At 36.2% G+C, this 288,358-nt stretch overlaps 1 protein-coding gene and 1 pseudogene across 2 annotated transcripts; one reads left to right on the top strand and one right to left on the bottom strand.

The window, feature by feature from the left end:
* Window positions 1–6,486: 6,486 nt before the first annotated feature.
* On the bottom strand, window positions 6,487–235,078 carry CNTN6 (contactin 6). 2 transcript variants are annotated; one of them, XM_036878216.2, is made up of 22 exons: window positions 234,946–235,078; window positions 177,869–177,995; window positions 172,144–172,319; window positions 125,477–125,572; window positions 110,879–111,082; window positions 108,534–108,636; window positions 84,411–84,595; window positions 80,267–80,403; window positions 78,653–78,782; window positions 76,536–76,686; window positions 56,101–56,228; window positions 33,457–33,632; window positions 32,963–33,080; window positions 32,185–32,343; window positions 31,920–32,069; window positions 28,225–28,295; window positions 24,551–24,785; window positions 24,323–24,438; window positions 22,778–22,964; window positions 16,760–16,872; window positions 7,487–7,655; window positions 6,487–6,619 (listed from the first exon to the last, which is right to left on the bottom strand). In XM_036878216.2, exons 1-22 carry the CDS (start codon window positions 234,998–235,000, stop codon window positions 6,516–6,518), a joined length of 3,090 nt encoding a protein of 1,029 aa, XP_036734111.2. In that variant the 5' UTR covers window positions 235,001–235,078; the 3' UTR covers window positions 6,487–6,515. The 2 variants fall into 2 exon arrangements, with proteins under 2 accessions (XP_036734111.2, XP_036734112.2); XM_036878217.2 differs by lacking the exon at window positions 108,534–108,636 and having other exon boundaries at window positions 84,411–84,590.
* On the top strand, window positions 182,954–183,374 carry LOC118908337 (ADP-ribosylation factor-like protein 2-binding protein; annotated as a pseudogene).
* Window positions 235,079–288,358: the final 53,280 nt, after the last annotated feature.

Consider the following 288,358-nt stretch of genomic DNA (forward strand, 5'->3'; position numbering starts at 1 on the left):
ACTTTAGTTAATCTGGCTTCAGGGAAAAGAATTACAAGTAGACCTTGGGATGATCCAGATGGCTTCTTGACACCGTGGGTGTTGCTCTCTAGCTTAACTGTACAATTCTTAAAGTCATGTTCCACAAACTTTTGAGCTTTCTGCCCATTAAAAATCTTATAGCAGAATGAGAAAAAGGTTTTGTATAATTCCACAGTATTTTCTATTAAAACAAATACTTCCCTTTAAATTTGTTTTAATTGTAGAAGAATTAAAAACCTATTTATATGCAGAGCTGCACCAATATGTATACTAAATTGTAACATTTTCACAAAGAAGCTTTACTACAAGACACCATTCTTAAGGCCAACTTTGCCACTTTTGTAGGAGTTTTAGTGAAATTCTATCAGTTTATACACACAATGTATGCACAGAGTTTATTCATTCACAGTATTTTTTGAGCAAATAGTATGTCAGGCACTCCTCTGGATATGGTGGATGCAAAGGGAATAAAAATATAATGTCCACCTTTCTGGGACTCATTATTTAGAGAGCAAAATGAGATAAATTATAATATAATGTAAAACAATATTATTGATATGATATGTGATGTACTATAATGTATAATAAGGCAGTATAATGTAAAAAGCATTGGAAGTGTTCTGATGAAGAATATCAATTTCAGATAGACAAATCCAGTATCTTAATTCTTACCAACAGGTATGAAGTATTAAATTCTGTCCCATTTGTCTATTAACAGCAACAGGTTACAGGTAATTCAAATTGTCTTTATAGTTGCAACTCATTCTTCAGCAATCATCTAGCTTGAGATATTACATGATTCCACACATTGCTCAAAACAACTGGAGCCATGTCCTTGCATCTAATATTCTCTTTTAGAAAATTCTAAAGGCTGTACTCTTTTAAGAATTTAGGATGAAATAGCTCCCCATGACTTTGCAAGTCTAAGTATAACAATAGTTTAGGATGAAAACACTTTCACTTTTAAACAGATAAAGAAAAAGATCTGATTTAGAAGGCCAGTAATATATTCAATTATGCTTTTCTGTCAACAAAAAGATAGGCTAAAATTAATCTGATCAAAGCTGGCTCAGGAAATTTTATAACTACTGAACTTAAAGTAAGAAAAGTTGCCTACATTCATTATTGCTACTATCTGAAGCCCTTGAGAATACTTGAGGTTTGTTATGAGTAAATATCATTTAAGGAACAAATTCTGTTTCTATGACATTTACTTCATAAGCTGCAAACTCAATCATGAATATATGTAGGTTACCTCATGTTTGAATTAAAATTATTTAGCCCATGTAGGCTATTATGAATTCACCCAGCATTTCAGTATCTCAAAATTGTTACCTTTCAAACTTCCCAATTATTTTCCTCCAGGCGTGATACCTAGTCTCAGCCACTAGTGTATGCTTTTCAAAGGGCCATTGCAAAAGTCAATATACTTCTAGGAAAAAAAATCATCGTAATAAAAATTATTAGAACCAATGAAGTGCTTTCCATCTTCAAAGTGATTTACAAACATGAATTAATTACTGTCCCCAAACAGGTACCCACCCAATATAGCATTCAGTTCTGGGAATAAATAATAAATCTGCATAGATTTCAGCCTAGCATACTTGTTAGTCCTTAGTGGCTAGAGGGAACAAAACACTTTCCTACATCAGGATTTCCTTTCTCTCTGCGCCACAACCCACGACCTTTATTTAAAGTGTCATAAAGTTTGCTTCTTTCCTGAGCTTTATCCTGGAAACGTAAGTATCTGCTAAGGTATGCCCAACCAGATTATAAAGAATATGTTTTTGAAAACAGGAAAATAATTGCACATTTCTGATGTTTTCTCAAAAATTACTATATACCATGAATTTAATTTTTGTTCTTTCAAGAATATACATGATTTACTCACCAAAATCTAGAGTTAGGTTAGTTTATTATTTTAGTCAGACTAATAAAGGAAAAATACCTATATTCCCAAGAAGAGAAGGGTAAAAAAATTTCTCCAACAGTTGGCTGCATAAATCAGTCCAGAAACCAAAAAAGGTGCTTTTAGAGTGCCCAGGACGGTACCAACATTGTCAAGAGCAGGAGTATTACGAACAATGAAAGAGATGAATTTGCCTTTTTACAAAAATTATTTTGCCATGTAAGGAAATAAAAGAAAGCCTAACAGGTGCTATATATAATTTCATGAAAGAAAATACATTTTCATATGGAAAAATAGAAGGCAAGTAATCTACAAATTTTAAAGTAATGAAAAAAATCAGGATTTCAATATTGTCTTTTATATTATTTAATGTAATTGGTAACATTTTGATATTATTATCTTAATTTAATAGATTGTTACAAAAGGTTGGCCAGATTTCCGAGACCTGTGGGTTTATTATTTATCAACAATAATACCATAGCACTCAGAAGCATGGCATTCAAGAGATACAGAGTAAAATCTGTGTACACAAACTTTAGGTCCACAAAGGCAAACTTACTAATTTGATGGTTATGAGATAAAGAAATAAATATAAAATATGATAAACCCAACACCAGTAATTTTCAGACTTTCGATTTTCTCAGATGGAAAAAGTTTAAATAATAATTAAAGTGATTTACATAAAGTAACCTACTCTTTCGCCAAGTAAAACAATTTTAAAACTGAGCACCTAAAACATACTAGTTTTCATACTCAACTTTGTTTCATCAACGAGTGGATGGTTTCATCACAAAAAGCGGAAGAAAGTCATAATCTCCCAAATCTTTCACAAATTATTCATTATTAAAATATGACCACACTGTTTGAATTCTTCTCTTCTTATTCAACAGTGAAAGCTTTATCACAGCTTTGAACATGGGGACCATTAAAACACACCAGTAATTCTCAGTGGAGTGTGAAGATGGGCCAGAATCTCTTAGTGTTCTTTGCAGTTTGAAAGGCATATTTGACTTACCTGGTGTTTTAGTAATGTGAAGTTTAATTAAGACCTCTAGACACAGTCATTTAGGGTAGTGAAAATATAGAAATAAATTGGAAAAGCCATGTAGAGAATGTGTATGTGTACTGTGAAAGCTTATTAAACACTGTCTTATACGAAAAGTAGTCAACTATGCAGCTTGATATAGAATTGCAGGACTTCAAAGGAACTCAGAGATCTCATAATCCCCACATCTCAATTTACAGATGAATAAACTGAAGATTATTTCAATAATTACATTTCAAAAGTTGATGGGATTAGAATTGAATTATTTAAAAGCATCCAAAAGAATACTGTGAGGTTAATTTTGCATGTCAACTTGACTGGGCTGCAGAGGGCCCAGATATTTGGTTGAACAAGATTCTGGGTATGTCTGTGAGGGTGTTTTTGGATGAGACTGACATTGGAATCTATAGACTCAATGAAGCAGATTGCTCTTCCCAGTGTGGTCGGGCCTCATCCAGTCCATTCAAGGCCTGAACAAAATAAAAGGCTGTATAAACAAGAATTCTTTCTCTCTGCCTGATGGTCTTCATGCTGGGACACTGGTCCTCTGTCTTTACACTCAGACTCAGAATGGAAATTACATTATCAGTTCTCTTGGTTCCCAGACTTTCTTTTTCTCTCTCTATATATTTATATTTATAAATCTATATTTATGTTCATATTCATATTTAAACGTGTATGTGTGTACATACACAACACACACAACCTATTGGCTCTGTCAGGAGAATCCTGACTAACTCAACAGGATATGATTACCAAATTCTTGAATTCCAGACAACAACAACAAAAAAATCTCTGGTGAATTAAATATGTAGTCCTATAGCAAACAAAGCTTATATCATAATAGGGAGTGTGTAAAATGTGACATTCCAAGATGGAGTGTAGACTTATAATATATAGAGGTTTAAAAATAGTACATTTATTTATGTGGGATAATAATTATGTTATTGGATTTGGAATCCAAAAATAGATTCCTCTCTCACTGTTTGCATTTGCTGTTAAAGATAGCAGGCATGCCCTGCTATACAAATACCTTCTGGTGTACAGTTAGAAAAGAGACACTGACCTGGAAGGATTATGGTATGAATAGTTGGAGAAGAGGGGAAACAGAGCTGAATTTGAACTTAACATTTTCTGGGCAGCCTGTTGCTTTATAGTGTCATCATTCTGTGTCATATGTCCTAACCCTTTCACCCTTTGCATCCTCTGACTGTTTCCAAGTAAAATCACATTTTTTCTCTTTCCAGTAATAAGTATGGAACTGAATTACCAAGTTGAAAACAGTTTATAACTGTAATACACTCAGTCAATAAAGGGATCCACTGGAAACCCTTCCTAATGTCACTGGAGTATATACATCACACAGAACATTTTCCTGAAATGGATTGATGGAACTACCACTGGTTTCATTCTCTAGTGCCATTTAGTGTCAAGAGTAGGTGACTACTCATTTTTCTTTTGGATGTTTGACATAAACACAGGTTCAGTCTATTTCCATAGTGCTGGACATTTAAGGAAGTATAGTAACTTATTTCATTAGGGGTTTCATCCATAGCAGCCCCATTTATTGATGACTTACAATGTTCCATGCACCATGTTAAACACTTGTGTATATTATATCCTTTAATCCTGATAATAGTGATACAGGGATGTTAAAATAGGTGTTCAAGGCCTCACTAAGAGTAGGGATTCAAATCAATTGAGAACCAAAGCACATAATGTTTAATATTAATGACAAATTATAGTCTGAAAAATTTATGAAAAATATGTTAGTTATCAAATAATGCAGACTTTGAATACTCCAGTAATTATGAATTACAGCATTCTTGCAAACATATACCAGTTATTGATGACTTAGCTTTGGACTCAGACACATATGACTATGTATCTAATTCAATTAAACAGTCGTAACAAAAATCTCATAGCACATTTATCTCTCAGTCTCTGCTTTGGGGAGGAAGGCACAAATCTTGTCTCTTACCAAGTTGAGAAAACCATTAATACTATGTGCCATCACTAGTGCTCTAATCAATACAGAGGTCTGTTGGACAGGCACCCATTAACGTGAGTGTGCCAAACAGTATTTGCTGTTGTTTATTTTGCTCCATAAAAGCACAGCCAGAAATTAAGGCATAAGGGAGAATAAGGCTTATTAATTTGCACTGTGTGCTGCAATACTGTTCAGGTAAGGAGAAATTCTGAACTATGAAAAGCCATTGTCCATGTGCTATTGACTATATCAGGTATTTTAAACCCCTCTAAAATGCTTCAGAAGTGAAAATGACAAAATCCAATTTTGATTTGAGGGTTGTGAGGACAGTTAAAATGCTTTCAATGCAATTAAGAAGCTACAACAGGTTAAGAAGGCAAAATTAGTGAGACCATTTCTCAATCCCAGTCTCCTGGACAGCAAGCCTGATTGGCTGCAAGCTGGAGTGAGGTGACAGCAGGGTACACCCTTCAAGGCTGTTTGTGAAGGAGATATATGGCCACACAGAACGGCCCCCTCATCAACCTCACCTGCTTCCGGACTCCCTCCCCCGCAGACTGCTCAATCCCAGCTGGGACCACTGACTGCAGTAGGTTCACCCTAGACAAGAGTCAACCCACAAAAATCTCTCTAGGCCTTGTACAGTATAGGATCTTTTTTTTATACCTGGATAGAAGATTGGCCACACACACACACAAAATTTTTTTGAGCAAAATGTCAAAAACTTGGTTAAATAATTCTGTTGCCAGATTTATTTATTGTATGAAAATAAGGCCACATACATTGCTAGCAATTTGTAATAATTACCTGAGACTCACTCATGAAACTTTTTTCCTTAGGAGAATTCAGAATTGATTAAAAATGTAAACTTTGCTGTGAGGAGCTGTTTACTGTACACCAGAGTTGTTAGATTATTTAGGTGCTTGCTTATTTCCCTTTTCTTTTTCTTTTGCCACAAAGCACTTTTTTTCTGCCATTATTAGTATTGAGCTTCCTAGAAAAGAGAGTTGAGAAGAGCATCATGCAGGCGGATATATTACTGTATACAAATAATGCCTTTCTCTACTTAATTCGGGGAGAGAGTCATATCCTGCTTCGGAATAGTTTACATTTTTGAAGGATCCAAACTGTAAACAAATAATTATATTTTATTTTCAAGTAGGTTGAAACATTTTCAATACTGAAGTAAACACTCTGGAGCATGTAAAATATGTACATCTTAGCTATGATAACTGCAACCTATTTCAACTTTATCATCATCATTAAGGATAGTTATTTATACTTGCCATTATAAGCCCTTTAAAAGCCACAGCTGTTATAACTCCACCAATTAATTTGGCATCTTCTGAGTGTATGTAATCATGTGTGAAGTTTAAAATTGTAAAGTGTTTAAAATTGTTTTATTAATGTACCATAGATATTTACAAAGTCTTGATAATATACATTTTCTTTCTTTCCAAACAAGTCTGTATTAAGAATGCATCTTATGATGGGGACTCCAGAGCTTATTTACTGCTTTCAAAAAAAACTCAAAAGATTTATGGTTTTATTTATTGTGTAAGTGGCTGAATAGCAAAACAGTAAAAAATCATGATGACAACTGACAGGAAATTGATGCTGGGTTCTAAGACTGGAAGTCCTCTGGAACTCAAACCTGCAAAATAAAAAAATAAAACAAAATATCTTGAGAAAAGGTAAAATTGCTTGTTAGAGTAATTCTTCAAGATCCAAAATGCATACTATTATTTCTTTCCTAATATATTTAGTATACTTGTTTCATTTACATTATATATTACTTTCAGGAAATGTCTCTAACCCTCTGTGCCAGAATATGTGTTTTAAATGTAAAAATGAAAAATAAAAATGCTTAAACTGGCCACGTCTGACTAAAGGGAAGATTAGGATTAGCCAAAGTGGGGAGCTGATGACTTTCACTCAGTCAAAGCCTTAGGCAGATGAGTGAGTTATTCTTTTAAAACAGAAAAAAATAAATCATTATTACATGCTAAATCTGACTAATTGGTGTTACCTGCTTGGAACATTGTACTGAGAGGATTTGAAATTTGCAACTCAGTTCAGTAAGAATGCCATGATTCATTAGTGATGTCTGCCACGAATATGGGAAAAGGGGTCTATGTCCATGTGCTTCATATTTGCTATCCCTGTTCTCAGAAGCCTGTGAGTACCCATGGAAAAACTTTCATATTTTTGTGCCAACAGAATGAGCCATGCACCAATGGCACACAGTGTGTGTGTGTGTGTGTGTGACCGTGTTTTGACCTTCAAATTAGGAAACATGAAACTGTTTGTAATATTTAAGCATGTTGCAAATCTAAAATCTAAGGGATTATTTAAAGAAAAACTGACTCATCACCTATTGCTCACAACTGAAAATGGAAACACTGAACTTTTATTTTTTTCACTCAACATTTAAACAAGAATTGGAGAGCCGTAGAACCTGTATTTCATGCAGCAGCTGGCTAGGTTCAAAATCTACAACAGCAGTGGTGATTTAGCTTACTTGACATTTTTGGAATCCTGATTTGCTCACTGCTGCTTCCATCCCCGCCATCACTAACTGTTCTTATTTCAATCAAGTAGTCCTCTTCAAATGGAACCAGAAGCTCAGCTGATGTGTTGTTTGTTTCCAAAATGTGAGTTTTACTATGTCTGTTTTGTCGGTACAGGATCTGAATAAAATGCAGAATCAAGTTAAATGGACATGTAGCTTTTCTAAGGATCAGATGCTCAGAACACTGTAAGACATATTATAAGTGCTGTACTCCTCAGATGGAAATATTCAGCCTGTGCCTTTTCTTTAAATTTAGTCATTAAAAAAAAAAGATTTCCTTTTTGACCAAGCTTCTGAAATAAGAGTAGACTTATCTCTATTAATTAAATAGCTTGAGGCTATTATCTTTGGAGCTTGCTGTGAAAAGTCACTGATTACTCTGGACCATTTCAAGTGTCTGAATATATGCATTTGCCAGGAGATGATGACTTTCACCATTGATGGAAATGATTTGCTTTGGGTACTTGATTATATTCTCATTAGATTCCTTTTACGTTGTTAAAAGATCACATTCTACTGCAACCTAAGTTCTAGAAATTCTATATGAATGTATTTGTTGACCTTATTCTCATCTTTTGATGGCAAGGGGAGGTCACTTGAAGAAAAATACTGAATATTATAGTTTTACCCATCATGCTCCATGACATATTACTGAACTTAGTGTACAAACTTTTTGCATAGAATTTGGAAAGAGCAATGTTAAATCTTTTCAAAATATTAAAAAAAAGATTCTTATATTTTCATATTCAAAAAATTTATTTCCTACTTGGTTGTGACATTTCTGGTTCCTTAATGAAGGGCCCCCACCAGTAAGATGGCGAACTTCTGGCTTCTCTTCCGGGTCCTCGGTTGCCGACGGCACCACCTAAAGACCAATCACCTCTCTCCCCACTCCCACTCCCAGCACCTAGCCAGTAGCCACCAGCCCCGTAGAAGTAACACCACAATCACCCCATGCCCCTTCCTATATAACCCAGCACCTTTCCCCAATAAAGCGGATTTCTCCGGTAAATTGCTGCTGTGTGTCACTCCTTTCCTTTCATTGGGGCCGAAACCTGGGAGACGGGACACCCCAACTGGGCCCCGTCTTCCCCCGACACCAGCAGCAGCTTGCCCTCGTCCTCTTTTTCCGGCGCTGGCTCCTCACACTCACCACTCCTCTCTGGCCTTTAGGTAAGTTTTCCCCCGGAGTGGGCCACTCTTCCCCGAGCTATCGCAGTGCCATTGACTGTGATCGTCCAGCAAGGCCCTGATGCTCGGGGACGAAGAAGGAATTCTTCCCGCCTCCGGCCTTCACAGCTGCTGCAGACCCTCAGGCCCCCCCTCCAACAGCCATAAACGAGGTGACTCCTTTGTGGATGAGACCGCTCCCTTTTCCACTCCTTCCTTCTGTTTTACCTGCCGAAATCCATTCCGTCTGCCGAAAACTCCTAGTACTAGGTTCCTCGTGACTCCGGCACTCTGCCTTCTTAGAGAAGTCTGGGTGACGACCCACACTTCCTAAGAAACCGACTCATATATGAGTTTCCGCAGACCCCCAAGGATCACCGGGGATGCCCTTTGTCTCCTTGCAGTCTGCTCCCAGTCCGAGGATCTCCGTTCGTCTTCCCCTGTTTGTCTCCTCTGTCCTTTAGCCATGGGAGCCTCCTCATCCCTCCCTGGAAGCTCACCTCTTGAATGCCTGCTCAAGATCTAACTACCCTCTCCCTGACACCTGATATAAAACCAAAACTTCTCCGTAAATACTGCTCCCAAGATTGGCCGACATACCCCCTAGACAATAACAACCAATGGCCCGCAGGGGGAACTCTTGATCCTAACATCACTCGCGATCTCTTTAACTACTGCCAGCACCTGAAAAAATGGAAGGAGATTCCCTATATCGAAGCTTTTCTCCTCCTAGCTCAAAATCCCAGCCTCTGCACCACCTGTTCCCCGCCCCAAGTTCTCCTAGCCTGCAAGCCATCTCCCTCCCCTCCCCACACTCCCAGTCCCTCTTCAATTACCTTTGACCCAGCAGACGAGCCTCCGCCATACAAGCTTCCCCCTTCGGCCCCTCCCCCTCCTACAACCCCTCCACCCTCCACTGCCGTAGCTGCTGCCTCCTCCCCCGCAGAAGCCTCCCGTCCTCTCCCTTCCCCCTCCTCTCCTCCCTCCACCACCACCTCCTCCCCCACCTCACCCCCTCTGCCTTCATCCCCCTCACCTTCCCCCCCGCAGATCGAGCCTGAGCCTTTCGGCCCCTCTCTAACTAAGTCCCAGGAGTCTCCTCTGTCTTTACCCCCTCAGACTCCGTCCTGAGGGCCTCCCAAAATTATTGCATCTTTGCCCCCATCATCTATCTCCCCCCAACAGACTGAGCCAGAACCCTTCAGTCCCCCTCAGACTCGGTCCCGAGGGCCTCCCAAAATTATCGCCCCCCTCCGGGAAGTAGCAGGATCTGAAGGCATCGTGCGTGTTCACGTCCCTTTCTCCCTAGGAGATCTAGCCCAACTAGAGAAACGCTTAGGTTCCTTTTCCACTGATCCCACAACATACATCAGGGAGTTTCAATGGACTCTCCAGTCTTACAGCCTCACACATCATGACATTTTCATGCTCCTGGCCAATACTCTCCTCCCTGAAGAGCGTAGACGAGTTTGAGACTTCGCCCAAACGCACACTACCAAAACCCACAGGACTGACCCCACCTACCCCCCTGGCCCCACCGCTGTCCCCGAACAAGACCCACACTGGGATTATAACACCGCCGTCGGTCTCCGCTCTCGAGATATTTTTGCCTCCTGCTTAATAGCAGGTCTGAAAAAGGCAGCTTGTAAAGTAGTCAATTTTCAAAAGCTCCAAGACATAATTCAAAAAAGAGATGAAACCCCCTCTGAGTTCTTAGACAGACTCACCCAAGCCCTATTACAGTTACCAGCCTGGACCCAGAAACACCTGATCGAAGACATGTCCTTATGACATACTTCCTAGCTCAAAGCTACCCCGACATTAAAGCTAAACTCAAAAAGTTAGAACAGGGCCCTGCTACCCCACAGACTGAGATCCTAACAGTGGCCTTTAAAGTCTTCCATAACCGGGAGGAGGAGAAAGAACGCTGTAAACAAAAGGCTGATCAGGCCAATTTCCAAATGTTGGCCCAGCTGATAAAACCACAACCTGGGCGCCCCTCTACAAACAAACCCCCCCAGGAGCTTGTTTCAAGTGCAGAAAAGAGGGACATTGGTCAAGGGCGTCCCCCTCCCCCAGACCTCCTACCACCCCATGCCCCAGATGCCACAAAAAGGGCCACTGGGTGTCTGATTGCCCAGCCACCCGAAGGGGAGGCTGGACGAACAACCCCCAACCTAAGCCTGCCGTAGTGGGACTGGCGGAGGAGGATTGACGGGGCCCGGGGGCTTCTCGCCCGACCATTTCCATCACCAAACAGGAGCCCAGGGTTACTTTAATAGTAGATGGTCGCCCCATCTCCTTCCTCCTAGATACAGGAGCCACCTTCTCAGTCTTGTGGGAATACCGGGGCCCTACCATGCCTGCCATTACTCCTATAGTCGGGGTAGGAGGTAAACAGATTTTCCCGTTAAACCCCCCCCCTTTTATGCACAATCCAAGACAATCCCATACCTTTCTCCCACTCCTTCCTAGTTATGCCCCAGTGTCCCATCCCTTTACTAGGACGGGACATCCTTTCTCTCCTCCATGTTTCCATAACTATATCCACTCCCACAGCCCCCAGTACTCCCTTTCTGATGGCTCTCATAGCTGACGACCCCCGTCTACCCAATGAAAGCTCCAGTTTCACCCTCATACACCCTGTAAATCCCAAAGTTTGGGACATTACAAGCCCCTCCGTGGCTCTATGTCCTCCTGCCTCTATCAAACTACGTGACCCCTATCAGTATATCTGTCATGCCCAATACCCCCTAACCACTTCAGCCCTCATAGACCTCCAACCCATCATCCAAGATCTCTTAAACAAAAATTACCTCAGACCCACTCACTCCCCGTTTAATACTCCCATATTAGCTGTTAAAAAAACCAACGGATCTTTCCGCCTCGTCCAAGACCTTCGCCTCGTCAACATGGCCATTGTCCCTATCCATCTCTTAGTTCCAAATCCATACACCCTTTTATCGCAGATCCCTGCCTCAGCCTCCCACTTCTCAGTCCTAGATCTCAAGGACACATTTTTTTCTATCCCTCTGGACCCCTCCTCCCAAGATTTCTTCGCCTTCACCTGGATGGACCCATACACAAGACATTCTGAACAACTCACTTGGACAGTTTTGCCACAAGGCTTCCGAGACAGTCCCCATATTTTTGGACAAGTCCTAGCTCAGGACCTCAAACAGTTTCATCATGATCACTCCGAGTCCACCTTATTACAATACGTTGACGATCTTCTACTCTGCAGTCCCTCGTGGGAACAGTCTCAACTTGACACTCCCTCCCTACTTAACCTTCTAGCTTCCAGAGGTTACCGGGTATCCCCCCTCAAAGCTCAAATCTCTTCCCCTTCTGTCACTTACCTTGGATTCCTTCTGTCTCAACAAAGAAAGTCCATTACCTTAGACAGAAAACGATTCCTCTCTGACCTGCCCATTCCCAAAACCAAGACAGAAATCCTTTCCTTTCTGGGCCTGGCTGGGTATTTTAGAGCGTGGATCCCTAACTTCTCCCTGTTAGCAAGACCCCTACACGACCTCAGCAAGGGCCCCCCTGAAGAACCATTATCATCCTCACCCCAACACTCCTTCATTAGGCTCCGTCAAGCCCTTGTAGAAGCTCCAGCTCTCCATCTCCCTGATTTGTCAAAACCCTTCTCATTATACATTCATGAGAAGTCCAGTCAAGCTCTAGGAGTCCTAGGCCAATATTATGGCCCATCCTTTGCCCCAGTAGCTTATCTCTCCAAGCAATTAGACCCCACAGTTCGGAGATGGGCCCCCTGCCTACAGGCATTAGCCGCTGGGCAGCTCTTGCAGAAAGAAGCTCATAAACTAACTTTCGGGGCACCCCTTACCATTCTGTCCCCACATCACCTAAAAGATCTCTTAACCTACAAAAGTTTACAGACTCTCCCTCCCTCCAGACTCCTGACCTTACTGTCCTCTTTCCTCCAAAATCCAGACATTTCTTTCCTCCCCTGCCAGCCCCTGAATCCGGCCACTCTTCTTCCTCTACCTTACTCTCCTCATACTCCCTCGCATGATTGCCTGGAAGCCCTTCACAACTTCCTTCCGTGCCACTCCACGATCTCTGAAGGAGCCCTCTCACACTACGACCTCATCTGGTTTACTGATGGGTCCTCCTTTAAACATGAGGGCACCCACTATGCAGGATACGCAGTAGTCTCTCTCGAAGACGTCATTGAGGCACGAGCCCTGCCCCCTCGTACAACCAATCAACAGGCCGAACTCATTGCAGCCACCAGACCTTGCACTCTGGCCTGGGACAAATCTCTCACACTGTACACTGACTCCAAGTACGTATTCCACATTCTCTTGTCTCATGCGGCAGTATGGAAAGAATGAGGCCTCCTCACCACAAAAGGAAATTCCGTAACTAATTCAGCCTTAATTACTAAACTTCTAGAGGCTTCACAACTCCCACACTGACTAGGCATAGTCCACTGCAAATCACATCAGAAAGATGACTCCCCCATTGGAAGAGGTAACAACAAAGCCGACAGAGTAGCCCAGTCAGTTGCCCTATCAGAAGACACACCAGACAACAATCCGTCTGCCCTTGCAGTTTTAGCCTTATCACAAGACACCCTCTGTTCCCAGGACAAAGAGTCTCTCTTCTGCTTCTTACACGATCTCTTCCATTCCAGCCCCCAATCCTTGATCCATTCTTTACAATCCTTTTTTTCTCTCTCTCCTGAAGACAAAACCCTCCTTAACGAAATCAACCGCAGGTGCACCATCTGCCAACGCACTAACCCTAATACCCCCCTCAAAGCCCGACCCTTCCCGGCTCATCAAGCAAGGGGTAATGTCCCCACCGCAGATTGGCAAATAGACTTCACTAACATGCCCCCTGTATGGCGTACCAGATACCTACTCGTGATAGTAGATACATTTTCAGGATGGGTCGAAGCTTTCCCCACTACTAACAAACGAGCGTCTGTGGTTGCCTCTATCCTCCTCACCCAGATCTTTCCTAGGTTCGGGATGCCCACCTCCCTCCAATCAGATAACGGCCCTGAGTTCACTGCCCAAATTATCCAGAACCTCTCCAAGTCGCTCTTGCTCCCCTGGCATTTACATTGTCCTTATCGACCACAAGCTTCGGGAAAAGTAGAAAGAGCCAATAGAACTCTAAAGGACATCCTGACCAAACTATCTCTAGAACTACACCTTGACTGGGTTCGCCTACTTCCCTTAGCTCTATTCCGCATTCGGGCCCTCCCAAAGAAACCTTCCTTCTTGTCGCCCTTTGAGATCATGTACGGCCACCCGATTCTACCCCCGGGGCTCCCTCCCCACAAAGGACCAATTCCTCCTAATATGGCCCTTCCGCTACTCTCTCTCCTCCGCACTGAATTGTGGAAATATCAGGATTGGCTCCTTCCTGATCCATCTGCCTCCCAAAATCCTCCTGTCTTACAGCCCGGTCAACCAGTGTTTTATAAGCCACCAGAGGATCGGCCTTCTCTCACCCCGAAATGGGAAGGTCCACACCCAGTTATTCTCTGCACCCCCTCGGCCTCCAAGCTCTTACTGCCTGATAACTCTGTCACCCCTTGGATTCATGTCTCCAGGTTGAAACCAAATACCCAGGACCCACCTTCTCTGGACACCCAAGACCCATCAGTCACAATCCAGAGTCCTTCGGATACAGCCCAAGACGCTGTCTACTCTACCACGCCTCATCCCTCTGATCCCTTGAAACTCCACATCTCCCGTTCATCCCCTTTGCCATCCATACCCGAATCATGACTTTTTTCTCCTTTACCACTCTCTTGTTTTTTCTCCTCATTCCTATTGTCTTCCCTGCCACCCCAGCCTCCTTTGTATGGCGATTCAAAGTAAGACAGACTTACATGCAGCATCAAACAAAAGTTACTGCCCTCATTGTCACATCAGACTCCCCTCTGAAAGGCTGCTCCGAGCCTTTATACCTCCACTTTCCTCCCTCCACCGAAGTGTTCACTAGCAGCTACCTTTATTCTCCCTACCTCGGCTTCCTCTATGATCAAAGACAAGCCTATTGTAGGCGATGGCAAGACACCTACGGGGGATGTCCCTACTGGTCTTGCGCCATTCACTACATGAGTAACTCCCAGTACCCACAGTATTACTCCTCCAACCGTTTCATGAGATACCCCAACGGCTCATTCTCCTTATCAATCCCAGATCCCTGGGACTCTCGATGGGCCGCTGGGGTCACAGCCTCAGTTTACTATGGGGGGTCCTCGACCCCCCCAGAGTACCCTTCATATCTCTCGAGAGTATGTTCCCTCTCACTCCCAGATCTCTCAAGTTGCATCAGATATCGGACATTCTGAAAAAGTCATTATCCAAACTCTTGACGGCACTTCTTCATCTTCTTATTCCTCCTACTCTTGGTTACAGCTTGTTCAAGACACCACCATCTTTCTCAATCACACCCTCAACACTGCCAATTGTTTCTTGTGCGCATCACTACAGCGCCCATTGCTGGCCGCCGTGCCCCTTAATATTTCCAACTACTCCTTCCATGCAGAAGGACAACCCCTCCACCCCCTGGCAGACATACCCCTATGGGAACCAGAATATGCAGATAATCTCACCATCCACCACTGTGTAGGCCCAGCTCCAACCCCCTCCAGCGCACTTCACTGCCTCTCTATCTACACCCCTACCTCCGGCTCTAAGACTTTCACTCAACCGGGACACTTCTTTTGGTGAAATGGCAGTCTTTTCAACTCACTGCCTCCCAACTACAATATACCCTGCATTCTTGTCACCCTAATCCCACAGCTTACACTTTACAGCATGGCAGAATTTCTTGAGCTCCAACCTCCCTTGCCCTCGCGCACAAAAAGGGCTGCTTTCCTTCCCATCATGGTCGGTATCTCTTTGACCACCTCAGCCATTGGGGCAGGGTTTTGGGGAGGGGCCTTGGGTCACTCTCTGTGGGCAATTAGAAATCTCAACGACAAACTTGAGGCAGCCCTGACATCCACTGCCTATTCCTTAGCCTCTCTCCAAAGACAGGTCACTTCGCTAGCTAGGGTCACCCTTCAAAACCGACGGGCCTTAGATCTGCTTACAGCTGAAAAGGGCAGCACCTCCGTCTTCCTTCGAGAAGAGTGCTACTATTACATCAACGAATCCGGCATTGTAGAAACTGACATTACCAAACTCACTGACCTTGCTTCCAGCCTCCACTCTGCTTCCAATTCCAACCCATTCTCTTCAATACTAACAAACCCCCTCTTTACCTGGCTCTGGCCCATTGCAGGCCCCATAATAATCATTCTTCTTGCCTGTCTCTTCTTACCCTGTATAATAAAGTTCATCACATCCCAAGTTGGAAAAATCTCTAATCAAACTTTCAACCAGCTTTTGCTCAGGAACTATCAGCTTCTGGCCACAGAAGATCCCTCACCCTCACATGACCTCCTCACCACACGCTGAGATGGACCCCTCTCTCCGCTGGAAACTGTTCCTGGAAACAATGGCCGCAGATGCCTGGCTCCTGACACCCGTATACTCTTGGCACCATTGGAATCAACAAGCCCTCGACCTATAGTTACAGGGAACCTTCATTGATTTCCAACCTGAAGAAGTCCACATCTACTCGTCCTTACTGTGGGGAGTCCTATCAACCCTTTCCCCCCAATCCTCAAGCCCTCACTCCCTTCTCCGCCCCCGTTCAGCAGGAAGCAGTCAGAAAGAAAGCAACGTCCACAACCCCATAGAGGAGAAAGGGGGGAATGAAGGGCCCCCACCAGTAAGATGGCGAACTTCCGGCTTCTCTTCCGGGTCCTCGGTTCCCAACGGCACCACCTAAAGACCAATCACCTCTCTCCCCACTCCCACTCCCAGCACCTAGCCAATAGCCACCAGCCCCGTAGAAGTAACACCACAATCACCCCATGCCCCTTCCTATATAACCCAGCACCTTTCCCCAATAAAGCGGATTTCTCCGGTAAATTGCTGCTGTGTGTCACTCCTTTCCTTTCACTTAGTAACTTTATAGGTAGGATTAAAGGAAAAACTAAACACTCACCTTGTAGCCCAATACTTCAGACTCGTTTTCCATGGTTTTGACATGTTCCCAGTTCAAGCATAATTTAGAATTTGTCAGCTTCCAGGCAATGTTAGCTGGTGGTTGGCTTGGAGCTTTAAAAAGATAATCAAAGATCCAAATGAATATTAATTAGTTCATGGTTACTATATGACACATTAGTAGGAAAAGAGAAAATAAGTTCTGGATGATTAGCATAGAAGAAGCTAAAATATTTTCAGTGTCATTTGAAATATCATATTAATTCTAATCAGAGTAAGCAAATTCATTCGAATTCTAGTCACTTGGGCATGTCTGTGTGACAAACTTATGAATTAATAATGGCTTGCTGCATGTCCAGTATTAATTTATTAATCATTGCTGTTGAGTTTGTTTACTTTACCATGTATAAATAGATGGAGGGCTCTGTTATCCAGTGTTCCATTTGGCCATCAATCAATGAGCATGTCAAACAAATGCAGGCTGCAAACCTTTTGTGTGCACCAACCAAGTGTTAATTCCTAGTGGTCTTTTATTTTTTAATCTTGTATTAGTTAGGAATCTTTGATTAAGCAACAAAACCAACTCAACAAATTTTAAGTAAATTGTTAGTAAGAGATTGTGAAGCATCTTAATGCTCTTGGGAGAATGCAGCAGAGCCTCAGGAGGGACAAAAGAAAAATGTCAAAATACCAAGAACATCCTCTCTCCACTTCTCACAGTAGTGTTTGCTACATGCTCATCTTGCTAGGGGCCACCTCTTAGTCATTCTCAGTGTGTGGGGTAGAAATCATGATAGCCACCATACATGAGGTTTGAAACCTGCTCTGTTCGGAGACAGTCCAGGGTAGAATTCTCAGGAGAAAGCTGACAATTGACTTAATTTGTACATATGTCTATTTGAGCCAAACCAGTTATGTTTAGATTATGAGAAAGATGCATGCCATTTAATTTAAATAGAGTTCCTTGGAACCCAGAAAAGGGAAAACCATTACAAACTGGGTAAGCATCTCAAAAGGCACCTACTCTGCCTTTTGGTTCCCTGAAATTAGTATTGTTGAAAGAAAAGTAGTGGGAAGTAAGGGTAGAAGATCAGCCTTCAAAAGTAATGGAACCCAATTGGAGAATTTTATGTACAAGAGAACTAGAGTCACTACTTCTTATCCCAAATAGAGGCCACTTATCCAAAATCAGCTAATGAGTGGCTGAGTCAAATGGAGACTTTTGGTCTCTTGATTTCCAATCTCCATGAGATAGCATGATGCTTCTCAAATAGTTGAGTACACATGATTGTTTTTGAGATTTAAGAAACTGGGGAGATTAAAAATAATTCAGCTAGAAAACAAAGGCCAAGATAAAACTATCCAGCAAGATGTTTTTAAGCATCTTATTTGAATTCCTGAGCATAATATTTAACTCATCCTAACACTGTTGGAAGTGTAAATTGTTTTGGAGTTTTAACTCAACTGTTAGTTAACTTCTTCTGTGTCACCGGAAGAGCCACAGGGTGTTTGACATTGAATTATCATACATTCCCGTGCCTCTCTAAACCCACTGGGATACCACCATGTCCACCCAGTTACTTCCGCCTTAGTTGGGAGATGACAGGGAGATAAATAATTCCCTGTATGGTTCATATCACATTATGAATCTGTCACATTGTATTATAGGCTTTCTTGGTCATGTGTTTCTTTAAATTTATTAAGGGCACATGCCTAGTTCAACTTCGTATTACCAATCCCTAGCACAGAGCTTGGTACATAGGAGGTTTATAATTTTATGTATTTGAATAAATGACTACAATAATATGGCTAAAGAAAAACTACTCAGAGTCTTGTGTGAGTTTTTCAGGTCATATTAATTATGTACTGGGCTGTGGGTAGATCCACAAATAATGTGATGCAGTCAATCCATTTATTATGCTATCTCATAATCAAGGCTAATTGCTATGGCCAAACCTATAGCAATCCATGTGGATTTATAAGACAGACAAGCCAATTGTATTGACCACACCCTAGTATATTTCTTGACAATATAAACCCAGTCATAATTAAAGGCCTGAGAGTTTGGCTGTTAGCACCCAATACTTGTTTACAATCCATTTGTTTCTGAAGGACTAAATGGTAACAAAAATAGTTTTGCAACTATTCTCCCTCAACTTATCACAAAGTATCTTTTCTAATCTTTTTCTCAGGTATAAGAGAGATAATATAAAAATTCTCACAAGATGTTACATTTTAAATATCTAGTATACTGTTGTGACACATTTCTTTTGTCTCTGTTCTTTAAAACAAAGCACTAACATTAACAGCGTCATACAATCAATATACAGAACATATAAATTCACTTCTCTGATATCACTGGCAGTGATGAATTCTGAAGGTTTCATCTATTGCTTTGTCTGTTCTGTTTGTTTGTTTAAAGAAAAGGTATTGTTTTCGTTATGTTTGTTTAAAGAAAAGGTATTGTTTTCAATACTATGAATTCACTGATGAAGTTACAGGCCAAAGGAACTGATTTCTACCAACTACGTGGACAAGGAGTTCATGATTGGGGCACTGAAATGTATGCATGTTTCCTCATCTACCAAAACTATACAACTATAGAAGTTAGATATTCTTTAGAATGTTTCCACTCTCTTGCTCTCTGGGAGGTAGAAAGTTGGGATTTGAAGTCAGAGAAACTTGAATCAGTATCCAGTCTCTTCCAAGAGGCCTGGTTGTCCCATTTTTGGAATGACACTAAAATCTCCTAGTTTATAAGAATTTTAGCTTACATGAAATAAAATATGAAGTGTTCCTCAACTTGTTTAGTGATACATATTAAGAAGTCAATAGCTGTTAATTCTCTTTCCTGAGAATAGCAGTTCTTCACTGTGGTGTTACAAGATAATCAATTGTTCAATTGTGTTCCAAGTGGCTTGTTATTAATACCATAATTCCAAAGTTTGCAAATGATTCACTTAAGTATAACTAGGGTATACTCAAGATTTTCCCTTAATAATATTGCTCTTTATATGCTTTCTGAAAGGCAGATAAAGTGGTAGATTCTCAGCTAATTATGTGGGAAATTCTCATTGTCTATCGCCTTTCTTATGTTTGTCTATGACTGTTACTCCAATGTCAATGCCTTTAGTTTAGTACTTTTTAAAAAAGTTTCTGAAAGTCACTTCAGAAGGCCATCACCTTAATATGAACACTGTCAACAGTTTCAGTTTCATGAGCTTCATGTACTTGATTACAATGGCTTGCCAAATACCCGTGGTGAAATTAAAATTCTATTACTTTTAAAAATCAAAACACTGTCACGTGGATAATATGAAAAATATTTCCATAGATGTTTGTACCAAGTGGTCAATGGTAAACTCAACAAACAAGTACTTTTCTATGTTTTAAAAAAATATTTCCAGGCAATTTCCAAACACTAAATCATTTTCTATTAATCAAATGACAGAGCAACAGTAAACTAGCCCTCTACAGCTCTAATGGTTTCCCTGTGATCAATTTTTCTGTAGATGGCATTTATATTCAACTGTAGTTCACACTGTGAACTCAATTCAAAAACAACTTCTTATGTTACACTTCTAAGTAACAGCATGGGGTTGACATTTGGGCAAGAGAGAAAGAACATAAGTGCAAGATGAAATAAAAGTTTAATGCTTCCTTTATGTCTAAATATGGATTGATTGCAAATTTAGAGCAAGAAAAATCCAGTGCAGAGTGCTAGTCAGTCAACGTCAGGGGCCAAATTGAACCAAAATTTGCAAACGCTTTCTGTGAGTGGGTCTGAATGTTTCTTTCTATGTAAGGAGTGCTTTTTTTCTTTCTTTTCCCATTGGAATTGATGTGAATATTTTTCTTCCTTTAGTTGTAGATCTAAATTCCATTTAAGTGATGTCTGTGTGGATCACAACGTATTTGCAGTGCCTCTCGGCTGTCTTTGGGAAATACCTCACTTTCAGTAAGCTATGATACTTACTGTTAAACCACTATATTTACTTTAAAAAAACAATAAGTCTATCATCATCACCAGCAATAACAAAGAATTCAGAAGCTTTACATAAACTGTTCTTTCTGTTTTGAGATCCTTTTGCACACTAGCTCCTTCTTTATCTTTTAAATCATGTCAAAATCTGAAGCCTTCCCCAGAAAGGTGCTCCTTTTCATAACTATCTCAGTCCTTTATTATTTTCTTTGTAGTACTTTGTACAATTTGTAATTGTTTCATTTTTTTGTTTCTTTGTTTTAGGTTGCTTCTCCAGTAAAAGAGAAATTTCCTGAAGGTAGGTATATTGCCTGTTTTAATTTCCATCAGGTACCTAACTCTGTGCATAGCTCACGGAAGACACTATTTTCTTGACTGATTGACTGAATCATCTTATTTCCAAGAAGAAAAAAAAGGGGGCTCTGTCGTCTGTTTAGCCTATGCAATCAGAATAGGCAGAGATTTTCATAAATGTGAACTCTGCTTTCTTAGAATTTACAATGGATGAATAAATATCAAATTGAAAATCTAGACAGTGACAGTATGAATATGTGATGGATGCAGAATTTTTTGCTGTCACCACTCTTCAGAGGTAATTTTGGTGTTATCTCAAGGACATGGAAAATCAAAGTTAGATCCAGGGATAGTGCTTGGAATCAGAGCTATCGTCAGTGTTTCATTATAGCCATTCCTCACCTTTGCTCTAGATGTATTTTCATGACCCTTGAAGAAAATTTCTGCAACAAATTTATAAAGAGAAAAAAAGTAGAAAGTGACTGCGTTTTTTTGCTTAAGATATGCAAGGAAAGTGAAATCATCTCTAAAGAAGAAATATAATACATATTTCCATGCACTGAGCTCTCACTCAATGGCCGCACTGGGTCACCTTGGTGTACAATATATTCTTTAGTTCTCAGAGCAAACTCTAGAGGAAAGTACCATCATCTCTGTTTTTCAGATGAGAAAATGGATTCTGAGTTATCAAGTAATTAGACCTGTCACACAGACAGTACATGGCTGAGCTAGGGTTCACACCCAACGTTCTTTGATTTAGAAGTCCCTTTCTAGCTTTTTCCAAAACAATCTCACAATGGGCTGAAGTTATGGGAACAACCAGAAAAACGTAAATACATTAAAGGAAAAACTTGGGGAGACATACAGATCAGTAGTAAAGACATTTGACTGCTTACAGGCATGGCAGGTGCACCACAAGCTGAGAGAGTCTCACATGAAATCAGGTAAGTGAGCATTAAAGATTGATACGCCTGATGCTTCCAGGGCTAGATGAGGAATGGGATAGAAAGGAAGTTTGGGAGAGATTATGGAAGATCTGGTATACTTTTCTTTTAGTCTTTGTTTTCTGGAATAGAGGAGACAATCAAATTTTCGGAGGAGATGAGGGTATTTCATTATAGGAAGAAAAATGTCAAGGCAGTTTGTGGTTTGGTCTGAAGGTTTGAGAGACTGGAGGGAGGAAGACTATTTAGACAGTTAAAGATGAAAATTTCAAACCAGCACAGTGTTCATGGATTGAAGTGATTCAGAGAATCGATGTTCATAATATGTCATCACAACAAATGCCACAACAAAACCCTTCTAAGCATTTGTTTTCTCCTATCTAGGGATCAAAAAGCCCCATGAGGAAATAGGTCCTATGTTGGCCTCATTTTACAGGTGGGGGTACTGATATGCTGAAAGATTGAATAACCACCTAATGTTCCAAGGATAGGAGGTTAGGCTTTGAACTGAGGTTGGAAGAGGGCACCAGAGCCTGTGGTCGTAAATATTACATGCTCCTGTATTGTATCTATATACTCAGAATATTTCTTCTTTTGGAATGCCAAAAAAGACCAAAACTGTCTGTTTTGATTGTTACCACAAAGTTTCAACAGTTATCCATATTTAAGGGACAAGCCAACTAACCAAACAAAGCAATCGGTAAAAAGATGAGATGGGATGAATGAAATGGATATTGAACAAAACAATATGTTTCTGTTCATAGGTGAATCTTGGTGCTTCAGTGTGACGCATACTTACGAGACTTTTTGGTGGTAACATTGACTGGGAGGCTTGAAGGTCCTGTCCCAGCAGTATTGTAAGCTCTCACCGAAGCAAAGTAGATGGTGTTAGCTTTTAGTCCTGTGATGTTTTTGGTGGTGACATTCCCACTGACTCTAATCTTACCAATTGTGGATTCTTTGGAGTCATCTGTCCAGTATAATACCTGATCATTAAAAACAAAGAACAGGTAATTTATTGTTTCTCAACAACCATCAACCACAATGGGCTATGGGAAGAAGGCAGGAATGTAAATGGCAGAATATTTTCTAATAAAAATGTTTAAATAATAACAACATAATCAACGCCTAATATTTATGAGGAAGAAATTACAAAGATACAAATTCACAAGGGAAATTAGAGAATCTGGGTTTTTTTTAGATTATCAAAACAAAATATTTCATGATATCAATAAAGGTTATCAGCTTTAACAAAGGCTATATAATAAATCAGAGAGTTCAGTTTTGAGCTTCTGCTATGAACACTTCCTCCAGAGTTCTTTGAATGGCAGGTTAATTAATAATTCAACTTCTATGGAGCCCTTCTTATGTATTAGCACTGTTTCCAGCACACTGAAAGAGATAACAGAGAATAGAGTTTGGGGGCTCATTTTGAGCCCCTTACAATCTAGTTATTAAGTTAGAATATCTGAGTGAAAACAGCACGGAATATATTCCAAAGGAGAGATACTGGAAAAAAGTGCTATAAGAACTTGAAGAAAGACAACATCAGGGGGTGATCAGAGAAGATCAGAGAAGAGTTTCAAAGAGAAAAGGAATGTAGAGATGAGCTTTAAGAAATAAATGGGGTTCAGAGTAAGAGGTAAAGCATTCTAGGATTGGAGGAACTGAGGCACATATCATATCAGTAGAACTTTCCATTCAGACCACAGGGTTATGTAAAAAGAAAACCACCACTACAAAACAAAACAAAACAAAACAAAAACAGTGCAAGGCACAATTAATGAGGTTTCAAATAATAGTTATTCTAAATCCAAAATAAATAAAATATTTTATAAATCACTGGATTTGTAAGCTAAAGAATAATAAGTGATTAATAATTCTTATTCCTTAACTTTGTTAGAATGCAGGTCCATACACATGAAGTGATTTGTTACATTCTACACAGACTATAGAGGATAGATTTAGGAGAATCTAGGTTTTTTCTTATCACTTATCTACTGTTTCTAAGATCTGCTCCACAGAGCAGCTTTCCAAGTGAAATTCTCATAGTTTAAGATCACTGCGGGTTAGACTCTTTTCTGCTCCCCAAGAAACAAATATGATGGCAATTTGAATAAATAAATAAATAAGATAATCACTTGGTTGTTTTTCAAATGGCTACCATTTGTTAATTTAGTTGCTTAAGAATCACCTGGAATGATCTTGCTCATTCGCCTCTATAGCTTTAGACATACCCTACCATATGCTAAGAACTAGGTTAGTGGTATAGGACTACTGAATAGGAATTGTTGTGTGGTTACCTGGCTTATTCTTAAGGGAAAGTGAAATTAATATACATTACCTCATAGCCCAGCACCCTTCCAGTGTTTCTATTCCAGGCAATAGCATTCCATGAAACCTCCATTTCTGAAGCAGAAAAACTCTGGACAGAAGTTCCTGTTGGGGCCAGCTGAGGTTCTGTCGTCCAGAGAAAGACACAACCATACTCAGCAGAGTGGCTCATAGAAAATGAGTGCAAAATACACATGCAGTCTCAAATAGGTCCATTCCAGGGCTGGCCACTACTTACCATCTTCTCCTGAGTAGACAATGGACACGGTGCTCAGGGATCCTTCTCCTTCGTTATTATACACACCCACTTTGACTTCAAAGGGCGAAAGGGGGATGATGCTTTCATTTCTGTAAACAAACCTTGATGATTCTACAGACGGTACTCTTTCCTTGGTCCAGGTTGTTGAGCCAACTGGCCTCAACATGATGATATACCCAAATTCCTCTCCATCCTGTAGTTCTTCTGGAATTGACTTGGGCAGAAGTGATCAATCACTGAGTATTTACAAAGACATTTTATAGAGCTTTTATAAGTTTTATTGATTATTTTGCATTTCTCTTGTAGAAACAAACACAGATATTTACCTTGTTTAATGCAGTACTGAAAAAAATAATAGTTTTATTTGGAATAGCAATTAGGAAAATGATCCCAATTAAAGATACTCAGATAATTAAATGAAATTTTTAAATGGGCAAGTAAAACAGGTTTCACGTGTTTATATTGCTTTCCATGATTTTCCATAAGTTGTAATAAAATGGTTTAGAAGATAGCAAGATTTTATAAAATAAAACATAATTTTGATACGAATTTTTAAACTAAGCACAACATTAACTTATTAACTATTTCTCCTTTCACATTTTCAACAAATTCTTATAAGACAGAGATATTATAATTATTGTGTAGTAACATTTGCTTTAAGGCATATAGAGTATTGCTCAAATAACAGAGTGTAAAGGACTTCCCATTCTCTTTTTTTAAACATACATCTTCATTAGTAGTAACACTGATGTGTACTTTTCCTGACATTTAAAAAAAGAAGAAAAGAAAAACTTTGGAATTTCCCACAGAGACCAAATTCTATGATATTCATTTAAAACTTAAACCTATTAAAATTATAAAACAAAAATAGATACAAGTTCCTTAGAATTCTACAGATGCTAAATAATCACATAAAATAAATGAAAATGAATTCATTCTTAAATTTGGACAAATGTTTCACCTTTGTACAAGAAACCTGTATTTTAAAATCCATGACATTTATTAATTTTTTCTAAAGGAAAATGACTTTCTTTTCTTTTTGAAATATTTTGATAGGCATACCTAATAAGAAAATTTGATTGAGTTCCTCATGTCCACAATTCCATTTCTGAGGTTTTCCTTAGCCACAGATGTCCATTCATTGTATCCCATTATCCTGAGATTTGGACCACATCTGGTTACCTAACAATGGGCACCAGAACCAATGGTGCCATCTTGGACAATAGCTATGAGGTGTTTTGGAGCAGAATCTCTGTATTCTATAGTGACTAACACACCCAATCAGTTCTTCTCCCCTACAGAATTTGAATATGAAGCACAGGTAGGCAGGTGATACCAGATAAACTAAGAGTAAGATTTAAGTAGAAAACATACAGCAATAGGGACACTGAGGCATCAGAAGCTAAGAGAAAATCGAAACTCTAAATTATATAGAGAAGAAAAATAATTTAGCCATTAATCAAGTAGGACACTGGAAGTAAGGGAAATGGGAAGAACTGAAGTACAAGAATGAAGGACCTCTGGACCTGTAGCTGGATTTCCAGAGCAAGTGACAGCCAGCTAGAACTACCTTACTTGTAACAGTGATGAATGATGCTCCAGTTCTTCATCTGACCTCCCTGTTTGGTTACTGAGACTTTTTCCCACCCACATTACTTCCCATGTAGCTTTAAAATAAATCCCCATTAAGCACAATGACCTGAGTTGGTCTCTATTTCTTGCCATGTGGAACAATCTAACAAATACAGGCAGCAAAAAGATGAAGAAAAATGTAGGTTCTAAAATCTTGGAAAAGAAAATTCTTCCTTCTATTAACACTTTTGCAATGGGATCAGAATTAAAAGTTTATTGAGTGGTATGGAAGAGAATTATGAGAATTTAAGCTACTTGTTAAGGTATTTCATTTGTTTTTAATGCTTCTCTGGTCTCAGTTTTAATCAACATGTTTAGTTTATCTGAGAAAGTAGATGACTTCTGTTTCTGTTAGTCAAGTATGATTAGTGTTTCTCATACTGTTCCCTCAAGAAAGATCTGAGTCCAATATGTTCAGTTTAGAGGAGAAAAAAGGGACTTATTTAGGTTCTTCCTTTTGTCCTTCTCATATATGCAGGTTGGGTAAATGATGGAGAAATATACAGAGTGTTAAAATGGCCAAGAGAATTTTCTCCTTTAAGCAGAGGAAGTATTCTCTAAATAAAAAATTCAGAAATTTTTCTGGTAGTGAAACCTGTTAAAGTTGACAAAGAGTAATAATATGCTCCTCAACCACAATGTCTGTAAGAGTGGAATCTTTAGTATAAACCAGGAGTCAACAAACTAAGGCCTGAGAGCCAAATCTCACCTGCAGCCTGGTTTTTAAAATAAAATTTGCTGGGAACACAGACGTACCTGTTCATTTACATATAGTTTATGGCTACTTTTGAATGATGATGGCAGGGTTGAGAAGTTGTGAGGACGGTAGTGGGGACACTGAATATCCCCACTACGCTGCATATTTTTACTGGCTGACCCTTTACATAAAAAATGTGTGTCAACTCCCATTATAAATGTTCATCTGTCACTCTATAGTACTTTATTTTATGCTTAATTTTATAGTCATAGTTTATATGAGACATTCACCACAACTACCTCAATGTTGGAAGTATTTGTGAGTATAAATTATGATAAGATATGAATAAAGATACCCTGAAAAACAGAATTAGTAATTATTCCATTCCATAAATAAGCTATCACATCTTAGTTATTGGATAAAAAATAAACCATAACAAATAAAACACACATTGCTTGGGCACTGGAGAAAACACAGGGGATTTTTATTTCAGGCAGATTATACCAAGGTGTACTGACACGAGCAGCAATCTCATGTACCAGAAAGCAGTCAGTTACAAACCATAGTAATGGATTCTGACTGGATTTAGAATGGTTGTTGGACCACATTAGCTTTGAAAGCCCAACGGGTACTGTTTCATCCACAGCAGCAGTGACTGGGCTATCCCCAGTCTCACTATTCCCAGTTTCTTCTTCAAAACATAGTTCATATAAGCTATGATGGTATCTTTCCTGATTCTCCTCCAGGCTGGGTTGAGACTGTCTTATCTTACTGGCCTCTGAGTATGCACACCTTTTTAAAATTTATTTTTTGTACCCCCCCCCCCCCCCACTGCTTGGAACAGAGTAGCTATTCATTAGTGATCATTTGATTGAAAGTTACTACATGTCTTCCAGTGGCTCAAACAAATGTATGCATCTCCTTTTAAGTATACATAACTTAATCCTTGAAGAAGTTTGGGTACTCTACTGAGTTATGTCATGAGCATTGAAATAATAATTCTAGAAAGAGGTAGTAAGTAAAATAATTTCTAGTTTATCAAGTAATAATGAAAATGCTACTGACCCACCTTCAATGGACAATGGAGTTGTTTTTCTTATACTGGGGAGAGAATTGTGCTGAGTTAGTCATATTCTCACTTTAGTAGAAATAAGAAAAGTTTCCAACATCTCCTCTAAATGATGCATCACCAGGAGTCTTTCATACCATGTATTTTTATATATTTCCAATAGTGATCAAATAAATCTTCTTTTTGTTTTTCAGTATTCTTCCTGGCCAGCTAAATCTTTTTCCTTCAAAATAACTCAGTTGGACAGAAAATTACCTCCCACGTAATGACGAGTTCAGATCGACTTCCTCCACCTCCATTGATGTTTGTTGGTACCACGACAGGGACTAAAAGCAACCAAGAAAAATGTGGGATGGCAATTATTAAAATACATCTTCATCAGGAAACATGTTGTTTTTGGACTTCACCTTTCAAAATCTCACGTGGCACATTGTGAGTCTTGCATTTTTAATGAACATAAATTATGTTTACACATATCCAAATTTCTAAGAGAGAGGACACAGTTGTGTTTGATACATGAGCACCCTGGCTCCAAAATTAATTAAAAATTGAGTAACATCGTGTATTTGACATTATTATGCATCATCTACTAATTGGCAAAATGATGTTCCATTCAGATGGTAGCAGTGACATTGCTGATTTAGTGCCTAATTATACAGTTGTGCTGTAAACAAGTTACTGAGGCAGTATATTAATTAATTCTTTTTTTTCAATAAACAAACTAAAATGATTTTTCTTTCTGTTAGTCATCAGGATATTTTTAAATTTTTAAATAAAATATTTAAAAAATATGTAATTAAATAAATTTTTGTGGTATATACCCATGTTTGAATATCAAATCTCTCAGCACAGAACAGGATGGATTCTCTTTGAACTTTTCACTTGCAAAGAGGGTGGCCTCCTGTCAAGGATGCAATTTAGGGGATTCTCTCTGTTTGATTCTAGGAATCTAAGGCTCTGACATCGGGCTTGTTGCAGACAGTGATCAATTTTATGAATTCGAAAAAAAACCCTTCAACTATATTCATATAAGGGCTGGTATAATGAGTAATAAGTAGTTCAAGGTACATTATAAAACTGACTATAATGGTGTGTATGTGTGAGTACTGTAGGATATAATTAGAATGGAGTTTTACTTCATACATATAAGTATTCTTTTTCTTAAAATGGCAAATCTGTGATAATGAATAAATCCATAGGGTATCCTCTTTAAATGTTGAATTATAGGCAATTATCTTTATTGACTACTTTTGATCAAGACCCAGAGGTGGGCTTGGGGATGACTGGGTATTAGTTAATAGTAGGCAGGAATTAAAATCTGGAACGTTTATTTGCTCATTTCAAAATCTCCCACCATCAAGACCCCCCAAATAGATATAGACTACTTATTTTATTTATTATTTTTCTCATACAGATATTTAACTTTATAAATGGCAAGGTAATACAGAAATCTGGTTGTTCTTTCTAATAATTTCATGTCTTAGATATTATTCATTTTCATATTCACACTTACCCTAATTTTGTCTGCTTTGATCTTCATAATTTATTGAAAAGATTGCTTTGTACCTCCACCCTGTTTTCTAGGTCTTCCAATGCCATTGACCAAAAGCAATGTGAATCGGAGGGGGTTCTATAATTTCAGGCTTTCTGGTACTCTATGACTTATAGTGACATTATTTCAGGATCACTAAGTAGTTCAGATACATCAAGAAATTATCTTAAATATACTTAACTCTTTATAAAGTTTCCAATATTCTTGGCCAAATTTTTTTTCTTTATTTCGTTTTCAAATGAAACATACTAAACCTAAAACCATGTGGAGAAGAATTGTCTTTCATGATACGAAGAGAGGAAAAAAAGACTTTAGTATGTTTCAGAGTCTCACTGCTACTGAGTCTCATTATGGTACTGAGAAGAGACTGTCAATACATAATAGAAGGTAACATAGGAACTTTAGTGTAAAAACTTTATAGTTTGAGTCAACCCTGCCCAAATCTACCATGATAGAAGTCAGTTGTAAACAACCTGGAACTAATATTGAGTCATGGGCCACCTTGGAGATTCTTATCCAGTCAATAGTCTATGGCAGGGCCTGGGAATTTCTATATTTACACATTTTTAAATGCCAGTCTCTTGATCATCTAGGTTAAGGCCCACTGTTATGGAGAATGCTGGTGCCCAAGTTCATAGGTCTGGCTTCAAATCCTGCCTCTGTCTGAACCAATCAGCTACTTTCCTGGTCTTTTTCCTCCTCTGTAAAATGAAGGTTTCTCCTCTCAGCTCTAAACTTCTAGGATGCTTTAATTTAAGATATTGCTGTCAAATATGTTGTTTTCCAGCTCCAATCCTTTGATAAAAATACTAACAATATCTTTGGTTTAAAAAAGGACTTATTGACATCTGACGGTTGTTCACACTTTATTGAAGTAGTTTGTATTTGTTAAGTCAATGTAACAATAACAAAGTGATCCTTCATTATGATATATGAGTTGTAAAAAATACCTATTTGGTTATTCATATGCAAAATATGTTTCTCAGGTATATTTGTTCTTCATCCACAGCTCCTAAAGACACTTCAGAGCCTGAAAGGTGAAATGGGTGTCTTGTTATGTTAATGAGAGACTTTTGGCTGGAGGGTGAATCAGCCAATGGCCAATGATTTAGTCAATCATGCCTGTGCAATAAAGCCCTCACAAAAACCCATGAGAAGAGCATATTGCTCTCTTGCATCCTGCTTCTTTGTTGGAGAGAGCTTCTACAGTTTGGGAACCAGAACATGTCCAAGTGCCACTGAGCCAGGCCCCAAGGTCCATGAGGAGGGTCCTTCATTTGGGACCTTGCCCTGTTTCTCTTCATCTGACTGTTTACTGGTATCCCTAATGGTGTCCTTTATTAAACTGATAAATGTTAAGTGTTTCCCTGAGTTCTGTGAGCCACTTTAGCAAATTATTTGAACCTATAGGGGAGGTTGTGGGAACCTCCCATCTGTAGCAGGTTGGTCAGAAGCAGAGGGAACAGACTGGGGCTTGCAGCTGGCATCTGGAGTGGGGGTGGAGGGCAGTCTTGTAGGATGGAGCCCTTAACCTGGGGAATCTGGGGCTGTCTTGGGGCAGATAGCATCATAATTGAGCTGACTTCTTGGACATCCTGCTGGTGTTTAAGAATTGCTTGGTGTTGTATGTGGGAAATCCCCCTCACACATACACACCCACAAGAATTGGGTCCAGAAACCCAAAAGGAATTCTACTGCTGTATGGAAAACACACTCATTTATGTGACTGGTTAAGAGTGTGAACTTTGCTAGCCACATGCAGTGAGCAGATAACACATTACCCTGTGTGTAAAAGTTTGAGTGGAACAAAGAGGATCCATCAAAAGGAGCATAAGAAGTGATGCATTTCTGAGGCAGGTAATACTTGTGTTCTCTTCATTGAATCAATTGATGCTCAATTAATGCTTCTGTTAAATGCACTTAGGATTTACCTATTTTGCATAGGGAGGAATTTATACTATTGCTCAATGAAGCTTCAATTAGGTCAGAGTTGAGAAATAGATGGAAATGTGTGGATGACTGCACCAATAGACTCTCAATTAATTCTTGGCTACATTTAATGAAATAAGCAGTAACTCATTTGCATCTACAAATCTACAGATTCTCTATTGGATTTTGGCTAGAAAATAGATGAAATAAGAGGATGAAATAAGTTTCTGGAAAACTCTTATTTTTGACATGCCTGCCTAGCTATAATCATCTCTTACTGAATGCACTATTCAGGACCAAATATACCTCGCTTTGTACACCTAAAAATGTGAAAATGAGAGCCACTGGTTTACTGCCTTTGATTTTAGACCCAAAATATACTACAAGATGCACAAAAATGCTTCTTGTTTTCTTTAAGAACTATACCATAAAGGACCTTCCATGTTTTTAGAAGATATTGATTACTTACCTGACGCTTTGGTTCTTAACAATTCTGATGGTTTACTTGGTTCGCCAATTCCAATGTTGTTCCCAGCAACAACACGAAATTCATATTCCACCCAAGGACTCAAACCAACCACTGTTGCATTGTATGTCCTACCACTGAGAATTTCTGGAACTAAAAGAAGGGGACACTTCAGGCACTTAAATTGGTACTAGTTGAAACCAATCAATGAAAGAAACACATACACCATCTGTTTAGAAAATTATCCAAAAACATGTGTGTCACTTACCAGTAGAAACAGCTTGCCAACCCACAGAAAATGGTGTCCTAGCCTGGATAGTAAATATTTGAATAGGACTGTTATTATCTGAGCCTGGTCTCCAGCTTAGTTGAGAAGTAGTACTGGAAATGTGTTCCACTTTCACATCCTCAGGGGGACCTGGTGGACCTTGAAAAATACATTTCATGATGACTATTTTGGAAATGATTAAATTCATTTATTTGGAACAGGGATAGTTTATCTGTTATGCTTAGAAAATAAAATATTGAACAATGTATTTTAAATACATTATTTGAGACAAAGCCTTATTAATTCAGCTTATGTGGTGAAAGATGCATTTAGAAACACTTCTTTTGAAGATTAGAAAATGCCAGTCATAGGATGGTTGAATATTATCCTATAAGGAGCTAATTCTCAAGAACTGAGACTGCTCTCATCAGTTCCTCACTTAAAAGGTAACTCAGGTAAATGCAACTTATAGGGAGAACTACAGGAAGTGTGCCTTTGACCCTGCTGACAAGATAGTTTACTTTAAATAGGATGCATGCTTCAGTTTTAGGGACGGGCACTGCTAGATGAAACAGACCATGCCTTATAAATAAACAAAACCTACTCAATCCAGTATCCATATCCACACTGGCATCTTGGAGGTTAGAAAATAAAAAAATCTATACTATTTATCTCACTTCTTTCTAATGATGTGTTTACTCAAAGATCTACCATTTACATATTAATATTTTTTACTCTGGATAAATCATGCTCATTCATCTTCACCATTTATACTTACCTCTAACAATGATATCAGCCACAGCAGATAAAATTTCTAGAGTTGTTTTTACTGTACACAGATATTTTCCTGAATGATTTAACTGAATATTCCTTATCATCAAATCCCCAAAAGCTTCCTGCAGATAAAAGGGGGAAAAGGAATAAAAATATAATTACACAGTAGAATAAAAATATACCTACACAGCAGGTCTCATTTTTTTTTTACAACTGGGTATTAAATATGAGACAGCTCTGAAATGAGGAGATATACTCAATGTATCATTGTAGTTTCTCATATGCAAGCCCTTCTATTCCCTTTATTACAATTGCATCTGGAACACAAGCATTTCTATGAAAGACATAAAACAAAATTAAAAAAGTGAAAACATTTTCAACTTCATACACAATGATTATCCATGCAATAAGTATGGAGAGCATAATTATGAAAGGTGTTGATTTCATGTAAAAGACGTGATTTATTTCATAAAGCACTTAATAATTTCAGCAACTTACTCCTCCAATCCTTTCAAAATGAGCCACTCCTTTTTTTAAGTCTATGACATCTCCATTGAAAGACCATATAAATACAACTTCAATGGAGGGGTCATGGGACACCTGGCATGGTAGGACTATACTCTCGCCAACTGTAACATCCATTTTGGAAGGTGGAACGGTAATAACAGTTCTCTCTGTTGAGAAAAAAATATCATTGTTATGAAAGCTTATAAAATGCTAGCACATTGGCTATAAAACATATATTCTGTATTGGTTTTGCAACTACTTAAAATAGTTTAAATACAAGTTCCACTAAATTCAATATGAAATTGAAGGTCTATATTCAGTAAGAAAAATTCTATTCTTTTTCAAATATTGCTGAAATGAACAGTGTTGTTTATTACTTGTACTAAAATTACTGACAAAATTTATTCATACTTTAAATACTTTATAAAAAACTGTGGACCTCAAAAGATAGCATTCCATACATAGAGAATATACCATGTAATTTTTATTATTTTTTTTACTCTGAAACTATAGCCACATTACAATCCACACATTGGTGAAAACTCTAAATAGACTGTTAATTTCATATACTGTGAGACAAAGTATGTCCTTCAGGTCATAACTACAATAGTTTATATAGAGATTTATAATCATAAGGTTATGCTTACTAATACAAATATAATACTCTATTTCTGATATAGTTGTGATAATAAATTTCTACTTTAGCTCAAGAGGCAAAGTCCTGTATTTCTCTGGTTAAAAGAGACTCAGAGTGATAGATCAATTTTGACTACATTTTTTATAGCAGAATAAATAGTTCCAATTTTAGAGGGCTAAGAATTGACCAAAAGGGCAACTCAATAACCATAAAGAAGGCCTAGACCTACATTTGGATATAGATACACTATGCTACCAAAATTAAATGTGTTTTAAGGGATTTACATCTAAGAATTAGATGTTTGGGCAAATTATATAGCAAAAATATTGTATGAAAGAAGTTTCAAAGCAGTGAAATAAGAGCCCTGGAAAATCTCTTTCTCTAAAGAGTATTCATAAGTTTAACCCTCTGAGAGATGGACTAAAATCTTTCCTTTTGGCTTCTTCATGCTGCTCAAGAAACCAAATCAGCATTGAGAGAATTTATATGCTCACACAGATTAGGATGGCACTGTATTTTAGCATTAGAAGGTTTAAATGTCATTCCAACATTTTAAATATTGCAATTGTTTCCTAAATAAAGATTTGGGAATGGAAAGTAAGAAGTAATAATCATGGATCTTAAGATTGATAAAAGAGCCATGGAAAAATATAAGCACATATTTTATTTCTGAATATAATGGAGAAAATCTGTTTCTTAATATACATCAGATATGTCTTCATATTTTCATACTTAAAAAATACTATTTCCCCTACTGAATTTATATGATGCATACACTTTTATTGTAATTGTTTCTAGGGAAAAGTTTGAGGAATGACTTTGTGGACTAAGTCCATTCTCAATTCCAAGCCTTCTTCACTTCTCTCCCCCAAAGAAAGGATAAATGATATCCAAGGTTTTGAGAACACTTTTAAGGACTACAGAATATTTTTCTTCTTGTAGTTTCTCTGAAAAATTATATCACTAATGTCTTATTTACATTTATGGGAGGATAAGTTAGCTAATTGGATGCATTGGTAGCAAAACTTCTCTGATTTAAAGTTTTAGATCATGAGATTAACTTTCAAACATTAAAAATGACAGTAACTCCTTCCATCTATGGCAACACAAAATGGCAAAATTAGACAAATAAGTCTTTTATACATACATCATTGGTAGTACAGTAATAATGACTAAAACTTCATGAATAAGAAGTATTTGTATTATAATTTATAATGGTTACATTTTCTTACTAGTTAACTTATTACTAATATTTATTGAGCACCTACCAAATTCTGCTAAGTATTGGAAATACAGTGGAAGGAGAAGGAAAAAGAAAAAATACCAAATAAAAACAATATAGTGCCTATTTTCAGAGAGATTTATGTGTAAAGAGGGAGGCTGCCATTAATCAAACATATTAATGAACATATAGTTATAACAGTGATGTGCCATACATTAGAAGAAAATTATTCTATTAAAATGTTGAATCCTGGAGGGTCACTTTATTGAGAAGGAGTTGTTTTATCTGGGAGCAAACAGGAGTTACCTGCGTGAAGACTAATAGATAGGGAGAAGAAAATATACTCCCTATGCAGGCAAGAGCATTTGCGAACAATCTGTGTGAAGAAGAAACATGGATGGTAAAGGTAGGGCAGTCCTTTTGCTAGAAAGCCAGTATTAGAAAGCAACACAGGAGTGAAACTGGAGTGGATGAAGTTGGGTGATTGTCATAGTGAAGACTTAAACCTTAGATCTTTTTAGGGCCAGCTACATAATTTATGGGTCACTGTATCAAGTAAAAACGTGGGGTGGTTTGTTGGAAAAATAGACCAAAAAATTTTTATTAAAGGTACCAAATTTAAGCATTTTTTCTTTAGAAATCTATATTGTAAAATGTAAGGGTAAAGGTGATACATGAGTAACAGCACAATCTTACAAATTGCAAAAAATAGGTTTTTGGTGTTAGTTCTATATAATTAAACAATATTACATCAAAGTTGTATTTTGATTGCTCTTAAGATTTTTCTTACTTTTCTGAAAATTTATTTATTTAGATCATATCTGAATTTATGCTTTAAACAACTGCACTTTCGACTGATGTAATTGACATCATTCACTAATGGTAAATGCAAAAGAATATATACTTTTTGATAATTTTTCATTAAAAAAGGATCTTTCTGCTGATACAACTGTTATAGAGATGTTAAGTGTAGTTTATAGGTTGTAACAACATCAGAATAAATCTTTGATAAATTATTTTGAAATACAAATTTTAGAACATTTAGAGCTGATGATCCTCACAGAACAATTTTTTTTCTAAAAAGATTGAACTCTTCATACAAATCCATGTTGTATAAATCTGAGTTAAATTTTAAATGTAATATTAAACACTGGATCTTTGTTTTTATGACATATCCTGTAACTTGTGCAGGTTGTACAAGAAACTGAAAATGTCTTAATGATTTATGCACATTCCAAAATGCCTTCCATTGCCTTACCTTCAGTTATTAGGAAACTCATTAATTGGCTGACCTGGAGCTTCATATAAAAATAGTGTTCTCTTCTGTTGAGTGGAAAAATCTTTAAATTTAATTTGTATTTCTAAGCTTCTGGATATTAGCTTTGCAATTTTGCACAAATTTTCAAAACCATGTATACTGAACTCATTGAAAAAGCGGAATGATTCTGTGACATGCCTTATTGCAATGCCCATGGGTAGGCTCTTATTTTGTAATACTTTAGTGACAAAGTTTATAGCCTGAGTCATTGATAGCTCCTGTCCTGCTGCTCAGGCTGAAGAGTTAATATTTCTGAAAATGTTTCAAAGATCACACAGTCTCTGGGGACAGATGGGCTAGGTGACCTTTTACACTGGATCTTGGCACTGAGGTTGAGTCTCTTGTTCTCCTGAAGCCCTCGTTGCTAACCACTGAGGTTTATGTAACTGCTGCTCCCATCACCTTTACTAGTCTGGGCCTGGTTCCTGATGTGCCCATTTTTCTCAGGAACTCAGCACTCCTGATTGCCATGAGACATGTGGGTGTACATGATACCAGCTATTAGGTGTGAATACTGCCTGCCTGGTGCATAGGTATGAGCATGTGCATACATGAGAGCTGCTGAACCATATACACATGCACAGGCTGCCATCAGACATATCTCCTCTGCCCATGTGTATGCTCCACTGTTCCATTAGACCTCACTTACAAGGCAACAAGGTTAGAGACAAAATGATAAGGCATTTCAAGATAGTGACAGCAGAACATTAGACCAAACATTGGGCACTTCTCAGGTTGGGGTCCCACACAGATGAAGCCACCCTTGGACATCATGTTAAGAAATGCATTCTTTTTGCCAAAAAGAAAAATTGGAAGCATTGGAAGTATGAAGCAGAGGAAATGATAATGATATAAAGACATACCAGTATCTATAAGGTGAAAAAATGGATTATATTTAAAAGAAGTAGCTTCTATGTGAGTGGAATTCTTAACCAAAAAAAGGGATGCATGATTATCTGAGCATAGTTCCATTTGGAAACACCTTCCTGTGTGGTGAAAGTGTGCACAATTTAATGACTGTATCCTCTCCCCACACCACACGCAGACCTGTACTAATCCTGTGTAGGTGGCTCAGCAACAACCACAAGGCTGCTGATTGCTATCCTAAAGAGTTCACTTCAATAACCACGCTCAGCTCTAGCTCAGAACACAAAGTGAACACCCCACAGAGACAAAATCATACTTGCAGAGGATGGGAGAGTGATTCTTGAGCAGCAGAAACATACAAAATCTTTGATGTTATTTTAGGGAAAGAACAGGGAATATGCTTTAGTCCATTAACAAGTTTAGACTCCTCTGCACACACTTTAACTTCTTAAGAAACTCTAATATCATAGAGATTGTTTTTAAGCCATTCAAATTACTCCCAGGGAGTAGAAGAATGTATATGCACACATGTGATCTACTCCTTTCCTGGTGGTACAGCAGGTACAAAACATGAGGCTCATTAATAACACTGAAACACTCCTTGGTATTTATGGATAAGTGAGATAATTAGGACCTGAATTATAACAAATTAAAAAGGAGAGTCAGCTATGTACTAGACTCTATAGTTTGTGAAACTTTGAATTCCTTTAAGCCTCTTTCTCTTGAAACAAACTAGAGGGATAGTTATCCCTTTACATTTTGTGTAATTTTATTTTTCTTGCATATTCCTTAGGTATTTTTAGAAATTTTAGTCAGATAGTTTAAAATACTGATTGTGCTAAGGATTTCTTGGAGAACATATTCTAAATCTGAATTCCTCAGATCCTACCAGAAATACTGATTCAGCAGGTCTGCAGAGGGAACCTAGAAACTTACATTTTTAACAGGCTGTTTTTCCAGTTGATTTTGATGTAGTTAGTCCAGGGGCCATGATTTGAGAAATATTGCCTCAGGTCTTGAAATTTGAACTTGAAAATTCTACTTAAGGAAAATCCAAGTTATATAAAATACATTGTCAGAAAGTTTCTAATGTTTTGGATCCAGGTAAAAGTCATATCCAGTAAAATGTTACTGGTTAGTTATGCTTCAAAAAAATAAAGATGGACTTCCAAGGTTATTTAACTGTAATTTATTCAGCATATTGTATGTGCTTTAAGAGTTTCATAGTGCATTTTAGCATATTAAAAACCTTTGAGAATTCTTGGATTAAAGAAACTTTTTAAAGTTTATTGAATTCTAGTTTTCTTATACTTACTAAATGTGGAACTTTCTTAATCCTCATAAAATCTCTTCATATGTTTTGGGATATAATGGATTCTAAGAAACAACGTTTGGAAATATGACTTCCATGGTTAAATAGGATCAACACATACATGTAAATGTATATGCCAAATAAATACACATGTAAAAATTTATGAGACAATCACATAAATTTGAATTCTGAATAATTTGGGGATTATTGTTAATTTTGTAAGATGATATAACTGTTTTTACTGTTATGTTAAAATAAGAATATTCCCTTATCTTTTAAAGGTACATTGTGAAATACTTATAGATGAAATTGTGATGTTTATGATTTGCCTCTGGATATTTGAGGTGGGGCCTGGGGAAGAAGGTGAGGGTATGGATGAAACAAAGCTGGATATGAGTTGATGATTATCAACCCTGACTGATGGGTACACGGGAGTTCCTCATACTATCTTCTCTGATTTTCTGTGTGTAATTTTCAATAATAATAAAAGAAAGAAAGAAAATGTTGGGGTAGGGAATAGGGAGGCATCTTTCACATTCAGCTTCTAAAGTGATGACAACTGACCACTTTTTTGAAGATTATTCTGAATATGAGTGATCAATATTCATGAAGAGTTCCTAAAATTACAGAATTTTAATATTTAGCACTGTCAATCTATTTCAGTGAGATATATAAATCATATGAAATAGCTTGATCTAACAATCTTTTTCTTAAGAAGTATAAGGGAAGGTTTAATAAAATATAGAATTCTTTTGACAAATAGCCTTACTCACATTCATATTGTCCTAATAGCCAATGATGTTTCCAGAACACATACTTAGTTATGTGTGCCTCAGGGCACATGAAAATTAGTATCAAAACATTTTTCAGAATTGTTTTGCATGATTTCTTTAAACACAAATGGGACATGTTCCCTGCATCAATGGCCAAACACACTATTACATACCATGATCCCTAAATTCATTTTTAGAAGCTAGGGGAAATCCAATGTATAACTGGTCTTTTCTGACTATCCAGAAAATATTATTGTTGGTCACTTTTTGTTTGTTTCTTTTGTTCCTTCAACTCAGTTGACATCTCCATCTATGAGTTATAATATCTCAGTGTCACTGTTCAGAATAGTAATTGCTCAGGTTGTTTCTGAAGTTATCAATTCCTCTCAAAATATGGACAAATGTGTAAGAAAAATCACCAAACCTTTCTCCCTCTGTACAAACATGCCTTCATTTGTCTATGACAATATAGGAAATGTTGCTAAGATACCAATATAAAGGAAACTAGTGTATAAATAACATTTCAAACAGGTAATGAAATTCTCTGATATTTTTCCTCCCTAGTTAACTTGTGAATATTAGATATAAATATTTTTAAAATTTGGTCCTCTTCTCAATTCCTCAGAAGCTGAAATTAACCTACATATTAACATATTAACCCTTCCCATCACTCTTAATTTCTTCTATTTACATGCTTTAATATGGGATCATATTCCTTTAAACTAGGAACTTCACTAGTATTTCTCAGTGCAGATTTGAAGGTAACAGATCCTCTGAGATTTTGTTTGTGTAAAAGTATTTCTATTTTGTTTTCATTTGGGAGGACAATTTTGCTGGGAATAGAATTCTTACTGGTAATGTGTCTCAGCCCATTACAAGACCATTCCACTGTCTTGTGGATTTCCTTACTTCTTTTACTGTATCAACCGCCAGTTTTATTGTTTTGAAGATAATGTATCTTTTTTTTCCAAACAGGATGAAGGTTCTTTGCTTTCACTACTATGTAATTATTCCAACTTTCCTTTGTTTTTATTTTAATTAGGGCTCATATAATTTGCTGAATAAGATGGCTGTTCTCATTTTCAGTTTTTTTAAACCTCTGGTAAACATTTCTTCAAATATCGTTTATCCCTCATTTAGTTTCTCCCCTCTCTGTGGAGGGACAATTTCACATATGTTAGAAATATTCACCATATCCAGTATGTCCCTTATGTTCTTTTTTGACTTTTCTATTGCATTTTTTTCCTTTGTTTTAGTCTGGATATTTTCTATTCACACATCCTCTCCTTTACTTATCCTCTTGTCTGCTGTGTCTAATCTGATATTAAATCAATCTTTGTTCTTTATTTTGCCTTTGTATTTTTCAGTCCAATTGATTTTTAATTCATATCATTTCTCTTCTGACATTCTCCATCTTATCTATTTTTTAAAACATATTCATCACAGTTATTTAAAAACTCTTGTCTAATGACTTCCACATTCCTATCAGCTGTAACCTGTTACTATTTTCTGATTTTTCTCTGGGTTTAGGTTATATTTCCCTTACTCCAGCTATTCCTGATAACATTTTATTGAGTGCCAGGTATGGTGGGTCAAAATACAAACGTTTTTATTTTGTTTCCCCAGGAAGATGTACCTTTCTAAGTGGGCAATTGAAAAAGAAGAGAATCTAGTGAGGAATTGATATGAACTGAGTCTGTATCTCAGTCATTTTAAGTACTGATCAATTTTGTTTCTGTTTTTATTACTGGGACATATGCCTTTAGGTGTCTAGATTCAAAGCTGGGTTTTTTGCAGGTCTTTAATTTCGCTTATTTTGAGCCCCAATTTTTGTCTTCCTTGCACTGTGAGCCTACCAATATTTCTTCTTGAGATATTTCCTGCTTTTTAATTGGTGTCTTGTATTTCTGATTCATACTGCTTAGAAATTGGCAAGTTTCTGCAGGGGAAAATCCCTGGTGAGTGTTGGGCTCACCTATCTGTGCACTTATTTTCTCCAGAATATTGTCTTTCATTTTGGAAACACCTTGGTTATTGTCATAATTCCTTCTAATTTCTTTTTTTATTTTTAAAATATATAAAAAATATTATGGTTAATATTGGTTTGATGTTGGTATGATAAAGCTATTTCAAACTAGTCAGGACAGAACTTTCTCCAATATTAATGTTTAATAATAGATTATGTGTGGGGTTGGATGTTTAGGTCATTTATCAGTAGGTTTTTAGATAACTTGAACAGTATGATCATTGTTTCAGTTGGAGAAAGACATGAGCATTACTTTGGACAGAAGTAAAAACCCTTACTACCATAGAAGTAATTCCTTATTCAATCTCTTACTCAAAACCATTTTATTAGTATTGAACCCTTACCATCTTCCAGATGTACATCAGAAAGAATATTGAGCAAATGAAACAATTTGGAAGTGAGGAGCCATTAGAGGATTTCCATCATAAGAGGCAGAAAAAGAAAAAATCTCATTTGTATTTTAATAGGAACATTCTAGCTTCTAGAAGGGACACAAAGGTAGAATCAAGATAAATCTTTTTGAGGCTCTGGGTGGGTTTCTCAACCTCAACGTTATGAACATTTTGGGCCAGATAATTTTTAGCTGTATGTGTGAGTGGGTGGATTCAGAGTGACGTGGGGAAGCTATCTTGTGTACTGTAGGATATTTAGCAGCATCCTTGGCCTTTACCCACTAGATGTCAGTAGATCCTTCAGTTGTGACAACCAAAAATATCTCCATACACTGTTAAATGCCCCTTGGAGGCAAAATCAACTTGTTGAGCACCTCTGTGCTAGAGTAATACTATGGGAGAATGGCTGTGGTTTAACTACAGTTTGGCAATTGTAGTGACAGGAAGAAGTTAGATTCTGTACATATCTTGATGCTGAGGCCATTTGTTGGACAACAGTCTATTGCACCTGGAAGAAAGAGAAGAATAAAAATGACTACAAATATTTGGCTTGAACAACTGTCAGGACTGCAGCAGGAGCAAGTTTTGAAAGTAAGAGTTAGGAGGTTGATATTAAGATACAGGAAAGTGATAAGTGAATATAATAAATTGGCAGTTGGATTTTGGGTTTAAGGTAGATATTGGAACTTGGTATATCAGTTTGGGAATTAGGTTAGAGATGGTGTTTAAAATGATTAGTTATCAATTGAGTGTCAGTAGATACTGCAAAGAATAAATTCAAGGACAAATCTCTGGTACACCCTAAATTTAGGAAATTGATAAGATCAAGAGGAACCAACCAGCAAATGAAACTGAAAAGAAGTGACTCAAGATACAAAAAGGAAAAGCTGACAAATACCATGTCCAGGTAGCCAAGAGAGGGATGTGTTTCAAGATGGATGTGATCAATAGTCTGATAGGTTAAGTGAGATGAGGATTGAGAACTGACCACTGGATTTAATGATGTGGAGGTTACTAGTCACCTTGTTAAGAGCAGTGTTGATGGAATGGTAGGGAAAAGGCCTGGATGCATTGATTCAGAGTTGACCAGAAGGGTTGGCTAAAGCAAACTTCTACAAACAAATTTTTTAAGTTTTGCTATAAAAGAAAATAGTCAAATATGGCAGCAGCTAAAGGGGAAGTAGGGTCAGAAAAGGACTTTTTAAAATGATGAAGTAACAATATGCAGGCATGTTGGTGGGAATGATATGTTAGAGGAGTAACAGAGAAGAAAGAGATAGAATGAATGAGGGAGAAAGAGAGAGAGAAAGAGAAAGAGAATGATATCCCTGGAACATGAGAGGGAATCATACCTAGTACACAAGTAGAAAATCTGAGTTCATGACCTATTATCTCATGAACTGTGCTTTCTTGATCACTTGAAAAATTTTGTTTAAGCAAGAAGTAACTGAAGCTTGACTTCTTCTAAATATTAGTAGACAAAAATTATATCATGAAAAAAATAGGATGCATAATAGCCTGATGAAGATAATTAAATGCAGTGTTTATTTTTAATTCTTTATAAACATCTACCTCACACTCAAATATATACATATAGGCATACACACATAAATTTGGGTGCTGGTTTACAGAATCTAACTTTTAAATAATAGAAATTTCAGAAAAAGGAATGGAGTAAATTCTTATATTATTTATGAAGATATTCCAGGACCAAAAAGCATGAATTTCCAAGATGGCAAAGTACCCCAAATGCCCAGCATGAATGTTGAAAATAGATTTATATTATGACATAGCATCAGGTAATTGTGAAACACTGGAAAAAACAGAGAGAGGGAGAGAGAGAGAGAAGATCACAAGCAACAGAACAGAAATAAAAATGATTTCAGCTTTCACAGCAGAGTAACATTTCCAAATTTCTGAAGAATAATGATTTCCAATCTAGAATTCTATTTCCAACTAAACCATCAATCAAATGTAAACATAGAATAAGTACATTTTCAAAAATTAATGATTTCAGAAGAACTGCATTTCTCTTGAATTTGTTCTTTAGAAGATGCATTCTACCAAAATGAAGAAATATGTCAAGAAAGAAAAGGCATGATTTAAGGCAACCTGGCTCTGAAACACAAGGGCATGTTGATATTGGAAGGAGACAAATGAGACAGAATTGAGGAATGAATTATTGTCAAGTCCATAGAAAAGTAAAGCAAACACACAAAAAAAGAAAATTACTAACTCTAGGAAAAGCAAACACAGGAAGATCAAAGCTAATATTCTGAAACAAACCCTGGACAGAGAAAACAAACAAGGAAATCAGTGTGATGGAGTCTTTGTTTTTTCACCTCTAGCAAGACAGAAATGGAGTTTTTGATCTTTATTTAATATACCCTTTCTTTTCATATGAATGCTTGCATAAAGCTAGGGTGCATTATATCCTCTTAGCCAAGTGAAGATTATTTGCTTAAATATGTGTTTCACAGATTAAAATCTTCATGAAGCACTTAGTATTATATTCCATCACAGGTAGCATATAATTTTATTTCAGTGCACAAAGTAACCATGGTCAATATATTTCAGTTTATCTGCAGGTGACATGACCCATCTATTTCTCACTTCAATATTTAAGTGATGTAGAATAATTATTAAAAGATTACCAACTCTTCCAGTGAAAAAGATGGCAGAGTAGAAAGGAAAGGCAAAACCTCCTCCCACATAAAGGCAGAAAGGCAGCCCTGCCCACAACCCACAAACAGCAACTGTGGCTCCACAGAAAAGAAGAGCCAGGAACAGGCAAGAAAACAGTCTTGAACTTCTTGGCTTTCTTCAAAGCTATTACTCTCTAGACCAGGAAGCATAGCATATCCATCTAATACAAAGGAATAAACAAAGAAACCCTGACAAAATGAGGCATAGGAATATGTTCCAAACAAAACTACAGGATAAGACACCAGAAAAAAAGCAAAATGAAATGGAGATCATCAACCTTCTTGATAAAGATTTCAAAATAGCAGTCATAAATATGCTCACTGATCTGTGGAAAAGTATTGAAGATCTCAGGGAGGAATTCAACAAAGAGATTGAAGATTTGAAAAAGAGCCACTCAGAGTTGAAGAATACAGTAACTGAAATGAAAATATAATTGAGGTAATGAATAATTGGTGCAACTAGAGGAGACAGTCAATGATATGAAATTCAGAGAACAGGTAAACAATGAAGCTGAGGAACAGAGAGAAAAAAGAATCTCTAGAAACAAAAGGATGCTCAAAGTGGTGTGTGACAACTCTACATGAAATGATATTTGCATAATAGGAGTCTCAGAAAGAGGAAAGAGACACAAAGGGGTAGAAAGTCTTTTTGAAGAAATAATTGCTGAAAATGTCCCCAATCTGGGAAGGCAATAGACACGGTCCTGGAATCATGGAGAGCCCCTAACAAAAGGAACCCCAGGAAGACAACACCAAAGTATATAATAATTAAAATGCCAAAAAATAAGAATAAAGAGAGGGTATTGAAAGCAGCTAAAGAGAGGCAAAAACGTACTTATAAGGGCAACACTATTAGGTTATCAACAGATTTCTTAGCAGAAACTATACAGGCCAGAAGGGAGTGGCATGGAATAGATAATGTATTGAAATAGCACTTTAAACCAAGAATCCTGTACCCAGCAAGGATATCTTTCAGAACTGAAGAAGATATTAGAAGTTTCCCATATAAACAAAAGTTAAAAGAATTAACCACAACTAAACCATCCTTACAGGATATGTTAAAGGGATTTCAGTAGGTAGAAATGTTCTTAAGCTTAAATATTTTTCATCAGTGAAAATAAAACCATAGTAAAGGTAATAGAACAATTACTTACTAAGTATGAAACAAAACAAAACAAAAGTAGTAAAACCAACTATATACAAAATCAGTCAAGAGATATGCAAAAATATGCATATTATGATATCTAATATACAAAGTATGGAGGAGGAGTGAAATTGAATTGGTGATCAAAAAATTCCCAACAAACAAAAGTCCAGTTACAGATGACTTCACAGCTGAATTATACCAAACATTTAAAGAAGATCTAATACCCATCCTTCTTAAAGTACTCCAAAAAGTAGACAAGGAGGGAATACTTTCAAACTCATTCTATGAGGCTAGCATCACTCTAATACTGAAACCAAAGATACAACAGAAAAATAAAATTATAGAACAATATCCCTGAAGAACACATATGCAAAAGTCCTCAACAAAATATTAGCAAACCAAATTAAAAAAATACATCAAAAGGATCAACCATCATGATCAAGTGAAATTTATTCCAAGGATATAAGGATGGTACAATATTTGTAAATCAATCAATGTGATACACCACATTAACAAAAGGAAGGATAAAAACCATATACCATCTCAACAGATGCTGAAAAAGCATTTGACAACATTCAACATCCATTCATGATATAAACTCTCAACAAAACGAGTATAGAGGGTATGGAACTCAACATAATAAAGGCCATATATAACAAACCCACAGCTAACATCATACTCAATGGTAAAAAGCTAAGATCAGGGACAAAACAAGTATGTTCACTCTCACCACTTTTATTCAACATAGTACTGGAGGTCCTAGCCATGGCAAGTACCGTTCAGACAAGATAAAGAGATAAAAGTTATCCAAGTTGGTAAGGAAGAAGTAAAACTGTCACTATTTTCAGATGACATGATACTATATATAGAAAACCCTAAAGACTACACCAAAAACCTATCAGAACTAAGAACTGGATAAGCAAAGTTGCAGGATACAAAATGAATACACAAAAATCTGTTGCATTCCTATATACTAACAGTTAACTAGCAGAGAGAGAAATCAAGAAATAATTCCATTTACAATTGCATAAAAAGATTAAAATGCCTAGGAATAACCCTAACCAAGGAGGTGAAAGATCTATACTCTGAAAACTATAAGACACTCATGAGAGAAATTAAAGAAGACACAAGTAAATGGAAATCTATCCCATGCTCATAGATAGGAAGAATTAATATTATCAAAATGGTCATCCAGCCCAAAGCAATTTACAAATTCAATGCAATCCTTATCAAAATACCAATGGCATTTTTTAATGAACTAGAGCAAATAATCCAAAATTCATATGGAAACACAAAAGATCCTGAGCAGCCAAAACCATCCTGAGATAGAAGAACAAAGCTGGAGGTATTATGCTCCCTGACTTTAAGCTATACTACGAAGTTGTCTGTAATCAAAACAGTATGGTACTGGCACAAAAACAGACCTAGGTCAATGGAACAGAAGAGAGAGCACAGATATAAACCCATGCATATATGGTCAATTAATATACAACAATGGAGTCATGAATATACAATGGGAAAAGACAGTCTTCAATAACTGGTCCTGGGAAAACTGAACAGCTACATGTAAGAGAGTGAAACTGGATTACTCTCTAACTCCATATAAAAAAATTAAACTTGAAATTGATCAGAGACCTAAATGTAAGACATGAAAGCATAAAACTCTTAGAAGAAAACATAGGCAAAAATCTCTTGAACATAAATATGAGCAATTTTTTTCTGGATACATTTCCCTGGGCAAGGGAAACAAAATAAAAAAAATCAACAAGTGGGACTACATTAAACTAAAAAGCTCCTGTACAGAAAAGGATGCCATCAGCAGAACAATAAGGCAACCTACAGGTGGGGAAATATATTCATAAATGATTTATCTGATAAGGGGTTAACATCCAAAATATATAAAGAACTCATATAACTCAACACCAGAAACACAAGTGACCAAATTAAAAAATGGGTGGAGGACCTGAAACAGACCTAGGTCAATGGTACAGAAGAGAGAGAAACACAGACAGCTAACAGGCACATGAAAAAATACTCCAAATCACTAATCATTAGGGAAATGCAAATCAAAACCACAATGAGATTTCACCTCACACCAGGTGGAATGGCCACCATCCAAAAGACAAGAAATAATAAGTGTTGACAAAGATGTGGAGAAAAGGGAATGATTGTACAATGTTGATGGGGATCTAAAATGGTGCAGTCACTGTGGAAAGCATTGCAGAGGTACCTCAAAAAACTAAAAATAGAAATATCATTCAATCCAGTAATTCCACACCTAGGAATTTACACAAAGAAAACAAAATCCCTGGTTCAAAAAGATGTATGTACCTCTATATGTAAATAAAGTTTATCACCACTTTATTTACAGTAGCCAACATTTGGAGGCAACCTAAGTGTCTACCAGTAGAAGAATGGATAAAGAAGATGTGGTACATATACACAATGGAATACTATTTAGCCATAAGAAAGAAACAAATCCTACCATTTGCAAAAATGATGGAGTTAGAGGGTATAATGCTCAGTGAAATAAGTCAGGCAGAGAAAGACAAATACTAAATAATTTCCCTCATTTGTGGAGTATAACAATGAAGCAAAACTGAAGGAACAAAATAGCAGCAGACTCATAGACTTCAAGAAGGGACTAGTGGTTACCAAAGGGGAGGGGTTGGGGAGGGCAGGGAGGGAGGGAGGGAAAGGGGATTGTGGGTATCATGATTGGTGCACATGGTGTGTGTGGGGTCATGGGGAAGACAGCTGTTAACACATAAGAGGCAATTACTATTTATGGAATGATATTTATATTTCTTATAAATAGATAACATTCACTTATTCCTTCAACTGTAACTTTATGCTAGGCTGTAGCTCAGAGAAGACAAATAGGGACTCTGTGGCATCTTACTACACTGATGGACAGTGACTGTAATGGGATGTGGGGGGGACTTGATAATAAAGGTGAATGTAATAACCACACTGTTTTTCTTGTAAAACCTTCATAAGAGTGTATATCAATGATATCTTAATAAAAATAAATAAGTAAATAAAAGAATATGTGGTACATATATACAATGGAATGTTATTCAGCCATAAAAGAGAAAGAAATCCTGCCATTTGGACAACATGGATGGACCTAGAGGGTATTACGCTAAGTGAAATTACTAGGCAGAAAAAGACAAATACCATATGATTTCACTTATTTGTGGAATCTAGAATTAAAACAAAACAAAATGAACAAAGCAGCAGTAGATTCATGGGCACTGAGAAGTGTCTTGTGCTTTCCAAAGGGGAGGGTTGCAGTGGGTAGGTGGGGAGGATGAGGGGGATAAAGGGCACAAAAATTTTCAATAATATTATGTTGATCACAGGGATGGTAGTAGACAATGGAAAATATAGCCAATGATTCTGTGACCTTCCTATGTTGATAGGTAGTAACTGCACTAGCAGGGGTGAGGGTTTAATAATACAGTAACTGTTGGACCACTATGTTGTATACTTGAAACCAATATAAGATTGTATATCAACTATGCTCCAATTAAAAATGAAAGACTATCAAGAACCCCAAAATAAAAGAAAGAAATGGAAAACAGCTTAGAGTAATCATCTAAAATTTTAGTTGTCTAAATGAGAAAATCTAAGTATCATGCAAAATAAAACTGAACAATTCCCTAGCAAGTAATGACATAAAATATAAATACAATTCCCTAGCAAGTAATGATGTAAAATATAAATACAAATCTTCTATATTAACAAATAATCAAAACAGGGCTTGACATTTATTTAAAAAGAGCAGGCACTATAGATTCTTCTTAATGAATTAGGCACACCAACTACTCAGTTTCCAGGCTATTAATACATAATAGGCAATGACTATTTATGGCATGATACTTATATTTCTTATAAATAGATAACATTCACTTATTCCTCTAACTGTAACTTTATGCTAGGCTGTAGTAAAACACTGGACTGAAGAATTCTGTATTTTATAGGATACAGAATTAGGAAATTTTATTTTGCCTGGCTATAGGACTTAGTAGAAAGGGGATGTTTTACTTTGAACATTTACACTGGGGTAAGGGGAGGCAAAAACCAGAAGATGAGAAACAGGGTGAATTTGATTCATCTGATTCTTTTTTATTTAATTTTTCCCTTTCAGCACCTCCTCTAAATCCATTCATCTCTTGGGCTTGAAAGAGTTTGCTAACTGCTTCTATGAGTATTCAGGACCAAGAGACTGAAAACAGAGTTTGTGTATGAGGGCCTTTTACATCATAATGATACTATTATTCCTTAAAAATGGTGTGAGAGCAAAAGTGACCACCATGGTAGTTCAGAAATAGAATGCTGGAGCAGCAGAGAAGTCTAATAATTTCTTTTAGCGTCAGAAGCAATGAAGGAAAAATTACTGACCTTCCAATTCCTAACCAAACCCTCAGGGCAAAAGTAAGTACAGGTTTCGGAGGAAAACTGAGGACAAACATAATTCAGGATATTTTTTTACTGCACAGACTAAGCCTGTTGGAGAAAGTTTTGTTTTGTTTTGTTTATTTTTTAATAAAAAGAGTAGATGGCTAGTAGTTTAAGCTAAGTGAGGGAAGCCAGATATCAGAGTATATACTGTGTGATTGCATTTGTATGAAATCTATGGCAGAAAAAATTATAACAGTGCCTTCTAGAAGTGGGCAGGGGCAGGGGTTGTTTAAGAAGGGGCATGAGAGAAAGTTCTTTAGGGTGATGGTAATGTTCTATATCTTGGCAGAGATATGCCTTTCTTCAACAAATGCACACTTAAGATTTTTGTATTTTATTATATGTGAAGTTTACCTCAAATGAAAAAGAGTATAAACAAATATTGAATTCTACTTAATGGATGAAAGCTGAAATATTTAGGGGGAGCAATACTATCTGCAAATTATCACATTTTCATTCCTTTGGGACTTTAAACAATGGCATGTGAAAGTGTCTCATGCAATTATTATTACTTATTTACTGGAAGATAAAAAAGAAGAAAACAAAAAAAATGTTTTGCCACTTACTAACATAGGGACTTTGAGGAAGTAGTTTTAACAATCTATACCTCAGTCTCACCTGGTATAAAATGGAGATAATGACTATCTGCTTCAATTTGTTCTGAGTGTTTAATGGGATGATATACAGAAAGCTCCTATCACAGTGCCTGGAAAAGAGTATGCATCTAATAAATGGTAGTTATAATGATAATAATAAAGAATACACCACGATAACAACAACAATAAAAAAAGCGAACTCTTTAAGATCTCATGCTAGTTACTAATAAAATTGGTTAGATCTAATTCCAAAGTGTATGCTTTTCACCACTTGAAGAGGTGTGTACTCATTTGTCTGGCCTCTTTACTTGGCATAAACCACTAGCTACACTCTCCCTATTGTTTTATTAAGAATAAGTGAAATAAAACTTTAACTAATTGTAGGTTTAATCTGCTCAGTGAAAAATATCTTTAACATAAAAAAGAAGTTTCAAACTGAAAATTTATTAATATCTGTCCATTGCAGTAATATATTATATAATATACATTTAAAAAATAGCTGCTTAACATACCTGGAAATCTATTTGAGTGATATGTGGTACATTTAAAAAATATTATGCACTGTTGTCATGAAGGTCTTAAATGAATATTTTTATTTGTTTGTTTTTAAATTTTTACTTGAAGAGATTACAGAATTCAAGTTTCAAGAATTCCCTCAGCTTTATTTTTAATATTGGAATGGGAAAGAAAATTTCATTTCTAGGCAGTTAAAAATTCACTATATATAATGCTCCCATTAAAAATTTTTTAATCAAAATGTTTTCTTCTCTTAAAAATGCTTTAAATCATTCTTTGTAGGAAGTTGGGATGCAGAATTAAACATTTTGAGGAAAATAATAGCAGTACTGAGAGATCTTAGTAGTGGTGTTTTCAACCCCTATAATATGATGGATGTATTCCCATGTGTCTTGTAATTTGTGTGAAATTGTACTTTTACTTTACAAAATAAAGCTGGGCTTAACACCTCAAATCCTTATAAACTGCCTTTTAATGACACAGACCCTCTAATTATTTACCCATCTTGGTATTTCTCTTTGCAGATGTAATACCATATTAGTGCATACCCTCATTCTGCAGGAGAAAATAGATAGGCCACTCTCTATTCTGTTATAATAAAGACTTCTATCACAAAGAATAAACAACTAAATGAGCAGCAATAAACTTAATTTGCACATTAGATATGCTTTTCCAAGTTCCGACATTTCAGTTGAAAATAATGCTGAAGCAATGAGGCCTATAATTGAACATCCAAAACTTCTCCAGTGGGGAAACAAAAACAAATGTTGCCTGCAAACAAGATCATTTTTACAGCCTGCTGTTACTCTGCTTTTTAATAATTTTTCAAATGCCAGATCAAATAATTTCCCCTTTTATGTGATTTTCATATACCTCTTAGTGTATGTACACGTTGCAGTTTTAATCCACATCTTCAAAAATGAAAACACTTAAACTCTCTTTGCTTTTGATTCGTGGTTGTGCCTATGGAACATGTCCTCAAATTACCCTGGGCATTGTTGGAGGCTCTGGCAAGGCCAGTGCTAACTGTGCTCGCAATGTCTGAATGGAAAATTGCTTTATCCTGCTCATTAGTGAAACAGAAATTTTTGACATACAGTGCAGATAACTTCAGAATCCTCTTAACACAGATAAGCCATTATCAGCTAAAAGCTAAGCTGGAAAACATCTTACTCTTGTAACTATTATCTTTTTACATGTTATCTAACAATAACATTTCTTGCATGACTGAGGCTGATAAGTAAATTCAAAGAGAGATGATTGTTTTATCAGTTACTGAAATTTCTCATTTGCTCCTTAGCACCCTACTACAAGTAAGGTCACTATATGCTGATTTTGATTTGAGAAACAAAATTTATTTGACTTTGTAATGACAATCAGATGAACATTATAGATGAGAAAATACACACACAAACACATATGTGCACTTACATGCAAATCTTAAGTCATCTTAACAACCAGGTGGCTATACTCTTAATAGTCAAGAAAAATGACTTAATCAATGCATACTATTATAATTCTCCCTCCGATTAAAGTCTCATATTTGTAGTTTGTAAAACAACAGTTCTTTGGCAGTTATAACTTGAACATTGCTACATGAAAGAGAATTAGAGATAGCAGTCTAAATAAGAGGATATGCTGATGATAGGTATCTTAGAAGTATATCTGCATAGCAATCCAGAGTTTAATAAAGATCATACATTAGAGATCAATAATATAGCAAAGTCTCTAAAGATGCTTTTATTCATACTGTACACATTTTGTTTTTGTAGTTAATTTCTGAATGTAGTTGTGTTACTATGTACGTTTGTGTTTATTTATATCACATATGGTGGTTCTTGTCAATAGGAAAAAAGCAAGAGACCCCCAAATCTCCTTAAAATGAGATGTGGATATTTTATGAAAGCTAAAAATAGTAAACACAATTTCCTTCCCATTATTAGATATGAGTGGAGAAAAAATTAAAGATTCATGCATACTGACACATGCCTTTTGGCATATGTCAATCATTCTCTAATATGTGCTGAAAATACCATAATAGTGAATTCTCCACATAAATTCTTTAGAATTTTCATGTAGCTTCACATAGTCCCCTCTCCTTGCAGATAAGGAGTTCTCTATTAGATATACATAACTACAAACCCTGAAATTGGGAAAGTGAAGGCATTTAGAAGCTTATTATTTTCCTTTGATGCTCTTTATTGCCAAGTATTCTAAGAAACTTAAACCCTGAAAAGTTGAAAACTCTCATATTTATGGGAAGGAAGCCAGGAGGGAAATTATCTCTATAAACTAAAGGGTATAAGATAAAATCCTTTCACTTAATCAATAAATATTTATTGAACACATACAGTTCCCAGGACTGTTCTAGAATTTGTGATGTTCCTGCCATCTTTATGCTTCATTTCTAGAGGAAGGGAAAGATAGAGAAAAAAACATAGACCTAACAATAAATGAATTGTATGGTTTGTAGGAAGATGAAAAGTGCTGCTACAGAAGCACATAACACTAATTATGTACCTAGAGCTATAAAAATAAATGAACTGGTTATTTATTTATTTAGCAGCCTTATAGCCAGGTAAGAATGTTATACAAAATGAATTTCTGAAGGGAATTTAACTAAGAAAAAATTTCTACTCTTTTCAAAACAGTAGAAAAGATTAAAGTGACCAGAAATGTAGATGGGATAATTTAGTTTCAATAGCCCCAGCAAAGAACACTAGAAATAAACAAAAACATAAGTCATATGTATATTTTTTACTTGTAAAATTTATTTTTTTACCTGTAGAGAGAGTGGAGTACCTGGGGATTATGATGTGTTTTATGGAATATCCCAAAATATAGATCTAACTGTTTCCATCCTAAGAATTAGGAACCTAACTAGCAATAAACATGGTTACATCACAGATTTGAAATTTCCAATTGCTTTTCTTGAGAACTAAGCATAGTTCAGCTGTTCCTGAGTTTCATATTTGTCTGAGTCTTCTCCTTTTACTTTTCTCCTTTTAATTACTAGTGGACAGCATGATGATGCCAAAGGTTTAAGAAACATTTGAGGAAGAGAAACTCTTTATTCAGCTCACTTTATCCATTTCCTTTTTATCCCCTTGATCTCTGGGGTGGAGGATGCCTAGAATTGTATTTTAGCAATAAAACCATTGGTCCAGCTTACTGATCAGCAGCATCCTACAGAAACTTTCTTTGACAAACTGCATTTCTACTATTCATGACTTCTATCTTTGTATTTCATATTTTAATTCCTCCTGGATTTCCCCATACTTAGAAAATTAACAGCAATGCCTTTTTATCCTTCACCATATTTTAACTTGTGGTAATAAAATGAATACATACTACCTGCACCTTCTTAATTTGAAATGAGGTAATAAATCTCTTTTTTTTCTTCAGTGAACATCTTATTTCTTTAAACATAAAGTATATACAGTTTTCAGTATACAGGCATTACCAAAAATTTGCTGGAGAGAAGCTCTATCATTATAGATAAAACACTTTCCTTGAAACAGTAAGTCCATCTCTGTCTTAAAAATCTGATGACAATACAATTTTAAAGGAGCCAAGTTTTTCAAAATGTGTCAAGCAGGTTGGATTTTGACACAAATTATATCAGCCACCTTTCCCCTGAGTATTTCCGACAATTGTTGACATAATGTAATATGCTTGAGACAATGTTGGCAAAAATATCTACCAGGAATAAAGGTAGGTGTTTATTTTCTTTGAGACATTTTATAAAGATGGTTGAAGAACAGCAGCTAACTAGTTTTTATTGGGTATGTTTATTTTTAATAGAAATGATGATAAATGCCAATTGCTGAATTTAATCATTTGGGCCTAATTAGCTGCTCAAACTGCTTTTTCAAGACAATCATTTTTATCATCCAGGAGGCAATGAAATGATAAAAGTGACATGGCTTCCAGTAAACATACTAGTTTTATGAGATGAGATTCAACAAAGTAGCAAAGATGGGGAATAGACATTTCTAATACTAATTATGTCCCTTGGTGATATATGTAGGTACATTTGGATAGAAACTAGTTTAAAAGACTGAAGAACAGAGTGTATAGTTTTACTATCCCAAATTGTGTGACCTTATCTGTTCACTGTGATGGGAATATAATAATGACTCACATGGACACTAACATTTAATTGTTTTCTCTTTGAAAAGAACTACTTATTAAAGTTTATTAAAGAATGTCTGCATTTCACTAGTTATGCACCTAGAGCTATATAAATAAATGAACTGGCTATGTAGTTGGCAGCCTTATACTCAGGTAAACGTTTCATACAAAATGAGAGTTTCTAAAGGAAATGTAACCAAGAAAAATGTTGTCTACGCACTTTATCAGAATGTCCATTGCCCCCCACACTAAGGGATTTGTGAAAATTCATGTATTCTAGGTACAGGTTTTTCTACCTAATTACCCACTGATGGCATTCAACTATTAATGCATTCACATCTACCAGGTGATCTCACTGGCAGAGTATCATGCTATTAATGAGTACAGGAACACACCCTTCAAATAAATTGTGAAATCGAATATTTCACCTATACAATATGATACAGATTGACACTGTGATGGAGGTCATGACAAGTATACGAATCTTTAATGTTCACCAAGCATGAATGAAGATAATAAATACCTTTTACCACCAGGCTGCCAGTGTTCTTTGCAATGCCAAACTGATTTGTAGCTATGCAAGTATATGATCCAGCATCTGATCTGGTAACGTTATATAATCTGAGGCTGCCATCCTCCAAAAGAAACACTCTAAAAAGAAAACATACCATAAACAGAAATAAGGCTCTTTAAAATTGATGTCTTAGCCACTCATTTTCATTTCACAATGGTTCTAGACCTGTGTGTGTATTTGATAATATGAATGCATTCCTTTCCTATTATTTGTGAGCAATCTCTGTATCCACATTAGAGTAAGCGGCATTTGCTTTCATTCTGACACAGTACTGATAATTATTATAGTACAACTTGAATTATTGTTGATTTCAATATACACTATAAAATGAGTGCTCAATGCTGTAATGTCCATTTGCTTGATTAATAACAAATGCAACTACTTAGTGTGCATTTTGAGAAATCAACTCAGTGGTGAAAATTGAACCTGGCATTAGAGAAATACAAGCTGATATTCACACTGTTTAGTCTGTGGCTTTATAAACATGCTCTTATTTAGCACTTTCAGGCCAACAAACAACATGGTCCTCAATCCTGACAATATTTGCCAGTGCTAGTGAGCTGAAGGAGTCATCCATTTGGTTCCATAGCCAAAGGGCCTAGACCCATCCTGTTATGTGACCTATTCTACCAAAAAGGGGAAAAGAGGAGTAGGAAGAATGAAGGGTTCATTGATCAGACTGAATTAAATATTCCTAAAATACATATTTTACACAGTGAAGATATTTATTTAATCTTACTAAATAAATAATACACATATAACATACTAAGTTTCAGTATGCTACTCTACTAAATTTTCTTAGTAGATTCTTATTAAATTTTTTCTGCTACTCAGATAGTCAAAAGCAAACGTCATTACACTGTTGTTACCAGGGGAAACACCAAGATTGGTTTCTTGACAAAAATTACCATCACATTTTAATATGGTAACAAAATTGGAAAAAGAAAAACATATGCTCAATTTTGTCTTATAAATTTAATTAACCTTTTAAAAATGCAACTGTAAAAATACTAGTGGGTAGTCAAGATGGTACAAATAGAAGTGATAAAAACTAATTTTCATGACAATTGCTTTAAAGCAAAGGGAGGCAAGACAATTGGCAGGCATGTCACATTTATTAACAATTACCAAATAGTATTTGTTTCATTGCAAACATATCACTGTTTCTAATATGAGTATTACATGAAATGTAGCTAATATAATTAATTATTCAATTTGAAACAGAGAATATCAGCCAACTACAGTTTGTATGCAGCCAGCTTCTGATGTTGGGTTTATTTTTAGTGATGAGTTCCACATTCTGCTTTCAAATAACTGGAAGGGGCCACATCTGGGTATAGAATGTTCCATGGCACATGATCCAATTAAAAAATATATCATTTTAGAGTATTATCCAACAGCAGACATTTTATATCTTATTTAATTTCTGAAATGTCTAGATTTCTTGATTCCAACCTATATGAACAATTGAATCATACTGTTATTGATATAGTAATAATGCCATTCTAGCACGCAGTAAACTTTTGTCCAAATATAATTCTTTATCTAATTTATCTAATTAGAAGAGGTCAATCTGAGAAGCATTCAGGTGTATCATTTACTTCTAGAATTCAGGGATAACTAAGAATTTTTATCAATATAAAAACATTACATTTTGGTGAATAAATCATCTTAAATAATTTTTTTAAATTGCTGATATCTAAAGGCAATTAGAAAAATTTCCCAGGTAACAATGCCAATGTTTATAGGTCATACCATTTTCTACTTAGCTTTCAGAAAGGGACAACTCATGTAAACAGTGGTTTCATATTACCCTGAGCCCACCACCCTCTTTGGGTGTGTAGTGTGTACTCAGTAATATTTGATGAATTGAATTGAAATTGTCATCATTGAAACTGATTATTTCTATTTAAATCTTTGTCAGTCAATCAATATTTCTCAAGTGCCTACCACTGTTTGAGATACTGAGAAGGCAGACCAGGACGAAGAAAAGTTAAAATCTGCCCAAGACTGAACAGCTAACAAGTATAAGATAATGAATTGAAAGTTATATCTCATCTCAAGCACCTGTGCTCTTGCAGAACTGTCCATAGATACTCACAGTAAACTAATTCTGCATTTCAACTATGAGAGTCAAGAAGTTTCTACTGAGTCATCATTAGATATCCTGAAGTAGATTCACACATTTGCTTCTCAAAATGCGGTCTCATTCCAGATGTACTGAATCAAACATTGTATTTTAACAAGATAGTCAATGATTTATATGCAAAATAATAAAGTTTGGGAAACATGTTCAATTCATTAAAAATCAGACTTTAGTCTATAAAGTTAATTTTTATTTCTAAGTGAGAGTTCACTTTGTTTTCATAAGGTCAATATACAAAACTATATAGAAGAATAAAAAATGTTAGATTTAAATGTTTTATGAAAATAACCAAACTAGTAACCAATTTTATCATTTATTAAAAATGGGTGATTAAAAAATAATTCTCCCTAATGATAGAGGATATAGAAAGCCACAAGTTTAATACAGAGATTTTATACCATAATAAATAATATGAGCATTTCAACTTATTTAAATGTATCTTAATTAATATGAGATGTTAAAATATAGTAAGAAAACTTAGTCTGTGACAATGTAGATGGAATCAAATCACCTAATCATAGCCCTAATTTTTTTTTGAGAGGGCATCTCTCATATTTATTGATCAAATGGTTGTTAACAACAATAAAATTCTGTATAGGGGACTCAATGCACAGTCATTAATCAACCCTAAGCCTATATCTCCACAGTCTCCAATCTTCTGAAGCATAACAAACAAGTTCTTAACATGGTGAACAAGGTCTTACATAGTGAATAAGTTCTTACATGGTGAACAGTGCAAGGCAGTCATATCACAGAAACTTTCGGTTTTGATCACGCATCATGGACTATAAACAATCAAGTCAGATATGATTATTCGTTTGATTTTTATACTTGATTTATATGTTAGTCCCATATTTCTCTCGTATTATTATTATTATTTTATTTTAATAAAATGCTGAAGTGGTAGATAGATGCAAGATAAAGGTAGAAAACATAATTTAGTGCTGTAAGAGGGCAAATGTAGATGATCAGGTCTGTGCCTATAGACTAAGTATTAATCCAAGCTAGACAAGGGCAACAAAACATCCACGGATACAGAAGATTTCTCTCAAAACAGGGGGGGTGAGGACCCTCTGTTGGTCCCCAATTTCTCTCCTGATGGCCCCCCTGCGACTGTGCCTGTCTTAGGTTGTTCCTCCCTTGAGGAATCTAACCCGTCTCTGCATAGCCCTAATTTTATGCAGGATAGTTAAAAATATTAAAGGAAGGTACGAATTTCCAGCTCTGCCACATATAAAAACATGGCCTCACAGAAAGATTTTTAAAAAATAAGAGAGAACATACAAGTAAGCATAATTGTACTAAGTAATTGGCATATACAAATAAGATTACACATGTAAAAATTAACTGGAACATTGTAATTGATGGTTTTGATAACATTCATAAAGATAATGAATTTTTCTATCCTTTCAGAATATTCTAAAAGATACTTTAAAATATCTAGAGAGTTGGAAAGGACATATTAATATAATATATTAAAAATATTCTATCTTTACTTCATATAAGATTCTCTGGCATTTAAAGACAAAATACAGCCACAAGAATAGATAAGCTTGGCTATCTGAAAAAGTGGGAGAACATTCCAGTGATAAAAATGGAGATGTGCATGAATAATCAGCAAAGAGAATATAATTATAGGGAATAAAGCAAAGACAGTTAAGTGATTGATTTTATATATATATATATGTATATATGTATGTATATATTTATTTATATATCAGGACTTAGAGGTGATATTACACTGTTAGTGGACAATAGACTTATTGTCCATTACCATGGAATATGGTAAAACTTCTAAAAATTCAATAGCAATTTAAATGCATGATTGGAAATGGAGCAATGCTAAGACTCTTTCCTTTTAAATTTATTCTGCAAATATTTACTAAATACCTACTATTCAATGCACTACATTCGATGTTACATCAGGGTTGTGAGAAATAGACAGTCTGAATATCAGGGATCCTCTTTCTATTATAAAACTCAGTGGTCAAAATATAAGCAGGTTATGAACTATTATTACAAGCTGATTCTGCAAAGGTCCTTTACCAAGAACATGATAAATGTCAACTCATTGAATCCTTAACTCAAACCTCTGGGCTCACTATTGTTATCTCCATTTTACAAATCAGGAAACTGAGACATAAAATGAAGCAGAAGTTACTTAAGGCATCTACTAGATAGTTTAAGGCCAAGATTCTAACCATGTCTTTCTCTTTAAACCAGAAGGCACTTATTTTAGGAAATACTTTTTGACTTTAAATTTCCAAAGCATGGTTTACAGACAGTATAGTTACCAAGAACACAAACTTGAGCATTATATACATATACCATATATAAAACAGATGATATATGATATATAATATACAATTATACTTAATTTTTTTTACATAGAATGACCTTTATCTTGGAGATTCTTAATCTGACCTTAAAGGAGTCCAATAACTCCCTGATATGTGATGGAACATTTGTTTGTGTGCACATATGCACATTTCTCAGGGTTTTAAATTTTTGTGAAATCTTAAAGGGGAGCTTTATACCCCCTACCATGGGAGAGTTTTAACGATAAATGTAGGTAATAATGATGGTGTTATTAACACTAAGGATTACTTTTCTTCTCATTTACACCATCCTTTGCAATAATGGTGTTATTAGCAATTATTAGTAAACATGGAGTTTGGGGTCAAACTTCTTGTAACTGAATCTGAGCCCTAATATTTTATACATTTAATTTGTGTTACTGGGGCCAAATTACTCAAAAGTCTAAGTCCTCAGCTTTCTTATCTCTAACATGGGGATATTAATATTACCTGTGTCACACAGACATGAGGAGTGAATGGTATAAACTGCTTGAAATATTTAGTGCTATGTCTGATTCCTAGTTAGCAGTGAATAGGTAGGTTTTTAATGAAACAGTTCTCATGCTGCTGAGGAATGTAAGAATTTCTGCAACTCCGTGAACAGTAAGAATAGGGAAAGGAGGAAGGATTTTGTCATAGTTCATTTTGAACAAAGGGACCTGAGAGGCATAAGACAGGCTTTTTGAAAGGATCCTAATGCCAGAAAGACTACCACCAGCACTAAGTTTCACTGCCTAAGACCCTTTGCTGAATTCATGCAACTTCTTGTCTGTGTACTTGCCAGGTTTATTTTTCGAATCTACAATATCCTCGTTTTTTGGGGGGAATGACAATAGGGTTGTTATGAGAATTGAATTAGTTAAATACTAGAGATTTATCTTATGTTTATTCTTTGCCAGTACTAGTATGTGGCCTTTGCTCTCCTCCATGACTCAGAACAATTTTTTGGATTCTCACTTTGATTCTTACTTGTACCTGACATCTTAAAACCTTTTTGTCTGACTGGATTCAGCAGGACATTTTGTGGCTTTAGTTAGCATATGGTTATCAGTGCCTAGACTGTCTTGGTTTCAGTATCACTGAGTTCTGATACTTGACTTACGGTATTATGGATATTTCCTCCTTAACTCTTCCACTATAATTATTTCACAGTTCAGTGATAATGCCCTTCCTTTCAAGTCTCTATTCTCAAATATCCACTTAATTAGAATATTTCAACTGTTCACAAAATCAAAAAGAAAAATTTCCCCCCAAATTACTAAAGCTTAGTTTTCTATTTAGATAATTAAACCACAAACGAAGGCATTTGCATTTAAAATGTTCCGTAAAAATTAGAATTTAAAGCCATTTACATGTGAAGATGTATTATGACCATTCAACAAAAGAAAAATTAATAGTTAGCATTTGTAATGTACTACCCTGTTCCTCTAATTGCATTCTGGGCATAGAAAGGTAGACATTCAGAACTACAAACTGTGTCTGACAGCCAAGTGACACTGGTAGATTTTATATGGCATTAGAAAAATAGAACATGTAGAAATCTGAGCCACCAACATATGTAAACATTTCAAGGTTAACTGATAAGTTGAAGGCAGACTATATAAAGTGATTGAACATCCAACATTTCAATCTTCCCACTGTCAGGGAATGTTAGCAGCATAAACAGAAAACAAAAGCAATAAGTGCCCTAACCCATTTGTCTGATTTCATACCTTTGCCTTCTACTCGATTCGCTATTGTGAGTAAAACACCAAGAAGACAGACTACCACATCAAATGAATTCCTAGGACTTTTTTTTACCTGGACCAGGTATTAAATTTTGTGTCATTCCAAGGAACCACATAAAGACTAATGTGGATGCTCTTATCCTGTGTTCCTGAGTTATATGTGATAACTATTCATTAGATTAGCATTCACATCTATTTTATCACAACTGATCTAATATATATCCAATGTTTTATTTACCTACATATAGAAATCTATATATGTAAGTTCCATAAGAATAGAGAGAAAGGCTCAGATTTTTCTGTTTGATATCAACCATAGCCTATCACAAAGTTTGCAGATACAGAAGATTAGCAAAAGCTACATTTCTTAAACTAAGAGAAATTAGGACATTGGGCAATTATAATTTCTTATTGCTGAAACTAGAGCAATACTGCTATTTTTATAGTTAGATTATTAACTGGAGTATTGCTTCCAGTTCTGTCTAAAGATAATACTGTAGATCATGAAATTTTAATTGACTGTCTAATTTTACTGATATCTGGAAACTGTAAAATAGATTGGATTAAAATGAGTTAGATAAGAAGTAGAAAAGTGTGTATAAATTTTGATTGCACAATTTAAGTTTTAGGTAAAATGTCCCACTGGAATCCATTTTAGATCAAATATTGATATTACATTTTAATAATATTAGCACTTGATCATCATAGTTAAGGAGTAATATCTATGCTAATGTGACTGTCACTTAATAAGCAATATTTTAGAAATTCCTTATTTTTAACAACCTATAAAAATGACTGACATGATTTACAAACAATTAAATACCAAAGCATGCTCATTTAAATCAAAGGCTCCCCTTTCCATCCTTTTATGTCAGTAACTCTAAACAGCTCTAATGGTAATTATACACAGAAAATCTCATACCGCTGGCCAGGGCAAATTTAAAGATTTAATCAATGGACTAATGAAAACTGATTTTATCATTCCTTACAAGATTATCAAAATAGTAAAAAACCCAAGAGAATAATCTCCAAAAAGGAAATAACCAAAAAGAGAAAGAGAGAGAGTGAGAATACAAATGAAGATAAATATCTAAGGAGAGACAATTGAGAATGGGCCACGGAAAATAAAATCTAGCCTCTCTAATAAATGATGCAGTTGATCTTTGGCAAAGCACAATACTTTTATAATCAGTTCTGAACAAGAAGAAACTGTGGGTAAAATTGCAATTATTTTCAGAATCTCTTGCCGGGCCTTAGTGCATCTCCATAGCAGTAGGTGTTCTCATGGGGTGAAGAGAGGTAGTTCATTTACATAATAATAGGTGATTACAAGGGAGAGGGAAGCAAGGGTATATCTGGACTGGTGAGGTTTGGTGGGGTCCTTTTGCAGCTGGGTCAGGAAAGACGCAGGCAAGCAGAAGTGGACGACTGCTTATAGGCAATAAACAGGTTTCTCCCACTTTATTTCTCCCTTTGACTGATTTTGGCTTCAAAGGTTATTTGCCTCAGGCTGGGAACATATTTTCCCCCTGGAGTTACAAAACACATACCAGAAAATTTGAAAACTTATGGAAGGAATTCCTAAATATATCATTCATCTCTTTTACTTCGCCTTTTAGGAAAGAGCAGAGATATTCTTTTCAGGATAGAGTTGTGTAAGTCCCAACGAGGCAACAAATGTTCACAATTTGCAAATCTTTCTTAAAAGTACATCTTTCACAGACTTGCCAGATGAAAGCCTAGAGTCTCTTTCCCAAATATCTAGCAGAGGATTTGTACTCCAATCTGTTTATATAAATCCCATCCATACTCCCAAGCATACTTCGTTTTCCACTGTTTGAGGCATACCTTGTGCCTCCCCTCAGGTTCTCTTGGTGCCATTGGTTGTCAAAGGTCCATATAATGCAACTCCGCTAACAGAGAAGCAGCCAGCAGATAAATCCCTTTTTCTTTCCTTCCAAAGACTGGCCCCGGGTAGTTTCAACAGACTATCTAGAGGCAGTGTATGTGAGTGACTGATGCCAAGCTACCAGCTGTGTATCTCTGTGGCTTAAAGTGGGTCAGTGGCCAGTGAAATAAGATATAAGATCCTGGATTGCTGTCCCTATTTACCTGCCTCACTCTTAGATTTGTTTCCTAGGGAACCTGGACTAAGGTATACAGCTTTCTCTATTACATCCCTCTTTCCAGTCACTATAGTTCACACAACTTTTTCTCTTTCTCCAATTATTAAAGATAAGTAATTTTTTCTGCACTAATAAACTGATACACAGGGAGGTTTAATAATTTACCTAACTGCAGTCAGGATGCAAGTCTTCTAATCCTGAGTCAGTGCTTTTTCTACTGAATCATTACCTGAACCACTATGCTGCCTTATTTTGAATTATCTTTTTTCTTTTTTAAAGACTTTTTTCAGATATGTTTCAGTTTCACAGCAAAATTTAGAGAAAGGTACAGATTTCCCATATACCCCTACATATGAATAGCCTCTCCCACTATTAACATTCCCCACAGAGCAGTGCATTTGTTACAACTGATGGACCTACACAACATATCTAATTCACCCAAAGACCATAGTTTACCTTAGGGCTCACCCTTGGTGCTTTGCATTCTACGGATTTGGAAAAATATATAATGGCATATATCCATCATTGTAGTATCATGCAATGTACTTTCACTGCTCTAAAAATCCTCTGTCCTTCACATATTCATCCTTCCCTTTTTAAAGGCTATAATAAAATCTTTAAATTATTTTGTTAATATGAACCCTGTCAGGGGTTCCTTATTACTTAGCTGATTCACAGAAATGACAGGAATTCTATCTATAGTATTTTCTTAGCCTCTGTCCTAGCTCTAGACAAATAATAGTGTTTCTTTGCTTTCTTGTATTGAGTGACAATAGGCAGTGTGTTTAAATTTATATGTGTAATGGGAGGTGGGTGCAGTAGGAAAAGTAATCAACAATGAAAACCTACATGAAGTGGTATCATCAACTGGTAGCCCAAGTAAATTCAATTTTTCTATGTTTTGTCAGAAAGCATGTTTTTCTCAGGTACTTAGGGAAGAACAGGCATGCATGGGTGCTTTAAGTTGCCCTTTTCTCAACACTCTCAACAAAACTAAACAAACATATTAAATGCCTAAAAATGTGTTCCCTGTGAATTGATTACTCATAGATGATTTGGGATCATTATACAGTTAACTGAAAGGGTTCTGTTCTCTGCAGATCAGAAATTGACTCAAACACATTTTAATTTACATGGAAATTAAAAAAAAATCACTAGTGCCAGTGCCCAATTTTTTAAAAATTCCTAGTTTCAGCAGTTGTATTTCATGCCTAATGTGTGATTACTGGTGTGAACAGCCAAATGTTTCAAAGTTAAGTCTTTGGTTCAACCCTCCCAACCACCAAAGCACAAACCAAGAATCAGATATTCAGACTGTAGAATTCATCAAAATGTGACTCTTTGTTTAATATACACAAATAATTTAAGCACCAGCATTGTAAAGGCTGACATACAACACAAACACAGATCCAGGGTGACTGAACTGTGACACAAATTAGGAGACAGAAGATAAGAGCAGTTGCTAAATAACATAACTGTTTGGTGTCGTGATGTATCTTCATTCCGATGGCATGCCAAAAAGTGTGCTGGTAGGCTAATTTCCATAAAATGTTGAGGAAATGTGATTTCACATTAACAAAGCAGCATCAGATGGAAGGCTTAGCTAAATTAATCCAGTGAAAGGGGCCTAACAGGAATATTTAGCTCTTCAATAGAAGAAGGGAAAGATAAAGAAATGTGTCTGTATCTGCTGCTGTATTTTGGTATGCCTAAGAAAACACAAAAGGGAATTAATACAGATTCATATGCTAACATGCCTTACAGCCCAAGCAAATCAACAAAAAAAAATAGGAAATTATAACGTTGGCAAAGGACAAAAAGTTGGTGAACATGGGATTTAAAAGAAATTATTTTTGAAATGTGCACCCAAAATAAAGGGAGAACCAACTGAAAACACAATGGGACAGAGTTTGCAGAACACAATGGAGAAGTTTGAGCATTGTGAGGACATTTTAGCTACGCTTTCATTACATTTATGATAATGAGTCTGTTGTGTGATTTCCTCTAGGCTTTGAAACTTTGCAAATATAAAGTTGTATCTGCAGGTAACTTAGAGGTAGATGAGATTTAAAAACAGCCAGGTGACGTTATACTTTATCCCTGAGGTTCCTGGTTTCCCTTGGGCATAAGTAATGAGGGAGCTGGGCTGGAATGTTACTAATTATAACCCCTTTTCTCCTCAGTTCTGTAATTTAGTGATGTCAGAACATGTGTACCTAGGAAACGCTTTCTCTGCTATCTTGAATGTGTTTTTGAAATTGATGGATGCTAGTGGAGTTTCTAATTCTGGGTCCTTTTTGGCTACTGAATTACTATATTCCTCAGAGTCTACAAAACAAAGCTTAAAAACATGGTTGAGCATAGGAGACCAACTTGGATATGACTCCTTGTCTGCTAACTCATTATTTCTTCTTAATCATAATATATAATTTCATACTTGCTCAAAGTTTAGTATCACACATGGCTTTAGAGCCAGAGCCTCATTGAATGCTATTCTATCACTAGCTGGTGACTCTGCATATGATGCTTAACTTCTCTAAGCCTTAGTGTTTACCATCTAAAAATATGAATAAATAATACCCATCATTGATATCCTCTAAAAATTAAATGAAATGATATATCTAACATCTTAACACTATGTTCCTATGACAGGCACTCTATAAGTGGGTGTTATTATCATCATTATTGTTACTATGTATGACGAGACTCAGGGTCAACTAAGTGAAAGATTTTTGGCTGTATTGATTAATTTAATCTGAGTTAGAATGAAAAATGTATGTAAGTATGCCTAAACATTCCTTAAGTAGTCAAAGAGTCAACCGTTGGATGAATCACAAAACCATTTGAGTCCATCCTTGAGAAATCATGGGTGAAAAACATCCAGTATTGAGGAAGGTATGTCTAAACCCTTGAACTGGCACCAAGTAGAACACTGATTATGGAGAAAGACACCCACAACAAGGGAGATGCAGAAAAATGCAGAACAAACCTGTTCTCCTCTAGGAAAAATTCCTATCTACCCTTCAAGCGCCAGTTCAGGGACTTCCAGCTTGCTGAGGGCTTTCTGGACTCCTGTAAGCCACGTCAGTGAATGCTCTCGCCATCTTCCATCTGTGATAGCACATGCCCCACTTCACTGGAGCTAGTGACCTGTCTGCTTCCCCCACAAGACTAAGCTAGTTCAAATTTATAAATCAGAATCTTTCACAAGGCCTGTCAAATTGTTTTGCAACTGTGCTGATAAATAAATGAATAGTTTGACAAGTCACACTTGAGAATCAGATTTGTCACTCCAAATCAGTAATTCTCCAATTGTGCTCCCAGGAGATCTAGGGGATTCTTAGGGCATACCATGGGCTGCTGGAGGAAAGCCAGCTTGTGGCTGAGAGGAGGTAGGGAGGGCATCGACAGCAGCTGTCTCCAGGGCGTTAGCTGGACTGGGTCATTTTTAGTTGTCTTAGGAAATGGGCTCTAGCATAAATTTCACTTGGGGAAAAAAGAAAAATCTCCTGTAGGGAAAAAAAAAATAAAAAAGATTGTGGAAATTGGGGAATAATAGCCAGTGACTAAAAAAATGCTCTGACAACAGGACTGTCTTCTACAAGTTGGTTTGGCTTTTATTTCTCCGAATGGGTCATAATTTCTATCAAGATAGCAATTCTATTTCTATATACTTATTTCTATTTGTTTATTTTCTATATACAACCAGCATGTATAGAAAGGTATGGGTATAACAAATCCTGTCCAACAACCATTTCTTTCTAAGTTAAGGAGTATTATACTTTGAGCATATCAAATAATCACTTCTTTTCCTCAAAAGTCAAACCAGGAACAAAAGGTCATTTGTATAAATTAGACTAATAAATGATCTTTTCTGTCTATATAATTATTGCCATTGAATATTTATGTAAACTTTGGAAGATAAAAATATCGCTCAGAAATTAGGAGCAAGCACTATGGATACTATTCCAAAGCCAACTGTGTTCATATTTTCAAAAAGTGGCTGCACTGAGGACTTACATCTCCTCCTCAGTGAGATAAGAATAAGAGTTGGGCATTTTCCTATAGGAAGCGAAGTTCTGCAGGGAAAGGAAATGATACAAAGTTTCTTTGTTTTGAGTAGTACGTTTGTGCTAAGCCAGTGTTTCTCTAGGTGGTAGTCTTAGCTGCTCTTGGGCGCTAACCAGTGAATTTACAAAAATGCAGATTCTACTGCCCTGTTTCATACCTACTGACTTAAAATCTTGGGCAAGGCTCTAGGATCTGCATTTCTCATAGGGTTCTTATATATGATCAAGTTTGAAACTCACTGATACAGTTCATGAATTCACAGCAATTCTTACATAATTTCCATCAGTGGATACCATACAAGATGCTATTTATTTGTGGAAACTCCTTTGCTTTGTCATATTTGCCCTGGGTTTAAAGCCACAGGGTGTTATTACCCATCATTAAAACATTCTAAAAAGGGGAACGACAGCAATAATAGTCTAACCCAAGGCAGCAGTGTAAAACAGCGCATACTCAGCTGGACAACTGGGTTTAAAGGCAGGTTTTATATCTTTAATGAACTGGAGCTTTTTTTTCAGACCATGGCAGGCCGGTGGTTCTGCATGCACTGTGCTAAAGGGTCAATGCTCCAGACCAATGGAAGACATTGGGGATAAAGAAAGGAGGGTAGGATGGCAACAGGAAAAAAAATGAGGGCAAGACTGACAGGGGCACACCAGATTTTAGCTTGTTAAATCTTTGCGTGACTGAGCCAAGAGTATCAGATGGCTTTTGACACCTTCAGCATGTATTCCCTTGGAAAGGCTCACCTTAACAAGGATTTCAGGAGTTGAGTGTGAACAATTTAAAATTTTTATTACAAAGAGACAGTACAGAAGGGAGATTGTAATAAGCCTGGCATTATGCAGACTGTCATTCTTCCTTAAACATGGGAACATATGGTTCATTTGCTTATTTGATACTCATGCTACTTGATGTATTAAGCACTATTACATTAAGTAGTTGGCGATGCAAAATAAAATTAGGTTTATTTGCTTGTTCATTAGGAAGCTCTGCAAGGAGGGAGGAAAGGATAGAGAAGCCTGCTTGGCAACTGTTACATTTTGGCTGCAGTTGCATTGAAAAGGCATGTGTGGAGGAGATATTTTATTAAGACTGAGAATTTGGTGGTAATGGTAAAAGAAAAAGGAACAGTGGTGATTTAGAAAGCAGATAATGAAAAAGTTCAAACAGGGAGGGAGCATGATATCATTGGCTCCATTGCTTTAAGACAGCCAACTTCTGTTAGCTGATGCCTCATAAGGTAAGGTGAAAAGGCTGTTGGGAGAAAGTGGAATGGTAGCTAAATGTTGGACAGTGGGCTCTGTACCTAAAGGAGCTATTCTGTACAGGTAGTTTAGCAAGAGGAATGAAGACAAACTAATTTTTATTTGTTTCCTTTCCTTCATCACTATGCTAGGGGTTTTCCAATAGGTTCTCCCAAGGGTACCTTTATATTCATGAAGAGAAGAAAGATTCAGTGGACTGTCAATTCTCTCTTGGCACAGAGGATGCTCTGTTCTCCCCTCTCATTCTCTTCCTCCTCATCTCATTTTCTCTCATATCTGCTTTCCCTCTCCACTCTTTTCCTATCATCTGTCAATTCTGCCTAGCCCTTTCCCACAATGGATGATTGTGTCTAAGGGGGGGGTTCTGGGATGTTGGAGGACCACACTGATGGAAGTGGAATGGGCCCGCCCAATTTGGGGCTCAAAGGCAAAAGTATTGAAAAAAACACCACTACAAGGTTCCACGCCACCTAATGGTCCCACATGTTCTCACAAGGTATGTGCATTTTTACCAATGGCCCAGGGCCACACAGGATTTAAAGGTTTTATTATTGTGGGATAAAGCACACAAATCCATGTTTGGATGAGGTCTGTTGGTATCTATAGCTGTATCTATATCCAAACCCAAGTGGGTAGGGATAATGGAATTGGTTCCAGAGTCCAAGAGTCCTATTTCAAATCTGCAAAATATGATCATATTTTGAGACCAGTTGCTAAGGGGTAGAATCTCTGTGACTGAGTCGGATTCTCAGTGAATTTCAAAGTGTTTTCCTATTTAGCTCTTTGAGATCACCAGAGCAAAAGTGACACAAACATAACCACAGACCGTGACAACTCTGTTCTTCAGAAAACCCGTATCTGAATATTAAAGGAAGTGCACTTTAAATTTCTGAGATACATAAAGCATCTGGTATGCAGCCCAGCATATGGGAGGTGCCTAAAATGTTTTTTCCATTATTAATAACTATTTGACATACAGCTAGATTTTATTTTACTTAATTTTAGAGGGAGACATGTGGTGGATTTGTCAGGAAAATGAGGGAAAATGTGGTAGATTACATATTATTTAAAGTATTATATTTCTGTTACTAGGGAAAAGAAATCTCCCCACCCATTTTTATTGTTCAGAGCTTGTATGCCCACTCTGACCAAACCTCAGGTTTAGGCATCATATTTAATGCTGCCTGTCAGGGGACAACTTTGAGCTGTCTGTCCAGCAAGTAAACATTTCCTATTAAATTCATGAGGTGATCCCTGAACAGGTAGCCAGCAGTCACTAGGCACAAGAAGATAAATCTAGGCCTTTGATTTCTGTCAGTTCACTTGCTAAGTGGATCCACAAGGAAAAAAAAAAAGAAGCGATTAATCAAACTTAGCAGATGTGGAATTGATTCCCTCAGGTGCCTCAGAATACCTTGCAGAGATAAGCTTTTTCTGTATTCATCTTGGGTTTCTGTGGTGAAGTTTGTGGTTTTTATCCTGGCTAGTGGAGGGAAGAATGTGCAGCTGGGATTTGCATAACGGTTAAGATAGCACCAATAAAGGCACCCAAAGGCAGTAGGGCCTATATAATTAGCCAGCCTTTCCACACATGCTATGTCATTTGAGTCTCATTGACCATATGGGAGAGACAAGTATTATTTTCCCCATTTTTTAAGTGACTCAACTGAGGTCCAGTGAAATAAAAGGACTTGTTACCTGTAAGTGAGAAATAAAGTTAAGACTTGAACCCCTATCTTCTGTCTCCAAATAACTTTAAACAAAAACACTTCCTTATAAAAGGATATTATTTGCCAAATACTTGACTAGCTTAATGTTTATCCACATCACTTAGTAAACTACTTGGGATATAATAGCACTCATAACAGAATGAATGAATGAATGAACACACCGCAGGCCTAGTAATTATAAAATAAGTTTTTGGTTTAATTGCAAATTCTCTTAAGTCAGGTAGATCTCCAACTTTCATTGCTTTAGCGACACAGAAAATATTTACTGAATGTCTGCTATGGTGTAGGTTTGTGCTGGGTGCCGGGCCTGTCACTGGCAAACAAGGACTTGTGCTCACTATGCTTGTGGTGCTCACTGTCTAGTGCCGGGAACTCTGTAACCTCTGCATCCATCCAACCAGATCACGTTAACAGGTTTTAAAATTCACAGAAATCACCATATTTGGCTCAATCACTTGGTCACCTGAACAAATCAGTGAAACAAATACAAAGAATTATGACTATGATGGAATCTGCAATTTCAACCTGCTGGGCTAATGTTTTGCACTGATTTCTAGTATATAGCCTCATTCTGGCAGTCATTGCATTGGTGCAGTGTTTAATATGTTTTAAAGTTGTTTTCATATTGTTCCATGTTAAATAAATCCAGGAAACAGTGACCTTAAAGAAAGAAAAAGTAAAAAAGATTTTACTCAAGGTCAGGACACTCAATTAATGACAGAAATAGGGCCAGAACCCGTGTTTTTAATTCTTAGTGCAGGGCTCTTTGTAACACACAGCAGGTTCTCCCACAGGAATATATCTTTACTGCTTTTATATTTAGGTGCTATTTCTAAACAACTGCTGGTTTCAAAAAGAATAAGGTAGAAGTTGTATGACCATACTTTCCTAGCAGGAAACCAGATAGCCTTTGGACTCTATAATGCCATCTACTTATTTTTAGTTGGAGGAACACTTTTCTACTCCAATAGCCTCCCATGAACATAGACACTTGTAGAGACAGAACTCTTAAAATAGTCAAGACTTCAACACAGCACAAGGGCTAATAAGAAACACGTTAACTATATTCAGAATTGTTGCTTGATCTGAACAATCAACACATGAATTTAGGTTGTATCGTATGACAACAGCCCTTCAAAAAATAAGTTGATTAGGTTCTCCATTATCTGTGGAGAGTATGAGATCTGGGTACAGAGATGGGAGACTGGGCATCAAGTCTAAGCTTCATCATTTACTAGGTGGGTGATGTATGCTATCTCGATTCATGTAAGAGTAGAGGAAATTGTCCAAGTATATATATTGCCACCATCTTTTATAAGTGTGCAATACACTAAGATTACTCTGAATAGGCTTCTTTAGAGTCCTTTCAACCATCTCTAGACAGTTGCACTTTATTGGAAGAGTAAGTGACAGTAAAATTTCAAGGTAGGCAGGACCATATCGAAATTTTATAACAGTGAGTAAAATGTACATTTCCTCACATAAGTATTTCCAAAGTTAAGAACAAAAAACTGTCCTTATTTGGAATCACTGTAAAAATTTAAACTGTTTTCTTTATCCGACTGTTTTAATATTTCTATAGATACAATTGTGTAATGATTTAACAGAGGTAGGAGATGGTAGGAATTATATTTGTTTTTCCATTTAATTAAAATAATCATCCTGGTGTGGCATTAAAAAATGTGTACTGGCACTCAGTGCTCTGTGTTTGCATTTAGGATCTAACCCTGTCAAATTTGGAAAACAGGCTAGGTCACCTCTACTACCCCCTTTAAATATACCACTGAATAGCTTATCTATACATGCAATAAACCTTGCATTTTGATAAGTGATGGTAAAAAGTAATTCTCCAGCCAGCCTCTCTACCTAACACTATATCCCTGTCTCCTAGGGTATTAAATTTCATTTGCTTTGGAAATGACATATACCCTATGAACATATCCATGAGCTCACATGTATGAACACACACACAAATACATACACAGACACACTAAGTCAAATAGGTTTTCTTTATATAGTCCAAATGTTAAATATTTTGTGACATTGCCTACTGTTTTAATATTTTACTCTTGAAATATTTCTTGCTGTATGGTGGCCAAGCTGCATGCATTTACTTCACTAGGATTTGGAATCTGGCCTGGCAACACTGATTTGAGAAGGAGCATTCTGATCATGGGTAAAAGAATTGGTTACTCTCTAGTGGCTCAGATCAAAAATAGAGAAGAAATAATCAACCTCAGGCCTGAACAGGCTTGAAGAGAACACTTGGTTCTCTCTCCTTTTTTAGGAAGGTGTAATGCTTCTAACCCATTTTACATATGGAGGCTAATAGGGGACAAATGGCTTACTCGAAGAATTAGGGTAGAATAGGGACCAGATTCTCCATTGTACCATAAACCATGTCACTTCTACAGTAAACAATGGTGCCTTTTCTGTCCCTCCTCTCCCTCCCTCCCTTTCTCCCTTCCTTTCTTCCCTTTTATTACTATTTTAATTTTTACCCTAAACCTGTTTGGAAATCACCATGATAACAGTACAGAAAAAGCCATTAAGCCAACACAAATGGAAGCTTATTTCCCAATAAGTATCTTGAAACCATGCACTTAATGAAACCACTCAGGACAGAAGGCAACAGAAGAAGGAACAGGTCAGGAAGTATGCAGAGATACAAAGTCTTACGGAGCTGGCTGTGTGACCTTTGCAAATTATTGCTTAAGGTAATGTATACCTGGTAGAGATATATGTCTGCAATTACTATGACCTGCTAGGGCTCATTTGTTTTTCCAGTTTTTTAAGATGCATTTTCAGGAGATAATTTTATCTGTTTATTTTCTTTGGTTGAAACCTGTAATGAAATCCTACAGCAGTGACAGAATAGAATTATGGAAGAAGAAGCATCTGCAAATATAAATCTGTAAATATAAATCATATAGATCGCTCTTTAATCACAGTGAGCCAATGCTGAACCTGTTATGACTATTAGCAGCTGTTATGAGAAAAGAAAGACCCCAAATTCATTCTCTACAGGGCAAACAAAATGAAACAGAAACATGAAGACTGTCTTTAAAAAGCAGTTTCCCATGACTCTTCAACACTATTTTTCCCCTCACTTTTATCCCAATGCTCTTCCTCCCCTTTCTCCTCTTCACCTGCCTTCTGTTTACACAGAAGGAAAACAGCAGTCATTCCTGCTCTTTAAGTGGGAACTTGGAGTCACTTTAGTAAATGAGGAAGAGCTAATCAATTTATCCTGACCCTCAGGACAGAGCACTGTGTTTGATACTATGGTATCTGTTGAATTTTCCTGTGCTACAACAGTGTCTTTGAACCTTGATTAGATTTTGGGGATGAAAGAGGAAATGATGAGGAGTAGTGCTGCTGGGGACACTTGCAGCCACCTCCCAGGCAGTCTACACAGGGAGGGAGTCCAGGCAGGGCCAAGGCAATAGTTTCCTTTCATCTTTGTTTGCATGTTTGTTTTAAAGCATCTGTTCTTACGTCTTGAGACATTTCCTCCAGAAGCAGCTTCCTCTAAAGCTCTCTAAACACCTGTACATATACATCCTTTTTGACACGTTCATTCATTCCAAGGATATTTGTTGAGTTTGGGTTCTGTGCCAAGGCACAGGGCATGCAAAGATAAATTTGACAGAACCCCTGTCTTGGGAAAAGCTTCAGTCCAGGGCTAGAGAGAGTGTTGGAGTCAGGAGAGAGGAAGGAATGAGAGCGCCCAGCACATTTCCTCTTGTGGAAACACGGGTTTCCTCTTGTGCATCCCGTCATGCCAGGACAGGGTCTGCAAGGCAGCAGACATAACCAGGACACTAGTACTCTACACAATCTGTGCTGTTTGTTTTAACCTCCTTTTCTCTCTTCCTGGACCACAGCTGCAATCCTAGATCAGAAATGACAAAATGGTGTTCCATTTTGGGCTTGTGGGCATTTTTTCTGGCTCATAAGACTCATGCCAAACTCCAGATTTCTACCTTTCCCTAACATGTTTCAAGTTTTACAACCCTGGGTTTACCTCCCATAAGCAATCTTTGACTGAATTCAGGGCTGTGACTGTCTCACTCTGCAGTCCTTTACAGGCCTGCCTTCCAAGACTGATGGTTTGCCACATCTCATCTTGCTTTAGTTTGTTCTTCGTTCACCTGGCAAGACTCGTTCACTTATGCCACCTGCTTGGCCTGGTATGCATATGAGTTAATGGCACATATGATGCTGAAGAAGAACACATAGGGCCATTTTCATATCTTGAGCATGTGGCTCATTCACAGTCATGCTCCACTGCATATCTGATCACACAGTAGTACACATACATCACTAAAATAGAGCTGCGACTGTAATGTAGTCATCCCGAGGCGCATGAGTTTCTACAGTACAATGGAATGAAATTTATCATAAGTAGCAGAAGACACCTGTTCCGTTCTGTCAAAACTCTCCTCGAAAACATGTCAGTGCTGGTCCAGGATTTCATAACCACATCCATAGTAGAAGGGAACCTCTCTTCTTTCTCTACAGGAATCTCTCTACATCTTTTCATGTGGTGAATTCATTTTGTCGTGGAGTGAACACCTGTGTGACTACTTAAAAACCACACCACCAGGTGTGTGGGTATGAGTGTCTCTCTCCTTTGCGTAATGCTCTTCTCACTGATTTCTCAGCAGGCTGGGTCAGAAAAAAGCCTTTGAGCTGAATATAGAAAAAGGTCTTAAAGGTTTTTAAGAATGTATCTATTGCAAGTGCATGCACTGAAAATACTTCAGCCAAATTATACAAACAGCTCTCAGCTTTATAAGATTCATTTGTTTTTATTATCATGTGAAAATGGTTATTTCTGGATATGCAGAAATCTTCATAAGAGAGGGAAGTTTGGAAGACAGTGAACCCTAAAAATTTGGAGGATTCTATATTATAAAATATTTCAAAATATTACAACAAAAGAGATTTATTTACCTTCTGTTTTGTCTCAGGTTCTCCATCCCTCTTTTCCAGGAGATAACTGCCCTGGGAAAAGCATTTGGTTTGCATTCAATAGTAATATCTCCACCAACCTGAACAACTGAATTTTTTTTAATGGGATTTTTGGTGAAGTCAGGAGCTGAGGCTAAAAACAAAATTACAAACATAATTGTTAAATTACTCACTTAATTAGCATGTAGTAACCCAAGAGGTAATGTGGAATACTAGAAAAATCTCATATTGGTGCCCAGAACTCTTTTTCAAGTTACTTTGCTCAAGGTGTTCTGGGGCCAGTTACCAACTTGGCATTTTAGAGTCTCTGCTTTCATTTGTAAAATGAAGATGGCAATTGATATAACCTCAGAGAATTAGTGTGGGGATGAAATGATATAACATCTGTAAGAAAGTATAGCATAGTACCTGGCACAAAGGAAGTGCTCGATTAATGCAATTTTTTGGGTTTTATTTGGTATTGGTCATTGCAATAACAAAGTAACTTGAAGCAGGGGAGAGGCAAGTTACAAAAAGTCACATTCTTAATAGCATTTACAGTAAAGAGTGTGAAGGTGGTTCATAAGAGCCAGAAGAGGGAATTTTAACCTGGATTAGGAAAATCATTAAATCTATCCCAGTCAAGATAATGATCCTATATGGGAATAATGAAATAAATTAGAAATATTGTATCACTATGTCAGATATCTTCAGGCAAGATTTTAACTAGCAAAATGGAAAAAGTCTGCCTCCTGTAGAAGCAGAAATTTAAAAAATAGTCTTTGTCAACTTCAACTTTATCCCTCCTAAATAAATGTTGAACAAAAACCAGTTCCTGAGGGTGAGTGATTATTGACTGCCCCCGGGTCTTTGCAACTTCATGGATGTGGGAGCCCATGTGTCCAATTCCCATTCCTAGCCTACATTCTCAGAAACTGACATTTTTTCAGTATGTCAGGCTGTCTTGCTTCTGGGCATTTCCTGTATTGCTTCTCTGCCCTTCCACTGACCTGCGCATGCTTTTTCTTCTCATCTCAGATTAAAGAGAATGTCCTCAATTTAGGCTATGTTCAATTTTCCATGAGGTCTGCTAACATTCAATTCTTGACCATCATAATCATGCTGTTTTAAAATTTAGCTTTTTTTCTCAATGAAACTATAGGTTCTATGAAAGTAAATATCACTTTAGTACTGATAATTATATTTTTGGTGCTGAGTTCACAATAAATGTGTAATAAATAGCAGTGATTGAAAGAATAAAGAAATGAACCCATAAAACCTTGTCTCTTTGCTTGATCTTTTTCTCTTTAGTCCCTTTTTCTCCTACCACTCAGAAAGCATCAGGATGAAAGACATCAACAAACTTTTTATTATAACAAACATCACTTTATCTGGCTGTCCCTGAATATCATTCTCAAAATACTTCCGTTTCAACATTTTCCACTATTGGGACTTATTTTCCCAGCTTCCCTTTGAGGTCTGGGTGGTCATGTGGCAGGGTTCTAAGTAATGATATAAAAAGTGTTTGTGGTATGGACTCGGGGAAATTTTGCTTTTCTAATGAAAGGGATTAGATATGGTCACTTCTGCCACTGTGCCCCTTCTTCTGCCTTGAGAATGGACTTGATTTCTGTAGCTATAACAGTCATCCTGTAATTACAAAACTACAAGAATGAGGGAAAAGTTCAAAGAATAACATCATCAAGTCACAGTGTCATAACTCAGCTGCCAGGCTTCAACTTCTCGTTATGAGAAAAAATAAATCACTGTTTAAGTCACTATAAATTGAGATTTTTTCTTATTTTTTTATTTGCAGCTGAAAACATTCCTAATAGGTACTTTTTAAATTGTATTCAAAACATCTTGCTAGGATCAGCTTTGTAAGACCCTCTTCTGGTTTGGAAGCACCCAATAAAGAGCTTTTCCAGAGGCTTTAACATATTGCCTAAGCAGAATAATAATTACCACCTTGCATTTTTTTTAAAGCTAACTTAGACATTTCCCATTATTTCAAGGGAATGCAATTGCTAATTCACAGAAAAATTGGATTCATATTATGTATAATCATAGCTTGCTAAAATGTCATTTAAAATTGTTTTGGTTATAAATGAATGACTTACCTAATACTCTCAACTCTGCGTTTGCATAAATTATCTGATATTTGTTTTCTGCAGCACATTGGTAGACACCAGAATCTGACAGGTTCAGCATAGTTATGATAAGTGTCCCATTTTCTATCTGAATTCTTTCCTAATAAAAGAAAAGTCATGTAAAGATGCTCATATGTTATTATAGGCATCTCTTAACCAGACTACATTAGTAAATACTTGTGTATGAGACATGATACTTTGGTGTATGAGAACTGATGCTTATGCATATGAGCTTAATATAATGCAAGATCCTGAGCAGTAAGTTTTTTTTTTTTTTGAGGATATATCTTGGAAGTAATTTTAGTGGTTAGTATACTTTATATTATCTCATTACCTTGAAAATTGGCATCATACTCATAGAATGCATGTTATCTTTCTGTTATATGGTATATAAAATAATTTGAAACACTTCACCATTCCAGTTATTTCAGAAAACATGGTTGACAGTAACATTTTTTGTGGATATAATGATTAGAAAATTTCCTTGGCTTTCCATCATAATGTCTCAAAAAGACTTGAAATGTGACGACTTGATAATTTTCTAAATGAGGCATAAGGTGGAGGGGCTAAGGGCTAAATTCTTCTTTTCTGCAGCCTACTATATAGTATGCTTAAATAGCCAAACTCTGTTACATAGTCTGATTTGGGCTATAGAAATATAATTTTGAGTGCACATAATGAAATAATTTAACAGAGCAAATATAATTTAAAAGAAAATATTTCAGGGTACCTATTACTGTCCTCTAAAGATAACAGAGGTAGGCTGTGGGAAACTGAAAATGTTATATGCAAAAGGCATGCAGGAAGCAAATTCTGAAATAAAGAACAGCTTAATATTCAGCTTCTAAAAAACACATGTTCTTTGTATCTCTGACTGTGTCTGTAAGTGCAAAGTAATATGGAGAATTAACACAATTATCTTGATAATTTGATGAGAAAAACAACTGTCTTTTTCTGTACAGGGTTGAAGAAAGTTTGCTTTAGCCTGAAAAATGTGGTTAACTGCCTCAGTTCTCCACTTTCCTATGAGTTTAGAGAAAAGTCATTAGTGTTCATAAAAGGAAGATATTGGGTAATGGTTAAGAGCTTAGATCCTGGAATCTGACAGATTACATTTAGAATACTGATTCCAACATTTACTAGCTGCTGCATGACCTTGGACAGTTACTTAACCTCTCCAAAACCAATTTTCTTCATCTGTATAAAAAAATAATACTCACATCTCTCTCATAAAGTTGTCATGAGGATACTACAGAATAATGCATGAAAAAATATTTAAATAGGACCTGGCTTATATGAAAGTTCAATGGGGATTAATTATGATGATGATGGTATTTGAGTGTGGATCTATCACCATCTAGTGTGATGTTGTACAAGTCATGTTTTCTATCTTTAGTTTTCTCATTTAAAAAAGGAGATAATGTCAATAGCTATTTTGAGTTGTTTAAGGATAAATAAATTAGTGTATCTAATGAGTATACTACATTTTCTGAAACCTACAGAGCACTCCATTAGTTGCTGTTATTAGTAGCACAATTTCACATGCAGAATAGATGAAATTTTAACACCAGCATAGTTGTTTACCTCTGGATTGAGGCGTTCACCATTCTTTAACCATGTGTACCAAGGGTTTGGCTTTCCACTAGCTTTGCACTCCCAAAACAAGCTGTCATAGATTGACAGGTATGTATTTTGAATTTTTTGTTCCCATTCTGGAGGGGCTGTTTCAAAGAGAGACAACAGTGATTATTTGTGAAGTCAATTATCCAAGACATTGCTACATTCCAAAGACTGCAGAAATGAGGAGGACAAGGCTAACTGTATCCAGAAATACTACACACATGATTTGAGGGAGGGGAAATGCAGGATCCTCAATGTGGAACAACAGAAAACCTGCTGTTAACATCAGTTGGCCCTTGACATAAGATAAATGTTTGTCATTTGTTATTTGGCTGCATCTATATAACAACTTGGGAGCAGTGGGAAAAAGTACAAATACAGCACAAGTCCAGAGAATAAATTCCACGCTAAAAATTAGTACATAGGTCAAGTTAGAAAATCTATACCAAATCTCAACCCTCTATGGGCAAAAAAACCACTGATTATATTTGGTCTGAATTAACTAAAAGTAACTGTCTATATCAGACATAATTACAATTCAATAGCTTGAAGCATAATTCAAATAAGAGCCTCATCACATTTTAATAGGATTATAGCCCATTAAAAAAAAATTCCCCTAGGTAAAATTTTTGATAGGGAATGAGAACTTTCAGAGTTGATAGGTGCAGCGTGTAACTTTAAATCTGGGCATGCATTTTCCAAACTCTTATTTTCTACTCTAAGAAAGTTCTCTAGAGTGCTAAAGCAAAAAGCAACTGGTATAATTGATGTTAAGCGTTATTTAGGTGTAAGGTAGCATTATCCTTACTATCACTTGTGGAATCAGGTGGGGTATAAATTAAATGTTTTAAAATTAGTATTTCTTCCCTAAAGATGATAGTAAACTGCCCAGATGTGCCATTTAATCGCTTTCATTTCTTAGTTCTGTCCTCAGATATTTTGGAGTAGATGATCTTCCTTTGGAATCTCAGGCTATTACAAGCTGGACGTTTCACATGTGCACTTAATTTTCCCTCTTATGGAGGATTTTTGCAGAGATGTTAGGTAACCTGATCAAGAAGACATAGCTAGAAAATAAAGAAGCTAAAATTTGAACCCTGAAATCAGAGACTAAGTCACGGGCTTGTGTTCAAGGTTATTTGGGAATGCTAGCTCAAGGGTAAGATGTCAGGAAAAGGGATAGTCCATAGGGAAGGAAAGAGTCAATGTGAGGACGAGGTACTGAGTTGGCTACGAACATGGGCCACTGTTATACTATCCTCTGTGAACTTCTAAGGTGTCTCTGTAACTGCTTGCCCAGGGAAAGGAACAGGAGCCATTTATTTATTGGCTTTTGTACACAGTCATTCAAGAATAGGGCAGTTGTTAACTAATAGCCTTCCTGGTTGTGTGCGCTTAAATGCTGAGTAGGCTCTTTAAGAAGCCAAAGAAGACAAAAAACAATAAGCAAGATAGACTTAAGGTGGTACCTGAGCAAGACTCTCTCAGGTTACACCTACATAGTATACTGAGCTGGTCATTGCAGCAGTGGTTGGAGTAAGAAGTGAGACCAAGAATCTTTAAATGACGTACAAGTATATCTGACTTCCAGGGTTTTCCCACTGCAACATCTGTTTCCACCACTAATACAGAAGGTCCTTCAGGAGCTGTTTATTGCAAAGAAGGAGTCATGATGCCTCAGTGAGGTGAACACAGCCTAGTATTACCCCCTTGGAAATCAGGGCAGTTCCCAGTTACAGAACATGCTTCTCATCTCAGAGCTGTGACGGACAAATCAAGTCAAGGTTTAGAACTGCGTTCATTGCAATGTTGAAATTAATCATGTTTCGATATATTACTGATTTTATAATTTGTAGGTAATTGTTTAGAAATTGTTGTAACATGTTTCACCTGAAGAAGCTGTGTGCTCATTTACAATTCACTTAGTTTACAAAAGTTTTATATGTAAGTTTGTTGCTTCATGCAATAATTATAACTTTAAGACATATATATTTATTTAATGTGTATATTCTTCAGGTACTTAGGATTCTGAAGAGCAAAGTTTAAAATCAACTATATAGGAAATATAAAAAAAAGTTTAGCATTTTAGTTCTATCATATGGGTTTGGGTTTTAGATTTTTTTTTTCCCTATTGACAGGTCATGGAAAAATCACTGAACTTCTCAGAATGTGTCCATCTTCTATAATAATAATACTCTAGCGATTTCTTTTGGAGATTAAAAAATAGAGGGATAGGGTTCTGAATTATATCTTAAACACAGCAACATAATGACACTGAGAGATTATTTTTTTGAAATTTTCAGGTAATTTTCAGCTCTTAGGTAATTGAGTCAATTCTCTGCTCCTTTAGGAGCACATTGACAAGTAAATTAATAGATGACCAAGAAGCATAATGTTTGTCTTATTGACCAATTATCCATTATTACCCCACAAGGGCCATCTGCACTTATTAAGTGGCTACTTTGGTTGCAGTGAGATGTCATGTGGATGGGCTTAGCCCACCATAGTGAAGAGCTATGGTGGAGTGAAAAGAGTCTAGTTTCAGAACATTTTTCAAGTTTCTTATCCTGGATGTGACAAACATTATGCATGAGATCTTTCAATTCATTAAGGTTTTTGTTTTTTAACCTATAATACCACTTAAAATTATTTCTACCTCATTATTATAGGAATTATATGAATTAATTGTAGTATTTTCTACGTAAGCTAACAGTTACTTTATCAGTGTGAGATAAAGGGCTTTATTACTGATTTAAGTTTATAGATACCTCCATATTTTGGTTAATCTCTTAGTTATATCTTTGTCTATTTAATAGAAAAGTGGGTATCTATTAAAAATTAGCCAAAGCCTTTAATATCTTAGTGCCACTAAAAAACTCCAGTTACATTATATTTAGAAGGGATGCTAGATTCCAAAGGCTTTCCTTTAAAAAATAAGATCTAGTAAAATTGTATACATATATATATATATACTTATAAATTTTATATATATATATATATATATCCACATTGAGACATTATAGAGGAATAATCAGTAGGAAATCATATTCTCTATATAAAAAAATAGTAGTTTTCATTCTAGGTTGAAATTGACAATTCTAAAGGAAATGGAAAATAACGTTAACAAAGACACGATATGGAAAATAACACAACAGACACAATATAAATGGAAAATAATGTTAACAAAGACACGATATGGAAAATAACATAACAGACACACTATGTTGCACCACAGAACACTCAATCAGCATTCCTATTAGATAATTACAATACTTTATATTTTTCTAGTTGTCAACAAAATTTTTTTTCTCCAATTACCTGATCATTGATTAAAAACATTCACATATAAACATGCCACATAAAAAGTATTTTTTGGCAATGTGTAGAGTTAAAAAAATTATCTAGTACAGCTATCAATTTAGCAAGGAAGTAAGTATTTTGAAATTCTTTAAAACCAAACATTTTGAAAATTCTAGGATATATTTTGTGGTTTATTTTGATATAAAAAAAGAGAGAAATTTTATGCAAATGTTATTTTGACCTAGATGAAAAAAGATAAGATGACAACTTTTAGATCATATATGCTTTCATTATCTCAAATTTATGAGTGATTCTGGGACTTGAGGCAAACATCATTTTTCAATGAAGTAATGACATTATTCATCTACATGTGAGTAAACAATATCTGGGAAATAGAAACAAATATGAAAACTATCACTCAGTATTACGTTTCACCTGTCATTTTCTCCTTTTGTTAATTCTATCTTGAATTTTAATTAAGATTGTCATTGGCTGTTGCTGAATGTTTTATGGGAAATATACTGGATTCCATGTTCTATAAATGTTTATGGCTTTAACATGATACTGCTGATACTTTCGAGGCGATTATAATAAAAAAATATCATGCACAGACTGTGGTAAAATCAAAGCTGTATTTTTTAAAATGTCAGTCTTACCTGCTAAACACTGTTATTAAGCATCTTATCCTGGAAACATGTCTTCTCTATTTCTATTATGACTCTTTTCCACAACATACTAATGACTTTCACTTTTTACTATGAAGGACATTACCAAATATCTCATATATTTTGACATTCTATTAGCTCACCATAGAAAATGAGTTGACCCTTTGCAAGGTTCCTTCCTCGAAGATTGCCTGCAATGCACTCATAGAAGCCTTCATCTTCCTGTTGAAAGTTTGGGATTTCAAGGATGGCTTGGGATCTGCTGTACTTGACTTTCTCTGGCAACGGGTTTCCATCCAACCTCCTCCAACTAATATCAGGGACTGGACTGAACAGTTATACCTCATTAGAATAGAAAATGGTTTAGTCTTTATGACAACAGGATAAAATAAGAGTTTCCTCAAGAATAACTCTCAAGGAAAAATAAATCAGTCAATCTGTTATACTGTGACTAGTTTTCAGATCATGCAATCATTCACCATTCATTCAGCCATAAATTTATAACATTGTAAGTGCCTGCTGTGTGCACATGATGGTACTACGATCAGGAAATGTATCAGTGAATAAAAGACATGTGATCTGCCCTCATGTTGTTAACAGACTAGTAGAGAAATACACAATAAAAAATAAATAAAAAACAGGTATCTTTTAAATTACAATGACTGAAATGAAGTAGGGTGCAGATACAGTAACAATTATATTAATTTAAATGTGGAGGTCAGGAAATTCTTTTTGAGGTTGTGACATTTAAGAATAGGCAAGCTATCTTGATGTTTATAGACTCTAAGACAAAAGTACAGATTCCTCTATAGCTAAACTGGTCCTAATAGGTAACTAAAGTCATACGTGGTGGGTAGAATATCAAGGAGGATCAGTACCATATAACAGATATACATGAAATGGGAGAATAGATTCTATGACCCTCGAAAAAATGTACTCATTTAGCCTCTATCTTAAAAAAAAAGGCATAAAATATAACTTTACATTGTATCATCTGTTAGAAAGGATTTATAAAGTTACTTTATTTATAGGAATTTAGCTTAACATCTTATATCTAATATCCTCAGTCTAATATAAATATCTCTTAAAATAGCAAAAATACATTTTATAATACTTAAATCTAAGTGTCTAACAATCAAAGATAAATTCAGAAATTTATGGTGAAGAAGAGCTTTCATAATTCATAATATGAAGAAATAAAGTTCTTTATTAGGAAAATATTCCCTTATAAACTAAACATTTGTAAATTTAATCCCCAGTCTATTTACATAAACACTTTCCTTTCCTACTGTCAAGTCATTCTTCATTCCCTTACAGACTGTCAGGTGATCTAAATATTTCCATTCTAGGTATATTAAAAATTAATAATATTACTAATAGTGAATCATTTTGCAAATTCAAATTGTAAACTTTGTAGAAGATGCAGGATTTCTTCAAGTCAAAATGTGGCAGAACTGTCCAATCACATGCAGAGTGGTTGATAAAGATCTATAGAGTTTGAGCAGTAAATAACCGCAGAAAATTGGCAAAGATGACTCAGCAGAGGTTTCAAAGTGAGACAACTTATGAAGCCCTAGGAATTTATTTATTCACAAATGATGATGACCCTCTTGTGCAAAGATATACACAGTGCAGAAAGTCATACATGCACCCACACATACTTGTCAGAAAACATACCCTTAATCAATGTTTGATTCATCTATTTTTTTCAGAATCAGAATATAGCTATAAAAACAACTTGAATTTTGTTAAACACAAAATAAAATCATTATTATGTTAATTTAGATTTTGTCCTTTTAAAAAGCCTCACCACTTACCACAAATTTAGGTTGACATTTTACTAAAATGGCATATTCCTGCCAACAATTAACCTCAGATAGCTGGTTTTCTACGCACTCATTTTTATGGAATACCAAACTACAGATAAAAATGAAGTTCTAGAAGAAAATTTACTCACATAGAAATGTCTTCACCAAGTCTGGTGAATTTTACAACATATGCAGTATTATTCAATCTTTAAAAATGCATGTAATGCATAAGTGAGCATGCAAAATTTATTATCTATGAGTCATGAGGATATGAATGCCTTTTATTTTCCTCTTTCTGTTTATCTCTATTTTCCTACAATGAGCTTGCATTGCCCATGTAACAAAAAATTCTAAGAAAATTTGTTTATAAACAGAAAATTAGAGGTTCTGATACTTGTCTGAATGCATGATCCTTTGTTATCTATTCATGACATTATATCTCTGAGGTTTATGACAGATACATGCAAAAGATCCAACTAAAATAGCTTTTAAACTAAAGATTTCGGACATAAAAATTCATTAAAGATTGAATATTTTTCCTATGGTTATATCATAGTTCTTTATTTTGATTCTGAAGAAATAAATCAATTTTAGCATAACTAAATACCTAAATCTCTGAATCAGTAATTGAACAGTTTGACATTTAATAATAATTATATTACAAGAAATAGTTATTGCTTATTAACCACAAACTGTGTGCCAGATACTATATATGTGTAAAATGTGTACATATAAATTCATTTACTTTTCCTATAAATAAAGGTGGCAGAGCTGGGCTTTATTTCCAGGTTTCTTTGCCTCAGGAGCTATGTGCTTAATCACAAGGCAATACAGACCCCACGGCCTCTCACAACTTTGGTATTTGTGGTTGTACAAAACTGGATCTTCATTTTAAGTGGTCCAGTAAAGTGGGGGCTAAAATAACAAGTTGTACCAATCCCATCTATTCCTACTTTTCTCGAAGAAAGAGTTCAGTGATGACATTGAAGTCTCTCTGGACAAGCTTTCTTCCCTTGATGGACAAAAGGGCCTTTCTGTATAGAAGTATTTTTCGTTAGTGGTACAGTAAAAAAAGTCAGTTATCTACCCATACCCCTTCTGACCCCTTAGCCCCCACAGAAGCCATTAGTACCTGCAAGTCTTTGCTGGCACCTACCCTCAAGTTGCTGCAGCTAACTAACAACAAACAAACAAAAAACCTAAAAGCAGCCAGGAATTTATATACCTCCAGGGGAAACTCTTAACAAATAACTGACCTGGGTCTGGGGTATACATAGTCCAGCTTTCCTGCCCCAGATGGTGGGACACTTTTAGGTGTGACCTGCACTATCTCCAGAGCTCCCCTACAGGACAGAGGCAAATTTATCTTCTGTGGTATTTTGCTTGATACCATACCCTGTTTAGCTACTCTCTTTTCCCTTTCCACCCCTCCATTCTGCTGTAGGTTCTTCGTAAGAACTCTTCTAAATAATCACTTTCAAAAAATTATCCTTTCGAGGTCTGCTTCTTGGAAAATCCATTTATTAGAATCCCTAAAATGCCGTTATCATTTTCTACGTTAATTACAATACCAATTGTAAAGAATCTTTAAATACTTCTCATGATGGTACTTCTGCATAGCCATTAGGCACACATAGAAATGGTAATCTGTGGAATTAAACATCAATGGCATAGAAGATCAATGGAGAGGAAGAATCCTTGCAAAAAAACTGTAGCTAAAAACATTTTGAGAACTCAATTCTCTACAGGGTCAAAACTGTACCAGAATAATAGCAAAAGACAAATATGAAAGAGACACAAGGCTAAACAGACACAGGTAAGTTTCTCACTTAAAAAAGAACATCCTCGAAAGATGGCAGTGTGAGAGGAGAGACAGAGGCTTCCTCCAAAAACTGGATACAATTAGAAAATTTAATTGGCGCAACTAATCCTGAGAGAGCAACAGGAAAGAGGACGGTGTCAGACTCCACGCACCTGGAGAAAAGAGCAAACCTCCGCGAACAGGGTAACGTACCAGAGCTGTGGCTCCACGGGACCCGAGCCCCTCCCTAACCCCAGCTCACTGGCGGGAGGAAGACAAACAGAGCAGGGAGGGAGTGGAAGGCTTGGGACTGCTGAATACCTAGATCCGGAGATGTGCTCTGGGAGCACAGACCTACATTTCATGGTGCTTTCATGAGACTCGCATGACTACCAGGCTGGAAAGTTAATACAGGCAGAGTTCCTGGGGACACTGGGATTCCGGCTGCTTGTGGAAAGCAGGGATCCATATCCGGCTGCTCTGGGACAAAAACGTATACCTGTGTGACCGGCCCACTGGCTCAGGCAGTGGAGACAGGCACAGCAGCCGGGAGGTGGGGAACAGCTCTTTCCTCCCCCCAGGCACCAGAACCGCTCCCCTGAGACCCCCAACATTGCTTCAGGGGCTCAGCAGCTCCAGAATAGAGCTTCTGGACACTAGAGGGCGCCATATACAAACATGAAATGCCAAAGAAACCTTGTCCAGAGTAAAATTGTTACTACAACTCCCGATAAAGATTTAAATGATATGGACCTCGTGACTCTTCCTGAAAGGGAGTTCAAAATAAAAATCATCAACATCCTAATGGAGGTACGGAAAGACATCCAAGAACTCAGAAATGAATTCAGGTCAGAGATCCAATCGTTGAAGAACACTATGGAGGGTATTAAAAGCAGGTTGGATACAGTGGAGGAGACAATAAATGAAACAGAAACTAGAGAAGAGGAATACAAAGAAGCTGAGGCACAGAGAGAAAAAAGGATCTCTAAAAATGAAAGGATATTGAGAGAACTGTGTGACCAATCCAAGCAGAACAATATTCACATTATAGGGATACCAGAAGAAGAGAGAGAGAGAAAGGGAGAGAAAGTGTCTTTGAGGAGGTAGTTGCTGAAAACTTCCCCAGTCTGGGGAAGGATATAGTGTCTCAGGCCATGGAGATTCACAGATCCCCCTACACAAGGGACCCAAGGAAGACAACACCAAGACACATAGTAATTAAAATGGGAAAGATCAAGGATAAGGACAGACTGTTAAAAGCAGCCAGAGGCAGAAATAAGATCACATACAAATGAAAGCCCTTCAGACTAACAACAACAGACTTCTCAGCAGAAACCTTACAGGCCAGAAGGGAGTGGCATGATGTATTTAATGCCATGAAGCAGAAGGGCCTGGAGCCAAGATTACCTTATCTGGCGAGATTATCATTTAAATTTGAAGGAGAGATTAAACAATTTCCAGATATGCAAAAGCTGAGAGAGTTTACCTCCCATAAACCATCTCTGCAGCCTATTTTGGAGGGACTGCTATAGATGGAAGTGTTCTTAGGGTTGGATAGCTGTCACCAGAGGTAGTAAAACCACGGTAGGGAGGGTGGAGCAGCTGATTGCGAGGGAAATGCACAATTAAATTGATTATCCCCAAAGTCAAACAAGGGATAGAGAAAAAGTACAGAATTTGATACCTAATATATAAAGAATGAAGGAGGAAGAAAAAGGAGGAGAAATAGAAAAGAACCTTTAGATCATGCTTGTAACAGCATAATAAGTGAGTTAAGTTAGACTCTTAGATAGTAAGGAAAGTAACCTGAAACATTGGTAACCACGAATCTAAAGCCTGAAATGGCAATAAGTACATGCCTATTGATAATCACCCTAAATGTAAATGGACTGAATGCACCAATCAAAAGACATAGAGTCACTGAATGGATAAAAAAAATGAGACCCATCTATATGCTGCCTACAAGAGACTCACTTCAAACCCAAAGACATGCACAGACTAAAAGTCAAGGGATGGAAAAGATATTTCATGCAAACCATAGGGAGAAAAAAACAGGTGTTGCAGTACTAGTATCAGACAAAATAGACTTTAAAACAAAGAAATTAACAAGAGATAAAGAAGGACATTACATAATGATAAAGGGCTCAGTCCAACAAGAGGATATAACCATTATAAATATATATGCACCCAACACAGGAGCACCAGCATATGTGAAACAAATACTAACAGAACTAAAGGAGGAAATAGGCTACTATGCATTCATTTTAGGAGACTTCAACACACCGTTCACTCCAAAGGACAGATCCACCAGACAGAAAATTAGTAAGGACACAGAGGCACTGAACAACACACAAGAACAGATGGACCTAATAGACATCTATAGAACTCTACACCCAAAAGCAACAGGATACACATTCTTCTCAAGTGCACCTGGAACATTCTCCAGAATAGACCACATACTAGGCCACAAAAAGAGCCTCAGTAAATTCCAAAATATTGAAATCCTACCAACCAACTTTTCAGACCACAAAGGCATAAGACTAGAAATAAACGGTACAAAGAAAGCAAAAAGGCTCACAAACACATAGAGGCTTAACAACACGCTTCTAAATAGTCAATGGAACAAAGACCAAATTAAAATGGAGATCCAGCAATACATGGAAATAAATGATAAGAACAACACAAAGCCCCAACTTCTGTGGGGTGCAGCGAAAGCAGTCTTAAGAGGAAAGTATATAGCAATCCAGGCATATTTAAGGAAGCAAGAACAAACCCAAATGAATAGTCTAATGTCACAATTATCAAAATTGGAAAAAGAAGAACAAATGAGGCCTAAAGTCAACAGAAGGAGGGACATAATAAAGATCAGAGAAGAAATAAACAAAATTGAGAAGAATAAAACAATAGTAAAAATCAATGAAACCACGAGCTGGTTCTTTGAGAAAATAAACAAAACAGAAAATCCTCTAGCCAGACTTTTTAAGAGAAAAAGAGAATCAACACACATCAACAGAATCAGAAACAAGAAAGGAAACATCACGATGGACCCAACAGAAATACAAAGAATTATTAGAGACTACTATGAAAACCTATATGCTAAGAAGTTGGAAAACCTAGAAGAAATGGACAACTTTCTTGAAAAATACAACCTTTCAAGACTGAGCAAGGAAGAAAAACAAAATCTAAACAAACCAATTACCAGCAAAGAAATTGAAGCGGTAATCAAAAAACTACACAAGAAAAAAAACCCTGGGCCAGATGGATTTACCTCGGAATTTTATCAGACATACAGAGAAGATATAATACACATTCTCCTTAAAGTTTTTCAAAAAATAGAACAGGAGGGAATACTCCCAAACTCATTCTATGAAGCTAACATCACCCTAATACCAAAACCAGGCAAAGACCCCACCAAAAAGAAAATTACAGACCAATATCCCTGATGAACGTAGATGCAAAAATACTCAATAAAATATTAGCAAACAGAATTCAAAAATATATCAAAAGGATCATACACGACGACCAAGTGGGATTCATCCCAGGGATGCAAGGATGGTACAACATTCAAAAATGCATCAACATCATCCACCACATCATCAAAAAGAAAGACAAAAAACCACATGATCATCTCCATAGATTCTGAAAAAGCATTCGACAAAATTCAACATCCATTCATGATAAAAACTCTCAGCAAAAAGGGTATAGAGGGCAAATACCTCAACATAATAAAGGCCATATACGATAAACTCACAGCCAACATCTGAAAGCTTTTCCTCTGAGATAGGGAACAAGACAGGGATGCCCACTCTCCCCACTGTTATTTAACATAGTACTGGAGGTCCTAGCCATGGCAATTAGACAAAACAAAGAAATACAAGGAATCCAGATTGGTAAAGAAGAAGTTAAACTGTCACTATTTGCAGATGACATGATATTGTACATAAAAAACCCTAAAGACTCCACTCCAAAACTACTAGAACTGATATCAGAATACAGCAAAGTTGCAGGATACAAAATTAACACAAAGAAATCTGTGGCTTTCCTATACACTGACAATTAGCCAATAGAAAGATAAATCAGGAAAACAATTCCATTCACAATTGCATCAAAAAGAATAAAATACCTAGGAGTAAACCTAACCAAGGAAGTGAAAGACCTATACCCTGAAAACTATAAGACACTCTTAAGAGAAGTTAAAGAGGACACTAACAAATGGAAACTCATGCCATGCTCTTGGCTAGGAAGAATTAATATCATCAAAATGGCCATCCTGCCCAAAGCAAGATACAGATTTAATGCAAGCCTTATCAAATTACCAACAAATAGTTCAAAAATTCATATGGAAACACCAAAGACCCCGAATAGCCAAAGCAATCCTGAGAAAGAAGAATAAAGTGGGGGAGATCTCACTCCCCAACTTCAAGCTCTACTACAAAGCCATAGTAATCAAGACAGTTTGGTACTGGCACAAGAACAGAGCCACAGACCAGTGGAACAGAATAGAGACTCCAGACATTAAACCAAACATATATGGTCAATTAATATTCGATAAAGGAGCCATGGACATACAATGGGGAAATGACAGTCTCTTCAACAGATGGTGCTGGCAAAACTGGACAGCTCCATATAAGAGAATAAAACTAGATCACTGTCTAACCCCATACACAGAAGTTAATTCAAAGTGGATCAAAGACCTGAATGTAAGTCATGAAACCATAAAACTCTTAGAAAAAAACATAGGCAAAAATCTCTTGGATATAAACATTAATGACTTCTTCATGAATATATCTCCCCAGGCAAGGAAAAGAAAAGCAAAAATGAACAAGTGGGACTATATCAAGCTGAACAGCTTCTGTACAGCAAAGGACACCATCAATAGAACAAAAAGGTACCCTACAGTATGGGAGAATATATTTGTAAATGACAGATCCAATATAGGCTTGACATCCAAAATATATAAAGAGCTCACACACCTCAACAAACAAAAAGCAAATAATCCAATTAAATAATGGGTAGAGGAGCTGAACAGACAGTTCTGCAAAGAAGAAATTCAGATGGTGAACAGACACATGAAAAGATGCTCCACATCACTAGTTATCAGAGAAATGCAAATTAAAACCGCAATGAGATATCACCTCACACCAGTAAGGATGGCTACCATCCAAAAGACAAACAACAACAAATGTTGATGAGGTTGCGGAGAAAGGGGAACCCTCCTACACTGCTGGTGGGAATGTAAATTAGTTCAACCATTGTGGAAAGCAATATGGAGGTTCCTCAAAAGGCTCAAAATAGACTTACCATTTGACCCAGGTATTCCACTTCTAGGAATTTACCCTAAGGATGCAGCACTCCAGTTTGAAAAAGACAGATGCACCCCTATGTTTATTGCAGCACTATTTACAATAGCTAAGACTGAGAAATGGAAGCAACCTAAGTGTCCATCAGTAGATGAATGGATAATGAAGGTGTGGTACATATACACAATGGAATATTATTCAGCCATAAGAAGAAAACAAGTCCTACAATTTGCAACAACATGGATGGAGGTAGAGGGCATTATGCTCAGTGAAATAAGCCAAGTGGAGAAAGACAAATACCAAATGATTTCACTCATCTGTGGAATATAAGAACAAAAGAAAAACTGAAGGAACAAAACAGCAGCAGAATCACAGATCCCAAGAATGGACTAACAGTTACCAAAGGGAAAGAGACTGGGGAGAATGGGAGGGTAGGCAGGGATAAGGGTGGGGAAGAAGAAAGGGGGTATTATGATTAGCATGTATAATGTGGGGGGTGGGGGAAAGGGGAGGGCTTTGCAACACAGAGAAGACAAGTAGTGATTCTACAACATCTTACTATGCTGATGGACAGTGACTGTAATGGGGTTTGTGGGGGGGACTTGGGGTAGGGGAGAGCCTAGTAAACATAATGTTCTTCATGTAATTGTAGATTAATGATAACAAAATTAAAAAAAAAAAAGAACATCCTCTACTGTTGTTTTTTTTTCTCTTACCACAATTGTGTTTATAATGACAAATCTCACATGAAGCACTGTGGAGAGAACATTGTAAGATTCAGTATACTGGCTTCTAAGACAAGAACTTTGAATTTTGAAGAAGGATGTAAGAATTAGAGTCCTGGATTCTCACTCTGCAGTGGATCCATGTTTGTTTTTCATCTGCATTTTGATATTCCTTGGAAAATCCAATGCTTCCTATCTTTAATCCAACTGATTTGAGTTGGGAGGACTACGTCTCTGGCTTCAGGAGAGAGCATAAGATCCAGGTTTTGCCATTCGAAGCTGGTGGTGCACCATGGACACCATGATTGGTCAACTATGGTAGCCAAGACAACCCAGGCAAAGACAATTAAACTCAATTCTGAAATCACTTTTAGAAGTGCTATGAAAGAGAGGATCTTTTTTTCACTGGGTTTGCTCAGACAGTGGGATACAAACTTGGAATTTCTAGGCAACAATTTCCCACCAAATGGAAAAAGTATCTTTAAAAGGCAAAGCTAACACAAGGGAAAGATGCTTGGAATTCTTCACACACCTAGATCACATTGTATTCAATGCCAAAAAAAGAAAAAATCTCCATTTAAACATTTCTGTTAGTCAATACTTTCTTTTTTGGTTTAAGTGTGTTTGAGTCATTTTCCTGATGATTTTAACCAAAAAAGACTTGACACATAGATGCTGAATCCTTGGGTCCAAATGCTAGCTAGATTGCTTTTGATCTGTGTGGTTGAATTATATGATACAGTGAGTTCCTACTGGATATTATATTTTATACTCCAGGTATTTTAGAATTCTTTGAGCAAACAAACTTTCAAAAACACAATCACACAAACATTTAAAAATTTCTTTAAGTGTAAAAGTCTTATCAAGTGCATTTTGTGGCAACATTTCATGTTAACAAAATTTCTAATGGGAAAAAAATCTAGTAGTTTTACAAGAATTCACAGTTATTAAGTGCTGTGAATTTTTCAGATTTGTTATATTACTGCTAAATATGAATGCCATAATTCTCTTTATTATCACTGGTAATGTGAGATATGGAGAATAAATGTAAAACACAGATTATATAAAAATACGTATGCATTTCAACAAAAAGTTCCCATTTTGTCCCATCCTGAAACTTCTGATGAATACACTAAATGAAGTACTTTATATTTCACTCTCTCTGTCTTCTGAAGCCATCCCAAATGGACAGTGGGTTGAAAAGAACTGAAACCAACAGAATATAAAATTATTTTAGTAATGAGATTTAGGTTTTAGATGCAAGTTAATTTTTTCAAGATATACCATTCTAAGTATTTGATTATTGTAATTATAATAAAAAATCTATCATAGTAGAATTCAATTTATGGAGTACAGAGCAGAGTGCAGCTTTTACATTTATTGACTATATTTTGTTGCACCTTTATAAGCATGAATTTTCTAATTTATAGAATGGGGATTAGTAATAGTACATAATTAAATGACATAATCCATGCCACATGTTTAACTGTTATTTAGCTCATATTAAGCAGCATGTTTGAGTGTTAATGATAAATTAATAAAATAACTTAAGATCATCATTATCCTTATTGTTATCATTTCAAAAGCAAGAATCCATCTTATATTTTTTTATTTTCTATTCATATTAAGGACTCCATATGACTAGCCATTTCACATAAACTGATTTATGAATCATCTATAAAACAGAAACAGATGTACAAACTGTAACTGAAATGGGTGCTCAAGCATGCACATTTATCTCTAGAAGTAAATTTCCTGTTTCTCACTGCTTAATATACCAGCTACTAAGGAGATATTGCCATTGGTCATACAGGTCACATTCATTTCCTCATCATGAGAGCAGGTATCTCTCAGGCGAGATATGACATTCTTTGCTGTAAAGTAGGTTTTTAAAAAAATATGTCTAATCATCTAGGAACATTGTGGTAGGAAGGAAAGGAATCAGAATTCTCCACAGGGGGGTAAAATATCCTGCAGAAATCCGAGATTTTTCATGACTACTAATGACTATTAGTTGAGTGCTTACTATGTACCAGGCATTGTCGCGGATGGCTTCCATATGTCATCTGAGTTAAAAATTCAGCTGGCAGCTGCTAACAATCCTAATTAACTTTTTGGAATGGTACTCACGTTTAGACAGGTAATTTCTGCTAAATTATTACCTGCCAATTCTCCTTCACTTAGAGTTCCAGTACAGGCTAATTTATTGTGAATCACCTTCCAATCCTTTGAGTTGCCACCCATTCAATTATAAATACTATTAGACTCCTTTTTCCTTTAGTGTCTTCAGCATCTTTTTAGGACTTACCTAGGTCACTCATGTTGATGATGTTACTTATGTAGTATTCGTTGGTAGTTCATTTTAGTTTAAAAATGAATGGTCTATTTAAATTATGCACTTAATATATTAATATATGAATAATGCCATGGAGCAACAGGGATCTTGGGGGAGTCTTCTGAATCGCGATTTTTGTTAAATTTCTTGAAACTCTGCCGTTAGAGAAGGTAAGTCAAAATAAATGGAGACATCGTCATTCTAACTAAAGACATCATCCATTTCTGGCAACATTTTCCATGAGGTTCTGACTCCTTAACCCCTCCTTAAACTTTTGTTTTTATTCTTCACAAATATAATGTAAAAATCCAGTTTGGATATAAATCTCCATGAAAAGAACCAATCTGCAGCAGCTCTCATACAGTTTCCTCAGACCACAGATGAGGCATTCATGAAACTTGCAGTTCAAAAGGAGTCCTGCAAAAGCCTTTTTTTATTTTGTCCCTATTTCAAAATCAAGTTTGTTTGAAATGTGGGTCTTCACAGTTGTGACATACTACTGGATAATAAAAGCAAAGCTTTTTTTCTTTCTTCCCCTACTCCTCTGGTTTTGTGCTTTTTAAGTAAGCATTGCCATAAATAAGGACTTTTACTCCATTCTTCCTCATCATTATGCTTTTACTGAGTGAGCATCCTATTAATTTTATCTAGAGACAGAGAATACATTTGTTAACCATCTGGCCTATTTCCAAACTGAACTGGAAGTTAAATTAAGCTTTTCACATACTACAAGAAACTGTGTTTTCATTCTATACCATTAGCCCATAAATAGAATTTTCATTACTAGTGCTATTTGAGAAAGCTTATATTTCTCCCCTGTATTTCTTAAACCTCATTATTCACAGCTTAAATCCAGGCCATACCAAGCTTTTACCTAGTAACTGGAACAGAGAATCAGTTTCCTAAGATGCTTATATTTGAGATTTTTCTCAACTTGAACCTCATTTCAAAAAATCCCGTCAGTGGCCATTTTTAATCGAATGGAGTGAAACTGAATAATAAAACCAGCAAAGAGAGCCTTTGCTAAATTTTCAGACTGTTCAATTAGCTGCTTTCATTTCCCCAACTTGAAATATTTATACAAGGAGCTTGAAATATAAGATTGTCCTATGGGGATACAATATGGATAAATTCATGAGTTATGTAGAAAAGCAATCTCACTGTTGATGAAAAAGGGAAAACATTCTTTTCTGAGTAATCTAAATAGTAGTCATGATCCCGTCCTTTTGGTCAGTGTCTGTAACAGGTTTCCCTCAGGGAAAAATCTTATGGTATGTATGTATTAGTCTGGTATTTGCCACTACAGTTGCTGCAGTCAAATGAAAAGCCACAAAAGATTTGGTAATAATAGCAATGGTAGCAGAATGGCCCTTGCAAGCAGGGTAAAAGGATACCGGCAAGTTTCGTGTGATTGACTGAAAATTACCCAACCTCTCTGAGCCTCAGCTTTCTCTCTATAATTAGATATAACAATGGGTATATAAAAGGCTTCTTGAGAGGATTAAATGAGGAAGTATCATTGAGAATACATTCTGAAATATAAAACTTGAACCCAAAGTAAGGCTTAATAAATTACCTTATTACCATGGTTATCATATAAGCACAGGAAGATTTTATTGTCCAAAGATTCACTAAGAATTTTACTGCCATTTTCTACTCTGCTTAAACAAAACAAAATAAGTGCTAATTTGCACATGAAACATAAACTGGAGCCCATCACTTCAAGGTGAAAATGATATAGCATTTAGTTAATTAACAGCTTGCCCATAATGTTTTATTGATACATACTATTAACCCTAAATAAATACTTCTCCAATCATATGAGCACTATGCTGCTGGTCTACGATAGAGAAAATGATAATTTGGTCAAGGTAGGTGATGTTCTGGAGGCCTGGGTTCCTTAAAATTTATAGGGCTTGACCTTAGTTCAGCTTCTAAGCACAAACTTTACTGCAATGTACAAGAGACACTGCATATGGTATAATAATATTTAATCATTTTATCATTAATATATCTAACTTGTATCATGCACATATTATATACCAGGTACTGCTAAGTGCTTCCTTGAAGCCATATAATAATACTGTGAGAGACATAGGACTATGGTTATGAACATTTTTTAGATGAGGAGACTGAAACAAGAGTAACATGTCCAATATCACAAAGAGTATTTAATTTTTTTAAAAAAAGGGTTTGAGTCAAAGTCTCTTTTCATAGAGATTGCACTCTAAGCCACCTGGCTTTCTGTTTCTACATGAATTAACCAGCTACAAAATGAGTCACTTCAGAGTGTACAATGTGACCTTGAAATATATTCTTAACCTAATAAACTAATGTGTTTTACAACCAGTAGATAGAGTTCCTTATGTCCAAGGACCAGAAGCTAAAATCATAAAGGCTTTGTTTTTACTTCTTTTTTTTTTTAACATATTGAGATGCTTCCAAATTCCAGGAAAGGTTCTAGAGATGGATTCCAAGGTCAGCTGGAAAAAAAGCAAGTAGATAAGTTCTTTTCCTTCAGCTCAGTTTCAACTTGGATTTGAATTCTTTTTCTCCTGAAATTGCCTATTACTTAAAAAAGTAAGAAAGTAAGAACTGTAGGTCTCCTGAGAAAGGTGGTGATAAACTGGGAAGGGAAGGATGACAAGTTGCTCCCAGAAGTGTATATATTCTTCTTGTATGATTTTTAAAGCCTTTAAATTTGTTTAATTTTAGAAACAGCACTATAAAAATCCAATTTGTGATGCGTGATCAAAACTGAAAGTTTCTGTGATATGACTGCCCTTGCGTTTTGTTCACCATGTAAGAACTTATTCACCATGTAAGAACTTGTTCATTATGCTTCAGAAGGTTGGAGACTGTTGAGAGTTGGCTTGGGGTTGATTAATGATTGTGCATTGAGTCCCCTATACAGAATTTTATTGTTGTAAACAACCATTTGATCAATAAATATGAGAGGTGCCCTCTCAAAAAAAAAAATCCAATTTGTTTTAAAAATAAGTGAAAGGGGTACTTGACACTGGACTCGGAGTATGTGTATAAGACCAAAACAGACGCAACTTGTTGGCTGGTTCCCTGGTCATTGGAAGTTGCCCCTCTACAACTGTTCTTGAGAATCAGCCAACACATTTCAGAGAACTTAGCTTTTTACATTCCCTTCACCCAATAATTCTAATTTTCTAAAAATATGCTGAGGAAGTTTGCATGGGCATGGGCAAAACAGGGCAACAAGAATATTTACTACATTATTTACCACAACAAAAAAATGGAAACAAAACAGAAAGAAACTAAATATCTATCAGTAGGAGCCTGGCTGAAAATATACACTGGGATGTTCCAGTGTTATCACAAATGAGAGTACAGAAGGCTGTTTAATGACCTGCAAATATATTCATGGTGTACATATTTAAGAGTTTTAAAAGGCATTATGCAAAAGAGGATGCTAAAACAATTTCAGCAGCAAAACAAAGTAGTATTGGATTATAGCGCAATATACAGAATAAATACTCACTGACAAATACTGTTAAACACAAATTAATAAATGGGGAGTGAACAGTGACAAATCTCCCACGCAGAATAATTCCAAAGAAAGTCCGTAGATTCAATACCTTAAAGGAAGTATAACTTCATACTCACTAAATGTGGGTGGTGCATAGTGATCTCCTTCCAAAGAGTCAATATGGAAAGAGAAAGATGAGTCATCTTACAGTGGAGAATCCTGACAAAAGCTATTTCAGCTAGATGATGAAGCCAGCATCTGCAGTCATAAATCATTTTGATAAGAGTAGTAACCTTGATATTATGTGGTAAAAATGGCATTCCTTTGTGCTCTTTTTTCCCAAACCCCATAATCTCAGTCAAAACATGAGGAAAATACAGAACAAATTTCAACAGAACACCATCCTGCAATAAAACTCACTTCTCAAAACTGTCAAGTCAACACCCACAAGGAAAGTCTGAGACACTACTACAGCCGAGAAGAGCTTAGGGAGACTAGAACTCAGTGCAATGTGGGTGGAGTATTAGTATTTTTTATCATCTGCCAAAAACCAAGGAAATTTAAATAAATCATGGACTTAAGTTAATAAAAACATATTCATGTTGGTTCATTCACTGTAACAAATATATCATCTTAATGTAAGGTGTTAATAATAGGGGAAACTAAGTGTGGGGTTGAATGGGATTTTGCTGTGCTATCTGCTCAATTTTTCCATTCTAAAACTTATTTTTAAAAGCCTCTTAATAATAAATTTTTTAAAAAGTATTGGTGAAAGGAGAGAAAAAGGAAGTTAAGAATCTCTTACTTCTCAAAGATAAGATAGAAAGGACCCCTTAAGAAATAGCCTACAATTAGCTCTACCAAAGGAATTGACAGTGACCCCTTTCACCCTCAGTTTAACTAAGGGCAGCCTGGGGGAAAAAAAATAATCAGTGAAGCTCCCAGAGCGTGTATCTTTGAATCTTCCTTCATTGAAAGTTTATAAAGAAAGAGCAGATCCCAAGAAAAATGTGTGACCCATGTGTTGTCACATCAATCCTATTTTCAGCAGCCTGCAAGTTCCCTAAGGCCCTATGTAATCTTCTTAATCTCCCCAAAATCTCGTCTGGTGCCTGCTGCTTGGAGAACTCCTGACTGACTGACTAAATAAATGAAGGAATAAAGGAAATAAAGATCAAATGAGGTATCCAATATATGTTGGCTGAGTTAGTAAATATGGTGCTCAATTTGGGAAATGAATGTGTGAGGGATGCCAATAATCCTTATAAAGATTAAACACAAGATTTTGAAATGGTAGATCCATTATTCTGAGCGAGTCTTTGAGGATTTCATTAGCACAAAAATAGAATGCAGAGACCCCTTCTCTTCTTCCTGTGTGTTTCTTTTTAACTTCTCAGTCAAAGCAGCACTACAATTACCACAATTAATAAAATTGTTACGATTCATTGATTGTCTATCATGGGCCAGGAACTCTGGTAGGTAAGTATGTAAGTTTAATAGTATTTCCAGTCTGTACAACAATCCTACTTTATCTATCAATCTCTATATCTATCATATAACTAAATTTTCCTTTGTTTTACAGATGAGAAAACTAATCATACTCAGTTATTGACAGGAGAATTTAGGATTTAAACCTTATCTCTTCGAATTCAAACCCTTTATTTTTTTCCAGAATCCAGAGCTGTTTTAAAATACTAGTGAATCTACTAATAAATCATGCAGTCCTAGGAAGTGAGCGCATGTGTATGTATGTATTTGTTGAGAAATGTTTTTCTGTTTCTCAAAGATTGGCTTGAAGATTTGTCAGTTCTCAGATTTGCAAGCATGGTCAACAGAAGTGAGTATTTATGGAGTTTGCCAGATTATTTTATGCTAAGCAAGATAATATCATGGTAAAATACAAGGCAGTGAGTGAGAACGTGAAGATTAGGTTTCAATGTGCAATCTGGAGACAATGGGACAAACTATGCATAGGAAAATATTCTGCTCTCTATCCTTTCAATTCAATAAGGAAAGAAAGAAAGAAAAAAAGCAAACTACTTATCAGGTATCGAATTTTTAAGACTCTCTGATTATTTTTTAAACCAGTTGTTAAACACCTGAAAAACCTGAATGCACATAATTTGATTTAGAAATACTATTGCCATCCTGAGAGACCTGAGCAAACTTTCTGTGGTATAATCCTCAATTATGTCCATATGTGTCAGAAAAGCAAACATCAAATAGTTGCTCTGTCATCTCAAAGTTCTGGAATACCTAAAGACATCTTAGTGAGACTTCAAATTTATTGCTTGACATTAATAGCCAACTAATGGCTATTAATTAATTAAAAGGGTATCTTTTCTTTCATGAGTAAAAAGAAAAAAAAATATATGTATACATAAATATAGTTGTCTTTGTGAAGGTCACAGAACACATAGGAACATTCAGTGCTGTTCCTAATTTTATTTACATTCAGGAGTACTGACAGCAAAGTTACTAAATTAAGATTCAAAAGAAAAAAAAAGGAAAATATGTTTGGTTGTTTACAAGAGCAGGAGAAAAGTTATGAGAAGGATCAGTTTAATTTCTTCACTAGGAGAAAAAGCCTGTTTTCTTAAATGGATACACACAGATCTATCAATCAATCATACTATATTTGCATAGCACCTATACACAGAGTTTCTCAGGGTGTTTCACAATACAATTAATTTACAGCTTAGACAATTAAGAGTCTGCCATGTTAAGCAAATGAGACAAAGCTGAGAGTTGAAAGCTGTGATCATGTCAGCTCTGAAAATCCTGTACAGACAGTGAGTTACATATCCCAAAGTTCATAGCAACTGAAGTTCAAGCAGGGATCTGAAGTTTTGTCTCAATTATTCTATACTCACATTAGCCTTTGGTTGTTTAAGATGGTTAGATCTGTAAGTAACCAATGTATCCAGCCTTCCCTTGGCCTCAATCTCTATTCTCGCTTCCTGCATGATTGCAGCGTTCTCCTAAGTGACTGGGACAGGGTTTTCTGTATTCTCCCTAGTCATCTATTGCAGATTTTTATAAATCATAGTTATTGCCATCATCACATACAAACTGGTGGGGTGTATGCTCCTGAATGGCTCTGACTGATTTTTGGAAACACATTTTTTCTCATTAAAAAACAGCTTGAATTTTAAAAAGGTTATCTTTTGAATTAAAAAAAATTAATATATAAAATTAAAACTTACTTGCTGTTGAAATATTAGTAATTACAGAGAAACTAAATGAGAAATATATCCATAATTCCATTCCCCAGATAAAATCTTTTTAAACATTTTGCTGAAATTTTTCAAGCCTTTTTCTAGGATCACATTGAGAGAATTGAGGGCTAACTGCATTTTCACATGGGAAATTAACTCTTATATTAAAAAGATAATTTGATGTAAATTTGAGTGTGAGTTTTGAAATCAGAATCAGTGAGAGATGGATTTGAATTCCAGTTCTACAACTTATGTTGATCAAGTCACTTTACTTCTCTAAACTTCACTGTATTTACCTTCAAAATGAGCATTAAAAACAATACCTGTCTTCTAGCTATATTGGAGTAACTGGGACTAAATTTATCTTCCTGACGGAAACAATTAGAAAGCTAGACAAACATGGGAACCAAACCCTATTCTGGAAATGTAAAAACATTTGATCCCTGGACAGCAAAATCTGTGACCCCTGAGAGAGGAGGAAATATGTGAAGTAAGCTTTTGGTATCCCTGGTTTTCTGTCTGTAGTTACTTTCCAGATCAGAGAATAAAGGAAAACATAAATAGGACATTACTGTTTCACTGCATTGAGAAGACACAGAAGACTGAAATGGCTGGGATTATAGAGTATCAGAGAGGATAGGATGACAAAAAAAAAGTGCTCCAGAAATCTCATAACATAACATAACAAAAGTGTCACATGTGGCTGTGTGCAGAACAATATTCCGGACTCAAATAGGGCTGGAAGACATTACAGGTCCACCAAACTAGAGTACAGAGATGCAGTGAACACTGGAGCATTCAGTAAGGGTTGCATCTCAGGAGTGAACTAGCCTTAGACTAAAGTCTACTCTACAGCTACTCTAAGGAAGCTTCATAATAAGCCACGTAAAGATTTAGCAGATTGACAGTAATTTAACTCCTATCAATAAGATCCAGTATTTTAAATAAATAACCACAATCTAGCATTTGACCGTATAACATTTATTATCCCCAAAATTCAATCTAAAATCACCAGATAACCTAAAAAGAATAAAAATTATGACCATGACTAGGAGAAAAAGCTGTCAACAGAAAGATTTATAAATTTTAGAGATGATGGAATTAGCAAATAAGGATTTTCATAGCATCAATAGGACTTCAGGATAGCAGCAGGGATTAAAGCTGAAAGAACTTTAGACTCAAGACTCTCTAAGAAAGAGTCTCTAGGGAAACCGAAAAGGTAACAGGTGGTTCAACAACAAGGATGATAGAGGAAATGTTAGCTTCTTACAGCACAGCTACAGCAAATAGCACAGCCTAATTCCTTGCTGGATAAACATAAAACTTCACACTAAAATCCGGTTACCTCAATTCCGTTGACCTGATATACCATGTCTAGGTTTTAACGCCTTTTTTTCTTTTTCTTTCCCTCCAGTCCACATATTCACCTGCTGATTTGCTTCCTATTTCCCTCCTTCCTTTCTTCTCTCTTTCTGTTATCAAATTTTGTAAACCCCAGCTTTATGAATGCATAGTTTATAGCATAAATAGTCAGGAGTTGGTTAGCAAAAGCATTTAGAAACATTGTTAATAAGAAAAAGAACTTTGATTTCATTTCTTTCTGAGTCAATTAGCTTTTCTCAGTTTTGCATTTATCAAATACCTTATAAAGGAGTGTAGTACCTTGGAAGTGAATGAAGAGATTTAAATGGATTTGTACACAGCAGTACCCATATTTGGGGGGGAGGGGAATAGCTAAATCCCATTGCTGCACAGATCTTTTTTTATGAAAAGATGTCAGAGAACATGATTTACAATTATCATTCAATAGAGTTTATAAAAACATTTGGCAATAAACCTACATTGATTTATAATTTAAAAAGCAAGATGTTTGATTTTGTTACTTTCATATTGTTAATTGTGCCTATCCATAATTAATTATCCACAGAGTGTGTTGTTTTTTATATTTGCTAAGTTTGCAAATTTGGAAAAGTCAGTATAGTATTTGGTAAATGTCAAATTTTATAATGGACTAAAAAGCATGTTCAGTTATGTTTGGAATGTTTCAACTGCAATGCAATTTGTTTTCTGAAAACTTTTGGCAAGCATATATGAAAACTCTTTTTGCTAGTAGTTCACATTTGTATAATTTTTTACAAAATATATAAAGCATTTTCATATACACTTGTTCATTTGAAGGGATGAGAAATGTATTTACACTTCAGGTGCACAAAAATATATGTATCTTACACAGGTTATATTAACACTATTACTTTTACTCAGTGAATGCTTTGGACTTCCCATTTTGACCCCAAGGAATTTCAATTCCATCTTAATGCCTCACTTTAATAAATAAAGCCTCAACATTGATTAATTTTCAGATAAAATGTTCTGGAGTACATACTCCATTAAATCAATAATTTCCTTGACAACTTTCTATGAAGTGCAGTTAAGTAATTCTCATCATTTTCCATTCTTCTTTAATTTTATTTCATGTGCAACAGTTCTTTTATGTATAAACTTAACAATGAACATACAATTTATCAATCAGTTTTTTTGTACATCACATGAGATAAGCCATTTTGGAAGAGGATCCTTTTTTTTTTTTTGGTATCATTAATGTACAATTACTTGAACAACATTATGGTTACTAAACTCCCCCTATTATCAAGTCCCCACTACATACCTCATTACAGTCACTGGGGAGAGGACTTTTTAAAACTATTATTTTCCCAGCTCAAATATTCCTAAGTCAAATATTGTAGTTCAAATTATATCAAGAAGTCCAGATACTCCCATATGTTTTTAAGATAATAAATTTTACCATATGCAGTTTTCTTGGTTGTCAGTTTTTAATGTGCTGTTTTCCATCACCATGAGGTTAATAAAATGAAAGATGATTTATTTAGTTCTGAATTACTACAATTGAGAATTCTCAACAATTTACCTCAGACATTCTAAGGCTTCATTTGTTCTCTTTGGATATGTTAGCATGTATCTATGACTGTATCAAATAGTAAAGTCAAAGGGTAAACTATAAATGTGATGGTCAAAATTTCCTGACTCTTCCTTTTTCTTTTCTTCCATCCCTAAATTTTATAGCAAGTTTGGTTGAAGAGTAGCTATGGATCTATAGCAATATTTTGAGTGGCATAAATATGTCCCCCCTCCAAATGCAAGCTCAGTTATTACTTATCATGCATCTGTTTTAATGCTTGGTGCATGTATGTGTGCATGCACAGAGAATGAGAGAGAACAAAACAGACAGAGAAGGGAATGTCACAAAGACTTATATTTTGCCAGTTCATGTGAAGGATACATGACTGACATGACTGTGCAGGTATTACTCTTTCCACATTTCTGTAGGTTTGAATTTTTTAGGAATAAAAATGTAGAAATAAATAAAGTTAAATCTTCCATGTGAGCAATTAAAAGACTATATTGAGCAACTAAGTTTTCTCCACGTCTTCTCTTTTCTGCTCCAGAACTGACCCTGTTTGCTGCTTTCTCTCCTTAATATCACTACAGATATTGAGGCAGACAGAAAAGGAATGTGTTGCAGAGAGATGAGAATGTGTAGACTCTCTGAGATACCTGTTTCTAGTTTGAAAGTTCCCAATAACTCAAACACTGGTAATAACACAAAAAGACAACGGTATTTGCATTTGGAGTTCATAATAATTCAATGGACATTTACTGCCTAAATGCCAAGCCCAGTGCTATATGTTTTTTACTTATATGATCCGCTCAAATCTTCAAAAGAAACACAACAGACAGGTGTCATTATAACTCCTCTTGGATGAGAATATGGAAATTCACAGAGGTTAAGAAGGATATTTACTAAGGGTCACACAACTCTTGAGAAACGTAGGAACTGAATCTCCCTCTGCTGACTTCAAGAGCAATTATTAAGTATTTACTCACAAGTTCCTAAATTCAGAACTTAAAATAAGGTGAGGACTAGATAGATTTGAATTGACTTTGCCTTCTTAACAGAAGTATGAAACTGAACAGGTGATTTATTCAATCTGAGCTTCATTTTTCTCATATGCAATAAACTTACGATGTATCCCACACAGTTCTAAAGATTATGTGCATCATATAAATTTTTAGTTATAAATGTTTAACAAATGAAATTTATTTACATGAGATACTTGAGAACTAGCCTAATAGTTTTCAAAGTGATTTTACTATGTAAGAGTATTTTTTTTAATTATAGGAATCCATATTTTCTGGTGTCAAATATGATAGATAAGCTATTAACATTATTTCTAGGTACTATTTTCATTGGTCTTCTTTTAAAATAAATAATCTAATTCTCATAGTATTTTCCTGACAAGTGTTTTATTTCTTTTTGTAAATCTTAATTTCTCAGAAAGCTTGAAAATGGTGAAAGTTCATCATATCTTTAAAGGCAGGCAAACAAAAACCGTGACATAAGGTCTCCACTTGTCACTTTTTAAGAATAATTTATTCAATCAATAATTATTTACTGGACAAATTCTATGGGACCAGTAGTGTATGAAAACATTTTTAAAGACATGAAAAATGAATAAGCCGAGAAATGTAAAGATCTACAAAATTTCACATATAGAAAGGAGCCTAAAAGATTTAGTAGCCAGCATTATTTGAATCGCTTAGTGTATTTACTTAATAATAAGATGGAGACTTTTAAGGATGTTTTCCATAATTTTAGATGTAAATCACTATTTCTAAATGTGATTCACACATTAGGAATAGACTCTGGATTTAGAGGTAAGCCCTCAAAGTTGATAGTGAGAGTCAAGTCTCTTACTGTGCCAAGTATTTTCTGTAGAAAAGAAGAACCACAATTACCTGGGAGCTTATTAGCAATGGAGAAATCAGGCCTCACCCCAGACTTACAGAATCTCAATTGTGCCCAGGCAATTTATATACATGCTGATATTTTTAAATGGCAGATTTAGTCTATCTCTTTATTATTTGGGTCCTGGTACTTATAGGCAGAAATAAATGAAGTTTGAATATTACCAAAAGGCCCAGAGATGTCTGGTTCTTCTGTGAAGAAATGCAGATATTTGACTGGTTTAAAAGCATTCCAAACCTGCCTCTGATAAACACTTATCTGAGTGAAACAAAATGCCTCCCTCCACTACCAGGTCACATTTGGCTCAATTCTAATTATCCACTATGAACAATGGCCTTTAATTAGTCTTATTTTGGAAACTAGCAGTGCAGGTTTTTCATTTACAATTGCTGATTAAATAAGCAAGGTGACACTCCAACCAATATATTTCTGGATGTAGGAAGAGATGGAGTGAAGGCTGTGGAGAAGGCCTAGTGACTTGCCCACAGTCTTATACAATTGCACTTATTCCTTTGCAATGTGCTGCCTAAATGGCCTTCATTACGCTCAAACTAAAGGAAATACCAGCACACCTAGGGCTGAATTACAGTCCCAATCATTTTCAGAGTATTAGGCATGTTTGTTTAAATTTCATTAAGAAAGTTCCACTTTTGCCCAGCATTTGAAATCTATTTGGTAATTTACTTTAGAGCAATGTTTGAATAACAAAAAGGTTTTTAAAAAAATTAAAACAACCAGAAAAAAAACAACCTTACTTTCCAAGGGCAAAGCATTCCAGTTTTACAGATGAATCCTTTGCAGCTTGTATAGTTTCAGGAAAACGCACTTCAATCTTTGGTTCATATTCCCCCATCACACCTGTTAAATATCAAAAAAGCTAGCAGCATTTCTGGAGAATAGAAGTTTTCCATGAAGAAAATGCTTCATTAACCAAAATCTTATTATTTTGTCCTTCAGTTAACAATATTTTTCAATACTTTACTGAGTGACAGAGGGCAGAGAAACTTCATGATACTATGTAAGGAATCAATTCACTTACCCTCCCCTGAAAAAGAATGTCTAAGATATAGCAAATTGTCAAAAGAGTGACATCTCAAATTTCCCCATATTTCATATTAACTCTTAAAAATAATTAGTGTTTCCAATTAAGAACTAAATGCACCTATATTTTAAAATGCTTCTGAGTTGTCAAAAAAGTTTCTTCTCTAGAGATATCCACATCTATTACTCCTTCACTGAACTAATGGGGCCAGATCTGTTCAGGAATAAGGAAAATTTTAATTAATACTGTAAGAGGTCTAATACAGCACCTTATATTAATCTAAAACATCAATATATCTGCAAGAAAACCTATGAAGTAGTCACATTAGTTGGGATAAACAGAAACCTAAATATCCTTTTGTCAGTTCATTGAGGTTTTACTGCTAAACAAGCTTGCTGTATACTTACAAAAATTTTTCTGTTTTTACAGCTTCAAAATTTTTCAATAAGAGATCATGGATATGGTATAAAGTAAGAATAAGTCTAATGTGTTGTAAATACGCTTTCTACCAGAGGAGTTGTAGCAAATGGAATGTATTTCTGGGCTATCCTCAGTAACTGAATTAATTTAGTCAATGACAATCGAGATTCTTTAAAGCTTTTGATTATATTTGTTTTAGTTATACCAAACACCAGAGTAATCTATTCCTTTAAAAAATGGTTTATTGGTGGCCAGTACAAGTGCAAAAAAGGAAAAATTTACCAAATATATTTACATTTTAAAAACCTCATTTTTAAGACTTTGACTATTTCAAACAATCAAGGAGGCTATGGTTAAAGAGGTAGAGAGTATTACTTTATTCAAATAAATTGGTTGGTTTTATATAGTTCCTATTTTCTTGAAGTCTGATATTTCTTGACTGACTATTTTAGAAGAGGTTTGATTTTTAAAATATTATGTGTAATGCTTCTATTTTTACTATAAATGTGTTGAAGAGAAAAGAGGGGATGGAAGAATGAAGGAATGAAGAAAGGGAGAAGCAGAAAGTGAGAGTAGACAGAAAAAAATAGAAAAATATGGTAGAATTCCTATGCATATAATTGGCTTATGAGCTCTTTCAGTCATGAACAGAGTATTCACTAAAGGGGAGAAATTGGACTTACGAATAAATCTAGTGGTTGCTGAAATCTGAATTAAGACCATATAAATATATTTGGACGGTTAGTGATTATAAAAGTTCTGTCATAAGAACTCCCTGTATAGAGCTAGTTCTATGATTCTGTTAGCCATTATGAGCATTATATTCTTGGTTTTCTTAAATTCCTCAGAGAGGTGAAAAACTCTATGAGGTATTATGTTTCAAGTCCAAAACTGACCATAAAATGCATCGACATGTTTTCTATCTTTACATTTCCCACTGTGCATATTTAATTAAAGAATCAACTCGAGGATTTTTTTAGTTCAATGATTTCTTTAGATTTCCTAACTCTCTAAATCTTGTACCAGCTATGACTTGACTAAGCTACAAAACTTGTCAGAGACCAATCTGAATTATGATCCTTGGAGGAATATAATTAGCATGAATCTTGTGTTTCATTCCTCTTTGGAGTGTTCATAATTAATGTTGGCTTGTGTTATTTTCCTTGGATGTGAAATATTTTCCTGTTTTACCAGCCAGGTAAATTAAGGATGAACAAAAAGGACAAATATGAAAAGAAAGAGGTATTAAAGAGAAGCTGTATCCTATGCTCATTAAAAATATATTATTCAACTAATAAGTTTGGCAGCACCCACACGTGCACACACACACGCCTACTCCCCCCAACAAAGATAATTTTTTTAAAAATATTCCAGCAAAGAAAGGATGATCTGTTCCAGTGCCATAGGAGATATGGCATAGTATATCCAGAATGATGTATACTGCACCATGTGGGTGAACGATTCAAGATTCTATTATATTTTTTGATAAAACCTGATATTCATTATATTTGTGAATTGGGCCTCAACTCATAGATGATATGGCTCCACTAAACCATAGGGAAGAAGAAAGCTTTACAGATCTCCCCAGTCTTCAAGAGTCACAGACAAGTATATTACCAAGATAATTCATCATCTTACCATCAGGGCGCTGCACTAACGGAGTGGGTGGTCCTTGAACACTTCTCTGTGCTTCCTTGTTTGTTATGAAGCAAGTGTAGTTGCCCACATCTGATGGTTCCACTTTGGCAATGTACAAGTTTCCTGTCTCTTGTGATATGAATCTCCTATTGTCCTCTTGGACATACAAGGGGTTATCATTGAAGGTCCAGGCATAAAATAAATCTAGAAAACATAAGAAAAAATATTATCCTGGCTGTATTCATTGTTACACCTATTGCCCTGGTGTAATTGTAATATCCCATTATATGCAAATATATCCCAATTTCAATGAAAATTTATATGGTCACCTTGCCCATAATTGGCTTTGTGTAATGGAGGACGTGATGATGGGATGTCTAGGGAATAAGGGAATGGATGAACATATTAAGAAAAGCTGTAAGATGTATACAATATTTTGGGCTCAAAATGCACACTCAATTTCTCCAGCAATACTCATGTTAGCAGTGTTTCTCAGTATGTGGCAGTCAGAAGGTTGCCTGCATTACAGACGCTTCCAGGTACTTGTTAAAATTTAACTTAAAGATGTAAGTTCAAGGACTTTACCACTGACCTTGGAATTCAGTCATTATGTAATTTCTTAGCATCTATTCTGTGACCATTTTTTGACTTAGAATACAGTAAAGCAAAACCTGTGCCTTATAAAGCTCGACCTGTTATCACTAATTACCACTAATGTGGATTCTCCCACTGTGGGATGATGTGCTCTCTTTGACAGAGGCATCATAGGAAGCCCAGAGAAGGAGCCTAGAGTTATCTGTGGTGAAAAAAGTCTTCTGACAAGAATTCTGTGTTGAAACTGGAAGGATAAACAGGAGCTATTCAAGCAAGAGATGAGCAAACATTGCTCAGAAGGCAAAGTATGAACAAAAGCTTGAAGATGAATGAGAGTACATCATTTTTGCTGAACATCAATCAATCTCTGGAATCTTATTGATAACTATGAAGACATATATAAATATGAAGTATAAAATTAAGATATTGAACATACTATAACATGCACAAATCTTAAGTGTTCAGTTCAGTTAATTGTAATAGTTATAACCTTATCTATCTGCCACTCCAAAATAAAATATGGAACATTCCTGTATCTTCAGAAATTTTCTTATGACCCTTTCTGGTTGATCTCTCCCACTATAATGGCTACCCAATTTCTATTATCATAGATAATTTCTACCAGTATTTGGGTTTCATAAAGTGGTATCAAACAGAATATACTCTTTGTGTCTTATTTCTTTTCACATTTTTTTTAGTGAAGTATAGTTGATACACAATATTATATTGTCTTCAAGTATACAATGCAGCGGCTTAAGAGTTACACACATAATTACATCCTCATCCCAACTAGCACAGCTACTGTCAACTTGGAAAGATACTTTTTAATATATCTGTGGATATTCACCTATGTTGTTGTGACTATCAGTACATTTTATCCTTTCCATTGCTGAGTAGTATTTCATTTATGAATGTACCACATCTGTTTAGTCAGTTTTTTGTTAATAAGAATATTGGATTATTTCCAGCTTGGGTCCATTATGTATTTGGTTGAAATAAACATTTTTCTATTAGACTGTCCATGGGCATTTTTATTTTTCTTTATAGTTACACAAAACTATAAAATTTTTTCAAAGTTGTTGTACCAGTTGACATCTCTACCAGAAATGCATAATAATTACAGCTCCACGTCTTTGCACAAATTATGTGCTGTCAATTTTTAAATTGTAGCTAGATATCTTTGAACACAGGAAAGTATTCTCAGAGATTAAGGTTTTGTAAGTTTGATACTATCTGAAGGCTAAGAAATTATATGAACTGTAGAAATTAAGTAGAATCAAGTTTATGTCTAGGGAAGGGGAAGAATATAACTGGTTCAAAAGAGACCCCCCAAGAAGTGGAATATATAGATGATCGGGGTGAAGAAGAGGAATATACTTGTTAGGTCAAAACATGATCACTTGTAAATAAACTTGGAAATCTGAGCTCACAGGAGAACTGGGGACCTCTTGCCCAGACAGAGGCTGCGGGTCACGTCTGTCATCTGCACTTACATTAAATAATGCAGAAGCAAGACATGATAGAATCAAAATACAAAAAAGAGAGTTCTGGTGTGTTCTAGCAGTCTTCTCTAGGTGGAAGCAGACTACCTGAAACATTCCTCACTAATCTTACTGAATTTAAATTCCGCAAAGGATTAGGAGGCAATACAGATCTACCAGTATTCTGACCTTAAACCTGAACTATAATAAAAAAACTCTTGAGAAAGTTGGAGTGTGGGAATCTTACCATCTTAATCATCCCCTTCACCAAGAAAAAAAAGAAAAAGCATAAACAATACAAGTAAGGAACCAGATTTTAGAAAGAACAAAAAGAAAGAAGGGGAAGAAGACAACAGTGAGTCTATAAAAACAGACCATTTAATAGACATCATTAAATTCTGACAGCAATTTATAAATGGTTTCAATAAAAATAAAACTTATTTTACTGACAGAATACTGACATTACTTTCAGGTATGAAGATATGAGGGAAAACTATGACAAAGAATAACGACAACAAAAATACCACTTATGCATGGAATGTGCAAATGCACAAAATAGCATTAAACCTACAAAGTGGGTCAGGTAGGAAGAAGTCCAGGATGTATTACTATGTGAAAGCATGTTGTAAATCAAGATATTTAGCTTGAGACCATTAAAACTATGCTCTTATGTGTGGGGACTTGTATGTGTGTGTTTCTAAATTATTAAATTTAGAAACCTAGGGATGTACACAGGGATTTTCTCGAGATAAGGGAAATAAATACAAAAGACTTTTACTCTCTACATTATGTTTCCATCATAATAAAAATTTTCATTGCTATGTAATTGTGCAAATGGAAAAAAGGAACAAGATGAAAATTGTGTCAGGAGAGCTAAACACTAGCATAAATTACGACTTATAAAAAATAAGATGGATGACACTAAGTATTCTTACTCTGAACTGCTCCTAAGTTTTATTCAGAACACAGGATAATAAGGAAGTTTATTAGAATACAGATAGCTAGTCCTCCTCCTAAAAATTTGGTTTTATTGTATCTGAGTGATGTATTATACAATCTGTATTTTTAACACCTTACAAAATACTCATGCAGTTGAACTGGAGTATTGTGTTCAGGTACCCCTTATTGAAAGGGGAATTAAGAATCTCAAGTATATCAAGAGATAGATAGCCAAACATAGCAAGGGTCAGAAGTTAAGTTACAAAAGAAAGTGATAAAAACTTAGATTTTGATCCTGGGGAAAAGAATTGGAAATAATTGATCTGTCTTCATAGATCCAACTGCTTTCTTGTGCATAAAAAGTTAAATGAAGCTCTCTGTTTTGATATCTAGAAGGAAAAAGAAGGTCGTATGGCTGTTGGGGATTAGAGAAAGATGTTTGGCCCTTAATATAATGAAGACCAATGTAAACTTTAGAGTTACAGCAGCAGATGATTTATGAGATAATAAGTACTCTATTATTAGAGATGACCAAGGAGAGGATGGATGAGATGTTGCAAAATATATTTATTTTTGCAATGGATGGAAGGTTAAACCTATGTATGGATGGTCTATTCCTCCCTCAATATTTTTTTACATCTTCTTAAGAGTCTATGCATTTAGATCAAGTAGGCATAAATGCAATTCATGTTTTATTTTTGAAAATATGCTTTGACATTCTTTTTCTTTTCCCAGGTATTGAATCTTCATTTTCTTTTCCAAGTCTCTACTGGAGCCTTTATCATTTCATGTGGTCTCCTGCTACTAATTTCCTTTGCTGCCTCACTTCTAAGCCTGTTGCTCCGTCTCCACCAGAGAGATGCTCAAAGGGTTTTTCTTTGAAACCAGAGAACAATCTAGATAGTAAGTTTTTCTCCAATATAAAAAGAAGGAAAAATGTAGTTCAGATTCCCCTGTTGTCAGAGACTCCTCATCTTTTGAATCTTTTGTGAAATAAAGACAATCCTGAGCAAATTCTTAGGGCCATGTTTCAGTTTAGGGATCTTTGTTCAATGCCTGTTTGGGGAGAGAATATGTTCTAGCTCTCTGAAATCCACAGTAACCCTTTTCACTTAACAGAAACTACAGGTTACCACTAGTGCCCAAGAAATCTTTGTATTCTTTACTCTATAATCTTAGAATGTGAGACTATAATTTCCATTTCTCTCTTGGTGAATTCATTTTCTTAGCTGCTAAAACTTTCCAATCTGTTCCCTCATGTGGTGTAGCCTTCTTCAATGGTGGAACATATAGAAGCTGCTGGAAGAATGGGGTCTAGGAATAGGGAAGAATAGGTAAAGAATAATAAAATAATCTGTATAATCGTCCCAATAACTTTTTTTGTGAGGCTAACTGGCTATTGCTAGTAGGTCCATCATGTAAGAGGGGGTTACTGGAGCTTGGAATAAAAAGTAATTTTCACAAATCACATTGTTAACATATGCGAAGGGGTGGGGTTTGAACCTGATCCTTCGGATGCCAAATCCTTTGCTCCTCTAATAGCCCCTTCTTCTTCTCTGTGTATCTATAATGATCCTCTTTTTCTGTGTCAATATGTTCTTCTTGGCTATTCTTCCTCATCCTCAGATTTCCTCCCAAACCCCCAAACTCCATTCATATTCAAGCCCACTCACATCTAGGACAACTGTTCCTATTTCCTCCCCCATCAACACTACCTGTCCTGTGTTCAGTTTCCTCAGAATCTTGTAGGATAAAAATTTATCTGTCATTCTAAATCACTCCAATGCATTTATAGCTAAAATTAGCAGGGAATAGAACACATTTGTAAAACTTCTAAGAAGTAGTCTTCTCTCCAAAAACGACTCTCTAAAGCAGAAATGTTTAGAACTTCAGAATCATCTGGAGGACTTGGTAAAACAAACTGCTGGGTTCCACCCACTGCATTTCTTAATCTGTAGGTCTGGAGAGAAGCCAGAGGATTTGCATTGCTGACAAGTTCCCAGGGGATGCTGGGATGATTGGGGTCCCAGAAGTTCTCTTTAAAAATCACTGGTATCAAGGGTAAAACTCAGTCTCCTCTGCATAATCATAGCAAAAAGAGAAACAGCCTGGATTTTGATAGAATAGTGGCCATCTTGTATATATGCCTCTGGTGCTGTGTGGGTGCCTGGAGGAGAGGTGTTTCCTCAGTCCATAGATTCATGGTATGTCTGCGAAGGCAGGGATTTGAGATCTTCCAGCCCAATCTCCTCATTTTATAGGCGAACAAGCAGAAGGGAAGATTGCAGTAGCTCTGTGACTAGAATCCAGGTGCCCTTTTGTACCCTCTGTGAACAGGTGAAGGTATTAAGCTGCAAGCCCTTCCTGTCACTGTGTTTTTCATCCTGCCTGCTCCCTCTCTGCATGAGCTGCTTCCTTCCATTCACCTAAACAGCCAGCCGGCAGTGGGGGCTTTGATCTATGCATCTATTTTGTTCCATCATCAGCCACTGCTGTGCTTAAATTGTATATTTTTTAATGGGGAAAGGAAAAAAAATCTTGCAAATTGGAAATTTAAAAACCTTCCCATTTGGCTTTTCTTAATTAAATGTATAATTCATGAACCACTTAAGTTGAAACCACTGAATTTTTAAATATTTTCTCCACCATCTATGACATTTATCTGTTATTAATGATTGTGATGCATCTTCCCTTTGATGATTCAGCAATAACATTAGAACTGGATGATAATTGGTTGTTCCTGAAGCATTGTTTGTAGTTTCACTTCGACACCATCCTCTACGATTTTATTATTATTAGAAATGGCAGATCTGCAGTAAGCAATTGAAGACTCTATCTGCTGCTCTGTCAAGCATACAACAAATCCTATTTTCCCCAGAGCGTGATTATGTTTTGACATCTTTTACAGTCCTATATCTTGTACTGTGATATTTAAAATATAAACACAAAAGATAGATGCAATTATACCCATTATATGGGATGTAACTTTTATTATAGAAGAAGAATCTCATATAAAAGAGACCAATAATGATAAATACTGACACTGAGAATGTCTATTGGCTCTGTAGAACAGATCTCAAAATTGGTGGTATGTTTCTTGACGTAGAAAATAAATGAGTAGAATAAAGAATTTGAAGCACAGTGCTCATATTTAGATTTAGTGGGATAAGTCCCCCCTTTGGAATATTCCAGAATGTGTGTACTTTACCTCAATCCTTGTACAGTGCTCTAGGGTTAAATGTGACTGGCTCTGGGGTGGTAAATCATGGTTATGCTAGCTCAGTGGCAAAGACATAACCCAAGAAAAATCATTCCTTTTCTGGGTTGAAGCCACTGACATGGTGCCTAGCAAGTTTACGAAGCAACCCAGAAGACTGCCCCGACATCTTTACAATCACACCTATTTGTGTTCACATTTGTTCCACAATTACTGCTTGGCCACCTAGATTTTATTAGACGCTTTTGACTTACGGACCTCCTGTTTGGAATCGTGGAGACAGCTGCTTTTGTGGCCTGCACACAATCACTATAAAGGGCCCCTGAGTTCCAATTACTGCTAGGCTCCAAAGAACTCTAGGATCGCCTGTGCTCAGGCAAAGCCTGCCTGGTGAAGGAATGAAAACACAGCCAGTTTCGGCATGAACTTCCCAGAAACCTCCCCTTCTAAAGAAGCCTAGGCAAGTCATGGGAGGCAAATACACAAGGATTAGGCTTGTTTTTGGTTTTTTTTTTTCCCCAATTCCTATCCTCCATGGGTGAACTTAACACAGTGAATGTAAGAGATGGGCTGAACCAGTGATTCTCCACCAAGGGCAATTTTGCCCACCAGTGGATAATTGGCAATACTTGAAGACATTTTTGTTGTTGCTGTTCTTGCATTTGGGAGTGGGGGCTACTGACATGAAGTGGGTATAGGCCAAAGATGCTGTTAAGCATCTAAACAATGCACAAGAAAAAGGATGATCTCACCCTGAACTGTCAGTACTGTTGATGTTAAGAAACCCTGAGCTCTACAAAAGGTAACACATTTGAACATGAGAGTTCTGTTTGATGTGCTGGAAAGGAAGGAAAACATTCTTACTGTGATGCTGAAAGTGGGGAAAGGGGGTGTGGAGTTTGGGTCAGCCATGTGGAGTGGGAGAGTCATAATCTTTCTGGTTCTAGTCCTGTACAGTAATTTTAGGCAAGTCCATCTGCCTCTTGGGGTGGCACTTACTTACTCTCTGACAAAGGTAAGAACACTTGCTATCTCTTTGTACTTTATTTAGCAGTAACTGTTGGTTGTGAGACAGATTATTCCAGATAAAAGTAGGTAGTAGATTAAATGCAGGGGTGTTTAGACAGGATCCCTGGAACTCCAGACACATGATCTTGGCCAAGTTAACACCAAACTCTTTAACACAGTTGCTCAATTTGTGAAATGGAGAACTTGCCTTGGAAGTGTTACATACCAAATGTGAGCTGAGTGCCCAGTGTGTATTAGGTCCTCATTATCTTATCCAATTATATGATATTAACTACTACTCATATATGGTGTTAAGAAAAAGAGACTACAAGGCCTAAAATGGAGTCGCTTGAAGCCCATGTCAGCAAACCAACATTTAATACCTATTAAATAGGGTATTATTTAATATCTCTGTCCAAAGGAAGGTGGCCTTGTTTGAAACAATCCACTCTTGGCTAGAGTAACTTCCTTGCTCTGCCTCCTTTCTGTCTGGTAGGTGAGATGTAGCCTGATTCATGAATTGTTGAATAGAGCTAATTAGATCTTTACATGTATCCAGCTGAGTTTTTTTTAACAATGGGTACTTCCAAATTTAGCTCTCCAAACCAGACTTTTCTCCCTAGACATGTAAATCTAGCCACCTACTCAAAAATTTCACTGTTAAATCTAATAGACATTTCACCAAGATATCTAATAGACATCTGAAAGTTTACATGTCTTAAAACAAATTCCTGATTTCCCCCATCTCAGAGCCTGTCCTTCTTTACTGGCCTCAACCCAATAAATGTCACTCCATTTTTCCAGTTGCTTAGCCCTAAAACCACACAGTTATCCTTTATTCCTCTTCTTCTCTTACTGTGTACATATAATCTTTCAGAAAATTATTTTAGCTGCACCCTTTAAATATATACTGAAGATGGCTACTTATCCACCTGTCTACTCCCATCATCCTGGTTCAAATCATTATTATCTCTCATCTGAATCATTGCAGTCATCTCATAGCTGCTTATATTCTTGCCCTTTTATAGCCTATTTTCTAGAAAAAAACTTTTAAAAGTAAAAGTTATAGAAAGCATGCCACTCTTCTGCTCAATACCATACAAAGCATCCTAATCTTACAGTAAAATTTCAAGTCTCTAAAATATCTTGAAAGTGGTGCTTACATCCTCATCTACTCTGCTGTTTGCTCATTTTCTTCATACAGACTGGCCTCATTGCTATTTTTCCATCATACCAGACATAGTCCCACCACAGGTTCTTTGTACATGTTGTTCCCTCTGCCCAAATGGCCTTTATTCACTATCTCACCCTCTCATTCCTTAAGTTCTCTTCCCAGATGTCAATGAAGCCCTCTTTGACCTCTGAGCATATTATGGTAATATCCATCATTCCCTATCCCCTTTATTTTTCTCCCTAGTTTTTATTCCCATCTGCCATACTTACACTTTTTATTATATTTGTTTCCTGTAACATTCAAGGAGGTAATTGTCTCTGTTTTCTCCATTATATCCCCAAAATTAGGTACAATGAGAGGCACTTAGTAAGTATGCAATAAATATTTATAGAGTGAATATACAGTACAAGTTCAATATTGATAGTTATCATCCCTATTATTATGATACCAACAGGTGACCATTGGGTCTATTTGTGCCTTTTACATATTCAAGCAATGCCAGAGTAACACTGTCACTGCCAATTTGACCTATTCACTGAGACACCACCACTGTCATTTACTCCGGAAGCAGTAAAAAGAAAATCCCCGACAAACTAATTGGGAGGAAGGGGATATGAAAATTTAGCACTTTTTCTCCACATGACTTTCCTCTTTATTCTGCAGCACACTTTTGAGGTTTTGCTGAGAATGATTTTCTGTTTAAGTTGTATCATCAACATTTTTATTGACGCAAGTACAAACGCTGGGATAAAACAACAATGCTATCTTCCCACTACAGACATAGATGCCCCAGACTACTGGCATAAATTCTGTTGTTCTACCAACTTAAAAGTTGCATGTGAGGAGAGTATGGAGTATTTCCTCTAAAACAAAATTTAAATCTATGATTTTTATGAGCCCAGGATTGAGAGTTTTATATCCAGACAATAAAAGGAAAGAATGTGCTTTACTTTAGATACGGTGAAACTATTATTTCACAGTGAAGGTGATTTTAATTATTTTAGATTATATGTATCATTTTTTCACTATGTCATTTTAAATAAAATTTCATGTGAGGCTGGGTAAACCAATGTACCAATGAAAATTATTGACTGCTATTTTCATACTCATCCAATAGATTTGGCTTCAAGGGTTTATGTTTATTTTGAAATTAAGAGGAAATTCTGCTTTCGGTCTTGTTGAAAATGACTTGTGCAGAATCTTTGTAACAAGGGTAAAGGCTCTTGACACAAAGCTTATCTTTGATGTAAGGGAGAACCCAAGGTAGGATGACCTCTCTGAATAACAGTTCAAAGACTGCCTCAAGGCTCAGTCACCCCTTCCCACAAACAAATAAAATAAATACTGTATTGGTTCTTTCTGTCCCATGAACCTGTGTGTGGAGGGATGACCTTAGAATCCTCCAGAGACATAGTAAAGCAAAGAAAAGGTCCTTATTTAGCTAACTAACAATTTTAGGTCTGCCCAGCACCAAGATGCTAAACCATAAGAACTGTATTTTTCTAGGATGGGTAACTAAATTAAGGAAAAGAACTGTAACAAATATTAGGAGGGACTGCTAGAGATTGGGAGATAATGGAGGCCACAGATTTGCAATGAGAAACTTTAGGAGAACATAAGGAATGAAGTGTTTCAAGCAGATATGTATTGTACCCTCTCTGTGTTCTTTCCAGAAAACTTTCAGTAAAACATACATTTCTCTGCAATATTTTGGAATTACAGTTTTCAGGAAGATGCAAATGAGGGCTTAGTCTAGCTCTACTGGCATAGGTTCAGTCCATTCGTGGAGCTTATTTCTGTTAGGAAATAGGATAAATGATGTGCATATATATCTCTCCTCAGAGTCTAAGGAGTGTTTCTTATTTTGTTGCCAAATATTTCCCTTCTGAGAAAACAGGAATTGTTGACTAGGCTCCTCTTCTTTTCCACAGTGGGTACCTTTCCATTAATATAACCTCCCTTCCTCGAAGAGTAGCATGCCTGCATTTGTGGTTACCTTAAAAACTGGGTATGTAGCATTCACAAGAAAGCCTAGTGTGAGAAGTCAGGTCTCCTTCGGTCTATTTAGAAGAAAGGACATGCATATAACCTGCTCTGTTTGGTTTATGCTGACCACTCTATTTCATTGAGTTGTGGCTATTCATCATACAAGAAGTCCATCTACACACTCTTTTCTTTTGTTTTAGTCCTGGAGCCATTCTTTCCTGGGTAAATTTATAGGATTCAGCCTAGTTGGTCAATTTTCTTACTCTCCTATGAGTGTTTGTTTTATAAAACATACTGAAATGTATTTGATAGGCCTGTCTTGTTAAGAAATGTTTTATGAGTTTTTTTTTCTGTGAATGTAGTAGAGAGAAAGCATAAATAACTCAGGATGTTCTGATAATATCAAGTTTAACATGATTTCTCCCTTGTTACAGAACTACTTGTGAGATACACAGCTACTGACTGGGCACATAGACAAAAGCAACAGAACCAAATTGCCTAAAACCTGATATAAAAATTTTAGCCTTTATGGTCTCCTATTGAGTCTGCAGTAATTTTCTTTATGAGAAGCTATATTGATAATTATGGCTAGTCTCTGCTTTTCACACATTGGATTTAAAAATAATTTGATGATGCCAACACATACTCCATCCTCCCCTGTTAACCACATCTGCCACAATTAATATACTTCAAGGACACATCTCTGTGACTACCAAGTATGTAAGCAAGTATGGAGCTACATTTAGAGAGATGGAAATAGAGGAAAGAAAAAAATTTGAAAGCATATTGTCATTGACAGAATTCTAAAATGACCCCCTGTTCTCCATCTGAGTGTGATAGGACTTATGGAAATGGCAAGCTATCTCTCCAATGATTAGATTAGATCGGACTGGATTGGATTAGATTAGGTGGTACAGTTGAATTTTGGTGGGGCTGACCTAATCAGGTGAGCCCTTACATGTGATGAGGCTCTTTCTGAACAGAGAGATTGGAGGTATTAGAAGGAATTGGTATGAAGGAAATTCTCTCCTGCTAGCTTTGAAGATGGAGGGGGACATGTGGCAAGAAATGTGAGTAGCCTCTAGAAGATGTGAGTGGCCCTCAAAGTCAGCCAGCAAGGATTGGGGACCTAGTCCCATAACTGCAAGGAACTAAATTCAGCCAACAACCTGAATGAGCTTGGAAGTGGATTCACCCTCAGACTTTCCAGAAAAGAGTGCCACTGGTTATGGTCTTGATTTTATCTTTATAAGAACCTAAGCAGAGAGCCCAACCACACTATCTTTGGCTTCTTTCTTAGAGAACTGTATGCTAATGAATGGGTGTTGCTTGAAGTTGCTAAATTTTTGGTATTTGTTACATAATGATGAAACTATATTATGTTACATAATAATGAAAACCTACATATATATATATTCACATGTATGCATACATGTATATGTGCATGTGTATATATATATATATATATATATATATATATAAAATCTATACAAAAAACAAATTACAAAGACAGAAAATGTCTGTGTATGTCTCTAGAGTCAGCTCACTTCAAACCAGGTATCCATTTATCCAATTTGAAGGTTACCCGACCAGTATGTTTCTCTTCTTTCTTAAAGTCTTTCTTGGCATGATTTACCTTCACAAGAAGGTGAGGCAGGAAAAGGAAGAATATGGAATTGTTTGAGTTAAAGATACTCTCAGGACTCTAATTAAACCTGCAGGTTTAAGAGTACTGAAACTGATAAAACAACCTAAGGTTTAAGTATTAATTAGAGTCCTCTCTATTCATAGTCATTTTTTGAAGTCAAAAAGTCCTGGTTTGGAATCCTGCCTTTATTTACTAACTGAAGACTGATTTACTTATTTTTTTAGTCTCAGTTTCTTAATTCTTCTTCTTCTTCTTCTTAATTATTGAAATAGTGGAAATGGGAAAATTAATGGAAAGCCATTAGAGTGCTTGCTCATAGTAACAATTCAATAATTGATAGCTGTTATTAATACTTTTTCTAACTGATGACTATTTGTATAATTGAATTAAAGGGTGTCTGTCTATATTCCCTCAGTTTGAATCTGAGAGAGCTATAAAGAACAAAAGAATAGGATTCCAGTTTTCCTGCCCTTGTACAGATGAGGAAGCCCACAGTATATCCTAGAGCTCTCGGGGTGAAAATTCTTATGATACTTGGATGAAGTCAATATTCCTGCAGAATATTACATGTGAGGTAATAGAATTTGGTATCAGGCAAGTTTTTCATAACTTGTATGCAACAGGAATTAGTTATTCAGTTATAAAGGTCTTAATTTAAGTTAGTTTTGTATATCTGTGACTTAATCTCATGGCATTATTCAAAGAGGCACTACTATAATGAGGTTCTTACATGCTTAAAAAGATCAAGAAATATTTTAATGTTGAGGTGACAACTTGTCAAGAGAAAGATCTCCTAGGCTATCTTTTAAAAATATATGACATTCACTTATAAATATTTTAGACTTCTGTTATCCCTATCCCTATTTGCAGTAAACAAAGTTGAAAATAATCTTTGATTCTGTCAGAAGTTTTTGACCCATGTCACAGCATAAAATGATATAGACTGACAGTACAAACAGACATGATTTTGTATATCTTGTCATCTTAGATTATAGTACTGAAAAAGAATTTTCCTATAGTTAGAAAAAAAAGTACTGTCATTGTTTTCATGGGCTCCCTAACCTGTGAATGGCAGCTGCCATTTTGATAGCCACTACAAGATTTCTGAAATGTTCCTCTCAATTTCACACCCAATTTAGAAGTGCTATATTTATTTCAATTGATAGTCTATTAGGGGTTCAAAACCAGTTAATGGAAAAGGTGCCTGGTGACTGGAAGATATGGAAACCAAGAAAAAAAGAGACAACACTAATCTGAAGACACACAACGAGTTATCAGGCAACCTAGGAAATGAGTCTGTTTCTTGTCTCATAATCCAGTTTACCAGCACATTGACATAGAGTGTACTAGGAAGATACATCTGTGTTCGAATCCCCATTGTCACTTGTAGATAATGTGACCTTAGAGAAGCCATTTTTCTGAGCTTCTGTTTCCTTACCAATAATTTGTAACAAAACCTCTCCCAAAGAGTTAAAAAAAAAATACCATCAAATTTTTGTGTGTCCTGGATAATACTATTTTATCTCAGATAGCATAGAAAACATTATAACTTTCCCCTCATATTTCAAGTAAACATAATGCCACACTTTGCTGTAGTAATACTGAATAAAAAGATTAACTTCTAACTAGCTGCCTTTCTTTTTTTTTGTACTAGCATTTCATGAAGTCACTTCTCATTCACTTCCTTTTTGTTTTGTATCAGCATTTCACAAGGTTGTGTAAAAATGAAAATAATAGAAAATTTGTTTTTAAAGAACCATAAAAAATATTTGGTTTAATGTTAGGAGAAAGGAGTGCTTTCATTTTCTTTTTTAAATATTTGTCCTATTTTCAAAATTTCCACATTTCAGTGAAGAAATAAACAATAATAGGGCAGTGGTGGTTAAGAACTTCTCAGGGTCTGGGAGCCACACAGCCTGGATTTGCAGCTTAACTCCACTGCCTACCAGTTGTATGATTTTGGACTGATTATTTAATCTCTCTTTACGTTAGTGTTCTCTATAAAACAATAATCATTATGGTATCTCCCTCAAGAAGTTGTTATGAGGATATTAAAAGTTAATACACATAAAGTACTTATTGGTACTATGTAAATACTTGTTATTATTATTAAGCTAACTATAATACAAGCCAGTATGATCTTGGATTGGACCAGATGAAATGATTCCATGAATATTTTTACATTACCCCCTATAGGTTCACCACTGGTTAAGAATCTACCAAATTTTATCAAATCATTGGAATTTGACAAAATGCAACCTCTAGGAGCTGAGAATCAGTGGTGGTTATGTTCTTTGGCAATAAGTTAATTCACTGGCCAGTCCAGATTCTTCCAAACTGGAGATTGCTATTGACAACTTGACTTGCTCCATTGCTAGGCAATATTTTGATTTGGTACCATCCAAATTTTGCTTCCAATTAATGGAAGCAATTAATGAAACTCTCCTCTTCCAATAGTTAATTTGAGGCTGACAAAGGAGTGTAGTGATGTTCCTTCTTTACAACATGAGTGATTACACTAATGATGGAATGCAAATCACCCACACTATACCTCCAAAGTGTGGCGGTGGGCCACAGAGAAGCACCACACCTTGACCTTCTCGAACAGACACTGTGCTTCTTGTTTTGGCTTCAAAGTCTTCAATATCTTGGAAAACAAAAAGAGTGGTTTAGAATTAGTTATTTTTCAGAAAACAACTTAAAGAAGAATCTTAAACTTATTTTCATTATTAATGGTAATGGACATTCATACTTAGGTAACCAGAAGATTTAGTTGACCACCAATTTATTTACGCTGATTACCTCTCAAATCTTGGTTTTCTTTCCTTCTTTTTAAAAATATAATAAGCAGAGTATGTGATAAATACATTTATTAACATTACTATCCATTTGCTTTTTTTCTCCCAGCAGAAGACTGCTTGTCTTCTAGCATCTTAGATTGATGGTTGCCACGTTGACACGTGGATGGAGTCTGTGAGAATTTAGGATTGAATGGTATGAGGGAAAGCATTTTATGTGACTGAACCAATGAGAAAGAGTTCTGTGTGACTGAATCAAGGCGTATATTTTCTGATTTCTCTTGATCTACTCCTTCACAAAGCAGCTTTAGGATTTTGTTTGGAGTGTTCTAGTTTCCTACATCAAAGAATAATAGAAATGCAGTGTTGGTAGACAGCTTAATAGTTATAAACTTAAAGGCTCCTATCTGAGGCAGAACTCTTTCAGCCCTCCTAGAAAATGCTCATTTAGACTCCAGGAATGGGTAAGTTGTTGAACCTCTTCATCTATCATTTTTTTTATTCATTCATTCAAGCATTTAACAAATTTTTTATTGAATCCTTAGTCAAAGACAGGAAGAGTATTAGGGGTAAAAGATATACTGGTAAATAAAGCAGGCATATACCTTGTTCTTATTGAGCTTTTACTATCTAATAGGAAAACCAGAAGACAAGTTAAAAAACAAGCAAATGTATCATTTACAATTTGTGGTAAGTATTGTAGGTTGGAGACTGCTAGTTGTCTACCAAAATTTATTCTCCTGTCTTCAATAATAATCAATCTATAGGTCAAATATACTTTTCTAACCAAAGGATACATTTTCTAGACACCTTTGCAGCTAAATGTGGTCAGTAGAAATAATGAGTAAAACTTCCACCTATTTTATATGAGAGGAAACCTCCACAAAGTTTGATGTTCTCCATCCATTCCTTCACCACCTGGATTGCCAACGATGAGAGATCTTATTGAAGATGAAAGAGCCAACATTAGCCTGGGTACTTAAGTGACTTCATGGAACAGAACCACAGCTGATCTGGAACACCCACTCTGGATTATTATATTACTGATAATAAATGACTGTATTGTTTGAGGCATTTATTTTGGAGTCTCTTTGTCATAGCAGTTTAACTTTCTACCCCAACTGAGATATCCTGTAAATAAAAAGAAGAGAGTGTGGATGTGATGAAGGAGAAAGAGACAGCCAATCAATGGTGATATGGGTCAGGGAAAGCATTCCTTGCAGAAAGAAAAGTGAGACTAAAAACCTAGATGTAGAAAATGGCAGGGAAATTTCACAATATTGAAAGAAGCAAGTGTTGATGGCACATAGTGGGCAAGGATAAATGAGAGACTGCTATAATCAGGACATTATGGGCTCTTATATTACATTGGGATTATATTAAAAGTACAACAGGAATACCTGGAACAACCTAACAATATGTCAATGCAAAAACTGAATAATATCTGAAACATTTATATAATGGAATGCCATCAATGATTAGAAAGAATTTTTTAAATTTAAAAGACTAGAAAGTTCTTGGAAAGTGAGTCATATTGTTAAATTTTTAAAAATGGCTAAATGTTGCTTTGACATTATTTCATTAAGGAAGAAAAAAAGAAAAACCTAAATATGAGTATCTCTTAACTGGTATAGAGAAATTATAGCATTTTTTTTAATATTCACCTTAGTTATTTCAGTGGAGTGAATGGGAGATGTGGAAGTGGAGATGATTAAAGCTTTACTTATGCTTCTCCTTATCTTTTAAAATATAAAGATTATGGTTCATGTGTGCCTTTTTAAGCTTTGGTTATTTTTTAACAATTTTGCTGTGGTACAATTGAAAAAAATGTATTGCTATGATTTAGAGGAATTAAAGAGTTTTATTGTGGATATCTTATACTGCCTTACCCATAAGTTACCTAAGTGGCAATGTCACGTGGGCTATGATAATGAGCCTGAACTTGGAGGAGAGACAAGGTCTAGATTGATAAGAATGGAATTTAATACTATAATACAGATAATGTTTAAAGTCACAGGAATGCATGTAACCCCCATATAACGACTCCCAAAATTTTGGCATGAACAACTTAGTGGACAGTCATCTAGGATCAAACTTTGAAAATCTCTAATATTTAGAGGTAGAGTTAGAAGACCTTGGAGGAAGAAAGAAAGCAAGAAAGTAAGGAAGGAAAGGTGGGGAGGAAGAAAGAGAGGGAGACAAGACAGAGAGAAGAAAGGAAAGGATGTAGGAAGCAGCATCTAAAACATGGAACAAGATGTGGATAGCAAAACATTGTTGGATTAGGGAACATGAAGGGATTAGGGAACAAGATCATATGTGTATGGTCTTGACAAAAAGTTTCAGTGGAATGGAGAGGAGGCCAAAGTGAATTGGAGAGCACATTGTCACTAGTAGATGAGGTCATAGGGATCATAAGTGTGCAAACTCTTTAGAGTTGGGTATGAATGTGAGGTGAGATTTAGGGAGAACAGGGAAGGATGTTAAAGGTGAGGGTGCTATATTTATGGAAAATAATGAAGTAAAGAGAGAGACTGATGATTCAAGATGAAGATTAGGAGGAAGTCCTTGAAAAGCCGGGAAGGTGGTAATCAGAGCCTCTAGGAAGCACTGACCTGTGTAAAGAAGGAGGAATCAAGAGAAAGATGTATGTACTGATACAAAATGGACCACAGGGCTGTTTGCTGGTTAGATGAGAAACTTCTGAGTGGTGGTTTCAAATTTCTTAGTGAAACTGATGGTAGAGTGTTGGGCAAATCATTAGGGAAGATAGAAGATGCAATAAACATACCTACTTAGCAGGGGTGTTAATGAGGATTAAATAATGAATTTAAAGTATCCAGAAAACAGACTGGAATAGAGAAGACAATATATGGTATTGACTATGATTACGCCATGCCAAGTGATTAGGTCACACCATTATATTTTTCTCTGACTCATACAAAGTTCAGATATATTAATCTACAAACACAATAGCACATTTTTGTTCCAATAACATTTTTGTAGGTGAATGTTTCAATGTAAAGCACTCACACTGTTTATCTCTCTGATATTATTTTCCAAATATTCCAAGCATTCTTTTATATGCTCTGCCTTCTATCCATGAAATGTAAAAAGTTCAATGAAATAGATTCACTAGATCTAATATGTAAATTTAGTCTTTCTTATATGTATTATATTTTTAATAATAAAAACATTTGACCAAGATGGACTCTATTTAATCCTGGCTAGACCCACTTCCCTTCCCCCACCTGCTCTTGATCAGCAGTCATTAACCTTACACTAATAGAATCTGGCATGCCTTGTATGTTTCTTACAGAGGATTTTAAATCAAATATGCCCCCTTGCTTCTTTCGCCTGGGAAACACGAAATCAGTCTACATCTAGTGGCACTGTTGATGGGAACTACTGCCTTGATTTAGGAGTTTATGTCTTGGGTTTGCATCATTTTCAATGTGACTCAGGAAGAATCAGGCTAACAAACTATTTAAAACCACGAAATCAATATATTGAATTCATTGTTTCTATTTCTAGTAGTAATATCATAACAGGTGAAGTTTTTAAGATTTTTTTTCTTACTGTTAATATTGAAGGGTCATTAAATTGTCATTGCTTCGTAATGGTGACAAAAACAAAAACTGTCACAAAGGAGAAATGAGAAATTCAATGATACTATGAAATTAACAACCTTTGGATTGAATGCTCTCCAGGTCACATTGTCACTGTTCCACAGACCCAGTAACATCAATCATGTTTTCAGTGTTAATCAGAAGCCATTATTACTCAATGTTGATAAGACCACTGATACTTCAATATATTCTGTGTTCACGGCTACTTAAATAGCATCCACTTGTAACATAATTTCTCTGTGCCTTTTATGATTACAATGGGGTTTCTATTAGCTGACATGAAAGGAAATCAACTTCTCTCAGAAGTCACACAATTCCTGTTACCTATCAAAACACAGTCATTCCAAAATGGTACTAGTTCACAGGTTTTAATTAATAATTCAAATTTTTTAACTGTTTAATAGCACACAGATTATAGACAAGATATAATTTTGCATTATTTAAACTAGGTGCCATTTCATGTGAATGTACTTTGAACAAGAACGTTTAAGTATCCAACATATATTTCAAGTACCTTCCTATTAGCCAGAACATGATATAATTCAGGTTATTTTGAGGTAAGAGTCATTTAATTAGGTAGCCATACAAACAACCAGTGAAATTTTCTTTGCTCCGCAAGACCTTTAAAGACTAAATTTATTCTCCTTTAAGGAGAGGCCACAGAGAACTACCAGTTTCTATTTTTGTCCTATCCATTTTTGCTTAAGAGAAAATAGCTTAGTGTGAGATCATTCCCTGAGATGGTCTCAAATTCTATAATATTTGGAGAAATTCCCATAAACCACAGAGGTGACCTGCCCAGGCTGTCCTTGTGCTCAAGGTACAAGTCCTGCAGTGCTGGTTGCTGTTAAAGACCCCTATTGTCGAGGTTGCTCTCATTAAGCCATTCTGATGACCATGGCTTATCGGATCCTGTGGTTTTATTGCTGGTTTTGGAGGAAGCATTTGGCAGAAGCATAAGCAAAAAATGTAGTCACAAACAAGGCTCTGTTCCAAAGGCCAGCAGGAAGTGCCTGAGAATGGCCCATAAAATGAACTTTAAAGAATGACTGGGCCATATGCTCTCTCCTGGAGCAACCGAGGTGCAAAGGCGGAACAAGGCCTACCAAAATGTACTTAAAATTAAGTCCAAGTGATGCTAAGTATTACAATGTCTAATTGCAAGGAGAATACATCTTTGCAGCTGCCACATGCAGGAATGAATCTCAGCCTAATTAAAGCAAGAAAACTGCATTTGCTGCCAAGGCCTGAGGATCACAACCAGTGGATGTGCTTGGTGGCACCAGCCCCTGACACAGAAGGGAGCCAGTAGATTCCCAACTCTTGCAAGCTTGGAGGAAGGCTATGGGTACCCACGGTTCATTGACCCAGACCAGGAGGGCAGCACCTGAAAAGTTGGGATTAGGAAAAGATATCACCAAGCAAATGCACATGCTTCACACAGGACATAGTACATATAACTTATTAAAAATTTGAATAATATGAATTGGATCTTTCTCCATTTTTTATGTATGAATTATTTTATTTTAAAATTTTAATTTTTCTTTATTTTTCTTTCTTTCATCTACCAAGAATAATAATTACTATGTGCCACTCAGTGAAGCAGTTTCATTGAATTCTCGTGATGACCCTGGAATGTAGGTACCACTATCACATACATTTAACAAAGGAGGAAACTGAGGTTCACAGAAGATCAGCAACTGGCCAAAACTACACTGTTTCTACATCAAGACAGAACTGAAAAGAAGAGAACTTGCTTACAGAGTTAGTACTCTCAAACACCGTGATATTCTGCTTTCCAGATGTTAACTGGGGGTTTCCCTGCCATCACAACATATTAAATTGGCATAAACTGCCTCTCCATGTTTAGACAAACACAGAAGCTCGGTACTTTTCCAAAGAGGTCTGCAAATTCCTGTGTTTGAGTGGGGGGTGCTGTATTTTTAGGCTTTAGCAATAGCTCCATTTCTGATACCCTCACACTTCTGAATTACTGTTTTACTTCTCCAAGTGTGTTTCTTGATTTAACTCCACCGTCATATCCCTTAAAACAAATAATTCAGTCCCTTGTCTTGACCTACATACAAAGATATGCACCCCGCCACACACACACACACACACACACACACACACACACACACACACACACTATAATATAAAGCAACAACCATTACCATGTTTTGTGTCTCTGTCAATCCCGTTTTAAGATGCATTCCAAACACCTTAACATCAGATATTTACTTCTTAAAAATCTTTTAGATGTCCATTCTGTCTGTTCTTTCTCTTTTTCTCCAAACTCTCCACTACAATCCTGTCTTTCAGGAGCAGGGGAAACCAAAATCCTCCCACTTTCCTATGCATGGAAGTTTAACTCCCTCCAGCTCCTAGTACCACACTTAGAACTACTGATGGATCTGCCCGACTTCACAAAACTAAGTAAAGGAAATAAAAGTTAATTCCAAATACTGTAGCCTTCTAGGGTGTTTGCTTAACAGCCAGATGATGCTACCCCTGTATCCAGAGCTCCACCTGAGACACAGACCCTATGATCTTCTGCCAAACCAGAGAGAGTGCTCATTTTCTCTTTCCACACCTCAAAAGCAATTTCAATTGTCGGTTACTTTGAGGACATTAAATCTGATTTTAAACTCTAAAACCCTTCTCCTTGTTTTCCACCAATCAAATGCTATTTTTCCCTTTGCACTATTTCTGAAGAAGTTTCAGCATTGAAGGCGAGTGCTGGAGTAAGCAAGCCAGTGGAGCACTTGTTCACCTTTGTGATACAGTTCCCACATTGGAGGTATGTGCTTTGTTTTGGCCTATGGCAAAACGTTTTGCTGAATGAGGAATGGCTGATACCCTGCCCAGCGGAAGAGAAACAATGAAAGACACCAAGAATAATTCTCTAGTTCTGCATTAGTCTTGCAGAACTCCCAAACATAATATATGCAACTTTTGAAATCAAAGTGCTCTTTAAGACTGCCAAGACATTAAAGTAAGTTTATTCTGAATTCATCTCTCTCCATCATTTTTGTCCTTGAAAAAGGACTACTCATGGAGAATACCAAAGTGGTACATGTTTTTATTTCCTATGTCTTGGGTAGTTTTTGACTGACGTTCTTGGTGTTGTAATTAATTTTCCTAGGCCTTTATTAAATGGCATACAAAAATACCTCGACATAGATGATTTGATTTTCTACCATCATTTTCAGAATGCTATATATTCATTTACAGTGTTCTGATATTATTGTGTTTCCTAGCATAACTCAGTAACATAACATGGCATAACCTAATAAAGCGCAATGCTGTTGTCAAATTCTGTAAAAAAGGCAATAGCTGAGTCTTGATGTTGGACATAAATTTGGAATGCTAATATCCAAGCAGAAAGTAAGGAGGTATTTTAAGAGTTTCTGGTGTCAAATCCATTTATAATCCAAGTAAAAATTCTTCTTTCTTTTTAAGGCATAAAAGTATTTTTTAAAAACTTAGTTAGAGCAAGTGAGCTGTTCCTTGGTTTCTGGGAATAATGCTTTCATTGAGAACCACTTTCTTGTGATGTTTAAGAAAAAAATACAGGATAATAGTGAGGAGGGGTGATATGATCTTTTCTATCAGGCCAGCATCTGTTTTTTCAGAGAGATAACAATTTGCTAAATAGAACAAATAAGCAAATATGATTTACTTACATGGTCTATTATAATATACATGTAAAAGATTGGATTTGATTTTCTGTAATACACTCATGTCTGACTAACAATGGCATACACAAGTGATATCTATGACCAAAAAGAATAAAAAATAAAACAAAAAAGAAAGTGCTAGGCATGGCTGTCCTCAAACTTCCATCTTATTAAGTCTGCATACTCCCTGTAGTTAAAAGTAGGTGAATGAAAGAGAAGCAGAAGAGAACCATGAAATGCTGTAACTTTGACAGCATAGCACAGACAAAGCTGTATATTACTTAACTAGTACAAAGATTAGAACAAAGAATCTTATCAGTGTTTCTGAAAACAAAAGAAATCCAACTAGACAGTGAATGATCAAACAACCCATTAATGAATTGTGTACAAGGTTACTAGTGATAGAACAAAATGATCAAGAACACAGGTTTGGAGATAGACCATGTGGTTTCAAATGCTAGCTTAGCCAGTCATAAACTGTTGATTAAGATAGATTAATTAACCTAAGTTTTCTCTACTTTTAAAATGAAGCTAACAATAGTACCTATCTTAGAGGAAAGATGATGTAATGTCTTTAAAATGCACAGACGGTGTTAAATACAAAATAAATGATGTTGGGGACTTTATATTATTGATGACATACTTGCACATCAAAAGTAGGATAGTTACAACTTTTAAATGGGTTTTATTTTTATTTTTTATCTGGTGTCTGATGAAGCAACAAAACATACTGTCTTGAAGACTGAGTCTAGAATTTCCTTCTCTGCCCAATCAGGGGCCAGCAAAAATGCTCAGTGAATACATATTTTTTTAAAGGCCTAAAGTGAAAGTATATGAATTGTGTTCCAAGCACCACATTACATTGCATTTTGTTACAGAGAGTGTTTTGCCAATTTGACATAAGTTGTTAGATGGAGGGACACGAGCCTCCCTGCCTAGAAAGTTACAGCCCAGCTGGAGGCAGGTGAAACCTCTTGGCTTGGTGTTTGAATAGCTGGAAAAATCCTGGGTCATCTGGCTTCTTCATGGTCTTGGACTGTGCCTTTTGGTAAATGTTCATTTTCCCATGTGTTATTCTGCATGGAAGGCAGTGAAGTATCTTATTAGTCAGTAATCTCTAAAGAGATTTCTTAGGGTTCTTTTGCTTCCTGGGATTAATGAATGATACAAATATTGTTCAAGTGTAAAAAGGGAAGTAACTGGAACAGGTCAAGTCCTCAGATAAATGAAGAGTGTACTGCAGTGTATGGGGAGAGGCGGGCACAGCCATGTCATGGAAGCATGCCTTTTCACCAGAAAGAAGATTTGAGGTTTTGCTGAGGAGCCCTGAGTAGGAGAGAAAAACATATTCCATGGTGGACGCCAAGGTGTTAGGCAGAGAGATATGAGTGGAATGAAAAGACTGTGAGGCCCACCAAGAACTCAGGGAGTTAATCAGATAAAGCTAGAGAGCCAGAAAAGACTGACAGAGTTAACGCCCTTTGCAATGTGAGTTCAATCCACATGTTCTGAATCTGGGCTGACCCTGAGACTTGCCCTAGCTAATGCAGGTGAGATAGGGCAAAGATATGAGATGAGCATTATGGTTAATTTTCCTAAAAATGCTGAGATGTGAGTAGCATATTGCGAACAAGAAGGACTTATCTTGAGGCTAAGAACAGAGAGTTGGGGGGTTAGATTCCTTATATATTCTTTGGTAATCAGCCAACGACTTATCCTAAGGCAAGGCAAGCAGTCGTAACTGATGTGTTCCTAGTTCTTGAGAGTAGCTGCTATCTTAGAGAGGGACAAAAAGTTTATTCTACAGAATTACCTAGAGGACTACCTATAGACAATGACATACTGTCTCTCACTGGAGATAGGCATCATAAGACACCCTGACAAGCCTATGTCCCCTGACCCTTTACCTTTACCCCATTCTTGAAACTCCTCAAAAGACAAAATCCCAGTTTTTGGATGTGGCTCCTCTCTGAGGTTGCCCACACTTACCATTCTTCAAGTGTGTCACTCTTTCTGTCCCACACCGGATAAGTATGGGGAGCTACAGAGAACTCTGATTTGTGCTTACAAGTTCCCATTGCCTGGGTGACCTGGACAGAGCAGCAGCTCTACAATCATGCTCCTGAGTAGAATCTCTTTTCTTTGCCTTTAGGAAGTTCTCAGAACGTAATCTCACTCCATCCAGTGCTCTGCGGCTCCCCCAGATCCTGGGGTGGTAGGGGCTTAGTTCTCATGCTGTGCAGATTCAAGTGGACACTGGACACCAGGTGACTCTGGCTTTAGGAGTTGGCAAGCAATTATGCCCTATGCCAAACAACAGTTCAATGAGTTTCCCTTTCCTCTCTCTGTTTTTCCTTCCTCTCTGCTTTATTCAAGTAAACCTGCCTTTGTCTACCTTGACTCTAGTCCATTCCTTCTTTGGAGTGTATTCAAATAAAACTGATTCTGCTTCACTACTGTGTCTCTGTCCTTCTATTCTTTGTTGTGGCGGGAACAAGAACTGAGGAGAACAAACTCGATCTCCCAACCAGGGTAGCTAATCCAAAGGAAAAAAAACACAGTGTTTTCTTTTTTATTAGATTTTGGTGAAAGTTGAATGCCACTAAGAGCTATAGAGAGGTTCAGTGAAAGGGGCTTTTCAGCACCAGGGGAGGGGGATTCTTATTTAAGGAGACTCTTCCCAATTCCTGGAGCTTCCTAAGTGTCATGATGTTTACTCTTCACAGCGGCCCTGAGATGTAGGTACTATGCCATTTTATAAGTAACCATATCAAAGTTCAGAATGGTTAAGTAACTTGCCTAAAGTGACACAGCTAGAAGGGGACTGGAGACGGAATTCTACCTCTGATCAGGGAAACATTTTGGCTCTTCAGAATACCACTCTGTCCACTCCACAGAGGGAAAGGGGGACAGCAGAGTAAGAGGAAAAGAGGAACAGAAAGCAGAATTTCTTTTCATTCAGCACAAGTGAGTATAATCTGCCCTGCCTCTTAGTGAAGAAACTCCTCGCCTGGTACTTAAGTCTTCCCAGGTGACAGCAAACAAGCCAAACTGCCACTGCCCCCATGCCCACCCCTGTGCCCCAGGACTGAGGGAGTTTGGCCAGAAGCTCAGTTATAATTTGCTCCTGTGCAGGGTTATCAGCAATGGGAAGGACTATTTCTGGTGGCAAATCAGGAGAACCTGTGTCCTTTCAGGGGAACACTGTACTCAGAGCTCCCTCTCCATCCACTTTTGTCATGCTCATTAGAGTAAAAGGGAGTGGTTTCCATGGAGCAAGGCTCCAGGCCGCTTAATAAGAGGAGTTAATATGAACCATCACAGGACTACAGTCCTTTCCAGATGAAACCCATAATAAGGCCTTTTATTCACTGTGATGGTTTAATCAGAAAGTTAGATTTCAAAATTTATAATCTATGTGGAAGATAAAAAAAGGTAGAGTTTTCAAGGTAATGGGGCAGAGAGCCAAGCCAAACATGTTTACTACTCCTGCTTATACTAGGACGGCTAAATGAGAACACCTTTTCAAAGGCCACCGACAGACAAGCTCCCATTTTACCAGAGTTTTTATCCTACTGACTTCAGTTTGCAAGAACTTGCCCAACTGGAATTAGGGAAACTGACTGCAGGGTTGTTGCTAAATACTGTTGTTTTTCCATCAAACTGTTCTACTCTGGGCAAGGTCTTTGCAGTCACAGTTGCAATCTGCATTTCCTTTCCAGCTTTCCCCAGCTCAGCCCTTAGGGGAATTAAGGTTCAGTGATAAGGACTTTTGTGTGCATTATCACCTAGACACACACACACACACACACACACACACACACACACACAAGAACGAGCACGAGAGGGCCTCTTTTGTATAAAATCTCATTCTTTTCTAAAACGCTTTCACTCCTGTTATTTTTTTTAAATACTTACAAAGTAACCTTGAGAAGTAAACAGAAGAGATATTACCAATGTGTAGAATAGATATAATTTGTTGTACAAAGCACTTAAGTGTTATGCTAATGAATATTTCACAGTTTTAATAGCTATGCATTGCTTTTTAAAGTTCCCTTCTATTTATGATGAATGACAGTAATTTTCTAGATATAGTGGTAATAAATATGTACTTTCAAACAAATTTACTTATTGAAAATCAAAGCAATTCAATTGGGAAAAAAAAATAGTACAGGTGATACATGGATATTTCAGACCCTACAAAGATAATGTATAGATGCCTCAAATTTGGAAAATGGGGCATTTGAGCTCCAGAGGATATGGTGGATTAGGAGACAGGGCACATCTGAGAGACCCAAAGTGGTCTGTGTTAGCAATGAACAGGGATTTGGGGGTAGTGGGAGGAACAGAAACAAAAGGAAAATCAACTTAGAAAATGCTGAAAAGTTTTTAGGAAAATTCTGTTCACCTTAAACTGATTTTGTTCTTGTGTCAATAAACCTGTCCTTCCACAAGTGTTTTGATACAAACCAAAGATTATGTGAATGTGTTTTTATTTTAATGAGGGTGTTATTTATGGGGCAGCATTAAGAAAAGAAGTCCACTCTCAGATCAAAACCTGAGGATAGAGAATGAGGAAGAGCTTTAAGAGCCAGAGCAGAAAACAGGACTAGGAGGTACAAGTGTTCATAGGAATGTCTGTTCACAGGGATCCATAAGACTCTGGAAACTGATTTTCCCAGAGAACAGTGAGTAGATTTTATCTAGATTTTCAGAGTCAGAGAGTGCCAACTGATTGGAGTTTCATAAAAATGGAACTGGTGTGAGTTATAGTACTCATTTCTGTCAGAGTTAAAATTGGAACTTGCAGTCTCAAACTTGATCCACCAGACCACTCAGCCTCCCTTATCTATCTCATTGCAGGTACTTGAGAAATATTGGTTGATTGAATACATTTTTTTTAAAAAGTGTATTGCTTGCATTTCATTATAATTTACCATGCAAATCTTTTAAATGTAGAATTGGTTTATTAGTTCATGTATTCATGAAATTATTTTAGAAGTGACCCTACTCAAAGACAATGGTTTGTATGGGTTCCTTTTACAAAACAAGTATTCAGGCTTATCTTTGCCTTCCCAGTGCATAGCACAGTACTGGTACACAGCAGATACCCAACGAATGTTTGCTTAATGATTAAGGAACTCAGAGAAATAAAGATGACTTCAGTTTACTAAGTTACTTAAGGTTCCATATGACACAGTCCCTCTTATCACTTTTCACGTATGGTTCAAAGAACTCCAGATACAATGAACACTTTATTTTCCTGTTTCTCAGGACACAGTAATCTTCCTTCCATTTATGACCCTTAGCCTAATTATTTTGCCTACATGAAAAATTCCTCCCAGGTCCCCGTATGGATGAATTTTTTGTGACATCCAAATCTTAGCCTACTTCCTACCTTTTCAGGGAAGCTTTCCTTGGCCAACCAATCTAAATTAGCAACTCCCTATCACTCTATTCCCTCTCCTCCCTCCACCCCACAAAGGTTTAATCACTCTCAGAAATGATTATTGGTTTAATTTATTTCAATTTTTCCTAAATAGACTATAAGCATCAGGTTTTCCTCTTCAGTGCTCATAAAATCAGGTATTCAGCAAATACATGTTTAATGAATTAATAAGTAATTATAACTCTAAAGTGAATGAGGAATTCATATATAGTCCACAATATTGCCTTTAGGAATGGAAGGGGGATAAGATCAGTTTTTGTTGGATCATACAAGATATTCCAGAGAAAACGATAGGGTTTATTCTGAAAAACGACGCAGCAACCAGACTTCAAAACAGCCCCCAAAAGACTCTGCTCACCTCATCTAGTCCTTTCTACCATTCTGTTCTAGGATCATCTGTGTGACCAACAGAGTATGGCAGAAATTATGGCACATCACTTCCAAAGTTTAGTTATAAAAGACTGTGGCTCAGGAGAGAGAGACAAACCAGTGAGCAGAGAAGTTTATTTATTTTATATAAAAAGAAGAGTGGTCACATAGCTGAAACAGGATGTTTGAGTTTTAGATTCAGATAAGTCTGGGTTTGAATCTAGTTCTTGGATTTATAAATTATGAGACACTGAAAGTTTCAATTATTTTCAGTGTTTCTTAATATGCTCAGTGTTTAATAGATAAAGGACATTCAACAAGCATTTTTGATAAGGAGTCTGGATGGAAGAATCTAATCCCTAAAGTATTTTTTTTAAATAAATACTTCATTGGTTAATTGTGAGAAATGAAATTATATAAGTAATCTAATATAACATGTCAAATAGTGTTCAATAAGTTGTAACTGTCACAAAGGTTTAGCGTTCATTGAACTTAATATGTATAGATACACATACATATTATGCTATATTTATTTTTTATATTACATTTATTATTTTGTATTTATATTTATGTTTAACTTTCATAAGTTCATACTATATGTGTGGGCAATATATAAGCATGTTACATAGTTATCTAAGAAGTATGTACTATATGCATATTTTACTTTGAATGAAATGCTAAACATGAAATGCTAAAACCCAGAAAGTTCAAGGAAACTTGCCAAAAGGTCACTGAACTGGTAATTAATTAATGAAGCAAGATCTCAAATCCCAAGGCATATGACCTACAGTTTTTACCACAATGCCACAGTGCCTAAATAACCAACTAGTTGATTTTCTAGTTCATTCTAATTTCTGCTACAACAATACTCATGAGTTCATTGTTTGATTTGGATCTCTTTTCATGTCAGGGACAGACATTCATTTAAAATAGTCTAAAAGAGGGGGTCATTTAAAAAGGTATCAAGAGAAATTTCAGGCCAACAAAGTACAGAAAACATTTGACAACAAGAAGGCTAGGTACAGCTCTTCCTTCCTTTCTTTCTCCTTTTCACGGGTGCCACGGTCTCTGCTGTTCCTACTTTCTTTTTTCTGCTCTATTCTAGTCTCTGCAGATCAGTTTCCCTGTGTTTACTTAAGAGTTTATGCACCCATAAAATCTTAGAGTGCATATCATTTTGCTTTACCCTATCTTTGCCCTAGACTTAGTTCCTGAGCCTACTTTAAAGTTCCTTTGTGTCTTTTACTCGAGATTTCTGAGCTAGTCAATGCCAGGCATTTGTGACCACAGCAAAGAGGTAACCCAGTTAGAAATCTAGCAACAAAACAAGCAGACATTGTAATTATCATTTTCAGGATAATAGTTAATCAACGAGATCACTGTCCAATTGCCTCAATTAGGTGTTTCATTTATTTTAAGGATAAAACAAGTTCAGTCCAATCATTTATTCAGTAATCAACCAGAAATAACTGAAAAATAACCTACTTAGTCATAGAAATACTAGGGTCAAGTATATGAAAATGTAAAATTCCTGAACCACTGTCTTTGAACTTTTACATATCCTCTTGCCTTATTAGATAAGAAGTATCTGTGACCTTTTTAATTAAAACTATGTAATAAATGTAAATATCAAACCAATTTCTTGAATGTTCTTAACATTATGACTGTCACTTAGAAAACCCAAAGGATGTGGTTCATTTTAATGTATGATTGTAGCAGCCACTGTAGGTGCCCCATATTCCATCAGTCATACAGGAAACCACTTTTGGAGGAGAGTTACAATTGAGAGCTTGCTACTTTCAGCATGTGGGTCTCTGTCTGAGACTGCCCCCAGGACTTCTTTATTTCATGAGCATGGGGTATCTTAAATCCCCACTATGCCTGTTGTGGACTCAATGTCCACAGGAGTGACCATCAACTAAGGAGCTAAGGGAATTAGTAAGAAAATGCCTCCGCTTCCCTACCTTACAATGGGAAAAATGTGAGGTGTACTGTACACAATCTTCAGGCTGGGGGAGTGCAGGTGTATTGAGCCACAGTTGCCCACAGTGATAACCCACTCTTTAGCTTGCTCTTCATGGTTTTTCTTCCTTACCTACAGACTTCCCTACTCTTTCCCCATCCTTCCTGAGGTTACCTCCCACATATACTACTCAGTCCAAATCCTTGTCTGCTTTTGAACAAAGCCAAGCAAATAGAGTGTGCTCTGGACACTTAAAGCACGTCTCATCTGCCAATTTATTAAGCTGCTACTATTTGCCAAGCACTGCTCTAGGAACTGAAAATGCAACAGTAAACTAAACAGACAAAATTGATTCATTTCCTCTGGGAAATCAATGTTTCTCTAAATTTTTTTTTTCATGCACACATGGAGTTTTCTGAAGCTTCACATTCAATTTGAACAGTTTCCTTAATCATTTTTTCATAAAGCAGAGAATACGATGCATTTTGGAAACAAATCAATTTTTTGTTTCTCTTTCAGCAAATTATTACCTAAAGCACCAGTGATAAGGGAACTGCTTTGTTATCACTATTAAAATGTTGAAGGAGCCAGCCAGAGAAACTCACTGTGGCATTAGCAACCCAAACATGCCATAACATCAAACATCTGCCCTGAATCCATCTTTGGGACTACACAGTTAATGGTATAAAATATTAAGACTCACCTCTGGACCAAAAGAGGTGCTATGCTGCATAGTAAGTATGGATGGAGCCTCCGGATGTTTTGAGTCTGAACCCCCATCTGGAAGCCAGAGGCAGGCAAGGCAAAGCGATTGACTTGCCGAAACAAAAAAATGTTCTCAATATTCAATATTCTGTGTTTTTGAAAAGTTCTCTTGCTTGTCATAACAAAGTCACTTACATTCAGGGAGTCAATTTGTATTCAAGAGGTTCTCAATTCTATCAGCAAATGGTTTATAGTCGCTTTCACTAAATTGCTTCTCTAAAAGAAATAGACAGGATCTCACCTGTACTAGCTTAAGGGTACCTCTGCCTAAAGACAGAGGAATGGACTAGATGACCCTCAAGAACTCTTTGTGCCTCAGAATCTGAGAAAATTTCTTCTAAAATTTTGCTTCAAATTCAAAGCATTTGTGGGTTAAATCATTTAAACATAGACTTTCTTCACTCATCCAAAGGAAAGGTAAATTTTAAACATATACTCTCAAGACATGTGTATGTATATATTTAATTATCTATGACTATTATGATATATATATGACTATTATTTATTGATATATCTGTATAAGCACTTCTCCATTTAATAATTCATTAGACCCTCAAAATAATTTTTAATATAGCTGCAGAGCTAGTGTTTCTCTAGTTTCTAGGTGCTCAATTAGGGCTCAGAACACAACTTGCCCCAAATCATATATCTTGTAAGTGATAGAACCAGAATATAAAGACTCAGATCATTAAATTCCAGATTCCTATCTTGAGTATTGTGCATTTTCCCCCTTCCAGTAAGTTGTATTCTAATTTTCTTGAATTAAAAATTCAAACAATTGAATTTAAATGATAATTAGCAATTTAGCATCCTATGAAAAATAGGTTGGCGCATACATGGCATTTTGTTTATTATTAATAATAATAACAATAATTAAATTTATTCTCACATAGAAATGTCTCACCACAATGGGCTTTCATGGCATTTCCATTTCTTTCATTAGTTAGAAAAGCATTATAACATAGTTGTCAAAAGCTTGGGCCCCAGAGTGAGGTAGACTTCAAATGCCTTTCTACCATGTACTAACAAATTACTTGATCTTTGTCTTCTTTTGTTTATTTATCTGTAATATGGGTTTGCAATGGTACCTACCTTTCAGTTTTGCTAAATGATATGAGATTTTAAGTAGATGCTCAATAAATGTTAGGTTTCACTACCTGCAGAACACACCTAAAAATATATGTCTACTCAAGGGCTCAGAAAACTATGATGACTTTGGGCTAATCCAGACTACTGCCAGGTTTTGTAAATAAAGTTTTATTGCCACACCCTTTTATTCATGTTTGATTGTTTTTACCCATTAGCAGCAGAGAGCTTGACTTGCAAATCAAAGATTTTTACTATGTGGCTTTTTACAGAAAAGTTTTGCTGACTCTGGTCTGTCCCATCACCAACACTCCTCTAGACTAAATCTCATTCAAACCTTCCTGATCAATATGTGGCACAGCCAATAAGAGGGTCTTGAGAAAGGAAATTGAAGCTACCTTCAGACAAAGGTAACTGCATCATGGAGCAGATAAAAGCTGAACAAGTGTCAAGATGACCTGGAGATGAACAGGACCCTTAGGAGTTCTGCATTATTCAAAAGGTGGTACAATGGGAAAAGTTGAGAAAGTTGACTTTTAACAGCTATGATCCTCAGACACAAATGAAAACTTGTTTTATTTGAAAAACGAAGCTGCTTCTACTCACACTTTTTTATTAAAGGTATTTATGAGTACTCTTCCAATCCCTCACACATAAACCACGCACCACCCAAGCCAAGACACTGCACATTCAGGCTTTGTGAGTCGTATGAAGCAGGATTTACCTGCATTACAACAGTGAAAGGGAAATAAATTGGGTGATTTCATTACTTTCTGTTCAATGAAATTCTTACTTTATTGCTAAGCTTTGACATTTTTTCCAGAACCTCTACTATCTTTTTTCTCACCCACTAAGAAGTAACTGCAGCACCAAAAAATCATCCAGACATCTGGATATTACATCCAATAATTTATTGGAATCTCAGTCATACTGCTACAATGAAAGTAGAGGAGATAAAAAGAACTTCAGCCACACTACAAATAAAGGAGTTGGAATAATAGTCCTTTTTCTCTACCTCCCTTCAAAATATTAAATTTTATCAATCAGAATCTAACAGCTCTGGGACCAGAACATACTTTGTTGTTAAGAATATCTCAATCACACATATTGCTTTTCCAATACAACCTGCAGGGGACTGATTTGTGATAAAGCTGATATAGGAAATGCAGAGGGGGACAGACATATAGCCAAATTAATCAAGTTAAAATGAAGTTGATGGAATGGACTCAAAAGCAACTCTTAACTCACTTTCTCCCGTTTAGATGCTGTATTTGGTCTTAATGGCTGCCTTTGAAACTTTTTATCTGACCTATTTGTAGAAAGAATCAAGTACCAAGAACTACTAAGATCTAGGAAGTGTTACCATTTTAAAAGTTTGTCTTTAGTTGATAAATGGGCTTTCCCCAGAGGAGAGATATCACCTTGTGGTACAGCTTTGGGCTTTGTAGAACAGCTTGTGTCACTAGCCAGTGTTGCATTCTGCCAGTAGGGTGGGGTTGACAGAAGGAAGTTATTCAGGGTAATGGGAGACTATACTCTTAGACTGCATTGTACTGCTTTCGCAGTACAGAGCTACATACTAGGATTTTAAGTAGAATAGGTACTCTGTCAACACTGTACTATTTAATAAGTAAAAATGAGAATACATCACATGATAGCGGTAGAAAAGCAAAGCTAGGTGTTTACCTTATGTTCATATAAAAATAAATACTATGCCAAAGACCAAGATGCAATAAATGATATTATAAGAGTACTAAAGGGGAATAGTTTAATAATTGTGGGCTTGAGAAACATTTATTCATGTGTCACAAAAAAAAAAGGAAAGAAAGGAAGAAAATGAAAGATTAATTGAATTACAAAAAAATTAATTTCATATGTTAAAATTTCTGTATGATAAAAATACCACAAGCAAAGTTGAAATAAAAATGGAAATATTTTATATACTTTATAATAGAAAAAATTAATATGCTTAGAATAAACAATTTCTGGGAATTAATGCAAACATCTGAACCCCTCAGTACGGAACTAGGCAAAGACCATGTTTTAGGACATTGGCACAGGAATTACACATTTCCAGTAAGCATATAAAAAAGTTCAATTTTATTAATAATCTAAGAAATCCAAATTAAAACAACAAAAATTTGTCACTTATCAGATACTAAAAGAAAAACTAAGCAATATATAATATTGAGAAGGACTGAGAATATAGCATGCTCAGTGCTCCTGCAAGTCTAATTTGGTATAACCATTTTTCAAGAGTAGTTAATCAAGGCACATTCACATCTAAAATGTAAAACCTATTTGCCCCAGCAATTCAACTTCCTAATATCTGCTCTGAGGATATAATTGGTCAAATGAGTAAAGGAAATATGTAATAGGTAGTTATTCTATCACTGCCTAATGAAGTCTAACAGAGCCCATTAGCAGCCACTTATTTAAAATAATATGGTAAAGTCATGTAATCAGATACTATATAGCTATTTAAAAGCATGAGTATATCTATCTAGATTCCTTGACGCCTAATAATTGGAATTAGTTTGGTTTCATTCCTGGGCCCTCTTCTTTTCTTTGGAAAATTTCACTTTTGGTGACTTCAACTATACCCATGGTCTCAAGTAACATTTACATGCAGACCATTGTCAAATTCATATTGTTAGCTTAGATCTTCCTTCTGCAATACAGACCCTCATATTTAGCAATATAACATCTCTGAAATAGAACACTTAATTCCTTCCTCAAAGTAGTTTTTCAAGTCATCCTCACCAAAGTACAGCTGACTCTTGAACAAGGTGGGGGTTAGAAGCACTGGTCCCCTGCAAACCTCACAGTCAGAAATCTGAAAATAACTTTTGACTCTCCCAGAACTTAATTACTAATAGTCTACTGTTGACTGGAAGCTTTACTGATAACATAAACAGTCAATTAACATATTTTGTGTGTTACATACATTAATATTTTATTTTATGTATTACATGTATTATATACTGTATACTGTACTAATAAAGTAAGCTAGAGAAAATAAAACAGAATTTTTTTTTAATTGTCACAAATCTCCAAAAAATTTTCCAATATACTTAATGAAAAAAATCTGGGTGTACATGGACCCATGCAGTTCAAACTCATGTTGTTCAAAGGTTAACTGCAAATGAAAAACATCAATTATCCATCTAACCATATCATCCTCTCCCTCAAAGCCTACGTCTCATCTAGCAACAAATGTTATTACTATCCAAAGTTTCTCAACAATGTCTCCATCTTTCTTCTTGTCTGTTGCTACCCTCTCTCTATGTTTCATCTAACATCTGGATGACTGTATAGCCTCCCAAACTATCTAATCACTTATACAATTACAATTTTTAACACATTACCATACATATTAGCTAAATAAATTTAATTAAAATTATCTTATATAATCTATTAAATCATGCAGTAGATTAAATTAGATCATTCAATCCATTAAAATGAAATAATGTACTCTATTTCTTGAAAATGTATGGGGCCCTGTTATTCTTGGAATACATCCAAAATCTAGAATGTGAGCAATAAGGTCAAATGACCTGGTTTATGCCAACCTCTCCAACTTTCCTTCGCAGCATTTTGTTTTTTCCTTAATAACTCCACAATTTCCTTTTGTCTAGGTTTTAAAAGTCTAGGCTCTTTCCAGCCTCTTAGCTTTTAAATATGTTGTTTCCTCTATATGGAATGTTCTTCATCTCCATCCATCACATTATTCATAGGCGATTGATTGCAAATTAGTCCCAATTTCCTGCCTCTCACTGCATCCACATCTTTTGCAATGTGACTTTGCAGTACCTTCCATCCTAGATATAGTCTATTCTACCACTGTTTAATCTGGTTTGGTGTTATAAACAAAATGCAGCAGAAATGACAACATGCCAAATCTGAGCCTAGGCTTCAAAACAGATTGGTACCCTTTTGCTCTCTCTCTCTTTCTCTTGGAACCCCTTTCAGCCACCATGGTAAGAGCTTAGACTAGCCTGCTGGAACAGGACAGGCTGTGCAGAAGAACTGAGTCAGTCCATTCTGCTGTGCAGAACTGAGTCAGTCCATTTGCCTTGGCCTGTAGTAAGAAAGCTCAGCAAAATCAGCAAAGCTGCTTGTTTGACCATCAATATATAAGAGCACACATGAGACCAGAAAACTACCCAAAGACCTTTGGCCAAAAGTAAAGGTTTACTGTTGCACACCAGTTTTCCCATGTTTTCTTTTCTCCCCCATAATATTGTTATGGCATTCAATAGAAAGAATACAAAAGACAGCTGGTTTGGATGGAGATTTCATGCATCCTGAGTCCTACATTCCTGTCCCCACTAAATTACCCTATATTTTAACCTCTCAGAGTTGCTTCACCTATTTATTAAGACTTTTTATGCTGTATATATTTACATAATCCACTACCTACATAGACTCATGATGGCTGAAGACATGGTTGTTTTTCCAAGCATTATATCTTCAACATAGAGAGTGTCTGACACAAGATAGTGGTTCAATAAAAACAAGTGGGGTTAATACACAGATATACAAAGGAAGTATCTTTATAACGTAATGTTCTTGAGAAAACAAGATCAATGTGTACTTCCATCCTATTCTGAAATGAAATAAACTTTATTTTATTCATGCAAGGAAATACTAGGAAACATTTAAGAGGGAAGAAGTAAACCAACATGTAGAAATGTGGCTAAATCTCAAAACTTGAATATGAAGTGGGAGAAAAGTTACAAGAGGAACTGCACTCTGATATTAGTTATACAAAAATTTTAAAAAGGCAGTAAAAGCACAAAACCATACTTGGAAATGTTACCACAAGCTTCAGGGAAGTGTTTCCATCTGGAAAGGGATGGGGAGAAGGAGTGGGGTGAGAAGTGGCAGTGTCTGGAACAATACAAATGTGCTTATAACATTTTTTTGTGGACATTTTTGTAATTTAAAAATTTTAAAGAAAAAAGTAAGTTATTTAAATGTTCCTATATAGGTAATGTGTGTGTGTGTGCATGCATGCATGTAGTCAATGTGTATTAGGTGGGTTTTTCTGAAAGATGATCTTGTGTTTTTTCCCTACTTTTCTAATTCTTTAGATTGTCTTCAGTAAGCATGAATTATATCTGAAAAAATACAATAAACTTACACTTGTTATGGGAAAAGAAATTGAGATAAAACTCATTCCATAAATGACCAGGTAGAAGTACAATATTTTTGATAGGTCACATCAGTTGAAAACAGTGCCATTGATATGCATGACTGCTTTAGCAATTTGTTGAGAATTAACAGAAAAACTGCCTTAGAAGAGTTTTACTTTCAGTCTGTAGGCATTATATCACTATTTATCAACAGAGTAATTATAAGGAGAATATAAACACCAGTAATTCTATTTTATCAAGAAAAAGAGTAAAAGTCTACTTCAACATCTATTAAGATGTCAGTTTTGTGCAGAACATGACTACTGAGTTAAAAGTATAAATAAAACAAATATAAACATTTCTTTTCTTGCTTTTAAACATAAAAAGTTAAAAGATATGGTGTCACAATGCTAGGGTAGGTAAGGAGAGGTGGTATGAAGACTGAAGCCAATGTATAACCCAGGTCCTCTGATGAAAAGCAAAATGGGAATCTGGAAAAAGTAATTAGCTATGCAGAAAGGATTTTGCTGGCTGACAAAATAAAAGAGGATGATTGAAATAGATTAATAGATTAGAACATGTACATTGAACCCATTTCTATGCCTGTCTCTAAATAAAATTTTAGCAGTTCAAAAGAAGAAAATGCAGAGATTAAGTATTCTGCCTTCCCAAATTTATCCATGCATACCTCTTCAACAGGGGATCTTTGTTAAAAAAAATGCCCTGAGAAGATTACTTATGTCCTGGACTGAGCCAAATAAGATTTAGAATGGCCCAGCCAGGTTCTCAGAAATGCATTTTACCACTATCTGTCCATTTCCTCAAGTTATGTTGACTGTGTGTGTGTGTGTGTGTGTGTGTGTGTGTAGGGTTTATATAAGAAAAACTTTAGAAGGATCTACTATTGTCACTAATGGATCTCCCCAATTCAGATGATATTATTAATAGCTTTTCTTTATTTTCTAATTTTTACATATCTTCAAGTATTATGATTGTAGTAAAAACTGGTTCATACTGAGGAGGAGGAAGACACATAAAAACAAGCACATGCCTCTATGCTTGTCCTTCAAGGGAAGCACACAGCTGACTTAGGAGAAATGACATTTCAATACAGAAAAGTAGGTGATTACAGGTGTGAAAAGAGAAAGGCACATTGGATGATGTCTAAAAAGTGGCTCTAGGTTGTGCAATAAAAGCAAAAGGACAACACTTAAAGGACTTTGTGGCAGAACAGAAAACCAATTGGCATTTGAGATCTGGGACTGCAGAATGTAAGAGATTGACTTTATTGTGTGTTTTAACGTTTGATAGGCTTCATTTTAGACAAATGACCAAACACAAGCAACTGTGTCTCCCCTTGTTGGTCTGAGTGCCAAATCACCCAGACTGGGCAGGCACAGGCCAAGTTTATCCCATCCATCCTGACCAAGTGACCAGGCAGTGGAATTTGAAGTTAAAACCAGACTTGAGTCATGACTAAACATCAGTCAGTCTATAACACATTATATTGAAGGACAGATGGAAAAATGTTGTTGGAGACAGATGTGAGATGAGTCAGTTGAAGGTTATAGTAGAGAAACACTAGCTAGCACATTGCTCCACTCCTAGAGGACCTTCTACGTTAAAGACCTAGACAACATAGTGACATCTTTGGATTTCATGGTTATCTCCTTCTCTTTTATTAATGTCAGGTAGCATCAAGGTCCTATTTGATGTCCATGGTTATGAATCAGAAGTGAGACCAGTTGTCATGATTGATTTTTCTCTAGGTGAACATTTTGGTTTGGATTTCACCGTGGCCTGGATTTCACCAGGAAAAATGAATGTACAAATGAGTAGTTATAACTGGATGATTGGAAAAAGTAGTTTCATAGGTAAACCAGGGAATTTAGTCCAGAGTTGGGGAGGGACAGGGGTAGTTGGTAGGATTAATATATTGTAGGACCCAGAAAGCCAGAGTATTACTGGAATCCATGGACTAGAGGCAGTGCAGTGAGCTGGACAGTTAAGAAGTGGTGTGATTCAGCCGAGAGGCTGAAAATCAGATATATGTGAAGCTTCATGCTTCAGATATTAAGTTCTCACAGTCAGCTTGGCAGAGTGACTTTTGGCTAAGATGGGGGGATAAACAAGGTCAACGGAAGAGAAGAGATCAAGAAGAAATCAGGTTATTGAATGCTGAATTCAGAGAAATGTGGTATTGCCAAGAATATAACAGGAACATTATTGAGAGAGTGACGCTGAGAGAGAGAGGATGTACATTTTTTCAAGGAATGATGGGGGTGATCTAGAGTGAGAATGGGACTGCTCCTTGGGTAGCATGGTCTAATGGTGTGTTCACAGTGGCCAGAACATAAGATTTGAGGAAGAAGGACCATCGAGAAGAGGCACTGAGGAGAAACGAGGACTTTATTCTGACTCACAGCCGAAGTAGTTAAGGGGGTGTGGGAGAATATAGTAACCAATGCAAGGGCATAAGAAAAGCAGCATCCTCAGATGAAAGCCCAATTTCAGTCGAAGCAACGTAGTAAGGAGGCAGTTCAGAGCATAGGTAAGGCTGTAATGATGCAACTGATGAGTGACCTTTGGTTTCAGGAGGTTCAGGAGAGACTGTCAGCAGCTGGGGACAGATGGGAAATGGGTTCACACAAAGTTTTGTGTAGATGAGGGTCTGGGCAATGAGGGGTGACCCTGGAACTCTAGGCTTATTACAATGCCTTTTGCACACCATAGTGAAGGTCTAACATATCAGAGGTGGTTACATCAAGGCAAATACAGGGGCAAGGATGTGTGTTTGAGTGTGGGCTTGTGGGGGTTCTTGCCAAAACACTCCCTTCCCTCTTGCTACAACAATATGGAGCTGATGAGGAAGGACAATTTTATACAAAGCATCATACTCTGACAGTTCATCCTGTTAACTTCAGGAAGAGAAGTGGAGGATGGAGGTGAAATAACTGGGACCACAGGCAGCAGTGAGATGCTTCTGTAGACCACCTGCCTTTGGAGTGCTTTGAAAAGCCAAGGTTGTGTTCAAAGCCTGTCTTTTGTCAGTCAGAGTCATGTTAAAATCCGGGTCCTGTTACTCATTTGCTGTGGGAATTTAAGCAAGCCGAGGAACTCCTTTGCCCAGTGCCTGGCTTACAGGATACATGTTAGCATTTATTAATATTAATATTTACACTAATAACAATAGCCAGGGGCCTAGGTCAGCTACACTTTCAGAAAAGGAATGCCATGAACCCTGATGTTTGACTCAGCCAAATTTTACATTTTTAAAATGAAAACACTAGGATTACTTTTTAAATGAATACCGAGAACAGCACAAAGATTGTAAAAACAGAGAGCCATCCCGAAAGCTGAGAGGCAGCTGGCAGAGGGCACAGCCCTCCAGCACAGTTGTTTATATTTGATTACTTCTGGCTCAAAACTGATGAAATAATTAAAATATATCCTTTGTGCTCAAGAGATAGAACCCTTGTAGAAAGCACTCTAGTAGCGCTTATGGATAGAGTTTCTGGAAGAACTATGTAATCTCCATTCATAAAATAGAATTGATTTATGCAAAACAACTCATTAATATGTACATAAAAGTAGATCTCTACAATGCACAATTCTCAAAAAGAAAGGAAACGGGGGAGGCACCGGGAGGGCTGTGCAACACAGAGAAGACAAGTAGTGATTCTACAGCATCTTACTACGCTGATGGACAGTGACTGAAATGGGGTATGTGGGGGGGACTTGGTGAAGGGGGAAGCCTAGTAAACATAATGTTCCTCATGTAATTGTAGATTAATGATACCAAAAAAAACCCAAAATGAGACACCACCTATACCTACTAGAACTATCAAAAAGACTGACAGTGCCAAGTGTTGGCAAAGATATGGAGAAACTGGACTCCTCGTATAAGGCTGGTGGGAAAATAAAATAGTACAGCCACTTTGGAAAATACTTAGGCAGTTTCTTAAAAAGTTAGTCATGTTCTTACTATATAACCCAATAATTGTACTCTTAGTTAGTTGTTTACCCAAGAGAAGTGAAGACATGTCCACATGAAGACTTGGATCAAAATTTTCATAGTGTTATTCATAATAACCAAAAACTGGAAATAATCAAAATGTCCATCAACTACTGAATAGATAATCAAAATTTGTTGTATTCATACAATGGAATACTATTGAGCAATAAAAAGGAACTGCTGAAACATGCTACAACATAGATGAAACTTGAAAACATTTTACCGAGGGAGAAGTCAGACATAATCAACCACATGTAGTATGATTTCATTTATTTGAAATTTCCAGAAAAAGCAAATCTATAGAGACAAAAAACAGACTGATGGTTGCCTGAGGCTGAAAGTAGGAGCTGAGAATGAACACAAATGGGTCAATTCTGTTTCAAGGGAGATGGAAATGTTCTAAAACTAGATGGTGGTGAAAGTTGTACAACCCCATAAATTTATTAAAAACAATTGAAATGTAAAAAAAAAAAAAAAAAGGAAAGGAAAAACCCTGCAATTGACTTGTTAAATCACATCTGTAGATCTAGATTTCCTCATTTGCATTTTCTGATGTCATAAGTAGAAATATTGCCTAGGAGGATAGTATTTCTGACAGGGAATTAGATTTCAAATTCTATTGCTTTTGTTTGAGCCCATTTTTCCTTTGCTCTTTATTCTAATGGCATTAATATACTTGTTATTTAAAAACCCAATTTGTAGATACATTTGAGCAAATGCACAAATACAGAATGTAGATTATTTTAACCACCATTTCCACTTGTGTATGGCTTACAGTAGGTGCTCAATAAATATGCATTATTTGAATGTGTGAATAGATATGTTGAATGACCATCTTAGACTTTGAAAATATAGTTCAAGATTTGCTTTTTCCCAGGATTTACATAGACCATACAGAGTTGCCAACTTTGGGTTGTTACAGATAATAATGCTGAGACTGTTTCCTACTTAGTCAGGAATTGAGGCCTGCAACATCAGTGTCACTTAGGATCTTGCTAGAAATGTTAATTATGGGACCCATACTTAATGCCAACTGAATCAGAACTTGCACTGAAAAAGATTCCTAAATGATCCGTATGCACAATAAGATTTGACATGCACCAGTTGAATGATTAGGGAAGTGGATTAGAGATCAGAATGTCTAGCATCAAATCCCGGCTTCACTGTTTTCCAAAATCCCTGGGCATATTACTTCAATTTCTCTGAACCTAATTTTCCTCATCTATAAACTTGGGATTATAATAGTAGCTTCTATTTTGCATGCTAGTTTTTAGAATGAAACTACGTTATCTTTAACTTGAAAGAACTGTTGACAAGATTTGTATTTCCTTTTTGTTCACATATATCTAAAGCAGCCCTTAGAGGGGGTGTACTTAGTAGCACAAAACTTGAAATGCTTTTGTGTCTTATTTCTGTAAATTCCCAACATTTCCTCATTCCTAAAAAATGGAGAAGGGGACAGCACAAATGTAAAAACACCAGTTCAGGAACCAGTAAAACTTTCTTCCCAAAGCATCTATCTTGAAAGGATAGGAAGAGACTCAGCTTTATAAAAGTATGCAGAGGCATGTTCAAGGAAATATTCTAACCTGTGTTCTCACACAGACAGCAGGATCTCTGGAGGGAATTATTCTTTGTGTGCCTTCTGCCAAGAAAATCACATAAATACTAACAAAGGGAGCACTGGTTCACTCTAAGTCTGAAGAATTTAGAAAATCATTTCTATTGCTTACGTTTCAGAGGACATTTGATGTAGCAGCTAGGGTCAGAGCTCAAGGATTGGTAAGATTAGCCAATAGAGATGGTGCTGTAGGTTACAGTGATCATAAACTGGGCACATAGTTTGGGGAGCATCCTAACAAATGTTATGGAAAAGGCTGAAGAAGTCCCTAATGACTGTTACCTATTATTTTTGAAATATGATTTAAGTCACCATAATAAACCCAATCTTGTAAGTACACACACATGTGTGTGAGGGATTGTCATTCACTGCATCACCCACTTTGCTCTTGATGAGGATTCACAGCAGGTTCTGGAGTTAGAACAATTGGCATATTTTTATCTAACCTTGAAAGACATGAACACACTTTCTGCCTTGGCCACTATAAAGTTCAACTTTAGTAACTGGATAGGACTTTATGATATGAATTTCTATTTTCTTTAGGTTTTCTTTTCTTTGAATTTAGCTTACAATTTGAGCCTCATTTTTTTCTTTATCCATATCATCTATTTTAATAACTACCAGATATCAAGACTTACTGTTAGACTGCAATAATTAATAGAGTGTGGCATTTGCACAAGATAGACAATATACCAATTTAAGAAAGAATAGAGAGCCTAAAGCAGTCCCAAGCAGCATATACATATTTGATTTCCTTCCAGAGATGGCCCTGGAGAACAGTGAAGAAAGGACTATATTTTTAGTACATTCACTGGCTCAACTGGATCCTTATAGAAAAAAAAATGTATTTTGAACCTACTTTACACCATGCAAATACATACATACATACATACACACACACACACATGCACACAAAAATAAATAAGTAAATAAATAAATTTCAGGTGTGTCATTATTTTAAATATGAAGGGCAAAACAATGAATTATGGAAAATAATATAGGAGAATATCTTCATGATATAAGGGCAGGGAAACATTTCTTAAACTTTTTATAGAAAGCATGATCACATATAGGAAAAGTTGATATAATCTGCTTATGAAAAGACATGATTAAACAAGTAAAAAAAACAAGCCACACAGTAGAAGCTGTTTCCCTACATAAAAGCAACACAGTGCTCATATCTCAAATCAATCACTAAGACAACTCAGTAAAAAATAGAAAATGATTTAGTTTTTAAAAGGGGGAAGGGATCTGCAAGTAGCCAATACACATATAAAAAGGTGCTCAATTTTCATTAGTTATGTGGACTCATAAATTACACCCAAATGAGATACCCTCACATATCCTCCCAAAATGCTAAAATTTTAAAAGGCTGACAATAGTGAGTGTTGACAAGAAAACATTGCTGGTTAGAAGGCAAATTAATAAAATCACTAAGGACAACAGCTGGTGTTACCTTTCACAGTTGTAAATACGCATACCCAGATGCCCTGTGATTTTACTGTATATGGTATATACAGCAGAGAAATGTACCAAAATGTATACACAAGTGTACCAAAAGGTATATAGAAGAATACTCATAGAGTCATTTATCTTTGCTTCTAGAAACAATCCATATTTCTATTAATAGAAGTCATTCATAAATTCTGGTATACTTATACAATAAAATGCTATATAGCAATAGGAATGAATGAACAATGACTGTCTACAACAACATGGATAAATCTCACAAATACTGTTGGCTACAAAGCCAGACTCAAAAGAACACATAATATATGGCTTTAGTCATATAAAATTTAAAAAGGCAATAATTATACATTTACAAGTCAAGAGAGTGGAGAGGAGGGAGGAAGTAGTCATTGCAAGGCTGTTCAAGGGGAGGGCCTTTTAGGTGTTAGCAATATTCTGCTTTTGGACCTGGCTTAGCAAAGCTTCACTGGGCTGTCTATTTATGTTTTGTAATTTCCTATAAGTGTTATACTTCTTGGAAAAGATAGTGTACATATTGGTACCTTGAAACATAGGAGCATCTCCAGAGGTTGCCACTAAAACCTCTCTACTATTTGTGTTTATTTGTAAACATTGGATTCTAATTTGCTATTTAGGTAACATTGGATATATATTAATAATAAATCCTAAGAAGTACTTCTTCTGGTTCTTTAGTGAAAACAAGAATTTTGTCATAATTCCTAACCAATTTTATAAATCTCAAAAGCAAAATCTCTATGGGCTATTTTCATAACTTCCTTAAAAGCATTTGTCAAAAGCAGATGAGTAATAAAAAAGCATTTTAGCTTTGGATTTCTCTCAGTTTTACAAATCAAAAAGTCTCAGTTTTGATAGGGTGCTTGCCTTACTTTCTAACATTCTCCTCTCCCAACCTAGCTCAACCAGTGCAGATTTTTGTACGATTTTATTCAGATGGACCAAAAATACTAGGTCCTGCTGAATGTGAGTAGAGGTGGGTGCTGAGAGAAGGCCTGAATTTTGAAAGATTATCATTTCAGATAAGATACTTAAATAGATGCCCAGTAGTGATGATGATGAAAAATGAGGCTAAAACATTGGATAATCCACTTCCCCGGTGATTTAAAAAATAAATATAATAGTGGCTTACTGTAATTCAACTGTGCAACAGTTCCAAGTCCATTTTTTTTTATGTAAATTATTTTTAAAAGCAAAGACAGTTTTCTCCTTCATGATACCAATTGGCATATTATTACAATAAGACAAATTCAGAATATTAAATCCATTGCAATGTTTTTTAGCACTATTTCCAAACTGATAATGAAAACCAGTATTAACTTAACAACCTTATTTTATTTAAGAAATTAAAGAAAAATATTCCTTTGCCCACTTATTTTAGCGACTTCTTTTGTGATGTATAAAAATGGCTAAAAGCCATCTAACATTTTCATTTATAATTAGGTATGCATTACCCACTTAACCCACACTTCACAATTATCAGACTTTACAATTTCCAAATGCATTTTAAGTGTTAATTTTAAACCTTCTTCTCCTGTGTCTTAATTTCTTTTTCAGAAATAAATGTACTTTATCATCATATCATTAGGATCATATACATATAACATTTATTGCACTTGTTATATATGAAGCGTTTTAAAGACATTCTGAATTTACCAGTGCCCATGAAGCTTTTAAAATTTATTTCTAAATGTGAGGTGTTTTTTTTTCCTGCTTATGAAAACCCTGAGCAAGGGACTGAAAAAAAATAGACATCACATTCAAATAGACAAATATCTTAGAAATCCTTCTCTAATAAATTGAAGACTTTTATTTATTTATTTTTTAGATAATTATTTTTTATTGAAGGGTAGTTGACACACAGTATTACATTAGTTTCAGGTGTACAACACAGTGATTCAACATTTATATACATGATAATTCTAGGTACCAGCTATCACCATACCAAGTCGTTACAATATTTTGACTATATTCCTTATGCTATACATTACATCCCGGTTACTTATTTATTTTACAATTGGAAGTGTGTACTTTTTTTTTGTGTGTGTGAGGGCATCTCTCATATTTATTGATCAAATGGTTGATAACAACAATAAAATTCTGTATAGGGGAGTCAATGCTCAATGCACAATCATTAATCCACCCCAAGCCTAATTTTCGTCAGTCTCTCATCTTCTGAAGCACAAGTTCTTACATGGAGAACAAATTCTTACATAGTGAATAAGTTACATGGTGAACAGTATAAGGGCAGTCATCACAGAAACTTTCTGTTTTGCTCATGCATTATGAACTATAAACAGTCAGTTCAAATATGAATATTCATTTGATTTTTATACTTGATTTATATGTGGATACCACATTTCTCTCTTTATTATTATTGTTTTTAATAAAATGCTGAAGTGGTAGATAGATACAAGATAAAGGTAGAAAACATAGTTTAGTGTTGTAAGAGAGCAAATGTAGATGATCAGGTGTGTGCCTGTAGACTATGTGTTAATCCAAGCTAGACAAGGGCAATAAAACATCCACGTATGCAGAAGATTTCTCTCAGAACAGGGGGGGTGAGGTTCTAAGCCTCACCTCTGTTGATCCCCAGTTTCTCACCTGATGGCCCCCCTGCGACTGTGCCTGTCTTAGGTTGTTCCTCCCTTGAGGAATCTTACCCGTCTCTGGCTAACCCGTCATATTCCGGAGCCATACAGGGAAATGTAAAGTTGGTAAGTGAGAGAGAAGGCTTATTGTTTGAAAAGGTTAGCTTTTTACTTCTTTGCAGATTTATGCCCTGTGGCTTCTATGCCCAGCATTTGTCTTGAGGTATCTTTACCACTTGGAAGAATTATGATACTCGGTTAATTCGATATGAGGCACGAATTCTATTTAAGGGTTGTAATTAGGAAGGAAAAAGAAAAGCTATAGAAGTAGCAGGCGGAAGAAAACTTGGGAAGATCGATTATTTATTTGACATATCTTCTTGTAGAGTAACTTCAGAATGTATAGGTTTTAAACTACTAATTAAATTGCGCACACACATTAACATAATAGGAGTACAGTTACATAACCAAAGCAGACCTATAATTACCAGCCATCTCCAGTGAAACCAAGAAACCAGTTAGGCACCTTAGGCATTTGTGAAAACTTATCTATGATACAGTGGATATTGTCCAACTGAACTTGAACAGTCTGAGAGAAATCAGACAAATTAAAACAACCCATTCCTGGGGACTGTTCACATCCCATATGTTCTTTTAACAGTAGATAGTCTGTAGTTGTGAGATTTTGGAGCGCTACAATTTGCACTTCTCCTAATTCTTGGTTGAGTTCCAACAGTATAGATCCAGTCAAATTTGTTGTTTTACTGTATGCACAGGCCAGCTTAGATATCTCCTTCATTCCCATGGCAAGTCCAGGAACTGGTGGGATGAGTGCATCTACAGCTGTAGCAGTGCGTGGATCTTTGTTGGGGTTTTTTGATGATCATCTTCTGGCATGAGTCTTTCAGAGAGTGCTGATGTTGGAAGTTCTTTTTCATATCGTATTTTAGTTCATTTTCGGGGTAGCCCAATTAGGCTTTGATCCTCGTATAAACACAAACAGACCCTTTGCCTACACTTTTATATGCTCTTTATACCATTGTGTAGAACTCATTGGAGGTCACCACACAGGAACTGCTTTTTTTTTTGTTATCATTAATCTATACTTACATGATGAATATTATGTTTACTAGGCTCTCCCCTATACCAGGTCCCCCCTATAAACTCCTTTACAGTCACTGTCCATCAGCATAGCAAAATGTTGTAGAATTACTACTTGTCTTCTCTGTGCTGTACAGCCCTCCCCTTTCTCCCACCCCCCCACTGCATGCTAATCTTAATACCCCCCTTCTTCTCCCCCCCCCCTTATTCCTCCCTACCCACCCATCCTTCCCAGTCCCTTTCCCTTTGGTACCTGTTAGTCCATTCTTGAGTTCTGTGATTCTGCTGCTGTTTTGTTCCTTCAGTTTTTCCTTTGTTCTTATACTCCACAGATGAGTATTTGGTATTTCTCTTTCTCTGCTTGGCTTGTTTCACTGAGCATAATACCCTCCAGCTCCATCCATGTTGCTGCAAATGGTAGGATTTGTCCTTTTCTTATGGCTGAGTAGTATTCCATTGTGTATATGTACCACTTCTTCTTTATCCATTCATCTATCGATGGACATTTAGGTTGATTCAAATTCTTGGCTATTGTAAATAGTGCTGCGATAAACATAGGGGTGCATTGGTCTTTCTCAAACTTGATTGCTGCATTCTTAGGGTAAATTCCTAGGAGTGCAATTCCTGGGTCAAATGGTAAGTCTGTTTTGAGCATTTTGATGTACCTCCATACTGCTTTCCACAATGCTTGAACTAATTTACATTCCCAACAGCAGAGTAGGAGGGTTCCCCTTTCTCCACAGCCTCGCCAACATTTGTTGTTGTTTGTCTTTTGGATGGCAGCCATCCTTACTGGTGTGAGGTGATACCTCATTGTAGTTTTAATTTGCATTTCTCTGATAATTAGCGATGTGGAGCATCTTTTCATATGACTGCTGGCCATCTGTATTTCTTTTTTGGAGAACCGTCTGTTCAGTTCCTCTGCCCATTTTTTGATTGGGTTATTTGTTTTTTGTTTGTTGAGGCATGTGAGCTCTTTATATATTCGGGACGTCAAGCCTTTATCGGATCTGTCATTTTCAAATATATTCTCCCATACTGTAGGGTTCCATTTTGTTCTATTGATGGTGTCTTTTGCTCTACAGAAGCTTTTCAACTTAATATAGTCCCACTTGTTCATTTTTGCTGTTGTTTTCTTTCCCCGGGGAGATATGTTCAAGAAGAGGTCACTCATGTTTATGTCTAAGAGGTGTTTGCCTATGTTTTTTTCCAAGAGTTTAATGGTTTCTTGACTTACATTCAGGTCTTTGATCCATTTTGAGTTTACTTTTGTATATGGGGTTAGACAATGGTCCAGTTTCATTCTCCTACATGTAGCTGTCCAGTTTTGCCAGCACCATCTGTTGAAGAGACTGTCATTTCGCCATTGTGTGTCCATGGCTCCTTTATCAAATATTAATTGACCATATGTGTCTGGGTTAATGTCTGGATTGTCTAGTCTGTTCCATTGGTCTGTGTCTCTGTTCTTGTGCCAGTACCAAATTGTCTTGATTACTATGGCTTTATAGTAGAGCTTGATGTTGGGGAGTGAGATCCCCCCTACTTTATTCTTCTTCCTCAGGATTGCTTTGGCTATTCGGGGTCTTTGGTGTTTCCATGTGAATTTTTGAATTATTTGTTCCAGTTCATTGAAGAATGTTGCTGGTAGTTTCATAGGGATTGCATCAAATCTGTATATTGCTTTGGGCAGGATGGCCATTTTGACGATATTAATTCTTCCAAGCCACGAGCATGGGATGAGTTTCCATCTGTTAGTGTCCCCTTTAATTTCTCTTAAGAGTGACTTGTAGTTTTCAGAGTATAAGTCTTTCACTTCTTTGGTTAGGTTTATTCCTAGGTATTTTATTTTTTTGGATGCAATTGTGAATGGAGTTGTTTTCCTGATTTCTCTTTCTGTTGGTTCATTGTTAGTGTATAGGAAAGCCACAGATTTCTGTGTGTTGATTTTGTATCCTGCAATTTTGCTGTATTCCGATATCAGTTCTAATAGTTTTGGGGTGGAGTCTTTAGGGTTTTTTATGTACAGTATCATGTCATCTGCAAATAGTGACAGTTTAACTTCTTCTTTACCAAACTGGATTCCTTGTATTTTTTTGTTTTGTCTGTTTGCCGTGGCTAGGACCTCCAGTACTTTGTTAAATAAGTGGGGAGAATGAGCATCCCTGTCTAGTTCCCGATCTCAGAGGAAAAGCTTTCAGCTTCTTGCTGTTCAACATAATGTTGGCTGTGGGTTTATCATAGATGGCCTTTATTATGTTGAGGTACATGCCCTCTATTCCCATTTTGCTGAGAGTTTTTATCGTGAATGGATGTTGAACTTTGTCAAATGCTTTTTCAGCATCTATGGAGATGATCATGAGGTTTTTGTCTCTCTTTTTGTTGATGTGGTGGATGTTGTTGATGGACTTTTGAATGTTGCACCATCCTTGCATCCCTGGGATGAATCCCACTTGGTCATGGTGTACGATCCTTTTGATGTATTTTTGAATTCGGTTTGCTAATATTTTGTTAAGTATTTTTGCATCTACGTTCATCAGGGATATTGGTCTGTAGTTTTCTTTTTTGGTGGGGTCTTTGCCTGGTTTTGGTATTAGGGTGATGTTAGCTTCATAGAATGAGTTTGGGAGTATCCCCTCCTTTTCTATTTTTTGGAAAACTTTAAGGAGAATGGGTATTATATCTTCCCTGTATGTCTGATAAAATTCCGAAGTAAATCCATCTGGCCCGGGGGTTTTTTCTTTGGTAGTTTTTTGATTACCGCTTCAATTTCATTGCTCGTAATTGGTCTGTTTATATTTTCTGTTTCTTTCTGGGTCAGTCTTGGAAGGTTGTATTTTTCTAGGAAGTTGTCCATTTCTCCTAGGTTTCCCAGCTTGGTAGCATATAGGTTTTCATAGTATTCTCCAATAATTCTTTGCATTTCCGTGGGGTCCGTCGTGATTTTTCCTTTCTCGTTTCTGATTCTGTTGATTTGTGTTGACTCTCTTTTCTTCTTAATAAGTCTGGCTAGAGGCTTATCTGTTTTGTTTATTTTCTCAAAGAACCAGCTCTTGGTTTCATTGATTTTTGCTATTGTTTTATTCTTCCCAATTTTATTTATTTCTTCTCTGATCTTTATTATGTCCCTCCTTCTGCTGACCTTAGGCCTCATTTGTTCTTCTTTTTCCAATTTCGATAATTGTGACATTAGACCATTCATTTGGGATTGTTCTTCCTTTTTAAAATATGCTTTGATTGCTATATACTTTCCTCTTAAGACTGCTTTTGCTGTGTCCCACAGAGGTTGGGGCTTAGTGTTGTTGTCCTTTGTTTCCATATATTGCTGGATCTCCATTTTGATTTGGTCATTGATCCATTGATTATTTAGGAGTGTGTTGTTAAGCCTTCATGTGTTTGTGAGCCTTTTTGCTTTCTTTGTACTGTTTATTTCTAGTTTTATGCCTTTGTGATCTGAAAAGTTGGTTGGTAGGATTTCAATCTTTTGGAATTTACTGAGGCTCTTTTTGTGGCCTAGTGTGTGGTCTATTCTGGAGAATGTTCCATGTGCACTTGAGAACAATGTGTATCCTGTTCCTTTTGGATGTAGAGTTCTATAGATGTCTATTAGGTCCATCTGTTCTAGTGTGTTGTTCAGTGCCTCTGTGTCCTTACTTATTTTCTGTCTAGTGGATCTGCCCTTTGGAGTGAGTGGTGTGTTGAAATCTCCTAGAATGAATGCATTGCATTCTATTTCCTCATTTAGTTCTGTTAGTATTAGTTTCAGCTATGTTGGTGCTCCTGTATTGGGTACATATATATTTATAATGGTTATATCCTCTTGTTGGGCTGAGCCCTTTATCATTATGTAATGTCCTTTGTCTTTTGTTACTTTCTTTATTTTGAAGTCTGTTTTGTCTGATACCAGAATTGCAACACCTGCTTTCTTCTCTCTGTTGTTTGCTTGAAATATGTTTTTACATCCCTTGACTTTAAGTCTGTGCGCGTCTTTGGGTTTGAGGTGAGTCTCTTGTAAGCAGCATATGGATGGATCTTGCTTTTTTATCCATTCTATTACTCTGTGTCTTTTGATTGGTGCATTCAGTCCATTTACATTTAGGGTGATTATTGAAAGGTATGAATTTATTGCCATTGCAGGCTTTAAGTTTGTGGTTACCAAAGGTTTAGGGTTAGCTTCTTTACTATCTTACTGTCTAACTTAACTCGCTTGTTGAGCTATTATAAACACAGTCTGATGATTCTTTATTTCTCTCCCTTCTTGTTCCTCCTCCTCCCTTCTTCATATGTTGGGTGTTTTGTTCTGTGCTCTTTTTAGGAGTGCTCCCATCTAGAGCAGTCCTTGTAGGATGCCCTGTAGAGGTGGTTTGTGGGAGGCAAATTCCCTCAACTTTTGCTTGTCTGGGAATTGTTTAATCCGTCCTTCATATTTAAATGATATTCGTGCTGGATACAGTAGTCTTGGTTCGAGGCCCTTCTGTTTCATTGCATTAAGTATATCATGCCATTCTCTTCTGGCCTGTCGGGTTTCTGTTGAGAAGTCTGATGATAGCCTGATGGGTTTTCCTTTGTAGGTAACCTTTTTTTTCTCTCTGGCTGCCTTTAATACTTTGTCCTTGTCTTTGATCTTTGCCATTTTAATTATAATGTGTCTTGGTGTTGCCCTCCTTGGATCCCTTGTCATGGGAGTTCTGTGTACCTCTGTGGTCTGAGAGGCCATTTCTTCCCCTAGTTTGGGGAAGTTTTTGGCAATTATTTCTTCAAAGACACTTTCTATCCCTTTTTCTCTCTGTTCTTCTTCTGGTACCCCTATAATGCATATATTGTTCCATTTTGATTGGTCACTCAGCTCTCTTAAAATTATTTCATTCCTGGAGGTCCTTTTATCTCTCTCTGCATCAGCTTCTCTGCATTCCTGTTCTCTGTTTTCTAGTCCATTAATGGTCTCTTGCATCTCATCCATTCTGTTTTGAAGTCCTTCCAGAACTTGTTTTATTTCTGTATTCTCCTTCCTTAGTTCTTGCATATTTCTCTGCAAGTCCATCAGCATGGTTATGACTTTTGTTTTGAATTATTTCTCAGGAAGACTGGTTAAATCTATCTCCCCACGTTCCTTCTCAGGGGAAGATGTAGCAGATGCCAAAGCTGTCTGGGTTAGTCTTGTCTGGATCATATTTTTTTGCCTTTTCATGTTGACAGGTGCTATTGACTGTCAGCTGGGAGGGCCAAACTTTTCACTTGCTACTGGCCTTTCTTTACTGGGACAACTGTGACCCCCTAGTTGCTTGTGTTGGGTAATTGCTTGTAGGCTGGGTCTTTGTGTCTTGCCTGGCCGATATGGAGGGATCTCCCTTCTGTGGGTGGGGTTTGCCTTAGGCTGTTTCTCTGCTTTCGCAGCGCCCAGAGGGTAATGGACGGGGGGGCTGTTTGGCTGTTTACCTCCATGAGGGGTCTCAGAGCTGTTGCCCAGGGGGTTAGTGCGCGTGGTTTTCCCTGTAATTTCCAGACACTGGGCTGTGGCCTGTGTTGTTTCCGTCTAGCTGTTAAGTCCCTGTCCTTTTAAGACTTTCAAAAAGCACTCGCTTTTCTTTGTTGCAGGGGCATCAGCTTCGGAACCCGCTCAAAGGTCTTGCTGCCCTATTTCCCTAGTTTCCAGCCCTCCACGCATGCACTGTGTCTGCGCTCTGGTGCGGGTGGCTGCGGCTGGGTGTTTAGCAGTCCTGGGCTCCCTCTCCCTCCAGCCGGGAGCTGGGGGGAGGTGTGCTCGGTTCCCACCGGGCCAGGGGTTGTATCTTACCCCTTTCACCAGGTGCTGGGCTCTCGCACGTGTGGATGTAGTCTGGCTGTTGTCCTGTGTCTTCTGGTCTCTCTTTTAGGATTAGTTGTATTTGTTGTATTTTCAAAATTTCAAAAATATATATGTTTTTGGGAGGAGATTCCCACTGTTCTACTCACGCCGCCATGTTGGCTCCGCCCATCGACTTTTATATTATTACTTTTAACTGGAGGTCTTTTTAGTTGTACTTTGATTATGATTGATACACATGGATTGTTTTACTTTTTTCTGATTGTTTTAATTGTTCTATGTACAAATAAATGTATATTTTAAAATTATGTTGAGATGGAGATACGACAATTTCTTTATCTGTTGTAGGTTGGGTGACCTTGGGCAAGTAACAGTTTTCCCACCTTGAATTTCCCCATCTGTAAAACATGGTTGAGTACAGCTTACAAGTATGGAATAAAGATGAATGTCATTGCTGATATAAAATTCTTTGCATTCCTCTGGAAAAAAATATGATTATAAATGTCTACACGTTTATAGCCCTTTAAAATGTATTATTAACCTTGAACCATCTAAAATCAACCCTGTGACATAGAGCAAGAATTCTTTAACCCCATCTTACAAGTGTGAGAACTGAGATTTGTAGCATCTCTAAATATGTGTGATATGATTTTAGCAATATTAGTAACATCATTGATACATCAAACTGATATTTTTATGAGAAAAGTATGTGGCATTTTCCCACTACATTTTCTAAATAAACAATTTCAAAATCCTTAACATCATTTAAACTATTTCCATTGTTCTTAGGATAAATATTGATATCTGAAATGTGGCCTATTAATAGTTGCATGGTCAGGCTTCTGCCAAGCAACCCATTAACAACTTACACAGATCTGTCAGTCACCCTTACCCACTGTTCTACATCAGTACTTGTCCTCCTACCAACCTTATATGACATGGGTAATATTCCCCTATTCTACACATGAATCAACAGTTGTGCAGAAATGTCACACTGAGTAGGGAATAGTCTTCAAACACAGGCAATTTGCCACTGGTGCTTCTGCCTAAAAGCATCCTGCTATGAGGGAGTTCTGTGTATTTCTTTGGCATCTTATAATATTACTCAATCACTCCATTGCTTATGGAGGAATTTGGGAAATGAAGGAAGGCCCTCCATAATTTGGACATTTGGCTCCAAACTATTTTTCAGCCTCCTACTAGAAAACCAGCCCACTCTTTAACTTGACCTTCTGCATTTCTGTTCTTATGGCTGGTCTTTTGCCAGTCTCTTCATGTTTTCTCCAACACTAGAGGCTTGTTCACACATTTACATTTCCTCTTGCTCTCCTTTCAACCTGAATGTCCCCTCCACCCACTTTTTGTGTCTGGAGCACAGACTAATATTTCAAGGCTTATTTCTAGCCCATGGCCTCTGGAAGTCTTCCATTGCCCTCTCTCCAATCCAGGCAAAGTTTATTCCTTTCCATTCTGGGCTGTCATTATAAGTTAAGTTTATTTCTCTCATTGATGGTCTTTTGGAGGAGGTATAGTGAGTGGGCAGTAGGAAAATGGACTTTACATTCTGATTGCCTGGGTTTGAATACTGGCTCTGCCATTTACTATTGGTGTGGTATTGGGCAGGTTTAATTCTCCTATGCCTCAATCTGCTTACTGAAAATGGGATTTATGGTGACCTTACAGGCATACTGTGAGTCTTATTAGAGTTAATTTATATAAAGAACTTAGAACAATGTCTGCTACATAATATGTACCAAGTCAATGTTAGCAATTCATCCTTCCTTCCCTCTTTTTCTTTTCTTTTTCCTTTCCTCCTTTCCATTTTTTTCCTTTCCTCTCTTTCTTCCTCTCTCTCTACTTCTCTCTTTCTTTCCACTTAAGCTTTCACCTGTTTGTTCTATGAAGACAGAGAGTAGCTGTTTGTTGCATATCATGTAATCTTTAGGCCCTAGCCCAGGGTGTGATGCCTATAAATTAAGTGCTTTCTGGCTGCTTGGTGTATGAGTAAATGGTCTGTTAGGAGGCTCTAGTCTACCTGCCTCTCCCACTGCAATAATGGGACAAACTTATTTGAAATGGTATCTGTGATTAAATATAAATAGTGTATGACTAGAGAGTTCTCTTTGTGAGTAACTTTTATTCCAAATGTTTATATATCCATTGGTAGCACAGTATATTATAATAGTCTCAAAAAGTGCAGTTCAGTGAAATCATAGGTTTCTGTCAAAACACCTATTTCTTTTTTCAAGGGTGACATTTTGTACAGCAATGACAGATGCAATGTTCTCTCACACAAGTACAAAGTAATTCATTAACATACATATGAAAGGAAGAAGTCTACATTCAACCTTTACCACCAAAGTTCTTGAAAAATAAAAGAAATGCAAAGCAGCTACAAATGTAGCTTGTAAAAAGTCAACTAGTTTTATCATTCAAGAATGCCAGGATGAGAGCAGGAGCTTTTGGTGAGCAGACACGTGTTGAATTTGCTTTAGGGTTGAGGCTGGATGGGGGAAGAAAGGGGAGCTTAAATTAGAATCTACCTGAGAATTTGGAATGACAGAATTTTATGCAGAAGAACTGAGGGGGGCTTTTGTAATCAAATAATCAAAACATACCTCTAATAAATCTACAGAGATTAGTAACTTGTCGGGGTAACATAGCTGGCTAAGGACTGATTTGATTTAGGATGATATTTTATAATAGGTAGTTTTTTTATACATGGGCCACATTTCATGATGGTTTAATCGTGGAATGATTCAGGATGAGGCAGAATGTTACAGGCTGAATCTGAAAAAGAGTCTGAGGATATTTTTGAATAGTTGAACATCAGATAAGACAAAAGCCACCAATTATCTAAGGTATGTACCTGCAGAGTCTCTCTCATTGACAGGTTAGGTTCTGAAAAGTTCATAGTCCATTTGTTCTGAAGGTCAAAGTGATGTTATACAATTGACAGCCAACTGGTGGGAAACAGGGTTGTTGACACAATTTTATTCTTATGTATAGCTTTATTTTTACCTATGGAAATTCATATGAGTAGAACTTCTGGACCTAATTTTTATATCAATGCGTAGATCACATATCTTATACTAAACTTTTAGTGTCTGTCTTACTTTGGGTTCCTTAGAAGCAGAGACTGAGGCGGAGATTCAAGTGCATATAATTTACTGAGAGAGCACTCTCGGGAGAAAGTGGGGAGGGAAGCAGGATGAGACAGGGCCAGAAGCTAAGCAGGAAGAGGTTCTGAGCAGTTATCTAGTTTCAGCCTGATTGTATGGGGAGCTCTAGGGCATGAATGGCAGAACAGGGGCAGCCGGGGGCATTAATAGCTTTGGATGGCCACACTGCCCATTAAAGGGGATCTGGGCAGGACACCAATAGCATCTACCACCAGCCTTACTGTGAAGCTTACTGTCCTGAAGATATGGCTTATTATTTAGACAATTATAATGCCCCTAGCAAGTGAAATAAAGAAAGAGGCCCCCATGATTTGTGTGGACAGTGTCTAGGAAGAACTAAATATTGTAACACAAAAAACCTGTGTTTTAAAGTCTGAACTTTGATACTCAAGTTCCAATTCATTCTCTAACAATATACTTTAAGAAAGCCCCAGGCTTCTAATCTGTAAAACAGGTACAATAGTAGCATCTGTCTCCTATGGTTGTTGCCCAGTCAAGAAGGGTAATATATGTCAAAGCACCTAAAAGTCTTGGAAACAAAACAAGGAACTGGCCTGAAGAAAGTTTTAAAATGTAAACGGGATTTTTCTATGAGTAATTATAGCACTTTGAAATAAGATTTTGCCAAACTGAGGTAGGCAATAAATATAAGAAGAAGAATTATAGCTGTTAAGTTTCCAAATGCCTATAACAGACCAAGGCTTTCACATTCATTATCTTGGTTAATCCATGCCATTATCCTATGGATACTGCTGTAATTCTCATTCTACAAATTTCATAACAGAGGCTTAATATTGTTCAGAGGTGGCTTAATTTCATACCACTAGACATTGGACAGAGATAGAATTAGAACTCAGATCTGTGTTCTAATAAAAAATATAGCATTTAAACACCATTGTTATCCTACCTACCAACAACCTTTTCTAATAAAATAGACATGTTTGAGAATTTATGAAGGAGGCGGTGAGAAATTCAAATTAAGATAAAGATACAGGCCCTGCAACTTAAGAACTTTCTATCTGGTCAGAGACCAGTATCTGCCTGCTTTTCCTGTACAAAGAACCAGAACAGATACTTAATAAGGAAAACTTTTTCTTCTCTTTGTTTTTTTTAATTAAGAGGGAGAAGAAAATACAACTGAAATGATTACTTTATTCCACTGCATTCTAATGATGTCCTTTTTAAAAAATAGTGATAAAGTACACATCACATAAAATTAACTATTTTAACCATTTTTAAGTGTATAATTCAGTGGCATTAAATGCACTTACATCATGTGATCATCCCTACCATTCATACCCAGAACTTTTTCATTATGCCAAAGTGAAACTCTGAGTCACTGAAACTCTGTGTCAACACTAACTCCCCATTCACCCCTGGAAGGCACCACTCTCCTTTTTGCCTCTATGGATTTGCCTATTCTAGTTACCTCATATAAGTGGGATCCTACAGTATCTGGCCTTTTATTCAGGCTTATTTCACTTAGAAGAATGTTTTCAAGGTCATGTACATTGTAGCATGTGTCAGAATTTTATTCATTGTAAAAGTTGAAAAATATTATATTGTATGTATATACCACATTTTGCTCATCCGTTTATCTGTTGATGGACATTTGGGTTGTTTCCACCTTTTAGCTATTGTGAATAATGCTGCTATGAATTGGGTATACAAATGGCTGTTTCAGTCCCTGACTTCAATTCTTTGGGGTATACACCTAATTCCTATGCTATGTGGTAATTCTATGTCTAATGTTTTGAGGTGCTGCTATCCATTCTTCTTCAATGGTTATACTATTTTACATTCCTATTAGCAATGCACAAGGGTTCCAATTTTTTACATCCTTACCAACAGTTGTTATTTATTTACATATTTATATAATAGTCAATCTAATGGGTCTGAAATAGTATCTCATTGTGGTTTTGATTTTATTTCTATTGTGAATAGTGATGTTGAATGTGTTTTCTTGGAAACCTTAATTTTGATCAAATATTGCCTTTTCATCATTTTCTCTCTATATCTCTGTCTCTTTCTGGAAGAGTAAACTTACTTTTGAAATTATGCACTGATTTGCACTTGGATACAAATGTAATTTCTTTGTATAAAATTTCAGAACATCTATGTTGCAAAATTAACATCTATATTCCTTCAATGAAATTAGAAGAAAGCATTTGTAAATGGAGGGTTTTGGGCTGTAAGACAGCAACACTTTTTCAGTTTATCCTAAAGATCCTTGTACTTACGTGTATAAAAGCAAACCATTGAGAGTTGCACAATAGTGGGTGGCAAAACTAGACCTGGTATTTTTACCTTTTTAAAAGAAGTTTTACAGCTTGGAATGAACAAGTGGCTTAAGTGAGGTTACAAGTGTGCTTATGAGATACAGGAAATGGAAGGAGATAAATTATAGATGACTACAGTGTACTGGTCATTTTTAGGGTTGATTCAAATCAACAGAAGTAATTACACTCAAGCAAATAGCTCCCTGGACCCAAAAGGAAACATTTCTGGCATGGGGCTACCCTAGGTAGAACAGAAGAGGCAGAATGGTATGGTTCTTGCTTTTAATTTTTCGAATTTCAGACCTGGAACTTAAGATCCTTCAAGTTTTCAGAAGAAAGATCACTTAATTGGTGTAGGCCATTCTCCTTTCTACATGAATAGTAATAGATATTTCCTTTTAGGGCTCAACAGTCTACACCTTCAACCCTAAAAGGAAAATTCTATGAAGAAAAAGGAAAGTCAGCAAGGACAGCAGACTTGATTTCTCCAATTCATCCGAATGAAAGCATGTAATCTCCACTTAATTCAAACCTTTTCTCTTTTTTGGCAAAAACAAAATATATTTTAACTTAGGGAAGCTCCTAGTGACATGCATTTTTAAAGCAGCAAAAGGACAGGAGAAAAGATAGGGGATTTAAAAAATAATTTTGTTAAAAAAAGAGGGACAAAGAAGAGGAGGAAACATAACTATATAAAGTACGTGCATTAATTTTAGGTATAGGTATTCATTCAGTTGTTTTAAAGAAAGGACAGAATCCATAGCTCTAGAGAAACGCAAAGGTATTAACAAATGAATGTGTTGTATGGATGTTCCTTTATCAGAAAGTCAAATTTATCATTATGGAATCTGATCCAAATCATGTGTATCTTCTAGGGTAATCTCTTCTTATCCAAGCAGCAAAAATAAATAATTACTACAACAGGATCATTCAGTCTCTGGAGCAATCATTTATTTAAATAAATTAAGTTTCTGATTAGTAATTTGCTCCCTAGTATTTTTCCAATATTTTCCATTATTTTTAAGCTATGATCTTAGCTGAAATGCAGAAACCTTCTAGCATGATTATCTTTCCCTAAGTTTCAAAATAGTTACCAGCCTTTGTTCATATTCCATTTAGCACCATAAACCTCTGCATGATCTACATACCTAGCAATGTGCATGTGAACACATATATATATACATATACATACATATAATGCTTGTGTGTGTGTGTGTGTGTGGTTTATATATATAACCACACGCACACACACACACATATATTCAGAATAAGGTCATTTCCCAAATGGTCAGCGTAAAGGGAACTGTGTGTGAAGCAAGAGATCTTTGGAACATTTAATTTGCAATGGGAAACAGACCCAATTATTAATTCATATATTCTACTGATAACTAAAATAGTTCTAAAAGGTGGGCTTTGAACATATATTTTATTAATAAACTTTTGAAACAATTACTTTTTATGGTAACAGACAGCACAGACCTTTCCATGAAGGAGTAGCTGCTAACACTTTAGCTCCATGATGCATATTCTGAGGTGGGAGGGCTAGGGGTGGGGTGGGAGAGGAGGTGCAAAGAGAAACATTCGAGCCTTCTACTTCATCCACATCAACAGATATAATTACTTTCAAACAAGGCTTTCCCTGGAGCCAATACGAAACATCTCAGTCCCTGGAAACACTATATAATGTTTATAAGAGGTCATATGTCTATTGTTCATCTGCTAATGTCCCCAAATGTCACCAAGGTAATTACTTGGATGACATTTATGTGATGCAGCTGGACATTGTTACAGTTAATATAAAGTCTGCCTTTGGCAACCACTTTATTTCCATCTACATCAACTGTGGGTACATGATCACTTTTCCTGAGAGAACACCCACCTTCCCCGAAAGACACGGTTGCCCTCAGTTTTTCCTTCCTGTGCTCTGCACACTAATTTCCAATGCAAAAAAAAGGAAAGAAGTATACTAGTAATATGTTATATATCATTTTCTTAATATTTTTATATGGAAATTTTAGAGATGTTTCTAAATATAATATACAAAATAGAGTAACATTGATATTTTCTTCTTTGTTTGAAGCTGATTTTGACTATCCCCAGGAGTCTGGATTCACAAAATGCACACTGTTAAAACCTTTTATCTCCATAAATTAATCACTCTCAAAGAACAGATGATTGGCAAATTTGGATTTTTTTTCTAATGTAAATATGATAAAAATATTATGTTTTCAGAAACACAGGGATTATAAGTTTTTCCACAAACTCACATGCAAATTGGAGCTTTGCCTTCTGACTCAGAATTGTCCCCAGAGGGTTGGTGGCCAGGCACTGGTATGTGCCAATATCTTGATCTGTGTTGGGGCTACTGATTGCCAAACTGCCTCCATCCAACCTGTAGTGATAACTCATGGTAAAATCAATATCTGAGCCATTTTGCTTCCACCTTCAAGGGAAAAAAAATCAAATTATGTTTATAAGTATACAGAGTTGACCACAATTTGTCTTACACAACATGCAGTTGTAATTCCTCAGACCATTTAAAAATAAAACAAAACAAAACATGGAGCTAATCCTACCAGTGTCACCAAAGATAACTATCTTCATAAGCTCAGTGATATCAATAGCTAGTTATTTGAAAAATCTACTCTTTACAAATTATAAACATTCACCTAAGTGTGTATAAGAGGCCACAGAATCTTGACATGAGAAATAAAAATTAGACATTCAGTCAGTAATACTGGCCATTCTATTCCTTTAGTGACTTTTCAGATAACATACACCATCCCTGAACACCCACAACTGATAACTGCAAAACTGAATGCCAAAAATGATTTAGAGATAGAAATCCAACAAGGGTATATTACAAATGGTACCAAAAAAAATTAGCAAAGATTTTACAGTGCCAATTTTGGGCTGGTAACAATAATAAGCTGAACATTTTAAAAAATGATGGTCTCTGTTAGTCTCTTATTTGGGAAATTAATCATACTGAAAATATTTCAACAGTACTTAGAAATGCCAAGCTAAAATTATCCTTCAACAGAACAAATGCAGTTTGAGAGGTTTTTACTTTAGGCAGCAAAAGTCCCTTGGCTTTACCTATTAGTCAACAATCCATTAGTATATGAATTAAGTAGCAGAAGGGTCATACAGTTATATTTTCAAAAAGAAGCAGAAGATGTTTTAGAAATTTCATTTGGCCATTTTAAGATGAATGAATACCCAGTAATTATCTCTAAAGGGACCCACTTCTCTGCCCTTGTACTCCATAACTTTCATCGAAATATCTAGACATTTTGAAGTATGAATATGGCATATTCAATGAGATACATTCCTAGGGCACAAGCTGTGTATAGTCATATAAATCATTTACTAAAAGACATTTAAAAATAACAAATTAAGACAAGCAGTCATTTAGAAAAACAAGTGAGAAGAAAGCCTTTCTTGTGGAATGTAGCCAATTTCAAAACAATACATTTTTAGGGTTTATGCCAGTTTTGCTATAATTCTTTCCTTCATAGTAAGATCATATTAAAAAATATTTTGGTGGGGGTGGTTAATTGTAAGATAGGAATGATATTTTACAAAATTATTCCAAATGGCATTGACTTTTTAGGAGCATCTTGAAATGTCCCACGAAGAGAGTCTGGCAAATGTCTACCATTGTAGAAAATATGTAAGGACTTAGGTAATAATCCTCCAGCCTATTAAAGATGAGAAATAATTGGGCAAATGATAAATCAATTAAAGATGTAAGGACTTAAGGTAATAATCCTCCAGCCTATTAAAGATGAGAAATGATCAGGCAAATGTTAAATCAATTAAAGGTTTTGAATGTACTCTTATCACTTTTAAATTATTTAGACAATTCTTTTAATAAAAAGGAAGTTGAAAGACAGCAGTCCAAATTGGTACATTTCCTTTCCCTGAACTGTCAAATTTTTCTTAATAGAGAAATTTGTATAGATTTTTGTTGCCAATCTTAGAAGAAAATGTAGAAAGCTTTTCTTTCTTTATGCCTGTCACAAGACCCAGTAGTATTCCTGCCAGCACTGTGATGCTGTCTTCTTAATTTGCTTACAGGGCACGATCTTTTGTCCTCCATGTTCTCTTTCATTTTCAAAGCAAAGGATACATTGCACTTAGTTTGCCAGCTCTCTTTAATTTTGGAATCAATCGCTGAAATAACTGCTGTCATCATTACATGCTTCTAATTAAGCTAGGTAATTGTTTTGCAACACAAATTCAAAGTTGTTAGCTTAGCTGCAGCAAATGAATTTTTCACAGTACCCTCATAATCATTCTAGTCACTATGGCACAATGATTATTAATCTATGCATATAGATCATGGGTTCAACTTCTGGTATGGGTTTTGTCCTAATTAATGTGTTTAAATCAATGGAAAAATGGTATTAATGGATTCAAGTGATTGTCATACATATGTTGATAGGATTGCATACCCAGGAGAATTTTCTAAGATGCAAACTAGGAAATATGATTTAAATGATTATTTTAAGCATCTGTATTAATATCATATTAATTCCAGGAAACATAATGGATTTGAATTAAAATCTTGACCTTTTGCTGGGGAACATCCTTCACTATTAAGTACTTAAATCCTATATCAAGAATATAATGACTGGGGCTCTGTTTGCTATCCTTAGATAACACAGGGTTATGTGTGTGTCACCGTTTACAAAACTGGACCTTGCTTTAGAATTACATGGAGTGCTTGTTAAAATGTGTATTTCTGGGCCCATCCCTAAACCTCTGAAGAAGAACTCCAAAATCTAAAATTCTAAGTCTCTCTGGATGTGTAAGGCACTGTGACTTTGATACCATTGCCCTTTGGAAAGACTCCTAGGCCTACCTTTAAACTTCTATTGCTGTGCATCCTTGGATTTCTCCAGAAGTCATATATATCAATTATAAAATTTGCATGATAATATAAACCCTGCTTTATTGCATGGGATTATTAAGAAGACCAAGTGAGGAAACGAATAAAAATATGAGGGTAGAGAGACTACTGCTATGATTTTCAGTTAAAGATACCCAGAGCTTATCCAGACTCAGGGATATCTTTATGAAAGGTTAGGTTAGAGTACACCAAATTACAGAAAGGTGCCTCCTTTTGTGACGAGGTCAAGAGGAGATGTGTCAGGAAACCTCTATGACATTCAAAGACCTTTTTCTGATAAAGAGTGAAATCATTTATCTGTGTGATGCTTCATTTTCCCAAGTAAAATATATATTCTGAGCTGGAACTCAGCTCATGGCTGTTTTAGTATCCTAGACTTAAGCAATCCTACCCAGTGACATCTTTGGTTAATCCATTTTCCTTTCCTTTGCAAAGCTTCCTAGATAGACTTTAATTCTCATGCGTCACCCAGTCATTAGATGAATAAAGAACAATCTTTTCCAGGTGAAAGTTTTGCCCAAAGTTGCCTAATATTTCTATATCCTGTTGCTTTCACTGAAATCCTGTTTGTGAAGGTGTTTACTCCACTGGAAGTGTCTTCAGAGAAGTTGCTTTTAAACTGTTTTCAAGGCTCTCCTTTAGATATTGCTCATGTCCCCCAGGGATGAGATTTAATTTGCTAAAGAGAATTTACTGAAAGAAAACATCTCAAAATCAACCACACCATGACTTTATGGTTAAGAAAGCTGACGCCAGGAGAATAAAATGATGATTCCAAGGTCACAAATGGAAAGGCAGAACTGTAACTAGAGATTGTAATTCTTAGTTTTAATCCCAGGCTCTTCTGTATGGCTTTCTACTATACCCAAATAACCCCAAAGACTGTTAGAATCTGTATCATAAGGATTTTTCCTTCAGTTTCACACACACATACACACACAACCCAAGGTGAATATGGTTATAAATGAGGTTTTTAAAAATTAAATTTAAGTTATAAAGGGTTATAGTAAAACTAAAATTTCACATTTTGTTGCTAATATGAATTATCTGTAATACCTCTGCCCTTTGCTTTATTATCAAAGATATTGGGTCTGAGTCTGACATTTAAGCCTTAAAAACTTAGTCTTTTCTCATTCTCTTTCTAAAGCCTCTTGTCTATGAGTATTTTATACTATAATATTAATAGAAGAGCTAAACCAGGTTATGAGGATTGGAAATAAAAGCTAAATTACCTGTCTTTAGTCTCCTAATTTACAAGTATCTTAGAAACAGAAGCCATTCAACAACATTGGAATTTGTAGTCTCTTCAGTCAGAGTATTTCTTCATAGATAAAACTAATTAGTGAGATGTCATGAGAACCACTGTTTTATATATTTCTGCCTGTTACAAGCCAATAGATATTTTTATATAAGTAAACGATTGATTAGCAGTTTATTTTCCTTATATTCAGCAAATGTTTCTTATTTCCTAATGATTCATATATTGTATCTATTCTCTAACAAACCCTACTAATCTTAATGATAATCAAATTAGTTCTCAAAAATAAATCAGGTATTTCTGAAAATTTTTCATATTAATCAAATACATGTTAGTCAAATTTTTATATATTTAAGACAGCTCATTATTTAAGGAAAACAAACAAACCCTAAAGTGGGTGAACCAGTTTGTAAAGTGAATGATGTTCACCTAGCACATGGGCTTCACTGGTTTGAGTATGATAAAGATAAGGAAGCTTTAGTAAGTGTAATGAGAAGACATAGATTCTCAGCTCTTTTGTTGTAAAAAAAAAAAAAAGCTGCTGCAATTAGCTCAACAAAATACAAGATAAGAGAGAGTTATCTTTAGTTTTGAAAATTTAAGTCATTTAGCTAATTAATGTAGATAATTTTAAGATCAAGTAACTATATATATAAATATGGTATTTCTAATACAACATAAAATGTAGGCAAACCCAGCTTATTTGCAAAAATGGTCTTAAACTTTTGTATGTATTGATTCATCTTCACTGCCAAAAATGAAGACTTTAAAAGCCCAAAGTTACACTAGTAATTTTAATGCTTATTGGCTTTTTCTTTTATTCACACTGCATATGCAGTTCTTACCAACAAAGTACCCTTATTATTTATACAAGCATAATATATACACGTATTTTTAAAATGTGAATTCCACCCACAATGTGAATCAAATTCTGCCTCGATTGCAACCTTGTAAGAACAAAACCATTACCGATCCTTCCTCCCCATTATTCTATAAGTAATGTGTGAGAAACAAATAACGATTTTTTTCTGCCTGCAAATAATAAAAAATTATTTTTCTGCCTTAGCAGGTTACATAGCTGTATTCAAAACATTTTTCTAAAAGCAGTGCTTTTGGATGATGGGACATGCCAGTAGAGTCAAGGAAATTGAGCTGACAAAATAAAAGTTTCCATCTTGTTTAATTCCTTTTAGGGAAACACTGTCATAGTCATTGCACATGAGGTGACTGAGACAGCAGACCCAAACTGGAGAGAGGGAAGTGCAAAATGAGCTTGTTCTTTAAAGTATTTCACAGTGGGGAAATAAAACTTTTCCTTCCCTTTCCTATCCTGCCCTTTCCCTTTATTTTCATTAATTCTTCCTGTGTTACTGTGGTTCTTTCTTCCTTTCTATGTTTTCCTCCTTTCTTCCTTCTTACTTCTTCATCTCTCCCTCCTTCCACTTCTCCCTTTCTTCCTTTCCCCCCACCTCAATTCTAACCACAACACAGTACTGCACAGCATCAATCTACAGAATAACCATTCTGAGCAGTGCTGGTCAATAAGACACAGCCATTTTAGTGGTTACCTAGGGTCGTACTTAGTACTGGAAATAGTGGGGTAGTTAACTGCCTGCAAAGTGGCATGTGGGAACACACTGGGATGCTGGACATGCATATATCTTCATCTGAGTGATGGGCATAGAACTGTACACTTATGTAAAAATCCACTGAGCTGTATGTTTAAAATTAGGTCCCCTGAAGCACTTTATTGTGTCTATGTTTTACATCAAAGACAAACTAAAAAGCAGTGTGGTGCCCAGAAACCGGGTGTTACCTGTAATGGGGCAAAGGGGAACCATTAGCAGCACAATTCAGGATGATTTCAGATTTTGATAAATCCAAAGGAAAAATGACATCTTGTGGCTCTTGGGTAAAAATAGGGCGGCTCAAAAGACGATCACCTGGAAAAAGAAAAGGATAACACATGAAAACACTTGGCCCTGCTTTGAATGCAAGCCTGTATTAGACATCAAGTTGATACACAGTTTTTAAAAGTTTTTGTTTTGAAACAATCTCAAATATATAGAAAATGTTGCAGGAATGGTACTAAGACTTTTTTTTTTCTAAACTGTTTAGAATAATTTTGCAAAGGGGTGACCTGTCATCCTCCCAAATTAATTTCTACTTCCTACAAATGTCATTATTGTATATAACCAGAACTTAGCCATCAAAACGAAGAAATTGACTCAGTACTGGTATCTAATCTTCAGACCCCATTTCATCATTATTTCCTAATAAAATCCTTTAGACCAAAAGGATTCAGTCAAGAATCACAGATTTTATTTAATTGTTATGTTTTTTTTTTTTAGTCTCCTTCAATGTGGAAAAATTCCTAAGGCCTTCCTTGATTTTCCTGAACTTAACACCTTCAAAGGCAGTAACTTGGTAAATTTTCACTCAATTTGTGCTTGTCTGAGCAGCAGCCACGGACAGAGTAGGCACCCTGGAAAGAAGCTGTGTGCTGAGGGTTCAGGTAATAAAAGGGTCTATAGACTTCAAAAAACAATAATAAGACCAGTGAAAATTGGCTCTCATTTTTAAAAATTATCACCATGAAAAAGACTCTTCCCTACCTGCCAGAGTGGACTGACCACTGTCCTGCTCTCTGTCCCTCCAGCCTCCTCCACAACTGGGTGCAGCCCTGCGTCTACCCTTCCATTATGACTAGATTCAGGGATGCTGTGCTGCATACTGCCTATCAGGTGGTGCAGGACTTCCACTTATCCCATTCCTGCTGAAGTTCACTTTGTCCACTTGATTAAGGCACTGCCTGCCAGACTTCTCTGCTATAAAGTTACTCTTTTTTTCCTTTATAATTGGTAAATTTTTGTAGTTAGGTACTTTGAAACAATATAGCAAATATACGCTTTCTCATTGAACATTTATATTTTTTATTCAAGCATTTCTATTAGCATGGTCTACTCTGACAGTATGGATCCATGGTTTCTTATTTTAATAAAAAAGTTATAATCCATTACTATTTATTTTGATGCTCCAGTTTTTAATAGTTTGGTCTGCAGGAACCAATTCAAGCTGTCTTTTTGACATACGCCTACCATTCTTTGAACTCTTCCTTACTTTCTGGAACAAGAAAGTATTCCAGAATCATTTTATATTTCCCCTGCCAGTCATGGATGTAGTCTTTTTTTTTTCTTTTCTAAGAAAATATAAAATTATTCGAGAATGGTATTTAGAAACCATGATATGGATGCTAAGTGTACTTAGTGTACTTATGGTCATTGAAGTGTTCTTCCTCTCTCAGTATGTGTGCATGGTTTTATGTATATATATATATGCATATGCATATGTAGATACATATGAATACATGTAATTATGTATATACATATATTTCTATAAATATATACATATATATGTATCCATAGTACATACCCCCAATTATCTATAGTGATCTAAGTGGGTTTTCTAGTTTTTCTCTGTCCATATTTGTAACTGTGCCTATTTAGGCTGTGAGAACCCTGGTTTCCATTAGCCTCAATGTATTTATGCATTTGTTCAATTTCCTTGTATATAAGTCATCTCCAATTATTGCCACCATTTTCTTCCCTTCTTGAAGATCCTCTACACCCCACAAGTTGTGACACATGTTTCCAGGCTTACTCCCACACCTGCTTTAATGCCACATGTTGGGCTGTCCTCTTCTTCCTTACATCAAGTTCTGACACTTTGTGGAGTCTCCCTCCTATGTGGATTTCCTGTGACTTTGGATACTCTGCATGGTCAAATTCCAAAGTGGATAACTTTCTCACTTCCTTCAGGACCTCACAAAGGAACACCACTTCCCTGACCTCACTTTGCTTGCCTTCAATATGAGACTCCAGGCTTCTCCCTTCAGCACTCTCCTCAGCCTTCTCAGACTACAATATTCTGTGCCAAGCAACCCCATGATGGACATGTCCTTCTTGCTTTGCTTGGGCTCTGCCACTTCACGTGGTGACAAGAGCCCTACTCCTTGCCCTGCGTGGCTGCCTTTCCTACCCCTCAGAGTCCAACACCTCACGCTGGGCTGCTTTGGCTTTCATTTTCCACATTCACATGGCTGTCTACCTTACTTAGTTCCATTTCTTGGCATTTGGACTGAATTGTTAAGAAAGGAAGGGAGGGAGAAGAGAAGGAAGTTTAGTTTTCATGTTTAAGGTGAAATTATGTGTGTGTGTATGTGTGTGTGTGTGTGTGTGTGTGTTTTAATGCACAAATGAAAAACACACAGCATAAACTTCATCATATTAAGACTCTATTTTACTCCTAAAACTCTAACAGAGGGACATGTAAGAGCATGGTCATTTCCTCTGATATCAACCACATCTCTAGAGAATCTCAAAGTTAGTAGGTCTTTGTTAATTCTTCAAGCCAGACAGACTTCTTGCTTTGGAAAGACAACAGAGCTAGTGGCTAAGAGCATATGTCCTTGAGTCAAATGGGCGTCAGCAGATTTGAGCAATTCTCAGGATCTTCATTAATAAAACAGATAAATACGCATATCAGACAGCTGTTTTGAGATCTAATGATGTACTGCTTTTTAAAGTATGCCACACTGTGGCTGGTACAAGTAAATGTATAGTCATCATACCAGCACAATCACCACCATCATCACTGCCATCATCATCAGCATCCTTATTATTATTACAGACAAGGACACTGAAACCCAGTAGGTGGAATTATCTTTTCCAAATCCACCATCTGCTTTATGAGATAGCAAAAAATTAAACTTAGGTGTATTGATTCCCTCTTGAATGTTTTCTCCATCCACTCAGATCTACTTACTTTTCATTTTGTTCCAAAATATTTGCACCCAGGTAAAATAAATTATTTTATTAATTTGTCTTAAATTGTAGTTTCAATAGACTCCATTATTGACCACAAGTGCAGACAGACAGCAGTTTTAATTCTACCCTAGTCAGTTACTAGCTATATAATGCAAGACAAGTTCCTTAACTCTCAAGTGCAAAATAGAAATACTAGTCTCACATCTTTGTGTTGCTGTCAAGGCTGATTGAAGATGTAATACAGACTTTTCTTATCCAATACCTAATCAAATAGGCAAGAAATTACAAATACAAATAAATAAGTATGCAACAGAAATGAACAATTTCTGAATAAGAAAAGGGACAAATTCTAATGCCATTTAATTAAAAATGATCAAACAGAAAAAAGAACAATAAAAACTGTGGAGTAAGAAGAGTTTGGCCATCCTCAGAAAGGTGAAAGAACTCTTGAGTCTGTATTGCTGTTCCAAGTCCCTATTAGATTTACTGCTAGAATGACAAATTTCTGAAAATTCTCATAATGAACTCCAATTCTGGCACAAGCAGATTTATAAGTACATGGATAGTGTACTTTAATCTTTTTCCTCTCTGGTTGAAGAGGGGGGCACAGGGCTTCTAGAAAGAACAGGGCTTCTGAAGCAGGGAAGCATCAATAATAAAACTGACTATTTCACAGACTAAGAGCTTTATGACTATTCACTCACTAGGGAAACCCTTTAAGCCCACTGAAAAACAATACAACAATGTATCAACCACTAAAAATCTTGCTACAAAACACCAAAAAAGCCATTAAAATAGAGCCATCCCAGCTCTAATAAAGGCTCATATTTCCTCAATTCCACCATTCCTTCAGCCTTCAAACTGGAGCCAGGATGGAGGAAATGAACAGGTCCCTGATATATATAAGAAAAAAAGTTAAGAAATACCTCTCTCTATAAAGGAATATGTGAATTATCCATACATAGTTCCTCAAGTATGAGTGAATGAAAAGAAACAGAAGACTAACTATGCAAATATATTGCAACAATAATAGTGAAAAATACAGCATGCCAAAGATAGATTAAATACCCAATCTAGAAGAAGAAATAACTCAAGGAATCCTAGGAAATTTCTCAAAATTGTTTCATACTGTAGAGTGAGAGCATGAATTATAAAAATGTAATATAATTCAGTGGTAAGACTGAAAGAAAACAAATAACTAAAATCAATAAATTACAAGGTTGCAAACTTAAGGATACAAACTATAACTGAATAGCATCATTAAATAACTAATAAGTCAATTAGAATTAGAAACAAAACAGACACCTACTGAAAGTCAAATTACTGATGTAAAGGGAAGATTTGAGATAACTGTAATTAATGGAGTTGAAAAGCAAAGACAGTAAAGCAATTGAAAAAAAAACAGTAATGGATAAGAAAACTAGATAAAGATGAGCAAACATAAAGATCCTTGATGTCACTGAGACATAATGAAATAAATGTATTGGCAGATTTCATCAAGAAGATTCCCTATAAATTGAAAGAACACACCTTGTCCTAGGGACATTCGAGAGAGAATACTGAACACCAAGGTATCTCTGTAAAAGTGACTGATCTTCAAAGTTAAAGACTTTATCAGATGACCAGGTTGAAACAGAATATCATCTAAAAGAGTGAAAGAAGAAAATCACATAAACTTCAGATTTTTAAACAACAGAAGACAATTAAAACTAAAAGTACAGCAGTCTGAACAGAAAAAGGGTGACAAAACTATCATCAGCAAGATTATTATTTAAAGAAAAAGGTATCTTTCAATATAATGGCATTCAACATTCTCTAACATTAAGAGAAAAACCCTCATGCGATATAACATAAATGCTGGTTCTTAAAGAAACGAGTGAATAATGGAAATTCATCCAGTTAAAAATGAACCAGAGCTGTGCGCGTAGAGAGGCCTGGCTGGCGAGGGGACTCAGGGGGCGCGTGGCCGGCCGCCTGGGGCCTGAGGCCGGCTCTGCCCGGCTGGGCCGCGAGCCTGCAGGTCTCTGCAGAGCACAGGGTGCCTGGGTCCGGGCCGTTGGCGGGGAAGGAGGCCGATGGGTGGATGTGGCAGAGGACGCGGCGCTGGATGCCCTAAAGAAGAGAGTTTCTCACTGTCCTTCTCTTCCACCTCTGATGCAGAATTGCATGCTGTGGGTGGTTATTCAGAGGACATTATCATGGCCGACGAGATAAGGTTATTACAGAGAAATTTCATGGACAAGTACTACCAGGAGTCTGAAGACACGGAAGAGAATAAAGTCACTTACACATCCATTTTTAATGACTATATCTCTTTGGTAGAGAGGTACACTGAAGTACAGCCGCTGGAGCGGATTCCTGGATTTAACCGGGAGGCCTTCACAACAACTTACAGAAAAAGAAGGCAGGCAACCGGACTTAAGCAGTGGTTTAGTGGTGACTTCGTTGTGCAAATCATCTTTAATGCCAGCTTTCCAAAACAATCTGCGGCCCTAGGTCCCATCTCCAGGCAATGCAATCTTTTTGGATTTTGCCAGCCCAATAGACTGGGACAGGCTTTGGCTAATGATGACAGAATACACCTTGGAAAGACTGTTCTGCAACTCTTTGTTAATATTAAGCATTTATGGGTACAAAAGGAAAATTGCCTGACCTTCTGGGACCTATTTCTCTTGAAACACCTCTGTGTTCAGTTACCCCAGTACACCTCCCTGAGTAGACCTCTCTCTCAGGAGCTTCTGAGTCAGGCTCCTCTGGAGCAAGCCCAAGTCCAGCATTTCACCTGCTGGGATCCTTCCCCAGCTTACATGTTGGTGTGTCAGCATTTGGAAAACCCACCATTACCTACTTTCTTTGGCCCAGCAGGCTTTGCATGTCCTGCCAAGGCTTTTTGTGCACTCAAAGCTTGTTACATGCATCAAAGTTTCAGTCCTCCAGCCTCAATGAGGTTTTTGACTGGGAGTATTTATTAGGATGTTACTCAAGCCAGCTGCCCATCTTGCAATTTCTGAAGCTCCTGTCACAGCTAATCTTGGCTGTAGGAATCAACTGAGAGAGATGTACTTAAAAAGCTACATGTTCCAATGCTCACATTTGCAGTCCTTGTATCACTGTTTTCTGCCGGTCCTGATGTGGTCTCACTGTTTCTAGAATTCTCTTTTAAGTGTTTTAAAAAATCTATTTTTATAGATGAATAGGCTAACCAAGTGTATATAATCTTGGAAATTCCATGATTACCCACTTAAAGATCAAAGCATTATATGCTTTGTGCTTTTCAGTTACTAGTGGTATGAAAGCAGACATGCTTGCTATGTTACCATTCCTATTTGACTGGGCACTAATGAATGTATGTTTTGCTGGAAGTAGACTAAAAGGCATCCTTTTCTTATAGCATGTTAAGTGTTTGTGAAGATGTACTAAAACTCTTTCTGTATAAATCAATTCATTAGGTTTTCTGTTGGGGTAGGGACAGTGCAGTTCCTTTCTTCTGTCAAAATCTTCCTACAAAGATGGGTGTTACACTGGTTTAGCTTAGCACAAGTAGGAGACAGCAAACAGCTTTACCAGTCATCTGTGCTTTGATTTAGTACGTCAGTGTAGTACAATGTTTGGCCAGAAAACATGGATGTCACCTCTTTAGAAAGAAGAAAAACTTAGCAGTTCAATTCCCAATGTGTATCTTAGATTTCTTTTTTTTTTTGGTATGTAATAACAGCCTGTACTGACTTTTTGCTGTTCTGGTTTAAAAGTATGAGCTTTCGGCTGTGTTTTTCTGTAGTAATGTTAAATACTTTTGTACCACGAAAAAAAAAAAAAATAGGAACCAATATACAGATCTCAAGAATGAAGGAGAAATAGGATATGTATTTAATACATTGAAATATAAAAATAATATTTAGGAATCATGTTAGTTTTAGTTATAGAACAGAATATGAATGCTATAAACTTAGGTAATGTAAAAACAATATAAACAGTAAAATGAGGGGTCGATAAGGGTATATAAGTAAATATGTGTAAATGCTAATATCTTTCATAGCAAAAGTTAATAGATTATATATGTCATAACTTTTAAAAGCATAATTACTCTGATGCCACTATTTTCTGTGCATCTTGTACTTTTAGAAAAAAGATAATATATGCATATATCTTTGTTGTCTCAAAACATTCATTAGAAATTCAATATTCTCTTCATTTTCACTGTGCTTTATTTTTACTTTATTAAACTACAATACAATTTACTTGATGTTAAAAGTAGTATCTATGGTATGATTACATTTTTATAAAAGTATTTTTCTCTTTTTATGCATATATCTATCTACACATGAATCTACCTTCTCTATATTTATGCTAATAGAAAGATGGCTACAATTTTACCAAATTTAACAATTTTTATTTTGGGGGAGAGTTTTATTTGAGATAAGGGTTTTCATAGTTTGTTTAAAATGAGCATGTATTATATTTTAAAAAATTGATTTTTTTTTTAAATGAAAGAAAGGCACTGGAAGCAAATAAGTTGAGATGTAATCTAATTTGTGATGATGGGGTCTTAATTGTTTCCTGTTCTTTTTGTGATCTTTATAACTTTAAATTTTTCAACCACTCTCAGTCCCCCTGAAAGGAAAACAGGGATGAGACAAGGCACAGTAAGCCCCTAGCATAGTTTCATGCACAAAGGAGGCAGACAAGACATGTTAATTTATTTACCTTCTTTTACTTTCAGAGAAAAGTACTGTTCAAATTTCATATAATCTAAATGTGGGGTATAACTTGATTTAACAATATCTTACATTTGAGAGAGTGACCTGTGGTTTTCAAAGGACCTTTCCATATACCAATTGACAAATTAAATCCCTGTGGCACCTTTTGTGAGACACATTTCTATCCCATTTAATGGATGAAGAACTTAAGAATAATAGAATCAGGCATTTTCAAACAAACTTTGGCTTATTCTGGAAGACACAAAGGCTTGATCTTGGTGAATTCTCCTCAGCCAGTATTTTATTTATTCATTTATGTTTGTTATTATGAAAAATTGAAAAGCTTGAGTTCACATCAGTAAAAAGTCTAGCTTGTCAATTAATTGTTTGGTTTCTTTTGTTAGATTTTCTTCATACTGTAATGGAAGAATTAAATAATAGCCAACCTTTGTTGCTTTGTCTACACTGTCAGAAACCAAGGACACCATTGGTTTTTTTTTTGTACAAGAACAGCTGAAAACATGTGACAATATGACATCAAAAGCAAATCAAAATTCTTTTTCAAGTACTTTTACTTAATAAATGTACTAGATTAGGAAGAGTGTTGGTATTTTGAGCAATAAGTGATTAAACAATTGTATTGACAATACCTACTACTATAAAATCATGATTATTATGCTACTCTATAAAAAATGTTTCACTTGGCATTAATGGGAGAATTTTGCCATAGATGAACACTGAAAAATGAATATATTTAAATGATAAAAGAAAATCATACAATGTTACTGAAAATGCATGCAGAGTTCTGCCCCATTTTCTTCCTCTTTTATCTCCCATGAAATTAAAAAAAAAAAAGAATCCTATGCTCTGACTCCAACAGTGGATCAAACCTACCAGTGTCTAGAGTTCATTGTCACCCCCTGAATATTGAGAACTTTTGCTCACATCTAAGGTAATCACATTTTGGCATTTTTGAACAATCCATGAATGTCTTCATGGAGAATCAGCTCTTTAGGAATGAGTCCTTAAAGTCATGTTTGAGTAACTTTGTCCCATTCTTCTGGCCATGGTTAACTGGACCAAAGAAGAATATGACCTGCTGGGTTGCTGCGTCTCTCTCTCTCGACAATGTGAAATAATATTAAGAGATGGCAGTCTTTGATTATTACTTGCATAGGGATAAAGTTCAGGAATTAGAGCAGCCTTCTTCCATAAAACTCATGTATAGTTAAAGAATGCTAGTCTTTATAAAGACAGAGATTAAGACAGACAGGCAATAGAATGATGGAGAGAAGGATAACTTTGTAAAGAGTGGCTTTATTCCCTGAGCTTTTTGATCCTCAATCCCAGATTCTAGTGAGACCTGACGTTGGGTTACATGAGCCATCAACTGTATAGTTTCTGGTTTTTTTGCAAGTGAAAGAGCCTTGAGAAAGATTCAAATAAACAATAAAGGAAGACAAGTGTCTGCTGTTTTTCTCTCCAAACCACAGTGCAGACAAACTGGGCAGGCAACCAACTGTTCTCAGAAATTTATCACAAACAAACTCAAGGACACAAAAAGGCCCATGTCTAAAGGAACACAGAACTAAAAGGCATATTATCCTATTACTTGAATATTTTACCTTGATTTTACTTGAATCTTATTGTTTGGGCATAGACAAATTTCAGGTTTCTCAGGGTAAGAGTGGAGGTGTCCACATCACACCTGCATAGAAAGTTCCTGGAAACCTGGGGTTACAATCCTGTCCCTCCTGATATGTTTCCCTCTCCCAGACTTCTGGCACCACCAAAATGTTTTCTTCTGAGTTCAATTTCTAAAATAATTTTTCAATTCATTAAAAACAGAACACACAAACACACACACAAAGAAGTGAAGTTTGATGCCTTTGTTTGGTTTTAGCAAAGAGGAAACTGAAACCAGGGTGTGTAACCAGTGCTATTGCCATGGCTTGGCTCTCAGGAGGGCCTGGCACTTCCGGTTTAATGGTTTATGGTCACCATCTTAACATTCTTAAAACTGGTACCCCTAAATCTGTGTTTTGTGTGTGCAATCTGATGAGTCTGATGAACACTGAATGCTTGAGCCTTGGCTAGTGTACTGTGCCTCCTCCCACCATCTCCAGGCCTGCCTCCCCAGGACAGGCTCTTGGCCTTTTGTTCTCACATCCCAGTGCCTCAGGCCCCTCCTGGACTCTGTTCCTCTCCTCCACCCAGCAGCACCTCCCGTCCCAGCTCACCCAGTGTTAGGGTGTGCTGTGGGCATGCTACAGTGTCTCAGGGCAGATCCCAGGGCCAGGTCTAGTCCCTATGCTGGGTTAGCAGCCCCATAGCACGTTCATGGTGGGATGCTCTTTGGAGGTGATACTCTTGCCCATTCCTGCTCTAAGCATCTGGCACATCCTGGCACCGAGAGTGCAAACACCTCTAAGCATTGTCCATCTGCTGTGGAATGGAGATGCGGCTCAGGGTACAACATGTTAGTTGGGCACCTAGTGAAGGGCAGAACCTGGTGGCTGTGCTTGCATCTATTAGTGGAGAGAGGCCCTCAGGACCTGGAAGCGTTGGCCTCACTCAGCAAATATCCCCCTGCCTAAGGGAGAGTAACATTAAATAGCAAATAAAAATACCATACTGGATCAAGGGAGATATCATGGAAGAAAAGAAGTTTTATCTTTTAATACCTTTAACAGCAATTCTTTCCTGTTGTTTCACTTTGCAGTAGGCCCTGCAAATCATGTAAGCTAGTCCTGACTAAAGCTTACAGAAGTTGAATGCCTTCCTCAAGGTCACACTGCTGATGATATTCCAGAGCTGGAACTCACACTGAGGTTTGACTCCAAGTCTAGGATTGGGCATACTGCAGTATATGCAATGGAATTCTGCATACTCCCAGGACTAAAGAGCCTCTACCCTATCTTTCTTTCTGAAGCTTTATTTTCTTTTTATGCCTAAGTCTCAGCCTTAGTTTCCAAACCCAGTTATTTAGCTTGTTGAACTTTCCTTAGACTAAGGTCTATTAAAGCTTCTCCAAAATTTAAGCTCTATAAAAAGAACACTTTCTCTGCCCCACTCTCCCAAACTTCTTCACTATTCACCAATTTCTCTTGGTTTTCCGCGCAATTCACAAAATGTTAAAATAGAAAAAAACAACAACAAAAAACAAACTCAGGGAACATTCCACCAAATTTACAGGTGAGAAAGAGTAATTCCAGGGAGGTGAAGTGCATTACTTAAGAATTAGAAGCAGACCAGAGTCTTAAATCTGACTGTAGATCTCTGAACGGGATTTCCACTATCTCTTGATATTTATTTAGCTAGTGAAGGGTTTTATACAGAGAAGATAGGTCAGGCTTATTTTTTAAGGGAAAGAAAAAAGAGAAAATAAACCTTATCAGCTATGTTGGGGAACAAAGAGGCTAAAAGTAGAGTGTAAAAATAGTAATGGAATTATTGCAATAATCCAAGTGGAGAGATACACCTTAAACAAAGGTGGTGAGAGTGAGAATTGAAAGCAAATATGAAGAAGTGATTTGTCACTGGACTGGATTTGGGAGGATGATGAAGGGGAAAGAAAACAGTAAAGATGGCTGAGGGATTTACTGTTTTTTTAAATAGAGAAATAAATAGGTGGTTTCGTAGTTAAAAAATATATATTAATTCAGGTTTGCAGATGCTGATTTTCATGGGAACTTCGGTCTCACAGATTTAGCCGTCCAGTAAATGGCTAGGTATCCTGATGTGGCTCTGCAGTGAGGGCTGGGGTAGAAAGACCAATTTTTAGAATTGCTGCCTTTAAATTCTAGTGATAAGAGAATTTTATTCTAGTAATGCTTTGATGGTAGTACAGTCTACAGATGTATTTGAAATTATTTCAAAAGTATAGGTTCCCGTGCTCATTGCAGCATTATATATGATAGCCAGAAACAGGAACAACCTAAGTCCTCATCAACCAATGAGTGGATAAAGAAAATGTATACACACACACACACACACACACATATACACATGCACACACACACATATATAATATTAATCAGCCATAAAGGAAACACTGCCTTTTGTGATGACATGGATGAAATTTCAGGGCATTATGCCAAGTGAAATAAGTCAGACAGAGAAAGGCAAATGCTGTATGATATCACTTATATGTGGAATCTCTTTAGCAAACTAACTCATAGAAACAGAACAGATTGGTGGCTGCCCGGGGTGGGAATGAGGAAGAATTGGGTGAGGGGAAACAGGTGCAGGAGGTCAAAAGATATACACTTTCAGTTTTAAGATGAGAATAGATCTTGAAAGTTCTCATCACAAAAATAAATAAATAAAATTGTTGCTATGCAATGTGATGAATGTGTCAACTAAACTTACACAATAATCATTTTACAACAGGTATATATATATATATATATCATTACATTGTGCACCTTAAACTTACTTAGTGTTATATGTCAATTATATCTCAATAAAACTGGGGAAACACATTCCAAATAGCTTTAACTTCAAGCGTTAGTTAGATTCAAGCTATACTTTGAAATTGGTATTGATTTTACAACCTAGATAATCAGCAATCCCCTTAATTCAAGACATCACCAAAGATCTGAAGAGGAGATTAACATATACCTGATAGTGGCCATGCTTGATATTTCATTCATACAATACACATTTAAGAAGATAATTCTTAATTGAGAAGCTAATTTGAACACAACAGAATCATTCTGGTTATTTTTATATAAGTTACTCTAGCAGAATGATCTAATGGTATACACATGGTGCAAAAGACCTGGATTATGTCAGTCCAGTCAGACATTGATATGACCTAGTGATTTGGAGGCTAAGCATTAAACCTGCCTGGAAAGTATATGACATAATGGATATGGCACACAAATCATAGTAATAAGTGTGCATTACCATATATTTCACAATCTGTTGATCTCTTTAGTTTAAAGCCAAACAAATAAATTCTATATCATTGCTCATATAGATATTGCCAACACACAGTGATAAAGTCTAACATAAGTAAATTTAGCCAAACTCTATTAGTTCTGATTATGTGTCAAACCTTCTTTATTCACTGACAATGCAAAATAAACAAAAGAATTGCATTCAAGAAGCTCATAATCAAATAAGAGCAATTTTGGTATACTGTAATTGCCAAGGACAAAGTTAAACTTACACATGAGTTATTTTATTTTATCCTTAGAAGAAATCTGTCAGGTAGGTTTTAATGGTCCCAATTTAAGGGTGAAGGAACTGAGATTTAAAGAATTTAAGGAACTTGCATAGTATCAAGCAGCTAGACAGTGGTAGAATCCAATGTTGAATTTAGGCGGTCTGACTTCAGGACCCACATTCTAAGTCACTATGATATGTACTCCAGAAAAAGAAGCTAACATAAAACAATTAGCTAACTGTAATGTTACAGTATAAACATCATACCAAACACTTTTACTTGTAAGGGAGTCCAGAGAAGGAAGTAATTAATTCTTTCTAGAGGTTATAGAAGTGCAAAAGATGCATTATTTGAGTTATGTGTAAAAGAATTAAAATGAGAATGACTTTGAAAGGGAAGGGTATAGGAAGGAAATTATAAGAAGAATAGCTTGAATAAAGATATGAAAATATCTGACATTCAAAAAATAAATCTAGTCTGGAAGGTAGGAGAATGATGAAATAGGATAGAATGGTAGATTTAGAAAAGTTATGAAGAACCTTAAATGACATGACAGAGATTTGAACTTGATATGTAAACAGTTAGAAAACATGGAAATGTTTTTAATTTTTAATCAGGAGGAAGACAGTGCTTATATCTACTAACTGGAGGAAGCATAAGGGAAGAGAAACCAAAGATCAAGGAGATTATCAAACATTTGAAAACACTGAGATAATTGGGGCATTGTCAGTAGGAATGAAGTGAATGAGAACAATGTGAGAGCTATTCTGAAATGTTTAGAGACAGTATCAACAGAATAGTATAGCTGATTTGATGTGAGAGATGAGGCAAAGACATTATGAGAGCTCATTCTGAGCTAGCTATTATGGATGAATGCAAGAATGCATTATGTTGAAGCCCTTAACTGTTAAAGGAAAAAGGAGAAAGATGAGGGCAGTGAGGATGAAAGGAGGTGAGTAAGTAGATACAAATTTGATTCATTTTTCATTCATTTATTGAACAAGCATTTATTTGTGAGCTTATCGTGTGTGAGAAATACCTTTGGGTCCAGAAATATGGCAGTGAAAAAAAACTGCTAAAATTACTGCTCTAATGGACCTTGTATTTTAATCGGGGGAGGCACAAAATAAGTCAACAGGTAACATGGTACATGAGGTGGTTTTAAGTGCTGTGGAAAAAAATACAGGAGTTAGGAATTCTGGGTTGAAATGAGGTGTTATTTTATAAAATGTGGTAAAGGAAGATATTACTGGTCTGGTAACATTTGAACAGGGATCTAAAGAAAGTGGGAAATAGGACATGCATTAAGAAAAAATTTAGGAGCAGCAAGTTCAAAGCCTCCATGGGCTTCTTTTAGGCATACTACTAAAAGTATCTAAGGGGCCATTCAATATGTGAGTTTATACATCTGAACCATTCAATATGTGAGTTTATAGGTCTGATGTTCTGAGGACAGTATATATTTAGAGTCATCAAAATAAGAATATGTATAGTAAAGAAGAGGTCCAAAAATTGAGCCTTAAGTCACAACAATATTTAAAGATCAGAACAGTAAGAACCAGTAAAGGGACTGTGGAAGATAGCTAATGTTGTAGGGGGTGTCCTAAGACAGTAATGACCTATGATCTAAAATTAAAGAAGCATTTAAAACAGGAGAGAATGGTCAGCTTTGCCAAATAGAGATTACGGGCCAAATCAAAGGAGGGAAAATATACCATTGGATTTAGCAATGTAGAGATCACTGAAGACTTAACAAGAGTTGTAATGGAGTATGAAACCTGAAAGGAGTGTGGTCAAGGAGCAATGTGAAGAGAGGAATTGGAGGCAGTCAGTATGAAAACAATTATAAGTTTTTTCCATAAAGGAGTCCAGAGAATTAGGGTAGTGTTAGAGAAGGATGCAGGGTCAAAGATACATTTTGTTGAGACAAGAAATGGCACCATATTTGCATGCTTCTGGGGTTGATTCAGTAGAGTGAGAACAAAGGATGCGATGGAGAGAAGATACCTGGAGGGATGATCTTGAGTATATGACAGAGGAGGGATCTAGTACACTATGTAAGTGACTAGCCTAAGAAAGAAAGATTTCTTCCACAGTAAGAGGAGGATAGTAAATAGAGACAAGAAGAAAGTATACTAATACACATGCTATTGAAAGCATGTTAAAAACTATCTTCTGACTTTTCTCCTTACTTTCTTAGGAAGGAGGAAGGAGTATTTTCAGCCAAGATAAATAATGAGAGAGGAAGAATAGGAAGTTTGAGAATGAAGTGAATAGAGTAGAATTATGATAGGATATATCAGGAAAGTTCGAAAGATTTCAAAATAGACGTAAAGAGATTACTTCATATCCTGCCCACTTTTTTTGGGTTAACTCAGCCTTTCAATGGATTTTATGTATTTTACTACAATGTAAGGGAGAGAAAATTATTAAGAATGCAAATGATTCTTAACCATTGAAATGTAAATGAATTGTATACAGTGGAATTGGTTTTCTCTTTTTCTGTTGTGGATAAACCAGGTTTTTGTTTTGCTTTGTTTTTTTGTTAACAGCTTCCTTGAGATATAATTTACATACCTGCAATTTTGCCATGCTCAACCATTTGCATGTATTTCTAAATTTGTTTTACCATTCCTTATCAGTTGTGCATGCTTGAAATTCTACCTTAAACAAGTTGCAACATTTTACTGGTACTCGTATTAATTAATTTGTTGAATAAAATCTTTCAGATGGATTAATTTATATTTGTTTAAGATTCATGATTTTGCTGTTTAAAAAAAAATCATTAACACATTTTAAATTTGAAGAGCCACAGGGACTCATAGATGTAGAATTAGTAGCTAGCAATAAGCACTTGAGGCAGAACTGGATAGCACTGTGTTATAAAAAATTAGTGACAATATGGAATTGAGTAAAAAGAAAAGTGAACTTGGAAGACCATGGGGCACCAACATTTGTGAAATTGACAAAAGAGAGAAAAGAGTAAAAAAATCCTGTGGAAGAGCTATATGAGAAGTTGAGACTATTTTACAGGATCATTGTATTAGTTTTCTATTGTGCCATAATAAATAACCTCAAGTTTAGTTAGTGGCATAAAACTACACGAATTCATTCTTATAGTTCTGTAGGTCAGCATTCCAAATGGGTCTCATTGAGCTCCATCCCCTTCTTGTAACTCAGAGTACAAGCATTTTCCTTACTTTTTTCCAGCTCCTCACAGGCTGCCTGTGTTTTTTGGTTTGTGTACCCCTTTTCTCATCTTCAAAGCCAACACAATACACTGAGTCCTTCTCACATCAAATAATTCTATTTCTCAATAGTCACATTTCCTCCTATTTTTCTGTCTCTGTCCCTTGCTTTTAAGGATGCTTGTGATTACATGAGGCTCATCGAGATAATCTGGGATAATCTCCCTGTTAAGATTAGCTGATTGGCAACCTGAATTCCATCTGCAAACCTAATTCCCTTTGCCATGTAATCTAGCATATTCATATGTCCCGGGATTAGAACATGGACATCTTTGGGGCCATTATTCTGTTGATCATACCGATCATATGGGAGGCCAAGAAAAGAGAGATTTGAATAGAGGACATAGTTAAGATTGTCATACATTAGAGAGTAATAATGAAAAAACAAGAACAACAAAACATTGCATTTGTCATCAAAAAATCTCTTATCTTCTTTAGGAGAAATTTCATTATCAAAGTGAAGATGAATTGAGACATAAAGGCCAAGTTTAAGGTTAATTGAAGATTGAAGGAAAACTACAGCAGGGTGTGTAAAATACTCTACAAAGAAGTCAGATGGCAAAGAGAAAGAGAGAGGAAAGAAGAAATAACAACAGGGCCTAGAGAGGCTGTTTGGATGTGTTTCATTTTTGATCATTTATATTTTTAGGATGAAAGGGACAAGCCTTTTTGTAGGCTGAAGCTAGGGGCTAACCGAGAAGTAAAGTCAGATTCTCTCTTTTGAACTTGTGGGTCTTTGACCCTATTACTTCCCCAATTCAGAACATTTCATAACTTTTGAAAAATAACAGCATGCTGCCAAGAACACAAAGCACCTAAAGTCACTTTCCTAAAATGTCCCAGAGTGAAGATGTTAGAAAATCCTACAAAACCTGTTACTATCATTGAGTTATTACAGTGGCCCCACTGGTTGCTCTCTGAGATAAGATTGTGCCTGCTTGAAATGGCATTGATTTCCATGTATACACCAATAATAAACTGAAAGGAAAACATTTGGAAAAAGAAAAATAAATGAGAGTGGTTTAGAGAAAACCACTCTAAAAACCTGAGAAGAGCAAACATAGATATGTACCCCAAATGTACATTATTTGATGATAACAGACATAATTTTGGTAACACAGTATCACAACTAAGCATGCTGATCCATCAGTCTTGCATCATGCTTATTATCAACATGAATATCTTAATGAAATCAGTGGATTGGGCGCTAAACGTTACCCAAGCAGCCTCCTTTGGAAAGCTAAGACTATATCTCATTCCCATATATGCCATCTATGCCTTTCTACTTTCTCGAGCTGATTTCTCTCATTCCAGTCATGTACTTCCCCTGCCCTCTGTGCCATGCAAAAATGCCACCAAATTTGTCAGGAAAGATTTGCCCTTTGTGAAACTAGCCTGATTAAGTTTTATCAGCTCATATCTTTCTGGATGTTTGGTAACCTCATTCCTTATTACTGTTTCAGAGATCTTGCCTACAGCCAAGGGCAGATCTCCTCATTTATAATTTCCTGGTTCTTTCTCAGCTCTTCCTTCACATGGATTGGAGTGAGGTATTTTTGTTTTTGTTTTGACTCTGTCTTCCTGTAACTATGAAACATTCTTGCTAAAGTATCCTCATTTTGGTTTAAAGTGTATTTATTTATAAATAGATTCATATTTTTTTCCCAATTTGTCACAATGAAAGTTTCTTAAAAATTAAAATTATTGGTCAATAAAACCCTTTCATACATTTCCTGTTCTTCCCAATGTAAATTTTTCTTCTCAAGAAATGTTCCATGAAAAGTCGATGAATACTTACTCTATATTTCTCTTGCTACATCAGTTTAAACTTCATAAACACCATAATTACAGTAGACCAAACTCAAATATGAAATAAGAAAATGAAATAGCATCCTCTGATTCATTACGCTATATTGTCTTCTTCCCAATATAAAGATTAAATGACGGGGATAGTTTACGGAGATGAAAAACATGAGTTCATTTTTTTTCCGACTCATAATCAACGAAAGATTTTTTTCTTTCTTTTATGAGCAGGGAAACTGGCTGATTCCCAGTATGAGAGAAGCCCTTGACATTTTCTGATTATTCTTTCAAGGTTCACCTAGTTTTAAATTTTGGTTCCTGTTTTTCTCACTTCAGTGTTTGACCATAAACAGTTTCTACCATGATACTACTTTGACTTTATAAACATTTTATAAAGATGAGTATAACATCCGGCTTTTCTTTCTCCTCATTTCTATTCATGGTTTCCCTTTCTTCACATACTTTATCAGCCTATTTCCATGTTCTTCACCATAGCAGAAAAGTGAGGCAGGAAAATATGTGACACATCTCAGTGGCATGGACTTGGTTAAGTAAGTAAGTAAGTGAAACTTTTTCCTACATGTTTGTATCATTTTCTTAAATTTAAGGTTATTATTTTATGCTACTATATAAATCACAACTGCTCATTATGAACTATTTGTAGGATTCAGAACTATAAAGAGAAAAAATACAAAATTTTGATACTACAAAATAATTACTATTGGTACTTATAATTTCAGGATTATTTTTTCTATGCTATGCTGTCGATTTCAATCTCTGCTGTTATTCAATTAAAAATATAAACATTTTCCCTGCTACTAATTAGCATTTGTGAAATTTTATTTTTAATGGAACATTTTGAAAAATTTCATAATGATCCATTATGTGACTGATACATCTAAATGACAATGTCTGCCTTGTTCCATTTTGATTTTCTAAGTATTGCAATAATAAATGCTTTTCCTTTGATTATTTTCATAGCATAATTTTGTAGAATTAGAATTAATGAATCTAAGAATTAATATTTGGGATGTACTGATAATTATTGTTAATTTCATCTAACTGAATCTTGTGAAGTCAGGGAATGCATTTCAGTGCAAATTTTATCTCAGCTGGGATTTGAAAGATGATGATGATGATGATGATATCTTTGACAATTTACGAACCATTACATATACTGACTTGGCTTTAATTATCTCATTTAAGCTTTAATTCTATGAGGAAAATGCTAATTTCCCCAATTTTACAAAGGGAAACATTTGAAACTACTCAGTCTAGCATTAGAAGCCATGATCTTAACAACCCAAGAATACAAGAAATAGGGATGGAGTGCAGTTTTTAGAAGGACAAAAGGTAAGTAAATGCACATGTCCTCAGCTGAGAGAAATCAAAGAGCAATTGGAGAACTCAAGTAATTCTTGCTAAGGAAAGAACTGACAAGAGTTGGGGCTAGAAAGATAGATGTCCAAAGTGATGCCAAGAAATTCTTTTCAGCCACATGAAAGAATGAGAAACTAATGTTGAGGGCTTTGGAGAGCCATAAACATGAGTGAAGCTGTTGATCAGATTTTCAGTTTGAAAACCATGTCCTAATTCAGCATGGAAATGTGCCTAGGAAGGAGGAGCCGCAAGCTTGCATTGAAGTTATGTAACAGGGAGTCTGGATGTGAAGTGCTCTCCAGATAGGAAGGAACTAGACTTAGGGCAAATCTACTTTATTCTTTATTTGCCTATCAGACTTCCAAGGGTCCAAGTGCCTTTGGCTTCTTCTGATGCCATTTCCTTGGCTGTTCCTTTTGCTGCTTGGGGGCATCAAAGGTGACCTGCCATCAAGTGTCATGAATACCATGAGACTCAACTCAGAGCTGAATGAATGTAGCTCTCCAAAGGGCTGAATTTAAAATACACGCTAGCCTTTTGTTTTTCTTGACAAAGAAATGAAAAAAAAAATTCTTGTCAGCCCTTCATCTATGAAAATGTAGACATTCATGCTGTTTTCCATGCTGATTCCAAAACTAAGCAGAGACCAACTTAAACTTACCAAACATTACTATTGTATACTGGCTATTACTTATTTTTTTATTTCTTATATTTGTTTCTCTTGGAGGCAGCATGGGAAAGTTGACTGATTTATAAACTTTTCATAAACACTAATAATTCACAAGTGCCAAGTGCTTTGGCTGACAAGAGCACAGGTGATTATAGAAAAAAATAATGGAGACTTCACTTTTTGAGCCATGAATTAGCCCTTAATCAGGCAGCTTAGCAGTGTACACTCTGCTTAGCAGTAGCAGGTACAAGTCCTAACCCCAGCCCCTCAAATGACCAAAAGTAGAAACACAACAAATGGCCAGAAGAGAGAAGAAAGCTTTGATTGGGATTATTTGATGGCATTGTTTAGTCATTTTACATTACTATGTATCTAGTTTAGTCATTTTACATTACTATGTAGATTCTTAAAGCTGCCATAACAAATTATCATGAACTGAGAGGATCAAACCAATAAATTCATCCTCTCAGAGTTCAGAAGTCTAAAATGAAGGTGTTTTCAGGGCTGATTTGTTCTAGAAGCTCTGAGGGAGAAACCCTCCTATACCTCTACATGGCTTTTGGTAGCTGTCAGCAAGCCTGACGTCCCTTGGCTTATAGATGCATCCTTCCTATCTTTGCCTCCATCATCACGTCTCCACCCTCTCTGTATCTCTGTGTGTCCTAGTTTCTTCTTAAATGGACACCAGTCTTTGGACTTAGGTCCCAGTCAAAATCTAGATGCTTTCATCTCATTATCTTTAATATACTACATTTGCAAAGACTTTATTTCTAAATAAGATTCCATTCTTAATTTCTGGTTGGACTTGATTTTTGTGGAGGACACTATTCAACTCACAATACTTAGAGATTTTTTGAAATATGTTTTGTGTGGTTACATGTTATGAGGGTCATTTGGGGAAAACTAAATAGAAAGATGTAAAGCTATTCCTTTTTAAAATCAGAGATGGTCCAGATTTCTCAGGCCCTTCAAAACTAAAATAAGAATTTTTTAGTTTATTTGTCATTGTGACTCTTTTAGGGACAACATAATATTCAATGTTTTGCAAACTTATTTGAAGGTAGGTACTTTTGTTTTTGTTTTTTTGGACAGTTCTTTGGAAATGCTGGGGAAGACAAGCCTCAAATGCTTCATAAAATGAAGTTTACTTCTTTTTCTGCCTCCCAGTATCTCTTAGAATTCTTTATCTCTAGTGCAAACTAGAGTACATATCTCAAGAATCCTACTAGAAATAGAAAAAAACTTGTCTGCCTTTGACTTTTACTCTAATTTTCTGCAATCCTTATGAAAGTGAAGTAATTGCTTTTTTTAATTAAAAAAAATGGTTCTTTATTCATAAAACTAATGAAAGTTTACAAATGTTACTGTACATTGCCCAATAAATCTGCAATGAAAAATAAAATCCAAAAAAATAAAGCATGCCAAATGTGCAGCAGTCAATCTGCTAGCCATCATGATATTAAAAAATTCAATGATGTATTCAAGATCTGGCCTTAGGTTTAAGTAATTACTTTTCAATATGAATTATTAGAAAATGTTAACTGTTTCTTTCCATGAATTGAGAAAATGGAGTGGTTTCCTAGAATAATAACATCTACTATGTCATTAGTGTACGTTATTGAGCAGACCCTGTATGAGATCTTAGAAAATATTATTTAATGAATTTTAGTATTTAAAACAACCTTGTAGGTATTAATATTTCTATTTGACAGATAAAAAGGCTGACATTCAGAGAGGTGTGACTTGCCTATGGTCATATAGCCGGTAAAACAAGGACCCACATTTTATCACCATGTGCCCTTCCTCTCCATATAAGCATGCATTTGCTATTTTTATGTTGTATTTGCATGTGTGTGTATGCTTGACTTGCATGTCTGAGTGCCTTATTTGTTTATTTATGCATTTATTTTACTTATGAGCTTCTTAGGTCTCATTAAATGTGTGTAATTGACTTGGAGGTAAAAATGTCCACTTACATATAACCTCTCACAACAATTTGGCTTCAACAATTGAAACAATGGTACCCTTTGCAAATCACAGAAACTGATTAGCAGTTTCAGGGCTAGCTTGGAACTGCGGGCACCTTTATCACTATTACATCCAGAAAATGGATGAGGTTAGAGATAAAATGGTCTAATTAACCAGGAGCTGCTTCAATATCCTCAACGACCAGCCAAAGATTAATCAGAAACTTGAACCTTGCTTTTCAGATGGCTGATGATTCTGAAATCTATGTCAATGAACAATGGCACTGAAATGACTAATAGCCAATTATATCTACAACCTGAAACAACTGGCTGAGAAATTCTCTAAGGTAGACATGGACAATGAAGAGGGGAGTCTCTGAATAATCTCGTCTCAGAGAAAATGCTTTTGTTATCTGAAGAGTTTTAGAGCATCTAGCAGACCACAAAATTGTTAAAAGATTATTAATAGAGTTAATGATCTGAACAGCCTGTTTTCACTACCATCCTACTACAGGTTTCTTTTTCCTCAGCTATTGGTCATTGATAGACATATGGGAAAGTTTTGCTGGGCAGAAAGTTTTATGGATGCTCTTTATTTCTGGCCATTTTTATTTACCTCTGAGTCCTCAGGACCTTCCATAATGCATGCAAAAATTGTTCAATATATTTGGTGAGTAAAATGCACAAAACAAGTAGGAGTGTGATATTATAATTAATGAATTTCCTAAAAACCCATCACTAAACAATTAAGTATACAGGGTTTAATCTGTTTTTGTTTCATTGCATGTTTTTAAAATGAATAATTACTGAGAGCTTTATGATGTTCCAGACCCTGGTTTGAGAGCTTTGCATGTATAACATCAGTTTATCTTCATCACAACCTTTTGTTCATTCAACAATACATATTTGTTTAGTGATTCCTCTGAGTCACTCACTTTTAGAGACAGAGCGTACAGCAGAGAACAAAAAGGAAAACAATATAAATAAAACAAAATCCCTTCCTAAACCTGTACCTGAAAAGAAGAAAGTGACATTACTAACACCCTCTTTTAAAGCTATTTATCTGAGGTCACAAATAGCCTGGTTCCAGGGTAATGCCACGTACTAACTATAGAAACCCGACTGCTAATCAAAGTCTACTGCCTCTATACCAGACACCATGCTAAAGATTTGCTGCATCACAACCCATATACTATTTCTGCAGCAATCACTACATTAAAGAAAGAAGATACATGCTTTCTGGATGATTGTTCAGCCTGAGCAAATGCCAAATGCTGTTAAGCAATGCCCATCTCTAAAACAAATTCTTTCTGATTGTGTTGCCAAGGTTAAAAGAGATATTTCCATAACCACAAGCAAGTTAATTTGGAGTTTTACATCAACAATAATGAGGTGGGGCAATAAGAACCTGACCCTTTCATTGTGTCTTTTTTGCTTTATGAAAAAGAGAGCACCTTTCCTGGCTGGGGGAAAAAAGGAATTTCTTGCTGCTGAGTTTGGGGTAAGCCTTTAGCACTACTGCCTAAGAAAAATATTTAGCTGCTTAAATAATGGGAATAGGTTCTTGTGTAGAATATAGAAAGTTATGGTGATGTGCCCCTCAACAACATGGAAGTAAGATTACACCGAAGGTGAGAAAAATAAGATGTGATATATAAGGAATAAAATCAACCATCTGTAAAAATAGTCCCAGGAATTATCTATAAATAGGTGCCTGAAAAGGTCTGGAAAACCAGGGCCATTCAATGGATAAACTAAAAAGGCAGAACTGAGGGTAAGTCTAACTAAAGGCTATGAGTCTTAATCAGGTGCATGTTATCATGAATGACAAAAAAGCAAATGAACAAAACAGAAGTGTTTGCATATACCCAGAAAAGTAAAGCAAGATGAGTGAGGATTTGGCACTGCTTTTATAGTCCTCTTCAGACCACTACAACAATAATAATACTAATGCTTACTGTGCATTTAGTATGTGTGCAAACTAAGTGTTTATTCAGTAAAGGATTATACTTGGCCAAAGAAATGTTTGGCCCTTCTCCTTTGGAGGGAAGCTCTAAACCCCTGGAATGCCCTACTTGATAAGAGTATCTGTTTACCTAGTGCCTTGGACCATGCCAGGTAGTCTATGCAAACAACATGATTTAGGATGGGGGCTTGGGATACACTGGATAGTCTATGCTAACACTTCAATCTGTGGTATGGAAGGTGGGAGGTGAGGGGAGGCTTGAGTCCTGTGGTATCAGCTTGACCTCTGGAGGTGAGCCACATGTGCAGTCAACCAAGTCTGTATAATTGGCCCCCAATAAAACTCAACATCAAAATTCAAGTGAGTTTCTCTATGTACTACCATGCATCTTTCCTGGGAGGAGTAAGCACTGTCTGCACAACTCCACTAGGAGAGTGCAGCTGCAAGCTCTGTATGTGGGACTCTCCTGCACCCTGCCCTAAGTGATTCTCCCCTTGGCTTATTTTAATCTGTATCCTTTCATTGTAATAAACCATAACAGTGAGTACAATGGTTTTGTGGGGTTTTGTGACTTCTTCAAGGGAAATACCAAGCTGGAGCATGATCTTGGGGACCTCCTGAACTTGCAATTAATATCAGAAGTGGAGGGTCATTTTGGGGACTCCAAAACTTTGCAACTCATTACACATATTCTTTAATAGTCATAAAAAACCCATGAGTTTCAAGATTCTAGATGAGAAGAGCCAAGGCAAGGTTTGAAAGTGATAGTCTGACTGCTAAGGGCATACATTAATCAATTTACAATCCTCCCCACCAGCATACAGGTCACTAAGGATGGTATTTTGTAAAGGACACAGAGAATTTACAAATCTTCACCATAACTCTAATCTCTCAAGACTATCCATATTTCATGCTGGCCAACTAACTTCCTTATAATAATTGTTTTAAAATATGTGTTTTATTATTATCCAGATATAGCGAAGACAACAGATCAAGAGAAGGCTGCCATTGGAAAGACAGTTCATTACATTTTTCAAGAGGAGAGGACATGTCATGCAGGGCCATACAGGATGGCCCCAGGGTCAGTCAGGAAGCAGAGGAAAATGCAAGCAAGAGTTTCTGTTGTAGTTTCCATGGACAGAAACAGGTGAGGCTGGGTACAAACACTCAGGATTGATTAGTTTGAATAATTTCATCAGCATCTGGAGTGTATAGGCTGTCTCTAGTTGTGGAGTACCTGGCCCTGGGGTGATTAGGGCCCTGGTGTGATTAGGGCCCTGGGGTGATTAGGGCAGTGGAATGATTAGTGGTCCAGAGTGTAAGAGCCCAATAAAGGAGGAGGTTGCAGGTATGAGCTTTGAATTGATTAGTTTGTATATGGAAGAATGTTCAAAGTTGTGTCCCTTAGTATCTCTAGGAATTCAGTAGCCCTGGGAGGGGCAGTCTCTCCAGAGTTAGTCAGCAAGGCCCCAGATGGCAAAGTACTAGAAACACAGAAAATAAGAAGGTATTATTAAGACAATAATCTATAGTACCAGGTAGCAAGAAAGAAAGAACTGAACATACATTTTCACAGGATTTTAATATCACCTCCCAGGAAGTGAAAACTGATTCCAGGGAGTGAAGAAGGCCATGAAAAAATGATAGTTTTTTAGCACAGGCATGCAGATATTATATAAACAGATATATGGTATTAAAACCTCATGGATCAGGGACTAAAAGGGTTCCTTTACAGAGAGAGGGGGGTGGTAATGAAATAAACTGAGAAGGACTGGAATAGCATATGCTGGATAATGGATGTAAATATTCTGAAAAATGAAAGGGAAAGCAATCTATTATAACATATTATTATTTTTGCCAGATATGATGTATTATTATAATACATAAATACTAATACATTATTAATGAATTAAAATACTAATTAATACAACCTAGTTGTTGTTTTTCTGTTTCATATTTAAATGTCTTATAAATTTGCTTAGCTGGTATTTATCCATAAAGTCTTGATCAACTCTGTGTTAAGAAAACCCAATTTCTAACTTCACAGAAGTGAGAATCAGACTCTGAAACTATGATGACTACAACTCCATGATGCTTTGGGCACTGTTATTTCTCTGAGAGATTTCTTGTCTTCTCCTAAAATGTTGATAATCTTATAATGCCACTTCATAGAGATTCCTACCTTTAAACAGCCTTGGTGGGAGGTATGTTCCCCCCAAGTTTGCTGATCTTAAATTGGCTTAGTAGTTTTTATGAATTAATTGTTCTTTCCTCTTTCTTATACTTTCTGTTGGATCTGAGGGAATAAAGGAGGTAATCAGAAATGCAGTGGGTAATGCCCACTTTGGCAGAATGCAGTAAAATTGGCCAGACACAGAGAAGATTAGCTTGGAGCCTGAATAAGGACACATGTTTTGGAGGCATTCCATTTTCTTTCTTTTTAATTGAAGAAAGACATGAGAAACTTCCCGGGGCAATGGAAATGGTTTATATCTTATTTTGAATGGTGGTTTCATGTTGAGCACAATTATTGAAACTCATTAAACTGAACATTCAAGATCATTGTGTTTTATTGAATATTAATTATACTTTGACTTTTTAAAATGAGTGCAGTGGGAGGACTGAATGATGATTTAAATCTGGGGTTTGCAGGGTTGATTGCCTCATATATAACTAAGGTTGAGCAAAGAGAGCACTAGCCATAAGTTTATTGTACTTTATATAATAGATGAAACAGCATGGGAAAATCACATATTTGTGCATTGAACCATAGAGTTTATAAGAAAGTGAAGACCCAGAGAGGAAGCTGACTTTACAAATAGGGCAACAAGAAGAAGAATTGCCCTAGATAAATAATATTCAAAAGCATGTAGTAATTGCTTACCATAGGCTAGGTAATGTATTAGCTTTTCAAATTTCTTATTTCACTTAATAGTAATAACCAACCCTATGAAGAAATCACCACTATAATTCAGCTTTTACCTTTTTGAGCAATGTGAGTCATGACAGCTTAATTATGACCTATAATAGGTCACATAGCTCAAAATGGTAGACCTGAATCTTCAAATTCTGTTTCTGATATCAAAGTCTGTTTTTTACAACCAAGACATATTACTTCCATTCAGTCATTGTAGGTGAGCTTAGGCTAGTTTAATTATGCATTCTGAGGCATTAAATACCAAGTTGAGTCACAATGGCCATTCTAAATTTAAATATATGAAAGTTAGTTATAAAAATAAGGCAGTCAAACCTGATTGTTTTAATCTCTGAATAATTTGTTTAATGGCAGAACTTTAGTTGCTCAATGTGGCTAGCAGGTGACAATGGTATTTCATTAAATCAACTTCAGGCAAATTAATATACATAAAAAATACAAAACTGCAAATAAGAGGGGAGGAGCTGATTATGTTTACTGAATAATTCTTATGACCTTGACCTTAGATTTTTATGCACTTTGGCCTTTTGGGTATATGTAATTTCTGAATCATTCACAAACCTGGGCTTGAATTTCTTTATGGGTGAGCTAAGCCCAGGAAGTAATAATGGATACATTGAAGACAAAATAATTTCAAGCTGCCTGAGGGAGGATAGAGAGAGAAAAGAAATACCTCATTTTATCACTTGAGGGGAGTTTTCAAGCTTTCTGTACAATGAGTGTATGCCAGGCATGTGTGTGTGTGCGTGTGCGCATATGTCATTATGCCATAATTCACATATATTTATGTCACTGCTTTTGTTAGTGGTGCATAAATGAAACCCAACAGCATGTGTCGATTGACAAAATATGAATTTTGGACATAAGTCAAATCTTTTTATCTCCAGAAGAGTAGAACAACTTCTGAAAGTAGTTCTGAATTCTATAGATGGGAGATGATGCTCAGTGAGCAGAGAGTCAGTTCACATAGGCAGTAAACAAAGGAAACATACCTCCAATGCTGCATGTGGCATGTGGTGTGATCCTGTTGGCATCAGTTTCCTACAACCAGAAAACTGGACAAGGAAAAGCTTCTTGGGTAAAGTAATTATTTTAGGTTTTGAAAGATTAGTAGAGTTTGCCAGAAAGACATGGTAAAGGACAATACTTTAGTAAGGGGCACTAGCAAGTAAACCAGATATAAAGAAAGTAAGAAGCATGGTGCCTTGGTAAAATATAGTTTGGTTAGGTGGGAAAATTGTAGTATCCTAGGGTAGAGAATCAGGGAAGACTTTCTGGCCAAGCCAGGATTTTGGATATTATCCTATAGGTACCTTTTAGATGAGTTTATACACTAGAAAATTAGGAGATTTCTAACAAGAGATAATGGGGGCCTGATATAAAAGGACCAACTGAGGTGGTAGAATGAAGATTTATTTGGGGTACATACCTGATATACTTCAGAGCACCCCAATAAACTAGATAAGAAGTCAAAATATGTTCTGATTGCTTGCTGTTGTGATTAAATGTGAATTCCAAACAAGCGTAATTTTTCAATACCATTTCCTTTCTTCACACTGAAAATGTGTCAGTAACCATGCTCTGAGATGCCTGAAAATAATGAAGTGAAATAAATATTTTAAAATTATAAAAGGAAGATAGGAAGAGCAACGGCTAATGACTTTTGGACTTGTGAACATGAATCTACCACCTGGACAATAAATTGTGTTGGGCAGACTACACCAGAGACTGAATGGAGGACAAGAGAAAGGGGTCCCTAGGTAGTGAATCCAGTAAGGACAACTGGCTAGAGATGACTTACAGTTGGTCTAGAGCATGTATTATAGATAGTTCATGCCCTCCTTCCCTCAAGAAGCACTCTCTGAGGAATATGCCCCATTCTGTTTTCTCTTACAGCTTAGCTTTACATTCTACTAGGCATGTGATCAGCAATTTCCTAAATTTCTAAATTTTGCTTAAACTTTTCTCTGGAATGCATGCACTGTATAAACAGCCACTTTGCATTTGACCACATGTGATTTAGTTCAGAACCTAACAAACAATGAAAACTTATGTATATCCTTAGAGGTTGTTTGTAATCCTCTAGAGGATAAAAGTACCTATGGTAGAAAAAGCAAGGTAGTCTCAATGGAAGGGACCTAGAGTAAGCAGAGTATAAGAAGAGACATTGAAGTATAGTCAAGTAGTCAAGCGTTGGAGGATCTGAGTTTGTATCATAGTTTTGCACTGATTGTATGACCTATAATAAAATGCTTTATCACTCTAAAGCCCAGTTTGTTTATGTGTAAGATGAAGGGGTGGAACACATCTCAGGGGTCACTCTATGGCAGAGATAGCCCTCTTTCTATTCTGTTGGCTTGGTGGACATTATTATTCAATCACAGAATTCTTTCCCATTGAGTTCAGATACAGACTTAAAGGTTTCTCATTCTAGTCAGTACTAAATGCAGATACCCATGGCTAACTGACTGGACTTAACACAGAGGAGATAATGTACCACCAGTTCGGGTTTAGATAACCTGAATTACTTGGCTCTAAGAGCCTAAACTTGTTACACAGACTATTTCATAGATACATGCATTAAACAAATACTTTCTAAGTGTGCCCAGGATGTACAAGTCCGTGTGGTAGGCAAGTCCAAGGATGTAGAAAGGTATAAAATTCTTGCTAATTCCACAAGAAGAAGCATATGAATGTTCAATGTTTTTGATATAAAATCTCCTTTGTGCGTGTGCATGTGCAGGGGTTTATAAGAAGTGGCAACTTACAAGAAGTCTTTCAGTCCATACTGGGCAGGAGGCAGAGAGGTCTGAGATGAAGACATGCAAACATGGCTATCCAGTCTGAGAGTACAGAGGACCTCAGAGGACTTAGAGGTTAGCAGATGTGCTGATGCCTATAAACACATTTATTCAAAACAAGGTAGACAGTGATAATGGAGTAAAGGATGTGCAGAAATGAGATATTTTTTTTTTTTTTTTTTTTTTTTTTTGTGTGTGTGTGTGTGTGTGTGTGTGTGTGTGTGTGTCTTGTGGGGCAGTGGCAGGGGGAGTTCATAGGAGACTATGATTTGGGTATATTTTGTTTCTTTTGACACCGAAAATAATTACCTTGGGTCACAAGGCTGTTCTGAAATCAGAAGGTGGGGATAATAAATTCTGGAATAATATATCAACTCTAGCTACACCTGGGTAGATGGGCAAGTCAACCCATACTGAGTCTTGTCATTTTCAGCAAAGGCTTTTTTCAGCCTTTTCCCACATCACCTGTGGACATCTGTATGCCAGAGGTGAAACTCCTGTCAGATCTGTCATATGAACTAAATGAAGTAACCCAAGACTATTCTAGACAGACAAGCAATCACACATGTGCACAGAAAAAAACAACCTAGCCCTAAATACCGAGGAATTGGGCCAATACACGAAAACTGAATTGGAAGATTCCTAAAGAAAAGCAGAGTAATAATTTCATATCATATTTTTCAGCAGAGGCTTGGGAGGAAGCCCAGTCTTCTCTGGAAGGTAACTGAATGTTCCCTTTTTCTATATTTAAATAGAGAATTCTAACTGTATTTGTGGCCATTATTTATCTTGGTCACTGGCAATATTAATTTTTGCTATTACAGTGTATAGTCACGTCTCATTTTTCATTTTTCAGACTTACTGAAATAGCATTTTAAAAACTTCAGTTGATATATTTGTTTGTTTTAACCCAAATCCAGTCATCAGAGACCATAGAAAAACCAAATGTATAATAGGGGTAGCTACTTTTGTATGTCCAGTAATCTTTAACTTTTTTCTAAAGTTATTAAAATGTAAACTTTAAAAAATATTATTCTATTACCAACTTAGCTCATTCCAAAGGTATAAAATTATTGCTAATTCCACAAGAAGAAGCATATGAATGTTCAATGTTTTTGATATAAAATCTCCTTTGTGTGTGTGTATGTGTGTTTGGGGGTTTATAAGAAGTGGCAACTTATAAGAAGTCTTTCAGTCCTTACTGGGCAGGAGGCAGAGAGGTCTGAGATGAAGACATGCAAACATGGCTGTCCAGTCTGAGAATACAGACCAGATATTGAGTTCGTGAAGACTGAGTCCTTCCTACCCCTGAGGTGGGGGACACTGGGTTACAGTTGCTATTGAGCACTGCTTGATTCTTTACCCTGGGTTATTGTGTCATTATTAAAGGTTTTGCATGTGTGTATGTGTGTGTGGAGGGGAAAGGTTGATTGTGGATAAATGGTATTTAGACGGGAAGATGAATAAGAAGAAGGAAGGCTGGTGAGGGTGGGATCCAATAGAGATGGAGTTGTCCACCCAAGGGAGTAGTACAATGCAGGGGCCTTAATGGGAGATTGCAGGGAGAATTTAGGTGAGGGTTACTGTAGGAGGGCACAGGAACCTCATGGAATAGAAATGTAGGTGCAGATGCAGATGCAGGGCCAGCTTCATGGGCACTTAACCTGACAACTGTACAGCGCCCCAGGCCTGTAAGGACTCCATACAATAATTTATTAACAAGGGGTCCTGCATTTTAATTTTTTCTTGCCCTCCCAAATTGTATAATGAATCCCGAGTAGGGGGAAGGAATACTGCATTCCTGCTTTGAATCCTCCCTCCGTCATCCCACCGTCTCTGCTACTGTTCCCACAAAAACTACAAAACCAAAAGTAAAACCAGGCACCTGCTGGGCTAGAGGAGAGAAACTACTGAACTTAAATTTGGGAACTAATACAAAAACTAATGATAATGGAAAATGAAGCCTTTGTAGCCTGACACCAGGGGCCTATAACTCTATATGTAAACACACTATATTTTCTATGAAGGATCAAATGAAAACTGTGCCTATAGAGAAGGATTTTTCTACAGCAGACACAAACTTTAATTATTTCATCCTCATTGACTTCCACAGCTCAAAGGAATGTGAGGTAAGAGGTAAAGGAGTAAGGAAGAAAAAGAAAAAGTACGGATGGATAGAACTGATGTTGGCTATTAGAAAAGCACTTCACTACACATCAGACAGTTTGTAGAGCTTGCTTAACTCCCTTCTGAAGGTTTTCACTTTAGGGGGGAAATCGACCATTGGAATTGATCAGTGGGAAGCCTATGAATTGTAAAAACAACAACGAAGGCTTTTTCAAGTCACTCTTCATAGATAAAATAGGTAAAAAATACTCAAACTGGAGTGTGTATGAGGATACACTGGGCTTAACTCTTCACCTCCCCTAACTGGCACTTTTCTTCCACTTAATTTTCTTTTTCTCTTAGGCAGCACGGAATATGCATTTACAATAGATGAAGAGATTTCTTTTATCGGTATTTGGGCGGGAGAAGGGGATAAATAATACTGAAAAGGTATTATTTATACCACCATCGTACCTCTTTTTCCCCATTTTATTAAAACAATAAGAATAGAGCTGAGTGACTTCAGGAGGCCTACTGAGTGTGGCAATCACTTAGCCATCATAAAAGGGGCCCTTCAGTGTAAAAGGTCTCCAGCTGGCTTCACTGAGCAGCGCTCCTCACAACAGCCCTGTTCAGGTTGTTTTTTCTATTTTTGAAGCTAAATTAGGAGTTAAGAAGCAACGATTCAGTTTTCAAGCTGCAAATAATAGATGATAGAGCCCTATTTCACAGGAAATATTAAAGAAAGGAAAACACTCAAGTGGGGTAACTCAATGACTTGCATTTGGATTTTATATTGTGGGTCAATCCATAAGGCTAGATATCTTGGTCATTCATAATTAAAGATGTCTTTGTGAAAGTGTCCCTGAGTAATCAAAAGGAAATAGATCATTTTCTCTCCTACCTAATTTTGGGGAATAGTTGAAATTTGTGGAACCATCTGTGAAAATTGGGTGTGCATTCACACAGATGTCTGCAGTATGTAATATTTTCATATATAAACATAGATCTACAAATCTCTTTCCAAATGATAGGTAACCCTTTAGAAGCATCAGTCATTTCTGTGTTTGAATTCTGATGCCCTCCTGGATATAGCTCAAAATGACTTTTTTATAAATACATGGAAATAATTCCTTTTTGTTTTCTTCTGAGAATTTAGTATCTTTTCCTGATTCATTTTCTTCAATATACTATTAACATATATGGAAATATCTTCTATATCAAAAAATAAACAAATCCTTCACAAAAATCACATCTAGCCTTTTTAATTTCCTCATATTATTTCATACAATGCCTCAAACTTGTTAGATGAATCAATTAATATTTGATAAATGAATTAAAGTAACAAAGGCCTAAAATTTATTGATAACATTATATTCATCTCTAGGAACTAGAAAATAGCAATAATAATTTAAAAATCACATAGTTCTTAATCTGTGCAAGGCACTCTTTTATTAATTTATAAAATCCTCATAAAACTTCATGAGATACTATTATTAATATCTCAGTGTTACAAATAAGAATGGTGAGATACAGAGATTAAGTAATTTATTCAAGTTTACAGAGTGGCAGAGCAAGGATTTGAACCAATACAGTCTTCAACCTCTGCTTTTAATTACTATGCTATGTATAGCTTTTCTAATAGATGAAATTATGTCTGCTGCAAATGTTTTACATGCACTAATTCATTTGTATCATAAATTCTGTTTACAAAAGCTGGATATATGCCAGGATGGGATATATTAGCACCTCAAGTGACCTTTAACAATACCAAACATAGATTGAGAATTTCATACTTTCGTGAGTTTAGTCTAAAATAATGGTTATCAAAATGTGAATTGGGGTTTATGCCACCCTTTTAGATTGTTTGCAATCAAAGCTCTCCTTGATACCAAAGTAAGTGTTTTGTACTTTTGCTTTTTTTCTCTTCACATATTTTATAAACATTCTTTTTAAACAAGTGATTTTTCACTGTGGAAGAAATAAAGAACTCCTAAGTGTAAAAGCTGCAGCAAATAAATATGAAACTAAAAAAGAAATCATGGATCAGCTTCTTACAGCCAATAAATTTAAGGACAAAGGATTCTGAGGTATCTGATTTCCATAGGACCAGTTCTATTAACTACTGAACCACCTGAAACCCCTTATTAGATAAAGATTTAACAAGTAATGATTATTCCACATAACTTAGGAATGATTCTTTACTGTCTAGCATCTCTTAGTGGAATGATAATATTATGTTATATACATCTTATTTTTTACCATCTCTAGTAGAGTTGCTAAACAGAACTAAGAGCATATTAATGCAATGCCAAATACACATTGGTTGTCCCTAATGCTACAAACACAACCAACTCATTCTTAGATATTAGTATTAATTTTACATGTCCATGGGATTCCATAATTTGAACTTCTAGTGAAGAATACCAAGGATGAAAATGTTCTAATAAATATGTCATTTCATAAGACATGCTGTTCATGCATATGCTTAATTCCTAGACTACTTAAGTTTCATTTAGTCTGTAGTTTAAATCATTGCCAGTAACACTGAAATTACTACTTATTTTCGGATGACCATACAGACAACCATCATTATATTGCAGTGAAATTAGTATTTTATGGGCCTGTAGCAGCACTAGTTCAAAATTTGTTTTTTTTGTTTGCCTTTTGTTTCCTTTTGCTTTTTTAAAATGCATCTGTGTCCTTCAAGTATGGCATTACTATAAAAACAAACATCTGGCTTCATAAACAAATACCCAACATTAAGTTAAAATTAGTACACTAATTTAATCTAGTCTCACAGCACATTCTTCTCAATGAGATATTATTAGAGTTTTTGATATCATCCAAGGCAAATAATTAATAATGATACTTTCCATCTACTGTAGGAGTATTAACTTCCCTGAAATTTCTGGGTTAGATCTAGATTCACTGACATATATCAACTTTTCTATTGTATATCTGTAATATTCACTTGGCAAAATGGTCAAACTACCAAATTATAGAACCAAAAAAGTATGGAAAGACTCTAAGATGACCCACAATGATCCTGCCTCCTGGTATTCACACCCTTGTGTAATTCCCTGCCCTTGAGTGTGGGTAGCACATGTAAGTAGCTTCTAATCGATAGAACATAGCAGAAGGATGGCATGTCACTTCCAGGATTAGTTGCATAGGACTGTGAATTAATACATCATGCCTACTCAACTTGCACAAAGTAAGCAGCTGTGTGGAGAGGCTCATATGGCAACTAACTGAGCAGCCTCTGGCCAAAAACCAACTCGGAGTTGAAGCCCTCAATCCAATAATACTCAAGGAACTGAGTTCTGCAAACAATCCTGTGTTTGTGAAAAGATCCTTCCCTGATTGAGTCCTCAGATAACAATTCAGTCAAGGCTGATACCTTGATTGCCAATTCCATATAAGACCTTGAAGCAAAGAATACAGATGAGCTGTACCCAGAACACTGACCCACAAAAACTGTGACAGACTATATGTGTGTTGGTTTAAGTCACTAAGTTCATGGTAATATTATGCAGCAACAGAAAAACAATGCAGTGATTCAGAGAATAGTTCTCTTCAAAGGTTGACAGAAGTAGAATTAAGACTTTGATTCAAGAACTACTCTTCTTTATAAAACATAAGGAACATTTATATGAAAATATGGGAATGTGTCTAAAATGCCTAAAAAAAGGATTATTACAAAAGCATGAAATTAGGCCGAATGCTGTACAATGTGATCATGGCAAAGAGCCTCTTTGCACCAGCTTCTGATCAACTTACTTTTCAAAAATTTTAATTTTCACATATATTTTATACATTTAAACATACTAATTGGCCAACAACAGATATTAAGCCATGGTATCTCTTTGAATAGATAGAACTGTTTTTTAATAGAGGAATATGGCACATTATACCTTCAGACTCACAGCTCCCTTTACACTCTCTACTCTGATTTTCATTTCACTATGTTCATTTTTTTCTGGTGATAATCTTTATGTTAGAGTGATTCTATTTCTCTGAGAACTGAAAATTTCAGTATGAAGTTAGAAGCAGTATATGTTGCCTTTAATTTCATTCCTATGCATATAGAATATTTCATCTTGGCCTTTTAAAAAATCATAAATTTAGCTCACACATGAAAGAAAAAAAAAACAGGCCATGCCTGTGAAATTGCACCAATACTTTTCATCAAGTTCAGTCAACAATAAAATAAAAATAATTATTTGAGATAATACATTTTATGCATTAAACTTGGACTCCTATAGAGCTGATCTTTAGTTGTACTTTTTGAAAAGCTATAGTATGAATTCATCCAGGAATACTTATAAGAAAGAAATTAAATTATCCATGCAACACCATTACATATGCAAGAAAAAGTATTCATAGATGCATGACAAACATTTCAATTGGATTATACTTTTATAGCTGGAACTGAAATATAATTTTATGCCACAAGCATTCAGCATGTTTTATCAATTTTCTGTTCTTTTACCTGTATGAGATGTGTGATAAATGGTATAAATATACACACACTTAGTATATGAATTACACTTTAAGGTTAAAAACAAAGAAGCCGGAGAAAATGGCAAGAGAAGATATGTGAGTGCTTGCCTTTATTTTAACACAAAATGCTGATCAATGCTGTGTTTTGAACTAAGAGAATATTCACTCTAACTATACATTTGCCATCTTTGCTCGACAATAACACTATTTTGAATTAGAAAAAGTCAACAAGACTTGCTCAAAACAAACTACCAAGTAATTACAGTTGTAGAGTAACTTCAGAGAAGAGTGTAGCTCCATGATTCACCTCTCTATGACTCTGGAAACAAACTATGTGAAAAGTCTATTAACGGAGCACCTCCTTAAAAATGGATACAGAAGGTACTTATCATCAGACTTCAACCCTGATAAGGAAAATACAATGACTAAAAGTTCATGCAGAGGAACGCTAACCTCATTTTATTTTTCTTTCTGGGATATTGGTATAAAACAATGAGCAGACTCTTCCACTATTCCTGAACAAAAGTCTTATTATAAGAATGGCTAGAAATAGTTAAGGAGATATTAGTAGAATAGATGAAAATTAAAATACCATGAAGACATTCAATATTTACTTTGAATGCTTTGCAAGTACAAAGCTTCGAAAAGCAGAAGGAAAGGTGTTCTGGGATGATTTCTGTGATGATAGGGATGGTGTTGGTGAGGTTCCTCGGGTGATGATGGCTGATGGTGGGAAGAGTGTTTTGCTGTGGAGTGTGTGGAAATGGCACAAACGTATGGAATAGATACACACTGAATATTCTGTTCAGTAGTCTTTTATAAATGTTATTACTATTTGGATTCCTTATAAAGAATAAGCCTGACTGAGCAGAATAAAATGCTCTCAAATATCAATTTTCCACACCCATGAATAACCTAGCTGTTAAAGCCATGAGTCATTAACATGACACAAACAAATCACAAGATTAGAGTACCCTATGTGCAAGGCACACACCTAGTGAAAAATAAGTCACCTTGCCAACTCAAAGCTGCATAAAAGAGATGCACATATACACACATGCTTATTAGTATATATAACTTTGTGTTTCAACAAGATACAGTCCCAAATTTTAGATACCTGTATTATCAGAGCACTTAGAAAAATACAGAAAAAAAATAAACTCTATTTCTTGTTGTAATAACTCTTGTTATTTATTCATTTATTTATTTATTTTGGTAAAACAAAATGAAATCTCAAAAAAAAAGTAAAAAATACAGCAGCCTGCTTGATTTGATGATGCATGTATAATCACAATATTTGAGAAGTTAGTTCCTCCTAATATGACCTCCATACAGAGAGAGCAACTCCAAGATTTTCTCCCCTTTTATGGGATATGAGTAAAAGTGAGTGTATGCAGAAATGTGTTTTATTTATTGTAGATCTCTGGAGAAAATCAGGTCACCTTCAATGATCTTATCAGTCAAAGAAAATAGGACAGCTTCACAGAGCTATTAAAATGGAAGAGAATTAGAATGTATAAAAAGCTTTCAGATGCCAGGATCAAAGTGAAAAAGGTCAGAGACTAGGCAGGGATTGTTGCCTTTGCTGAAATTCATGGTTCTGATCAACATGAATTTGTAAATGGTTACAACATTATAAGCAGTCGTAATAAAATACAATAAGAAATAACGGCCAAGGACGTTAAAGAAATAGAGAGAACAATTCTAACAAGTGGGAAAAAAGTAAACAAGTAGAATAAGATTATAATAATATGCTCTTGGGTAATTTGCTATGATTCACAAAACATTTCAGTATATACCAAGGAATTCAAACTTTCCAAGTGAGCCAGGTATTGTTATCCATACTTCACGGGGATGGAGACCAAGATTAAGATGGTATAAACTTGCGCAAGTTCAACAAACTAGTAAGCAGCAGAGCTACTTCCAAGCCTCTAAAACAATCAGCAGAATATTGTCACTGTGATACCAAGCTAAAAAGAATTGGGTGACAATCTAACAAATTGGGGAACTTTGAAAATGCATGAAGAGAGACCATGTCTGACATGTGGAGCACACAGAAGACCCCCAAAAATGAAGGTGGAACAGATACTGAGAAAAACTCTCTGGCAACCCAGTCTTCACCCTAAACAGAGTTATCCCCCAAAGAAGTTGAAGCCAGTGGTATGCTGAGGGTAATCATATCACATCTCAGCCCAGCAGAACTCTTGACTAGATTGATTCAAACTCCCACTCTGAAAACCTTCCAGAAGTAAAAACATGCCCACTCACAGGTATAGAAACTACTTAGTTTCTATTATTCTGCCCAAAATGTTCAGCTTTCAGTTAAAAATTTATGAAGCATATGAGAAAACAAGAAAAAAAAAATACTGCCAAAGGACAAAACACTCAACAAAACCAGAATCAAATATGACACTGATATTGTTACAATCACACAGATGATTTAAGGTGACTATAATTAATACTTTAAAATTTTTTAGTTTCTTTTAATCTGGAACAGTTCTCCTGTATTTTTTACTTCTGTCACATTATCACTTTGGAAGAGGGCTGTGGAGAAAGTCTCCCAGTCTGAACTGTTTCATAAATATTAGATTCAAGTTATACATTCTTGGCAAGAATATGGCATAGATGATGTTCTATACTCTCTACTCTATCAGAAAGAATATTATATCAATTAGTCCTTTTATCGGTGATGTTAATGTTTGATCCCTTGTTTATAGCAGAATGTGTATATCTTGCCCTTGTGGAAATCTTTTCATCTACTTGTAATGAGGATGTAATCTGTGTGGCAATAATTTGAGATTATGTGTAGTATATTTTATTCCTTAATAAATTATAAACATTTTATCTCTGTTCAAAACTAAAAATCTACAAATTAACTTCTATATTCATTGCTTCTATTTTCATACTTCACATTCTCCAAATTCAATTTTACTTCTTTCCCTTAAATAAAGATATAGCTCAATTACAAGTGACACACATATCATCCTACCTATAGATACATTTTTTAAATTCTCCATTTACTTGATCAACCTGTGGTCACAGACTCTTCTCTCCCCTGAAAACACTGTTTTCTTTGTGATACTATACTTTCTTTGCTTCATATCTTTTTACTTTTTTATCACCTGTGCCTGCTAAGTTTTTTCTATTAGCCACTCTCTTCAATTAAGGAGCCTGCATCACATTGCTTCATGCTTGGTCATGGTGCCTCTTCTCTCATCTGTGCCTACTGTATTTTATCCATATCCATGGCATCATGATTCCCAAATTCACCATGGCTGTAACTCAGCCTTACTCTCTTTGTTCCACAGATAGCCATTGTTGTACTCAACACCTCTATAGGAACAATAATCTTACACAGAGGAATCCAATCCCAGATATGGTTAGCTTCCTTCATTACTTCAGAAAATGGCATCACCACTGAGCTAAATGCTCCATCAGGTACATTGGAGGCCTCCTTAATACTGTCCTTCCTCTTACCTCTATACATAACACTAAGCCAAATCCAATTTTTAACTCTTCAATCAAGTCTTGAATCTATTCAAATAATTCTATTGTGACATCCAGAACCCTACACCAAACTACTGATTTTTTGCCTGATTGGCTTTTAACTCTCATTCTCTCCATACTTTCACCAACATAGTCTTTTTAATGTACAAATTTGATCATGTCTTTGTTGTTCCCCTCCCAGTATCCTACTTCTTCATCCCAGCTGGAAATTCTTTAATGACTACATGGTTTTTGAGCAAAGGGAAAAATGCTTAATAATTTGTAAGAGGTCCTACAAAGTCCTGTATGGTTTGGTCCCTGTCTCTCCCTGTGGCCTCATATGCTATTCTCTCTATTACTATCTGTACCACCCTTCTGTTGGCCTTGACCTACCTGTGTTTCCTCACACCTAGTTTTCTTTGTTGTTGCTTATTTTTGCTGATGCCACAAGTGCCCTTTCTCCACTCTATCTAATTAATGGTTAATTATTATTCAGATTGTAAAAATCAATTCCTCAAGGTAGTCTTCCTTGAGTTCCCCAAACCAAGCAAGAGTTCCCTGTTACAGGCTCTTAAAGACATGTGTTTTTTCATACATGTGTGTATATATGTGCATAAGAACAAACATCCAAATATAAGCTCTGTAAGGATTGGACCAATGTCAGTTTTGTTAGTGCTTCACCTATAGCAAGTTTATATAGCTTGCTATCTAAATTCAATTTTGTTCATTGGGTTCCTCTTCTGTATCCCTGATTTAGGCACGGGGCATACAGAAATGAAGAGAAGCAGCATGTGACTCATAGGTGAATGAATGATTAGATTTTATGAGATTACTAATAGTTACTAATTATACTTACTATCACAGTTATAATCTGGAATTAAATATGAAAAACGAGAGAAGGATTCAGTGGTTGCCATTACCATTGCTCAATCTATAGTCACATTTATGACAGGAAATGTGACAGGTGAGTTTGGTAGGAACCTGGAATGTTCATGTGATGCAGCTAAATATTTTCAACTTGGAGTATTGTCCATTCTACTACGGCATATGAAAAGATCCAGTCTGAAAAATATGTCCTCTATACCTTTATTTTTAAAGAAATAATTCTTATTGCCTCTCAGAGGACATTCTGTAGGCTCCCATGCCAATTAAAAGACTTTTAATAAATTGGGTGCCTCTGAAGAGATGTACAAATTTGTTAGCATTACCCCTGGCTACAGCTAAATGAAAAGAAAATTCTTAGGAGGAAAAATAAAGCCTTTGTAACAGTGAATGTATTTGTGGCTACCAGAGAAATGCCTTAAGCTGAGAATTGCAGAGAAGACCCATTTTATAAAGGGCTATATTAAACTAAGTAAGTGCTTTGAATCTCTGGAGAGAGACACTATGGCAAAACTTGAATGAGCACAAAGTAGCAGCGAATGTAGGATTTCCTATTACTGGTGTTTTCTCCAGTATATTTTGTAAGCCCTTTGTGAGACAGAAATTCCCTATGCATCAGAAAGTCATAGAATAACAGATAGAAAGGAATTAAGAATCCGTAAGTCCAACCCCATCTGTCAACAAATTTTATGAGTTTTTTGCTGTCAGAGAGCAAGTAGTGGCAAAGATGAGATTAGAATATGGGTCCAGTCCATTATTCCAGGTTTCTTTGGCAAGGAAAATATTAGGAAGTGGTATTTTCAGAGTTCGTTGTGTTTGCAATTCAATTTCCACGTCTTTGAAAATTGTACAAATGCACTCATTTTGTCAACCACAAAATAAAATTAGGATGAAAATAATATCACTGGTCAAGCAATAAAAGGTAACCTCAATAGAAACTCATGGTGTGACAAAGCAGAACAGCCTTGTGTTTAGGGATTGGCTAGATTTGGGTTCAAATCTCAATTTGTCGCACACTAGATATGTGAAATTGGACAGCTGTTTAACTTGTCTTGAATAGTTTCCTCTATCTAAAGTGGGGACAACAATATCTATTTCACTTCAGAGTTTTCTGAACAGTCAATGAAATTATAGAAAGCACTTAGCATGATATTGGGCACATGTTGGAGAGCTTAATAAAGGCAGCTATTTTCACTGAAGCATTTACACTAAATTATGCAAACTGTCAGATGATATAAGAGTATTTAGCATAAGGGCTAGATTTGCAAATGACGAAGTTAGAGAAAAGCAGTAATAAGCAGGACTGGACTGATTAACTCCTACTGCAAAGAAGAAAGAAGGTAATATATACAACTACTCCCTATAACCACAATGAGGATGTGAAATTCTAGGATGAAATGAATTTAGAAATCCTTACAAATGTCCTCTCCTTAAGGTTTGCCTAGACTGATGCCGCAGCTGGCAGGAAGGCCAGAAGGGAAAGCACATCTCCAGAGAGGAAGACAAGTAGGTTAAATGAGCAATGGCAGTGAGTCAGTTCAAGTGTGATATAAATAGTGCTGAGTTCTGTCTCTATTTTGCAAGCAAAGACCTTGGCCTGAACCCGTCCACTCCTGGAGAATGATCTTCCAGTAGGAAGACATGCACCTTATGTGAAATGGAAAGAGATTCATGCCTCTGATGATGAATAGCCAAGCTAGACACTAACAGACTAGAGCACTGGAGGCCAGCTGCCTCTAAATCACTTTTAAAAAGAGATAGCTTGCCTTATGACAAATCTGTAGACAGAAACTTGCCTTCACTCAAAAGTGTACAAGATGCTTATCAAAAAATCTGACTGTTCTCTATGATCCTGAGGAACACAGTTGATTGAGGATTTTAGTGATATGATTAACATTTCAAAAGTATAGATTAAGTTGCAAGATACACATAATGCACACACATAAATATGGTGGCCACAGACTGTCCCCATTTTTCACAGGAATTCCTGTACACCGTTAGAAATGGTGCACCAAAGTGGACCCAGACTACTGAGTCAGGCAGAACAATCTGGAATGGCCATTAATTAAAATGCAATGTTGGAAATGTAATCTACCTCAGATCCAGTTTCTTAATCTAAAAGTTTTACTGTAAGGATAAAATGAGATAATATGTGTAGGCTGTGTAGTCTAGAGGCTGGTACATGAGGTACTTCATCATTGTTACTTCCCTTCTTTCTTACCCTCCTCCTTTGCAATATACTGTTTTTATATCAACAGCATGTTTTGTTTTTTTATTTTTTAAAATCAGTAGAATCTACCAAAAATAATATAATCTGGCTGTTTTTGGAGACCCTCAGAAACTGATGAAAAATTGAATATAGGTCCAGTGAAGTGTGACATACTGCTTTTTTAAGCACCTGTGAAAAAGTCAGGAGAGAGGAAAGTATGAAGTTCATGTAGTTACTCTTCCCAGAGGGGCGTAAGGGATGGGGGATGGCGAGTTTGATGGGAGATATTCCTGAAGCAGCTGTCAACCTCCACGGAGAGATGGTTCAATAGAAGAGGGGTAGGAGTCCCCAGGTTAGAAGCCTCAACAGCTGTAGTAGTTTTGGATGGTATGAAATTGGAGGTTGAGGCTTCACTGGAAAGCACAGTATAAATAATGGTTACTTAGAACTAGAGAGTTCTTCAGTGAAGTGTGTACAGAGGTTGTTTTCAAGTAGGGGGTATTTTGCTCCCCAGGAGACTTTTTGACTATGGGAACATTTTTTGACTGTTAAAACTTGGCAGGGAGGTGGGCGTTACTGTATGGGACTGTCCTGTGCATTTTAAAATGTTTAATGGCATCCAGTGGATAGAGACCAGGGATGCCACTAAAAACACTCTACAATGTGCAGGACAGTCCCATAGAGCAAAAAAGTATCTGGCCTAGAATCTGATTAATTATCAGGCCAATAATGTTGACATTGAGAAACTCCAGTTTACGGGAAGGAGAGTGATTGATTCTGTAGCTAAAATTTTGAAGCAAAATTTGGGGTTATTTTATCTGTATTTTCATGGTTCCTTGCATCTCTTCTGGCATCCATAATTATAATCCGTCATTTACATTTGGGGTTTCATCTGTGGTCATAACCCAGCTATTCACTTATGATAATGGAGACTGAAGATGACACCATATCCATTTTTGCACTGGATATTTGACTCATAGTAGTAAGAAGTAGCTACCCAAAGCTCAAGGATCAAAGGAAAATACAGTACATTTCCTTAGAATTATGAACACAATCTAACAGTCACTAGCATTGCCCATTGTGCTTCTTGAGCTATTATTCTTAACACAGCTCTTAGCCCTACTCTTACCATGACCACCACTAGCCATCATTTATGAAGCACCGTGCAAAGCACTTTGCATTCTTCATGACTATTTAAATGAATAGTAATATGCAAACCTCACTCTATGGAGCAGTCATTATCTCCATAATAAAGGTGAAGTGACTGATTCTGAGAAAGATGTGTGATTTGCCAGGGGTAACTCAACTACTCAGAGGGCAAAGATGGGACTCGTAACCAGGTGTGTCCTTCTCCAAAGCTCATGCTGTTAGATATTAAGGACACAGTAGTCAATATGAGGAAGGAGTAACAGAAAGAGCAAAGATTTGGAGAGATCATTTTATATATAAATTTTGACACTCCTAATTTGATTCTTTGTGTCTCTTGTGCTAAACTTGGATAATATAAGCAATACGAAAAGGAAATATTGTTGAACTTCATAAAAATGTTTTAGGTTTTACTTTGATTATTCTGATTTATGCCAAGACCCCAACCAGTATCTTCCTGGGATATCAAATCCTTGAACTCACAGCGCTCTAGAGATCAAGCACTTTCCTTTCCCAAGAAGTTTGCAGTCTCAACAGACACTCTAGTTTTAGATTCAGTTCTGCTACTAACTGTGACTCTTAAGATGATTTTACACATTTTTTTTGTCTATATAACGGAGAGAATAACATTTTTCCTTTCTTCTTCATGATTTTGATTAGTAGTTGTGATAGTATCATTCAAGAACTTAGAGCAGTATAAATAAGATATTGAAAGCACTCTTTTCCTAATAAAACTCAAGATGAATATAACCTGGGTCACTATATATAATTTGGTAATTCTAAGAAAATACACAAAATAATTAAGTATTTGATTATTTATCAAAGTCAAAATTCTTGGTGGTTTGGAAATTATAATAGCCACAGTCTGCAAAATAAGTAAGAAAGTTTGAATCAATTGTTTGCTTTATTTTAGGGAGGAACACTGAACTTCTTAACTAATCAACTAGGGAGAAGAGATGCTTCCTTCTGCCATGTGACTTTGAACAAGCCATTTAACCTCTCCAGCTTTTATGCCCTCATCTATAAAATGGAAATAGTAATAATACCTATCTCATATGGTCATTGCATGGGTACTAGGTAAAGAATAGCAGGATACTCGGCCTCGGCACTTGGTAAATGCTCAATACCCATACTTGTTACAAATAAATTTTTAGTGTGTCCTTGCAGAAGTGAGTATGTGTGGGATATACCCTCAGTTGGACCAGCACAAAGCATTCTTAAAAGACAAAAGTAAGAAAAAAAGTTTAGAAAGGTTCACTGGGGTCCTGAAGAGGATTCAGCATAAAGTTAAGAAGAATCCACTTGACTCTGCAGCAAAGGGACAGCACTTGATCAAAGGACCAGAGCAAATGGATCGTTGGCACTATATTGCAAAAGGAAGAACATGAAATCATTAGGAACCATTTTTTACTGGCATCGTGAGGGTAAAACACAAGATGATTGCAGTTTCCTGCAACAATCTGGGTGAGAGGTAAAGATAATGGAAAATACAGTAGTAAGATTGGAAATGCGAAGAGCTAACAGCCTCATCTCATTAGAGTACCGGCATGTTTCAGTGGACCAAACACTAGAGTATGAAGGCCTATGTTCAGTTCCTTCATGCTACACAAATAATCATGGATGAGCATGTAACTCCTCTGCCCTTCCTATAACCTCAGGAGAAATTCTGGGTGATAAAGTAAACAAGGTGAGAAAATATCCTACATTCTTACAGCACCTGTATATGCTGTCATTAAAAAGTAATGTCCTTGTACCTTATCACAGTCCAATATACTCTTATACTTGTTTGCACTTTTCTTTCTTTGGGTTAATGCACTAAAAATCATGGTCAAAGCAGCAGTAAACCAACCCAGAGGCATTATGATTTAAAGTACTCTCAGTCCTTAGTTATTGAGTGTGAACTAGCACACTCTCTAGTTAAAGCATGGCACTCAGGATGAAAGGTTCAAAAGAGGTTATGGCAGGGAGGAGGAACTGCTGCCTGAGAACTAGATGGCACAGGGAGGCAGTAGGCTTCTATACACAGAGTGGAGTTAAAAAAACATCAAAGCTCTGAGTTCTATGCTTTGCTAATACTTGCAAAAAATTTATTCACTTTACCAGTCACACTTACATGGAAAACTATATTAGTCAGGGTTCAGTTAGGAAAGCAAACTCACTCTGGAAAATCCAGAATAGGGGATTTATTTCAGGAAGAAGACTTTGTGCAACTGTAGGAGAAACTGACGAACTAAGGGTCCAAAAGTGGGAATTGAAGGATTATAACAATGCCACCAACATTGAGCATGGGAGGAGGTAGACAAGTCAGATCTTGCAAGTGGATTGGGAAAGCTAGCAAGCCTAGTGGCCAGAGTGGACATGAAAAGGACAACTCCATGTGGCCTGCTGCCTCTGAAACTGGCAGCCAGCCTGAAGTTACTGTCAGTTAGCAGTAACAGTACCTGGGACAAAAATCGGATATGAAGAAGGACTCTGGGGACAAACTCTCCATTTACCTGCATCTCTCTCTCTCTCTCACCACAATCACTTCCAAGGAACTTTTAGAGAATCATTACTACCTTCCAAATCTCAGCCAAATACCTACCAAATCTCAGCCATATTTCCTTTTCGGTCAACTCTAACCCAGAACCAGTCAGGCAAGGGAAATTTGGGAAATGTGCTTTTAGCTAAGCCAAGTTTGTCAGTCCTTCTTATTTCTGGATTCAGATTCGCCCTGACCATCACTCAGTTTTCTACAAAAAAATAAGCACTAGTGTAAATTGAGAAAAATCAAACAATTATAGATTAGCTAAGTGTTTTATCTTCTTAACACATCAGCTGATAAACATGTGCTTCAGGTTGTCTTGTCACATTCACAATTTGTTTGGAGTGGTTGAGTGTCTCACTGAATTGATCAGTTGACTACATTGACAGAAAGACATACTGATCAATGAACTTTGAAGGCTAAGACATGAGGGTATAGCACAGTCTTAGCCATGGAACTGTAGCATTTGGGGACTAGACAACAGTGCTAGAGCTTAAAAATAAAGAGTTTTGCCCATTGTGACTAAAACCCATCAGAGATGTGCTTGAAAATAATTTCAAAATAACAATCAGAAAATGTTGGACGAAAGAACAGCACAGAACAATTCATTCATAATTACCCAAGGAAATAACAAAGATGGATAAATAACATTCATAGATGATTCCCACAGCGCCTTTTAGTTGGAAGAAGCCATATTGTACTCAAATATTCTGTCATCAGGACTATTAACAAAAAGCAAAATTTTGTAATGCTTTCCATTAAAAAAAAATCATTGAATATCAGGACTGAAAAGATTATGTTCATCTTCTGGTACAGAGATCACAAACTTCAATGGCATGAAAGACCAAATGGGAAATAGACTGAGAGGCCAGTCCCCAGACACACATTATTTTCAATGGTCTGACTTTTCTATTCCTACATTCTCATTGGAGTGATTTTAATGTAAAAATATAAGCAATGGGCAGAATGTCCAGCTAGGTGGTAAACAGAAAACCTGGCAGTTGAATAGGAGATTATTTTTTTGGAACCAGTTTTCTAAACAGTCCGCCTGCAATATCAGTCCTCACGTGTTTTGGACTCTGGGAATGTGTTCTCAAACACAAAGCATGATCTGGCTTCCACAAATATTTCATCACACAACAAATCATTTGACAAATTGTCAACTTCTATTTATGACAGACAGAAAGGCTGAGTAAGTAAAATAAATGTGTGGCCATGAACTCAGATATATCAAATTATACCCACAGCCTTGGATTCAGTTTAGCAATGCAACATGAAGAGTAAAGGACAATTGGCAAGTATTAAGAGATGCTGTGGCCATGCAATTGATCTCTGTAATTTTCTCCCAGAAAGCACTCTTCCCTTAATTATTGGTGATTCTGAATAAGACTTCAGTGGAGAGAAAGGGAGTGTGCTCCTCTCTCCCTTTCCAGCTGTACAATTGTAGCTGTGTAAAGCTCTAATTACAAATGTAGCACTTCTCTATTCTTTAATATAAGTGCTTTCTGTAATTCCCATGCATGCAAAGGCAGGTAAAACACACAAACAAAAACAAACAATCCCCCTGCTCTTTTTGACAAAAGAAATTGGCATTGTGTTCTGGCTCAGTGCTGAGAACTGATTATAGAGCTGGTCAGAGCATTTGGGGAGAGTTTTGTTCTTACTCAAATGTTGTTTTTAGTTCTGTATGTACCAGATTTCTCCATTGTGAGCTTCTGGCAAAGTGTGCAGACAATACCTGTTGTTAGCTGCAAACTTTAGGGGATATAAGTTTGATTTTTTTGTTATTATTATGAGGAAGAAAAGAAACTCTTCATCTGTTTTTCTGGTAACCTATTAGGTATGTCTTCAGATTAAGTTTTTTTTTTAACAGTGTCAAAATATGTTATCTTTGTTCCTGAAATTAACACTAATTCTTCAGGGTAGACAAAATATTAAAAACTAAATTAATGCCAAAAAAGAGAAAATACCATTACAATATCATCTGTACATATATGTACACCCACACTATACACACACACACACACACACACACACACACACATACACATAATGGGAATTTGGGGATGGTACCACAGATTCCATGGATACCTAATAAAACCTCAATTTAATTAAGGTTTTTCTATGTAACCTTATCATTAAATCAGCGATACTCAAGGAGAATCCACTTGGTTCTGCAGCGAAAGGACAGCACTTGAGGTCTTTGATCAGAGCAGATGGACTAGGGGAACTAAATTTCAAAATGAGGAATATGAAACTATTATGAACCATTTCTTACTGGTGTAATGAGGGGAAGCATGTGGTTGACAATGATGACAAGATGATATGTTGGGTTTATATGCTTATAACTACTATTCCCTTATTTGTTGGTCACAAAATTTTGGAGACTACCTCCTTAAATTATATTACATTCTGAGCAGAAGCTGGCCTCTAAACACAACTGACACCAACTTTAAAAAGCTAACTGCTACATAAACTGGAGTCTGTGTCAAGAAGCAATGTCTTGAATAGATACTGGACAAAATTTTCATCCAAGTATTGGATTCTCATCATAAACTCTGACATTTTCTAGCCCTATTGTCCTTGATAAGCCTTGTACCTCTGAATATCAGTTTCTCCAGCTATACACAATAATAATCCTTCCTCTGCCCATTCACAAGCACAAATGAAACACTGCATATAAAGCACTTTATAAACTATAGAGCACTAGGTATAACTAACCAAATATTAAAGATTAGTTTTTATTTTCCCTTAGAACTGAGCATTCTATGATTGCAAATTTATTTTCAACAGGAATAAATACTATATATATATCTCAGAATGAGTATTTAAGAAAAATCCTTTTTTGTTTTTTAAAGCAAATGATAAAATTCCTTTTCATGGAATAAGAGTTAAGGAGAAAGGGGAGTTATTTGTTGCTTAGAAAATTATTCAGAGTGGAGGTCACATTTAAATATGGCTGATAAAGGTTGGATTTGACTTCAGTAGGAGGAAATGGATCTAGGGACAGTGCAGGTGGAGACATTCATATGAGAGTTTTGGGGATGAAAACAAAGTGCTGTGCTCTTAATAGTAGTACAGTCTGACTTAAATGAAGGAGGAGAGTAAGAGAAGACATGGCTCATGACACAGGATGAACTGAATTAACTGAAGAACTTTCAATATTTGTTGAAGGAAATTGAATTTGAATGTTTGATTAGACAGTTTGAACTTCATAGGAAATGGATATGTGAAGGTCTTGACACAGAGTAAAGACAAAATCAGCTGCACTTTATGAAGATTTGTCTGTACAGGAGTGGGTGTCAATAAGCTGTGTCTTAGAAAAAATAGAGGGGACACCTGGAAATAAGGAGAACACTTTAGGAGTCTTACTATAGAAGTCCTGAAGAGAAGACAGGGACATTTACTTGACTGATAAACTTGAAACTGGAAAGGAATGGACAAATGTGTAGATTATTTGTGACCCAATATCAATGGGTATCAGTTACACAAATAATATGAAAATGGTATTGGCTGTGTGTTGAATATGCTACTCCCTGAACAAACATTATAATCATGCCTGCTAAGGTCAACTGTGTCTAAGTAAACTGTATTAGTTAACTTTAAAAATTAGGACTGGCTATGTGTGTTTAGTACATATCACAATTTTTTTAAGTAAAAAAGTGCCTGAGACAAAATGATTTATTATGATTAAAGCACTTATGCCTAAAGTGTATTCTAATAATATATAATAAAATTCTTAAAGTGTTTGGGAATATTGGATTACTTCTAAATAGCGTTGGGGACTTACTTGCCAAATTATTCATTTATTAAAAACATTTACTGAATGCTATGTGTCTGCATGAGAGATGCAGCCATATAAATGACTAGAAATATTTTTACCTACACAGAATTTTTCTTCTAGATGTAGACACAAAATGGACAAATAATAAACAAATGCATAAATAAGTTAATTCCAGATAGTTACAAGTACAAGTTTGTTACTGACTGGAGCTGGAAATGGGACCAGGAACTGGCTACCTCAATAGGGTTCTAAGAGAAGGTCATTTTATGGAGGTGACTAATCTGAGATGGGTATAGTGGGAAGAGCCAGCTATAGAAAGATTTGGAGAAGAATTTTCTGGACAACTGAACAAGTGCAGAGGCTTTGAGCAGGAAATATCTTGGTATTTCTGTGAGTGTAGAAAAGAATGATTGCTCTAGTGTAGTAAGCAAAGGGGAGTTTAGTACAGTTAAGATGGAAGATAAAAGTCAGACTGCTAGTTTCTTGCTGGCCATGGTAAGGAGTTTGATTTTTAAATCTCAGGAAAGTAGGGGATGAAAAACTATCAATCCATGCATGCTATTTGTAGTACAGCTACTTAAGGTATCGTTAAACTAAAAACACTACCTCCCTTGAAAACCTTACCTCCTTCAAAGACTTCAAGTTGAAAACACGATTTCCCACATTCCTTTCTGTGAAGGGCCTACATTTCCCACACAATGTCATATCTGCATACTAGTCATTTCCTCCCAGTGCTGAAAAAACAGAATTTTTTTTCCAATGTTGTCATCAGTCTTAAAAAACAATTTCATTTAGGGTTTAAGAATCAATTACTTTGAAGGAAGATTTGATAATCATATAACCAACTTTATCAGTAGGCATTGCATAAAAATGGTGTTTTCAGCATTTCTAAATTGGGCTATCTCTATTAGAAATTGCAAAGATGTCACTTGACTTAAATATATAGCCTGGGGTTCCATTCCTAAAGGTGTTATTATGCTAACAATAAATCTGAACAAGACCATAGGAAGAGTGTGATTTCTGATGTACTCAATATTCATCACACTCTGACCCAAAGGAATATTCATTATGTGCTTCTGGGGTCCTTGAGCAAAGCAGGTTTATTACACCTGCCAATTTTCATGGATTTGCTGTGTGATACATCATCTTCTTCAAAGAAATCTTGGTCATGGAGCATATTTCCATTCTTGTGGCTTTCTCAGGTAGTTCATTTACTCTGGTTCCCAATTCAATAGAATGTTATGTTTGAAATAGAGTAAAATTCAAGCAGTCATAAATACTTTTCAACCTCCCTTTATCATAAGTCTTTGATTGGGAGTGTTTAGGAGATAGATTTTCTTCCAGATACTTGCAGGTTTTCCATTTGCAAAATGGCAAGCTATGTAAAAATGCTAATGAATTTTTTTTTTAATTTTCCTTTTATTGGTATAAGCCCTAAAAAAAACTTGATTCAAGTTTTCAGAATGAATTACTTTGGGAGAAGTTTTGAAAATAATATAACCACATTTGTTAGTAGACATGGCATGCAACTGGTGGCAGGAATACCAGATCATTAGGCCCTGATAACATAATAGTCAGAACGCTGAAAGGAGGCCTTCAAACCTACTCTGCTAATAAATGTGATGAGCTCCATGTTCATGTCCTTGAGCTCTGCAGTTTCTCTCTTAAAAAAACTGAGTCTCACAGTGAATAACCAGTACTTCTTCAGGACTGACCAAATAACTGCTCAGTCTATAATTTTATAAGATATGTACAGAAGTGCTTAGTCCACAGCAAAATAAATATAAATGGCATATAGATAAGCCACTTCCATTTATGAATCAAGTGGAATGTTGACAAAAACAGTCATTTCAATGATAATATTTTGTTAAAACAACGAAGTTAAAAGACAATATGTGGAAATTCTTAAGATGATATAAATCCTGAATGTCACAGAAATAAAATTCCTTATAACTAGTGATGTTTGCTATTTCTTATGTTCCAATCTAAAATACCAGCCATGACCTTCACTGACACTATTCTTAAGGACTACAGAACTTCTACTGGCCCTGGGTTTAAAATTGTGATATCTCTAAGCCTGGATAATTCATAACAGATATAGCATATGATCCAGCTCATTATCACTTTATCCTATTAATGAAGTGTTTATTTAATGTTTTAAAATATTGTCTGATTTTTAAAGATTTGAACTTGCTTTTTGAAATTTGCCTATAAATTCTCAAGTTTTACATATCAATCATAGCAAGGTGAAATGTGTAAAGAAATAACATCTGGTACACTCTGAGCCTTTTTCACGTTTGGAAAATTTAACAATTAACCACATCAGTAAACCTTAGATTTCTCACACATGTGACCTTCTAGGACGAACAAAATCTGGACCTACATGGATTTTTAGCTTCTGCTTTATACCCACTACAGATTTGCTCCAGCCACCTTTTTAAGTATTTATTTAAGAATAAAATATTTCTTTGAGAAAACTCCCCATGCATTGTGTAAAATAAATAAAGTTAGTCTTAGAGTTGCAAGTTTTCCACCATTTATCAATGTGTTACCCCAAATTACCCCATTAATGTTTATGTTTTTTCTTATCCTGCACCATGTAGATAGTTCAGTAGTTAGGGGCTGAGAATCAACCTTCTGAGTCTGTACTAAATCTCTTCATGCTTTTTTTTTCCTTCCTGAAAAAAAAGTGTCTTTTTTCATTCCTTTATTTGCTCTGTCCCTCATTCCCAGTAGTGAGTAAGCATTTATCCCAAGTGCTCTATTTCTAACCTAATCTCAGCATCTTCGGGATATTGCATCAAAAACAAATTTTCTAACCCTGTATTAGACAAGATTATTTCAGACACAAGGGGTAGAATCTCAACTGAAATTAGCCTACAATGGGAAAAGGATATCTTATTGCTTTAGATTACTTGAAGTTCCAAAGGCAGAGTGAAGAAGCTGTGCCTTTTTCTCCTTGGATTATCCTGTTTATGTGTTAATTTCATTTTTAGGCAGACTCTCCCCTCACATGACTCCTGACACATCCTCACTCTAACTAGACCAACGCAGAGGGAATGCCCCTCTGTCCTTTTATGGTAACAAATCCTTGCCTCAGGATATAATATGTCCTGAACCAGTAAGTATGGTGAGGGGGGATGGCATATGCCAATTGGCTGATACATAAGGCTGTACTTGCTCAAATAACAAAGACTGACAGAAAAGGGGCTCCCAGTAAAAGCCAGATATTACTAGAAGAAGCAGAAATAGATCAAGGGTTGACAGAAACAGCAAAGGTCCTCTTAGAACATTTCCACATTTTATATTCCCTATTATGTTCCTCAGAGAGCAACTTTTACTTTTTGTATTGTAATTATTGACTTAACTTGACTGGTTTACATTTTTAGGCTGTAGGCTGAACAGGGCAGGGACCACGGCCACCTTTGTTGTGAAGGTCATTATCTAGCTCAGTGCTACAGGCACATCTGAGGTACTTAATCTGTTGAGTAGAATAGCACTTTCTTTAATTCATTCGATAAATATTTACAGACCATGTTCTAGGTCATAAATAGTAGAGAATGAAGCAGATGGAAATCACTGCCCTCCTGGAGTTTTTCTTCAAATAAGGCATGGTTTGAAACTTTTAAATGTTACTAGAATTCCATCTCTATAATCCTGTGACAATAAGATCAGAACACTTTTACAGGGCAATGGTGTAGTGACAGACTGGACCAACTGTTCCTCAGAGTAAATTATACGACTGAATTTTTTCTACTTGATGATAACCTGATTAAGAACAACATTGAATCTCATTCATTCATTCTACAAATATTTACTGAATCTCTATGAAGTGGTAGGAAGAAATAGTCCCTCCTGGAGCTGAAAGTCTAGTGAGGAAAAGGTATATTGCATTACTTTTCTATGGCTTCTGTAAAAATTACAACTCGGTGGCTTCAAACAACACACATTTATTCTCTCACAGTTCTGGAGGTCAGAAGACTACAGTGGGTTTTACAGGGTGGTGGAAGCCGAGGTATCTATTCCTCCCATTGTGTGGGGAAGAATCTATCTGTTTCCTTGCCTTTTCTAGCTTTAAGAACTTCATCCCTCTCATTCTTTGACTTATGGTCCCTTCCTCTATATTTAAAGTCAGCAGTCTTCTTATAAGGGCACTGGTACTTTTCGACCCAGATATTCCAAGATGATCTACTCCTCTTCAAATCTTTAACTTAATCACATCTGAAAAGTTCATTTTGCTATTTGCAAAATTTGTAGGTTCCAGATATTAGGACCTAGGTATTTTTGTGGGGGGGGGGGGGCGGGCATTATTTACTCAACCACACACATTAATGCAATAAATTTTAAGTATGTAATTAGCAATTAGCTTTCTTGATTAAATGGGCCTTAGTAGTCTCATAATATTTTTTAAATACTAAAATGGAACAACAGAACTCCCGATGGGTTATGATTCATAATAAAGGCTCAAAAGCCAATGTCTACAGTAAAAGTACTAGATTTTAAAAAGTTAATTAAAAAAAAAGTAGAAGAGGTTAAGGGTAAATTTTGAGATTTAATTTAAAGTCTGGGGAGATTTAAAATGTCAACATTTTTAAGATTATACCAGTGGAAAAAAAAAAAGAGAAAAGCAAATAATTGCTAGAGATTTACTGGCCTTTCATAATGAATAAAAAGTAAGTTTTGGGAAAACAAAGAAGATATTATACATATGTATAGAAATAGCACTTTATCATCAGACAATCTAATTTTCTAAATTAACATAGTATCTACAAGTAGCGTAACACACTATGGAATCTCTAAAAAAAATGGCTTAAAGCAATCGTATATCATTATCAGCATCCTTATTTCTGGGTCAATGTTTAGCTCTGAGTAAATTATTTAAACAGCTATAGTTTTAAAAAATTCAATCTGTTTATTCACAAGGAAATTGTGCATCAAGGATATATGGTTGTCTATCCTTTTAGAATAAGGCAAAAGGACATGTTGAATCACATCCAATTTGGATAAATAAAAGTTAATAAAGACTTAGAGGATTTCTCAGATCTGATATGCACTCTGAGAATAATAATTTATTTTAATGTAATACAAAAGGTCTTTTAGAGATACTATGCTGATTCAATATACATATTTAGAGGGCAAAATGTTAATGTTAAATTTTGACAGGAAGTTGCAACTTGAGGGTAGAAATAGAATTTCATTTTATGTATAATTTCTCATGTATAATTTGGGGCACCTTGATGACTCTGCTCTGTCTTTGTGTAGTAAATTACAAAAAAGGGACATTATTATTTAACTCTGAATATTTGTTACAGAGAGTTAGAAGTGACACAAATCAAAATGATGTAATCACTTTGAATAAATATCACTGTAACACTTCTAAACACTATCTTCTGGTGGTAAAAATGCTTTTATTTATATGGTTTTATGATTCTAAGGGTTAATTTCTGCATATTTTAGCATTCTCATAGTTTTTAAGGTTAGTATGTCTTCACATTTCTTGGATTTGCTATTAAATAGATGTCTTTTACAATTACTATTTTTCCAGCTTATAAGTTATTATGTTTGGTACTGTATTTTTCCTAGTATATTTCTGCTTTGTTACAAGTATATGAAATTCTAAGAGTTCCTATTATCATACAATTGGTGGGAAGCAGAATGATAGGGAAGAAGGGCCGCTCTGACAATCACATGACCTAGGCAATGTCCACTCTCTGTGACAACTCACATAGGTAAGACTGAAAATTAAGAATGAAATTCTATTCTTAACAGACTGTGGTTAATTACTTATAAAAATGGCCACTATCATTACTTTTTCTATTTTCATGCCCCTATAAAAGTATAACTTTGTAGCTCTTCTATTAAGAGAAGTTGTATATTTCCATACCCCTTGAATCTGGACTAGTGTTGGAATGGTTAAAAGAATGCAGCAGAAATATTGTGTTACCTACCAGCCTTGGCATCAAGAAATCTTGCACACTTCTGGTTTCTCTTGAAACCCTGAACAGCTACTATGTGAAAGAGTCCAAACCCACAGAGGATGAGAGACCACTTGGACCAGGTCCAAGGCAGCCCAGTTGTCTCAGCAGAGAATGTCCCAGAATAGCCAGGTCCCAGATGACCTAAGCTGACCACAGATGTATTATACCCAACAATAACAAAAGAATAGCACAGTTGAGTGGATCCTAAATTGCCAATCTACAGACTTGTCAACTAAAGACATGTAGATTTAATATTTTGATCCACATAGATTTCAGATGGCCTGTTACACAGCAAAAGCTAACTGATGCATACATATTAATACTTAGGTTGGGTGAAAGAACATGTATTACTGAAATGAAAGGAAAATGTTTTTAAGGTTATTCCTAGTTATGATGTAGCATTCTATATCATTTTTTTCTTCTTTTCAATATAGCTTTTTTTTATACCAAATTATAATTTGAGGGAATGTATTTCAATTTTAATTTTTAAAGACATCTATAAAGAAATAAGAACAATGATTTTTTATTGTTATTATTGCAAAAATCAGTCATATTCTTTTACTATAAAAATTCCGTATTTGACAATTTATAATTGGAATAATTTAGCTCTGGTTAAAAACAGCATTGATGTATTTTTTTAAGGATTAAACATCCTGTATAGCCATAGATATTACCTTCAAAATTATGTTTATCATTTAGTCATTTCAATAATGTAAATGTTTTACATTTGAAAATTGTTTCACCTGTAGAAAAAGTAAAATGCCAATAGATTATTAGTCAAAACTCATAATCATAGAACATCTTACCTGCACAAGTATTTATGAGTGGCAGAAGGATTATCAGTTTCCATAGCAACCTCATTTCCACTTTCTAAGGTCAAAATTTCTCCCATACAATCAGCAGGGGGGAAAAAAAAGTCTATCTTCCAGTCAGTATCTTAAGAATCTGAAAGAAACAAAATTGTCATGAAATGACAATATACAAACATAAATGGAGATTAATAAAAGGTCTAAAAATTGATGGACAGTTATTCAATTAATATTAAGGTATTATTATCCAAAATAAAGCAGCCTAAATACCTACTGCTTGCATATACATATATTTTGCAGTTTCCATAATTTCAGTTCACACCTCAGATATATAAGTCATTTGCTATGAAATTTGCTGAAGTAGTTAATGGGTTGGAATGTAATTCAATTGACTATATTATGTGGATTAAAACTTTCATTAGTATAATTATAAGTTTAGTTGTTTCTGAAATGTTAATGAGAGCTAAAAACATATTAAAACAATTCCCATAAATCTGCTGTTGGCTTTAAATTTTGATTTTACACCATTAGGAATAGGATAAAATATTGCTTTATTTTATATATTTTCACAGTGATTTTTACACAGTTCACAATTTTTTTCTAAGCGTTTTTGTCAGTATTTGCAAGGACATACTCATTGGGAAACATTGTTCCTAATACTGCTAGAACTAAAATTAATATGGTACTACAAAGTTTCTGCAAGAAATCAATTCTGGAAGTGTTATCTTTCAAGTATGAGACATGTTTTCCCTATGGAGTTACATCATAATTTTCTCTAATTTATTTTCACATTTAAGCCATCCACTGATAAATGAAATTTTTAAAAAGTGTCTTTTAGGCCTTTACTCCAAAAGGAAACCTAATAAAAGGCTCTTAAAACTTATAATCTCAGAAAACTATAGAATAAGTTCAGAATAAACGCACCTAGGTCATATTTGATAAAAATGTTATGTATCAAAAGATAAAACCCTTTGGGAACTTTTAACTTAATGGAAAGATATTATTTTGCAATTTCAAATACCTTCTGGAAATATCTTATAAATGTGAAGCTAGTAAATAATGAAATTTTTCCTGACATATTTTTAAATTTTAGAAATCTTTCATTTCTTCCTGTTATTAGTTACTTCCACATAAACAAAAGACACTGGCCAAATTCAACTTCCAAGTTTTTATAAAAAATATAAGTTAACTGCTTTCAAGTTTTAATCAAAGAATAAAAATCAAACAAATAAACAACATTCATGTCAATATGCTATATTGAGTTGATAATGTCTTTTCACACATTCTCTTACATCTTCCTTCATCTTTCCTTTTACATTATTTTTCTATTCCCTTTGACACCACAGACTCTAAGGCTTTAATTCTTGCATTTAAATGAAATCATGCCCTATATTCATTTGTTCATTTATAATTTTTTCAAAAAATATTTATTTATTTATGCATTTATTTATTTCTACTCTGTGCAAGGCATTATTAGGTCTTTGGGTATTAGTGGTGAACCTACCCTTGATGTATTGCCATCTTATGAGAGACACAGACTTTCAATGAAACAGAAAAATCAAACACACACATGCATATGTGCACACACACACACACAGGAAAATAGTACTTGTGGTAAATATGGTAATGCTGGTATGTGTTGAGGTTTCACCTGGTGTTCAGGGAGAGACCTCCCCAGACACAGCTGCCTGGCAACACATGGGATGGGGAGTATAGGCCTGAAAGAATTACAACAGGTAAGAATAATAAATGACACTAGCTGTCTAAGCAAAAGGTAGAGGGCATGACAAGGCTCTGAGTCAACACTGAGTTTATATTTTCAAAGACCTGAAAAAGATCCAGTTTGATACTCAGAAGGACAGAAGGTATGTCATAAGTGTGGGAGAAGGAGAAAGAGGCTCAAATACACAAGGCTTGTCAGCCATGCTAACAAGTATGATGTTGCACTTTTAAAATAATAATTGAGGATTTTAAGTAGGACAGAATCAATTTAATTTACATCCTACAAATACCTCTCTGACTCATGTGGAGAATGGAAGGGATGGAGTAAAAAGTGGAATTATACAGATAAATTAAGAGACAATTTTTATAGTCCAAGAAAATGATGATGGTTTTGACAAGGGTAGTGGTATTTAAGACATAGAAAATTGGTTCTCTGAATAGTCTCCTTGCCTAAAATCTCATGTCCTTTCTACTCATGTGAATATTACAACCAAAATTAACTTTCTAAAACAAAGATTTGGTCCAAATACACCTGTGTTCTAAAATCTTTGGTCACCCTCCACTGCATAAACATATAATTTCTTTGGAATGGTATTTAAGGTCATACACAATGAATTTCTGTTTTTTCAATAAGATTACTCTGTAAATACTTCCAGTCTAGTCTTACAGACCTACTCTCTATTCACTTTCATATGCATTGTACATTATCTCCATATGAATGTTCTTTGACTTGCAAGAAATCCCCCTTATAGCATACTTCTCTCTTAAAAATGATGTAAGGGGATGCAATGGTTATGCTACCAATTTTCCCTGTGACGTTTCTTTTACCCAAGTGTGCCAAGTGTCATGGCATAACTAGTAAACAGCAAACCCTTTTCCCAAAAAAGTTCTAGTTTACAAGATAAATTGTATGGTCAACTTATTTGATGATCATTCATTATTTTTTCTCCCAGTAATTCTGCTCCCTTCTTGTGATAAAAGTTCTGTGGCTTTCTTTTGCTGTACCACCTCACTACAGCCTATGGAGTAGGACTGCCTCTACCTCCTGGCTCCAGGGATGAGGATGTAAACAAGGGCTTGTCGTTCAGGTACCCATTTCCACTGCCTACAATGTCTTGTAAAAGGACGGGCATGTGACCCAAGACAAAGCAATGGCAATCAAGGCCAAGAATTTTGTCAGTATTATTAGGACAATGAAATTGCTAATAAATAAATTTGTTGATCTGATGTAATACAATATTTCACAAGTGTTGTCTTGACCCAATTTTGAAGACATGGCTAAAAACTTTCAATTCCCGTTTGTAGGCAGTTTGCTAAATCTCCACTCCGACTACTTCCCTTATTGGGCTTTAATACTCTTAAGTTATAAATTCACACAAAACCAATTTCCAGAAGCCTCCAGATACCTAAAACTCAGAAATGTTCCCTTCTACCTTGGGCTGGTGGAATTATTCAAATACTCTATCTCCTAGAAGTCCACAAAAATCTAACTAACTCTACCCCATTTGCATACTTAAGCTGCCCCCTACAGTCCCAGTTTGCTGTTGTCCTGTACCCTGGGTACACTCTTCTGCATGGTCCTTCTCTCATTTGAATCTTAAGAGACAAGAGTTCTGTTTCATACATCCCAGTTTTGTATATCTGAGCACTATTATGTTGTGTTCCACCATTCAAATAATTTATAATCATACCTAAAATCATGAAATCAATAAAGCCTCCCAATAGGCTTAAATCCCTGGAATTCTGAGATGTAAACCAATAAAAGAAAATTATTGCCTAATGTTGTTTGTATTGTATTTTTATTTCTTGCCATGAAAATCATCTGACTAGCATATTCATTCATCATCCTGAATTTATAAGAACTTTTTCTTAGAGACTCCAGTGCAAACTGACATGAGGTATATACCCTATACCCTTTGAGTCATGTTTATCAAAGGCTCCATTACATTGCCAGAGTTTTCATACCTTACCTTGAAGATGAACACCATATATAACACTTTCTCTTAATACTTAGTGTGGTATGCAATGTAGAGCTCATAGTTATTCAAAAAACAGCCAAACAATCTAGCATTATGAAGAAAAATACTAAGCTGGAAATCTAGAGATGTCGCTTTTACTATTTTCTCTTTTTCTTAACCAGCTGGGTACATTAGGTAATTCATCTACAATTACATCAATTGTTAGTTTCCTCCTTTGAAAATGGATAGGTTTGACCTAGAGTTCACCTTTAAATTTCTGCTAACTCTAGTATTCTAAAATTGTTTGAGTCAACCCAATATAATTTCATAGCAAATATTGTCCTTTACCATCTGATTGCTTATCAACATTGTATAATGAGGGCAAAGCCCAGGAGATATTTTATTTGGCAATGCTGCATAAAGAACAGAGAATATTTATACATTATACATTAGTTGCCATTTGTAAAAGTTTCACTTGTAAAAGTTTAAATTTCCTAAGGAAGGAGAATACTCTGGCTCAATTAGAAAAATCCAGATAAGAAGAGCCTGGTTATTTTACTCATGAGAAAATGGGGTAGAAATATACAGTAAGTAAAATTTATGCTGGTCACTGAGACACAGAATAGCCACAGGAATTATTTCTAGATTCCTGGAATCCTAAAGATTGCTTGAGTTATACTTAAGTTAAAATAACTTCTACAAGTTCTAAAAACATTTCAAAAATGCATCACCAGCACATTGTTTTAGATGAGGTTTATATACCATGAAATTCTTTAAATGTTATTTTGGCCCGGAGAAGTAGGTGTCTTGGTTCAAGACCCGGCTGCTGTTATTACTAGACAAACACTGTCCCCACTTTTCCATTTTCTCTCATGGAATATCTCGGTGAAAAGTATCAATTTCAAACACAAACAGAAGAATTTGTTAGGTCCACAATCCTTTTCTTGCAATTCCAATTTTTCCTTTAATTTTTGAAAGTTGAAATATCCTTGTAAAATGGGTGGAAAACCTGCCCTGAATTAATGGGAGGTTGTTTAGCCCTTTATTCAATTTAATATGAATATATGTGTTTTGCTGCTAAACCAGAGATGTTGGTTGATAATAAAAGCTGTTGCTCATTAAAGGTGTGGCCTAAATACATGTGTCATTGACCAGCATCTGACCCAGAAGGTAGATGGGAGAAGAATTCAGAGATTATCGCTGTGACTATATCATATCCAACACTAGATATTGTGAACCTAGTCAACACTAAAAGTTTCTTTGGTTCAGAATAATGAAATTTTTAGAGTGGAAAGCTATCGCACAATCCAAAGCCATAAAACCACTCATTAATCTATGAATGTGATACAATTGTAGCAAACCAGGAATGATTAGGAAGGTCAAGTATTGGCTAGACTTCAGGCAGCAGGGGGATTCTGGGAGGCTGTTGCTATGTCTAACTGTGGTATGTCCAGGAGACACAGAAGACAATGGGAGAAATGGGAGTAGTGTTATCAAAAGAAAGATGGCATCTCTTCTTTTTCTTTTACAAAAGAGTTCTCCAACTTCTTGCAAGAACTAGAGACATGTGCTTGAATAAAAAGGCAGGGTAGATGTGTATGTGTAGCTCTGTATTTAAGCCTTTGAAAAGGGCTCATGAAGGAATCTAGTTGGCACTCACCAACCACACTTACAAACTTCAGAGAATGCCAATACATCACATTGACTGACAGAAGAAAAACATGGCAAGTTATTCTTGTCCAGCCCTCTCAACCTTATGTTCTTTAATATCTATCTGTAGATCTATCTATGTGACACCAATGGGGGTGATGGAAAATTATGTTCATTAATACATACTCTTTATAAAAAAACCTCAAGTCAATTACAAATTATGCCTGTTTCTTGCCCCTTTTGTATTACTTGACATGATTTTCTCACTTTGGTAGTAGGAAAAAAGAAAAAAACTACTGTTGAATGGATTTGGTGATGGCTCTAAGTACAGGTTATAGAATGGTCAGTGGAGAAATACTATTTAAAATAATAGCCAATTTCTCTCTCTGCATCTTACTTGCATTGTTTGAGCATGAAAGGAAACCACTGTTACAAGTGTATTACTCCTAAAGGGCTTCATTTTTCCTTTACTTAAAGCAACATTGCTTTGATATTAATGAATTTTGTAGCAGAGATCAAGATCTGTTTTCAGATGGCATGTTCATCATCAGAACAAATATGCTCAGCACTAATTGCCCTTTTGTTTTTAATTGACCAGTTAATTAACTATATCAGATAAATTAAAATCCCCAAATCTATTTTCTTCAGGTGGCTTCACTATTTTATTTCAGTGTGATAAAAAAACCCATGGCCAGACAGAAGAGAAGATGCTTAATAATTTTTACAACAGATTTCCAACCTCAGCATTCACAGAGTTATTTACTATCAAACGAAATCAATAATAAATTAAAAAATGAAATATTTATGATCTGAAAAAATCTGGTTTAGAGTAGGAAGCCCCAACTGCTATTAAGTCAGGCAAAGTAGCAAGATAAATTGTTCTATCACATTATTTGTTTTCAGAAAATATTGCTATCACTTATGATAACTGTTATGCCAGCTCTCAAAATAGGCAGTCATAATAGATGATTGATTAGTAGAAAGATATAACATAGTGTGTTTAATGCAATACAGAAGACGCATTACTTATTTGCTAGAACAAGCATGATTACATGTTAAGTTGTTAACAGCATGAAATAAATGCAAATGTTTGTTATGAAAATAGAATCATTTCTACAAATTTTGCATCGGAGCAACCAAACTGTAGAACTTAAAGCAGTCATCAGTACAGTCTATATCGGATGCCTTTTGCTTGAGGCAGTGGAGACTTGAAAGAGACCAGTGTGAAGAAATGGGTTTGTTAACTGCTGGAAAATCATGCTTTCAGTGGATTTCCGAATTGAAATAAATTATACATATAATGGAGGTAAGCCTTTTGCTTTCATAGATCAGGGAGATGAAGCCTTAAAAAAGGGAAATGCTTATCCTTATTCAGCTCATGACCTTGATTGAGACCTGAAGCTTGAAGTCAGATACTGACAGGAGGTTCACCCTACTACATTGTATGTTTCTCTTGATCTGTGACACTGGACATGTCATCTAATTACAACTTCAGCCTCTAAGCCTATTTTCCCAACTATAAAATGCAGGTAATTATATTTCATAGAAATTCTCTCAGGATTTATATTAATCAGAATAAAAGAATGCAGAGTGGGTGGTACTATAGCTTAAAGGATTTGTAATTCTGACTCTCCACTCCTAAAAAGGTGATAAGAAATAGTTGTTTTTTAGGCAAACCTAAGTTTTTTGACTTGCTACAGAAAAGGAGAATGTAACTTAACATTGTCTTTGTACTGTCCCAGAAGGTGAAATTATTGGTGATATTTATAGGTTTTTATGGCCTGAGCTGAGTGACTTTAAGGTTGTTCTTGCAATATGAGAAAATGACTAGGATTGGGTAGAGGTTATGGCATAATAGCTTTAGATTGATACTGTGAAGTAAGACTCAATGTAGGCCTTAACATGTAAGTTTTATTCTGTAGAAGAAAATACTTTCTGAAGCAAAAACTATTTTTGCAGTCAGTACCATTAAACATGGGGATAGGAAATTATGCCAGCTTCAGTTCTCAGTATAATGAGTTGAATAATAGAATGTATGGACTACTAACCAACCACTGAAGCAGAACTTTCTATAAAGGACCAGATAGTAAATACTTTCAGGTTTGTAGATCATTTGCTTCTGTGGCCACAACTAAACTGGATTGTTGTGGAACAAAAGCAGCCACAGAAAAGACAGTAACCAATGAGAATGGCTGTGTTCTAATAAAACTTTATTTAAAAAAAAAGATCAAGGATAGGAAGGTTAGGATTTAATCCAAGGCCACAGTCTACCAACTACTAGCTAAAGAATGACATAGAGAGAAATTTCTAGTGGTAAGTTCTCAGCCCAGGTCTATTGAATATTTGGTTAACCTCTGGAATGACAGACAGAAAGTTGGGAGGGCTAGTGACTATATTAGATAGTATATTACTCCAATCTTTTTAATCTGGTTATTTCTGAATTTATATATATGATACATTATGATATGCATAGTGTGTGTCAAACAAGGAACAGATTATTTTTCTTTTAACTTCTTTGGCTTCATATATTCTCAATGTAAAAAAAAACTAAACAAGAATATTTATAGCAAGATCCTATTAAAACAAGTATGTGTGTGAAACTTTTTTTTTGTTTTGTTTTGGGGGAAGTATAAATAGAACTATGGGGGGAGCACCAGAGGAAAAGATACTTCTTTATGTGCTTAAAAAAAGATGGACTGGGAATTTTTTTTTCTTTTTTTCTGTTTTGCTACATTTGTCAAATTAAAGAAAAACAAAACAAAACAGATCATCACAGGCCAAAAAAGTTTCTATATCTAATAAGATGGTATTTAATAAGAATATATACTACGTCTTATGCTTAGGTTTAAAAAAATGCTCTACTTGTTCAGAATGGGAGTGGGGTGGGATCAAATGACTTTACAATTGTTCAAGTTAAGAAAAACACACGCACGTGCAGTGATTCTAATCCAACATTCAATATTTGCTTATCTTTTGACGCAGTTGCCAAAATCAGAAGTAAGTGAGGTTGTATTAATAAAAGCATAAGGACCAAAATAAGGGAGGTGCTATTTTGTCTTAACCTGTACTGTGTAACCACATAGGAGGATTGTATTCTCTTCTAAACATCATGGTTTAAGAGAAATTTTGACAAATTGGAACCCTCTCCTGAGGAGCAGGGCAGTGATGATGAAGTGGCTAGAAGATTGAGGGTCAGTGAAAAGAAATGAGTATGTTTAGCCTGGGGAAGAGAGGCTTTAGCAGGCAGAGTAGAGCCATCTTCAAATAAGTGAAGGGCTGTCTTGTGGGAGAAGGATTAGACTTATTATTTGTGTCTCAGGAGAACAGAACTGGAACCAAAGGTCAGACATTTCAGGGCAGCAAATTTCAGCTTACCAAAGCCCAGAGTATTTTAACAAGTAGAATTGTTTAGCCAGTGGTTAAGTGCACTCTTTTTGAAACCTAGACAGCCTGGGTTTCTATCTCAAAACCTACAGCTACTTAATATTAATAGCTTTGTGACTTTAGGGGAAGTAAAACAGACTCTCTAGAGAGCCTCAATTTTATGAAAATTATAATGGATAAAGTAGTACCTACTGCTTGGAGTTTATATGAAGATTCAATGAGATTTTGTGCTCAAAGAGTTTTTTTTTTTTTTTTTTGAGAGATGATAGGATTTTATTGGTCACTCCCTCCTGAGCACGGGGAGGCTGGGGCAAGTGGCAGCCGCTGTCTGTATTCCTGCTCCCTGCCCACCATGCGGAGTTGTCGGCACTGTCCTCTGGCCGCCTACTTCTGGGAGCCTACAGCCCCCTCTCCCTGTGCTGTGTGCTGTGCCGAGGGCAACTCACCACATGAGGTAGATTTTACTGGGCCTCCTGGGGCTGGGCAGGCATAGCACAGGGATCTCTGCCGGACTGGGGCAGGAGATGGGGAAGGGACACATGGTTGCCGGTGCGTTGGGCCTGGGGCCTGGAGAGGAGGGCGAGTAGCTTGTGAAGGAGGGAAGGAGACGGGAGGGGGGTCCTGGGCCACTTTGGGGGCCAGTGGCACAAGTGGCAGGAGGAGGCAGCAGTAACTGCTATTGGGTGGCAGAACAGGGGACCAAGCAAAGACGGAGCAGAAAGGGGAATATTCAACACAATATTCTTATGAAATGGTTTCTTCATGAGATATCAAGGTCTTCATGACTAGGAGTACACAAGGAGTAGCGAAATTATACCCTTTCTGGCATATTTAGAGGGCATTTCTGCATCAAGGAGAAGGGAAAACTGGATGTTCCCTTAAGCCCTCCTAAACTTGTAGCTTTTTTATTTCTATATAAGAGAAGGAAGCCAAAAATCCTCTGGATCTGGGGTCATTAGGTGGTGGTCCAAAAGCTAGATTTCCCTAGCAGAGTGTTTAAAAATTGGGAAACCCATGCAAAAATGAATGTTCTGGCTTCTCTTTAAATATCTGAAGTTTTGGCATCACTGATTCCACATTTCCACACAGTGACAACATGACAAAGATGTAGTAATGGCAATAAGCATCAGGAATGCTTGGCCCTCTGTCACCCTGTACCTTAGTATGGGGGAACCCCAACTGTGTAAGATCCAGCTCACATTCTTGTCCCCTGCCTGGTCTCTGAAGGCAGCGTATTTGCCATGTCTGCCCTACACCGGCAAGACAAGATAGCTGGAGGCAGACTCCTTTTAGATTGTGTGCAGGATAGAGAAATAGGAGGAAGAGAAAAAATAAGCTACTAGAAGGCTGGCTGAAAGGGATGATAACAAAAATAATACTAATAACATGATTATTTTGTATACAGGTCAGGTACCAGGCTCTATAACAAGGATTACATATATATTATCTCATTTAATCTTCATAGCAGTCCTGTAAGTTGTGTAAATGATGGCTCTTATTTTACAGGGGAGGGTACTGAAGCTGAGTGGGGCCAGTAATTGGACAAAGTGAGCCAGCTAGTAAGTGGAAGAAGTCCCTTATCAGACCAGGGTGTTCTAAACCTAAGCCTATGCTTTCCATCACTATGGCCAATCTTATGATTTTACCAAAAGCTGGCCCTGGGATATTCAGTTCAAACTTCTGAGCATTGAAAAAGAAACATCTTGTTTATTAGAGCTGCAAATGGCAGATTCCTCCATCGTAAATAAGCTGAACTGTTAAAAGCTATCTGGGACCAGGCAAGGGTTCCCACAGTGTGCTTTTTGGGGGTTTAGAAAAATTAGCATGCAGTCAAATACTATGTAAAGTGCAGTTAAATAAGGAGAAAAAAGTCCTTTCCTTAAGGATGTCTCAATGTATCTATTATCCTAACGTATACTAGAAAACCTAAAGAGAAGGGCCTAGTACATATGGATTCTCAGACTTCTAAGTTCCTGGGATTCTGTTTTCTGCAGTGCTTTTCCTATAAGGAATGTTCCATAGAGCATACTTTGGGAAAAGTTGATCCAAGGAAAGACCCTGGGACTGGAAATACAAAGGTCTTAGAGTCCCTACTCTGCAACAGTTAGTGAGGTAATCGAAGTAAGCCTTGTAACCTTGGTTCTCAGGTGGCTCATGGCAAATATTGGAAAAGTAATTCCTACCCTACTGGTTGCTCCTAATCAATGGTTTTGTAGAACTCAACTAAATGAAGGTTTTTAAAGAGTCCTCTAAATTAGAAAAAGCCCAAGATATATGTAAGGGATTACATTCCTAAAATTCCTCTAGCCTGCAAAACTGATTGGGAAAATTAACTGGATATTAATTGCTTTCATGCCAATCAGTGATTTTCTAACCACATAGAATGGCATATCTTGTTTTTTAAATCCATAGACATTTAAATTTTCTGACCTACCTGGAAAATAATTACTAAAATAATATCTCTATATTCATATTGCCTTGAATGCATTAAAACTATGCAGTCATAAGCTCTCTGCTGAGAAAGAACACACTTTCTTCCAAGGCTATCCATTAAGGAAGGAAAAGGGGAAAAAAACAGTGAGTACTCATAGAAGGATCGACGCTGATTCCATTCTGTTCCCTTTGGCTAAGGTTCACAAGCCCCAGCCCCTGGACAATTGGACCTTTTGCCTTCTCTTCCATCAACCTGTCCCCTGGTATGTGCTCCCATTGGCAGCCCTGACCTCATGGAAATAGGAGTTGTCTTGGGAGGAAAATGCAGTTGCCTGTCAACACAGTTGCTGCAAAACTCTGGGAAATTCCTGCGCTATTGGGAGGACAGAATTTTGAAAACAATAAAAATAAAAAGGAGAGAGAAAAAAAATCACTCATTTGCAAACAAGGAATGCCATTCCACCTCTATTGCTTAAGGTCCCCATTTCTTGGCTGTCTGACATTGCAGAAATGCAGATTTTGCTTTTTTGTAGAGGCTGTGCTATTCTCATGAAATACTCAGGCCCAGAGAGGAGTGATGCTGTAGCATGGGACATGGCTACAACCTGGACACATTCTGTTGCCTCAACAGATAGCATCTGCAGGCAAAACAATTTCACCTACTGACCTGAATAAGACACGTCTCCAAGGGCAGGGTACTAAGATATTATCTCAGATTTCCCCCACTTTGTGTCTGCTTCCTGCCTTCTTACTAACAGGATAGCTGCCTTCCAATACCTGGAACACATGTTGATTTAACTAGTACTCCCTTTTGTAAAGTGATACATAGTGTGAAAGCTGCTTTCCCAAATAAAATGTCTCATTTAAATTTTTTACGTTACCAAGAAAAAAAAGTAATGCTCAGAGAAATTAACTAACTCTCATAGAGCCACACAGGATAAAACGTGCATTGGATCTTAAAAGCATTCCTTTATATTTTGCAACCTCTAAATTTGGGTGATTTGGGACAAAACTGTAATCCTAATTTGCATCCAGATCTAGGCAAGAGTACTGTGAGCTGTTAACAACAGGGAGAGAACAATGGGAGGATGTGGAAAACCATACTTAGATAGAAGGAGCTGTGCCTTCTGCAGAGCTTCCCCAAGGGCAGATGGGCCCAATGAAAAAATAACACTGACCCAGGCTCAGAGACAGTCTGCTATGGCTTGTAATCAGTGATATAACTTGAGTAAATCCAACAGCATTTCTGGTCTCAGAATTCTATAGTGAGATGGAAGAGCAGGCAACTCAACAGAGGCAAGTAGGAAGCACTTCCAAAAAATGCAACACTACTTCAAGTATTAGGCCAAAAGTATATAGATAGTATGCGACCAAGCTGGACCACTACATTGTACCCAGATCTTTTGATTTCAAGACTAGGGTCCTTTCCATATTATATATAGGAAGGAAGCACAGGATTGTTGTCAGCTATCTGGACATATGTAAGTGGAATTATTCTGAAAACAATATTAATTGGCTTCCTCCATATGGCACAAGTAAAATGTGAAGGTAGTTTTTGGAAAATATCTCAGGAGGGAGGGACTGTGGCATGACCGAGGTCAGAGTGTTGCTTTGAAAACTGCCTTTCTTCCAGTCTTAACGGCCGTCTATGAGAGTAAGTGGATCTGTGGAGGAGAGAACACCAGAAGACAGCCACATTTCCATTCCAATAGTTCAGTCTCTCTGAATGAAGCAAACAAAAGGCTGTGATTCTGGGGTATGTGGGGCATTCTCCCAACCTAATCCAGCAGTTCATTTTGTGTATAGGTAGGTGTCCACCACTACCCTAAGCTCTTACATTCAAGATGGTACTGGTTCTATCAGTCCACCCATGTTTGAAGGGACATGGAAAGGAAAACAGACTTTGTAGCTATGATGCCTAATTTTTAATCTAGCCTCTGCCTCTCACTAGGAAAGGGACTTGGTAAGGTTATTTAACACTTCTGCACCTTAGTTTCATCAGTAAAATGGGGATAATAATAGTAGCTACTGCCCAAGTTCTAGATGAGGATAAGTTATTTCACATAAACTTCCTAGAACAGTATCTCATCTGAAGGCAAGGCTGAAATAATAGCTGCTGTTATCATTATCATCGTCTTTATTAAGTACAAAACAAGAAAATGGAAAAGATCAGATCATTTTCAAGGATGCTTCTGTCTTTGGTTGTATTGCTCCATCTTCCTGGCATTTAAGCATTCTGCCAGGATTCAATGACCTTTAATCCATGAAGACTTTTATTATACCTTCATTTAGAAATGCTTTCACTTTCAACTTCTAATCAATTTATCTTTAATGAAAGAATGAATGAAATATTTAAGATATGTCTGATTTTTCATGATATATTTTCCATGGCCTGCTTTTCAGAATTGTGTGCCTGTTAGTGTGTGTGTGTGTGTGTCCTTGTGCAGAGGAAGATAAGATTAAGTTATATTAATTCACTGAGTGAAAGGGTGACTAGTTGCTGCTTATGAATGACTTAAATGTATTTCAGGGTTGTTACAGGAAAAGCTATCCAGAAGCAATAATAACTTTGAGAGTTATTGTTCTCTTTGTTATCTTGATAGAATTTAGTACAATCTCCTTGAAAGGTTATTTGCTAGACCTTTTAAATAAAGGGAATAAGTAAGTAGGCTGAACCTAGACTGGCTTCAAGTGACTATTATCCCAACAGTCTAGAATAAGAAAATAGGTGAGAGAAGGATTCCTTTTGCACTAACGTGACTCTAGACAAGGATAATGCCAGCCACCCACTTCTTCCCGTCTTTTGTAACCTACACGTCTGGAGTAGTATTGATGGGACAACTGATCTTTGGGCCCCAGAAGAAGTACATATCTGAAAAAGAACAAGGATTTTGGATTCTGCCTCTGAATCTCCAATGACTTAAATTCAGCCTCCCAAGAGTAAAGTGATAAGTGGGAAAAACCCATTTTTTGGCTTATTGGTCACTAAATCAATTTCTAAAAGATATGAGTTTGAGAATATATTGATCATATCACAAGATGTTATTTAGAGGTTTTAGAGTAAAAGAAATACAAAACACAGCTGCATATTTCAAAAGTTTCAGGCCCAATGTGCTTGTAAGTTCCCAGAACATACTAGTTTTTTCAGGAGATGTACACATATAAATAAACTAAATGCATATAGAAAATCACATACATCTTTTCTTTCCAAATCATTTTCCTTCAGTCTACCTGACATAAACTCCCTGATCTCTAGGCCAGAGTGGTATTTTTGGCACAATATTGTTCCTGACTTCTCTATTGCCTTCTGGGGACCTGCCTTTCAAACATCTAATGCGAATTTTCTCATGAATGCCAATGCTACACAGCTACATTTTTCCTTCAAACTTTTCATCCCCCAGGCGCTCCAAGCACTCTGTGACTACTTCCAAGATATCCATAACTAGATGAAGAGCAATTACTTTTAATAGAGGGTGGAAAAAGGCAAAGGACATTTTTATTGGTTCTGGGAATATTTAACCACATTGATACAGCATTGATACAGCATTTAATACAAGTCTCCATCACCCACTGAGTACAATGAATGGCCACCTGAATCTCAGCTCTGTCCCAGGAGGTTCCCAGGTACATAGTACCCTGAGGTCTTCCTTGCCACACAGAGAACTTAGTCTCCATTCATTCTTACATGTTAACTTCACTTGAATTTAGTCAGCAGTGAACACTTTATTCACTCCCAATTCAAATCAAAATAAAGGTTTAATTTCCTTCCCTGTCTTCTGGGGCTAATCTTCCTTCATTGAATGCTCATACTCCCATTAACTCAAGGAGAACAAACCCCTAAGCAGCCTTTGATTAGAGTCTGAAGGACTAATTGTTCCTTTGGAAGTCTGCAAACAGCTTCCTCTAGCATCAACAAGAACCTCTCTTTGGGCACCCTATATCCCAGGGCAGAACTGTGTAAGAGACATGACCATGAGACTTTATGTGACTAGTGGCTGATAATTCACACTCCACCTACTTCTGAGCTCAAAGTGCTGAATTTCAGGGTACATGTCATAGTGCCCATCTCCCCTGCAGACCTACCATTTGCAAGTAGAATACCAAGATATCTACTCAGGAACTTTTATCACGTAGGACATATCAGAGCAGACCTTAGCAGAAGTTAGCTTTAGGGACATCTCAAGGGTTCTGCCTCTTATGTTAATGGGCTAACCTCCCAGCCAAAGTAAAATAATAAGTTCCATCTTAAGAGAGCACTCAGTCCCTCCACCTATTAGCTGACTTCCATTTCTAACAGCTTTCATAAACCAAGATGAAATGATTTGTATGATGACATACTGAGTCAGAGGCTTACCTGTATATCCTGTGTATCTTTTCATACAGATAAACTAATTTCTTTATCAAATAATTTCTTGTTCTGAGTTCCCCCCAAGTAGACTGTGAGTCAGGACTTATGGATGTAAGAAGTTTTGTTGGGAGGTAGTCTCAAGAAACACCAGAAGGGAGATGGTTTACTAAGAGAACAAAGCCAGTAAAGGCTTGTTATCAGACCAGTTATCAGTGTGGTCAACTGAACCTCAGTCTCTCTGGGGAGTCCTGGGTACAGAACCGTGTTCAGTTATCCCAATTAAGGGGCACAGACGATGGTTATTTATTTATCAATTCCTCATCCATTATTGATCGAGGGCTGCTTCTGGGAGCATTAACTCCAGGCAATTCCAGCTTGTCCTGAATGGAGGAAAGTATGTTTCCTAAGCCAGAAACGGTCAGAGATAGTTAGGTTTTCACAGTATTTGCTAGACATCAGGGTTGTACGGTTGTGTGAATCCTTGGAATGGGTATAGAGTTTGGGAAATTCATTGAGAACAGGGACAGCATCTGCTACAAGTATTAGACCTCTGCCATCTATTAGACCTAGAGTTAGACTTTAACCTTGAAATAAATACAGGCAGGGCCACTTATAAAGATTAGACTTCAGCAAAGATTTTTATTACTAGAATACCAAGATTATTGCTGCTAATCAGTTTTCTTGATTTGCAATTGGCTTTTTCATTAAGTAAAGAGAGGATAGAGAAGACAGGACTTTTAATAGATAAGTCACACTAAAAATTAAGATTTGGACTTTCAAATCAATTTTTAAAATCCACAGTAAGGAACCATATTTATATCTGCCTAGATATTTATGTATGTACATATTCAAAAGGATGTAGTATTAAATAAACGTAATGATGAAAAGTTAGAGGAAGAAAACAAAAGTTATTTTATGCAAATGAACACCAATGGAAATAAGTAGTTTTCAAAACTATGACCTGGGACTTTAAACCAATAAGTATTGACAAATGCATGCAAATACATATCTAAAACCAATTCATGTACACTTTACATTCAAGTCATAGTGCATATGCCTCTAGCAGTGGTTAGGTAGAAAGTACTGTATGTACCAACACTGATAGTTCAAATTGCTAGAGTTAAAAAAACATATTTATATAGCATTTTGAATATTACAATGCATTTCCTGTTCATATTTTCACTTAAACTTTGGAAATACATGTGAGAAAAGTATTACATTTACAAAAGGTAGACAGCGACAGTGCAAAAGTCAGGTGCTTTGATATAGATAAAAAATTAGGAAAAACTGAAGCCAAAAATCAGCCCATACCTTTCTCCAGCTTTTGTCTATATGGACAAAGACAATGCAACTAATTCATTTGGAACTTTTGGTCAGACCGACATAACCAAATTTCTTGAGTTGCCTGGGAATGGAGGGTTTCCTGGGATGTAATCCTTTGAGTTCTATTATAATCAGGACCATCCCAGGCAAACAGGCAAAGTTAGCCCCTCTGGCGTTTAATATATGTGCATAATTTAGAAGCATACGCTGAAGTGTTTGGCGATCATCCTGCACTATAGATGTTCTTTAAAGCTACAGTTCTATAACAGTACACTGTTGATCTCTTTAGATAGATAATATTCTATAATTCCTATTTTTTAAAACTAATCCATTTGTCCCTAAGTGGTTCACAAGAATAACATTAGCTACATTGGTATTCTAATACCTTTGCTGGAATGTATTTTACTCATTTTCCATTTATATCCATTTATATAAATACCAAAAAGAAAACCATGCAAATAAAAGAAGGCAAAATACCTAGTTGCTCCAATATTAAAATGAAGATTAGATAAAAAATGAAAAAAAGTGCCTATCCAACATAGTTTTATGTAACTTAACAGTGCTCAGAAAGCCTTAATTATTAAAAGTTCAATATCTTTCCATTTATAATTTGGATATATTTGGGTTGCTAAAGGGAAAATCAGAAGTTGTAATGTTACTTGTTTGATCAAAAACTTTAGAAACAAACAGCTACCACTACCCTGTTTCTCTGTAGTGATATATGTATTTGTAGATGGCTGATGACATGCAAAAGGAAGATTAACTAGATGAGTAGCTAGTGACTTCATCTCCCTGAAACCAGCACAGCTAGATTTCTCACTTCTAAACCCAGTGATTCCATCCTTTGAGGTTTCTTCAGGATAATCGTTCACCTATTTACCTGAGTTTTGGTGTAGGCACTGTCACTAATTTTCTGCAATGGGTGCTCACTCAACTTTAAAGACACACTTTTGCTCTCTATTTCTCATAGTTTTTTGTCCCCCTTTTTTCTTGAACAATCCATGTTCACAATTATAGGGGAATAAAATACAGTCACATAGACAGTTCTGTGTGCTTACATATACTTCTGACAGTAGATATTAGTACAGATAAATTTGACTTGTAAAGTTTAGAACTCAAAGAACTTATGTGATTGAAAATGGATTTGATTTACAATATACAGGGTATCAATTTTATGGAATTCTCCTCCTTGTGTCCATTGTATAATAGTAATGTTGATACGGAATAGGAACACTTATATAAAGTTAAAAAATTAATTTTCCTTTTTTGTGTTGGTTGCATGATTATTATCAAACTGTGTTAGGATATGTCTCTTAAGAAACTGAGTTTCTATATCCTTTATTAGAGGAAACAGGCATTTTTAGTTTTTCTGTTTTATTTGCAAAACAAAAGCACTTTTACAAAAGTATATATAAAGTATATGTAGTACATATAAAATAGATTAAAAGGATAGTTTTATGTAATTTATATTATATATACATGTATGTGTGTATATATATATATATGTGTGTGTGTGTTTATGTAAAGTTTATGGTGATTATGGCACCAGTAACATGATGATGATCTATCAGATTGTCAGGAGATAAGAGGTTTCAGGAGCAATGAGAAAGGCACTAACTCTCCAGATGGCTTTCCTTCTATCCTGCCTTTGGTCCCATAGGAGGTTCCTGGTTGGTGTTAGGAGGAGGTGGCATGTAGGAAACACAGAAGAAGGAGCTGTAAAAGTAAAGAGCATGCAATATTTTGAAAGTCTTTCTCATTTGACTTGGCCAGGGCATTGCTTTCAGTCCCTAAAATGTGGTGTCTGAAATAAAAAAAAATATAATTTAAAAAATATTTATCAATGGCATATATCTTCCTGTCAGTGATTTTAAAAAAATGACTACAGCAAACATGGTCCCTACCCTCCTGTAGCATTTATTCTAAAGGTGTTGGTGCCAGAGATGATAAGAAAATAAAGAGAATCATGATAAATAAAGATTGTGGTAAGAAAGAAGAAGAATATATAATAGAGGATGAAAGTGATCTGGGTGTATGGGAAGTCATTGCTGCTACTTTAAATTGATTAGGGAAGTTAAATCTCTAAAAATCCTTTAACCTAAATGGATTCTTGCCTTACTATGAGATAAGATGGAAGTGGGGAATGAGTCTGAGGATCAGATTTATATTAACCAGCAGAATCATATCTATCTGAATAATCATCAGTTGTTAGCATATATTTGTATCCATATCTATGCTTTTATTTTTAATATCAAGTACTGATTTATCTTTCTCTACAATTCTCCACATTGCATAAGAAAATGGAGGCTCAGAAAGCCTGCAAGCAAGATAAACTAATGAAATCTGAAACTTTTCCAAATTATTATCAATTTAAATATTTAGACAAACAGGAGGAAGACAAAAATACTCTGAGGAACATAATATTGATTTAAAAGATTGTTAGTCCTTAGAGAACTTCTATGATTCTAGAGGCTTTAGAGTATAGCTAATGGCAAAAGGAGGTATTAGAATTTGAAAAATGTTAATGAAACATAGAAGAAAATAAACCAAAAACTATAATCCTCAAAAGGCAGAACTCCTCTAGCTCACCAAAACACAGTATTGGCTTTGTCTTAAACCTTTTCTCCTAAGATGATACCATTCCAGTGTACTAGGGCTTGTCAAACCATTAGGATATATTATCAGTACTATAATTAGATTAAGTGGAAAAGTAGGCTTTGATTTACAAAAATTCACATCATAGCCAACCCTTACTTGAAACACTTTGAGTCCATAAAACAACAATGAAACTTGAGGCATCTTGCTGACACTATGACTTATTTTTTAATATTTGTAAAGGGCAATAAGTAAGAATGAGTTCTTATATCATTTTACAAGCTGGATGGCTGGTTAGTAGTCATTTTTATTTTGACCTGATTTGAACTCACACAATAGTCACATTGCCTCAGGCATTTGACTGTGTGTAGATTACATTTTGTTTCTTTCTCTAGAAATTCAACACTGCCTGGGAAAACCAGAGATTCTTAGAAAACCATGCTCCAACCCTATTGCTGTAAAAGGCTAAAATGAAATGCTTTCTTTTATCCAAAATCACACTTGCAAATCTTGCTCCTGATATGATTATTTATTCAAGAACTGATCCTAAAAATTAGTGCTCTAAAACTCTGTGTCTGTGTCTCAGTCTTTGCACAGATACTGGATCAATCATTTGATAATTTTAAAAAATCAGGTAATTAGTACTGTAGGTACTAGCCATGGCAATCAGACAACACAAAGAAATAAAAGGCATACAAATTGGTAAGGAAGAAGTTAAACTGTCACTGTATACAGACAACATGGTATTATACATAGAACACCCTAACAACTCCACTAAAAAACTGTTAGAACTAATAAATGAATTTAGCAAAATTGCAGGATACAAAATTAACACACATAAATCAGTTGCATTCCTATATACTAACAATGTTCTAGTAGAAAAAGAAATCAGGGAAACAATTACATTTACAATTGCATCAAAAAGAATAAAATACCTAGGAACAAACCTAACCAAGGAGGTGAAAGACCTGTACTCTGAAAACTGTAAAATACTTGTGAGAGAAATTAAAGACAAAAATAAATGAAAATCTATTCCATGCTCATGGATAGGAAGAATTAATACTGTCAAAATGGCCATGCTGCCCAAAGCAATATATTCAATGCAATCCCTATCAAAATACCAACAACATTATTCAATGAACTAGAATAGTTCTGAACTTCATATGGAACTATAAAAGACCCCAAATAGCCAAAGCCATCCTGGGAAGGAACAACAAAGCTGAGGGGATTATGCTTCCTGACTTCAAACTCTACTACAAAGCCACAGTAATCAAAACAATTTGGTACCGGCACAAGATTAGTGGAATATAATAGAGAGCCCAGATATAAACTCACACATATATGGTCAATTAATATATGATAAAGGAGCCATGAATATACAATGGGGAAAAGACACCCTCTTCAACAACTGGTATAAGGAAAACTGGACAGCTACATATAAGAGAATGAAACTGGATTACTGTAAAACTCCATACACATAAATAAACTCAAAATGGATCAAAGACCTAAATGTAATACATGAAACCATAAAACTTGTAGAAGACAACACAGGCAAAAATCTCTAGAACATAAGCATGAGCAATTTTTTCCTGGTCACATCTGGCTGGGAAAGGGAAACAAAATAAAAAATGAACAAGTAGGACTACATCAAACTACAAAGCTTCTGTACAGCAAAGGACACCATCAGCAGAACAAAAAGGCATCCTACAGTATGGGAGAATATATTCGTAAATGACTTATCTGACAAGGGGTTAACATCCAAAATATATAAAGAACTTACATGCCTCAACACCCAAAAAACAAATAGTCTAATTAAAAAATGGATGGAGGACCTGAATAGATACTTCTCCAAAGAAGAAATTCAGATGGCTAACAGGCACAAATCTCCACATTGCTCCACATCACTAATCATCAGGGAAACACAAATTAAAAACACAATGAGATATCACTTCACACCAGTTAGAATGGTGTTCCCAGCCCAGCGCAAATAACCTTTGGAGCCAAAATTAGTTAAAGTGAGAAATAAAGTGGGAGAAATTTGTTTATTGCTTACAAGCAGTTGCTCACTTCTGCTCGCCAGTGTCTCTTGTGACTTGGCTGCACAAAAAGGGACCTTAACCAGCCTGTCTGGTACAGATAGGCCCTCATTCCCCCTTGTAATTACTTATTGATATGGAGATGGACTACTTTTCTCTGCCCCTTGGAAACAATTACTGATATGCAGACGCACTAAGGCTAAGTGAGATATTCCGGAAATACTGCAATTTTACCCACAGCTCACCCCTCTAGGTATCTTGCCTCATAGTCTGCTTGGTCCCTGTCTTCTGCAATGGCCTCTGTGAGAAAACTGGAGCACTGCAACCAGACTAATAATATACAATAACAACAGTAATAAAATTATGATAATTCTCAAGCCGGAGGATTCAGCTAGGTTCAAAGTCTTATGCAGATTAAGTCCATAGCTCACCCATTCCACAGACACTAGTAGCTGAATGGGTAGCAATTATCAAGTGGCAGCTACAGCCAGGGGATGGGTCCAGGTCGCAGGGACTGTAGAAGAAAATAACCTTAAGGTAGGTAAGATACATGCTTTAATGACACCAGCATAGGCAAATCTTGTCCATTAGGTAGGATGCATGCAAGAGAGTGGTTCTTTTGTCATGGTCTAGTATACTAGACCTTCACCCCCTTCCCTGTGGGGGTTACAGGTGGGTCAATATATAGGGCTATGGGAGGTGCATACATTGGTCATAAAGACAAAAAAAAACTTCTCCGTAAGATACTTTTCCTTCCTGGGCATTTTGGGTACTCTAACATAATCTTTGGGGCTACTCTGCTGTTACTGTAGGAACACACAGGAGGCCAGCTTCCAAGCCTTTTCCCCAAGTGCCGGAAGGGCCAGCTATTGCTGGTCCATGTGTTGAACTGTCCAGGGCCACGTCCACTCAACAGTGTCTCCAGGGTATAATGCAGTTTGGGCTGGCAGCAGGATGTTGCTCTGCTGGCCATATCCTTACTTCAAGTCTGCTTTGGTTTATACATACAGTTGCACAGGAGAGGCAGCAATGTGTTTTAGTATATCCACAGGGTTCAAGGCTCCTTTTCGGGGGGCTTCTCATTCAAACACTGTAGCACTGTCCATAAGTGAACTGACCAGCCATGTAAACTATTGGTGTCTGACTTTAGGCCAGATTTCAACAAACAATTGTACATCTCTATCATGCCTGGCCCAGTAGGGATACATGGAACATGAAACTTCCACTTTCTTCCTAATTGCTGCACCCATTCTTGTAATGCATGTCCAATAAAGTAGGTGCCTTGATCACTCTCAATCACCTGCGGTTGGCCATAGGCTGCAAAGTAACATTCTAGGACCCTTTTGGTCATTTGCTGATCTGCCCAACATGCAGGAAAAGCAACCAATAGTCCAGTCACTGTGTCTGCACAAGTCATGGCATACTGATAGCCTTCCGATATGGGAAGAGGCCCAAACTAGTCTATCTGCACCTGGCAAGGGGTATTGGCCCCTTTACTATTGTTGCTGTGGGACTTGGTGTAAATCCCTCTTAGAACACACAAGGCACTCCTCCCGGGCTTTGCTGACTTCTTCAAAGGTCAACAGCAAGCCTCACCAACGGGCTACAGCCCACATTGTCTTTTGCTGCATGTGCAACAAATGCTGATGTAGCTATTGGGCTACATCAGAGACAGGCTTTCCTTCTAGTCAGCGTACCTGGGCCAAATGTGTTTGCTTCATTATTCCCTAGGGATGCCAAAGGCAATTGGCCAGTCACATGATATAGGGTAACTGACTTAATCTGATCAGAGGTTCATAGGTCTTGCCACAATTCTTGCCTATAAAGGTCTTGGTGACCAACCATCCAGATGGCATGGTACTATGTTGGTAGCCACAGGGTCAAGTCCCAATAGAGGGCCCAGCTGTCAGTGCAGACAACTATAGGGGAGGGCTCTGGGGTGATCACGAGTCATATTTCCCGCAAACTAGCCCATTAGCTGCTCTTCCCCTCTCCATCTTCTATCCATATTGCCTTAGGCTTAGGATGGAAAGATACAGACCTCCACTTTGGGGGCTGCCCATGACTGGAGCCGTCTGTATACCAAGCATCTTTAGGTATAGGGGCTTTTTCCTCCTGATAAGAACTCTTGGTTACCAATGGTTCAAAAGCAAGTTCTTTCTGCTTTCCACTGGTATATGTCACTGGCCCCAATAAGCCAGTGGAAATCTCCACTTAAGGGGCTTTTGGAGAGGGTACTATGCTGCTGTAAATACATGCTCTGTTTGGCTACTGTGTGTATCTGTGCCATGCCACTTCCTGGCCTTTGGGTCCTGTCTCGCACCCACCCCATGATGGGATAGGTAGTTATTACCTTAGTCAGAGCTGTTCTGGTGATGGGTTCCATAGCCAGGTTCACAATATGATATGTCCCAGTTCATGACTGAGGGTGTCCATAAGCACTGCTATAGAGGGGACGGCAGCATGCAAAGGGGGTGTGACTTTATTCAATTCCTTGTAATCCACAGTCATATGCCAGGAGCTGTCTGGCTTTTTCACTGGCCACACCAGGGAATAAAAGGATAATGAGTGGGCTTTATGATGCCTACCTTATCCAACTCCTGCAGAGTTTTTTTTTAATATCCTTGTGCCCCCCAGGCAATTTATACTGCTTGGTATTTGTCACCCACTGAGGTACAGACAGAGCTACAGGCAGGTGCCTACCATGTACCCTTAGAACCTTTATAACACATACTCTCAGTCTGAACTCACCTGCAGTAGTCTGTAACCACAGGTCCTGCAGAATATCAACCCCCAAAATATATACAGGGATGGGAGAAATGAGCATAGTATACTCCTTTGGGGGTGAATACCCCATCTCCAATGGGATTTGGGCTTTCTCTACTCTACCTTACCCCCATAGCCATCTATCATAGCAGGGGTCTTAGGAAAATGCTCAGGGTTGCCATAAGTCAGAGAATATTTAGCTCCTATGTCCACCAGTGCCAGAACACACTGTACATTCACAGGGGACTAATGAATTGCTAAGTCTTTGTGTAACCTCCAGCTCCAACCATGTCTCCCAAGGTGGGGCCTTGACCCCCCTCAGTCAAACTGCAACACCCATTCATCCTCCCGTTGGGGTGAGGGCCCACGCAGAGCCTGAGTACCATTCCCAGGAAGTCCTGCAGGGACCCAACCATTGGGGCTTTGCCTCCAGCTTCTGTGCCCTGGACGTCAGCAGCTGGAACTGTTGCTCTGGCTTTAATTGGTGCTATAGTTCTAACAAGATCTTATTGGGCTGCCCATCAAGTTTTTTTCACATCCCCAGACTTTGTCATATCAACCCACATCTAGGTCTTTGAGACCTTCATGGAACCCTTTACATCTCTCCTTTCAGTCGTAGCCTGTACCTTCCATGCTTTTATTGTTTTGACATCCCCCAGATAGGCTAAAGCATGAGTAGCCTCACTTATGGGTTCTTGCCCTATGTGGAGGGCAAGAATAAGTGACTAGGGAACCAAAGAGAGATGGGAGAGCTGCATGGAACACTAGATTTCTCATTCCTATGGTGAACAGCTCCTCATCAGGGCCCTGGTGGTCCAAATTATAGATGATATTTTCATGCCCTACTCCCTTAACACCTGTTAGAGCTCTGCATATGTTTTCCAGCTAGTGGGTAATGATGGTAAATCACCTTGATTAGGCCAAACTGCCATGATGGCTGCTGTCAGCCAATTCAGAAGCATCTGGTTCTCTGAGGTTTGATAGGCACTTTGCAACCACTGCTGGAGGGAAGGATAAGCCATCAGGGAAGCCAGCCTACCCATTTCAGAACCTGACAGCAATGTTTCCCACCCCCATATCCCAGAAACACCATGTAGGCAGAGGTTCTGATGGCTTCTGCCGAAACCAGATGTTCATGTCCACCAGCTCACTCTTGGTATAGGGGTGGAGCATGGGGTGCTCACCTGGGGAGGGGAATACTCCTCCTCCTGAGGAGCCCCACGGTTGTTGCATTTTTATTTTCTTAATTAAAACCAAGTGGGCCTTTAATATGGGAGAGGCTGGTGCCTTGGGTGGTGGCCTCAGCAACAGTTTTACCCTTGGACCCACCCACTCATCCTCCCCTGACATCTATTTCCTCTACCATTTCTGGGCCTGAAGGCACCACTCACCTTCTTCTTGCAGACCGGGCCTGCAACACAGATTTTCTTGCAGCCTCCTCCCTTGTTGTTAACATATCTTCCAGGAGCATGAACTGTCTTCTCAGTAACTGTCTCTCTTTCTTAAAAGCATCCCATAGGTCATCATCCAGCTACTCCAAGAGATGCTGAAGTGTGTCTAACTCCTGCCAAAGTGTGTCTCTCTTTGATAACCCTTTCCACTATCTCGAGAAACAAACATCCCACAGTCCTGGCTGTTACATGGTCACTTAGGGCCTCTATGTAGTCTTCTGCCTCCTGGAGGGCTAATTCCACAGTTTCCAGTGTCTCCACCCTTCCCTAATTCTGGGGAAGGCCCCACCCCTCTAACAGGTGCAATACCAGTTTCCCACTAGGGGCTCCCAAAGTGGAAGCCCCATGGACAAGGGGTTCCTGGGTGAAGCTGCACCCTCTACTGCTGCTGGTGGTAAGGGTGAATTATCACCCCCCACCACAGAAGTCACTGGGACCTCCCCATCATCCACAGGGGGGGTTTCTGGGTATCTTCCCACCTTTCTAGGGGCAGCTGGCCCAAGTGTCACACCTATGGGTTCAGATATCTTTCTGAGTACACCAGGTACTCTGGGTGTAAAATAACTCCAGGGGAAAAATATGTTCCCAGCCTGTGGAAAATTACATTTGAAACTGAAATCAGTTAAAGGGAGCAATGAAGTGGGAGAAATGCATTTATTGCTTACAAGCAGTTGTTCACTTCTGCTCACCTATGTTTCTTGCGACCCTGCTGCACAAAAAAAGTTACCCCATCCAATCTCTCTCATCCAGATATGCCCTCGCTCCCCCTTGTAATCACCTATTGATATGGAGATGGACTACTTTTCTTCACCCCTTGGAAACACTTATTGATATGTACATGCACTAAGGCCAGGCAAGAGATTCTGAAAATACTGCAATTTTACCCATGGTTGGCCAACATCCAAAAGACAAGAAACAACAAATGTTGGTGAGGATGCTGAGAAATGGGGACCCTCCTACACCTTTGGTGGGAAAGTAAATTAGTTCAATTTCTGTGCATAGTAATATGGAGGTTCCTCAAAAAACTAAAAAGAGAAATACCACTTGACCCAGTAGTTCCACCCCTAGGAGTTTACCCAAAGAAAACAAGATCCCTGATTCAAGAAGACATATTCACCCCTATGTTCATCACAGCAGTATTTACAATAGCCAAGATATCAAAGCAACCTAAGTGTCCATCAATAGGTGAATGGATAAAGAAGATGTGGTACATATACACAATGGAATATTATTCAGCCTTAAAAAGAAAAGAATTCCTACCATTTGCAACAACATGGATGGAGCTATAGTGACATGAGCCAGGTGGAGAAAGACAAGTACCAAATGACTTAACTCATTTGTGGAGTATAAAAACAAAGCAAAACTGAAGGAACAAAATAGCAGCATACTCACAGTCTCTAAGAAGGGGCTAGTGGTTAACAAAGGAGAGGGTTTGGGGAGGGTGAGTGGGGATGGAGGTAGAAGGGGATTAAGGGACACTATAATTCACAATCACAATATAGGAAGGTCACAGGGAAGGCAGTATAGCATGGAGAAGACAAATAATGACTCTATAGCATCTTACTACACTGATGGACAGTAACTGCAATGGGGGGGGAGTAAGGACTTGATAATATGGGTGAATGTTGAAACGACAGTGTTGTTCATGTGAATCCTTCACAAGATTGTACATCAATGATACTTTAATTTAAAAAAATCAGGTAATTCGGGTAAGGCAGAGTAGTAAAGATTTAGATAACTAAAATAAAAATATTTTAATTGGTTATTTCTGTTTCACAGACATGTCTGCAGTATATACACACACAACATCAAGTTTTTTAACTACCACATTTCTTGAATGTTACAGATAATGAAAAAGGAATTTGGGCTGATTCATATATTTATTCTTGTGTTAATTCTATAAGTTAAGAAACAAAAAAACCAAAGAAACCCACAAAAAACAAAACCAAGTAAACAGTAACCCTACTGCATAAATGGCAAAGGCCCAGGTATTGAAGATATAATAGTGAGCAAATACAATTGGGTATGATCCTGCAAGACTTTATAGAAATTAACATGTTATTTTAATAAACCCTGATAAATGCTATGCCATAATCAGTTCTGGTATGGGGAAAATGCTGCAAAAGTACCTTTGTCAGTCTAAGGATAATAAAAATATCTTCCCAGAGGAAGTACCAGAGAACTGAAGAAAGAGTAGAAATAAAACCTAGTGATGATGATAGAGTGTGAGGAAAGGGAAAGGTGTTTGATCAAAGGGAAGTAGGTGAGTGTAAAATTAAAGTAAAAGATAATTGTCAGAAGATAATTTTCTTCTGTCTGGCTGACAGAAGAAAATAAGTGAGATTCAGAATGGCAACTATAGAGAGAAGAGGGCAGGGTTTTTTTAAGAGGCTGAGGGGAGATACCAGATGACAGGTTAGAGGGAAAATGGAGGATGAATATTAGTGGATTTGATATAATTCAGAATTTCTGAACTTGAACAATACTGACACACTGGAATAACTAACCCTTTGTTGTTTTGGGGGTAAGGGGAGCTGTTCTGTCCATTGTGGACTGTTTAGCGATATGGTGCCTTCCACACACCAGATGGCAGTACCATGCTCTTCCAGTTATGATAATCAGTAATATCTCAACATTGCCAAATATCCATCTAGGGACAAAATCATCACTGGTCCAAAAGCACATTAAAAGGATTATATATTATGACCAACTGAGATTTAAAACAGTAATGCAAGGATAGTTCAACATAAAATCAATGGAACACATAAGGAAAACAAATATATTATCTTAACATGTACAAAAAAAGGATTTCACAATATCCATCACTCTTTCATGATAAGAACATTCAGAAAATTAGAAACAGAAAAGAACTTCCTCAAAATGACAAAGAATATGTAAGAAAAAACTACAGCTAACATCACACACAATGGTGAAAGACTGAAAGCTTTCCCTATAGGGTCTGAAACAAGACACAGACACCCTCCTTCACCACTGCTATTCAATATTGTACTGGAAGTTCTAACCAAAGCAATTAGGCAACAAATAAAATACAACATACCCGAATTGAGAAGGAAAAATATAAAGCCACCTTTTCTTGTGGATAGCATAATCCTACATACAGAAAATCCTAAAGAATCCTCAAAAAAGCTAGTAGAGCTAATCAATTAATTCAGCAAAATTGCATGGTACAAAACCAACACAAAAAAATGAGTTGTGTCCCTTTACACCAGCAATGAATGATATGAAAAATAAATTAAGAAACTATTACATTTACAACAGCATTCAAAAGAAGAAAATACCCATGGATAAATGTAATCAAAATGGTGAAAGACTGGATCAAAATCAGATCAATGGTTGTGGGTAAGAGATGGTAGGATTGATTTCAAAAAAGCAAGAAAGAACTTTTGTCAGTGATAGAAACATTCTATATCCTGATGTGGGGGTGGGCAGTTACATGGGCATATACATTTTTTCAACTCATTTAACTTAAAACATGTATATTCATTACATGTGTATTATATCTCAGTAAAGTTAACTAAAAGCATAATCTGGAGGGAAGTAAAATGGGGTGAAGGGAAATACACAAATGAAGAAAAGAGTAGGAAATAATGAGAAAAATATACTTAACTAGTACTTGAAACCCATGTATTTATGCACATTTACAATTCTCTTTTAGGCTTGTTATTGGCTTTTGTTCTTTTGCTACTGGCCTCACATTTTTCAATGCACTCTATTATACTGACATGGTCTTTCAAAGTTCCTTAGAATGTGATAATTCAGTTTAGCCATTTTTCAGAACTTTTAAGAAATAATATAAATATCAGTATATTTGTGTATAAATAAATAATTGTGGTCACAGAGTTTTTAAGTTAAAAGTTTTCTAAGAGTTGAGCTGGGCCAAGGGGGCATTCTCCTTAGATTTTTCAATTTCCTATTGCACACACATATGTACACAGAGTTTTTCTAATATTTCTCTTTCTCAGATGTGCCTAGAAATTAGTGTTCTAAGAGTTAAAATCAACAAATAAATAAAGTGAAACCATCACTTTACTAATAGTTCAGCTTAAAATCGTATTAGAATTACTTGAAAGAGATTATCTGAAAAAGCCTGTGATACTTTCCAACAGCTCCCTGCTTCACTTCTGTCACACTGACTTTTCAAAAATCCTTCCCTAAGTGGGTAGAAAGATATGAGATGGGTCAGTGAATTTGACCCTTATGTATGATCCTATAAAAAACTAGCCATTTACCATTCTCACTTATGAATTTTGGGATCAGAGATTACATTTGTAAATAAAACAAAAAGGGGAGAGAGGGAAATGATATTTTCTATGAAGGAATTGGAAAGCAGCCATCTTATTAACATGAAGGTCATCAGTCTGGCAGAAAGCATTAACAACACAAATGCTAAACTTAACTCTCAGATGTCACTCGGAGTCGCCAAATCATTTCCATTTAATTATAAATTAGACAGATAACTCTGTATGAAAGACAAAGTGACCAGTAGTTGAACTAAGGAAACAACATGATTTGGATTGGTTTGGGAAACTAATAACATTCATTCTCTCAGCAATTTTGCTACCCATATTGACCACCTGTCCACCAACCATAACTTCAAGAAGAGAGGATAATTATAAATGGTAATGATAGTTCAAAAAAAAGATGGAAAAAATATGCAATTAGGGGTCTAAGGACTTTTGGATCAATGAATTGTCAAACTGTGGCAAGTCATTTACCTAGAAGGTCTTATTTTCGGTATTTATGAAAGGGGCTTTAGACTAATGTCCCTGCTTTCTTGGTTTTGTATTCAGTGTGCACCTGACCCCCAATTTTTTACTAAACCTAACTTTTCTTCATTGATACCTCTATCATGTAATTAAATAGCTCAAGAAAATCTTTTTCAGTATATTTTTAAAATGTCTGCTTCTTTTTAGGAGGCAATTTGATTTTAAATGAAACTACAATTCCTCCATTCTTCTTGTTTATTGACATTAGTACTCCATTAATCATACAAGTTAACACATGGGAGTCTAAGTATTCTTATTTAAGTGTGAAATCATTCAAAGCCCCACCTTTTTCACCCCTACTCCCTCACACAGTCAGTTAGTCATTAAATATAGTTGTAGCTCCTACTCTACTGAATTCTTCTCTTCACCTTTAGGACAATCTAAGCTGATAATTGTGCTGCAAAAGGACTTTCCTTATATTCTGGCATTTAACAACAACAAAGCAATAATAGACTAACAATTAATATTAAACAAACATTGCTATGTGCCTAGAACAGTAAGTATTTAACTATGCTGCATATGGATTATATTATTTAATCCTTCTGAAAACATGAGACACATATTTGTTTAGACTGGCTTTGCTCAACAGTAGACCCTGAGACAAGGACTTATTTGGGAAATGATCACAGGAAGCCCAAGTGAGGTATGGGAAAAATAAGACAAAGGGAGAAAACCTAGTAAAGTGTGCAAAATGGACTGAGTCACATTGTTCCTTTGCAGGCCCTCTGAGGAACTCCCTAGTATGCATCTCAGGATGGTCCCATGAAGGGATACAGAAGATGGTCTGTTTATTGACCTACTACTTTCCTCCATGTGAGGACAATAAATATCCTGGCACATACAGTCAGCATCTTCAGCTTGCCTGTGTGTTGATGAGCAATCCCCTGAGGGTTCTCAGACAACATAAAATAGGATCTTGAAGGATGGAAGCTTGGAATTGTCCACTGGCATCTGTGGGTGAACTCAGAGGCATACTGACAGGATGTGGTTTAGTCTCCTGCAATACTAATTAAAAGCTCTGATTTCTCATACGGAAATTGATACAGAAACTTTAATAAGAGGTTAAATACCTTTTGCAAGGCCACATAGCAAGTTTTGGATCCATAATACAAAACCTGTAAAACAGAGTCCAGAGCCTGAAGCCCTAAACCATTATGCCGCATTGCATCTCTGCCTCTTAATTCTCAGCCATAATGCAGTTCCCTGAACAGGACCGGGATCTTTTTGTTAACTTTTTGATCTTTTTTTTTTAACTTCCTTATCTCTGGCTACCGTGTTCCTCTGTCTTTGTCAAACTTGTAAATGTCAAATGGTATTAGTATTTAGGATTATAGTTTAAATATGTAGTATTCCAAATCTCTATCAGAAGCCAAGTAGTGCTAAAGTCTGAGAACAGTAAGAACTAGAAAAAATACAGATCTCCTTGCCACTCTATAGGAATTCTCTTTCAGTCTTCCAGCTGTTCCCATAGGCATTTACCTCCCCATCTTTAAATAATATCATGTCATGAAAATAACTTGATTTATAAGATTTAGCATTCTCTATTGGCATCCAGTTATGATAGGTGACAATATAACTCTTATATCTCTATTGACCTTCTCCAGGTCTCTCAGCATAATTCTATTTTAAACCCATATTCAGTGTTCTCATCATTACGTCTATCCAAACACTGTCTACTGCAGATCCAAACAGTATGACCACATTTTCTTTCTTTAACAACTTCTCATTTTCTTCAAGTGTTATTTAATTTCTTCATTTCCTCTGCTATCTTAACATGTGTGGATGAGTCTTGTTTGATTTTCAAGAGGTCTATAAAACCATACTGGAACAACTGCCCTCATGGTCAATGCTGTCAAATAATTCTTCCAGACCACTGATTCTCCTAGAGGTCTTCCTTTTAAGCCCTTTATTCATTGCTCCAATATGCATTTGTTCTACTCGTGGCCTGCAGAACTGATGTTATTCAGGAGTTTCTCTTAGCTTCTTTCCTTATTGATTCTCCTGTTTATTTTACTTCATGTCTTTAGCTTCCTTTGTTTATTCTGTAGTTTTTGGAGCATGTCCTTAGGTGTCTTATTACAGGGAGTACATATATATATATATATATATATATATATATATATATATATATATACACATGTGTGTGTGTTTGTGTTTTGTTGTTGTTAGGTTTATTTTTGGTCTTTTTTTATTGAAGTGTAGATGACATTATAATAGCTTCAGGTAAAGAACATGGTGATTTGACATTTATATAAATTATAAAATGCTTACCATAAGTGTAGTTATAAGCTGTTTCCAAACCAAATTGTTACAATATTATTGACTACATTCCCCACACTGTGCCTTTTGTCCAGTAACTTATTTTATAACTATAAGTTTATACCTCATAATTTCCTTCACCTATTTCACCTATCCCCCCACACTTCTCCCCTCTGGAAAACTCACTTGTTCTCCACTTTTGTGAGTCTGTTTCTTAACTATTTGAGATTCAAGATGGTGGTGTGAGAGGTGAGACAGAGAACTCCTCCCAAAACCACTAATAGCATGAAAATATAGTTAATTAATACAACTAACCCTAAAACAGCAATAGGAAAGAAGGCTGAACCAGACTGCACACAGACCTCACAAACAGAGCAGTCCTCACGAAACAGAGTAAAGTACGAAAGCCTTAATCTGGCGAGACCCAAGCCCTTCCCCCACCCCAGCTCACCGACCGGAGGAAGAGAAACGGAGCAGGGAGGGGGTGGAAGCCTGGGACTGCTGAACACCTGGCCCTGGAGATCTGCTTTGTGAGTAGAGACTTATATTGTGTGGTGCTCTGGACGTTGGGGAGCTCAGACAGGCGGAGTGCTTGAGAGACTGAGATTCCGGCCATTTGTGGAGGACGGGATCCACAGCCGGCTTCTCTGGGACAAGGGAAAGGCAGGCGCTCTGAGAGGCTTCCTAGCAGGGAAAGGGCGGTTGAAGGGGTGGGGTTTGCACGGAGCTTGCTGTGTGGGGGAGGGGAGAGCTGGACAAGATTGTCTGGGCAAACTAGGACCAGCTGGTTGGGAACTTTGAGGAGCTTCAGGTGCTCCATCCCCCTGGCTGCCTATTCAGCTCCGAGGGCCCCACTGTGATATGCAGCATGCTACACCATCCTTCCAGCCTGCCGGCACGGGATAGCAAACCTGCAGTCACTGTGCTGGCATCAGGCCAGCCAGAAGGAGGCCCCACCTACAACAGCTAGAGACACAAAGCACAGAGGCTTGCACCTGTGTGCTCAGCCCACTGGCTCTGACACTGGAGACAGGCACCGTGGAAATGAGGCAACAGATCTTTCCTCCCACCAGGCACCAGCTCTGCTGCCCTAAGACCCCAACCTAACTCTAGGGGCTGAGCAGCTCCAGAGACTGGAGCTTCTGGGCACTAGTGGGCACCACACAGAAATATGAAACATCAAAAGAACACGGTTCAGACCAAAATCTCACAAACCCCAGAAAAAGGACCAAATGAGACTAAACTCACCAATCTTCTGAAAGAGTTCAAAAAAACTTATAAACATGTTTATGGAGGTACAGAAAATATTCAAGAACTCAGGAATGAATTTAAGTTGGAGATTCAATCATTAAGAAATTCTGTATCTGAAATGAAACATACAATGGAGGGATTTAAAAGCAGATTAGATGTAGTAGAAGAGATGGTAAATAGAATAGAAATTAGAGAAGAGATATTAAAAGAAGCTGAGGCACAGAGAGAAAAAAGAATCTCTAAGAATGAAAGAATATTGAGAGAACTGTGTGACCAATCCAAATGGAACAATATTCGCATTATAGGGGTACCAGAAGAAGAAGAGACAGAAAAAGGGATAGAAAGTGTCTTTGAGGAGCTAATTGCTGAAAACTTTCCCAATGTCGGAAGGAGATAGTCTCTCAAGCCATGGAGGTGCACGATCTCCCCAGCACAAGGGACCCAAGGAAGACAACATTAAGACATATAATAATTAAAATGGCTAAGATCAAGGATAAAGACAGACTTTTAAAAGCAGCTAGAGAGAAAAAAGATCACATACAAAGGAAAACCCATTAGGCTATCATCAGACTTCTCAACAGAAACCTTACAGGCCAGAAGGAAGTGGCATGATATATTTAATGTAATGAAATAGAAGGGCCTCAAACCAAGAATACTCTACCTGGCAAGATTATCACTTAAATTTGAAGGAGGGATTAAACTTAATTTCCAGATAAGCAATAACTGAGAGAATTAACTCTCACAAACCACCTCTACAGTACATTTTGGAGGGACTCCTATAGATGGAGGTATTCCTAAGGCTAAATAGATGTCACCCAAGGGATAGACAAAGAGTACAGAATATGATCCATAACATACAAAGAATGGAGGAGGAAGAAAAAGGAGGGGAAAAAAATAACCCTTTAGGTTGTGTTTGTTAATAGCATATGAAGTGAGTTAAATTAGGCTATTAGATAGTAAGGGAATTACCCTTGAACCTTTGGTAACCACGAATCTAAAGCCTGCAATGGCAATAAGTACATACCTATCGTTAATCACCCTAAATGTAAATGGTCTGAATGCACCAATCAAAAGACATAGAGTTACTGAATGGATAAAAAAACAAGACCCATCTATAGGCTGCCTACAAGAGACTCACTTCAAACCCAAAGACATACACAGACTAAAAGTGAAGGGATGGAAAAAGATATTTCATGCAACTAATAGTGAGAAAGAGCAGGAGTTGTTTCTGAGCTATTTGTTTGTTTGTTTGTTGGCTTTGTTTCTTAGATTCCACATATAAGTAAAATCATATGGTATGTGTCTTTCTCTAATTTCACTTAGCATAACACATTCTAGGTCCATCATGTTGTTGAAAATAGAAGATGTCATTCTTTTTTGTGGCTGATTATAGTCCACTGTGTATATATACTATATCTTTATGTGATTTTATATTATTTCCCCTTCAATTTTTTTTCTTTTATCTTGTCTCCTTTAGAAATTCCTTGGGATTTTGTACCTGATAGATTAATTCTTTACCTTTCTTATCTTATTGCTACTATTATCAACTTATTTTTATTTCTAATTTCCTTTCTGGATAATTCCTCAACTTTATTTTATAACTCTGTGCTGAATGTAGTTTTACTTTGTTATCATTTTAGTTGTTTTTATTTTGGCTGTCATATTTTAAATTCCCAAAAAGTATTTCTAATTTCCATTTTTGTGTCCTTTTATTTTTTAAACCTCCTTTTCATGGGTGAAAAACTTTTATAATCTTTATGGGGAAATGATGATTCCTTGTGAAGTTTTCTTGTTTCTTCATAATGCTATTTTAATAGCTATTATTTAGTTGGAAGCTCTACTCTTTTATACGGAGGGTTTCCTCAAAGATATGGTAAATCTAGCTATTCATTCAAATATCTGTATTTATGGGCTGGTTGTCTTAATTCTTAGATTATGAATGCTATTTTTTGTTGAAAAATTTCTAAACATGGATCTTTTAGAGTCTATATTGGGTTCTTTCAATTTGTCCCATCCATAGAGGATCATCTAAATTCTGTTTTCTATCTCAAACCTCATGCTATTTTCTTTTCTGTCTTAAGACTGAAACTCTGAAGCCTCTCTAATTTCTCTTCAAATATTCCTCTAATCTTCTATAGGGACAGAGAAAGAGAGATCTGGGAGCCCAAGTGAGAGACTGTCAAATGTGCCTTCTATTTTCAGTTTCAGCATCCGTGCCACTACCTTCTAAGCTACAAGGAGGCACTAGCTCCTTAGCCTTTCGTGGATAATTTGCAAAGCCACTTACTTCTTGCAGTTATCTCCTGTGAAAGCACTTTGGTATGACTTTTCCTCTCTACCTTTACATTTACCATTTATCCCTCTGGTTTGTGTTCATGTAGTTTTTTGATTTATACTTGTCCCATGTTTCATTGACATTGGAATTTTGGTTTCTGTTTCTTGTTCTCCTAGTTATTTGTGAATCATTTAAGGTAGGGCACAGAGTGAGAAATGTCTTTGCTCAACATATTGAGACTAATTTTATGAAGTCTTTTTTCTTGGCCACTGCCATTTTATTATGTCTATGTTGTTTTATTTATTATTTATCATGATTCTTACAGATCCTTCTGTTCCTATTGACTTGTGAGGCAGGAAATTGGTCTTTTCTTAAATTTGTTTCTACATAATTTCACAGAAAACCTAGCACACAGCAGATGCTTAATAACCATTGGCTGAACTGAACTAGTAATGGAGGAAGTAAGAAGACGTTATTTTATTTCATTACATCTATTTTCTCTTGATCTCTTCCTGCCACACACAGAAACTCAGCTTTTAACATCTCTAAGGCTTGATTCACTGGGCAAATAAACAGCAACTAATAACAACCTTCATTCAAGTTATATGATGGCTAATTAGAAAGAGGCTCAAACTGGTGAATATAAATAAAGAGCTCTTCAATTAATGTTACCAGTCATCATGCCTTTGCAAATACTCCTCTCCTGTATTTTATATTTCTACCCTCCTGTCCCTACAAAGTCTATGACTGAAATGGTAAATACTCATGTTAGCACACATAACTGAAGAGACCATTCTTTAATACAGGGATTATATTTGACAACCATCTTGAAGACTTTCCCTGTTTCCTAGATGGAAATCATGTCTTTCTTTTTTGAATCAGTAATACTTTTGCAGACACAGTGGCTGGCAGTAAGCATGAAAATCTCTCCTGAATGGACAGATAAATGAGTGGTGACTACATGTGAGGATAGGATTGTTCTAGCTGTGTATCCATATCACAGTCATTGAGAGATATTATAGGAAAGGTGATTTTCCTAGCCCACTAAGTAGGTGAGGACTTATGACTAATGTGTTTTAGTTACATGATACCAATTATGTGTAATTATTTATGCATTGTTGTGTGTGGCCTGAGACAATATGCAATGAAATATAGGTTTCCAGTCAACACTCCAGGGCTATCTAGGATTAACAAGATAACAAAGGAAAGTTATCATTGTATCCTAACCACCTGAGTCATTCCTTTCAGACAGGGCAAATTAGATTCAACAGTGTCACTGTGCCAGTCACTGAATTAATATACTGAATTTAAATACCACATCCTGCAAATATTGTAATTATCTCTTAATTTAATCCTCAAGATTTTTGGATGTTATTATCTGTCTTCAGAAATCAAGCCCTTTTCCTAGAATTTACAATGAAGTTGTTCACATATTGAACAATCTATTTTATTGCATTAATTACTACCAGGCTCACATTTTTCATATGATAATTTGATATTTACTTATCTTCTCAACCAATAATTAGATCATAAACTGAATAAGTCATGATTCTGGAAAAAAATATACATGTGCCTCTCATTTATTCAGCAGGAGGGTACAAAAATTCAGCATCTTTTTCAGTAAGATGAAGCTAATTTGAATAATATCAATATTTGTGAATGCATTTGGCTACTTAGTTAATCCAAAGTAATTAGAACCTGTATTTATTATTCTGGAAGTTTCTTGCCTCTTTAGAAGTTAAAGGCAATATATTCCTTCCACCTATATCCTTACCTTCCAATCTCATCTCCTAGCATTTGCATTAACACAGTTTTCTTTTTGGGAACCCCAAGAGATATAGGACCCTGAGGAAAGTCACTGTTACTTTGATTTTCACAACGCAGTGACTAATACATTGCCTGAGACCTAACAAGTATTTAATAAGTGATCGTGCGTGTAATTAGTGAATGCTCCATTATATTACTGTCATCATTATTCTATAAATGCTATATATTTGACCTCTCTCATTCATCCTTCTCTTCTTGAGTATTTCTTATGGTTGTTTTTCCACCCAGTAAAATTTCTTCCCATTTTTAATAGCCACGGCCTTTCTGAGTCTTTATGTGAACTGCCTAGAAGGATCTGGTCCTTCTGACAATACTGCACTCCCTTATGAACTTTTCTGCCTGTTTCCCTTATTTTGCTGTGAGCTCTTTGAGAAAGGAATTTTGGAGTACCTGAGAAACTATAGGCTCATTAAGATTTGACTGAACTGATCCCCACATGTCAAATAGTTTCCCCTGAGGGGCTGAACAAGGTTCTACAACTTTTTATGATCAAGTTGCCTTAGTGAATCAGTAATTTTCACATGGAATCCCTAGGCCAAAATAAGTACCTAACAGTTCCATTTAAATAGCAGTTTGGTTCAAACAATTTACATTCCAACAACTTAGAGGCTGTTTAAAAATATAATATGTATAAATTGGAAGAAAGCATACTATTTTTATTTCATTCTTAAGTAACTATTTTTATTTCATTCTTAAGTAACTATTTTTATTTATGCTGAGTATGCTCCTTAGGTAGAGCACAACTTCTCAAACTTGGAATAAGAATGCCCAGCCTTTTGTCCTCTTCTACACTGATTTTCATGCAGAATTTGCTTTTATCAAAAGGAAAAGTAGTACAATATAATGTTGAAACAAAACTACCTCAAAGTAGTAGTTCATGACATGGCTGAGAGAGGTCAAAAAAGGACTGTGTTTCTCTGGAACTCTGAATCATAATCTTTGATGCCTCTTTGAGTTTGCTGGAGTGCTTGGGGGTGCCTCCGTTTTCAGCTTAGAGATGTAGCATATTGTGGTAAAATGCATTGATTTTAGCAAAAGTTTTAGTATTCTGGCTCTACTGTCAATGACTGTTGAGTCTGAGTAATTTACTTCTCTGGATCGCATTTTACTTATCTGTAGAATGTGGATTTCTATCACTTATCTCTGAGGGTTTCTAAGAGAATTAAATATGTGAGTCTGTGTAAAGAACTTGGGAAAGTGTCTGCAACTATATAAAGTGAGTGGATATTCTTGTTATTACTACTAATCTGAACTGCGTATCATGCATTTGTAATGGAGACTGGCCAAATTCTACAGGGTTCACTGAATGTCCTCAGGGGCTACCACTTTCCCTATACAGCGTTTCTTTATTCCTAATGAATACAATGATACTATACTCCTACTTGAAACTCCCTGAGTAATTACTATATGTCATGCATTGTGCTAAGACCTTTAGGTTCATTAAAGTTAGTTAGTCCTCCAAACAACAATAGGAGATAGGGCTACTATTATTTTCCAGTTTTACAAGTAGGAAAACTGAGAATTCAAAATATATGTCCTAGGTCAACCCAATATGCTGGTAAGTGGCTTAGCAGACCAATATTCAAATCCAGATGTACATGACTCTCAACTTGAATTCTTCACTACTGCCCCTTCTGACAGACCAAAAGGGAAAGACAGATTTTGTCATTACACTAAGAATCTCAGATGTCACAACTGAAGGACAAAGCAGAGGTTGTGAAACCAGGTGCAGGTTTGGGGGACCCAGGAGGACTTATATTTAACATCATTCACAAGTCTAGCTTCATCTCAATCACAAACCTGACAACACTGTCAACCTGCTCATCATTTTCTCCTAAAGTACTGACTTAGACTAGAAGAGAAATCCTTAGGAGTGCTGAATATTAAATGAACATCTTAACAGAGTCATTATAAGATATGTCACCTTCCTGCAGGAGTCAGCTATAAAAGGAATTTATTTTTCCCAAATTTGCCATACTTGAGAGACTATTTTGGAAATGTGCAGAGGCTAGAATATGTGCATAGCCCACCATCCAAGGAACAATGGATGGTATTGATTTCTTCCAGCCATTCATACCTCTGTATGAGTTTATGGGATCCTAAATCAAGAAACAATTTTTGTTTTTTGACAATGATATAGAAATTACCTACTCTCCCCATGATGGTATACCTGCTTTATGTGGTTTCTTCAAATAACAAGAAAAAGGTTCTTCCATGGTTCATCAATTGTTTAGCAGAGTTTTATGTTTTCAAGTCAGTCCTTTATTAAGAATGAATATTTACACATCCTAAATCAAAAAGCAATTTCTGCTTTTCTGACATTAATATTTAAAAAGATGATTCTTCCATCTCTTTCAATAAGACTTGGTTCATTGTCTTTTTAACACCTCTGATATAAATATCAGATGTAGGGAGCATAAGACACTGTTTTTGAAGAAGGACACTGGTCTGGTACATTTTAGGCCATGTGAAATATTTAAGTGTAACACAACACCAATAAATAGGTGCTCTAATACTAGGCAACAATTTTAACATGCCATCCATAGGTATTTAAAATTGACCTACCAGTGAGAAGAGCTATAAAGGATCGGTAAAGAGAAGAAATACGTGAAAGTAATTAAACACTAAAAAAATTATAATAAAAGGGCAAAGAGAGAAGAGGCATTGAAAAAACTGGAATCTGTTTATATAGTTCCTTTGCTAAGAAGCTGATTCAGCTGTATACAAATATAAAGCATGTGTGTGTATATAAATAAAAGTATGGGTCTATTTGCCTTCCATTTGGATTTGTATCAGAGGATCATCATCAAAACTGATAAGAAGAAGATAATGAAAAAAATATCATTTTTGTAGATATTACTCAGATGCGTTCCTCAAATCTGTTCAGAAGCAATAATGTAAAATGAATTATTATGTATTCTAAATAAGAAAACAGTGTGAATATACTCAAAATAACTATACCATTTTAAAAAGTCAACAGCAGGAGAACTGCTGTCTCTGTTGACAGTTAGAAATCATAGCTTTGAAGATAAACTTTTTTAAACTGGGAAGAGAAAAACAATGGTAGATAGTCTTATTTACATTATTTTGACATCTTCTTAATATACAGTAGGTTTTATTTTCTTTTGGCTTTGGTATATTTTAAACAAGAAAATTAACAGTACAAGATTCACAGTGTTTCACAACTTTAGATTCTTTCACTCTAAAATTTTGTACACATCTAGAAATACTCATCATTTTTCTTTGAGAATGAATATGGAAACCACAGCCACTGAATTTGTATATTAAAATTTGAGTCTCAGTGTCTGTTCTGTAATCTTTGGCAACTCCCTCTATCTCCACAGAACTCAAGATCTAAGTGCTCACTGAGGATTGTAAATTAATATACAATTTATTAACATTTTAAATGTAACTGCTGTTTTCCTCTTACAATGTTAAGCTTACTTTCTATAAATACTATTCTTTTTATAATGTTAGTAAACAAAATCTTCACTTTTGCCCTCACTAGTGTGCAATTATTTCTGGTTGAGTCAACTAAACATATTTAAACAGCCAGGCCTATTTACAGCTTTTATTGTTTTTTCAATTTCTTTAAATATTTTAAATGACATTTATAAAATGGAAATAAAGTATTTTCTTAAGTGTCTTAAAGATCTGACTAGTCAACACTAGGAACCTAATAAGAAAAATCCTTATGAGTATTTAAATCTTGTATATTACCCTCATAAAATAATAAAGCTTAACTTCTTAAAAATTTCAACACTTTTCAAAAATTAATAAATTTTCTTATATTTTTCAACTTAAATGTTATGTTTAAAGTTAATTATTTAATTACAAACTTAAGAGTAAAAACACAAGCCTAATTGGGCAGAGAATCTTCAGAGTTTTAAGCATTAAAAACACTTTATATACCAACACACAGAAGTGGCCCTAATTAGCATAAACTTAATTATAAATGTAACTCAAAGGTATTAGTACCATGGGTTTGATTTATGTCACTGTCTCTACATTCTCCTAGGTAAAAACTTTCCCATGTTAAAAAAAAGTTTATTGTGGAAGGAGTTTTTATAACCTCATTTGCCACCTCAAATGAATTAAAATTTTGAGGGGAGAATAAATTTTAGGATATATAGGTGCTGTGGTCTTGGATAATTGTCTACATAACACTCACAGAGACACCCTGAAACTATATTATAATTTTATTTGTTACAACAATTGGAAACTTCAAGTTTAAACCCTTCAGATAGAGATGGATATTTTTGTGAGTCTTAGTTACATTCTTAAATAGCTTCCTGTGATTAAATTTTGCAACCCCTGATCCAGGTTAGAGCTAACTTTTTTCGGTGTACGCTTTGCAGCTAAATTAATTCTATATCCATTTCATGTTATTCTCATGCTGGACCACAAATCTTACAGATATTTGTCTGTCTTTGGGGTCACAACTCTGTAGTCATGCTAATTACACACACTACCACATAAAAACAACTGAAAGAAGGGAGAAGTGCATCATCTTCAGAATTCACCAACACACCTGAAATGCAGTCCAACATTACTAAACTGCTAAATGTTTATCACCCTGGAAAATTTTAAATTCTGGGCCATTTCATTTTGATCTTTTGGAGCCTGAAATATGATTAACGACATATTTAAAAAGCAATCTAACTTTAAGCAGTAAAGGTCATTCATTTTGCCATCTCACAATATACACAATAAAAAGTGGCATTTTGACATCTGCAGGAATGGCAACTGCAAATGAACATTCTTTAATTTGCTATGAGTAAATATGCAGTCATATCATAATTATATAGAGAATTGAATCAATTTAGCATTTAATCTTCAAAAGAACAACGTACCTTTTAGGGAAATGGGTATGCAATGACTATAATTTTAAACCGTGTAACGTATCTGATGATGATCTCTCTGACTTTCATATGAAAAGTACCTTTTTATCAATCTGGTCAACTGAATTTCTCTTACCTGCTAATATTGTAACACCAGAGGAACTCAATGTATTTTTATTATTATTATTATCATTAGTGACCAGAGGATATGTTAGTAAACCAAAAGGTCATGCTATAAAACAAAAATCCAAGTGGTAACACTCATTGTAACAGTAAAGTTATGCTTAAATAAATAAATAAATAAATAAATAACATAATTCTTCCTGGCTTCATTTTCACCTCTAAATTGTTCTGGCTAACCATGGGTCCAAAGAAATATATCATGTTAATTTGCTAGACTTCTAACCAATAATATTTACATCCTGATATTATAAAAATAACACTCAAGTCCAAAATGTATTTTAAAAGATCCCTTAGGAAATATAAATTGTGAGAAGTATAAAAGAATGAAAAGAAGTCATCCATATTCTTTAAGTATATGGGTATCTGTGAACCCCATTTTACTCTTCATTTTTTTCCCTCAAAGGCCAAAATCAGCACATAAATCCTATATTTTGGTCTTGGTTCAAGTTCTAAGCAAATCCGCATATATAATTTACATGGAGGTAAAAATGAATCTAACAGAAATTCCTTTTTTAAAAAAAATTTTCCTGGTCTGGGTTAGCAGTTTATAATTTTAAAAACTTGAAAGTCTAAAATAAACCACACCCAACTTTCAGAGACATGTTTGTACCATGTGAGTCTTGGGACATTTTTAATGAGGAATAAGATTATCAGTCCACAATGTGCAGAAAATAGTAAAGTTGAAGATGCTTCACAGCATTTTATTGTCTTTACAAAAATCGACCAAGTGATTGTGATTGTTCCATTTATTTCACACTCCATAACAAGTCACTTCAAAAACTGGTAATTAAAACAATTCATTATTTCTCAAAATTCTGTGAGTCACTGGACAGTTCTGAGGATCTACATAGTGTTACCTGAGGTCATTCACATTGCTACCAACTGGAAAATTCAAGAAAGACTAAGAATTGACATAGTTTCACTTCCACTTTTGGTCAAAACAAGTCATGAATCCAGAGCAATCAAAGAGAAGGAAACAGACCCCACTTTTGAAAGGAGGGTGACATGTGTACACAGGGAGCAGAGGGCATGTTGTTTACTATCTTAGGAGGACATATACTACAGTGAGACTCTTACATGTCTGTATGTTTTTAATTAAGTTTTCAGATGTTAGACCTCCTGTTATCCTCAAAACATAAAGGTTTAGGGAACTATTCATGAATAATTTTGGGAAGGATACATCATTTGTCATTTCATCTTTCTGTACTATTATTTTATATACTTCTCAAACTTTCCACTTTGGACTTAGACTTTAAAAAATTAGTAAACTGTTCTTTTACTTTCTTTTATTTCCCAAATGTTTTAACTGACTACTATGTGAAAAAGGTAACATGTAGAACAAATTTCAGAATTTGTGATAATTTAAACCAAGTTTTGCCTTGTTGTCAAGGGGAAGAAATCCTGGATAGGTGTTCATTCTCTCCCTTGCCTATGCCATTGCTTGATTTCCACATCTGCCTTATGCCAAATATTGGAATAATGAAAAATGAAGTTTCCCACATTGTAGGCAGGATGATGATTTCAATACCTAAGTCTGATGGTATTACTTCATTCTCAGGAGTCATGAACAGCTCCTCCATTTTCTTAGGAAGAAAATCCAAAGCCTTAACCTGAGCTCTAATATCTTTTGGTCAGGTTCTACACGAATTCTCTAGCTTCCTCCTACACCTGGACCTCTGATTCACCTGGACCTTAACCTTGCATTTTTTAGTCTCTCATTCCTGCCATGCTCCCTCTGCTTACCTGCTCTTCATTATGTAAGAACATTTTCCCTCACATCCAATAGGTCAGCACCTAGTCATCATTCCTCTGTGGAAGTTTTTACTGGCTCTCCTCACTTGGTTATTTTATGTTCTTACAACATCTTGTAGCTATTCTACTGGGTACTTAGCATGGGTGATATTTTATGTGATGATTTAATTCAAACAGATCTCAAAATGCTCTAAGATTCATGAGTGGAAGGTATGTCTTTCTAATACCCAAACAAGAGTCTTGGGTATCATAGATGATCCAGATGAACAGTTACCAAATGAATGAATTGATGAGTGAAAAGGCAATGAACAAGGTGCCTGCTTAGTATTGTTATTTTGTACAATATTCACTCCTTATCAGACAAAATCAATATTCACTCCTTAATATGTACAAATAAGAGAAAACAAAAAGTCACCTGAGGTATTGAGTGATATTGTGGGACTGCACATTGGTAGAGCCACTGAAGAGAACAGTTTGGAGGTTCCTCAAAAAATTAAAAATAGAACTATGACCTAGCTATTCTACTGCTGGTTTGCATCTGAAGGAAATGAAATGACTATCTTGAAGAAATATCTGCACCCCCATGTTCACAGCAACATTGTTCACAATAGCCAAGAGGTGGAAGCAACCCAAGTGACCGTCAACATATGAATGGATAAACAAAATGTGGAATATAGACACAATGGAATATGATTTAGCCTCAAAAGGAATGAAATTCTGACACATGCTACAACGTGGATGAACCCTGAGAACATTATAAGTGAAATAGCCAATCACAAAAAGACAAATGCTGTATAATCTCACCTATTTGTGAACTCTAAAAAACCAGACTCACAGAAACAGAGAGCAGATGAACAGTTGCCAGGAAAGGTATGGGCAGGAGTGAGAGGTAGGTGAAGGTGGTGAAAGGGTACAAACTTCCAGTTCTAAGATGAATGAATTCTGGGCATGTAATATACAGCATAGTGACTATAACTAACAATACTATATTATATATCTGAAAGTTGTTAAAATCTTAAAAATCAGCACATTAAAAAAATGTGACTATGTGAGATGATGGATGTGTTAACTAACTTTATTATGGTAATAAATTTGCAATATTTCATATCATTATGTTGTAAACCTTAAAGTCGCATAATATTATGTCAGTTGTATCTAAGTGAAGTTGGAAAACAAAAAAAAGTGTGAAGAATGCACTCAGTAACATGCATGAAATGTTATTTGCCTTCTTGTTTGCATCTGCGTTGTCTCTACTTCAAGTAGATTATATTGATATTTTCTGATAATAAATCATTGAATACAATGAGCAAAAGCTCTTCCTTTTAAAAAAAAAGGAGATTTAGGGGCTGTTGGTTATTGCAGCATAACCTGATTTAGAAGTGTAATAATTCTAAATTGAAAGTAAAATATGTTTTGTTTGTTGGCTTTTATCTTTATTATTAAATATACCAAACAAAGTGGAAACATATTCAGTTCTAAATCAAACAAACCTTTATTCCAAAAATGTTGTTTGGCCAAGTCCAATACTTCATTTCATTATTTTTGTTCAAAATAAAATGCCATCATATATGAGCCTAACAAGTTTTATTAAGTTAAATGAAGGTTAACATAAAAATAAGTAGTACTTCTGAGCATTGAGAAGACAGTTTTGTATCTTACATTCTTTGAGCCATTTGATGAAGAAATTATCACACATCTCACATAGACTCTATCTCTTTGTAATTTATAGATTTGTTTCTGAATTGAGAGATGTTTATAATGGCAAATTTTACCATCACCTATTTTCTATTACCTACATGAACTTTTGAAGTGTCCTATTATGCCAAATGCCCGAAAAGCACACAATATACATCAACTCCAAAGGTAGGTGAAATACAATTTGTAACTAATATAATAAATAACAACTTAAATTTCCTGATTGCTTCATCATAGAGTGGATTACCATGGTTGCCAAGGGTAGAGGTGTAAATTTAAGTTTAACATTAATGATCATTTTAATATGTCCTATTTTTTACACCATTAGATTTAGATGACACTCTAATAGCATACTTGGAATGAGCACAGATGTATTTAAATTTATGTTTCTCTAGTATATTTAGAATCTACATTCATTAAGCAAGCATTTATTGAGCACCCACCACATGCCAGACACTGCTAGGTGCAGGAGCTAAAAGTTGAAAACATAGTCTCTATTCTTCATAAACCTCAAACTTACTAATTTAGACTTATTTATGACCTGATGGACAATCTAGGTCAAATATTGATTTAAATTTAATAAGACTAAGAACAGTAATTGTAAAACACTTACAGTTATAAGGGTATATTTGAAAGCATTAACTCATTAACTCATTCAGTTTTAATTTAGTCCTCTGAGTTTGTGGAAGCCAGGCCATATATTATTGGCTCCACTGTATGTATATGAAAACTGAGATCGTATTTCATACATTTTTACAATGTTTCAAGCTTACAATGCAGTAAGAGAAATATAAACTTGGAAAAAAATTGAAACGTGCATGAATTTCTTGAGAATAAGAAAAAATATGTAAAATCCCAATGTAAGTTAAAGAATATGAACTGACCCAAACAAAATAAGTAGATACAAATGGTCCAAACACCCATAAAATTCTCAGCCTGTATTGATGGAAAAGAGGTAATTTAGAGCAATATTGAAAAAGTTTGTGTGTTTGTTTTGCCAATCCAGTCAGAGAGCATTTACAATTAATAACATGCAGTGTTTACAAGTGTGTGGGAAATGGGAATTCATCTGCCTGGAAGTACAGAGGGAGATGTCTTCCTAAAGGGCTATTTAGTAATACACACACTGAAACCTTTAAAATAGTATGTATCATTTGACATTAAAATTGTAGTAAATGAATTTATTTTTAAGAAATACCAGGCTCCTGGATGGCAGCTCAGAGACAGAGGAGCCCTGTTTGCTCCAGAGAGTCTCCTGCCCCTCTCCAGTGGGGCATGTGGGCTGTGGCAGCAGGGCCATATTTTCACTGGCATGCCTAGGATATATATCCCAGTTTCTTGCTTGACTTTACATTTTAGTAGAGTTAAACCTATGTAGTTGAGAATTAGATAATTACCTGCATTTTGCTTCTATTATGGGTTTTAAAGGATACTCATCAACACAGCAACTGGTGCAGAATGGGGTGGGCAGCTATTTGGGGCCTACTAGGCTTCCAGTCCATCTGTGTGAACTATCCAGGCTAAGAAAAAAAAAGTGGGGGACACATTCCACCTACAGACTTGGTGGCGGGTTCTGGGAACCAGAGTAAAACACTGTATTGTGGCAAAAAAAGAAATACCAGGGACAAGGGTAAAAGTTTCAGGTACAAGGATATATGTCATAGCATTTTTCCTAAGTAGCAAATGGGAAAAAGCCAAATATCTGATGTTAGGTTACTGGTTTGAGAAAATGTATGGCACATCCATATGATGGAATATCTTTTAGGTTTAGGGAAATATTTATGATTTTTGAAAATGCTCACGATATGTTAATTGACAAAAATAGTTTAGGAAAACAGAACATATAGAATCATCCCAATGGTATATTTTATACACACACACACACATATACATAAGGTTACTGAAAGGATGCCATATCTTGAGTGACAGGAAAATCAGTGATATTAATTTTTCTGTATTTTCCAAGTTTTGTGTAATAAATATATAACTTCTATAATCATAAAAAGGTATTAAAGTAAATTTTTGTTTGTATTTGGTTTTTTCTCTTGCTATAGAATTTATGAAAGTAACTAAGAACTTGGTGAGGTTTGCAAATTTTGAACAGATTTCATCATCTTAGTAAGCCCACAAGTATCATTTACTTGATAAAAATGAATAATATTCAGGTAAAGGAACTGGGATGTGTGATTAGAAAATTATGTGAACATATATATAATATGAAATGCTATTTTTTGTTAATCCTCTCTTTTTTAGGCAGATTATGCACCTCCTGGATAATCTACAATATATCACTATCTATAATAATAAAGGGATAATTTTTATTCCAAGCAAATATGTATCTCTTTTTATGTAGCCCTTTGGGTGAAATAACTATAAAAGTTACTTCATTTAAAAAATTATCTTGGAATTAAGTAATTTATTAACTTCTAATACTCATTTTTCAAGAAAGATACAAAATTAACAATATTAGTGCCCCAGTTGGTAGAGATGAGTATTTAACTGAATTCAAGAACACATACTATCATTTTAATTTTGCAACAGCAGGACTATTTTATCTTGTTTATAGTTACACCTCAGTGCCTGGAATAGCATCAATCACATAGTAAATATTAAGTCAATATATGTGGAATTAATAAAATAGTGAAAAACATTATCTACTATTAATCAGCCACTGAATATACAAAAGGGAATAAATTGGGGTCCAAACCTTCAAGAAATTAGATTCTAGGGGAGAACATAATCAAAGCTAATAATAAAATAAGTTAAAATATCACCCAAACTCCCATGAATACAAAGTGTTAATAAAAAGCTTTAAAAAACTGTAATGCTGTTTATAAGCCCGTAATAGTAAATATATGCATCAAATTTTAAAAATCATCTATAAAGATATTGACAAATTTCAGTGTTCTGAAATATTATTTAATTGAACTTTAAAATTACTACTGCATTATCAGTACATTTTATTGAATTATAATATTAATATTGGTTATTAGGTATGTTAGATTATTAATCCTAATTAAAATTATAGGATAAACTGAGATAATTTCATGTAGAAATGAAAGCATGAAAGACAGTATATTCAGGGGCTAAAATTCTGAGAAAAAAAGAAATATTTTAGGATATCCAAAGATTAATTTATGATTCTTGACATTTCAATAGCACAAAACAGTATGTGCTGTTGTTCCATATTTCATTGTGAAAAATCCCTTTTACCTATTACATTTTACCTATTAAGGAAAAAGTTCACCAATGGTAAAAGGAATTGTCTCAAGCATTATGCAGATAATGAACATGTGTGTGTAGATGAAAACTTGTATGTGGCTTTCTATGTTGAACGAGCCCAAAAGGTCATTTTTCTTTTAAATTCCAGGCTCTGTTTTTCTATAAAGAAGCTGTTTCTGTCATTGCATAATTACTCTGAACATCTAATGACAAAAGACAGAGAGTGAAATCAGCAAAGAGAAAGCTTTCCCCACCCAAGCGCAATTTATCTTGACAGCAAGGTACAGATAGAGGCGTCATTCTCTTGTCTGCTAACCACACAGAAATTGTTTGTACAAAATAACAACTTAAAGTTTGTACCTCTGAAAAATACATATTTCATAACCACCAGTAATCTTAAGAGAACTCTCGAATAATACTTTTGTGTTAATTTATATATAGGAATGTCAGAATTAACATATCTGTCAGCACTACAGACACAAGCATGTTTAATAATTTACTAACATTAAATGCCTAGAAAACATCTTCATATTATATATTTAAAAAATTACTTGCTATCAACCCTTGAGTAAGTGTAACCTTTCATTCCAACAAAACTTTCAGGGCTTTTCTTTAATTTACTGTGATCAGCCAATAGAAAATTGGCAGTGTATGTGATTTCTGACCTTCTCTTTCATTTATTGTTCTCTACTGACTGGAGGACTTTAACAGATGCTAGAGGAAAATTATGTTCTTTTGCTAAGAACTCTATTCCAGTAAGTGCTGTGCACTCCTGATATTTACACAGACACTACAGAAGTCTTCATACATAGACCCTTTAGTCACATGTTAAAGAAGTACCCAAAATGCTGAAGTAATGTACAAATGAAAACATTGAAAATGAAATGCCCATATTGGCCTCTCACACACAAGAATGATAAATTGCCTGGAACTTTGTAAAATATTTTATTTTGGTCTTGCCTTCCTGCCTTAAAAGTAGACTTAAAAAAGGCTTTGAAAAAAATCTATGCAATACTCTCACTTTTAATCAGCAGAATCCATCTAAAAGAAGAGTGGTCTGGTTAGCACTCAGCTTTACTGTGTCATTAGGGATTGTTGTGCTAACAAAAATTTTGAATAATTGCTTTACAGTTTAAGAATTTGCACGCCATTAAACCTAAGGAATTAATATAAACCACTCCTGAAGAATATATAAACGATTAGCATGTACTGGCCAGGTTTTCTAACTAACTTCTAGAGTGTTTCCTAGAATATTCACTCATTAGATGAAATATCCTTTTGGACTAAATCAGCATTTCAGTAAGTTAATGTTTGTGAAACCAATGAAAAGACAGATACAATTGACTTTAAACATTTTTTATTAACTATGTGATGATCTAGTGAATTACTGAAAAAATAAAGGAACTAGCCATCTTTAATTTCTGTGAAAATTCTGTTTTTAAATCTCTAAAATAACTTCTGGCTCAAGATTTTGAAATGAATGTATGCCTTGACCTTTAAAGCACCACTGAACAATAGAAAACATACCAAAAGAAATATATGAAATCATAAAAGGACCAGAAAAGAGGGAGGGGCGGAAGATGGCGGCGTGAGTAGAGCAGCGGAAATCTCCTCCCAAAACAACATATATCTATGAAAATATAACAAAGACAACCCTTCCTAGAATAAAGACCAGAGGACACAGGACAATATCCAGACCACATCCGCACCTGAGAGAACCCAGCACCTCGCCAAGGGGGTAAGATACAAGCCCCGACCCCGCGGGAGCCGAGCGCCCCTCCCCCCAGCTCCCGGCGGGAGAAGAGCAGGCAGAGCGGGAGGGAGACGGAGCCCAGGACTGCCGAACACCCAGCCCCAGCCATCCGGGCCAGAGTGCAGGGCGCTCGATACTAGGAAAACAGGGCAGCAAAAAGAGTGAGCAGGCACTGGAGGCTGGGCGACAGAGGACATAAGAAAAGCGCGCGACCATTTTTTTTTGCTTTTTTGCTGTTTTGTTTTGACGAGCGCTTTTTGGAAGTCTTAAAGGGATAGGGAACCCAATACTAGGGAAACAGGGCAGAAAGACCGGTGAGTAGAGGCCTGAGGCTGGCACCGGAGAATAAAGAAAAACGAACGACCACCTTTTTTTTTTTTTTTCTTTAATTAAAAACTTTTTTCTTTTTTTTTTAATTTAAAAATTTTTTTTTCTTTTTTTTTTTTGGTGGGCGTTGTTTTGTTTTGGCGGGTGCTTTTTGGAAGTCTTAAAGGGGCAGGGCGGGTCACTTAATCCAGAGGTAGGGAATCCAGGATCTCTGGGCACCCTAACCCCTGGGCTGCAGGGAGCAGGGAGGCCCCTTACGGAGATAAATAGCCTCCCAGCAGCTCCTGCTCCAACGCGACTCCACCATTTTGGAGTAGCTGCCCGAGCTAGGCCACGCCCACAGCAACAGCGGAGATTAACTCCATAGCAGCTGGGCAGGAAGCAGAAACCCTGTCTGCGTGCAGCTGCGCAGCACAAGCCACTAGAGGTCGCTGTTCACCCAGGAGAGGAGGGCCACAAACCAACAAGAAGGGAAGTCCTTCCAGCCGTCACTCGTCCCAGTTCTGCAGACTATTCCTATCACCATGAAAAGGCAAAGCTACAGGCAGACAAAGATCACAGAGACAACACCAGAGAAGGAGACAGACCTAACCAGTCTTCCTGAAAAAGAATTCAAAATAAGAATCATAAGCATGCTGACAGAGATGCAGAGAAATACGCAAGAGAAATGGGATGAAGTCCGGAAGGAGATCACAGATGCCAGAAAGGAGATCGCAGAAATGAAACAAACTCTGGAAGGGTTTATAAGCAGAATGGATAGGATGCAAGAGGCCATTGATGGAATTGAAACCAGAGAACAGGAACGCATAGAAGCTGACATAGAGAGAGACAAAAGGATCTCCAGGAATGAAACAATATTAAGAGAACTGTGTGACCAATCCAAAAGGAACAATATCCGTATTATAGGGGTCCCAGAAGAAGAAGAGAGAGGAAAAGAGATGGAAAGTATCTTAGAAGAAATAATTGCTGAAAACTTCCCCACACTGGGGGAGGAAGTAATCGAACAGACCACGGAAATACACAGAACCCCCAACAGAAAGGATCCAAGAAGGGCAACACGAAGACACATAATAATTAAAATGGCAAAGATCAAGGACAAGGAAAGAGTGTTAAAGGCAGCTAGAGAGAAAAAGGTCACCTATAAAGGGAAACCCATCAGGCTAACGTCAGATTTCTCAACAGAAACCCTACAGGCCAGAAGAGAATGGCATGATATATTTAATACAATGAAACAGAAGGGCCTTGAACCAAGGATACTGTATCCAGCACGACTATCATTCAAATATGACAGTGGGATTAAACAATTCCCAGACAAACAAAAGCTGAGGGAATTTGCTTTCCACAAACCACCTCTACAGAACATCTTACAGGGACTGCTCTAGATGGGAGCACTCCTAGAAAGAGCACAGCACAAAACACCCAACATATGAAGAATCGAGGAGGAGGAACAAGAAGGGAGAGAAGAAAAGAATCTCCAGATAGTGTATATAACAGCTCAATAAGCGAGCTAAGTTAGGCAGTAAGATACTACAGAGGCTAACCTTGAACCTTTGGTAACCACGAATTTAAAGC

The sequence above is a fragment of the Manis pentadactyla genome, chromosome 1, assembly GCF_030020395.1.
Source record: "Manis pentadactyla isolate mManPen7 chromosome 1, mManPen7.hap1, whole genome shotgun sequence".
NCBI lineage: Eukaryota > Metazoa > Chordata > Mammalia > Pholidota > Manidae > Manis > Manis pentadactyla.

What these genes read in the sequence shown, in the direction of transcription:
- CNTN6 (XM_036878216.2), bottom strand. Translation starts at nt 235,000, where the DNA reads ATGAGGTTGCTATGGAAACTGATAATCCTTCTGCCACTCATAAATACT. An exon ending in TCCCCTTTGCCCCATTACAG is followed by an intron (nt 172,320 to 177,868) that starts GTAACACCCGGT and finishes TTTCCCTTGAAG; the next exon opens with GTGGAAGCAAAATGGCTCAG. An exon ending in TGGCAGCCTGGTGGTAAAAG is followed by an intron (nt 33,633 to 56,100) that starts GTATTTATTATC and finishes TTTTCTCAACAG; the next exon opens with AGAGAACTGTTATTACCGTT.